The following is a 261,563-nucleotide window of genomic DNA, read 5'->3' on the forward strand; positions in this document are numbered from 1 at the left end:
GATTGGTAGCAGGAAAATGTAGTAGTCAAAGTACTTGTTGTAAACTGCATAGGTAGTTTTCAACATAATAGTTGAAGATCTTCATGGTTGTATGGTACACTGATGGAACTATATGATCAGCTAGTAGACATTAACATAAATCCATTAACTTCAAATAAATTGCATTAATTCGAACTATAATATGCAATACACTCTGACAAGTATTTAGGTCTCTATTTCAAAAGTGGTCTGAATCTGTGACAAATTTTCAAATTTCAAATCTTCACATTCCTTCTTTAATTTAATTTTATTTTATATTTGATGTTTTGAATGTGCAGGACATGCCTGAGGTTTTTTTAGGACTTTCAGTTCAAATGAGACAAAATAATCCTCTGTTCTGCATTTCAAAGTCCAATTGATTTCTGAGTTGTTCCACATGAATCCACAAACTGCCCACACTTTTCAAGTCTTTCTTGCATTCAAAAAGACTTGTGATTCCTCTCTCCCCAAACATGGAAATCAGGCCAGTATTGGAATACTGGAGCACTATCTGGGTGGTTTTCGCCACTATTATTTCTAAAGATTTATCCTTTTAACTCTCCATGCTGAAATCATATTTGATTATGTGTATGCCAGGGAAGCAAGTTAAAAGTTTCTAATGAACTGGCAATATTTTTAAAAAGTGGAAATGTTGTGCTTAAGCCTTACTCTATCTTTAAAATTTTAATTTTTTCTTCAGTGCAGCATCACAGTGACCACACACTCTATGATGTAGCACTGCTGTAGCCAAGAGTAGAATTTGGGCCAGGCACCATAAAATCATTTTTAACATAATGTACTTTAATCCTAAACCATTTAGCCCTAACCACAGCAAGACAATGACTCAGCGTGGATTTAATGACTGCCCCCCCCTGTCCCCCCCCATCCCCCCCCCCCCCCGGGAAAGGCATGCTAGCAGATACTGATTCATTTATATTGGACACTGCTGTGAAACATCTTGCAGACAAAACTCAAATGAATTACTGTACTTAATACGGTTTATGTCATTTATTCATTGCTCATTGCATTACCCTGAATCTCCTCCCTGGCAGTTCTCCCAGCTAACTGGGCAAGGCAGTTATTAGGGTACTGAGAAACACATGCTTTCCTGACTGCTCCAGCCAGAGCACTACCTGCCATCACTCCCTTCACTCTCTGCCCTCCACACTGGGTGACAGATCGGTGTTTTACGATGTACCTGCTTAATTTAATGACTCAGAGGCATAAGTGTTCAGCAGGACAAATATCTGTAACAGCATAACAAATGAAGCAAGAGAACCACAGGGTCTTTCCGTTTTGAATTCAAGTTTGTAATGCTGTGAAGAAGGTTTTTGTCCTCTGTACTTGTACTATTTGTGCTACTTGTACTACTTGTGCTACTTGTACTACTTATACTACTTGTACTACTTGTATGACTCGTGTTTGATTGATGGAGATTTCAAATCTCTTCAGCTGTGCCAGTAGGCCTGTAGTATTTACAGCTTTTCTTCAGCCTCTCTGTAAAGTTTTACTGTTACTTCTATGTTCAGCTCCCAACACAAGTGCACACACCATGCATTTATGCTAACCCTGAGCACAGGCAAAGTTTGTGGTTGCCTTTAAAGGACACCTGAAAAAGGCTTTCCTTAGCTGGGAATGGAGAGGAGAATGGGAGAGTGCTCCCACCAGCTGTGTGTGGTGGCAGGACTGGCCATGGAGCTCATGTGGGCTCCAGAGAAGACATGGAAGCAGAGCTACTGTCCTGAGATTTTGGAGCAAAACAAGCTCTCACCTGCCCTTTTTCAGTGAAACAGGACTCCATGCACATTCTTTTTAGATCAAATGACTCCAATAGCCCACTTGATTTATAGCCTGTTGTTCCTTACCCTAATTGAAACTACTTTATGAGGCCTCAAATACTGAAAGAGGAAACACCAATAAAACAATAATGATAATGAAATGAAAAGTTCATCAGCAGTAACAAACCTGTACCTGTGTCTTAAGCAAAAAGTTCAATCTAAGTGTAATTAACAACACAATTGATTTTATGTCTCAACATCATGAAGGCAGAACAAAAAGAAAAGGCTTGGGAAAAAAACAAAAGCCACCACCTGAGTTCCTACCTTCTCTGTGCTATTGAGTATAATGTTATATCCAAAGGCAAGAAGCTTAATTAGATCTAAAATCCTTTAATACTGTTTATAATAATATTTCTGTGAACTACACTCAGACCTGAGACTATGGGAATGCTTCAGGTATGCATGTGATGTTTTCTAGACACATCCTTGGGATTTGTACTGAGTCTAAGGAAGAAATGTGATTCTGGTGACTCCAGTTGTATGGTAAACAGTATGGTAAAATCATATGGTCAATTGTGTGTTTTTGCCTTATTGTCAGCAGCAGCATCTGATAACAGTTTATTGGCTAGATCATTTCTAGCCTTGGTTAAAGAGTTTCTGATTAAAGAGATCGTGGAATAATTGTGACAGGACTGCTGTAGCAAGGATGGGAAAACTAAAAGCTGGAGGAAGAAGAAAAATATGGCTGGTCCTTTACCTGATAAGTTTGGTAGGACCTAAAGAATAACCCACTGTAGGAAATACTTCTTCATTAACTCCTGTCTCATATTTTCTGCCACTTTTTCTTTTGTTTTAGGCAGCTGAGCTTTCCCATGCCACAACTGACTTCCATTTATACTCTTCTCTCCAATCTCCTGCTCTGCTTTGACCTGCTTTCCCATTTCCACTTGACATGGCTGTGATGTTAAGTGAAGACTGTGTTGATTAACTGGCTCCAGAGCAATCACCCTGATGCTCATTATCAAAACAGATGCTCATCTTAGACCTGAAGTATCTTTCTTCTGCTTAATTATATGTCATGGCAGAGCCAGTGTTACACAGCAGCTCATCTTCAGATGCACATTGTTAGCAGACTGATTAAGACATACAACATCTCCAAACTATTTTCCTACCCAAGTGTTGAAGCGATGCAAAGAAGCACATCCTGCTTCATTTCCCAGTGAGCCTACCAAGAATAGCTTGTTTTTTTTTTTTTTTTTTTTTTTCAGTTCTCAGGTCTCCTCTCTCTCTCTCTCTCTCTCTCTCTCTCTCTCTCTCTCTCTCTCTCTCTGTCTTTCTTTCTTCCTTTCTTCCTTTCTTTCCCATTCATTTTTTGCATTTTGTTTTATTTTGAAGAGATGGCATTACAAACACCTGGCACAGAGAGAAGGGAGTAACTTATGTGGAGAACCTAGGAACAATGAGAAAACAAGTTAACAGAACAGCATCATGCTACATAAATTCAGGTGCTTTATAAAATTGTTTCCAAGCAGTTATGATTTCTTCATCATGTACTGTTACAGAGTGTGAGAAAGAAGATCTTGTACCAAACAATGGCTCTTGCAATATTTTTAATATCCAAAAAAAAAAAAAAAAAAAGCAGAAGTCTCTATTAAGTTGCAGGATAATGTCTCACTGATGATTAGTGGCTATTACACTAATACAGATCAAGAGTCTGAACTGAGGTTTGAGAAATTACAGTGATCCAATTTTTTGGCAGATAATTCAATTTAAGTGCCCTCATTTCTAAATCCTGACTACTAACTCAGTTCAATTAACATCTGGTACTTTTCAGATTATGTATGTTGGATGAGTTGTCCACAGGCAACTTTATTATTCTTTTCAGTGGAATAAGGATGAGAACCTCAAAATGCAATACTTCCTGACCGCAAAACATTTTTTTCTCTTTCTTGGAGCTAGAGCACGGAAAGGCTGTTCAGATGCTCTTGCTGCAAGTAATGGTGAGGCTGTATAGTCACAGAGCAGAAATCTCATCTGGCATTATCTTCTGTGATGGCGACCTAGCACTGCCACAGGTTGCCCAGAGAAGTTGTGGAGTCTCCATCCTTGCAGGTATGTAAAAGCCAAGACATGGTCCTGGGCAGCCTGCTCTGGGACTGCTCTGCTCTGCTTGGGCAGGGGGGTTGGATTAGATAGCCTCCAGAGGTTCCTTCCAGCCTCAGCCATACTGTGATTCTCTGATTCTGTGACTTGTGATCCATAGTAGCTACAATTTAATAGGAGCTCTGCTCCTGCAAAGAGCAATACCCAAAGAAAGAGAGGTCTGTGACTTCTTTTTTACCTGTTATTTTTGTCACCCTTCCTAAGGAAGTTCATTAATCTCTGCAAATTAGCCTCTCATTTCATCTTCTCTAATCATTCTCACATATAGGTCCAAAGGAAAATACTTCCTTCATGAGTATTAAAATATAGAGTATACAAAGCACATTTTTTAAAATGGGTCTATTCCATGAAATGAATTCTTTTACTTGTGATAGCTATTTAAGGGGAACGAATATTTATAGGGTCACAGATTCTGTTGCCATAGCAGAGCTGTTTAGTGTATAAAACGAGTTGCATTTAGGAGGATATTTAGAAACCCATTTCCATGGCCAAACATCTGCAGCTTTACCACTAGAGAGCAGTATGTAGCAATGAATGCTATTTACGAAGGTGGTTTGAAATAGCTGTGTAACTAAATGCATTGCATTCACCCGAAGTCAGGGAACAGACAAGGGAGAAATGGCAGGAGAAAGCAGAGAAAATATTTCCTTATTCTTTTTAAATCTCAACTGCTCTTTTCCTGTCACAGTTTCAGCTTCAAAAATGTGCAATTGCCTGCATCATTAATGAACCAAGAGGTCTTAAAAAGAAAAGGTAAGATGAAGATAATACAAGGAGTTCTTTGTCCTCTGCTTTGGGATTACACATAGAGTTGTAGAAGGACTTTCAGAATACCTCAGTGCTTGCTCTGAAGGGCACGAGAGGGTTAAGCCCAGATATTGTTTCCTACAACAGCTTGGGGGGAAAGGGTGATACTGAAGTTGAGGAAAACTGCAAAGGCTGCTGGTGATGGTGTTGGCTCTGTAGACTGCAGCCAGCTGTATGTGGGACTCCATACCCAGAAATGCATCCTCGTTTAAGGTCCACACTGGGGACCTGCAGGAGGCAAAGTCTGTCCTCGCAGGAACCACAGCCAAGGGACTTTTCTTTTTGAGCACACAGAATTTCATGACATCCGCCTCAGGTAGGACTTCTTCAGTGGTGTCTGACCTCCACCTTTGGCTTTTAACATGTTGTGTTCAGTGTCATGTTCCCTCCTGACTGCTTGTGCCGTCTGTCCTGGCCAGTATAGAGGAGATGATCCCATATTCAAAGCAATGGGGTTCCACTAAGGAGCGCTCTGCACTTGTGGCTACTCAGGTTGTTTTGCTTGAGGGGTGTCCACCACACAATAGGCCATCTCACACCTTCTCCTCTGCTTTCTGACTAGCAGAGAAACCAGGCTGACTCTTCCAAGACATTTGAACCAAATAGAGGGGTGTCAGTTTCCCCAGCTCCTCGCCGGTGAGCTCCATCACTTCTGCCTTACATCGTCATGTCCTTACATCCGATGTGCCCCTGCTTCACTGTTTTCTCTATGATAATTTATTGCAACCTAGTCCCTAGAGGAGACAGAGCAGATGTTTTTTTTAGAGAAATACAACGACTCACACCAGATGTGCATCTATCTTAATTTACAGATGATTCATCTCACCTTGGCTAGGGACTAGGTTAGATTGATTGGTGGAATTTATTTGTGTAGTGAAAATTGATCAGGGATTTGAATTCAAAACTGAGCCAGTCTGAGAAGGGATGTCAGACAGGGGAACAACTAGTAAATACCAGGATGCCCTACCCAGGAGGATCCTGTGCTGTTCCCGTGTCTTTCCAAACACCCTAGTGACCGCCGTGTACTCCCTTTTCCATTGCTCCCTGTCACTGCAGCTACCTCTGGCAGCCCACAAAGCAGCAAGGCTGAGTGTGACACAGACCTCATGTTGCAGTTTTACATCTTCTGCTTGTCTGTCAGTGCGTCTTGACATCCTTATCGCTGTGAGACGACGAAGTGAATAACCCTGCTCATTTACAGCACACATGAGCACACTGGTGATATTTCTTCCCTTGCCGCAATGAGGTCATTATGTCCATCATACTGACACTACAAGGATACTACGTAAGGATCTTTATTAAGAAAAACATACTCTATTCTTTTTAATAAGATTTTAAATTATTCCTATAAGAAGCATTTTCTTCCTTACCTCAATCTCTCTTACCTCAAGTGAAAAATCTTTGGTGGAGCAGAAGGCATTTTTAGCCCTTCTAGCAGGTAGTACAGAATTTGCACTGCTTTTTGCCCTTTATTTATTTATTTATTTTTAGGACCCACTATCTTACCAGTATTGTTAATTTCTCTAAGTGAATTTAATATACTTCCCAATGGGGATTTTTGCAAACCTTTTAGAGATGGGAACTGTTACTATGCTCTGAGCTGCACTTAGAGCCACATCAGAGTTCAAGCTCTGTATCTCTGCATGAGCATGTCAAAGCTGTCGTTAGATGCTGTTTTAAAAGATGGCATCCATTGCCCTGGCTCAGGCTTACTTTTGACAATTCACCTTACAAAAATCTTCCTTGTTGCTGTTTGCTGGGTGACAAAAAAACAAAGAAGCTGCTTCCCAAAAGGCACAGTAAGGGTATGGAGGGTGATTGGTGAGGACTCCAGGTCACAGTAGATGTTGCTCAGGAGTGGACTGCATTGATCCTCCTTGTCTCAGGGCCTGCAAAACTGGGAGGCAGGGACCTTAAAGATTGTCTGGTTCAAACCCACCTGCCATGGTCAGGGATGCTATCTAAAAGGCTGCAATGAGGTCTCCCCAGAACCTTCTCTTCTCCAGACTGAATATCTCCAAATCCCTCAACCTGTTTTCACAGGAGAGGTGCTTCAGCCCTCTGATCATCTTCATGGCCCTTCTCTGGACCTACTCTAATTTCTAGCTATTGAAGGGCAAGGGTGTGTCATTTTCTAATATTTGAAGCTAGATTAAGGGGAAAATTTAAAAGGAGAAGTTAAAATTCCAGCAGTGGCCTCCCGTCTGTGCTTCTTTGATATCCCAGTCTTTCTAAGACTTAGTGGAGATATTGGTTCGCTCAAGAAAAAGATCACAGCTAATGACAGGTAAAGCAGGAGTCAGATGGGGGCTCATACAGTGATACTGGTGTATTAAAAAAAAAAAAAAAAGGCAAGGAGACTGAGCATGAAAGAAACTTGAATACTTATGGGAGAAAAAAAAAAAAAAAAGAAAAGAATTTGTCCCCAAAGGGAAAATGATATGAATGCTTTTCCATTTTCTACCCTAAAGTATGACTTGTAAAACAGAGGTACATCGGTACATCTCACCAGTGGGACTGATGTGAACCAATTGTTTGCAAGCTCTCTTTTTGCGACAGTTTGTTTCTGTAAAAGGTAGGAGAGGCACTGCAGGTCTAGCAGAGAGGCTTTGAGAATAAATATTACTTGTAGATATTTCTGAGAGATAAATTGACCTCCTGCACCAAGGAGAGAGGACACCTGTTTGCTGTAGGCTGCACTAACTTTACTGACATGGCTGTATTGAATATTGGGGTAACATGTAGGGCAAGATACTCAACCAGTCACTTCTTTTGGTCACCCTCCTCTCTGGGGAAGGGATTAAAAGACCTTCCATACTTAACACAGCCTGATTCTTGGTAAGGGGAACTTACTGCACTTGATGTCACCGCAGGAGAAACCTTTCATCCTTATATAGTTTATGCCTCTCACTTACTGTCAATTTGGGCTAAATCTGAAATGCTGAAACCCAAAGGTCACTTAATATCAAAGACATAAAATATACTTGCATTTGGACAAATTAGAACAACTTTCTGAATTCAGGGTGACTCTTCTCAGGAGTATCTTCTTTAGATTGCAGCTGCCATGATACATCAAGGAAGAGGAATTTCCTTAATAACTGAAGCAAAACTGTTTTGCTGCTTTATGAAGAATGCTCACTGCTCTCAGCCCTCCTATGGGTTCATATCAGCTATGGAGGGAAGGAAATGTGCACTTAGATTTGCCCCTAAACTTTTGTTCTTCAAAACAGCAGTAAAATCCTGCATTTTTTAACTTATATCTTCTGTCATAGTTATTTCTCCTTCTTGTTCCTGAATCTTCCCTATGAATTACACAGAATTTGCTGTAGCACTGCTCCTAGAGCTTGACAGAAGTACTTGATATTGATGGTCCGTGCTGCCTCACTGCATAGGTCCAGGTTATCCAGCCCCTGGCCATATCCTGGGGTTCAGGCAGACTTGTGACTGTGGCTAAGCATGGTGAGATGGCGAGAGCTTCTGCTATGATGACTTAACTGTCATGGAGTTCTCTTCCCTTATTGTTGTATAGACAGCTGTGACATTCATACCAACCTTTGAATATTTGGTCAGGCTTGTAGAGTGAAAAGCCTCTAGCAACAGACTTTTTCTTCTCCAGGCAAAGGGATGGACTTTGTCCATAACTGCCTTCACAAGCCCTGGTCATTTAGTACATGAGATAAGGCCTGACTCTACTTACACCCAAGATGGGAGCAGCTTGTATAATCAAAGTTAATGCCATTAAAACCAAAGGAAATGAGGGCTTGTAGGTTCTGGCTCTAAAGCAACAAAAGCCATTTTATGACTAAGCATATGGTACTGCCACACTGAAATCAACAGGCATTTAAGTGTTAATGGGAGCAGCACCAGAGTGTTTGAGCATAAATTGATTGCTTCTGGGTCTCAGATCCCCAGAGGTCCCTTCTATTTACAGCACTGTGAATGCCAACTCATCTGAAACACAAAGTAAGATTTTTTGCCAAACATGAGAGGCTGGGTCAGATGGACTAAAAGTTAAATCCAATGTTTAAAATCTTTAGGTTGAGGCTTGCTAGGATTTCTAATAAACATTACCTATAATAGTGACTGTGTGTTAAGAACTGGACACTGGTATTTACTTTGGGTCTCAAATATTTATCTGCTTCTTTTTAATGACATATTATCCTTCAGCAAATTTGTAGACTGCTTTTGATGAGGCAAATTCCACTTTTCATTACTGGCAGTCTAGATGTAGTAGACATGGTAGCAAAGCCAGTATGTTGGCTGGAATAGTATTTTAAATAGTTTTGTGGGATTTTGCTCTTTCTTGGTTTGTATGAATGAAGCTATTGAGGAGAAAGGAAGTGAAAAACTTGGTTACACAAAACAGCAACTTGTTTGCCTGTTTACTAGCTTTCAGCTAGTGTTAATACAAGTTCATCACAGATCAACTGATGTGGAAGGGAAAAAAAACTTGGGAAAAAATGCAGTCATCGCTGTTGAGGACTTACGTGGGTTGTAGAGATGTGATCCCAGCCACATCTTCTGCCTGCTTTTAGGGTCTGAGTAAACCCACAGGTATCTAAATTCACATTTTGCCTGACCTAGTTGCTTTAGTCACTCTCTGGAGAGCCTCTTTTATGGAGAAAAACATCCTCATTCCACCTAGCAATCTGCTGTGATCCCGCTGAGGAAGAGGTACCTCCAAATGTTGTGAGACCCTACTTGTTTGACTGTACATATATTTTAGAGAAAATAGTCACTAGTTTAAATATATATATGTAAATATATATATATAAATATAAACACTAATAGAAAAAAAGTCATTTTCATGACTGAAAATTCCTTCTGAACAAGGACATTTTCTGGGGCTCAAAAATGTACAAAACTGAGGAGATAATGTCTCAGCTAATTAAATTACAGACACTATTTTCCAGCCAATGGGCCCATTTCAAGGAAGGAGAGCTGAAGCTCCAAAAACAGAATGGCTGGAAATCCCCATGCGAAATGACATATTAAAATTGCAGTCACAATTTAAAACAAACAAACAAACAATAAAAAAAAACTTTTTTTTTTTTTTTTTTTTGTCAAGGAATCTCTTCTAAATATTATCAAAGTTTCTTAAGTCTTCTAGACTGTGCTTAAGCAAAAGATTGTGAAAAAGCTGAAAGGCAGACTTTCTATTGTATGTACCAGTGGGAGTAACCCCTACCATCCTTTTGTTCCTGTAGGGGCAGGAGGATAATTAGTGATTTGTTACTTATTCCTTGGGCTAATGCATTTCTCATTATAACCTGGACTGGTCTTGTTTTATCCAGTAGTCCTGTAGACCTCAGGATCCATCAGGGCATGATGGACTTGTGTTAGTGGCTTGCTTTCCAGACTGACCTGCTGAGTAGGTGAAGTTCAGACATGTAGAGCAGGTACCACTGGGGAATGAGAGCGCTTGAAGAGCACAGGAAGTATTGCATAAACAAGCCAAACTATGGGTATGTCTACACTAGCTTTGGTAAACAGCTTGAGAGCACTCTACCTGAGTGGACATACATTTGCCCTGACCTAAGTCATGCATCCTTGTTAGCTTGACCTCAGTCAAGACCTAATCTATTCTACCTCTCATCAAGGTTTGTTAGTTTCTCCTAAGGACAGCTCCTGTGTCAAGGCAGCTTGGAGCAGAGGCAAGAGCATGGCTCCTTTGCAGCTGATGCAGATGGAAGCTGGACTCCCTTCTCGCCACTAGCTCACTTACACACTGGTAATTGTGGGCTGAGGTAGTGCAAAGAAAGGACTTGTGTAAAAATGAACAACTGTAAAGGATGTGGCAGATATGTCTGTCCAGGTGAACAGCAGGACTACAGCAGCCCCACTGGATCAGGTGAAATGGCCTTAAAACCAGCTCCTCCATCTCAGTTGCCTGAAATAGATGGAATAGATGGCTTCGACACGGGTGGGGGAATTGTGCTCACCAGCATGTCTATTGCCCATGTACACAGCCTTGGGGTGAGGAAGAGAAGAATAGTGTCTGTAGGGCCAATATGTAAGGTGAGCCAGATGACTTATCTGAGAACCTGTTCTTTCAGTGTTTAACATATTGCACTAGTTTCTGAAGCACACGCTGGGGAGGGTGGAAATGGTTTTGGGAGCCTGTGTTGGCTGCTAGCCAGGAGGAGAGCCCTTGAATGAATAAAATATGTTTATATTATAGCTTCAGCTTCTTGTTAAACACTGACCAGATGGTTCTAAGTGCTGGCCTATAAACCCCTTCCCACAACAAAATGCACTGCACACAGGAATATTTGTTTGTGAAATAGTGGAATTTACAAGTCCTGTGGTGCCTGGCTCCTGAACTGATGGGAAACATCAGAGGTGGGGTATTAAATCTTGGCTGTGGCAGCATTTTACCCACAGTGCCATTACAACTGAACCATGAGTGAAATGATGTGCTCCACCTGGTACCAGCAAGGAACCAGCCACTAGTCATATTCACCTCATATACACTTCTATTTTAACTGCCCAGCATCTGTGCTATTGGCTTATTCCCTGTAGCCTGACAAGGAGTTAAATCACTTCACATTGTAAAATGAGGCAAGACATGATGTCCAAAGGTAATACAGTATTCTTGCTTTAGGTCTAGAGGTGGACTTGCATTCTTGGGAGGTGTGTGCTCTATAAATTCTTCTGAAAAGCTTTTTTCATTTGTGAGGATGTGGAACAGACTTACTCTGTGCTTCCTCTCTGTCAATCAGCAGCAACACTTAATGTGTTTCCCTGCATCTATACAGATTTTTTAGGAGCACAATTTGCCATACTTAGAAAACAGGGCTGTGGACTTGAGACAGTGTCTCCCTCCATCCCATGCAGGAAATCCCCATTCCTCAGATACTTATCCAACACTTGAACTTTGCAAAAAATGAAAAGCCAGCTGCCCATGTTAGCATCAAAGGGAGATTAAATGCTGCCAAGAAGACACAAATCTTCCACCTGAAATGACGCATCCATCTTTTCTGAAAGCACTTAATCTCCAATTGTTCCCCACAAAAGGAGGCAGAGAGACATTTTCAGTTGCTACAACTTTAACAAGCAGATCTAGTGAGAAAAGAGGAGGATTCCAGAATCACTGCACAAGCACTCCAAGTGCAAGCTGTAATTTGCTTGCTGGGGCAGCACTTGCCAAAGATCTTGGAGGGGAGAAAGCAGATAGTGGAAGGCAAAATAATAACTGCTTCACTTGTGTCGGTCTGCAATAAGATGCAATGAGTCATTGGGTTTGAAGGGAAATGAAAGGGTGGCGATTTTATTTTAAATTAGGAAAATTAAGTTTTCAATGGTCTCTTCTAGTGGATAATGTGAAGGGCTGAAGTCCTAATTTCAAGGGAGCAGAAATAAGTGACCTTGTTTACTTCACTGAGACCTAAATGTCACCCTGACTCTCAAGAAAACAGAATTACTTTATTGCGAAGACACAGCCCTCTTTGGATACATTTCAAATAGAGCAGCTGTGGGGTTTTGCTTGATGATACAGGCCTGTATAGCACTGATCGTCCTTGAGTTTTTTTTCAAAGAGATCAGTTAAGGGCATATTTCAAACATTTGAATTTCAAAGAACATTCTTAATTGATTAAAAAAATTAAACTTTGAGATTTAAGTTAAATTTTAACATCTTCAAAGATCAATTGCATAGGATGTATTCATCAAAAGGTGGGCAGGGGGGTGGAGGGGAAACAACCAAAAAAATCCCAAAACAACAAAAACACACACAATTTTGTGACTGAGAATGATTTTTTTTTTTTTTTTTTTTTTTTTTTTTTTATGCTTTTCATGTGTATGTTTGTTTTGTATTAAATCTGTAGGCACCTTATAAATTTGATAATGCAGAAAGGACTGGATGTTCTTTGCAAGAGCTGTTAAACCGCAGAACCAGGCTGGCTTGTGAATACAACCAAAACACCCTATTTCAGGTCTAATAGGATTCATTGCTTGTTTCCACATTGCTTTGTGGCCTGAATCCCTTTTGAGAAAATGCAGTCTGAACCTGGTGATAACAGGAGGTTATAAATCTATTTTAATTAAAAATAGAATCACAATCCCCTAAAGCAGGACAATAAACTATTCCCTTGCTCTGAGAATAAGATGACCAGATTTCTGGATGACAAATCTAGGGTATTGTGGAGCAGGTGCTGTGATCTTTTATCAGAGATTGGAGGAAGTATGGTACACTGACAACAGAAAAAGGGTTGTTATTACTTTATGTATGTGAACACTAATATCAGAACACAGGATGGCTGTGTAGTGAAAAATTAAATGTCTACTAAATTCCAAAATCTAATGTGAATATTAAGAAATGCCAGTTTTCTACAGATGTCTTTCTATATACATGTAGTATCAGTGAAGTAGCTCTTTTAGAGATTTATTAATATACTTGATAAATATACCAGATAAAAATCACTGTGAAAATCACCCATAGCCTTTAGTAATTTGGTATGCTAGGAGGGTTTTGACATTGCCTCCCAAGCTAGAATTCCTCTGGTTTTAAAACTGTGTTAACCAGAAATAATGTTGGTGTTGCCATGTGTGGTTGTACCTAGGCCCTGTTTATTATAATTGTTTTTATAGGAATTTTTCTTCCTGCAACTTGAAAGTGTGTATGGCTGCACTGTAAGGATGTTTCTTTCAGGAACACACCTTTCATAAATGTGTGTGGGGGAAAATAACAGGAAAACTTGCCAATCCACAAGTCAAATGGTTGTGCACGGCGATCTTAGCATCCCTCCTGTCTACTTACTGCTTTCATTCCTTTTGTTACTGCAGCAGAACAAAGCAAGTGCACAGCTGAGTTCTCCTCCAGTCCAAACTCTGCCAACCCGTACTACACACACAGCCACTCCATGGCTGTCCTCAGCCACTGGTGGAAGGAGGACTTCAGCCATGTCAGGGTTGCGTGTGTTTGCTCTGGGTCTAGTTGGCATTTCTGTGTGTTGCTCAAGTACAGCTGGTGGGAAATCCCATGGAGGTCAACTGGACGCATGTGCTTCGAGTCCTCCACAAGCACAAATGCTCTTCTTCTGGACTCAGGCCTGGTGATAAATGAATATAGGCCCAGCCTCACTGGCGTTAATCTCATTGCTGCTCAATATCAGAATATGAAAGTTCTTCTTCTGACAGTGGAGACAAAGAGATGTGGAGGAAAGCATCACTAATGTGGGCTGGAGGGTGGCTTGGAAAGCAAGAGTCTGACAGAACTGAGACTTGAGGGAGGGTGAGACAGAAATGAAGGGGGGGTTGTGCAATATTTTAAAGAAGGCTTCATTTTGATGCCTGAGGTGGGTTCCTTAATACAGAAGAGAGCAGAGCTTTGACTTGAGGAATGAGTTGCAGAAAGAAACTGGATGGGATGGGACAAGAAAGCAAAATAAGTTGCTTCAGGCCATATGACAGCTGAATATCCCAAATGCTTATAAACATGCATGCTCTGCCTCTCTTCTCTATAGGGGCAGTGCAGGTTCTTTCCATCAATAACACTTTGTTTCCTTGGCAGAAAAAGGAAGACTAGAAAGTCAGGAAGCAGATGGAGACTTTTTTTCCCTGATTGTTCTGAGCTAGTAGAAATTTGTTGATGGTTCTAAAATTAGCTCAAAGAAAGCCTGGAAGGGAAATACTGTGTTTGAGTTGCATATTCTATGTGATTTCTTACTTTTTTTTTTTTTTCCAAATTTCAATTTCATTTATAAAACAGGAAGAAAAAGATGATGCTTTATGGGAGCATGAGCTAGAGTCATCACATCCCATGTTTATGTTTATGCTGGTTTAACCCCAGCAGGCACTTGAGCAGCACCCAGCTGCTTACTCATTCTCCCCAGGGGAGATAGGAAGAGAATTTGAAAGGTAAAGTGCGAGAACTCATGGGTTCAGATAAAGGCAGTTTACTAGGTAAAACAAAAGCCATGCACACGAGCAAAACAAAGCAAGGAATTAATTTGCTACTTTCCATCATCAGGTTGGTGTTCAGCCATTTCCAGTAAAGCAAGGCTCATCATGTAAAATGTTTTCTTGGGAAGAAAAATGACATTACTCTGAATGTCCCCTCCTTTCTCCTTATTTTTCACAGCTTTTATTGCTGACCATGATGCCATGTGGTATTGGATATCCCTTTGGTCACTTTGGGTCACCTGTCCTAGTTCTATCCCCTCCCAGCTCCTAGTACATCCCAAGCCTCCTTGCTGGCAGGGCATCATGAGGACCTGAAAAGTCCTTGGGTCTGTGTAAGCACTGCTCTGCAACAAGGAAAGCATCAATGTGTTATCAGCATTATTTTTATTAAAAATGCAAAACACAGCATCATACAAACCTCTGTGAAGAAAATTAACTCTACCCCAGACAAAACCATTACACAAGTAAATGAAGAATAGAAATTTTTGGATCTGTTACTGAGAAGAATTTGTTTTTGCAACATCCATGCCAGGTACTTGAGGAAGGAATCACATAATTCATTGCAACGACAAAGAACAAAGCTGACATATTGTGTGTATGATGGCAGGGAATGTTATGAGAAGGGGGTGGGGTATAGGTGGCAGTTGATAGCAGGGAGAATGCATAGACACATTTGTGTGGTCCAGGAAGGACTGAAGGCTCAAAGGCTGTTCAGGATCAGGATGATGACCACAGGAAAGTTTACCCACCAGATCTTGCTGGCATGTGTCAGTCAGGCACATGCAGACCTATTTCCACCAGATCCTGGACAATTTCTTAAGCCTGTTTTTTTTGGATGGACAATCATTGGAACTGGATTCCTTCTCTACTAAATTTTATTGTTAGAGAAGCCTTCCCTCTTCCCAACCTCTAGTTTTATCCCTATCATCTGTTGCTTAGCACAAAGATACTGCTGTTTTCTCTTGCTTTGCCCAGCCTTTGACATTCTGAGATAACTATAAATTATGCATATTTTCATTTTTCAGTCAGATGAGTGCATGTATCTGCAAGTCATGAGAAATTGCCTTCAAATTATGAAAGCAATAATTTCATAAATCAAGATATTCAACAAGCGAAGTCGCCAGTGATATATACAATTTCATAAATTCAGAAAGCAGAATGGGACTGTTTCAAGTCATTATTTCAGAGAAGAAAAAGAAAAAAGGAAGCTTTAAGTGGCAGAACTGCAGTCATTCAATAATGACCTTCTTTCTTATAATAGGATTCCGATCCTTGCCACTAGTGTGTTGTCTCCTAAGCAGAATCAAGCTCTTTTCTTTGGAAATTCCTTATCGCAGACCAATTAGTGAAGATGAGTTATACTTAAAAAGATAACTACTGTGGTGTATAGGAATCTGTGAACTGTTGTCACTTCAGCTGTTGCAACTTGACCTTTAAAAAATTTGTCTTTAATGATTAGATTTGAAGAAACTTCCAGTTAGTCAGTTAGTTTTATGTTTATACAATCCAGTTTTCTGTATTACAAATCCTGTGTTTTTGTGTTTTTGTTTGTTTGTTTGTTTGTTTTTATTTCTTTCTTTCTGCCTTTTTTTTTTTTTTTCTCTCTCTGTGAAAAGAGCTTTTCATCCATCTAAATTATGCTTTTGCCAGACTCATCCAGACTTTGGCCTGGTCTTGCTTTGAACATTGACCAAACTCAAAGGAAACAATCACACTGCAGCCTATGTGGGGATAAGCATGATGCCCACAGAATGGTAGCTCTGAAAATAGCTAAAGCAAAAAGATGATTGGGTGGCTTTATGTCTGGGTCTTTGCATAATTTGGCCTGGGCTCTTCTTCACTCTTGGATGCTGGATGCTGTTTTTCATTTTCTCTGATGTGCTATGACTTTATTTTTGTCTGCAACATCTACCTCTGTGATACTTGACTTGATGAAGTGATTGGATATTTTATTTATGGTTGCAGTAACAGACTGTACATTTGCAGATATTCCTTCCAAAATCTGGGTATGTATCAGTACCGGTAGGCTGGGAGAATTGTCTGGGATGGGGGACAGTAGAAGAGAGAGGGAAATCTGTTGCACTTGTATAGCAACTGAGCATACAATGATCCTGACCATTATTTTCCAAATGTGACTATTCAGGGTTAAATTTTCTCATTCTCAGAAAACAAACCTCTCTGGGAAAGCTTTAAAGCAGAAGTCAATCCATCCATTAGTTTTTTATTAGATATTCTGTTTACACCATAAGTTGATTTGATAAGAACAGTGGGAGTCTCTGTTGGTGACTGTAGGAACTACCTGACAGAGTAATTATTGTGCAAACTCCCTATTTCTTGCCACACCTACACCTACATATATATATATATTTTTAAATGCTAGAACACAAAATATTCTCTAAATCCTTTAAAACTGTTGTTTCCTTTCTGTTACTGTGGGTATTGACTTTATTCATGCTTTCCTTACAGTTTCTATTAAATTGATCCAATTTTTCCAACATTTATGCCCAATCTTCAAGGTATTTGAGGATTTAACCTTTGGAGAGCTTGGTGCTTAGGCATACTGGATAAGTTTTCTATTGGGACTAATCTCTTGAATTCAAAGGAATTAATCAAATGAACTTGCTTGTGCCTAAATATCTTCAAGGTAAGGTTCAGCTGGGTGATTCCTCTAATATATTGCTCTAAAATGTATTGGTAGTACTCATAAAGGTTAATTTTTGAATAGGTCTTTGTAAGATTTCAATTAGCATTTGTGCACTTGGAGAAATAGGTTTTTGATTTCCCTTGATATACAAAGATTCATATCCTCCAGGATAACACCTTACGTAAGCTTGCTGTTATAATTCTCTTACTGGAACAGCATGAACCATTGGTTTTAATAAGGGGATTAAGTAAAATAGGCACACTTTACTTGGCTGCATTGCCTGGGAACACATTTCTCTGCAAAACTGTTCTTACACTGGAAGATCCATTTAGCACCTTGTTCTGTGGAGTGTGTTTAAATCCATTCCCTCTCAATTTAACACTTAGATAGGTGTTCATTAAATCTATATTTATCCAATTTGTTGGACTGAACCCACAGTCATTAAACAAGGAGGTAATAGTTGACAACAATATGTTTGGTGGGCTATCAAATTCTTGTTTTCCAATGGAGACAGGGAATACTTACTGATCAGCAACTTATTCCTCTTTATGAGGGAAAAGATACAATCCAGGCTTTAGGAGCATCAGAAGGCTTTTCGCATCTCAATCTCATCCCATTTTGTCAGAGGTGGTGATGGTTTTACTGTTGATATCTCAAATCTCTTTTTTGCAACGACTTAATTAGGTATTTAATTAAAAAAAAAAAAAAAGAAAAGAAAAAAAGAAAAAGAAAAACAAGAGAGAGAGAGACAGACAGAAGAAAATAGCTTGTCTTCTCTAGAGACAGACTGTGGCCACAGACCAGAAGCAAAAAGGAGGAGATTGAGTATGGGAAGGTATCAGCTCCTGAAATGGCTGCCAGGGTTTTTCCATACTGTCAAGTGCGACTCAGCTCTGTGCCCTTGCGCAATACTTGTGTGGATCTTTTTGTTTGTTTGTTTTTCCTTCCTCAGGGAAGAAGACTGTCACCCAGACAATAAATATTATTCAGGTTTTTCTCTCTCCCCCAGTTTTATAAAAGAAATAACTGAACAACTGTTTCTACTCATGGAAACGGAACTTAACTAAAAATTGTTTGCAAGTATAAAAATTAGCAAAGAGCTCTTGTAAATGGAAAATTCCAGCAGAGTTGTTTAAAAGAATTGTCCCTCCTTTCTGTTGAAACTATATTTCTGACCAAGTCTGCATTTAATCTTTCTGTCAGAGAAGCTAATCATTTTGGGAGAAAAGTTGCAAGAATAAAAACTACTCTACTTGGGTCTGTTATATAGACTCAGTTGTAATTGAGATCTTTCCCTTCTGAGAACTGAATATACCTTTCAGGTACCTTTGGCAGAGCTCTATTAACCTATATTCCTTTAGTGTTGCTGAATGCACCTGCAAAAACATATGTATGTAACTGATGTATGTAACTGCAAACTCACAGAATGGTTCAGACTTGGAGAAAGTCTAGTCCATCCCTCTAGAGCAGGTTGCTCAGGACCTCATCCAGTACCATTTGAGATATCCACAAAAATGGATACTCCACAAGCTTTCTGGGCAATCTGTTCCAGTGTCTGACCACCCTCACAATAAGAGTTTCTCCCTGCCTTGGTCCCTATGTTTTAAGTGGAATTTTCTGTCTTTCCATTTGTGCCAGTTGCCTCTTGTCCTGTCACTGGATATTGCTGAGAAAACTCTGGCTCCATTTTCTTTAACCCCACATCAGGTATCTAGACACATTGGAAAAGGTGCTCCTGAGCCTTCTCTTCAGGTTGTACAATTCCAGCTCTTACTGCTTTTTGTGTGTCAGATGTTCCATGCCCTTAACCATCTTTGTGGCCCTTTTCTGGGCCCACTCCAGTATGCCCATGTCTTGTACTGGAAAGCTCAGCACTGGATCCAGATGCATCTCGTTAGTGCTAAGCTGAATAAAAAACTCACCTTCCTTGACCTGCTGGCAACAATCTTCCTAATGCAGTCCAAGATACCATTAGTTTTTTTTTTTTTTTTTTTTTTTTCCACAAAAGCACTGCTGGCTCATGTTCCACCTGGTGTTCACCAGTATTCCCAAGTCCTTTGCTTTCCAGCTTCTTGGCCTCCAGCATATGCCTGGGGAAACTCCTCTCCAGGTGTAGAACTTGTTCAACAAGCCAAAAGTATCGGTTCCATTACCAACCCTAGAGGTACATCAGTAATGACTGGCATCCAGCTGGATTTCATGTTACTGATCACAAACCCCCAAGCCTGCATTTCACCCAGTTTTTAGTCCACCTCCCTGTCTACTTCTCTAGTTTGTACTTCAGTTTGTCTTGATAATGTAGGAAAGAGTGTGCCTTGTTAAACTTGAATAAGCAAGATCCTCTACTCTCCCCTCATCCACCAAGCTCATTGTCTGGTTGTAGAAGTCTATCAGGTTGGTTAAGCATAATTTTCCCCTTCATAAGTCTGTGCTGACCATTCCCAAGCACACTCTTATCCTTCGTATATTTGAAAGACATTATCAGGAGGACTTGCTTAGGGATAGATGTGAGTCTGGTCAGCCTGTAGTTCCTCAAATTCTTCTTGCCCTCCTTGCAGATGGGAGTGACTTTTGCTTTCTTCTAGTCCTTGGAAACATTTCCCAATCACTGTGACCTTTCACAGATAATTGAGAGTGGTATTGAAATGACATCAGCCCTCAACTTTTGTTTGTGCAGCTTGTCAGGCCCCATGGTCTTGTATATGTACAGACTGTTTAAACGTTTCTTACATGACCCTTCTCTACCCAGGGTACATCTCCCTGGGGTACAGCTCCAGACTTTCCCACTGGTCTATGGGGCCCAGGATTCCTGAAGTTGGATTTTACCAGTAAAGATAGAGATGAAAAAGATAGTGAGGGCTTTGGCCATTTCAGCCTCTTTCATCACCACTGTTCCCTCCAGCAATGGGTTCATGCTGATGATATGTCTGTAGAAGCCCTTGATGTTCCTTGCCAAATTCAACTCCAGGTGGGCTATGGCTTGCCTAACCCTATCCCAGGGTGCTCAGGAATTGTCTCTATATTCCTCATGGGTCATATGATGTAGAATATACCTGTTGTCTTTCATATTTTAGTTTTGTCAGGAGCTCCTTGTTAACTTATACATGTCTCTCAGTGCCCTGGTTAACTTCCTGTGTGGGTAATGACATCCTTTTTGAAAAGAAAAAAATGTAGTGTATGTAATTTCAAGGGGAATAGATATACTATCTACAGCTTCTGTAATACAACGGGATATTTATAAATTACAATTTGGGATTTTGATTTATGGGAATTGACTGAAAGGATAAATGTACACAGCTTTTATGAGCTGTACTCTTTTCTGCACGTTTTGTATGAATTTATCTCTTAGAGTTCATGCATTTTCCAGTGAAGATAAATTAAACTTGGCAATAAACTTTTCATATTCCGGGGTTACAGAGACAAAGCGGATCCTTTTGCCTTCTTGTATTACAGCAATCTTTTTCCAATTTATCCAAAACTCTCAAGCATCAAGTAACATCAAAATGTGTCTGGCTATTGTTAATAATAAAGCCTGAGTCAGCTGCAACGAGGCAGATTTCAAAATCAATGAAGCTAAGCGGAATGGGGAAGAGAAAAATAGTCCACTCAGCAGCTTTCTGAATTGCAATCTGACATCGTTACTAGGAGATATACATTTGTGGAGAGTTAGAAAGATAAAATGATGAAATACCAAAAGCTTGATTGCAAAGTATTTGAACCAATGAGCACAGTTAGTTTTGTAATTAAAGTTAAAACAAACAAACAAACAAACAAACAAACAACCTTGAAAGGTGTGAGTTATTGTTACCGGCTTCATTGTTTTCACTATAAATATGCTGTTCAAACTTTTTATTTAGTACTCAACCAGTTTCAAAAGGTGATTGCAACACTTTTGATGTTTTTATTTTTAGGTCCAGCTCACTGATACTGATCATAGAATCATAGAATGGCTTGGATTGGAAGAGACCTTAAAGATCATCCAGTTCCAACCCTCCTGCCATAGGCAGGGATGCCACTCACTAGATCAGGTTGGCCCCATCCAGCCTGGCCTTGAACACCTCCAGGGATGGGGCATCCACAGCTTCTCTGGGCAACCTGTTCCAGTGCCTAACTACCCTTACAGTGAAGAATTTGCTCCTAATGTCTAATCTAAATCTATCCTCTTTTAGTTTAAGACCATTCCCCCTTGTCCTACAATTATATACCCAAGTAAAGAGTACTTCTCCATCCTTTTTATAAGACCCCTTTAAGAACTGAAAGGCTGTAATGAGGTCTCCCTGGAGCCTTCTCTTATCCAGGATGAACATTCTGAGCTCTCTCAGTATTTATTCATAGGAGGGGTTCTCCAGCTCTCTGATCATCTTTGTAACCCTCCTCTGGACTCACTCTGGTGACTGATGCTAAAACAGTGTCTGCTTTCAAGATTGAAGCAGTGAACATGGGTTACTTTCAGTTTAACAAATTAACTTGCTTCAAACAGCAACAATAAAAGAAAACCTCTATATTTTATTATATATATACATACATATATGTATGTATGTATATATATGTACACGAGGAGATTTGTGTAAGTTTTATCTCAGCATGGTGCCACATCATGCAAGATTGTATGTGAAGGGGAAGATCTGTGGATGTATCTTCTCTTGGAGGTCTCCTTTTGAGAATGAAACCCTTTTGATTTCATCCTTCTTTCATATGTTTTCTTATACAGGTTACTGAATTCATTCTTTAATGCATCTAGTCTTACAGGAATCTAACTATGGCAGAACTTACTATTAACTGACCTACATATTTGTGTAGGATTGTGGTATTGACTATTCTATATTGTCACATAAAAGAAAATATCACTGCCTACTAGAGCTTATGTTGATTTTCTAGCATCAATTCTTTGATATGATCTGTTCCCTAGATTCTTGATAACAATACTGATAGTAGGAATCCCACTTAAATATTAGCGTGTTCAATACCGCAACTAACATTTACTGAAAATAATGGTTCGTTTCCCTCATTTCTGAATTAGTATTGTGGCTCCTGATCCTGACAGGACTTTTGACTTTCACTAGCTGTTCAGTGGTGTTATTACACAAAGCTTCACTTGACTGCCCAAGTAAAAGAGAGAAGGGTGAGTCCTTAAGGTAAAGTCTAGCTTGATGTTTGACTTTAAACAAGCAAAGCATATGGAGGCACTTTCATTATACAGTCTCTGCAGTGGTGACTGCAGAATCTTTCTGAAGAAAATAAGAAATCACTGTGCTTTTGCAGATCCAGATTAAAAAGTCTCTAAACGTTCTTCAGGATTTTATCTTGCTTTAGGAGTAGAAGACTGTTCTGAAATTATTGTTTGCTGCTGAATTTTGGATAATGTTCTTTCCAAAGAACAATATGCATAACATATTTTACTATGACCTTTAGGTCTTTGCTTTTCAATATTATATGTCCCTGGGAGATACTTGTTGCAGAGAATAGAACAGCCTTTCATTGGCTTCACAAAAGCTTTAGCAGAGAGGAAATGCTTTAGACCAGTTCTGGTATTTGGAATCCATTTCAAATTTGGACCACAAATCTAGATTTAGTCAAAAGCTTGCCAGGCACACTGAAATAGTAATCTATTTGATTGCTGTGTAAAATATTGGTCTGTAGATCCAAAAGGTATATGAGAATCTGTGACTAAAGGCAATGCTCAGAATGCTAGAGGGGAAGGCTCAAAAGGCATATGTTTTATTTTTGGCACTATCATCAATTTGCTGTCTGATGCTAAGCAAGCTGCTTTTGCCACAGTGTTCATACGTAGATCCTCAAAACTGCATTTAAATAGCTAAATAAGCAGTCTGATTTAGAGGCATCAATGTCTAAACTTAATAATCTCTTTCTGAGTTGTCAGAGGTATTATGAGGTGTAATTAATGTGCATAAAGCACTTCACAATCTTTTCTTTACCTGTCTACATCTTCATCCAGATTTTTATGCCATGCTGATGAAAGATTCTCAGTTGAAAGTAATTACTGTATGTATGAAGAGATGACTGAGAAAGCCTAATAGCATAATTACCCTTATCAATAGATTTTCTTGAGTGCAACTCTTTGTTGTCCCCTTTGAAGACAGTGATGATTAGAAATGATTTTATTTGCATAATTTATCTTCTGAATAAGACTGTTTTGTGGGGACATAAGTGATAAAATGACATTACAGAAGTCTGGAGGAAGTCTGATGCATTTGCAGTTGATTGAGGAAAACAGTTCTGCAGAAACGGAACCATTTTTCTTTGAACAAACAAAGCTTCAGGATACTCGGCCTGGCTCTTCCTCCTTCCCAACCTCTTTCTCTTCCTCCTGTTCAGCCAAAGTGACCAAGTGACCCTTGGGATCAGCTAAGAAGTTTTGGCTATGAAGATCATAGCAGAAAGTCAAGGGTTATATCGGGTTTATCTTAGGCCAAGGGATAAGCCCACTTGTTCTCACAAGTATTCAATAGTAAGCTGGAGGCAGATGTGTCTCAGACCTCATGTTTTTTCTTCAAGGCCATGGTGGAAGTTAGCCAAGATTGCCCCTCTTACAGATTGTCATGTTGTGGCATTCTTTTATTATTATTTTTTTTTACTTTTTTTTCCTGTATCACTTCATGCCATCTTGTACCTTTGATACAGAGGATTTCAGGGATAGCATACATACCTGAGGCTGCAAATAATTTGGCCATAGGCTTTCTCCTGGTGTTCACGAAATGCCTGGAAAAGCTCAGGCTCTTAGTACTTCTCCAGCATTATAGCTACTTAATAAAAATAAGACAGTAGTGTTTAAAGGGAATGAAAGTGGTTTAACCCAGTAGGCAGCTAAACACCACACAGCCATTCACTCATTCCCATCTCAGTTGGGATGGGGGAGAGAATTGTAAAAAAAAGGTAAGAGTCATGTGTTGAGATAAAGACAGTTTAAAAGGAAAAAAAAGAAAAAAAGAAGGGAGAATAAGAATAAAAATATATAAAACAGATGATGCACAATGCAATTGCTCACCACCCACCAACTGATGCCCGGACAGTCCCTGAGCAGCATCAGCCTCCCTGTTCAATTCTCCCACCCACCCTCAGTTTTATTGCTGAGCACAATGCCATATGGTATGGGACATCCCTCCAGTCAGTCAGGGTCAGCTGTCCTAGTTCTGTCCCCTCACAGATTTTCATGCACCTTCAGCCTCCTTGCTGGCAGGGCAGCATGAGAAGCTGAAAAGTCCTTGGCTCTGTGTAAGCAGCACTCAGCAACAACTAAAACATCAGTATGTTATCAGTGCTGTTTTTCTCCTAAATTCAAAGCACAGCACCATACCAGCCTCTATGAAGAAAATTAACTCTATCTCAGTTGAAACCAGGATGTGAGTGAAGAAAGTCATACATAATGCTACTGTCTGATGTACTCCCAGAAGCAGCTGTGGTTTAGCCCAGCTCCTTATTGCTGCATTTGGTCATGGGTCAGGGCCAGGACCAAGGTTGTAAAAAGGCTGAACAAAAGATACTTTCTATATGTTTTATTCTTCAGCTGAGTTCATAAAGCTTCTTATCTAGCTCTTCATATATATATATATTTAATAATTTAGCTCTGTCCCATCATGCAGAAACAATTTATGGTGTGCTATGGAAATTTCAGAGTTGGATACTAAGGTAAGTAATACACTTTACAGCAATTAAAGGACAAACAGAACTGCTCAGGGGTATAAAATGAAAATAATTCCCAGATGTATGGTTAGTGACTGGGGTTATACACAGGGAGACAGTTCCTATCCAGTCAAAGAGGAAGGCTACTAGAACAACGTGAGTGTATTTCTTTGCTTCCTTGACCTGGACTATGTGTCCTGATCAAAGAAAATTTTTTGTTAGTAAACAGCCTGCTTTCCAAGTTCACATCTTCTGGCTGTCTAACTGTCAAAGAAGACAGCAACGGTGAAACACTTATTGGACCAGACTGCAACTCAAGAAAAAGTTTCCTCCTTATTGAGCAGTGGAAAACAAACAAGCAAAAAATTGTGATCTCTAAATAATATTTTTTCCCTTCCTATGTCATTGGAAGTACTTCTATCTGACCTTAGTTTTCTAAAAAATGTATTCATGTTTCATTTTCTCTCTCAATAGGAATAACACCTTTGTGATTTGTTTGCCATTATTTATCTCATGCAAAAGTCATATGGAAACTGAGCAGGTTTGGGGTCTGTTCCCTGGATTCCTTCAGGGTTTGTGTTTTATTTCAATAAGAATATGAAGTGTGTTAACAATCTGGAAAATGTGGTTCTTCTCCCAGAATAACAACTGAACTGCTATGTTCCAAAATCTGTCTCTTATTTATTTACTCAAATACCGTTAGGAACATTTCCAGGTATTGAAACACATCTGTCTGTACTGGGAAATTGTTAGAACAGGTCTGTGTGCAGTTTTGACCTGGGGCAGCTGCCACTCTTCCAAACAAGTTTTGGATGTGTTTGGGGAGATAGCATGGGTCAGAGACTATTGCCAAAAGGCAATTTGGCCACAGCTGTCCCAGTTAGGTAGGTTATTTAGTAGTTAGGACATGAACAGCCTCATGTCAGAGAGTTCCAGAGAAAGGCACAAGAACATTTAATGTATTGGTCTAAAAGTCACTTCACGTCCTCAGCTGCACCATGGCTCAGTTTTGGCAGGATTCAGCAGCCTGGGAACTTGGACAGTGTCCTGGGAAGAAGGAGGTGTGGGTTTGAGCTTTGTAGAGTTCATATGAATTTAACAAATGTGGTTCCTCATTGGACAGTCTATTCAAAAACTGCCACTGACTCTACTAAGATTTATATCTACTTGTATAGCAAAAGGAGCAGCCATTATATTTCATATCTGTGTCTTTTTTTTTTTTTCCCCAAATGTTTTCTTCATTATAGAGCAGTGAAGCCAACTTGTACATTCATTTTAAAAAATAAATTAAACAGTATAACAATGTCTTTAGATGCTTCAAGATCATTTTTTTTTTTTTTATAATCTTCTGTTGTCAGAACATTACTGATGAATGTAATGTTACTACGTCACTTGACATTGATAAAGCCTCAGATGGGTGTCTGTATTTAACGTTGAGCAGAACATTTTAATAATGGTGTGGAACAAGTGAATAAAGATAGAAGAAAGGCAACTTGAAGGGTCATGTTTTTTAGACCTCTCAGCAATGAAGAAAGATTGAAAGGATTGGATTTTAGAATGGAGAGAGACAGACAGAAGTCTTCAAATGTACTAAGGTCTACAGCAAAGACAAAAAAGAACAATCTAATCTCCACTTCTGTGCTGAACAAGGCAGGAAACAATGAACTTAAATTTCCAGTGGGCAAATAGAGTACCAGGTAAAACTTTGCAACAAAAAGGAAAGTGAGGCTCTGGAATGGATTGATTTGAACTGTTGGGGACTTTCAACATGAACTTCTTAAGTGCTTCCAGGCAAACTGCTATCAAGATGACCTGGGATAGCCAGGTTTGCCTTGTGCTGAAGGGATGCGTTAGGAGGTCTCGACCCTCTTTCTTTTTCTATGACTTTGACATTTTTTTCTTCTATAAGGTTTGAATAATAATGAATTAAAGTCAATATATTTCCACCCATTGCAAAACATCTTTTGAAGGTGTTTGTTGTTGTTCTTTTTTTTTTTTTTTTTTTTTTTTTTTTTTTTTTTTTAAATCCTCCTATCTGTCTGAATACATCTCTTAGGGATCTCTTTAGGTTTTTCAAGGTATATAGGTATATATATAGGATTTCAAGGTATATGTATGTTTATGTAATTATCTCTCTTCAGAAGATTATTGTCTTAATTGGTTATGCTATATTATTCATCTGAACATTCATTTACCCTATGCTAAGGAAAGGCAGAATGTGAATTTGATAATGAGGACATGCTCTTCCTCTGGACATTGTCTTTGAATTTTGTCTTAGCTACCATCAGCGCTCTTGCAAGATGTTGTTGTTGTTGTTGTTATTATTTACGATGCTGGAAGTTTAATAGTGTGGTCTTGGGTAGCACATGTGTTCCTGACCATAGCAATCTTAAAGAAAGAGTGTGAATCCAAAAACAGTTGCAAAAATACAATTGGTGGAGCTTGTTCATGTTAATTTTTACCTGCATTGTCATAAACTCGCAAAATTAAAAAGATTTTAATGTGGAAAAAAATACTGGTTAAAGTACAGTGGTTAAACGTTTATAAGGTAATATTGTGTACAAGACCTCAGCACTGTAGCAAATTTCTGGAAATCTGTCTGTATCCCATTAGCTCCACCCAATGATGCTATGGACATAGCAAACGCTGCAATGGACAAACAGATGCTCCTCATTCTCGTGTTTAGACAAACTAACACTGCACACCAGAAGACGTACAAGGCAAAACATCAGATTCTTCCCCACTGTAGCTGTGCTTTTTTTTTTTTTTTAAATATAATTTAATAGTCCAACATTTAATCATGCCCTATTAATTAGTAGCAAATACTAACTATGGAACATCAGTAAAACCCTGTCACCTTGAATTATAAAATTATCTACTTGAATGCTGCTGTCTTTTATGACTTGAGGTAGAGGCTAGGCATTAAACATTTGCTAGCCTTTGGCTCCAAAATCCAGTGCATGAGGAAATAAGTGACCAAAGTGTCTACTTAAGGAAAGCCCAGGTGGCTGAGACTGGAACAAAAGAGATGACAATGGAACTTGTTCTAGTTACATTCACAGTAAAATATTTTGGCATAATTGGAAATTAATGTCTTTGAATAATTTTGCAGAGTCTGACCCCAAAACGTGCAATTTTGACCTCCTTAAATTTCAATATGATATGGGAAACCCTAGACGTCTCCTAAAACTGTTCTTTCATGAGGTTTCTTGCACACAGAGAGAAGTCTGCAAAAGGAAACAGCCTTGGGTCTGACTGCTTCCTTACAAAAACCTCATTATGTAACAGGCAAGACAATGGAGCAGATGATTTGTTTTTCTGTAGTTCTTCCCTAATGACCATACAAACTAATTGCAGTCTCTCAATGATGTGCCTTTAGTAGCATTCTGCACAAAATAGACAAGAAGACAAGTGACAAATGACAATAAATGTGCCTTTCTTAATCCCTTCATGGTTTCCGTCTTCTTGGCTAGGGCCGTCAAGAACATGGGCTGTTGTGTTGTGCTGTGTGGATGGCTCCACTGCTCCTTGTATAACTGGTATAATGGTAAATTAAAGAGTTGGTAAACTTACCGGATTGTTGAAAGGGTATGTGATTTCTTGGCAAACTACAAGTGCATTAGCTCTGTTTATCATTTTTTTCCCCCTGGGATTGTGACAACCTGGAAAAAGATGTCATTCCTGAAAAGGGTTCATCAAATCTCATTAAGATTGAGTGACAGCAGGTTACTGTGAACTGAAAGAGCATAGCTTTTCTCTCAGCACACTTTCCATTAAAAATGACATGCAAGATGTGAAAAGAGTCACAACACAAACCATAGGGAATATACTTGGTGTAAAAGCATACCAACGATCAGGAAAATCTGATTCTGAGAATAAAATATACAATATGTGCAAATGGAGGATAGGCTTTTAAAGCCCATTCAGGTATGTACAGTCCCCAGAGTATCTAGTTGTTTTTCTCATCTTCTACAGAATTATGATGCAACAGTACATAACAGATCTGTTAGTAAGTAACTATACTAAGACTCTGTTGAAGATGATGTGTGTCCTTGCCAGTCATGAAGAGACTAAAGTTACTAAATAAAGAAATGAAAAGAAAGTAATGATTTCTATCCTGCTTCCAATTCTAAAAGCTTCTTGAAAGATATTTTGTCCTGGGGGAAAAATATTGTAGAATTGTAGGCAACTTAGGTTAGATTTTCCTCATGAATCTAATCAGCCTAAGGCAGAAGAAAATATGTTTTGGAGATGCTTGAAAGAATGGGAACATTACAGGAGAAATCTGGAGCTAGGATCAAGAGTTTCATGAACATGGACTAGGGAAGACTTGTTTATTTCAATAAAGCAGAATAAAGAGGAGTTCTGAGAAGAACCATGAGAAAATCCTAGTCGAACAGTTTATTTCAGAAAGTGTGCGTCCCTGCAGACAGGAATGAAGCATGGACAGAAATTCCATGGTTACCTGCTCAGACCTTAACCGAGATCCAGTTCTAGAGACAGAGCAGTGTGGGCTTCTGTGAGGAAGGAAACATGCAGTTTGCTTGCCAAGTCACAACGCTAGCTTTACAACAGGCTTGTGTTTAAAACCCATGACAGCTGGAAGTGGAAAAATCAGCCAAAAAATTAACAGCTTTTGCTGCCTGCTGCCAGCTTCCAGGCACGAGAACCGCCTGGTCCCTTTGTTGGCTCTGCAAATGCTGTGGCCTGTGGTGACTATAATGCACTTTCTTGCAAAGTACATCTATGGCTGTCTTTGTGCAAAGGTATCACAGCATGGGCTGTGATGTGGTTTTAGTACTCATATGGAAGTGTATAGGCCTTAATATTTTCCCAGCACTGCTTGCTTCCCAAGGTGGTAGAGGAGCCCCTGGTTAGAGGGAGGAAAATTTGAATGCAGCAGCTGACAGTGAGTGGTTCAACCTCACCTGCATTTCTCCTTGAGCCAGGGAGCTGCTGGTGCTTACACAGTCTATGTGTGGTTACCAGGCTCCCTGCCAACATGTTAATGTTAATGGCCAACATGTTCTTATTCCAGGATATGGTTGCTGCTGAGGGAGTTGGTCTTGGATATGTTTAAGTGATGTAGAAAAAATGATCTTGGTATCTCTAGAGTGCGCAGGATCTTGTACAGAAGTTGCTGGCTTGGAGAGGAGTTAAATCCTAGAAGGAAACCAAGCAATGGTTTTTCTGAGAGTAGGACTATCTGAGCTGTTGCACTTGAGTTCAGCCTGGTGCTAGACCAGACTGCTGAGCCTGCTACTGTCTCTTCCCACATGGCCACGGAGAAATCTATGTGTGAGAGGGAGCCTTGGTGAGCTGCTTGGGGGCAGAGTAACTCTTGTAGAGGATTAATAGGGCTAACACATGAGGACTTGAGCTTCAGGAGAGAAGTGAAAAGTTGGATAGGCAATAGTTGGAATAAGTCTGAATGGTTCAGATAATTTGTATCAGAATGATGACAAAATCAGAAAACTATAGCTAAAAAGTGATTAATAGTTTCAACAGACTAAGATAATTCCAAAATTAAGGAAAAAAAAAAAAAACACCTTTTTATTATAATTATTTTGTTTCCATAAAAGTTGTTATTCATTTTGTTTATAGAATCAGATATTCACGGAAATAGCAGAAAATAATGGAGGAGCTGTGATTGCTACATAATCCCCTAACCTTGCAGAAGATGGTGTTTTTATAAAACATGGTGGAACCACTCACCAGTTCACCAGAGTTGGCAAGCTGACAATGCTGCAGACTATAATACTGTACTATTGCATGACCAGACCATATAGTACTATGCAGGAGAGAGGGGAACCACTTGGACAGGACCCGATGGGTTAATTGCAACTAGTTCCAAGAATATGGGAAAGTTCCTTTCTATTTTTGGCACCAAAGAACTGCCAGATGTGGAGGTCTCGTGTCCTGAAGATGCTGAAGGGACCCATGACTCTTGAACCACTACCATCTGGAAATTTTATTAATCTCAGTAGCTCAGTATATCAGTTGTGTTTTGGAAGCATAGCAATCTGTCCAAACATTGAATAAGCCAATAAACTCAATTCTGAGCCACTGCCTCACAGCTTACATTCTCATAACACAGAAACGGTATTTAAAAAAGAATCCACTAATTTTGTTAAAGAAATAGTTTTCAGTAAAGAAAAAATCTCCAAGTAGAAACTTATACATTGCCGAATCATGCAGACACAGCAAAGTTTGCATTGCCATGGAAACAAAGCTAAAGATGGTTTATGCTGTGAAAAACAGCTTGCAAGTGCCTGTGAAAAGTTTATAAAAATCACACCTTTTCAATTGATCTTGAAAGACATGATGTAACACACGTATCTTGGGTTTGAAGGCTGTTTTTATTTATTTATTTATTTATTTTTCACCAAGACAAGATACTTTCACCTCTGTTCTTACAAATCTGACATCAAAAACTATCAGCTTACATATATGAGCTATACATCTGCCAGTACACAGTTATACTCCTCCTTTAAGAAAAACAAGAATGGTCCCTTCCATGCCCATCTAATATAAGAACCTCTAAGTCAGGATAGAATATTGATCATAATACATTTTCTATGAGCCTAGCTATTTGTAAAACAGTTTTAAAATCTAGTACCTAATGTTTAAACAAAACATACTTTATACATTTGGCTAAGCTGAAATATCATACCTTGCCAAATGAAAAAAAATGTTTTCTAACCATAGTTTTCCTAGCAGCTCTGTAGGTATGTAAGGCATGCAGTTCATTTCCTGCCAAGGCTGAGAAAAATGGGTAGGTCTGAGACAATATTGCTAGTGTACTTGAAAAATATTTTAGCTGTTAACGTTGTAGCTGACTGTGTGTATATATTTTGTCTCTTGGTCTCTGAGAAAATTTCCCAGGTACAACTTTGGGTCTGACTCCATTTTAGCTGTCAATTTCATCAGAGGTCTCAACAGAATTTTCCAGAGCATTACAGTCATCAGTGAGGAACACCAAGTCCTGGAGAAACAAAAGAGATGGCTAATGTCATAAGGAGAAACACAGAAGATAATGTAAGTTTGAGAAACTCAGGCCCTAATCAACCTTTGCTGAAGTCAGGGGATGGGATGGAGATGGAGGGAGGTAAAAGCTATGTTCCTGTTGATGCATCCTGACTTACCCTTCTGCAGTAGGAGATCATAATGGTGTACAGGCTACGGGCTTTTTCCTTCAGATCACTCACTTCAATCACTCTCTCACATCTGGGGTAGGCCACAAAATCACGGAGTTTTGTCAGCACACAGTAATTCTGCAAAACATGCAGAAGAAGTACTTGTAACAGCACACAAATGAAGATTTATGTTCCTGGTCCACCACTTTCAAAATTCTTATTGCCTCTCTGCCTTGAATTCCTGTCTTTGTGTATGTGTAATCTATGTAACTGTTAGTGAGGAAAATTTACCATCGATATTTCATAACAAAGACGCTTGGTCCAAATAAGTGCTCAGAAAATTTCACAAGTACAGTTTTGGTCTGCCAACTTCTTTCTCACGTGCTTTAGGAGACAGATGTGCCAATACAATCACATATGCTCCTGCAGTTGGTGGGAACCTGCAGTATAGGTGCACTACGTTCCTTTTATGAAAGTGCCTTATTTAGCTGGTGAACAAGACTATCAAGGTCTTACACACAATTCCTCAGTTCCCATACAATATGGTGAGCACCAGACAGAATTTTTCTGAGTAAAAATTTTCAAATTTTTACTACATATCTTGCATTATTAAAATAAAACAGAGAAAATATTAATTTTGTAGTGTCTTTGTAAAGCAAGTAGATAAATATTCCATCTTTTATTTTAAAGCAAAGGAAACCAAGGCACATTGCTTTGCAATGTTGCAATGAGGAGAAGCATTGGCAGCTCCAGAGTTAGGATCTGAATTTTGCTGACTTGCAAGACTTGACAGAGTAATTGTCTCCAACAAAACATGTCAGGGATTTTTTTTTTTTTACCTTTTAGTTATTCAGCAGAGCATGGAAAATAGCAACAAAGTATGTCAGATATCACAGATAGAAACTACATATGCAGGAGACTATTTTGTCTTTGCTGGGAGATGATATCGATGTCTTTTCTCAGTATTTAACTTTCATATCCTCAAGACTACATTTTCTTTCTGGATTCAACAAGTGGCTATTTAAAACAGGAAAAGCACGCAAAGTATCCATACCCTTCTGTTAATTAAACCTGCAGGCTAGAAGCTACATATAATATAAAATAAAGTAGGTATATTAAAAGAAAAAAAATATTCTGCATTCTGTCTTTTAAACTATTATTCCAAACTTTGTTGTGCATATTTAACTTCTGAAAATTTTCTGTCACAATAAATAATGTATAAATGATAATCACTTCAAAATATTGATTTCCTCATTTTTGAATTTTTAAACAAGTAAAATCTCTGAAACTCCATAGGGATTTTCATAAGATTCAAAATGATTTTTTTTTTTTTTTTTAGTGACTCATCTTTCTAGTTAATTAAGCTTTTAAAAATTAGTTTCAGACTACTCTTCTGGGGCACAAGCTTAAGAGTTATGCTCTCTTCTAAGAGTTATTAGCTGTTTCTCCTGCACAGCGGTAAGACAGAAATGTGAAAACTTACATGGATGTCCAAGTACAGCCTGGGCAGCGTCTCCACACATGGGTCCTGCAGGAAAGAGGAAAGACCTGTTGCAATTCTGTTTTGAACGCAGCTTGTATCAAAAGCAAGCAACCTACAGTGTCTTAGCAGGAACAGTTTTTATATATACTCACCACATCCTTGGAGGTCTGCAACGCCTTAAAAGACTCTGTGATTTCTTTGCTCAGAGACAACACCCTGGAGTAGCAAGTTGGAGGGGCTGCATGGGCTAGCAGGGCAGCAGAGAGCAGAGCGATCAGGCTCAGCAGCATCTTCATTGTGGCAAGCTTGTCCAAAGAAGGAGGAAGGGAGGAAAAAATCACCGTTAGTGGTTAGGCAGCTACTGGTAAGCGTCAATGGGAGAGTTTGACAAGTCAGCCCTCAATTAAATAGTCTCCTGTATCAATGGAAAAAAAAAAAAAAAGTCTGGGGGTGGTCCGAGGAGCAGCTTACTGCTGTTTTAAATTTCCTGCCAACCTATGAAGCAAGGCTGCTAGCACTTTCCTGCCCGGGAGCAGGGTAAGGAGGGAACAAGGATAACAAAAACAAACACTACTGGCACACTGCATTCCAGAAAGAAAATAACCAAATGAACATCTCAAGCAAGAGAAATGTGTAAGAAACAGCATGGGGTTAGCAAAGGGCCATAGGCCTCGATCCTGTATGTGTTTTGGCACATAAGTCTCTTTCTTGAAAACATAATGTACAGCTGTGGGACTTCATAGGCTGCTTATGAGAGGTATCCTTCCAGCACTGGTATCTTACACTGACAGTACTAATCAGTACTTAGCAGGTCTGAAATGTTGTTGCTATAAAGGAAACATCTCAGATTTTGTATCATTTCCCCTTTTTAACCTATGCAGCCACTCACTATTTCTAAATCAAAATAATAATGTTTGCTATGGCTGTTTGGGGAAACTTGTATATTTACACATTTGTGGTCTCAAATAGAATTAATACATCTCTGTATGGCTGTCATAAATGTAAATGTATAAACACCATTTTGCTTTCTCAGTTGGATTTATGAGTTTTCTTTCTTTTATTAGATTCGAGATGGAGCCAAGACATCCAGATGCTGGGATGCAGGCATGGGGCTGAACATATGTTGTTATACATGTATATTAATTGTCCTGCAAAAAGGGGCTACCTTTGAATGAAGAACTGTTTATTTCACAAGTTATCCTCCCCTATCTTCCCCAACCCCCACAAAAAGTCAGCAAAATCCAACATCTTTCAAATTCATGTTCTAGCTTGGTATAAACCAAAATATGGAAGTGTCTGATAGAGGATATATTCCCTTGGAATTGAAGTAGTCCTGCAAGGTTCATCCGAAGACAGAAGGAGAAATGACAGTATACCAGTAAGAGAAAAGGGTTTTCCACCAGCCATTTTTGGAGAGATCGGAGTCTTGAAAGCAAGCTTTGTGAAAAGAATTCTGTATTTTGCAGAGGACTCTGACTGAAATCCCCCCAAATACCTGGAGGAAACAGGGAAATAGAGCTGCATTGTACTATCTTGTAATACATTTCTTTGCTTTTATAAAGGATGATTTGTTGAGTAACATCATACTTCTGAAGGGCAACGTGATAAATACCCAGTGAAGAAAGAAATATTTCATTTGTTGGGAGTCCTGGCAGTGGGGACTTTAGGACTGCTCTTGGTAAATGAGCTGTTGGGTGTTATTTTCAGGAAAGGGAGTTGCTTAAACAAGTGAGTTAAGAGGTGAGAGGAAGACATAAAACCTGTCTTTGAAAACAAGATGACCCAAAGCAGTTGGATCATAGATCTGAACACAGTTACCTACTGCATGCCCAAGGAAAGGATGCTTCTTTGCATGAGTGTTGCCCATAAAGAAACAGGCTCTTAATCTCCATCTCATTACTGTAAACAGTAGCAGAAGCTAGTGGTGAAATATTATCCTTCTATCTCTTTCTCATTTGGCAAGTTGCTAAAATGTAGCCACTCTGCCAGAAGAGCAGTCTTCTGAGCAGCATAAATGCTCTCTCAGTACAAAAAGTCAGCAATCCAACTGCTGTTCAGGGTGTCTTCAAAATGAAGCATTTCCTTCTTTCTTCATTTATTTTTACTGTGAGCATTATTCTCTCTCCTGATATTGTACCTATGCTAAGCCTATGGGGATTATTTCATTTGAAACCACAGTGAAATACTGTGGATTGTGTTCTAACAGTGGTATCTGAGTGCCTGTGACAAGCCTGGCCTCATGGCCACTTTCTCTGGAGTCATATGCCATCTAAACTATCATCCAAGTCCTGCATATTTGCCAGATTCAGGCAGATGAAAGCTGTTTAAAAGCCCCTTTCTTTAGGGTGGGCTAATGTTAAAGTTGCCAACAGTGTTTTGGAATTACTTTATAAACTGAGCTATACATTGGTTGCCTAGGGTGAGAGAGGTGAGCATTTAGCATCCTGTGGCCTAACACAATACCCTGTCTCCCAAGCTGGGGTGCAAGCCCCATGCCACAAAAATCTCACCCAGTGGTCACATCCATGGAAGCCTGACATAAGTGCTGAATGGCACATGTTGCAGTCAGATCACTCAGCTCCAAGACATCCAGAGGAGGAAAAGCCCAGCTCTTACATAGCACTAAGGGCTTATGATTTTTGTCCCAAAGAATGATCCTGTTCTGAGGTAGCCACAAAGGGAAGGGAGAAGAAAGGTCTATCACCCACCACAGGTGCAGCTTGCATACCCATTATGATCCTTTTCTTGAAAGATGAGATTTCCTCAGCCCCATGCACTTGTAGAGATGCTTCGCTACTAGCAGGCAAGGAAATCATCCACCCACCAAGGCTTCTTCTGCAGAATGAGGAAATATGACTTGCTGAGCTACCAAGATATTGGTCCAGAAAGCAAAGCAAAGGATGGATCCAGACGTTACCAAAATGTTTAACCAAAAAAAAAAAAAAAAAAAAGTTTCTCTGCTTTGTGGAGGGGCAAAATTGCTGGATCAATTTGTTCTGAAGTTTTTGCTCAGCTACAGCATCTTTATATTCAGAAATATTAGGGAGAGACTTTTTTTTTTATTATTATTATTCTTTCAGAAAAGAGCTATAAAAGAAGGACTACAGTTTAATATCCTCACCTAAATCTTCCCTTCTCTGGGCCAAATTTCGTGCATAGTTGATTCTGACCCAGATGGATATTTTCCATGTCTCCTAGCTCATCAGCACTTCTGTTGCTGAATATGCAATTCAATTCAAAAATTGCAAAATTTCTTCTCAGTTCTTCTATTTGTAGCTTATCAGCTTATTCCTGAGCTCTGAATATGTTCAGTTTATGGTCCACATATGGGCAAGTAACCTCTCAAGAAGCTCATGACATCAAGAGAAATCACTAGTGACACCAGGCATTGGGAGTCTTTCAGTCTATGGCACCTGATACAACTCTGAACCAGATATGCAGTTACTAAATGCCTTGAAATTCCTGACACTCTTTGTGGTGACTGTTTTTATCCTGTCACTTATGAAAAGTCACTTATTAATTCTTGTGCATATCCTGCCTTGGGCAGAAAAGATCCTTAATGGGGAGACACAAGCTGTTCTTCACAAATGCTAATATGATCTGAGAGGGGATATGCAAAATGGACATGGAAATAGCCCCAAAAGCTACAGTACAGGAAGGGACAAAGTTCAAAATGTATTATAATTAAAACTCTCCTCAGGATTGCATCTATGGGGAAGCTTCTATTTACAGCCCTTCTAGTTTGTGGGGTGATGTCCAGGCTAGCATGAGAAGGGAGCACAGCAGGAGGAAACCAGTACCACCATATCTGGGATGACCATCACAACATGGACATCACCACCACGGACATAATTTACCATACTCCTCCTACACAAAAGCTCTGAAGGCTGAGAACACACTCATATTTTCTGAGTTTAATGTCAGCTCATGAAGCTGATGATGTCACCACAGCTTTTGAGAGCTATTTACAGTGCATTTATTTACTCTTTTTTTTTACAAGGAATATTCCACAGCAAAAACAGAGACACAGGCTAAGAGGGAAACTAGAAGCCTATCATGACATAACTGTACACTTTTTTTTTTTTTTTTAATTTTTGAGCTGTGTTGTTCTCTTACTTCCAGGTTACTGAGAGCTCAAACAATAATATTTTTCTAAAAGTCAAAGGACTCACTATGCAGTCAGAAATTCCTCCTGTGTTTGAACAGTGTACCCGGGCCTCCACCAACTTTTGACAAAAGCTCTTTCAAGTTACTGCCTTCCTAATACCAAAATCCACTTGTTTAATGAAAACGTTTATTTTAAAATAGTTGGGGTTGCCATGAGACACTTCATGAAACCGGCTTCTGATTATATTGAAAAATAGGAAAAGAAAAGCAAAACAGTGCTTTACAGAGAAAGCCTTGTGTGTATTTAGGAAGTGATTCAAAGCCCATGGCTCAGCTTGCTGTTGTGGTAAAGGTGCCACTTGCTTCAGAGCAGAGCTGAACTGCCACGTGAGCTTCCAGCTCAGCACAAAAGAGGTGTTCACAGCCTTCTGGGAAGGCCTAGCACTTTGGCTAAGACCCTGTCTTGTTTTTGTCACTGTTGCCTGTGCATTATCCATATTGCACTTTGTAGAGTCTCGTTGTAGACATCAGCACAGAATTTGGGATATGGGTTGTGCAGCCTCACACATTGCCCTGCTGCAGGTAGCAAGATGCATAGAGCAGCACAGTGTGACCACATTTTAAGCTGGGATGATTCAACGTGTCTCCTTCAGGCAAGAAACTCTTCCCTACAGGCAGCTCGAGTAGCTCAGCCAAGCTGCAGGTGAAGGACAAGGCAGGCAGGACCTCAGTGCTGCTTCTGGCCTGGTGCTGCAACACTAATTCTCTGTAGTTGCTAAGCACAAGTCCTCTTTGTTCATTCAGTGGTATGGGCTTCTTTTTTCTATACAGATATTATTTTTCAAAATGTACATGTATATTGAGGAAACAGATCCCAAAGCCTGTTCTTGGGCAAAGAAACATTGCATTAGAGCAGGGCTGGGGCAGTAAGCTCCTGCTGTCCCTTGGGTGCAATGTCAGCACGGTTCCCAGGATGTCCCAGAGATGTCCTCCTGAGCTGCTGTCACGGCAGTACAGTCATCACCTGGGCTTGTCTGGGTCCCTGCTCCTGCCTGTGTAATAGGGATGATGGCACTTCCCTGGGAGGCTGTGAGAATGTGGCCATTAATGACAGGGAGACAGGAGATTATGTGGTTTTAGCCCTGCCAACAATACTCTTTTCAGTGACTGCAAGGCTTGTTGATTCAAGTAGCACAGGATTTAGAGCCTTAAGCCTTCACTGCCTTGCTAAGAAAAAGCCAGTTTTACCTCTAAGTGGCTTACAGGCATCTCCAGTGCAATAACAGGGATGCTTTCAGCAGCAGAGCATGCCTCTGCCTCCATCTGGGTTTTGATGTGTGACCCATCCTAAATTACAACCTCAGAAGCAGGATGTTGGGAAGAAACCCTTGTTCAGATTTAGAGCAATGTTCAGCAGTAAAAGCAAGTTATTCATGCTTTTCTTCTCTACCCTTCCCTTCTTACCCTTTTCTCTCCACTTACACATGCAAATGTGGTAGATGGCTCTAGGTCTTATCATTGCTGGTCAGCATTCCGCCCTCCCTAATTACACTTGCAATGAAAAATGATGTCAGCTGGCAAGGAATGCATCAAAAGCCACGTGACTAAGCATATTCATCTACCAAATTTATCTGCCATACCAACCCACTGGGGAATCCCAGGGCTGAAGCAAGACAAGGTCTGAGCTATCTGTTCTCAGAGAGAGTTCCTCCAAGGAGCTCTTGTCTATGACATGGTTAATCTGTGAGGAAATGAAGGACTTGTTTTTCAAGGACTGGTATTCCTGCACCTTTCAGAAGCATTATGTTGCTAGAAGAAAATAAATGGATGAGACCAAAAGTGCAGCCCTTACAGGAATACAGGAATCCAAAGAGATTTCTCTGCTGAGCTACAGCCTGCACAGGAGCATTTCAGTAGCTCCTTAGCATGCTGGCACACTCAGTTTTCTATTTATTCTTGCCTAGAAACCTGCAAACGTCAAAGCTTATGTTGTTGTGTGTATTTCTAGACAAAAACAACAGCTCTTCCAGCAGACTAGCACAACTGCAAGGTAAAATAAATTCTTGTCTCAGCTGGCTGAGAAGGTAAAGCATGGGTCCCTATAATACAATGTGTCTCCATAGCGCTTTCATTTCTGTACAGCGCTTTTCACATTTTATGGTTAAGTATAATGGAAGAAATCCTTCCCTCACCAAAATCAATGACACAAGTCTCAGACTCCTTCAGATGCGCAATCTCACCCTATATTTAAACTTACATTTGTTCCATCAGATGCATTATTTCTCCTTTCTCACAGAAAGCATTACCTTTCAGAGTTCTGTCTGTTGGAGATATGACACAGTTCAAAGCCATCTTTGTCAGTGCCCTAAAACCAAACAACATGGCAAATACGCTGTACAGCTGTAAATACTCTTCTGTGGCACAGAAATATATAAATAATGTGATATTGCTGATGACCTGCTCTATTTGGTAAAATCTAGAAGCGATAAAAATAAATGGAGTTTCATTCTGTTTAAGAAAATTACTAAACTTATTAATCACTATATTTATGTTTTGTCATCTTGCCTTGAAAGAAAGAAGAAATAATTATCTGAGCATGTCAGAAGCGCAGACTGAGTTTCAGATGCAATTATCATTTAAACCTGAATTTCATTCTTCATCGTGACTCTTCTCTTTTAAATTTTGATAAAAATAAAAAAATGAAAAATACTTTCCTTCTGTTTCTGAACCACATGCAATGAATTCCCAGATGACTAAATGTCCTTACAAGTGTGTTTTTAGTTTGTGTTTGTTTAAGTTAGGTGGCTAAGAAAAGAAAGAGTTGAAGATATGTGAAATGTAGCTCCATCCATGCCCGAAATGCTCTAGCTGGGTGTGCCAGCGAGGTGGAGGTAGTGTTCAACAGGTACTTTGCAAGTCTGCAAGTATGAGGTGCCAAGCAGGTCCCCTCCTACCTGCACAGCTGGTTCATAGATGGCTTCCCAGAGAGGACCCGTCCATTGCCATGTGTGCTAACCCAACACACTTTGGCTTGGGGTGTCCAGAGCAGCTGGTGCCAGGAAAGGGGTTGATGTTCATGGTCACAGGCTGGACAAAAGGATTCTAGAATGGCTTGTGGGTCTTTCTCCACACCAGTGTACCTACTCATATGCACAGTTTTAGAAAATTTGGGTTTTCCATTATAATTATTCCCAAAACAAAAGAGAAATAATGATACAAACCTGACACAGCTGTGTCTGCACTGAGGAACTGCATGAATAGGAATATTTTGAGTGACGAATCACCCCAGTTGCAGTACTATGCCTTTCACGTGCAGAACAAGACACTGTATTTAACAGATACTTTTAATTTGGGACCATTAAGCTAATTTCCATTAGAAGACTAAGCAAATTAACATTTATTTTCCTCCTTTCTATTTGGCTGCTGCTTTTTCTTTTTGTTTTGATTTTATTGTTTGTTTGTTAGTTTGATGTTTTAGAAGGGTCATGGCTGGGGAAGTGAGAACTTGGCTTGATTTAAAATGTAAATGTAATTCTATCAATCTTTCCCTCTGCTATTAGGCTGCCTGGGCATTTTAAGGGCATATAGTGAAAAGGAAACTGTGACTGCTAAAGAAAAGCCAGCCCCCTGCTGTTCCTGTTCATATTTATTTCACAATCAGCCCATTGAAATGGTGTGATTCACACTCTGATGCTGTCGTTGTCTAGCTGGCAAAGTCACTGGTGAATTTAAAGAAGTTTCCCAAGCTGAAATCCAAGCAAACTGCATTTGGGGCAAAAAGCAATCTTATCAGCAATGAGAACTAGTGAGTCACTGCAGTGATCTCTCTTGCTGAGAGCCGAGGCTACCCTTGCAAATGAGAAGTTCTTGTGAAATAAGAAGCTGTCTTCAAAAAACTGTGAGAAACGTGTTGCTTTTGAAATGTAAAGTGTCCTTCTGATATACATATACATAGAGTATACGAGAGTAAACTCATGCTAAAGTTTGCAGAGATAATTTAAATGTTCTTTGTTACAACTTTGTTGTGTGCCTCGAGTGAAATAGCCCCAAAAGGGTGAGAGTATGTGTGAGTGCTCAAGAGGAGAAAAGGCTGCCCAATTCTCCAATAACCTTGTGTAAATATTAAGGAAAAACCCTGTCTGTTTACCTTAAATTATCCAGAGTTAATGTTTTCATTGTCTACCTCACAATCAAGCAGTTTGCATGAAATAATGACTTCCTGGTTACACAAAAACTAAATGGTCATAAGTATTATCTTTACTATATTAATTATGTGCTATGTTTGTGACATATATTACCATATATCCTACCACTGACTTAGCTTAAAAACAAAAAAATAGGAGCCAGCATCAACGCAGAAGATCAGAATATCCTAAATAAATAAATAAAGATCGGTAGAGACTGAATTAAAGGAAATAATTAAATCCAACATTATTATGTGTTTGACTAAATGCTTCTTGCATAAAGTTTTTCCTGTAATGTAAGAGCTCATTATCTGGCAATGGTAGAGGATTAAAAAAAAAAAAAAGTTGCTTACTACAGCATATTTACTTATTATTCATAGGATGACTATAAGCCACTAAATCAGAATTGCAGTGAAAAAGATGGGTATAATCAGGACAGGTCAAAAGTTTTGTATCAAGCAGGGACAGGGATATATTGTCAATGTTGTAGAAGTAGGGGTCTGCTCATCTGGAATATTGTACACACTCTTGACTACCTGAGGTCAAGGAAGAAAAACTCAGACCGCTGGGGTTGGCAGAAAGAAGAGCAAGAATATTCAGTGAATGAAAAAAATGGGCCAACATGGTCATCTTTCTCTTCTACCTCCCTTTCTCTGATACCCTGTTATTTTTCCAATGTTTGGGTCCTTGTCCTGCCCTCTTGGTGAAGCTGGCTGTGGGCTCCTTGGCTTGGGGCATTCAAAGCCCATCCCAGTCTTTCTTATTGTCCATTTCTTTACAGCTGCCACATGGAAGTTTTGTAACAGGGACAGAAAGGGAGGTGGTCCCTTAGACAGTCTCACACATACACATACACATCACTCTTAAGTGTAGAAATTCCGGTACACAAGGCCTGCAGAGCCCAGGAAAGCTGGAAGCTCTGCTGCTGTTTGAGTTTGGCACTGCCTCGAGTGCTGACCAGTAGACATCAATTTGGCTGATATGAAAACAGAATCTCCAGAGGCATAAAGCAATCATCCATGGTCTTCTAGGAGAGATCTCACACCTGCCTGAAACAGAATCTGAGGCCTCTGTGTCCAGCCCAGAGAAGGATCTGGTAATGCACTGACCAGAGAATTATGGTTGCCCTGCTGGAGCCTAGTCTGAATACAGCTTTAAACTATTGTGCAAGCAGCAGTACACAGCTACGCGGCACTCTCAGAAAGGGTGGGCTTGCTCCCGGGGAATGTGAGAAGCACATGTACAGGCAGCACAGCAGCTGCCACACCACAAACCACACTCAGAACGTCAACCCATTTTATTCATTAATTGTACACTAACAAAAAGGATGGCATCAACTTTGTTCACATCAAAAAGACACAGTTTCAATTCTTCCTATTGCATAATTTAGGTACATGCGCTTCTGTAATAAAACAATGTGCCGGGCAGAGAATGATAGCATTGTCTGAACAACTTTCACTCTGACACCAAAGAGAAATGGAGCGAATAAAGTCAAAGAAACTAAACAACATTCAGGGAAGTATGAAAGTGATCAAAGCCGACTCTTTGATTCTGCTTTACACATACTTATGAAAGAAGAGTTACGTTTCCAAACACAGCGTGTCAGTTCCTGATGCCAATAAACTGTCTCGGTTTAGCTTTATACTTTGATAGGAGCAAGAACAATGACAACAAAATCTTTAGTGAGATTGCCTAAGCCTTGCTATCAACTATTGAACTTGCTAGGAGAAGGCTAAATGCATTTGTTACTCTCTGAGGATGCTGAGTCCTCATTGAGAGAGGCCTGGTGTCTGGCCTGAGTAGCCCCGAAGAGGAATCGGCATTTGCAAGCATGAGGAAAAGTCCCGAGCTGATCTTTTTCTTCATTTGTATTTAATACACCTCTTTGTTAACAGACCAAACCTCAGGGGAAGAGAGCAACTTACAAAGCATGTGGAACATGTTTAAATAGTGGTTTGGAAAAGGTGCCTGATCATAGCTTTTTTATAGCTAGATGATATTGATTATTTTCCTGTATTTATTTCCCATTCTTTTCCAAAAGACACAGGCAAGGTTTCAAGGCTTCTGATCTATATGCACTAGAGTAAAACACTATTTTTTGACGTTATAATTTGACCATTAATGATGTCAAGCATGAAGCTTTTTTTATACCCTAGCAGAATGTACTCTTTTCTGTCTTTGTAAAATCTGATTTTCTCTCCATGCTGCAGCACTGTAAAGCACAAGCTGCCCAGAGGGAGGTATTTTGTTTAGCTGTGCAGACACATTCCTTCAGGAAATATTGAAGCCAAACTACACACCCCGACACACACACAGGAACTGTATTAGAAGAATTCAAACCTTGAACAGGAAACAAACAGCACTGGGCCTGGAGTCTGAACTTCAGGGCATGTTGAATTGTGTTTTTCACATTTTTTTTTGTTTTTACTAGCCAAGGCAGTGAACCAACACAGGCACTTTCCCAGCATGGAGATCAATGCCCAAGGACAGCTCTACATTCTCTGGCCATGTCAGAGCTATAAAAAAAAAATAAAAGAAATAAAGGAAAATGATTTGCATATCCAACACTTATTTGTTTTCCTCATGCGTGAGACAGACATGGCCAGCAGTAATTGTTAACATGAACCAGAATTAAAAAAACACTGAAGATTTTCTGTGATGTGAACATCTAGCATATGACTGGTGGAAAACTTGTGCAAGATGGGAGATGAGAGAAGAAATAGATGAGTGTTTATTCATTTAAGCAACATTTTCTTTTTGCTCACTGCAAGTAGAGCTAAGAGAAAAGTCAACTTCTATTTTCAGCCAAGAGGGAACCAGATTCTGACACCCCCTTAGCAGCTAGTGTCAGCAATAGGACAACAGATAGGGCAAAATTATTGCTGTTGGAGTCTGACCCTGCTTAGGAGCTGGCTTCTGCCTTAAAACAGAGCCACTCCTAGGCCAGAGCTGCTCTTAAATTGAATGTCCTTCTAGCATTTTACTTTTTAAACTTTGTTTAACTCTTATTTATGTATTTATCTTTTCATTTATTTAGCTTTTATTTATTGAACTTTTTATTTATTCAACTTTATTTAATTTGTGGGTTCCGACCACAGGAAAGAAAGACAAGACAGACTTGTGGGCTGGACACAGACAGCTTGGGTGAACAAATGTGAGGCCAAACCATGACACATGGTTTTGCAACCAGTCTCAGTGATGGCCTTCCCACCTCTGCTGCCCAAAAAAGGCCTGTGAGGACCTCTCGTTATGCCTGGAAGTGTCAGTGTCCTCCTTGCTGCTCTCTCCACTACCAACAGCCTCAAGGGGCAGCAGAGCAGAGGAAGAGCCAGAAGGTTCTGTCTTGAATGGCCACTGAAGAGGGGGAATTCACTGTATGGCTTTATTTTACCCATCATTCACATTCTCCCTCTGGCTGACAGCTTTGCCTCTTTTAAGACACATTTTTAGTAAATAAGCCTGTGTGACTTTGGTAAAACTAATAGGTAGCAGAAGAGAGGGAAGGACTATGCCTGTGTTGAACATTCAAATTTTTGTTAGTAAACAATTCTAATAATTAGATAGCAGATACTTAAAAACTAGGGTAAGACTAATGTGAATGAAGGTGTTTCTTTCCCCTAGGATTATTCTGCTGCTTAAACTGGCATTAAACAGTAGGTGTGAGAATTGTTTTCTTAGAAGAAACACAGAAACAAAGAAGAAACAAAATTTTGGATTAGACTGCTGGTACTGAGAGATTCTTCAACTGGAGTTGGTGATATTGCTTGAACTTCCAGTGCAACACATGAAGGAGTTTCAGCTGTGTCAGAGAAAAGCATCTGATGTTGACCTTTTTTTAAATTTTATTTTTTTAAAGAACTCACTGGTTAAAAGGAGAAGACAACGTTCTTTGGGGGGAACCCAAGGCCCACATCCAGCAAAACACTTATGCCAACATGAATTTAGACATACTATTGAACTCAGTAAGAGTACCCTTCTCTTTAAAACTGTATGCAAGCATGTGCCTACAGCATAGGTGGTAGGAAAAAATGCCCAGAAAACATTGTGGACAAATACTTACATGCAACTGCCTAGTCAAGCAAGTTATGCTATAGTTGACTCTGTGTTGGAGACGTTACTGAATAATTCAGAATCATCTTTAATAAGCCCTGTGGCCATTGGCCCTCCTGAAGCATACATGCCTTAGGGAATGTAAGGAATGTAATGATTTTTTCCTTTTTTATGTTTATGCGTACTTTATTTTCTTAATTCCTTTAGTCTTTTGGCTCACAGCCTCAAGCAAGGGAATGAAGCGTAGTGTTAATGTAACTTACTGGAGGATGTTTGAAGCACAGAATAAGATATTAAATGTGATTATCTACTATGCTGCTGAGAGCTTGAGACTAATTTCCAGATGACATATGTTGTTACCACTACTATACGGATTACAGCTTAGGGACCAAAGTCATAGATCAAGCACAGCTTCTATCTCAGTGGTGAACTGAGATATGTGGTGAAAAGATGATCTCTGTGTTGCAGAACTTTGCTATTACCTCTGCACACTTCTTTGTTCAACCTACTGTCATTTTTCTCCCAAGATTATTTTCTTACATCCATTAATAGCAATAGATTTTCCTTGTCTGGAAATTGCATGCCTTGCTTAGTATTTGTTTCATTAAATCAATAAGTGAAAAAATGTGTGTGTTAACATGGTAGATTCCTTGCTCTTGCATCTACTGGCATCAATGAATCATTCCCACTTCAAATTGCAGATTTAGAATGTAATCAAATATCTCTCCTTTCCAAGACAGCATTGTTACCCACACTGTGTTTCTGAGTGTTTTACCTCTGCTGGTGTTAATCATTCACACAAGCAGTTCACAAACAACTGAAAAAGTCTGTATCTGCTTTGGGTGTTGTTCAATTTTATTTTATTTTATTTTATTATTTTATTTTATTTTATTTTAATTTTATTTTATTATTATTATTTTTTTTCATACGTCATACTTAGGGCACTTGGGCTGGCCAGCTTTTCCTCCAACAGTTCTTAGAAGCACAAATGCTGCCTATGTAATTTATTTTATCTGCCAACATTTAAACAGCACATTCACTGTGTCAGTGTTTCTGAACAGTTTCTCCTGTTGGGGTCTAAATCTGAGAAGCAAATCCTCTTTGATACCTGGCCCAGAGAAGAGAGAGCTTTTTCAGAACCCAAACGCAGCACTTACCTGTCCTGCCCCAGCTCATGTATTCAGCTTCAGAAAGCCCTAGCTCAATCTGTGTTGTTAGCAAGCTGTCACACTGATGTCCATCATACTGGTACATTATAAGATGCTTGTCTGGCACTGGACTTTTTATCCAATGCCAGCCACTGGACTGTACATGCCACATACTTGACAAAAATTATTTTCTCTGTGGTGGCCTCTATCTTGATGGCACTGATGACTGAAGGGAAATGTTGTGAGCTGGTGCTTTGCCAAGTTATCCTGAGAATCCTGAGGGCACAGGGAAGGGGGAGAGCACAGAAAGAACTGGGAGAGAGGAGCCACACTGGTAAATTACCACAGATTGCATGAATACAGCAAGTAAGCCCTAGACATACATTCAACACTGCCTAAAGAAAGTACATAATCTTTTTGGCAAGTGAGTAAATGATTGCTCAAAATACAGGGAAAAAATACACTACCACATTCTTTTAATTCTTTTAAGTCTTTTAAGCATGCACAACTCCACTGCTTTAGAATTTATCTATTCTGTAACTGAACATACCTTAGCTCACTTGGTAGCAGGTAGTGAACTAGGTAGCAGGCTTGGGCAGTATATAAAGAAAAGATAAGAATAAATGAGCTGATTGTTTCTTATATTGTATCATTTGTTACTATGATTTCTATGAAACTGACCGTTTTTCTTTCCTGTCTTCTGGCCTAATAATTTTCAGTGGTCAGCTGAAACCAAACTGCTTTGAAACCAGTTAAAAAGCCTGATTACCAGACTTTTTGAAAAAAAGGATATTTGGAATGCTTTTGTGCTGGGTTTCCAGATGACATTTTCTAGCAAAACTACCGGTATGATTGTTCATGTCTGTGTCAGACAAGTGTCTGAGGACTCCAGTGAGGAAGGCACTGAGTACTTAGTGATGTGAAGAGATCAGAAGGAATAGGGAGAGAAGAGGAACAGAGAATGTTATGTGGAAGATCAGTTAGAGCACAGGCAGTGTTTACTGGTTCTCAAATTTTTGCCAGGTTTCATAAACTGCAGTGGCTGGAATGGTATGGCCCCTAGCACTCTTGCTGCTACTCTGTCCTCAGGTGGGGACCCTGATGGAAGCCACCAGGACTTGTGCAAAACCCCCGTTTGTGAACACACTCAAAAATACTTTCCTTGCCTGAAATAAGCCCCACTGACTGATGCAAGAAAAGGTCACTATTGGGCTCATAGCAGGAACAGTTTATATAAACAACATGCCTTGCCACCAACATAATTTTACCTTAGCATTTTCCCTTCTGTGCTTTTTCCCCCTGTGAGGGCTGTCGGCCACTCTGTTGAAGATTCCCGTAATTTCAGCAGTAAGCCACAGCAGGCTCCTTTCAATCAACAGCAGCAGCGTCACAGCAAGCAACACAAGTAACACGTTTCCCTCCAAGCAAGCATGCTCTGACTTCATTCAGGCACACAAATGTGCTCCAAATCCCAAATCACCATCTCCCAGCCCAGCAAGACAAAGGCTGCAAACTGAGTTGAGACAAAACAGATAAGCAAGTTGAAACATTTTTCTTCCTGCAGAAAAATAACCTTAATACTTGTACTTTGCCTACCTGTGGTAGTCTCTGCTCTTTCCCATGGTCCCGCTGTACTGTTTCTCTTCTACGGGCTGAGGGCCCAGGCCCATGGTGTGGGAAACACAACCATTCTCTGACTGGAAGTTGAGAATTCTTCACATTTCTTAGGAGATATGAAGAGACTCTGACTTTTGGGAACCATGGTACCAAAGGAAACAGCCTTGAAAAGCTGCTTTCATTGATACTGATCAAATTTTCTCTTCCAAGCAATGAAGGAAGGAACCATGGTTTCTTCACCCTTATTTCTTGAACTTCCAGTTCACAATCTGTTTAACTGCTGTAGCCTTGTTTTCCATCTGAAGGCACAATGGGGATTTCATTATACAGACAGAGAGACAGAGTAGATGCTGCAGGTCGTTGTTACTTCTGAGCATTGGCATTTGCTGAGCAGTGAGATCATTAGTAACTCCCTGCTAGGAAATACTTGCTGAGAAGCAGAAGAGACAGACATTTTCATATGCACCCCAAAAAGATACTGCTAGAAGTTCATGACATATCTAGGTGTATAGAAGCATTTATAATTGCCCATGAATGCTATTATTCTCACAAATGCAGTCTGAAGCTATTTGCAAAAATTATACTTAAAAAGAGGTAAAATCACAAATTCATACAAAAATAACACATTACATCATGCCACCAGATGTAGAAAATACTTTAGAATACAGAGGGCTGCACTGCTTTTCCTCCTGTCTTGTTTATAGAAGGGTGTAGAAAGATAAAAAAAAAAAAAAAAAAAAGAATGTCAGAAAAGACATGAAATATGTAGAACATAAAGGGTGATAAGGACAACTGTGAAGGTTGCAGTAGGTCTGAAGAATATTAAAATCTGGACCAGTTTGTCATCAGTCTAATATTTATATCAGAGCAGGAGAAACTCGGCATGAGCCCATTCTGTATTGGCATTCTTTCCTCTTCTGTCTTGACAGATTCCCTCTTGAAGAATTGGAAGAATATGAGATATATAAAATACTCTAACAGACTGTTATTATTTAAAAGTTTAATTACTTTTTAATTGACAAAATATTTTAAAATATCTAAATTGTTATCTTTAAACAAAAGCATAATTAAAATGTGAATTAAATTTGACATTAATTTACTTCTTTAAAATGTCATCACAGATTTCTCAGACAAAAATATGTTGTTGTATCTAAATCATTTTTTAAAATAAATTTTTAAATAATAAGATTTTGTGACAGCATCAAATCAATGGAATCTACAGGGCTGCAAACACTGGAGATCTTAGAAAACCACAGATGTGATGGACATAACTGATTTTCCACTTCTGTGCTGACTACACTGTGTGGAAAAAATTCCTTCCCCTTACTAACTAAGCATGACTATTCCAAACTGTGTGTCCAATTGTACTCTAATGAGAAAAAAAATTGCAGTTGTGAACGTATGTTATCCTGCAGGTTTATCTTCAGGGGTCAGGTTCATTTCTCACAGCTGATGGGTTGCTAAGGCCAGCTGATGGATACAGATATAGTCTACTTGTGGCCTGAATATTTGGACCATACTGAAGACATTCAAAAGGATGCTGCTCTTGGTTCTTCTATGCAATTTTCTGTTCGAACAATTTTTTTTCGAATACAATTTGAGGTAAGCCTGGAGTGTAACACAGAACCAAATGCTGAGTGGTCTGTATATACCAGAGACTACACCATTTTTTTTTTTCCATAAGCTGTGTTTTGGGATTTTTTTTTTTTTTCAAGAAGGAAGAAAAAAAGAAAGAACAGTAAATTCTACAGTCAGCCCACTGATACACTGCTGCATGTCCATGATATAATGGCAGAAATTTCAATGGAAGACAAAAAAAAATACAAAACAAAACAAAACAAAAACTAAAACCAACCAACCAAAACAACAACAACAAGACACAACACAGGAAATAGGGGATAAGGCCTCTTTGAAGCCTGGAGGTATCTTCTATATCTGAACTAGCAACTGGTGTAGGGCAGACCCAAGGTGCCAGATATGTAACTCCTGCTAGTTTTACCAGGTGCAATTAACTTAATTGTTCACTTTCCAAAACCATGTCTCTCTCAAGCAATAGTAGGTCTCACTCACAAAGCATGTTTAAGCCTATCCCTCCTACCTTGTCTCTTTTGCCATCCTATTGCACTGATTATGCTCTAGTGTGCATGTATTAAATGAATGTGCAGCAAATCTCTTTCTAAGGGCAGAGAGATGTGATTAAATCTGACTGGTAAAACAAACAAAGTGGAGGAAAATATACATCTCTTAAACATCTTTCTTTCAGCTACAGTCTTGTAGCTTTTTTCTGAAAATTATTATAAAGTATTATTATAAGTATTGATATTATTAAATATAAATATTAAGTATTATTATAAATATTCTAATTTCTAGGAAATTAAGGTAGTGAAAATGGTAAAATTATTACTTTCTAAAACACTTAGACAATTTGGGGTTCTCATCCGTATTGCTCAGCAGACACGTAGCAACCTTCAAACTCTGTCTAAAGGTTCTGTAGATTTGAATGTGAATTTTGCCCCTTTGCTGCAAGCTTGAACAATTCATGAACACATCTGTCAAGGCTTTACTCCACTCTGACAGATTATAGCAAATAATATTCAGCAAATAATGGTTTTACTTATTTGACAAATCTAATTAATTTTGATAATATTTCCTTCAGGTGCCACTTTTGTGAAAAAAAAAAAAAAAAAACCAAACTTTTTTTCTTTCTTTTATTGCTCAGCTCTTGGTGTACAAAATCATCATGGCTCAGTACACACCCCCTTGGACAAAACTCAACTAACATGGGCTTTCTATGTGACCTTCAGACCTCATCTGTGAGATGAGAATGCATATCTTGAGCTGTTTTAGTGCTTTATGTCTAAATTAAAGGAAGGAGGGAAGGAGGGAAAGAGAGAAGGGAGGGAGGAAGGAAAAAGAAAGAAAGAAAGAAAGAAAGAAAGAAAGAAAGAAAGAAAGAAAGAAAGAAAGAAAGAAAGAAAGAAAGAAAGAAAGAAAGAAAGAAAGAAAGAAAGAAAGAAAGAAAGAAAGAAAGAAAGAGAGAATGTGCTATAATCCTGAGAAATAAGGAGAGCTGTAAGTCACCCCGGCACCTCTATTTGGTGTTTTGCTTTAATAGTCCAAACGTAATAGCTCTAAAAGAACAGCCTCTTAACTGTTCTGCTAAGTAGGGCTCTTCATCACTTGAGCTACTTTCTGAGTTCTTGAAAGACACTCTGCAGGCTAGGAAAGATTGGGAAGTCTATAATTTTACATCAATCAATACTACTGATAAATTGCCAGTCACAAGAAAGGATGTGACAAAATACAATAGGACAAGCTATTAACAGAGAATCCCCAGTGCACCAGATATAGCTTTATTACATGAAGAAGGGAAGAAAAAAAAATCATTAAGCAGTAAAGCTTATTAAACAGCTAAGATTGAGGGGAACATAAACTACATGAGGCCAGTATGGGTTGTGAAAGAGAGCAGCTGGGCTGTTTCACTGCAGGAAAATGGTTGCAGCTCAGAGCAGCAGGGCACCCAGAACAGACTGCTCAAGGAAGCACTGGTCTAATCTGACCTCTTTTGGAATAATTACTGTGGGGGGAGGCAGGAGGTATGATGGGTTACTGACAGGTTCTTTTAGAATTTATGCTGGAAACAAGCCATTGTGTTGTTCAGGAGACACTTAGGGGCTGTATATGTCTTGTTTGCTTTTGCATTGCCCTGTTCTTCTCCAGCAACACATATTCTTCCTGACCTGTCTGTGGAAACAGTTTGCCTCCCTAAAGAAAGGGAAGATACTTCAGGTGTTTCATCTGCTCATTCCTCAGTTGTAAGTACTCTGCTTTGAAAAAAAAAAAAAAAAAAAAAAAGTACAAAAAAATCCCTGATGTAAAGACAAAGTCTGCAGTGGTCACAGATCATGAGCAGCAGGAGTGGAACTTGGGAGCCCCTGGTCTCAGTTTCATGCCCAAGCTGAACTTTGTCATGCTCAAGCACATGATGTCGCAGTAAATTGAACACAGTGAGGTCTTATGGTCTCTGAAGTGTTTTATCATATATGTTTTTACATCCTCAACTGGTTTAGAATGATCCTGTTCTGACATCCAAAATACAAAACTACAGGCTATAACCAATACACGTACAGACATAAAATGTTCTGCCCTGCTTCTTATTGATGTACCTACATGCAGTGAAGACCAATAATCAACTTTTTATTTTATCTTTTTTTGCTTAACACTGCTAACATCTTGACCCTGCTCCCATCACAGAACAGACACAGAAATTTGCCTTCTCTTTAAGTGGTCTTCAAACCTTTAGTCATACCAAGGAAGGAACTTACAAAAAAACTTTTGTCTTTTTACAAAAACAAACTTTGCCATCTTATTTCTGTGCTGAGGAAAATACATAATAAATACTAAACTGAATTTTACAGAAATGGGTAAAAGCTAGAAATGAATAAAAATGTTTATATTTTAAGTGATTTCAGTTACATACTGCAGTAAAAATTGCTAGGGTTTATCTGTGATTTAGTGTAACAGTGTCAAATCACGAGATAGGCATAAGGGACCTGATCAGACTATGACTAAAGCCAATTGCAAAAGCATGACTCGGTAGTAATGTGTCTGAACTGGGGCCAACAGTTCTGGAGCTGCAGTCATTCCTGATCTCTGATTCCAGTAACTTCAATTTCTTTTCACTCCTTGAATACACACAGGAAGTTGACTTAATTTCCACAGACAATTGCATTTTCTGAGAGACTCCAGTGGTTTGAAGACTGTTTCTAGAGCTGATGCTGTCTGGAATTGTGTTTACTGTGCATTACAGGCAAAGTATTCAGTTTTGATTACTTGGCTGGTATCACGGTATTATATAGATAAAGGATGTATGATAAGACTAAAACTTAGAAGTCCAAACCAAAAGCTCTTGCAATTTGGACCACAATGTATCCAATGTACTGCAGAATGTATTCTCCCTTCCTTAACAATTTTGGGTTCTGTACAAAGAAACAGTTCTGGTTTCTAATGCATCACTTTATGTCCAATGTATTGTAAAGCTCCTGAGGTCAAGGTCTTCTGTGATTTCCCAAGCTTAGCTCTCCAGGAAACCCCAAGTTTCTCCAGGAAACTGTGCAGCATGAGCACAGTGCATCTGCGAGAGGTGAGGAAGAAACCCAACCCAGTGATGTTTGTGACGCAGTGCTCTTAACCACTGTGGACACAAAGCAGCTGAAACCCTTGTACTCTCTGGAACTTGTAAACGAAATGCAGGATAGAAAAGCTACCAGAAATTTTGTTGCATCTGGGAGACCTTGACCCTTAGGGATTTTTTGGAGTCTGCTGGCATGAAATATTAGAACTGCATAAGATCAGTGAACCCTGGTGTTTTCAGCAGAAGCTTAGCTGGGATCAGACACTTTCTTTCTCTCCTGAAACAAGTCTCAGCATACAGAAGGTCTCTGAGTAAAGGCTAAAGCTGTGCTGAGATCACACTGATGAAATGCAAGTGAAGCAGCTGGCTAGCAGCTTTTTATAAAACTTACTGAATGTTGGTCTTGCTGTACAACATGGCTACAAGTCTATTCCATACTCCATTAACTTTTCTAAGGAAAAGGTTCAAACCTCTCTAAGTCTTCTTGCAAATGCATGCCTGGATGACCCATAGGAGGATTGGTTCAAACTCTGCTCAAACCTTCATTATGCTTTACATCTGTGTCTTGGGGATAGGAGTTAGGGCTGTTGGGGAAGGAGCAGCTGGGAGAGCAGTTTGGGAAGCCAAATGAAACCACTATCTTGCAAGGTCATAACTCTAACAAAGTAAAGGGAGCTTTGATCTGTGCTCTGACCAATTCTTGCAGCTTGACACTTGTGTGAGCATACCAGGTGATGCCAATTAGATTCACTGTTGCTCATGGTAAACCTCAATAAAGCTACAGTGTTTTAACAACCTCCTGATAGAACCTTAGGAGAAACAATTTCTTTCAGAGTCATCCAGGGATGAAATAGGAAATTTACATAGGTTTTGACATTTCTTGGGAATAGCAACCCTGAAGAGTGAAAACTGTTGGTGTCAATGTGTATTTCAGGTTCTTGTCTATTGCTGGCTTCTTTAGTGAGTAATCCCAATACATAAAATTCTCAAAACACACATTGTAAAGGGTAGAGGGCATGTTCCAACAGTGAACTACAGAAAAGATCGGTTTACTTTCTGATTTCAGTATCTTCTGACTTTAATCACATCTTAGTGGGCTGAATAGGGTGGAGCAGCAGATGTGATTTGGAAGGAGTTTGGCGGCTTTAGCACTGCCCTAGCTGCCCCCTGGTCAGTATCTATAGCAAGCTTACTGTGCTCCAGAGCAAAGTGAAAGGAGTTGGTTTAAACTGCAGGTCCTATTTTCATGCTGAACTGAGAACTTGACTACAATGGAAGATTTCTAACTACTTAACCTGCTTGGACTTTCTCCTGAGAACAAAGCTGACAACATCACCAGTTAGTAGTTCTTGGTGAACTGGAAAAGCAGTAATATTTGTGCTCCTCCCTCACAGATTCCCACTTTAAAAATCCTACATCCTCTTGATGAGCATGGCTGTGCTCTTTTTCTCTGCTATGTCAATGAGAACTTACAGCAGCAACTCTGACTCTTTTCAGAAAAGAAGCAAGTAGAGGTAACCAGCTCCATGTGGGGACCCTACTGGTTTCCAAGAAGGGGACTATTTTTAACCCATCATCTTTCATTTTAAAATAGTCATAATCATAAAGATAAGATATTTTTTAATACCTTGTTTGTTAACTCTGAGGAAGTATTCAAGCTCCAAAATGTCAGTGTAAACACTCTGCAATTTACAAATATTAGCATATCAACAGGATATGCTTTGAAATCAAGAACCGTAAGGTCACCCTGTAAGTCTCATCAGAAGCATTTTAATACAAAAGCTGTAATCACAGAATTACTGACTTTAAACTACTAAATTCCCTAAGGGAAGTTTTATAGTGCAAAGGAGTGTAATCATGTTTGATTTTCTTTATTGCTAACTCTGCATGAAGATCTGGAAAAAAAAAATCACTATTAATCTAAGCCAGATAACATAGGCCTTAAATGAAAATGTAAAACAATGTTTTAAAATGATGTTCATGCTGATTACAGCTTCTGGTTTACGGGGAAAAAAAAAAAAAAAAAACAACAAAAAAAAGTCTACTAAAATGTCCTTTTTTCCTACTGTGTTTCTGCATATACTATGCCGTGTTTATGTGCTAAAAATAAAACACCTTTTTAAGATTAGAACTTGGTTTATCTAAAGCAAAACCTGGTGATCTTTTAGGAGAGCAGATAAGCATGGGAATTTGGATTTGGTTCTGGTCTTCAAAGACTTACAAATTTTGACTTCTTGTAGCTTAGAAATCTCTGTTCCAGAAGAGTAAATATTGAATTATTCTGAAAAAAAATAAAAATAAATCAGGCTTCAGAGAGTTTTGTTGATACATATGCTGTTCTGATATGGGATTTCAGACTTATTTTTGATTTACAAAAGCAATTGGAAAAACACATGAGTAATTATTCCCGAAGAATTGTTGCTAAATTTGGAGAAGATGCAATGGCATTCAGTTTGTTTTGAATAGCATTAAAAAAAAAAAAAAAGAGAGAGAGAGAAATACTGAAGTTATGTGACTGTTCAGAATCCAGAACCATGTGAAGCAGTTTATATATTCTAGGCTTGATATTACTCATATTGAAATTACTGGAAAATTGCCATTGATTTCCTTGAGTCTTTGCTGGGCCTTGAGCACACATCTGGCCTTGATGCCCTCTGTTCCATTGGACACCATTAAGAAAATAACATTTGATTTAGCTGCAGAAATGCTGATGCTACCAGGAAGCTGGTAAGTGTAGTCCAAACAAATCTTTGTTTGGAACAAAAGCACTGTGGCAGTGAATATATTGTATTGCCTTTAGAACAGCACAATTCTTGTCAATTGATCTTTTTTTGGTGTGTTTTTTATAGCTGACTGTGAAGATAATATCTGTCAATATTCAAGTGCAGGAGTTATAGAGGAACATAAAGTTATCAGTAAATAAGTTGTGAATGAATAGCTCATTCATACTTTATTAATATATGTTAATTTTTCACATCTTACATTAACACAGTGTGCTGTTCGTCTTAACTGCCTAGCTATGTTGATGTTTAAACATAAATCAGGAGTTTACACAAACGAAGGGAAAATGGATTGAAAAGCTGTAACAATCCAAATAGGAGTCAAAAAGACATGTCAGTCTAGTAGGAATGACTGACATAATGAACATAATGACTGACATAATGAACAGAGACAACTCACTGCTCTGCAAGTTGTTAGAACTATTTCGGTTCATAGAGGGTCTTGTCATATGAAGTCATGAAAGATGTTTCAGAAGACTCATTAGGTTCTCAGTCCATAAGGAGGACACCTCTTGGATGCTGTTTGGAGTAATTTTTTATGACTTCATATTTTCTGCATGCAAAGCAATCCCAAACTGCTCCTGCTCATACCATGTCTATATTCTATGAATGTGTTTCTCGTGCACAAAATAATCACATCAAAGATTGGGGGTTTACTGGCAAATTAGTTATTCTTCCCTGTATTTGGAATGTCACTTTAAAGTCCTTTCACAAGAATTTAAGCAATTACATTAACAGGATGTAAGCCCTTGGCTCAGTTAGAAGGTAACTCTTAGCAGTTGAAATGTGTTAAACTATAAATGCAGTTCTCCTTTGCTAATGCAAAAGGAAATGGATTAACTTAAAGCACCATGCTGAAAGGCAGTGATTTCTATATGCTACTTCTATCGTCTGCTTGAATGAACATAACCTCAGTAACATGATATTACTTCTGTTTTTTGACTGGATGACTAAAGCTTTGAATGGGTGAGTAATAAACAAAAGAATAACAAAGAGCAAGTGATGCTTTCCAGACAACATTTTAGATGAATAGTTATGGATCAATGTTTTGAAAGCTTCCCTATTTTGCACACACTTTTACATGTAAATAGTGGCAATCCAGATAATTAAGTATGGGATATCAGCTGGTGATACAATCTGTCCATGTCTACTTATGGAAAAATTTCACTAGGTCTGAATTTATCAGCTCTCTGGATTTGTAGATGCTGCAAGCTCTGAGCTCACAGCCACACAGCTCAGGGTCTCACCCACTGCATTCAATTCTAATCAATCTTTCCCTGAAAGGTTACAGCAGGATTATATTGGGTTCAAAGACAGATGATGCAAGTAACACAGGTAGTTAAAATCGTAAGCAGAGAGACTGAAAGTTCCCATACTTTATATAGATTTTTTTTTTCCCCCCAAAAAATCAGTTATTCTGAAAGAATGGTGGTAGATACCACAGGAGAACATTAGAGCCTCTTTACTTATTTGTATGAAAATACACGTCATTTGACTCCTATCACTTTCATCTCTTCACCCATTGTGAAGAAACCAAAAATGCAACAAATGCAACTCCCATTTGGTTTTTATTCTCTGGGTTTATCCTACAGGAACTGCCCAAATTTCAACTTCGATACAATAACAATGTAGATATGCTTTTCACCTGTTTCTCTTTGGCACAAATTTCACAAGAAATCGTTCCTATTCGCCTCAAAAGCTGTGAATGGCAGTAACATTTTCAGAAGCGGGGGCTGGCGGGCTATTTCCCTCTGTAAATACCACCAGCAATTCTTTGCCGGGGGCCTACCGGAGCCGCCGGGCCGGGGAACATCCCGGGGGAATGTCCGGCCGGCAGGTGGCGGTAGGGGGCCGTGCCGAGCCGTGCCGGGCCGGAGCATCCCCGGAGCATCCCTGCAGCCGCCGCTCCCCAAAAGCCGGGGGCTGGTCCCAGGGGAAGGAGAAATGGAAGGGAAATTTCCTCTCTTTTCCTCATCCCCTTTATGAACTCGGGGAAGTTCGGCCAACCGGCCCCGCTGATACCCCCACCGCATCCCCCCCAACACACACTTTCCCAATCCTTAGCGGGGAGGGAAAACAAGATAATCTCGACCCAACGCAGCACCCCACAACCCCCCACCCTCCTCGGGTGCCGGGAGCCCCCAGGTGGCGGTGCTGGTGGTGCTTTGCTCCTCCGCGAGGCACTGATGCCCTCCCTAGCAGGCGGTGCCGCCGGGGCAGCGCAGGGCACGGATGCCGGCCACCCTGCGGGTGGCTTCGCGCTCCCCAGAGGGGGTCTGGGAGGAGAAAAAGCAGAGGGAGGATCCGCGAGGATCCAGGTAGATCCAGCTTTTACCGCTCACCAAAAGGCACCAGCAGCAGGACCTCCGCCTCCTCCCTCCCTCCCTCCTTCCCTCCCTCCTCCCCTAACTCCCTCCCTTCCCTGCCCCTCCGCGATGAGAGCCGGGCCAAGTCCCTGCGAGCCAGCAGCGAGTGCTGCCAGGGGCGCTCGGATAGCTGGCATGTCGCAGGGTGACCGCTAACCCTGCCTACCGAGGCTTCCCCCGGCCGGGCCGGGCCGGGCTGGGACCACGGCGGCGGCGGGCGGACGGACAGACGGACGGGCGGTCGGGCGGTCGGGCAGCTGCCCCGGCCCCGGGGTGCCTGCCGGCGCGCCCCGCGGGATGCTGGCGGCGGGGGATGCGGACTAACATGGGGGGCAGCCACTCCCACAGGGCGCCCGTGTTCGACGAGAACGAGGACGGTGAGTGCGGAGCTGTCCGAGGTACCCCGCCGAGCCCGGGTGCTGCCGGCCTTGGGTTATCCTAGGGGCCGAAGGCAGCATCCTCACCCTCAGCAGGGTGCCGGCAGCCTTCCTCCGGTGAGGCGTTTTGGGTAGATCCTCCAGCGGACTGTTTTCTCCCGGGTAAACTCCCTGGGGAAGAAGGAGGGAGAACCCACCTTTGTTTAGCCAGTCGCTCTCATTGCGTAGGTTTTTGCTTTTATCCGAGCTAATCTGGAGTCTAGCACGCCGTGCTTGTGTTTTAAACACATGGCAGGTAACTTCATAAACGCGTTTGTGAACTGGAATTGTTTTGGAGATGGATGCCTGCTCTTGTTTTAATTTGTAGTTGAGTCTTTGCCCACCTCCCCTTTCTAAATGGTGGTGTCAGTCACCGTACTTCTACAACCACCTTTACTTTCTGAAACTTTTTTTAGCTTGTGCAATTATTTTGAGATCTCCCCCTCTCCCACTCCCCGCTTAGATAATATGTCAGAAGAAAGTGTATCCTGCAAAGTTTTTGGAAAACAATGGGAAAGTTTGCATAAAACATGTTGTCTCTTCACTTCTATGTGTCTCCATGTCATTTTTATATAAAGATTATGTTTATCTGGGATTACGTGACCGTTTCAATTTCAATCATTTTGGCTTTTAAAGCAAAGAAAACACAGAACTTTGAAGAATCAGCTATTTGCATATTATCGTTAGAAATGTTTTTAACATTACTTATGACATATGTGTTGTTGCAGATCTGGACAATTAAGACTTATTTCTGAATATATTCCTTTCAGCATAGTTCCTATTAAATTTTACTGAGAGGTGGTTGTGCCTCAGCAGACTATCACATTGTTTTGCCTTTCTGAGGTTGGTGACAACTCAGAAATATTTATGCTCTTCCCTGTAAATTCAGGACATATGGAAATAATTGTATAGTTTTGCTACTGTGGAGGAAAGATATTAAATGCTTTTAAAGTGTTTAAAAAGGTGAATGCATATTTACTTGTATTTAAAACACAGTTATCATTCCCTAATGCTTGACAAACCTTGAAGAGGTATTTGGTGAGGTTTGGTTTACAAGACTTCATCATTTGTGTAGAGAATGGGACAGATTGTTCAGTAGTGTTGTACTGTGACGCCATAGCTGTTATTTTCCTGTACTGACATAAAATTTCAGTCATTTACTATAGGTCATGCTATGTAAACAAGTGAGAGAGAAAGAAACCATCCCCTGTTATAAAGTTCTAGTGTTGTAAAATTCTAGTGTTGATCATTTACAATTAGTCGTGTAAATCTTGATGCAGCACCCAAGACTGAAAGCAGTGTTAATCTTGTCTAGATACCCTAAGGTAAAAAAAACAGCCATGCCTCCTACCTCCTTTGCCTTTGTATTTTGACTGAGCTGTCTTGAGTTAACAGGTTCTGTGAATTATTACCTCTTTTTTTTTTTTTTTTTTTTCAATGAGACAAGATCTGGTCAGTTTTTGAACAGAATGAACAAAGTTCAATAATGAATTACTACAGAGAAGACTTCCTGCCACTTTGTTCTTTTATCTTCAGGAAAACATTACTGTAGTGCAGCCATTACTAAGACCTAATAAAAACAAGAACATAAAGTATTTATGGATTTCTATTAGGTCATTATTTATTCTTTGCTTGTTCACCACCACCCCCCATTATGAATATTCCTAACATTGTCTCTTTTTGCTTGTAAGATATCATCCTTAGCACAACCATCTAGTACAGAAGAGACAATTGCTTTGGAAAAAACAGCCTATTTTCTATACTACATATGAATTATTATTCAGGATGGATTTTTTCCAAGTGCCTAAATGATATAGGAAAATATCCCCTCTTTTAAAATCCATCTTGCAAGTTTTAGTCCAAAACCAAACAGCATTTCATATTCCCCCTAGCAACTACAAGAGTCATTGTATTTCATGGCATTGGACTCAGTATGAAAATTTCAAAAAACACTGTAGCAAGAGAAACTAGATTTGTTTCTTGAGACAGTATAATTTTGCTCAAGTGACAATACTTACCAATTCAAATAAAACTAGAATAAATGAGTTGTGTGTGAATATGTAGGTATAATAAAAAACAAGCTATTTAAAGTATTGTGTACAATGTCACAGCTGCCTCAATGAGAAAAATGAGCAGAAAAAAATATTGTCATTTTCTGTTCATACATAAAACATGTATCCGTCATATGCCAGTGACAGATGTGGAATAAAACATGAAATTTGGAAGAGGCTTAAAACAATTTATTGTCACTTTGTAAATCATAGAAAAAGTTGCATATTCAGTGTACCATTTAACAAAAAAGTATATGGAAATAGTACTCAAAGAGCAGCCTGACAAGCCTGTTCCAGGGTTACCACTCATGCCTTCTGTCTAATCAGGATAGGTGTTGATCCATTGAGTAGAGCTGAAAAATATAAATTGTGTGTAGATTTCCCACTGTGCTTATGATAGACAAAAATAATCCACCCAGAAAGCTGGAAGGCATGCTGGAAGCCATGTTGTTCCCAGTTATCTGTTATACTGTAACCTATCATTATTGTACATTGATCTTTTCAAAGGCCACAAAATACAGCATTTTTAAACTAGCTATATTTGTTCTCTATGTCCTATTTTTGTTAGAAGAATCTTGTAGAACCTCACTCTTCAAATGGGTAGAAACATCTGCTTTCTCGATTAAAAGTATTCTTGACCTATATAAGATTTATGTTTATTTCATCTTTATTTTTGTTAGCTTAAACAGTTCTTCACCCTCCATGATGACTACTCTGTGTTGACAGACAATAGTAAAAGTCTCCTTTTATTCTTTGTTTTGTAAGAAAACCTCTCCTAGTTTTCTCTTGTTTCTCCCTCTTTTTCATATCGTGTCCTGCATCTCCATGTACTTGAACTCATCTCAATTACACACAGATAAGCTAAATTATACACAGAATTATGGGCAAGTTTTCACCGGAACCTTGTACTGGAAACAGTATCTCCTGATCTCTACTGGAACTTACTTTCCCAGTATGGCCTAAAACAACATATGCCCTTTGCATGGACATGTCATATGGATAGTTCATGGTCATTGTGAACAATTGGCTGATTAGTACCACGTTCAGTAATTTCCACTGATGAGCTCCAATCTACAGCAGGAATTTTTGGTGTTCCTATGTATATTACCTTGCATTTTGCACTGACGTGGACTAAATTTAGTCAATTTCTCGTATTCAGATTCTCACTGAATCTAACCTCAAATCTTTCCTTGTGATGCTCTGACTGTCTGTTATTTTAATAATGTTTTGTATTATCAAAACTCTCACTAACTCAATAGCAGTTTTTAAGTCCACTGAATATTTTGTTGACATATTAAATTGTATCATTTCCAGACCCCATCATCTTTGCTGTTATCATAGAATCATAGAATATCCTGAGTTGGAATGGACCCTTAAGGATCATCAAGTCCAACTCTTGACACCGCACAGGTCTACCCAAAAGTTCAGACCATGTGACTAAGTGCACAGTCCAATCTCTTCTTAAATTCAGTCAGGCTCGGTGCAGTGACCACTTCCCTGGGGAGCCTGTTCCAGTGAGCCTGTTCCAGGGAGCCTGTTAACCCTCTTCAGCCTGATAATTCTCTTTTCAAAATAATATTGTGTTTGGTATCTGCTGTCTTGTATTTTGTCAGATAATCCTCATCTTCTTCAGCCTTGCTTATGCTTTCACTCTACTAAAATTCAGAAAAATGAAATCTAAGACACGTGTACCATATACAATATGAGTTTCTCATCAAATAAAAGTATTTTATTAGTCTCATGCATCAACTTTTTGTAGACTCATGCTGATTTTATCTCATTTTTTTTTTCTTCTTAGCCTAGGTTAAAGCACAACAAGAGCTAGGAAAATCCAGTAAACAGAATACTATATTTGCCTAAAATTTACACCCTTGCTAAGAAAGGTCAATGGAAAAAATATGCTTCATTTCTTGATTTTCATTACTGTATAGTTTGGATAGACCATTATGTTTATGTTTGGTGTAGCAGCACCACTACCTCTTTTCAAAGCTAAACGCTTTAATGGGTTGGAATTGCAAGATTTTTTTTTCCCCAGACATTTTAAATTGTCTTCAAGCTAGATACTACACAGTTGTGTACTCAGCTCAGTATGCAGAAAAAAGGAAAACAGTTTCATTTTGATTAATGTTGCTGAAGCAAGAGAACTTTGACTCTCTTTATCTTGAATATTTCCTCATAAAGAAAACAGAACAGCTATCTTCTCCGGAATATGTGTTTCCAGAGGGAAGGAAAAGGAATATATCTTTCCTCAGATTCAGCTCCTGGGAAATAACAGTAAGTTCATAAGAATAGCAATAGAAGGTTGTGAGGAGTATTCACCATTGGTAAATGTTACTTGCAAATTTTCAGTAAATATCATAAGTAACAAAAATGTTAGCAATAACCCGGTGAGTCTAAGGAATATCTTTCATGTTAGATCTGCTTGACTGTGCTCTATTAAAACTTTAATGATATTTAACAGTTGAAAGTGAAATAGTAAAAAAGAGTCATTTACTACTAACAAGTAGTAATAACACTTATTTGCCTATGTGATGGTGGAAGATATACAGAGAAGGATAAGAAACAGAAGTGTCAGAATCTAGAAAGTGAACTGATATGGCAGATGCATTTGTGTTTGACTATTTGGGGCTTAACAAGTCAGTTTTGCTAAAGTGGCTTTTATAAACAAGTGGGCTGAACTTTTTAAAAGCTTGCTTTTATTTCAGAAAAAGTCACTTTACATTTAAAGCAAACATGTATTTCCAAAGAACCTTTCACTAAGCATCCCGAAGCTATAAAGCTTGAACATTCCATTGCAGAGGTCAGTGTGTCATGCTATGCCTCAGTACTATAATCTCATATGAGGGAAATGAGGCATAGCACCATGCCTTGACTTATTTCTACATGGCCAGTCCATGATTCCCTGTGGTGCTTATGTATGTACTTCAATCAAATGCTGAAGTCCCACTGCCTCCCCTTAGTCATAGGGTTTCATTCTGCTGTAGTGTCATACTTATAGAGCTCAATAGGAATCTTATGTTAGGAACTTTAAATTCTAAATTGTAATTTCAAATTGATTTCAGCCTCTCCTGCTTAGAAAAGCCTTTAGCTTAAATGAAGAATTTTAAGTTGTTGCTGAGTTGCAGAAAAAGTCATTATTAAATGACCAGCTGTTCAAAAGACCATCTTTTACTAGCAGTGTAAAAAAATAGATACATATCCTAACGAAAAGGCTCGCAAATACAGATTCAGGTAGCTAAATTCAGAGCATAATGGCTGAGTTTATATAAAGTACTGTGGAAGCTGAAGATCTATAAAAGTGACACAGGGAAAAAATGACACACAAGGGTTTCACTTGGAACCAATTTAAAGCCATGGTTAAATGTCAAAATGAGTTAGATTCAAAATAGAGTATGCAGTGTCCAGTTACTGTCAGTGATATGACAGAGCTCTTCAGCCTGCCACCATAAAGCTGTAATAGATAATGTATGATACATCTACCTAATAACTGTAAAGAGCTCAAATCACAATATGAACAACATAGTTTTTTTTTTTTTTCTATTTAATAAGATATAGCCCTACATTACAGTTATGTGTGAAATAAGTCAAAAAAAAGGGTTTAAAATCTAAATAAGGCTTGATATATGGGGTCTGTCCATGCAATTGCTACAGCAGGTTATGTAGCATTTTAATTTGTCCTTTTGAAAGCTGAATATTCCAATTCCCTTTTAGAACTGAATTGGGTAGGAATACATTGTCATTTAAAAATCTTCCATGTCAAAAAATAAAAAAAAAAAAAAAAATTAAAGATTAACCACAGATTTTGAAGTCATTGTTTTATGAAAGCGTTTAATAACCAAAATCCAAACCATTTTATTTTTACATTTTGTTTTATGACCATGTTGGATTATGCAATTTTATTTTTTATTTATCAAACTTTAAACTTCAATTCATATAGTACAATATAATTCAGAAAGCCTGATGCTTGTTAGGGCCTCTGTCTTAGATAAAGGTGTTGTGCCAGTCTCTGCTGCTGCTTTTGTAGACTTCCAGAATTTACACAGGTTGTTGGTGTGGCACCTACCTCTGAGAGTGTTACAGAATTTCTTTGTGGCTTGTTATGTAAGAAGTGTGAGTATATAGGACAGTATTTAGGTAGCATTTATTGATGTATGTGTTATATAGTGTGCCTGGAACTCAGGATATACTTTTGGGGTAACTGAATATAAATAGTTCAAGGCTAACCAAGCCTCAAGATAAGCTTAGAGAATCCAAATCAAGATCAGGACAAAACTCTGAATGTTAAAGGAACTGTGATAAAACAAGATTGCTATCTAAATCAGCACCACTTCTTTTGCAATCACTCCTTTACAAATTCATAAATTATGTCTCCCATATCTGCCCATGGATGACAGTTACAAGTCCTGCTCCTGCAGCTGTGCTGCTGTGGTGTTCTGTGCCAAAAGAACAGGCTTTCAGAGAGCTGGGTTCTACAGGACTAGAGAAGCTGAAAGGTGAAAGAAGCAGCAGACTGGAAAAATAAATGTTCCCAGACTGGCTTTTAGTTTGCAGGGGACTGAGGGTTGTGGGGGAGAGAACCAACAGTGTAACAGGTTTAGGCACTTGTAATGTCAATTTTATAAGCTTAAAGAATAGCATGAGCTGGAACTAGAAGTTTTAAATTAACCTGAAATTAATACGTAATCAACATCCGAGTATCTCTTTGCTGACTTCTGTGCAAAACTTCAGAAGAAAGCTGTCTTAGGAAAACTTTCTTATGAAGTGAGATTGCCTGTAGAAAAGTATCTGAAAAAGCTTGATTTTCTCACAGACATATGGTGTTTGAATATATGGAGATATAACTCTAGAGTATGGCTCTACTCCACAATTTTGTACTCACTCCTAGATGCATTCAAAAGACCAATCTTCTGCCAGGGTAATTGTCAGGCTGGTTGCATTCATTCTTCTGACACCTTTCCATAGGGCAAGCTGAAAAAGGTGTACCTCCTCACAGCAGGCTCTGCTGTGACATCCAGTGGGTCATTGGTTGCATTTGGCACAAAAGCAAAAGACTTCCCTGATGTGGGTGTGTGGACATGGCTTACAAAGCCAGCAATAACATGAGAATGCAGTTTCTTGTGAATCTTGAGTACCATATATGGTGGTTTTACTCTGCCGTACAGCTAAACTCCAGCACAAATGTTCTCTCGCTCTCCCTCCTCAAAAGAAGACCAAGAAAATCTTTGGAGAAAAAATGAGGAATTATGATCTTACTCACGAATACTCAAAGAAAATAGGCCTGAATTCCATCCGGATTATCAGGATTATACAGACTGTTCTGAATGTGAGTGTGAGAATGAAGAAGGGAGGGATTTTACTGGCCGAACACAAGACACTTACTTTCATCTAGAGTCTTCCTGAAACAACAAGGCTGGGAAAGCATAAACAGAAACCTTCCTGATGCTAACTAAATCTAGTGGGCAGTGGAATCGGTGACCAAGTACTGCAAGGCAGAAAAGAGGAAAAGATTGCCAGGTTCATTTTCGTGGTTCCACAGTATTTTGAAGTAGCTGGAGTGAGCTAATGTTGAGGTGGCAGGGAAGGTGTAGAGGAGAAAAAGATGTTCAATCCACGCAAAACAAAAATTTCTGAGGGTGTATGCAAGAGAAAAGAATGAGAACTTCAAGATCAGATTAGTGGAGCTCAACAGTATTTTACCATGGTGAAAAGGGAGAAATGACAAAGCTCAGCAGAATTACCCAGTGAATTCAGCAGAAAAAGCAGGGATTTCTGGAGGGGATAGACCAGCAGTGTAAGTAGTAAGCAGTGTGCACTGGCCAGTTCAGCTGACCTGATGTCTCTTGAGCAAAATTCTGCTTAATTTCATGAACTAGTTAAGTCAATTACCTTAAGCTACATTACCTAATGCCTAATGTAAGCCTATGTTTAGCTGTTGATGAATTTGCTGATGTATTTCTGAACACTATATACATATGTATACATAAGCTTCCCTAAAACAGGAAAAGGCAAAAGGTCATTATTATATAAAGATCAAAATCTTGTGCTGGCAATAAACACTTTTCCTAACTAAATCTTATCCTAAATTTCCTTTGACTCAATCACATTTTTACAAGTAGAGCAAATAAGGGGTGTTTTCAGAAACAGAATAGGCTAACGTCTGTGTATTTTCCTTTTTTGTTAAAGAAGAACAAAGCTGTCTTGCTGTCTGGGGTTCAATCTCTCATACAGTAACTATTCTGAAGAATTATACTGGCTTTATTTGTCTGCATTTGATGCCAATATTTCTCATAATTACTTTATGAGTAATACTTGTTCATATCACACAATATCTTCAGATGAGTGCCTATGAGGCTCAAGACGCCTATACCATCTCAGTATGCAAGGAGGCTGAGTATTTATAATATAGCTATCAGGACCTAGAGCTGATTCTCTTAATACTGTGTCTCATGGAACATATGATTTCGTTTTAAATTATGAGAATTTAACATTATACTGTATACATTACACCTTATGTGTATACAGTATAACATTATACTGTACATTTCAAGTTCTTAATCTTTATTTTAATATTTTGGAGGATGTAATAGATGGGCTTTTATTGTACTTCCTGTGTACAGAGAGATTTTGGATAGATACTAACACTTTACTCTTATAAAACACAAACAAATTTTCAGAGAAAAGAGGAAAGAAGAAAGGTACCTGTTGCTTCACAGATGAGTACTACCAGTCTTTCCTTTTCACATTCTTTGCTTAACAGAATCTTACAAAAATAAAGAAAGTGCAACACGTTACTTGTTTTCAGGAAAGTCTTAGTGAGTCAACATTATTCTGAAGTGTTCAGCAACAAGGGGCTCTAAGAATATGGTTGTACTTTCATGTCACGGAAATGAGGACTTTCCTCCTTTTATTCCCACACCCATTTTCTACCCCAAGAGCCAGAATTGTTTGCACTGTAATTATCTGATCAGCTGATCAGTCTGACCTTATCTTTATCTTCTATATTTCCACATTGACTCTTCTCAAAGCATGTGTTTTCTTAAGGAAGTCAAGCAGTCTAAATGAACAAGGTAGGATTTGTAAGGCAATTTAACCATTTTGATTTTAACTGTTGGAAATTAGAACTCTGTAAAAAGCATCCATTGAATCACAGAATCATGGAATATCCCAAGTTGGAAGGGACCCACACCCGCACCACACAGGTGTACCCAAAAATTCATAAAAGTCTGACACCTCTACTTAAATTACCTGGATCTAGAGACTGTCAGCTTTCAGTATTTTCCAATCTGGCCTTCTCTGTCCATCAGGAGATTTAGCAGTATGCACGCATGAATGCTTACTGGATATTGCAGTTTATTGTACTTGTATGCAGTCCATCAAGGTTCTTTTTTCATTTTTGTGTATGTTTAATTTCTTCTCAGACTCATGGAAGATTCTTTCTATCTATAATCAATGTTTCTTCTACATCCCTTTTCTGTGATCTCTGTCACAAGTCTTGACACAAGACTATTAAATTCTGTAAATCTTTTATTCTTAAAAATGTTTTACCCTATTTTCTGACATGCTTATTAAATGCAATATAATCACATAAGTTACTTTCATTTATTCTATAATCAACACAAAGACATTTTCCTTTTAAATTAAAGGAACCCCTCTTAGAATATAATTACACAACATTACTGGAGTTGGTGACAGCCTATTATTCAGGTTTCTAAGGCTTTAATAGTAACTAATCATGGTTGATGAAACTGTAATTTATTTCCCAAATTTTATATCCTTGAAAGTGTTTTCTTCATAGTATCATATCATAGAAGTCTGTATTTTATATTTCATTAATCCTTTTCTACAGTTTTTGAAAATATTTGTTTTGTATATATTCTATCAAGTCAACCCTACATTTTTGTTATCTGACTCAAATTTAAATATAAATTAATAATGCACTTTTTAGCCTCCTACTTCTATTTGGCAATATTTTCTCATTTTCTGTCTCTGTCTCTGTCTCTCTCTTTTTTTTTTTTTTTTTTTAATTTCAGTTCTTTGAAGTTTGAAAACTTTTGGATAACTGCTAAAGCTGATATATTTTTCTGTCCTGTCATTTTTAGCTTGGTTTTATACCAAGGAAAATAGAGTGCTAGCTGTGTCAATGTATTACTAACATTATTCTGAATGACTGCTGTATTAAGTAAGAGAAATACATCTATGAGGAAATATACACCAATGGATCACACAAAAATATTTTTATTTTTTATTTTTGTTCCTTACAATTGAAATAATAGTAGGGGAACACCTGCCATTCCTTATTTAAGATCTAAAAATGCAAACTGAGTTAATCCCCCCAGTAATTATTATTTCCTTATGATATTGTTCTGCCTCTCTTGCTGAGCGATAAAAACTATTCTTAGTTTTCATTCACTGTTTCCTGTGATTAGCTATTGCCCTGATAAAACAGAGATGTAATGTAATTGTGAAATTGCCATTAGCCTCCTGAGTGTCCTCCATGTCTCTGAAACCAACCTCTGCTTTTCCCTGGATTGCTTTCTCATTATGTTATGACTATGTGTTTATGTCTTTTGGGGTTAGGTTTAGATAAATCTGTTCAATCTGTAAAGCCTGAAAACTCTTTTGGAACAATACTGCACCTTAAGCACTGTGATTTGCTACAAAAGACTTGAAGTCAAAGAACAAACTAATCAAAAGATTCTTTCTAAGAAGTAGGAAAAAGTTATTATTTTATGCTCAGCTACACATTTGTTTTGCCTATGATAGATTTGGATATAATGCGAGGAAAAGTCACCACTGTGCTGTAAGATTTTGCTAGCAAACAGAGAATAGGGAACTTTCTTCTGATGATCCAAACTTTCATTAGGGAAGCCCCTGTTGTAGAGTTAGGGAGTTTTGTACTGATGAACCAGAGAAGAGAGCAGCTCGAAAATAGTTGAAGGTGCCTGTAGACATTGGCTGTGGGAGACAGGACATGCAAGTGGAGCTGGTCTGGTGGTCACGCAAATTCTTGTTGTCACTAGGATTGCATCTTCCCTCTGAATGGCTTTTCACAAGGCTTTTCTGGGAGTTTATGTCTTCTGCTTAGAAAAGTTTAACTAATATATGACAGTGAAGAAATACCATGTTTTCAGTGGTTTTGAGCACTTATATTGAGTACTGCCCTGACTTCAGACCTTTGGTTCTCCTAAGCCAGGAGTCATCAGTCTATTTTACAGGTATTGAAGGGAGAACAGTCACAGGTTTTAAGTCACAGAATCACAGAACTGTAGGGGTTGGAAGTGACCTCGAAAGATCATCAGGTCCAACCCCCCCCGCCAAAGCAGGTTCCTCAGAGCAGGCTGCTCAGGTCCAGACAGGCCTTGAATATCTCCAGAGAAGGAGACTCCACAACCTCCCAATGCTCTGTCACCCTCACTGTGAAGAAGTTCTTTCACATGTCAGTGCGGAACTTCCTGTGCTCTAACTTACAGCCATTGCCTCTTGTCTTATCCCCACAAACCACTGAGAAGAGGTTGGCTACATCCTTCTGTCCCCCACCCCTCAGATATTTATATACATTGAGGAGATTCCCCTCATCAAATAGGGGATCAAAAAAAAAAAATCAAAATACTTGAATAGAAAGCCACACTTCCAGTATAGACATTGTCTCTTAGAAAGAAAGGATACTGTTTGTGGCATTCAGTTTTCTCACTGTTTCCACTGAGATGTGGAGAATTTTGAATGTTTCCCTGGGCATAAAAATGCTAATGAACAGCTACAGGATGTGCTCTCAGCCTCCTAGCCTCTCTCTGCTGGGTAGATCATACATATCTTTTGATCCACAGACATATGTGGATCAACAGCATCCTAATGTTTCAAGTGACAGGATATCCTGGATGTTGCAAAGAACATCCTGTTGTGCTACATTCTAATTTAGAAAAGAAAAATACAGCCCAGCAGACCACCTGGGAAAGATTTGCTCTCTATAGGTACCTTAAAGGAGGCTGTAGCGAGGTGGGGATTGATCTATTCTCCCATGTGCCTGGCAACAGGACGAGGGGGAATGGGCTAAAGTTGCACCAGGGGAGGTTTAGGTTGGATATTAGGAAAAACTTCTTTACTGAAAGGGTTGTTAGGCATTGGAACGGGCAATGGGCTGCCTAGGGAAGTGGTTGAGTCACCATCCCTGGAGGTCTTTAAAAGACATTTAGATGTAGAGCTTAGGGATATGGTTTATGGAGGACTGGTTAGTGTTAGGTCATAGGTTGGACTAGGTGATCTTGGAGGTCTCTTCCAACCTAGACGATTCTGTGATTGCTGATTACTATCATACATGATGTATTTCTTACAGTCTCTAATGATTTTAAGCTGATTTCCTGACCTTTTTCCATCTGTGGTTGTTGATTAAAATAGCCAAAAGAAAGAAAGAAAGAAACAAACAAAAAAGGATAGACCTGGTGGTGAGAAATAAACTTTTTTTTTTGTTTGCTATTCTGAAAGTTTTTCTTTTTGAAATGTGAAGAAAGCGAGAATGTTCAATATTCTTTTTATAAACAGCCCAACGAAACTCTGATCTACCAATTTACCATATTATCCCAGTTAAGAAAATATAGATACAGATACATGTATATTTATAGATCTTTCTCTTTCCATAGATTTTTTTTTTTTTTTTATATGTACATTTCACTCGTCAAAACAAACCCAGTGTACATGGCAGGGAACACTAGAAATGAGTTACCAATATTCATTATTTTCATCTATAATTAAACTTATTTGAGATTCTATTTCTGTGTTTATACAGAATTAGTATGAGCACACAATAGCACCAAATGTTTCAGGCATTAAGATTAACAAACCTTCTGCTGCATTGAACAATTTTATCTTCTGCAGTTTGTTATTTGTTTGTGCTTTGCAGTTGTTAAAATTAGAAGTTATGTTCTTTCCATTAATATCGGTTAGCTACACACCCTCTAGATTAAATTAATCTTTTTATTCATTCCTTTTGTGTGGTGATATAAGGTAAGTCTTTACAAGTTAAGTTGTGACTTAAAGAAGCAAATGAGTTTCTACTGTTACTGTGTACCCCCAGACATAAATCTGGGAACCATGTCTGGTCTGAAGTCCTTCTCCCCTCAGTCACCCCTGTGCCAGCTGACATGGAGCCTATGAGCAGAGATGGGGTGAATTTGTTCTGTTTTGTTTTGTTTTGTCAGTTTTGTCTTGTTTGTTTTGTGAGATTTTATGCTTACATTAAATCTTTCATGTACCAGTGGATAAATCAGACAAAGACAAAGACAATTTTCTTACTCATATTTACTGTTTTCAACAGTGCTTGGGTATATCAGCTTTGGTATAATTGCTTGTGGTGTGTAAATAAGCATATTTTTATTAGGCTGAAACTATCTTAGCTTCTCCGCTGGAAGGATTCCCCAGAGGTAGGTAGAGAAATGATGAGAGAATAAATAATGAGCTTGAAATAAAAAACTGTTACATTTAGGTGGCCACTGTATGGCAAGTAAACCATCTTTTTTAGTCTCAGTACCAAAACCACCAATTCTATCATTAAATATTTACCTGTAAACCTTGAGATGAAGGAAGTTGAGTTGCACTGAAATTCTGCAGTTTCTTTATGAATTAAACATAGCTGTTACCATCATGACTTTTTTTTTCCCTTTCTATGCACCCTGAAGGAAAAAGTTACAAAAAATGAAATATCAAAATAGAAAAGAAAAAAAAAGTGTTTTAATGCTAACTAATAATTCAGGTTGTTGCTTCAACTGAAGTTGGGAAAAATTGATCACATTGGAACACTGATTCAAAGTCAACAAGTTTTATCTTGAACATGTAGATAAAACAAACAAACAAACAAACAAACACAAAACAAAACAAACAAACAAAAAAATGCTTTGGGAGTCCCACAGGAGATTATATTCCAAAACAGCAAGCAAAGTGAAGTGATTCTTATGAAATTAAATTATTCATAAAATGAAATAGTAAGAATACTAGCAATAATATAATAAACAATAGTAATAGTAGTAGTAGTAGTAGTAGTAGTAATAATAATAATAGTAATAATATGTCTTTTCAACTCCAGATCATTTCAAAAACCAAAACTGTAAAGATAGAATCAGGTCAGTTTCCCTGGAACCTCGGAGGTTTGGCCTTGGATTTTAAAATGGATTTTATTTTTGTTTAGAAGTACAGTTTAGTTTTAAATATTTATGAGACCTATACTACAAGTAATATACAGCTCAAGTGTTAATTTATATAGTGAAAAACATTTCATTGCACAACATAGTGGATTATGATGGGCTAATGGGTGGGGTTAATGGAGGAGATTGCCCCCTTAAAAGTCAATGAAAATTTGGTTGGTATAAGAGATGTCTGTGGTATTCTAAGGTTCTTCTTTGTGCCCATGCACAAAGTACTCTAAATTTTCTTTAATTCTTCCATATGGGAGCACCAACACTTAATTGTACTCATTATATGTGCTGTTAATTTAAATAAAGACTGACCTTTTCCATAACGAGAGATGATTTTTCCTGTTTCCAGTCCCCGTTCTATCCTCAGTTACTGTTGTGCAGCCTTGCTACCTGCAGTTAGATGTCATTACTGTAAAACCATTGCCCAGACTAGAAATGGCACTGCACAGCAGGAGCAGCCAGGGGTGGTGGCCTCAATGCAGGTGCGGCCTGCTGTCCCCAAGCCAGAGGAGCAGGGTAGGTCAGTGATGGAAAGGACAGGGTCAGCCAAAAGTCTGAACAGTAGGTGAGGTGAATGGCCAGGCATGGACATGACTGCAGCCCAGCTCAGGTGACGCACAGCTCATTAAAGGCAGGGAAGGTCTCAGGGCAGGTCCCAGCCCAGAGCTCCTCGCAGCTCTTTTTCACACAGTGGCCTGATCCAGGCCTCAGCTGCAGTGGGGCTTCTGAGCCCATGGTCAGTGTGGTGATGGGGAGTGGGGGAGCAGGGGAAGAAGTTCATGGCCAGTAGGTTTAATTGGTGCCTTCACAACTCTGAGACATATAGATTATTCTTCATGTTAAAACTTGTAACTTCTTTGATGAGGAAGAACCATGAGACAGAAATGCCTGGACATCCACAGAAGTGAATCTCAGTGTTCTGGAAGTTTTTGCTATTTTGATATTAGTTTCAAATCCAAAAAGGTAAACCAGACCTAGACAGCCATATTTACTTCTGGCAGGTTTTTCTACTTGTTTTGAAAGTTTTTTTTCCCTGAGGGAACATCTCTGGTATCAAATTGAGGAACAGTAATCTTACAGTGACAAGTGTAAAACAAGTCCATTGCTCCATATTTCAGGCACACTCCTGCTACATGTTAGAACTGTCAAAATTCTTTTGAAATCCATGGGGTTTACTTAAGTTTAAAAACACTAAATGGGGAGTAATGTCAATTGAAATGTGCATCTTTCTAATTTTTGTGTCCTTATTTGCCCCCAGGGTTTAATTTCTAATCATGATTAAAAATAAACAAACAAATAACCAAAGGAATTAATTCTCCCATATTCAAATTTAGAGACAGAAAGGGACCTGAATTTAAAAGAAAAAGAGGGCAATAACTCATAATTTGTCTAGATGTTTGGATTAAGTCTTATTCACATGGTTTCCTAGCCTTCTACAAACATAGTACTAAGACTCATTTTCTGAAAACCTATCTGCAAGAAAAGTGTTCTTGGAGCCAACACACAAAGAATCCTAATGCAACAAGGTTTCTTAGCCTCCCCTGCCCCATTTGGCATTATAGAGGCCTCCATCTGGATAAGACTGACTGGTGCCTTGCTGATGATTTTGTCAATAACTTCATTTAAAGAATTGTTCTTCACCGAAAGTGACTCTGGTGAATTTTATTGTAGGAGAAATTTGGCCCACTGAAATTTGACATTTTATTCCCATAGCAACTTCCCTCAGCCTTCCAGTTCAGTTATTAATGAGGTTATCCTCATAGTAACTGAGGGAGGTGAATATTCCTACTTTCTAGTTGAAAAAAAAAAAAGTTTCATAGTCTACTGTGTATTTACTGATCTCACGGGGAAGTCTATTATAGCTAAAGTGGAATTTAGACTTTCTGTATTTTAGCAATACATTTTCTTAAAGATTACCTTTTCTATTGCACATACCTGTCAACCTATTTCTCCTAGCAATAGATTTCAGAGATTCTTTTTGTCAGCTCATTCATAAGTAAGCAATACCATCAGTCAAAAACCCTCTTTTCTCAACAAAAGGGAGATATATTTCATTACTTATGAAAAATCTTAAAGGCATTTTATACCTGAGCAAGTCCTGAAACTTTTCTCCTTAGTTGCAATGTCACGTTTACACATTGGAAGAGCTTAAGAACAACATGAGTCTCAGAAAGGCTTCCTTCCTATTCACCGGCAGCGATAAGGTCTATTACGTCAGTTCTGTTGTTCCTTGATGATATTTGATGTTTCTACTATTGCTACTAAGTTAATAGCTTTTTTGAATTAAAGCTCAGTCCTGTAGCAAAACAGAACTGTTTTCATAATAACTTAATTAAAATGTTCATTGATCTTAAAAAAAAATAAATTTACTGACTTGTGAATTTATAATAGTAAAATTGTATAAATTATTACTTTATAATAGAATACCTGGATGAGTGATTAAGATGATAATAGAAGTTCTAATTACTTTCCACTAAACGGATGAGTCTATGCAAAAGAAACCTTTCTACACTATAAAAGGGTTACCTGAATGTTATGTGCTAACAGAATGTAGATACAACAAAAGCAGTTGCAAGATCTTATGCTGAGGTAAAGTAACCTATGGTTATCCTGAAGATTTGACACTGCCTAACTAAATCCTAGTTATTTTGAATCGGCAATGAGGTCATGACTTGGAATTAAGTTGCAATCGAAGGCCATTATTACCCAATGCACCAAGCCCAATAACCTAATAATTTCAATTCTTCATGTCATATAACTCCAGTGCCAGCTTACCTGGAGAAACAATCATGTGCTTTCATGTGGCCAGTCACAATGAATCTTGTGCACAGTAAGTGAACATCCCTACACCACTAATACAGTACTAATACATAACTGTTCCCAGCTACATCCAAAACTTTTCTGGGCTTTAGGCAGGTGTGGTTACACAGGCTCTGGCCACTGATAAATACCAACAATAGCTATATGGCAAAGGTGAGAATTTTTACATATCGGTCCATCCTAAGGAACATCTGACTTCTGATGTTATTTTTCATAACATTAAATTATACGCCAACACATAAAATCTATGATCAGTCATTACAGGCCTTTCACAACAATCTGTGGTTATTTGCTGCTTGTTGAAAAAGAGTAGTTGATTTGGTAATGCAAATTCCTTTCACTTTTATGTTAAACCTAACTTTTATGTTAAACCTAAAAGTGAAAGTCCCTGTATTTGAAGTCCAATTATATTTTCAGCTTAATGTATGGGTGGTTGACCAGTCATTGTGTTAGAAGACCAATGAGCTGCTGAGAAAGGTTGCTTCAAAATAAAGCTGCAAAAAGTTTACACTAATTTGACTGACAGGATCAAGACCATCTAGGTAGAAGGACCATCATCAGACTCTTGCTCTCAGTCTAAGATACCAAATTACTATTTTCAGACTGATCTAATCAACAATCCTCTACCCCCACGGGTATGGAAGTAGCATTAGAAGAATGTCTTGTCTGTGGTTCCCCTGCAAGGGCTTGACTCTGAAGAGATTCCTCTTAGTTACAGTCTCAGTCTCTTCCCCACTCCAGGTCTCCATTATCCTATAGTTCTACTTTTTTTTTTTTTTTTTCAGAACTTGTAGATGCCTTTTCATTTAAATGACATCCTGTATCAGGAAATATTATAAATTGAGTTGCTTTTTCACATTACTGTTTTCCATTCATGCGTGCCACTATTGTATTTTGTCTCTTTTTTCTTTTGGAGCTGTTTCAGCCACAGCTATTTTAAATCTTAGGTAGCCGTCAAGGGAGCTTCATCTTGGTTGTTGCCTGTACCATTACTCATCACTGGAATTTCTGAAGACATTGCCTGATCCCTCCAAAAAAGACAAGTAAAACATATCACACTCTGTGCTAATTTTTGCAGCTCACATCATCAATGGTGACGTTAAACGGGTAGTCATTCTTTCCTATTTTATACTGCACTCCACATGAGGACATGCCATCAGCTTGGGTTTGATCCCTACAAGATGGGAATGCTGAGTTTTTGCAAATACAACAACAAATTTGGTGTTCCTTCTGTTTTCTGCCTAGCTGTCAGGTTTATTCAGCTTTTGTTGTAGTTGTTGTTTTGTTTTGTTAATAAGAAATAATTTTAAATCTATTAGATTAAATTGGTAACAATGTTTTCAAATATTAGCAGTTGTACATTAGACTATATTAATTTAAATCTTTCTGGTATAGCATGTTTTTCACCATTCCTATTTATTTTCAGAAATCAGATTGGTTGCCTTTAACTTTATTGCCTGTGCTTGTTTATGTTTGAAGACAAAATGGAGGAATGATAGTCAGCATATTTTAATAGAAGAGGGATGAGTGTTTGATCCCTCCTTTTGCATAAAAAACCCTGTAAATGTAAAATACATAAACTGCATGTTTTACAGACTTTAATGTCTATATGATAGATATAAATTAGCAAAAATCAAATTAGACCATCTCAGATTTACTTTCTTTATAATAAAATTTCTTGAAGCTCCTTTGCAGTATCTTTCACAGGTTTCTGTCCCTGTGCTGAATGACTCTTCCCCCACACTGGAGCTAGTTCCCCACACTAGTTCGTTGGCCTACACAGGATCATTTATACTACTACAAACTCCGTGGAAATGATTGGATGGCTGATTTACCATTTTTTTTTTCCCCCCTATACAAAAAATGTTTTCTATAGTGCAAAGTGAGCAGGATTCTGGATGCATTCAAACTGCTCAGCTTTGACATGTTGCTCATTAGCTTAAATAGAGAAGTTGCCTGCAGACTCCCTTTGTACATGGCAGAACAGATCATTTGCTTTCATAAGGTTTCCTACAGTACTAAGTCAAAAAAACTTCCTTATGAAAGTGACTATCTCATTCTACTGCCCTTGAAAGTAGACTTATAATAAAACTAACCCTGTAGTATATCATGAGGTACCCCCAATTAGTCTAATCCAACCTAAAACTCCATCTGCCATGAGAAGTGGTTAGCTCCTGCTCTCCTCACATTCAATATAGACAAATGGACAATAACAGAAAAACAAAAATGATCATAAATATTCAACAGCAAGGAATTTTGATTTTCAGACCAAAACTTCTTCATTTTGTAATTCCTTCACTTCCTTCTCAAGTGAAAAAGAGGTAAAATGGAAAGCAGTCACAAAGCAAAAAGATGAGAAATCTAGATAAATTTCTATTTGCTTTCCTTGGAGATGAAATTGAATTCTTATTCAAAAGATCAAAACTTTCACACTGCTTTTGCATGCGTCACATTGGCAATATTTATTAAAATAAACTATTTTTTTTTTCCCTGTAATCTCTCCTTATATTTGCTCAAGCAAACCATTACAAGCAAACCCTTGCTTTTCAATTACATTCTTTTTCCCAGGTACCTCAATCTGTGTGTGCTGCTGAATCAGAGTAAGCTCTCTGATGACCACAGACGCAGCATACCAAGCGCTCTGAATATGATTTATAATGACTAAATTTTGGATAAGTTTTAAAGGCATAAAGCCAAGAAATATTTATTTCTTAATCTAATGCTCCTAAGAAAGACTATGGCAGAGACATGCAGTCACAAGAGCTTTTCTGATCGATACCATTAACTTGTGCCATTAAACACCTCTATGGGCTCAATCATTCAGAATGGAGGAGCTAATTTCATTGAATTGGTGTTAAAATTCTCATGGGGCAATGCAACCACTGAACATTCCCACACCTTCCACAGAACAAGGGTCTTTTTGCTTTTCCCTTGTGTAATGCTCACAACAATCCCTGCCATCCCAGGAGCTTCTGATGAAGACCTTAGTAAGGTAACTTTGAGAAGATCTTAGGCATATAAGAATGGCAGTTCTCAAATCAAAGTGCTACTATGGTTTATGACTATAGGGCTTTTTGTATTGATTTTAGTGACTTGTGGACAAGTCTCTGATATTTGTAAATCCCTCCCAGTAGTTATTACTTTTTTTTTTTTTTTTTTTTTTTGGGGGGGGGGGTGGTTTGTGTGTGGGGATGGGATGACATGTCTCAAATTCCACAGAACAGGTTGTAGAATGGCACTCAGTAGTTTCAGTTTAAGCTCCTCTTGGAAAGCTGTAATGATTTGCAGCTTGTATGACTTGCCCAAGGAGCACATTTTATTTTACAGGTTTCAGTTTGCTGCTGGATATATTTTACAGACTAGATGTATTTAATGGCAATATAATTTTATTTTGCCTTATCAGAAGTGTAAACAGCTCTGGAGAGAAATTATTTCACTTAAATCCTAGGCTCAAGCAGATTCTTATTTTCCTAGGTGTCAGAACCTCTTTGGGAATGCAAAACTGCATCTTTGTTTCTTTTCCAATATTTGCAAAATAACTTTACAAAGGTTTTATATTCTTTTACAGAATTAAAAAAGAAACCAGATTTTGAGTATCAATCCTAGCATCTTTTTCTGTGGCAGCTTGGTTGTTTTCAAATATGATTTTTCTTTGGGATTTCAAATTAATTTCTGTTTGTGGCAACATGTTTGTTTCTCTAACAGTGTAAATCATTAGCTGATTCACCAAATTCTTCTATACAGTTTTCAGAGGATTTCATCAGGAGAAACTGGTAGTGTAGTAGTTATTCTCAGTATTTGCTTTAATATATCCAGAAAATTTGTCACCTGTTCAGCAAAAACAAAACAAAGCAAAACAAAACACACTTTTAACAGCACAATTTGAGGTCAATTTCACTAAACAGAGTGTAGAATGCCATGATGTGGACACTGGTTTAAATGAGAAAACTGTTCATCGTCTATTCTATGAATTTGATATGTAGCTAAATTGTATGCGAATCATCACTTTGGAAGAGTATTAACCTAACGAAATAAGAATTCCCGTAATGCATCACAACAGATGTTATTTTGTATTCAATCTATAGTAACAGATATTTCTTAATAGAATACAAAAATAAGATATATAGAATGATACTTTCCCATAGTACTAAGGTTTTATCCCAGTTTCTGGCAAACTAGAGCAGAGGTTGTTACACTTCACTATTTTTAAAGATGAGATAGCTGGGAGATATCAAAAAATATTGACAATCTCTCCCCTCCATCCCTCTGTCCACACCCCCCCCCTCCCTCTTTCCCCGCTTGCCCTCCCCCAAGAAGTAATTTTTTGGAAAAAAATTGAACTTTCCTCTGAATAATTTTTTAATGGGAAATTAAAACTTACGGAAAATGGGAAACTTACTGCAAAATTAAAATGCTGTTAATTTCTGTTACAAAAAATAAGTCTTAGATTGGGAAAACAAGGCTGGTTTTGGAATGGAATTCAAATTTATATTTTCAAGCTAATTTCATTTTGGGTCCATTTAAAGCTATACTACATTTCTGTATTGGACACTTCTACAAAGATGTTCAATTCTGATACTCTCTTTCCTTTACAAAGACACAAATCTTGTACCTGATTACATCTTCCATTATCCAACACACTACCACTTCTGAGTGAACAAAATGTGCATCATGCAAGTGCTAAGAGTATACCTAAGTTATGGATGATATAGTTCAGTCAATGACCTCCTGTCATAGATGACTGGACACAGTCATAATCACAAGGCATACATCTTAGTACTGAACAAACTGTAAAGAAATCACTCTTGATCAATCAGGAAGTATGAAATGGAAGTTTCTCACTATCATGAAAACATTTCATTTTGATAGAGGAAACTGAAATAATTTCCTTTTGTAAGATTAACTCTTCTGAACTTCAGCTGGAGTTGTAGAGGGCGAAAGTTGATTATTATTGCTTCTGATATTTTAAAATGCAAAAAATGGTATCAGTTCAAAATGAAAAGTTTATTTCAAATGATAATAGGAAAGTTACTTTTAAAAATCAATAGTCATAACTATTCTTCTCCATTTGAAATAACTTTTATTTTGAGAATAGACTAACATTCAAGTATCAGAATTTTCCATGAGACAGGAATTACACTTTCCATATGTTCAGACTGCAAATATGATCAGGATGAAATGTGTTTTTAAATTCAAAGCAAAATTAGCTGAATTTTGAATTACATTTATCTAACATAAAAAGATCTTCATTTTTTTTCTAATTGCAACTAAACTCTGGATAATTATAAAAAATGATTAACATAATAATTAGAAACAGTTTATACTGAGACTAAAACACTCATTAAGCTTGAAGAATTGAGCCATTGTAATGTAATTTGAATGCAAGGCCCCTAAATACAATGATAAAAAATGCCAAGTTCTATCATTAATAAGATAAAATCAGCTCTGAAACTATTTTTTTTTCTTGTCCTTTAGTTATGTAACTCTTTCTAATTAGCATGTTCTCCAATCAATTAGTATATAGGAATGGCTTATTCCACCCATAAACCTAATGAAGCTACACGGATTTTGTATTCTTTGCTAGCCTCAAAGGTATGGCTGGCTTTTCTGTTCCATCAACAAAAATTCATTTCATACTTAATTTAAACAGAATCTTTCTTCACTATTGCATTTCCCATCAATAAAGCATGATGGAATGTGACTCTTTATAACTACCTTAACCATTTTATGTCCCTTAATCTAATTTTTAAGCACTCTTCATGTTTCTCCTGTCTATATCTATTCAAGCTGGTGACTCCAGCTTGAGTACTAAATCATGAGTACTGACTGTATCTACTTGGTTATTCATCTTGTGTGTTTCTGTATAGAAGTACTATAGTAATTTTAACAAGTGAAGGCTGCTGAGATCTTGAGGTTCTGTCAGCGTAGCATAGTGTCTCTCTCTGGGAAAGGCTGGATAATCTGAAAAGGAGACACACATAAAGAAGACTGCAGAACTAGTCTGAAACCTTAATAGCAGTACTGTTCAGTGAGTAGAGCAGGTCTAAAGTAGGTGAAACTTTACAGGCCAAATCTAGAAGAAAAAATTGATTTAGGTATTGTTATGTTTTTCTGATTCACCCAGAAGCAGGAATCATTAAAACACTCTGAAATAGAATTGCAACATCTAAGAGAGTGCTCAGACTTAAATAAAAGTCTGTTTCCTTGGCTGATGGCAGTATCACATTTCCTGATTCAGATTCCTGTGAAAATGAAGCTAGATGTCTTGAAATGCTTTGTGTTACAAATATAGCTTTATTGTACACTTCCTAATGCTTTAGAGGTTGTGTTCCGGTTTTGACTACTGCCACAGAGACCAAATAAGTCAGCGGGAATCAGCTAGAGAAGAAAAGCTGGATTTAGCTCTGGAAGCTATCAAGTTATTTATTTATTTATCTTCATTAATTATTATTATTTTTTAATAAAGTTCCTAATTTCTTTTCTGTGGTGCAAAGTAAGTCTGTGTTTTTCCTTTGACCACTTTTGATTGGATAGTTGCTCTTGTAGATACAAGATTATTTCAGGTAATGGTTATTAATTGTGTTTGGACTAATCACATAAGTATACTATCAATATCCCTCAGCTGCAAGAAGAGCAACAGCTCTGTGTAGCATCCACCTGATATACATATTACCTCTTGAGCTAGACTTAATTCACACTTGAACAAATGCTAGGTAGTCTGAGAATATTTTATAGTAGTAAAACTACAATTCAAAGGGTAGAAATGTTGGGTTCTTGTGTGATATCATAAATTAAATATAAAGATTTGTAATGAAGTAACAGTTTGCTTGTTTTGTCTTCATTCAAATCACTGTACTGTTTGTGAATAACATAGCAAAAGTAAACTCATATAAAATAATTATTTTAACACATCATTATTCATACAATGGTGAGTAATTTGTACAAAAAAAAAAAAAAGAAAAAAAAAGAATACTTGTCCTTTCTATTTAAGCTACTCTGTGTTTTCGTAGGATAGTTATAAAAAAATAATAGTCTCTGAGGTGCAAATTTTCCCCATAGTTTACATTATCCTTGAGGAAGAAATATTTATTAGTTGAGCAAGAAATATTTATTTTATCTTTCACTAGAAAGTATTTTATTAAATGACTGCTCCATCAAAACTCATGCAGTTGGAAAGACGTGCCTGAGAAATGGTGTGGTCTGAAGAGGGACCTAGGTTCTATTCTCAGCTCTGCAGAAGCTTGACGTGTGGTTAGAGTCAATCATCTACTTATTTCTGTACCTCCACTTACACAGCAGAATATGATTTTTCATCACTTTGAAAATTGCTTTCAGTCTTTGTAGGGAAAGCACTATTACCTGGATTGACTGTCACTACTCTCCTGAATACTTGTGTGTCTGAGCACTGAACTACTTCCTATACCTAATTTTACAGTTGCTTAGAAATGTAATGATTGCTATTTCTATAGATAGGGGAAGAAGGTATTGAAGCACTTGTCATGTGAGTGTCAGTGTAGCTGATTAACCGTTATGGGCCCGGTCGGATTCAGGGTACTGAACTATCACAATCACAGATTTCACCAATAACGTATTAACCGTCTGGGGTCAAGTTGGATTCACCAATAATGCATTAACCGTCTGGGATCCGGTCAGATATTCACCAATGACGCATTAATGATCTGGGGTCCAGTCAGATTCACATATAACGTGTTAACTGTCTGGGGTCCGGTCGGATATTCACCAATAATGTGTTAACCGTCTGGGGTCTGGTTGGATTCAGAACACTGAACTATCAAGGTCACGGATTCACCAATAACATATAACTACCCTTACCCTAGTTGCACTTAATGAGAGCTATAACAATGCAATCAAGTGTGATTTATTACAGCAACAGGTACACAGGTTCTTTGGATTGACAGCGATAGTGACTGTCTGCAAAAGCAAGCTAGCATGCATGAAATACACAGGTGTTACAGGTGCACAGCCTAGAAATTAACGTGTTAAAAGGATCAAAGATTCTAGAAAGATTTATAAACAAGTATTCAAATCTCACCCAAAGACGTCCCAGTGGGGGGGGGGGGGAAGAGAAGCTCAGCCCGTTGACTGATCCCAGGAGTCAGGAGGTCCTAAGGATGTTGTATTCCCTCGGGATGGTATCTCCCCTGATGGTGGTATCTTCCCCAACATCCCCTCTCTCTTAGGTCAATTTACATTATTTTCTGTCTTTTAGGTGGAGCTTGAGTGACTCTAGTCAAGCATATTTTAGTTATGATTGGTGAAAAGTTCTCCCGTCTCTGTTTAAAGTAATAGGCTCTGAGAAATTCAGAGCGCATGCTCTGTGAGGGGTGGTCGCACCTTGGAGGCGGGTAGCTTTTGGGATGGAGGTGTGCTTTGGTATTATAATGATATTATAATGAGCAAAAAGTATGCTAGGGTACAGCATTTGTCAAAACATGACAGGTCCTTGGCTCAGGGTGGCATAAAGTGCAGCTTATTGGTCTTGGTGTACACAAGAACAATAGAGTCCCCACCTGGTTACAGAGCCTAGCTGTGGTGTCTCCACTCCACTCTACACTCTGTACTGTTCCTTAGAGCTAGCACACCAGGTTTCCCCAGCGCGATAGCATCTAAGGTTGGAAGCCTAGGGAACGCTCAGGTAATGCAGCTATGCCCTACCCTGAAAGCCTCTTCAATGTTGTACATTTTCTTTAAAATGTGAAGGTTAGTTTTATTTCCCTAGTTACCTCAGGCAATTACACCACACCAAGCTGGTCACAAACCACTGTGCTATCCTTCTAAATATTCATGATATTTTTGAGAGAAATAATGTATTTGATCTAGTATCTGCACTAGCTAGAACCACCTTTTTTTTTTTTTTTTTTTTTTTTTTTTTTTTTTTTCACTTTTTCATGGCAAGCAGGGTGCAAACTTTCATTCAGGTTGCAAGTTCCATCATCCAAGATTTTATTAGTTCTATATTAAACTATTAAACTACTGGAAAAAGAAACACAAGGTTATTTCAAAACCATGAAAATAATAAAAGCAAGGTATACATGTAGTTACAATAATTAACAAAGACTTGGAGCTGTGCAATGGAATTCATTTGATTTATTTGAGTGTAACTCAACTGAAAAACAAAATTATTTTATATGCATATATATGTCATTACTGAAATTAACAAGTGTCAGTCACTCTGATACTGTATCATGCAACAGACACCATAAATACTGATCTATTTTCTCCCTTAGTTAGCCTAATATCTTTGTTTTATTCTTTCTCAGCTTTCTCAGCTTTTAATTAATGGTGACTTTTTTGGTGGAAAATGGTGAGTGGAAAACATGGTTCTTCTTGACTTTTCCAAAATGTTGAAAATCAATTAAAACTGAAAGGAAATTCCCTCATATTGTTGTGGGATCACACATAATTTCATTCTGTGGATTTTTCTTTATGAAAAAATAGCTGAAGACAATAAAAACTGATTTTGGTTTCTGAAAAATATCTGTTCTCTAAAACTGAAGTTCAAAGATAATATCTCAGATCACCTAACTATGGTGTAATAGTAAAATTAAGGAAATTATCAGGAAGTTGCAACATATGTTTTTTTTCTTCTTGAGTAAAATATGACAAACTATTTCTAAAAGGGTAATAGTTATATTAGTGTTACTGAAGAAATTGTCCTTCTGAAACCATACCATTATCTCAGCTGGGCTTTGTGCTAGGAAAATGTCATTAGCTACAACACCAGGCTCCACAAGAGAGTTGGACATGTGATGTTTTAGAAGACAAGAATACAATACTTGTGATATATTCTTTACACAGAGGAAAAGGCAGTGTCTGATCTTGATGATATTTTGAACATTGGAAATGCTAGAGGTCACAGAGAGCTGTAATTCTTCTGAGAATAAGTGGTGACCCAGTGGTGCTGAATTTTCACTGGAAGGGAGAAAAAGTACATACAGAACAGAAAAAAAATAAAATAAAATTGTGATGAACAAAATACGCCATAAAATCTGACAGTTGGAGATTAAAAAAGCCTGAAGAGAATGATTAGTTTAGCAACAAGGTGTCAGTAAACTTAACTTGACCGTTCACTCTTTATTAGGATTGTGGTGCTAACATGATTTCTACACGGCTGATGTGCCATTGATGGAACTGTTTCTTAAAACATCTTAATTTTGCCTCAGCTGAACTTCACATTGGTCTCAAGTGCAAAATTATCCCTTTCATTTTCCTTATGCAAAACATGCTGCAATCACTGTACTGTGATTTAAGATAAGGCTTATGATACAGTTAACTACAGAAAGAAAGTACTCTTTCTTCTTAATGAAGATTTGAAAATGTTACATCCCACTTTCTAACCATGTTAAATATAAAAACTGAGAAATTTGATCAATTGTTATAGTTATGTTTTTTAACCACTTATATGACTTACTAATAATCCATGGCCATATAACTAATTCATGGCCAAATGCATTGTTTAATCATTTCTTTCTTATGGAAGTCCAATTTATTATTAAATCCAATAACAAAAGAAGTTGCTCTACTTGTTCAGAGCAATAAGGACCACTAGAGAAATGCAGATAAACGGAATAGAAATTATAGGGACAACAAAAAATGTCCTTCTCATAGCTAATAATAAATGCTTTATTTCAGTTTCATAAAAAAAAAAAAAAAAAAAATCAAAATCAAAATGAAAAAATGAAATAATTTATCAAGCTGATATATTTCAAAACCAGCCAGGCTTCAGCTCAATAATATGGTCAGGTTCTACTGAAATGTGACTTGAATTAAAACCAGATAATTATAGACTGCATCACCGATTTTCCAGTTGTACGTGGGAGCTGGCCTTAACTGGATGCCTGCAAGGTAAAGGACAAAGTCAAAATAAGCTTTCTTTAATTAAAATTTTTGTTAAAACTTGGTAAGATGAACAGGAAACATCAGAGGCTTGAAAGCAGGGGAGTGACCTGAAGAACACCAGCTGGTGATGGAGGGAAAAGCTGCTGAATTTTCCACACTGAATAAGTGAATGAGATGAACATAATGTTTTGCATCTTTTCAATGTTGTGTTCAAGTCCTGTGAAAACTTAATGATCATCTTAAACACTGCAGTCATTACTTGGGAAGGATGACTTGTGGGAACAAGATTTAAGTTGACATGACTTTGTGGAAGGCATTATCCTAAACTGACCATCTTGCCTATCACACCAGTAATGACCAACAGAATCTACAAGACAGTATCACACTGCTAAAATCTTTGGGCTGGGAACAAACAAGCAAGTCATTTACAGAGAATCTTGCTTCTTTCAAACATCTGGATTACCCTAACTTTTACATGATTCAGCACAAAATTTGTTTTCCAGCAATAACAGCTTTATATAACAGCAATAATCCTTTGCAAAGTTATGCATTATTTATTTATTTATTTATTTTATTTTAGTAACCAAATCCTAAAACTGCTGTATTCACAATTAACATCTTTGCTCAAGATGAGAGTCATCTGCTTCCAGATCTGTTAGCTCTGGATTCGATTTAGTCTCCAGCAATTGCCAGGAAGATGGTTGCTATAGCTGCAGTAATGAAAGGGGTAACCATGTTTCCTTGAAGACAGTGTAAGCAAGCATAAATAAACAAATGTTTAAATATATTATGTGATATTAACAGTGTAAGTGAGATACCACTGCAAAAGGGAAAATAAGATTTTTGCCTCTTTCAGTGGCTTGATATACATCAACCTTATAACACTCTACTCATGATGTAGTTTGTATATACATTACATAATATACATATTACATATTACATATAATATATTACATATATACATTACATATTATATATTATAATATATATATTACATATTACATATATTATATAAGTGTATATATATATATTGATAAATATTTAACCTATTATTAGATTTATATGATTTTCTTCTTCATCATGATGTCAGTCATATTTTATTGTATTTGTTCATGTTACCACATTTTTACAGTGACAGTCTGTTTACATAATTTTGCTGATTAGTCTTACGGCAATAATAGGCATATAGTTGAAGGTACATGACCAAAACCAGGAGCATAGGAAAATTTTAAGAAAAAAAATCCTGTTAAGTTGCAGTGAACTTTGTCAACTCCAGTTCACTGAATTTAGCTTTAAGTGAGATTCTTTTTTGACAAATGACTGTAAAATCTGTATCACACATTGTCATGTTTGTGTTTCAATGACTCGAAATCAATTCTGTTCAGGATGTTGATGGACTTTTTTAACCACCAGACCTACCAATGAACCAGAGATTTGAAGGTCATGCTGTGTTCAGTCTCATACAACAGCAAACATAATGACATTTCTGAGAAATGAAATCTCTCGCTCACTCTCACAGCAAACCACTTCAATATTTAGGACAGAATCTGTCAGATTTTCATGAAATGGGAGTAAATCCATTCTACTGACAAGCTAAAATGAACATTTCCCAAACAAATGTATTATACATCTACAAAATACTCTAAAAATATTAGAATTAGGTACTGTATTAAGGTGGCAAAGTCTAGAGGGGATGATCCTACTATGAGCAAGCTTTCATCACTATAAAAGAATATGGGAATCACTGCACAGTGATTACTTGAAAAATACTATCCTTATATCGCTACATATTCTGTTAGCAGGTAGTATTTATTACTACCTATTACTAATTTATTATTCAATACCCACTTAAAAGATCTTGTTCTAAAAAACACTGGGCAGTTTTCTCTTATAGATGTAATTGTAACTTTGTCTTGTTATGGTTAAGACAGGTTAATTATCTTTTTTCTTGGTTAAAGCAGGGATATGTTTTTTTTGGAGATACTGGGCATTGGATGCATTGGGCCAACATGGACTGATGAATAAAATTAATTGAGCTTGTTTTAATGGAAACTTTTTATTAGCTATTAAATATATTTGGTGTTTTAAGGGTAGAAGGTAAATATCATGTGGTAAAATGACATTAATTGGAATCATTGTAATTTTTTTGTTATCTGATTTCTGATTCTGACTTAGCACTCTACAAACTGTACTCCTCTTCTCTCCTTTGTTTTGCAGTTAACTTTGACCATTTTCAAATATTGCGGGCTATTGGGAAGGGAAGTTTTGGAAAGGTAAGAATCAACTTATTTGTAGCAGTTAAAAATCTAATAGAGAATTCATTTGTGTTTTTCCATCCTTGATCAGGTTAAAGGAACACACGTTTGTAGTCTTTTACTTCTAAAGAACTTCTCATCACAACCATATTGACTCTCATTATTCATTAAACCATTCCTGTTGCAATGTATTCACCAAGCTAATTGATTAAAAAATGATTATAATAATTAAGCCTTTTCAACGGGGATTAGGAAAGTTTAGAAATCAGTCCCCAAGACAAGAATATACAAAAAAGTAAGAGCACACTACTCTTTTAGACAGTCCAACAGAGAGCTCTTGTTCTGAAATCTTTGGACTCATTCATGTCTCTAAAATAATTGAAATATTTTAAAGGCACTTTGTATAGATTCAACGTGCTTCAGACTCTATAAACTGACATACACTGTAATTATGATCATTGAGTAAATGTTTGTTTAATTCAATGGGCTTTTGCTGAAACAGAGAAGATAAATGGTTTGTTTACACACGAGTAGATGACCTTTCTTTGCTATAATAAAGACTATAACAAGGTTTTAAATTTTAATATGGGTAAATACAAGGCCATGCAGCCAGAGAAAATCATATTATAAAAACATTAGAAACCATTACTTGCAGGAATACATTTGGATATGAAATACAACTTCAGTTACTGATCAAGCAATATCTCTCTAGATCTTATTTTAAATGATTCTTCAATATATGCCAGATGAGTGCTAGTGAGATACTGTATTTACACATTAAACTCTTACATAGGATTTTGTTGGTTTATGGTCTTCCATGCATAAAAATTACTTCCAGTTTGCAGTAGGCTGAAATACTTTGTGAAGAACCTCATGGTCTTTCATGGCATGGTCCTTATCTGGTTCAGTATATTACAAGAGAAGCCCTCTCTGAAGTCAACAGGAGAATATACTGCTAGTGCAAAATAGAGGTTAAGAATCCTTTAAAAGTCAGGGCAGCTGGAGATTTGTGACTGTCTATTATCACAATACGCTGATGGAATATCATGTCAAACCAAATAGAGGTCCATTGCTAGATTGAAGTTAGATCAAGAATAAACTATTAAAGGTATATCTAAATCATGCTGGTCGTCACAAAGATCACTGCACCCATCTTTCCTTGAAGCTTTCCCATTCACACCTCTATTGTCTGTGCCTTCTCAAAGGGGCCCTCATCTTACCATGTCATGCAGAAAAATAATATAAGCCTACACACATTTTATAAGTTTATTGTTTGATGGTGACCCATTGTACTCCATAGAAACATTCATAAAATTTTCCTAAACGCTAAGACATTTCTAGAAACTTCTAATTTTCTAACAGGTTCATATGGCTGCAACGTCCTTGTGAACCTATTTAGATGATATGTGTGTGTGAGAATAGTTTCACTACCCTGAGAGAAAATGTTACTCATGAGTAAGGTCCCCTTTAAACTTGAATCCTTATTTTGTAGTTGTCAATGCAACAGAATAGTCCTTGGCATAACCGTCTTATTTTTCCCAAATGAATGCAAGTGTCTAACCAATCAGCTGATTTTTCCTTCTACAGACAGGGAAAGAAAGAAACACATTTCAAAATGACCTATTATACCACAGCCAAAAGCGCAACAGCAAATCAGTCACCTTTTCAAGTGTCTTTCTCACTGAGTCAGTCTTGCTTTTAACATTCATTTAGAAGCCTCTTTGCTGGCAACTTTTCCTATTAATGTCTTTCTGGAAGCACCTGGCAGCAGAAAATGTCAACAAACGATGCAAAATCTTTAATCTCTATTGACTTGTTTTTTACTGTTTGGGGTATATTGTGCTCTAGCATCCTACAACATGTAAAAAGCCATGTTTGGTATTACACTTTCCTTAAACTGCTTTATTCCTTTATGATTACTCTGTGGCCTTCTGTTTTCTGACAGCACTAGAATTTTTTAAAGTATGTTCTACTTTTTATTTTATTACTATTGGTACAATTACATTTTCTCTCTCAATATTTCACAGAGTCACAGAATGGTTTGGGTCAGAAGGGACATTAATGGTCACCTATTTCCAACGCCCCTGCCATGGGCAGGGACTCTTCCCACTAGACCAAGTGGTTCAAAGCCCCATCTAACCTGGCCTTGAACACTTCCAGAAATGGGGCTTCCGCAGCTTTTCTGGGCAACCTGTTCTGGTGCTTCACTGCTCTCTGAGTGAAGAATTTCTTCTGAAGATCTAATCTAAATCTACCCTCTTTTGGTTTAAAGCAATTATCTGTTGTCCTATCACTACATAGCCTTTTAAAAAGTCCCTCTTCAGCTTTCTTGTAGGCCTCCTTTAGGTACTGAAAGGTGACTATAAGGTCTTCCCAAAGCCTTCTCTTCTCCAGGTTGAATAACCACAACTCTCAGTCATTCTTCACAGGAGAGGTTCTCCAGCCCTCTGATCATCCTTGTGGCCCTCCTTTTGACTTTTTCCAACAGGTGCAAGTAATTTTTATGTTGGGTGCCCCACAGTTGAATGTAGTACCTCAGGTCATCCATGTCAGTGACAAAGATGTTGCTGGTATCATTACTGACCCCTGAGGAATGTCACTCATTACTGATCTCCACTTGGACATTGACCACAATTCTTTGAGTGAAACCATCCTGCTAATTCCTTACCTACCGAGTGGTCCGTCCCTCAAATCCATATCTCCAACCGAGTGGTCCATCCCTTAAACCCATGTCTCCAATTTAGAGAGAACGATATTGTGTGGGACGGTGTCAAATGCTTTGCACAAGCCCAGGCAAATGATGTCAGTTGCTCTTCCCCTATCCACCAGTGCTGTAACCCCATAATAGAAGACCACCAGATTTATCAGGCTCAATCAGCTCTTAGGTGAAGCCATGCTGGCTGTCATCAATTACTTCTTTATTTTCCATGTGCCTTAGTATAGTTTCCATGAGGATCTGCTTCATGATCTTGCCAGGCACAGAGGTGAGACTGACTGGTCTGTCATTTCCTTGGTCTTCCTTTTTTTACTTTTTAAAAATCGGGGTTATGTTTCCCCTCTTCCAGTCAGTGGGAAATTCACCAGACTGCCATGAGTTTCCTTTGCATCTATGGATGCATCTAACCTGGTCTCATGGACTTGCACACCTTCAGGTTCCTTAGAAGGTCTTGAACCTTGTCTTGTCTTACAGTGGGCGGTTCTTAAATATTTCTTAAATTACTGTGGTTGCTATAGCAACCTTGGGCCTCAACAGGATATTGCTGCAGTAGGTATCTGATATAGCAGAGATTCCATGCATTTCAGCTTTCATTTATGCACAGAGCTCAAGGTGATCCTCAGCACCTTCCCTCATTCATTAGGGGTGATTACTTCATCAGCTATTCTATATCCCTCCCGACTGGTTATAGAAAGCAACTTCCTTCCTTTACCTTTGGCATTTTCAATTCACAGTAGTAACATTTGCTATTGTAGAAATTCCTGGTCCATTTGGTATCAAATACTTTGTATTCCAAGAGCTTGCCTTTTCTGAGAAATGGTCTCCTGTTCTAAGCAACTGCCCTGGAACATGCTCTTTTCTTAAGGACGTTTAAATCAGTGCGGTATTCTACTCTGTAGCTTCTTCCCTAAGGAAGGTGAAGATACTTCACAGCAGTTGTGAAGAGCATAGGAAATGTGCATGGAGAGAAGAGATAAAAAGGAGCATGCTAATATCTGGAAACAAGCAGGCATGATTTTCTTAGTTTGGAAAGGGGTTCTTAAGAGCTCAGGTTGCACCCTAGTAAAAGAGATGATGAAGTTGAGCTCTGAGCCTGTGTAGCACCATCTCACACTGAGTGACATGCAAGCTATGGCAGGCTGATGTATGATCACTCACCAAAAACTATGTAACTATGTAATTCAGTAACTATGTAATTCAGTAACTATGATACTGAATAGGAATGAAATACAAGAATTATCATTGTTCTTTACCATGATAGTAACCATATAATTGGTTCTGCAGGCTTACTGCTGCAAAATAATTTGTATTCAGGTGAAACAAGTTTTAAGGGATGTTATAGTACCAATTTTCTTTAAGTTCTCTGTTCATGTGAGCAGGTATAGTGAACAATCTGACCTGCTTAAATTAAATTCAAATTATAATGTGAACATACAGACTCTTTTTCCTGTTTGTCTAAGATCATGAGACACAGGACTTAGGTTTGATTAATTTGGTGGTATAAAACAGTGACTTCCTTTGCTGAAGTAATTGAAATTGCAGTGGTGTAAAACAGATGGGAGCACAGAATCACGTCTGCACTGATCAAGTGTACTTTACTAAATAATATGCAAAGTATTTCAGAAAAAAAAAAAATCTGCTGCTATCCTTAAAGCAATATAATGCACTACTACAGAATATTAATATTGTTTGGCAGTGTAGCCACCTTTTTCTTTAGCTTGAGTTAATATGAAACGATACTAAGCAGATGCTTGGTCCCTTCTCCAGCTGTTATGCTTTGCTCAGGGGAATGTGGGAATGAATCTCCCTGTTTCAAGGGAATTCCCTAACAGTGTAAATCCAAACTTATGACATCCATTCTCCAGCTTCTTTGTGTATATCTTTCCAAGACTGCTTGTAGGCTGAGACTATGATCATTAATTTTTTAGAGTATCTGGGTAAGAAAAAATAAGGTGGCAATATTTCAAGCCCATACTTCATAGCAGTTTTGTCAATTCACAAACTCAGTGTGAAACATACAGCTGATTTCTATCTTGTAGTCCCCTATGTCTAGGTGAGTCTCTTCTGCCTATGCAGTGCCACAGTCCTCTCCTGGACTGTAATTACTCATGGCAGCTGTAGGTACCTCACTTGGTCTACTGACCTGACATCCACAAGGCATAAGTACGGAAGAAAGGCTGAGGTGGGTTCTCCAGCTGTTAGCCCTCCACCTACCAGAAATCCTGCACAGAGGATTTTTCTCTGGCTGCAGTTTTGCATCTCTCATGATTCATGACCTGTCATGAAACCATATTATATGGTAGTTTGAGAAGTTGAAGTACTGATATACCAAACTCAGGCAAAAAATGGCTTTATTGAAACTAAGTACTCCTGTTCTCTCTGGACTGAGCACATGACAGCTAGAAATCTTTTGAGGTTAATGAGAAAGAGAAGGGAAGAGCTTCCCTGAATCTGCCTATGGTTGCTCCTGTGTAGCAGTTTTCAGCCTGTGGCAGCAAACCAGTAGTAAATTCAGGCCCATAACAGCTTGTGTGATCTATTAATCTGTAAATCAGACTGGATCTGTATGTGCTCTATTTTTTTGCATGTGAAATCACAGGAAACCAGAGATGGTGGTTAGAAGTGGACCGTAGTATATTTTTCTTCTGAAAAGTGTAGTTTAGTCCTGCAGTCCTAACCTATGGGTTTTCTTCCTCTGGTTCTAAGGGTAAGTGGCTCTAATTCACACTGGTGAAATTTCTTTTAACTTGTTAGTTCTGAAAACAATTAATTTTTCCTTTCTGACAAATATATATATATATAAAACAAACAAACAAAAAGCCAACTCTGTGTTAACAGTTATGACATATAGCCCTTTTAGGAAAGGGAATATTTTTACATGAGACTTTTTAAAACTAAGGACCATTTGACTCCAAAGAAAATTAATGAGGATTTGTATTACATACATTTTGAGTTGCCTACATCCAAGCTAGTCATCTACAGTCACTTTAGACGGACATAAGAAGAGAAGACATCCTTCTAGAGGTGGTTTTCTGGATCTATTTAGACCCATACCTTAGGCAGAGATGGATGTGTCTGTCTATCCCTGCTGACTCTGAAGCTATACTGGGTTTGAAGTATCTCCTACAGAGACTGATGAAGCAGTGATATCAATTCAAGCAAGGCACAATCTGGGATCTGGTAAATGATATTCACAGAAAAATTGAAAGAGAATGTTTTCGTAATGTTGGCAAGACAGGCTTCTATGCTGATATGTGTAAATAAGACAACTCTGCTCAGACTTCCACAATAATGAGTCATCACAGAATTTGCTTGTTGAGGTGCCAGAGCACCTGTTTGTCCTTATTTTAAATAACTCCTTTGAAAATAATTTTAACCATAAACAAAACAACAACAAGAAAACAACATAAACGTTCCCCATTAAGACTGCACATAAGAGGAGAGCTGGAGGGTTATTCCTTTCTTTCCTGCAGCAGTGGTGTATTTTCAGCTCATTAACATCCTGCTCAGAAGGAGAGATGACAGCCAGCAGGTAAAATGTCAGGGAGGATCTTCACTACTATTCAACATTGACATAGCAATGTCAAACATTTTTCACAATAATATCAATGTGATCGTAGCTTGGATTTCCTTATTTCCAACAGAGCAAATTTATATATTAATGAAAATCCCGTTGATTCTGAAAATCGTAAAAGATCAGTATATATATACATTGCTAGAAAATGGTTGCTATGATTCTAGCAACAGAAAGCCTGATTTTACCTTGAATGTTTTCAGCTGTGATGAATACACTTGTCTTTACTGGAAGGTGAGAGAAATGAATACATTCTCGAGTCACACCAGTGTTTTAAAACTGAATCTATTTACATTACCTATTTAGGTGCTGTATATGATTCTAGATTAGCCCATTTGTGAAACTTGTCAATTCTCAGTTGACTAAAACCCCATTCTTAGTCTTCAATTGTTTAATGGAAATGCTTATCATGTAATGAAAGGAGAGACTTCCACAAACAGTTCAGTCTCAGCCAAGCTTCATATGAAAATCACACCATAAATTCATATAATTGAATGAAGTTCTAGACTTAGGTTCTGAGCCAAGATCTATAAACATAATATTTTATAATGTAGAAACATTATATTTTATAATGTGATTCACTAAATTGGAGTGTCCACATAATCTCGGACAGGATATCAGGAATTGCCACAATGAATTCTGCTTACCCTTTTTAAGAACCTTTGAAAGCTCGAACTACTCCTTTCCATCCCTCCATTTCAGTTCAGACCCACATATTGTCTCTTCCATAAAAAGACCAACGTTACTTCCCAATAGTTCCACAGCTTGGCTTCTTTCTATATCATTTTTAACATTTACTTATCTTAAGCACATCACAAACATTCAGACTTTCCTTAATAGTCCCAGGGAAGAAAATGAAACAAAATTTTGGTATTTACCATTGTGCAACATTGATGGGCTCAAGACAAAACACTGCCATCCATATTTTACTTAATTAGCAGAACACCTCCTGATCTAGGAGACATAGTTAAAAACTCCACTTAAGCACATCTTATCATTATATGTTTAAACTACTCTATTAACTCCTATCTTTGGAGTAGATTTGAGCTCAAGAACACACTTCCTGGAAAAAGAGTTGCAGAGAAATAATTGTGGTTCAGTTTCACTGAGACAATTCCTCTTGAAGGCACTGGAAAAAGGCAGAGCAAGTAAAATATGATGATTGTACATTCCTGGAACCTTCCCTCTATGATTAAGACAGAAGTGACGATGGAATACCTCTCTCTAGGCCCCTCATCCTAGTCCTGGTGGTTCATTACCAGGCATAGAGTTCAGATGACATCTTTTAAAGTCAGAGAGGAGGTTTCAGCTGTTGAAAATTGCCTCAGTTGTTCCAGATTATTTCTGAATTTTGAGTACCCCAAACCCTTTTTTTTGCTTTGTTTGTTTTGTTTGTTGGCACAGTGTTGTAATTTGATCTCTGAGCATTAATTTTAGGTAGGTATATGTATACCTACCTATGTGCATGTGTGTAGGTGTGTATGTACATATATAGTACATATATATATGTAATAATAATAGTGTCCATACCAAATAAATTCTTCATAATCTTGAACTTAGGCACCACAGAGCTATGATATTGAAACCAGATGCTTTCAGTGCATAGCCTATATATACCCTGATGATGAAAAATTCTGATTAGAGCCTAGGCTCTATCAGCAATAGAAATGTTGCACCAAAATAAATGTTTCTGCTAATATTTTATTGGCTGTCAAGACACACTGGATCTGTCAGTTTAAAAAGCCCTGATCAATTAATGGGAAAGGTCTTCAGAGTAACATCTGTTGGAGAAGTAGTTTTCTGTGTGTGTGCATGTAGAGTTTTTATGAAGAGAAGATTCACACCACCTTTGGGGATGAGATGTACATCTATAACATGTTTCTGTGTTGACAAAAATCATATTTAAAATGATGGTTCTTAGATGTGGTGCAAGTTACAGTCTCCAGCTTTCTTCACAAGGAAAGCTACCACAATGACAAATGAAAATACGTAAATAAAAATAAATAAAAATCCAGGCATGTTACATGGGTAATCTTAAGATTTTTGTGCTGCATTTACAAAATTTTTTGGCTTTTGTCAAAAAAGGTAAACAAAATTAAATCAAAGAAATTCACTGTTAGATACTAAGTCATTGCAATTTTGACTTCAAAAATAACATGATGAACCACTGTATGAAAAAAATCATTTAAATAATAATGAGGGAGAATAATTTTGATACTAAGATTAAATATTGAGCCTTCTGAACATAGGTTACATTTATGATGCAATAATCACAATGGGGGTACCAACCAGTAGGAATGAGGACAGTAATTGTGCATTTTCATAAGCAGGAGGCAATAATTTCTGTGACTAACAAAATAGACAGTGATTCAAGCAATTCAAAAGTATATTACTCCTAGAATAAATTCTGGAAATTATGGTGCCACTTTTTTGGGTTTCTCATTCTGTAAGGACATCTGTTCTTTTGTTAATTCATTAATTGAAGTCTAATCCTGCTTAGCTATAACATGAACTTTCCAAAGTATTTCTTTGGTTGTTGTATTCAGATCTCCTTAGAATCTTGAAAAAAAAAATGTGAAAATATATATATATATATTTTTTTTCCAAAGTCACAACTGAATTTCCTTTTGTAGGTGTCAAACTTTGTCTTTTTCTTTGCTGTCAATTAGGTGTGCATTGTACAGAAGAGAGACACCAAGAAAATGTATGCCATGAAATACATGAATAAACAGAAATGTATTGAGAGAGATGAAGTTCGAAATGTTTTTCGGGAGCTACAGATAATGCAAGGCCTGGAGCATCCCTTCCTAGTCAATCTGTGGTAAGAAAATCTGAAATTCTTTCAAGGGTCTCTTGTTTGCTCCTTATTGCTGAATCAGTTCAGGCTATGGAAGGTTGGAAAATAGAAAAGTATGAAAAAAAATATTGGTAACCTCTTTTTTAAGGTATTTTTTTTTTTTTAAGAGCTTTTTATTTTTCATGAATACTTAAAAAGTGCCCTTTTACATTGGAATATTTAAACATCACATTCACCTTTGTATTTCTAGTGTGTTTTCTCTTCATGTTGTTACAGTAGCACATGGTGTACACTGTAGTTCTGTCCAGCTTCATCATTTCTTTTTGAAAAAGAAATGTTTAAACAACTGTTATAAGGTTGTGAAATATAAAAAACAACTATTCCATTAAAAATGTTTTGAGTCAATTCACAGAAAATTTGAAATTCAACTACTGTTTTAAAAACGGGTGACCTGGAACAACAGAAAAGCATCTTTTCAGCACCTGGAATTTTTCCTATCTTCCCTATAATAACCACTGAAAACCTCATTCACATATGAGTATGAGAAAATGTCGGTCAAGTAATGAGTAGTTTCAGCTACACCACCAACTTAAAATATTTGATGTTTTTTATGTAGTGACAGTTATAATGGGATGCAGACTTTTCCTCTCTTATCTAAAAATGATCTATATAATTAAAAAAAAAAAAAGTATACATAGGATACATAAATCACGATGATATGATTTTTTCCAGTTTGTGAATAGCTTGATTGGCTGTAGATGGTCAGAGTGCATACGGTTTTGTGAGTTTTAGCTATCATGCTGGAGGTCATTGTTTTTTGCTCTTACTTTACTTTACTGTACAAGTGAGCAATTTCTTGTAGACATCTTAGTGCTTTTCAAGAGCTAAAAGCCAAATGATTTCCTTACTTTTGGGAGCATAGTTTTAGTATAATTGCACCCACTTATACCAGCAGAGAATTTGATCCCAAAAGTCATTTGAAAAGGTCCTAATCATATACGTATGTCTCAAGTGCTCTACTCTTGACATGGATGATCATACTTGAGCTAACCTAATGTCTTGTTGGAAGGTTAAAGAAAAATTGCACACATTGTAAGTGTAATACAAAATTTTCCAAGGTTCCAGCAATATATACTCTAGGGATTTCATCACCAAAATAGTGGTATCTCTGATCTTAAGAGCCTGTGGAATTTTCTTTCATGTGTTTGAATAATGTATTTTGAACCCATGAAAACTTCTGTTCTTTAACGAGACAGATCAAAGATTTCCACTGTTTACCTAAACACTGTGCAGAAACAGAAAAACATTGATGTGATTGACAAGATACTTCAGTAAGCATAATGATGCTGAAGAATTAAATATTGAATATTTATTGTGAAACAAAAATACGCTATATTACAATTACAGAATTAAAATCAGCTAACAAACTTTCATTCTTCCTATTTTCATGCCAAAGATTAAACATGGAATAGACAGTGGTTTAAAATGTGTTTAATGTAATGATGATTTTTGTTTCAAATAATTAATTTATTCTTCTCATGCTTCTGAGATATTGTCACAAGATCTCAAGACTCAAATGTTATACTATATGTTTACATGAGAAAAGTAGAAAATGAAAGATAACTCCAGAATTAACAAAAAATTTCAGGCAAAAAGGACACTATTCAAAATATACCAGTGCATGAACAGTGTTCCACATTCAGTGTCTCTAGCAATGCTTATAGCTGACCAGTCTGTCTGGGGTACTTATTTGGGAAAATTACAAGATTTTTCTTTGAAGAGAAGGCACAGAAGAATCCTGCCCACCCTGTCAGATCATGTAATAAGGGACAGGACACCTGCCACAGATAGGGCCTGTAATTCATCACCTGCATTAACTCTTGACACATCGCCAAGGTTATTTTTCAAGCTTATGATATGAGAGAAGATAATATGTAATAGCCTGAAGACTTACATCTAGATCTAAAAGCACTAGCCACATTCAATGGGTAGTCCTGTGAAGACATGCAATTGACTTGTACAATCTTATGTTTATGTACAATCTTTATGTTTATGACTTGTACAATCTTATCCTTATGGCTAAAACATGATCTTGCAAGGTACTTCTAACCTAGTAGGGAAAACAGCATCTGGGAGCATTTCTGAGCACTGCCTGGTGCAGCTGGACCAACCCTCGGCATGCACATCTCCCATGTGAGCCAGCCATTTCCCAAAGAAGCTCTTGGGATAGTTCCAGAGTCACACTGTTCCAGTGATCACCCTGGTGTGGCTGGCACAGCAGTAGGGACTTAGCAGAGGCAGAAGTTCTCTGCCATCTGGTCTGAAATGCTCCCCAGCATGTTTAGTCTACTATAACCAGAGCAGCTAAGCTATAGGATACCCTACCCTAGGGATCTCTCTCCGTTCTTCCTACTGAAAGTGGACAACTATGTGGTCAAACCCCAGATATGTGTGACATTGATGATTGAGGGACTTGGACATGCACAATTAGAGCTGTAGAAAATTAACCAGAAACAATATTATTGACAAATACATAATATTTTCAGCTGAAGTGTTCACCTCAAACACTAATCATTCAAATTTCCAGCAAATTTCCAAGCCTTGACTCCAGAGTGAGCTACCAAACCACTTGAGAGCCTATATTACACCAAAGGAAATTTTTGAAACCAAGCCTCCCCAGAATTAATCTTGTCTACCCCAAATAGCTTTTTCTTTTTACTAAGACCATAATATGATTCTATAATTAGCCTTGCACAATCATAAAATAGCTTCTGATATATTTCTGGAGTGACTCCTCTTGCAGACGACAGTCACATAATCCCAACCTTCAAATGCTCTATCTCAACTTTTGCCTGAGTTTCAAGATATTCTACACCTTGTCTTCAAATAATGGCTTTTGTTGTTGAACTACCAGGGCAAAACACAAAAATCACAACTGACCCATTAATACCAGTCACACTTGTTTTAACAGTTCAAAGCCATATGAAGCTATTAAATATATTAATCATGTTGCATTTATTTAATAATTGGAACTGTTTTGTGTATTTACTAGAATGAAAATTGGAGCACTTCAAGTACAAATGGCATATTCCTTAAATATATTTTATGCGTTCCCAGCAATAATCTCTTAAAATAATAGCATTTTCATTGATTATGAATTAGCAGCCTGTTTAATGTATTTTCACTTGCAGTCTAGATACAATAATAATTTGCATCCAATCTGCTTACATTGTATCTATAACGTATATTAGTGGTGCACAGCTTTTCAAAAATGTTTAAATCATAGTGTATATGTTTTTTGCATTAAATTTTCACTGGATGAAGACCAAAACCAGCCTTAGGAACTGTAGTAGAGTTTGTACAAAATACTTTGTGTGCTTATAGTTAAACAGTTTTTTTTTTAGTCTATGGAAAAAACAAACAAACAAACAAACAAACAAAAAACCAAATAAACCAAACAAAACAAACAAACAAAAAAACCAACACACAACCAACCAACCAAACAGGAATCTGGTTGCCCAGGCTGAGCAGAACCTAGGGCCTGTGTCTCCTGCTTTCCAGGAGTGATGGTAGTGCCAACAGCATTTTTCTGATATAAATATATCTTATTTGCCCCCTTGCCATCTTTTATCTGGAAGGGATGATGAAGAAATAGGGAATTTATTATCAAAATACTTGCAATTTTTACAAAGTATCATTTTCTATAAGACTTCAGTATCATCAGATTTTTTTTTTAATTTTATGATTCCTATAAAATTAAAAAAAATAACATATATAATACATAAGAAATTTTATAAAATGTCAAATCCTCAAATTCATACTGAAAAACATAGTTGGAGAAAATTCCACTGTTGGTAATTTTTCTTGAGTTTGTGGGACTTTTACCAGAACTGCTGATTTTCAAATGGTAATCATCCAACATTTCAAGATATAGAATAAAATGAATATAGCATTAAATCTCAAAACAGTTCCTTGAACCAAAGGGAATACTAAGTAATCACACTGATCTTTCATTGAGGAATTGCATCATGGAAGAGAAAAGTTGGCAACTCAAGAAACAAACATGAAGACAAGAAAGCCCTGTAGTTATAAATTTATAACTGCACAAAGAGGTAATGAGACATAGAATCAGTTAAATCCTTCTGTGAAGAAAGAGAAGAGGAAAGAATTTAAAACTTCTGTAGTGGGTAATCTGTTAATATCCATCTGTAACCCCAGTATATACCAGAATACAGAACAGCTAATATAAAACAAGGTTAGCATCTTGACTCCAAAAGTTCTCTATTAAAAAGCTTTTTGAGGCTCATGCATCTTCTCTGAGCTTTATTAAATTTAACTTCACAGTCTGAACTTATAAATCATATTATTTGAAGTATGAACTGTCTTTTATAACATCTGACACAGAAAAGAATCATTCTTCTGTAAATGTCCGTAATAGCTTGGAGGATAACTGTTTTTCAGGAAGGGCTTGGGATAGATTTATAACCTTCATTTTAGAAATGAAATTGAATAAATGCTTAAAGATATGTGAGCCTTGTACCCAGTTTTATCACTGTTAGAGGCATTTCTGGTAATAGAGATTTCTTCTTAAAATGAAAAGCAGTCCTGTTTTTTATCAGACCCTTTGTATGTTATGTGTATTTTGAACATAGATGAATGAGCTGTGGAAATGTCAGCCCCTAACACAGTCCCATCTGGGACTACAACATGCTCCTCCAGGATCTAGCATTTTATCCTGTGTTTATCCTTCCCCAAATATCTGAACGTCCCTAGAGCAAGATACGTAGCATTTCTGAAAGGATCCATATTTTAAATATCTTTCTCACACCATGCATTAGGACTGAGCCAAGATCCAAGTTACTCCTTATCTACCAATGTGGTTGTCACTTGGCACTAGTTTCAAACATGAGTAGATACACTGGCTACTTTGCAAATAATACAGTTTAGCACAAAAAAAAAAAAATGTTTTTGACAACAGCAACAATAAAAAGCTATCAACATGCTTTTCTTTTTTTTTTTTTCTTTTTTTTTTTTTTTTTTTTTCCTGATGATTTGGATCAGAAAAATATGTTTTGTGGAGTGTTCCTCAAAACTTCTGGAACATTATAGTGATCTTATTTTTTGTTCTTTATTTTATTTATTTATTTATTTATTTATTTTTTGTTAGCTTAAAGCTGTTATGTCCTTTTTTTAAATTGTTAGAACATTTTCAAAGGCAGCAGAGGGAGACAAATGAGGATTTACTTTTGCTAGCTTGCAGGTCATTTCCTAGTATAGCCAGAACAATATACTTGATATATTTAACAACCCATAAAGAAGTGTTAACTGCATTCACAGAGTGGCTCTATATTTTGAAGTATTTTTCTTTCTACTCATCAGTTTCTGGAAAATGCATGTATTTTGTAAGATAGACCTATAAGGGTATATTACTCCTACCAGCTACAGTAAGACTAAGTTTCGAACACAGTGAAAAATGGAAGTAAAGAACACATCATAGTAGAAATGTTTATGGATATGTGAATTTACATAATACTCCAATCAATCTTCAAAATAAAATGAAAAAAATAATAAAGGTAAAAGAAGGAAGGAAAAAAGAGATGGAGAGAAGAAATTGTCTATTCAGTCTCAAGTGCTGGATGGATAATGTACAGACATGTACAAATATCACTTCCCTGCGAAAGTGCTGTCTCTAGATTAGACAGGAAGGAACAGCATCATGGACTGCCCCATAACACAGCTTTTCTCCTCAGACTGGAATAAGAAATGTGTGTGAACCTACAAACCCAGAGAGGCAAGCACACCTGGTCAAACATCCTGCTGCTGGCTGGAGCTGTAAAGAACTCATACAGGTGTACCAGTTACCTATTGGAGACCTGGAGCACCAACCATAGGTGGTTCAGTTCAGTTCTAGGTGAGTTTCCTTAGTGGCTGCACTGTTGCGGCTGTGAGACTTGCCCTGATTTAGCAGATCTAATCTAAAGAGAAAATATTTTATAAGACATGGAAAAATTATTTTCTGAGATCTAATATGGCCAGCTTTCTGAGCTTCATGAGTCTCCAATCCAAAGGCTATGAGTAAAAGCCATGATCTAACATAAAAATGATTTAATATTTTTGGAAGGGAGTGAGGGCTTGTGGTCATTCCTGTTAGGGCTCTATGCTGGGTTTGCAACTAGCCTGACAGCCTCTGCAAGGTATAGCGTGCTGCTGAAAATGAAAGTCAGTCCATAATGATATCTGTCCTTCTAAAGTATATGGTGGATCCCCAAAAGGTCATGAAACAACAGATCCTGACAAAAAATCAGTCTTTCTGGAGAGTAATGAGGGTGTCTAATGCTCTTAGTTTTCTTTTGGTTATACTCAGCTCCTCTAAGCTTATTCCATGTGGCTAATTTTTTTGAATGTACTCCTGCAGATGAGAGCTGGGGCATGAGCCTTCCCAGGAAAACCCCAGATGCAGCCAGAGACTGCTCCCAGTAGGCAGCTTGCATGCCATCAGCCTGTATTGGAAACTGATTGTTCAACACAGGCACAAGCTTTTTTGTACCATTTGGTCACAGTTCTGGAGAACAGTCACAGACATCTTATACAACATGTGTTTCTTACTTCTTTTGTGAATTTAGCAGAGGTCATGAACCCCAGGTCACATAATTCTAGGTCATTCTAGATATCTGATGGGCTCCAAGATTCCATTCTAGGCAAGAAGATCCTGAAAATCAATGGAGAAAGGTATATTTAGAATATGTCTTGCACAGACATTAGATGTGTGAAATCCTTTCACTGTAGAAGTATTTTCCTCAAAAAGCTAGATCAATTCACCACTGAATAAATATAAATCTGGAATAGGTAAAGATATAGAAATCTTAGATATAACACTGGAAAAAAAAAAATCTGTTCTCCAGAGCCTGGTAAAAGATAACAATGGAGGAAAAAGGGCTGTGAAAGGTGACAAGGCAGCAGGAAGGGTAGGCTAATTGGAAGAAGAGAATACAGGAAAGATTTGTCTTCAGTCTTCTAAATATTCAGGATATTATTTCTGGCTGTGAAAAGTATATTGGACTCAGCACTGCCAATTGGTAACCTTTGAATTCTTGTGCTAAATAAGAGCATTAGCTGCATGACCCAACAATTCTTCATTTTGTGCTGATTTTAACACCCTAAGATACTAACTGCCAGTATTGGAATTCTGTCTTGAGTCTACCTATATTGAATTTTGTTCTACTGACTAATTATTTCCTGTGAGAAATTACTGCCACCTTGAAATATGTATTTTTGGAATTATTTTAATTCTTTCCTCCTCAAAGCATGTTGGAATTGGTCTTTGTCATGGTTTAAGATTTGATCTTTTTTGCTTTAAAAAGTACTGCAACAGGTATTTCACATCATTTATGTCTTGTTGCATTCTGGGACTATTCTTAAGAGCATGTTTTCTGCATCAATCTTACTGAGACAAAGACTTTATTTACTGACCCATAATAAACTTTTCTCATGCAAAACTTTCACTGCAAGAGGAATTTTATTATAAACACTGGTAAATTTCAAGCTGCTGAGATAAATAATCCCTTTAAGAGTGTTCAGTTTTGGTCAAGTTCCTCTTATGAATTCAGAATTATTGCCTCAATCTGACTTCACAGAGAAAGTTGTTCCATATCCATATGCAGAACCTCATGAATATGGGGTTAGCCTGGTCTCTGTGCTGGGTCTGTGGTACACAGAGTCACAGTAATCATTCTCTTGATTCTGAAGCAGAGCTCCAGTGCTGGGGAGTGGGTATTCTCAGGAGACCTTGCTGGAGAGCAGGATTGCAGCACTCTCAGCCTAATGAGGTGGGAAAGACAGCCCTGAAGACATTGCTTCAGACTCCTCAATTGCCAATTTAGGGTAGCAGTGCTTTTTTTTTTTTTTTCTTTTTTTCTTTTTCTTATCTCTCTTTGCTTTAAAGGTTACGAATGCTAAACATCTAGAGTGTGTAATTAAACTGACAACCAAGGTCCTATAGGAAAAGCGGTTCTCGTAATCAGTGCCAGAGTAATGAGTTCATCATGCACAACTACTATTTTCAGGCAGGTACAAGTGATTCTTACCTATGCTCTGGAAACAAGGACCACAATTAGCCTGTAGTAAAAGCTCTGCTAGAGGAAGACTATACAAGATGCAGCTCAGCACTGCGTTAACAAAGACTTGCAATTGCGGAATAGTTGTCAGATTGCAATACTGTCTTGCATGTATTTGTAAAATAGTTCATAAATAGACATCCAGAGAGTGAATGCAAAGTAGGTGATCATTAGAGAATGAAAATAAGTGCCTAATAGTTGCACTGCAAAATACTGATACTGAACAGATGCTACAGATATACACAGAATCTCCAAGAATAATTTTATCCTTTTTTGACTATAAGTGGTGTAATATGGCTTTGAAATTATTCCTAGTAGTTTATCCCAAAATATACTTTAGGCTTTAGATTTATATAAATTATATGTTTATAACTTTTAGTTCAAAGCAGAGATAAAACAGCTAAGTTCCTCTTTATATATAACAGGTTCATAAGTCAGAGCATTGATATTATAAATAAACAAACAAACAACAACCTCATGGAACTAGCAAGCAATATCAAAACAGTGATAATTTCAGTAATAGTATAGTAATTATAAGTCCTATGAGGAGCAGCTGAGGAAACTGGAGTTGTCCAGCCTGGAGAAGAGGAGGTTCAGGGGAGACCTTATTGGTCTCTACAGCTACCTAAAAGGAAGGTGTGGGGAGCTGTGGGTCAGCCTCTTCTCACAGGTAAACTAGTGATAGGACTACAGGGAATGGTCTCAAGTTGCAATAGGAGAGATTCAGGTTGGAAATTAGGAGACATTTCTTCTCACAAAGAGCAGTCAGGCATTGGACCAGGTTACCCAGGTAGGTGGTAGAGTCACTGTTACTGGGGGTGTTCAAGGAAAGGTTGGATGTGGTGCTTAGGTAAATGGTTTAGTGGGTGACATTGGTTGTACCAGATGATTGGTTGGACCAGAGGATCTTGAAGGTCTCTTCCAACCTTTTCTATGATTCTATAATTATGTTTTTTGTGTAATAAGTTAGGTCTCTGAGTCAGATCTTTTCTTTTTATATCTGCTAGAATGCCAAACCTATTTTTTTGTATTACCAAATATTACAGTTGAGAACATTTTTGAACAAATTTGCAAAAGGACAGAACAGAAGCTGAAAGTCTATCTGTATACATATGAGGTACTTAATAAATAAATAAATAAGTCACGAGTGCAAGACAATTTACATATTGCATTAAAAAAAAAAGTATCAGAGTAGTCTTTAAATAGTAGATAGTGGAATTGAAGTGAAAAAGAAAGTTCTAGATGCATTGTTGTTTTAATATTTCCTGCTTAAGAGATTCTTTGCCTTAGTTCATTAAAATTTATCAAAGCTTATTTTAAGATCAGACTCCAGACTTTTACAACATAAGAATGTGTTTAATTCAATCTTATTGAACTATAATGGTATTTATTGTACTTGCAGGGTGCAGAGAGGAATTCATACTAAGACTTCAGAAAAATGATTAATGGTATCCTGTTTCTAAATTAATGACAGTTTTGCAGTGTAAAGTTCTCATTAGAGAGACTAAATCTCATGTTTCATCAGTATATGCCACATAAAGGAGGATTTAGGGTTCCTTTTTTCTTGATGTTGACTTTTTACAGATTGTGTCCTGACCATGGAAATGTCATGGACTCTGAAGAAAATGAATGTTTAAATTCCTCTGTGAAACAGTTGTGGACATGATGAACATGACTTCTGCCTATGACATTCTCTCTAACTATCTACACTAGAATTTATTCAGGACATAGGGAGTAATCTCTTTCTTGCCAAAAAACAGGGTGTTAGGATTGAGTCTTGATGCCCAACTGATAAGCAAAACAGAACTAATAGAAATAACTCTTATTCTATACCATAACTTTCATTGCCTAAACAACAGATGGCCTGGTAGAAGGTTGAAAGAAGACAAGAAAGCAAACAGAAGTGATAATGAGGCTGGGGAGGGATGTAAACTGTGGAATGAAAGGAGAAGGCATTTTTCCCCTTCAGTCTGCACAAAAAAGGAAGCCTAATCACAAAATGTAGCCAATATGGGTGTAACAATCAGATATTTCAATATCTGAGCTTGAAGACCAACATTCACTTTAAAACATTTGAAAATAAATTAATAAATAAATCTTGTAAATTTTTGGTGGCAAATAATTTTAATGAGATTTAAATTAATGTCACTGAATAAACTATCTGAAAACACTTGGTGTCTGAAATATAATCCATTGGACATGAAATTCAGTAGTTTTCATAACTTAGTCATCAAAATCTCATAAAGGATTTGTCAGACTGAACGCTACTCAGCTACTTTGGTCTTTTCTAGCTTTTTTTTTTTTTTTTTAATTCACTGCTCTCTTTTTTGATAAGATCAAATTCTCCAATATATGTAGATACTATTAGGAGTTTATTCTGAGTATATGAAGAATACCTTCTGACTATATTTAATAACCCAATTAGTAGTTTTTAGACAAGATGAGTATCTGCTACTTTATGCTGGAAAACCTCTCAGATTCTGAGTGGGTGTGCCCATGTTTTTAAACATTCCTTTATTCTTTATTATATAGTATAATAGCATCTATCTCAATTTTAAAGAGAAAATAAACAAAATCTTGTGTCAAGAAATAAATTTGCTATTACTGAATTTAAATTGGAGAATATGCATTTTCCATCATCCTAGAAAGCAGCAGAATAGGTTAAGTTTTGTATTTCAGATCTCTCAAAAGAGGAAGAGAGAACAATTACAGACCTCTGGACATACTGTTTTTCCTGTGAGAGTTGAAAGCTCTAAAATCATTTTTAAAAAATGGCCAAAAATGCTCCCTTGAGATAAATCTCTATTTGCAGACAATACTCAAAACCAAAATGTTCTGTCATATAGAAAATAATTTGAAAATGATAAAAAAATTGAAGAGCATATTCTAAGATATATGCATTTAAAAGGAATTTTAGGAATTAAGATTCATAGGACACTAGAAAAATATAGAATTGTCACTTAAGATATTAACATCTAAGAAGGACAAAATATGTTATGTTGGTCTCAACTATTGTTATTTTTATCACGTAACAAATAGTCTCGCCTGTAGTTTTGTTAGTGCAGTACTTAGAGAAATGTAAGCATTGCTTCTTTATAGTCAATACAACTAATTCTGTATGAATGATGAGTAATACAGTTTTCACCTCTTGAAACAGCTTTATTGGATAATCTGGGTTTGTCTGTGAACACCTGCATATTTTTACTAGATCTGGGAAGCAATATCAACATCATCTTCCCTTTGTGTTCAGTACGGTTTAGTTGCCTGCATTTAAGCCTGTCATTAGTGATTCTGATCAATATTTGGAACCACAAAATTATGGGGCAATACGAATGACCCATGGTGTTATTTGCGAACATTTTTTAACAGGAAAGAAGACTTTTTGCTTTACTGAAAAAGCAGGTTAAGCTGTGAGGATATAAAAATGTAGAAAGATGAATTAAGTGTTTGTTTTGTTTTGTTTGTTTTAAGAAAGTGAGACATTGAAAATGATATTGCGAGCATCTAGAACCACAGAAAGCAGTGTCTTTGGTAGTAACTCTGATGTGGTGTCCTCATGCACATGTGTTATTGAGAAATGAACAGCTTTTCCTCCATATCCCAAATAGAAGTCTCTAACATACTGCATATCAGCTGAGCTGCCTCAGACAGCTGAACAGCACGACATGATTCACTCAGGAAGAGGGGGGAAATACTACATTTATGACTCTTTGACCCAGTTCAATGCTGAGAAAGAAATAAAACTTTTCTGTCAGCACTGCTCTGTCATCTGTTTAAGTGAGCTTGTATTTCATTTTCATCTGAGCACCTAAACAATTCCAAACTGCATCTCTGCTCCTGATCAATCAAGTCAGGCCTTATCTTGCTCAGCTAGGTATGGTAATTGCTTGTGATGTACAGATAAATGTTTGCTTGGCTGTAGTCTTCTGGATTTCCTCTCTTGTTCCTCAGTCCTGTGTTTCCCTGGAGCTGTCTGGCTGGGAGCTGTTTTGTATTATGAACATTGGCAATGTCTGGTAAACTCTTTAAACTTTACTTTATTTCCTGAAATTCAACTGCATAACCTGAGTATTTATTATTATTATTATTACTACTACTACTATTTATTCATTTTATTTCTATTTTTATGTAAATAATTCAAAAGTATCTTAAGATATTTTAAGTACTGTTCTGACATACCAAGTCTGGGATGCCCCATCAACAAATACCAAGTTGCCTGTGGTTCCATCTTTTGCTGTTTGGTACACCTAATGCCCAATATACATTAACTGTATAACTAGTAGCAATGGCTAATACATTTAGATGAAATAACATCTTTAATTAGTGCTATCACAATCTTTGACAAGTATAGCCTGCTTGAATGACAATCCTACATTCATTATGCTGTAACCATTCATTAGAACAGTTTCATTTCACACTCTAGAAAGTCATTTTTGTTTGCTTTTATCTCACTTACTCAGGAGAAGACCGCAGGCTTAGCATGTTGCCAAGGCTCTTTTGCTCTCCTGAGGTGTCTGTACTCTTTTCCAGTGACAAAAGACAACTGAGGCCCTTCAGATCAGTCTCTGCTCAAGCAGGGAATCCTGCCTGTATAATACCTTCTGCGTATTGGCAGGCACGACCTGTTTTTATCTATGAGGCACAAGCAACTAAGGGCACTGTCAGTGACTTCAGAATAATGAAGTTGTCAAATCATATTGGAAGAAGCAGCACTGTGCACAGAAAAGGACGGGAGTCATGGCCAAGACTTCCCAGCCAGGCTGATGATCCAGGGCAGTGGGGTCCGGTTACTGCCACTGTCAGCCTCTCTACTGCTGTGTTAGCAGAAACAGGTCCGCTCTCTGCTCAAACACTTTTTTTCCTGCTCCCTCCCTGTCTCCCCTCCATTTCGTCAGTTGTGTGTAAATTGAATCAGGTGCTTTGTTTTGGTTTATTCATTCATACTCCAAAAGTGGAGAATGCATAGTTATAGTGAAATTAAATGACAGTGTCTCTTTCACTGAGACATGGTGTTTTTTGTCACGGTGATCAGTGGTAAAGACAAAATCTTATAACCATCTATTAAGTAATTTTGGGAAAACAAACAACCACCACCACCAACAACAACAAAACATGCCACATTTCTTTTAATCTCCTGTCTTCCTTACTTGGAGAACTTGAAGAAATAAAAACAAAAACAAACAAACAAAAAAAAGTTGTGCTATCCTCTACCCTCTTCTGTGTTCTCAATGAATAATGAATTTTCACCTGAAGCTGATCCAGAAACATAAAAGCATCACCTGTCTTTGTAAGGACCAGTCTAGAAAAGTAAGATGTGATGGTTCCTACATTTTCAAACATCAAACACTTAGAGAAAAATCATGTCTGTAAATAACATATATAGATATTGGAGATGAATGAGAGAAGGTGGATGACAAAATGGTTAACAAGGAGAGATCCTTCTTTTTCAACTGTTCCTTTAACATCCTCTTGTTACCACCTTGATGCTTCCTCCCTCTACCAGTGTCTATACCCTTATATCGCCTCACAAGGCAACCTTACAGGCTGTTGTTTCTAACCAGGTTGGTTTTTGCTCTTATGGAGCAACTGTCATGCTTCAGAAAGTAAATGAAATGTCAGCTCAAACTGACCTTTTGCCCTATAATTCTTCACACTATTCTACCTCACAAAATACGTGAGGTAGAGAGACAGATGGAGTCTCTTCCTTCCATCCTGTACTTGTGCCATTTCATTTCTCTTTATATATTTTTATACTTTATACACATACTTTTGTTTATTTATTTATTTATTGGAGAAGCAATGCTTGGACTCTGCATTTGGAAAGCATGTCATGGGTGCTGCCATAATGTTCCGAATAACTGCACAGTACTTCTTGAGTACAGAAGATGCAATTAATTAACCTAATTAATTAAGTTCTATTGTTCCTTTGTCTTTAATTTTATGTGGGTTTCCATGACAGCAAAGAGAGACAAATCAATCAAAGCCAGTCATTAAAACTGACAATTCATATTCTCTTCACTAGCCTTAAAAACGTGACATACATTTAAATAATTAGATTGTCTGAGTGTTTGGTCACATGTTATACTGCTGACTGTCTGAGTGTTTGGTCATATGTTATACTGCTGTCTCTTCATTTACAGCAGCCTTCTATAAAAGTATAAACTATTATGGGCTGTTGATCTGCAGCTCCAGTTCTTTGCTCTTTACAGAGTAGTATGCTTAAATCTAAGAAGGAATTTTATCCTAACTGATGCAGTAATAGCAGTAGTGAAACAGAGTGTGGCTGTCATGCTGTATCTGTGTTTGAAAGTCGTTTTAACAATAAATTTAATGGAAAATAGCTTGTTGATTAAAATATATATTTTTTTTTGAAATATATTTCTTCTGCTGGAAAACTCAGAATATTTGGAAACATCTTGATTCTCTAATGCTGACCCCAGTTCTGCTGCAAATTGCAGTCATACATTTGCTCACTGGAGGCAGAAGACAAAGACAAGTAGAGCTCAGGTGCATGCGACAGTCTCATTTGCATACATATTTTAGAGAAAACTTGTTTCTTACCATAAGAAGTGTTTAGAGAAACACCTCTTTAAACATGAGTCATATTACTGCTCTTAATCATGAGTGTTACCCTGTAGCATTTAAGATAGCTGAAGGCTTCCCCATGGGGGGAGATATGAAGTCAAGGTACATTTTCACAAATGCTGGCAGAGAAGAAATTTGGGGCAAGTAGAGGTCTGAATACTGTCTGCATACTTACTGTCAACTTGATCTGATTAAGGTCTTCAAAATATGGCAGCCTTCTCCAAAATGGTCAGGTGACTATGTATGAACAGTGTCTTCCACTTTAAAATGCTATTTCTGTTTTGTGAGATAGAGAGCACTGACATATTCTATTGAAACACACACATGCAGAATATCTCTTCCTATTTTCAGTTGCCTTTCTAGAGCATCAGTGTCTGTGAATACTTCTCCTAAAATAGTTCCAAAAATAATTAAACATGAGGTGTTGCATCTGTGTCTCTGACACAAGCCAGAGAAGTTGTTGTGCTTGTGGTTCCCCCTCCCCACAAGAAAAATTCAAAGCAGAAGAAGCTTCAATGTATGATGAAACTCAGGCTCAGACACCTGTGGGACAGTTGCCATATTTTATGACAAAACAAATAAAAGTGCCTAATTCAACTAACGAGCATATTCAGTTGAAAAATACATAGCAGCATTTGGAGAGAATGATCTGAAGTCTCTGCCTCGATAAGCCCCCATTCTTGGTGGTAGGCAAATGTGGGTCAGCTACAAAAACTATGTGTGTGCGTCCCCTGCTCCACACACACACCATCACTCTGAGCCCTTCTAGAGGTGGTCTTATGGAAGTCTAAGAATGCTCAAACCAGTGAGGATATTTGGTTACAAGCAAGCCTTGATACGTATCCACCCTGCTCCACCTAACTAGTAATGTGCTATCCGTAAGAAATGATATTTCATACCTTATGTCTCTTACCACAAACAGGTGAGACCATATGACAAATGGTAGAAAACTTTGCAGGACTTAAATACCAAAACCACTAAGCAGCATAAAGATGTATACTCTGAAGGGGGCTAGACTGCTGGGAAAAGGACTGGCTTGTTTTGTTTGGGATTTTTAAGGAAAACAAACACTGAAAACAACTGCAGTGAGAAAGAAGACAAGGTCACATCTAGATTTTTGAGACAAACAGTCTCACATTAAGGTTTAATCAAGTATTGGGATGCATCTTAGAGGCTTCTATTGAGTAGGTAACATGGGACTTCAGTAAGTGCTTGCTGTTATTACTTGCCTCTAAGGAGAAATACCAGGCAAAAATTGATTTTTTTTTTTTTAAATTCTCCCTTTGACAATTAAAAGGTCCACTTTGTACAAAGAGTTTGCCAAATCATACCTGTTGATTCTGTTAACATTTTAGGAAAGCAAAGCATTGCCTGCTGAGGAAAATAAGTCCCTTGCAAAGCCTGAGGATGGAAGGATGAGGTAACTATGTGAAAAAGGAACCTCTGAAAGTGGACTTGATGTGTAAAGATGTGATGGGGAGTGAAAAGAATTACAAATGAAAGCCCAAACTGAAGCTCCTAATACAGGATGCATTGGAGAATTAGGTCATTACAAAAATGGATGGGTTGAATAGGAGTCTGATTACAGTGGTGACAGCCTGCATTCAAAGAGAAGGAATTACAGGAGAGTGTTAGAGACTGGTTCATTATTTGTGGGGATACTCAAAACCCTCCCCTTTGGCTCAGTTTATCTTAGAGTAATTCTGCCTTCCCCTCTATGTACTGCTGACATAATCTGAGTATAAGACAAAGTTGAAAGCATCTGAAGAAGCAGAAATAATGACAGTGACAATAGTAATGGGGCTTTTGGAAATGAATAAGTCTCGGAGATGAAGGATGGATTAACTTTTTGTCTGTAAAGGGTTATTGAAAGAGTATGTGCAATCCTCTCCTACTGATCCAGGAGACTGATCTGACAGGAAATATGCATAAAAGTTCTAAGGGATGTGGTATTGTGGTGTATCTATGAAACTACCACAGAAAACACAAGCCTGTTTAGTCCAATCACTAACCTTCCACCTCTGCCACCACCCCTGCCCCAGTCCCCACCTCCCTCACCCAAAAAAAAAAAGTTAAAAAAGAAAGAAAAGAAAGCATGAAGTGGGCCACAAGAGAAGTAAATACAGTTCTAGTGATTTTCAAGTCAGACACAGGAGGGGTGCAGGGGCCAGGGAAATGGGGGTGTCTTGCATTTAAAAGAGTAGATATTCTTTAGTGCTGGGAGGCTTATTCAAGATAAGTTTTCAGTATCTTGGGATCTGTTTTTTGGTTGAATTTAGTCAAGATTGACATTTATGTAAATTAATACAGGAGCAGTTTGCTGCAAACTGTTGTGACACACAGGCATATGTAAGCTGTAACTGGTTCTGTGAATAGTAACTACGCTACACAAGGAAAGAAGTATGTCCAAAAAGCTGGGAAGCAGGAGGTCTTAAGTACTTGGCAGAAGAACTCTTTGACTCTGAAATTGCCAAAGGATTTTTTTTTTAATTCTTTTTTATTAATTTTAAAATGGAAACAATCAAAATTCTTGTAAGTGGTAACTTCCTCTGCAATAACGCTCTTCTGGCATGTAGCATAAAGCAATGTGACGATATCTTAAAGAAAAAAAAAAAAAAAGAAAAGTCTCAATTCCCTTCTTTGCCAAAAAGAAAGGGAAAAACTCAATAGTGCAAAATACCATGTGAAAAGTACCCAATGCCTGTAACTTCAATAACTCCTAACCCTCACAAAGGCTTCTATAATCCCCCTAGCCCCCTCAGGGGCAAGAGAGCTAGAAGAGCTCTTCTGGAGAGAGGAAGATGCTTCTTGACATTGGTAGGGGAGAAAAAGCAGCATGATGGGGTAAATAGGGTATAGCTGAAGTCTAACTGGTGCAGAAGGAAAGGGGATTCTGTGCCAAAAAAATAAAAATAATTAAAAAAAATGGGTACAGTCTGAAACAGTCTTTTATTTTTAAGAGTTTGTTGTGCACATTTTGCCTGTGTTTTTCATGATATCCTGACCCATATTTCCCACATGAGACCTACCTATCAAAGCACCTCACTAACTCACAGGAAAAAAAACACATTAGACAACTAAGCTTAGGCCTATGGTTCATCTGGGGTCCAATAAAGGAAGGATACCTAATTTAGACATGTTTGTTTGTGTTTTAAGATATTGTTGCAAATGATATATTAAAGCTGCCTTCTACTCTTCTTAATTTTTAGGCTAATAAATGCATTACCTTCTCTACTGAAAAGCAAAGCTTTCTATCCAGACTGGCAATGTAAATATCGTTTCCTACTTATGCAATCATAAATTTTCCTTCATGACCTTGAGAAAACTTAGCTAGGTAGAGTTATTTCCTATGATTTGAGTTTGAAGCTGTCCTCTCATCTAAGTTGCAGCAGATTGTTTTGCATGATGAACTGTTTTTTTGAACTGAGAATTCAGATGAAACTAATATCTCTTCTGTAGGAGACTGTGAAGGAGACCAAAGATTCAAGGCTTTTTTTTTTTTTTTCTTTTCTTTTTTTTTTTTTTTTTCTCTTTAATTATTTTTCCAAAACCTACAGGCTTATTAGTTCAGGTCAGTTTTGATTGAGAATGAACTGGGACATCTTGGTCTTTATTACAGAAACATAAAATGATGATGAATGGTGGGTGAAGAGGTAGATGAATTTATCCATAAAACAGAAGTGACAGTTCTTTTTGGAGAAACAGGAAAAACTTTTACAACCAGCAGTCAATAGATAACAGGTAACCAAAATTTCTGACTACATTTTGTTATGTTCTCTAAGGCTGTGTTTATAATAGCAAGAAGAACATGACTTGCCCTTTTGGAATGGATTTGTAGAGCAATTGTTGCTGAGGGTTTAAGAACCCCGTTATATTAATTTAAAGGTGCTTTACTTCAACCTAAATCTAGTTTAGGCCTGTGGGCTCTGTGTCTCATGAAGTGTACCAGCTGCATCTCTAAAGCGCATCTTCCAGTTCATTCCAAAATGATTGGGCTTCTAGACTTCTCAGTAAAGTGTATCAGACCACAGTAACTTGGGCTGTGGGTAGAATCACTTCAGAATTATGCCCCTCATCTAAAGCTGTAATTTAGACACACTTTGTGGTATCTCTCAACTGTCTCAATGTAATTATCAATATAGTACGGAGGCTTATGTCACTTAGAAGACATTTAAAAGCACAGCTGTAATGCCTTCCTTAGACACTGAAATCAAGAGCCTATAAAAAAAAAAAAAATTGAAACAGCAAAGCTCTCCTAGTGGACACCAATGTCCAAAGGAGCACCAATATGGTGCAAAAGAAGTTGAGACAAGCTTGTCTGCTGAAAGGTATAGCAGCAGGGTCCACAACTGACGGCACAAAGTTAGCACAGAGAAGAGAGTCATGTGTGTGTGTGTGTGTGTGTGTGTGTGTCCTGTTGCAGTAAGAAAAGAGGAGGAAAAATAGAGGCGGGAAAAACTCAGTAGTGGCCAGCTGGAAGAAGTGACAGGGAAGTGCCAGGTGGACATTATTTCCAGTGCACAAGTGTCTACAAACACTTTTCCATGGGAATGACATACCTTTTCTCAGGATTCCCTCAATCTTCCTGGCATTTTCTTGCTCATGATGCCATTAGAACTCTTCAGAGTTCAGGAGAACACTTCATATGCATGTTTCATGTGATGACTGGCTGCTAAGCTCTGTTAGGTAATTTAATTGTTAGGTAATTTTGAGATATGTAAACAATTACACACTATATTAACTATTGGGCTGTGAGGTTACAAACTAGGAGCTGCAAGGACTATGGGGTAACAGAATAAAAGCTATAGGGCCAACTTGCAAGCATAACGTTGCAGAATCTGGCAATGCAGCGCTGTGAATGGGATGCTTCTCTTTGAGGTGAAGGCACTGACTCTGCCTCTTTGAGGTTTGCAGGTAAAATGTTAGAAGTGAAGGGTGGGCAGCATAATTAGAAATTAAAGGTCCTCAGTAGTACAGTAGTTAAAGCACCTAAGGCACCATGCAACAAATATTGTTTTGGAATCGGTCTCCAAGGACCCGGTTCAGAACAATGAAAAGCTTTAAGCCTCATTAAGTGATAAACACCCCACAGTTCATATATACTGCAGATAACTATATCTTTGTCCTTTCAGACATCTACAGCTGATTTAAATGCCATTGTGTTCAGAGAAGTCTCCTGCTAATTGCCAGTCCTAAATATCCACATTTTGCTACTTCCTGTATGTATGTAAAATTATTTGATCAATATTTTATATTGGTGACTTCTTTAGAGGCAGAATCATTAATTCTATTATTTTAAGCCAAAGATAGAGGGCTGTCATAATTCCACAATGGCAATTACCTTGTCATAATTAGAGTTAGGTACTTTGTAATAAGTAACAATAGTAGAATGCAAAAATAATAACTGGAGGCTTTTATAATTAAAATTGCTCATAGAGAGTCACAAACAGGAGCAGCTGAAAGGCAAGAATTGAAAGATGCATCTGTGTGGCACTTTCAACAATCAAATCTGTCTCTGTTTAAACAGGAAGTAGTCAGGGCATCAGAATAATTTTTTATGTTTCAAAGAAATAAACAGACAGCTATGGAAAAGTAGTACCTCTCCTTCCTTCAGTGAAGCATGTATCTATTTGACAAATGTGACTGTGCTTCCCTTTGGGCTGGAGTTCTTATCCATATAAGAAAAGAAGAATGTATCTGTCATGTAAAAAAATAGCTACCCCATGTCTACATGAAAGATTAGGAGCTGACTGTGGAGAGACAAATTATTACTTACTCTTCATCTAGACTTTCCCCTATCCTTGAATTTCCTGAGCTTCAGGATTCCACAGGTCAGTGCTGTCACATGTACTCTTGGTGTATCCATGGCATTTGTCTTTCCTCTAAGTGTCTACCCTTTCCTGGTAACATATCACTTTTCCCTCACCTTCTGAAGGTACTGCTAGGAAAAGAAAATATAACCCAAATGTGATTTTGCCTCAGTTTACTCAAAATTAAAGTTTAAAATGTAGATGAAAATTTCTTCTACTTCAGGAAGAAGGTCTTGAGATCCACTAAATTTACTAACAGCAGTCCAGTAACTTGTAATTTTTGTTTTATACTTAAAGTTGTCAACATCAGAGATTAGTTTAAATATGACAAGCTTTTTTTTGGCTGAAGTCTCTGTTGTTTTGAATCATATATACATTACCATAGAGAATGGGTGTGAAGTGCTTTCATTTGGTTATGACAGCACTTTTACAGCAATTAGCACCATTCATGCCTTCTTTGTGCTAACAGAAAGGATTACAGCAGGTTGGAAACAAGGAAATGTCTGACCTAACTACTATATATTTGGGGTTTTTGTTTTGTGTTCTAGCTGTATGGACAAGAATATTTTCATTAAATCTGAGTTGTATCACCAGATTTACATCAGTGTTATTTTATGAGTTAACAAGGCTGCTCTAATTTCGCTCTTAGCTCAGAATAATCTCTCTAATCTTTTTCCTTTAGATCAAAATCTGAAAGTAAAAATGTTCACAGAAATAGGTTTTCTAGTTGTTTAGAGGTCTTTTTTTTTTTTTTTTTTTTTCTTAGACTTGTTTTCATCCTCCTTTTCCTTTTGTTCTCCAGGGTGTTGACTGAAAAGCAATTAAAATTTCTTGCTGTGGAAACTAAGCTTTACCTCAGAATTACATCGGTAGCTGTCACCACCTGCCCTTCTCTGTCTTCAGTAGGTCCCAAGACTTTTTGGCTGGGGATTTATAAAGTTGAAAGTTGTGAAATGTACAAACTTATCTCTTGTGTGCCATTACCTGGAGCAGTCTTCAGAGGAGCCTCAGGTCATCCAAGTGTAACTGATTCATGCTCTGGGACAGACAAATTTCTGCCTTATTTCTTATCATCACTTTTCTGTCCTCTCCATGCCTGCTCCTTCATCCTTTTTTCTTTCCTGGTCTTTATTTGTTTCCTTTTCAACTCATATTTCAGCTCATATTTCTCTTCTTTTTAACATATTTTTTCTGTACTTTCTTTCTATGAAAGTAGCACTAATAACACCCCCTATTTTCACATCTATTTTTAAATATTAATGTAATATTTTCTAGAACACAGGAAATATGACCTCACTTTCCCAATGTTGCAGATGTTTTCCACCCGTATATCAGCCTCTCATGCGTATCTCTTAAATACAGTTATCTAACTAAAAAAATTCTATATGGTCAAGTTCTATCTCTAGCAAGCAATCTATTGAATGTAAGTACAAGACACCAAGACATCTGAGAGATCATTGCATCTATTTCTAAGGATTCAGTACTAATTTTCTGTCCTACTGGATGTTTCAACTTAGTACTGTTATGGTATTGTGTCCAAGGTATTTTGCAAGCACATGGGACTATTGCATCTGACTTTGTCCTTGCCTTGTAATCAGCAGATCATTTGTTATACCTGTATTGCTCTGTGGGTTTCTCTTTTTTTTTTTTGTACTTTTGCAGGTGATTTACAACCTTAAAGCCCTTATCCATAGAAACATTTAGTGCTAAAGTAAAGTTCAGAACTATAAGTAAATTTTCACTAAAATTAATTTACTTAATGTAGACAGGTTTTATTAGAGCTAAAACTTTCTGAATTTTTTTTCTTTTGTTTTTTATTGTTTTTTATTTTTTTTTATTTTCATGTAAGCCAATGCTGTGTCTGCTTCAGGAACACTTAAGTGGTCATAATAGATATAAACAAGAGGGGAACTTGTTTATTCTGTCACGAATTTAAGAGGAAAATGTAAGGATATTTTTGCTACCTAAATAGAAAAAAAATATCAGAAAGACCTGATTGAATAAAATAACCAGTAAACTATCTTTCTTAGATCTGAGATTTACTGATATTACACTGTACAGATGAAGGTTTTAAGGTTGTACAAGTGTTTCTGAGAGTAAAATTTAGTCTTTTGCATTATGCTATCTGTAACACAGATTATGACATGTATACAAGATGCCCAAATGTCTAAATGGTTTGCCTCCAGCAGACTCTACAAAGATTCAGATTTTCAAACAGATGCATCTTTGTCTTTACATATATTTCATTTTATAAGAGGATAGGATTAAAACGTCATCTAAAACCTTTGGATCTGTGATTAGCTGGCAGTGAAGCTTTAGGTAATCTTTTTATGAGAAGAATTCATTGACAAATCTTCCAATAATAAAGTGTTAGGTCACAGTTAATTTTAAGGCTGTGCACTGAGATGGCCTTCTTTGCTTGCATTAACATTGCATTGCATTAAGGCAGGCTAATAATACTGTGTTGCATCCAAACTGTCAGCAGTGCTCTCCTGTGATTTATTAAATTTCTTTTTCCTGAGGGCTGCTGTGATGAAGATCTTCATTTTCCTGTACTAAGATGGTGCAGATTTTGGACCACTCATTTCTTTGCAAACACTCTAACTCCTGACTCTAAGGACATCTTTATTTTGCTTCTGTTTGTCGTTGTTGATTTTTTTATTTGTTTTGCTTTTGTACTTTTTAGTAAATTTATTGTTTATTTGTTACTTCCATATGTCCCTTGAACTCCCTTGGAATTTGGAAAATGGTAACACTTTTTCCGTGTGCTATACTTGTAAAGTCTGCCCTCAAAGATTTTTAGCTGCAGACTATCTATAGCACTGCCATGGTCACAATAGTTAAATGTGCAAATCCTTTCTGAAATGAGCATTTTGGAGCAACTGCTCCAGTTAGGATTGAATTGTTTGCATTCATGATATTATGATTATGTCAGTAGGAAAGTATGTGATCTATCCGTGAGCTGTAACCTCGTCATTATTCAAACATTGATAGCCACATTAGCCACCTGGTCCTTGACCTCTAAGAAGAAGTGTCTTAAGGTTAGCTCATTTTCTGTTTCGTCTCAGGAAAAGGTGTGTAGAAATCTCTAGAATTTAAGAAACTATAAGTCAAACACACTTTTTCTAGTGAAACATATTTTTTTAGTAATAGTAAAAGAACATTATATCTCTCTACAAAATATGTTACTGATATGAATTCACTTATTTTGTGTATAAATTCGTATTTTGAAAAAGGGATAAATTTTCTTTATCATTAGATACTGCTTGTTGAACTTGCTCTCCCCCCAAAACAAACAAACAAACAAAAACCTCCCAACAGTACAATATAAAATATTTTCAGAAAACAAAACAACAACAACAACAAACAAAGACATATTATGCTGGGAAAAGAAAGCACCAATTACCATGTAAATGACAAAATTTGGCAGAAGAAAAAGTAGTCCATTAGCAATGTTTATAGTCCCCATTTTATAAAAAAAATAAAATAAAAAAAAAAAAAACACATTTTTTTTACCAAAGCAGGTCAGTTTTGTCACATTCTTCAGTCTATTACTGGGAAAAAAAATATATATATATATATTCCTTGGTCTGAAATATTTCATTATCAAAAGAAAAAAACAAAAAAAAAGAAGAAGAAAAAAATGTAAGTATTAATGACAATGAAATAGAGATATAGATGTTTCATCAGACCTGCTACAGTTTATAATATGTACAGGTTGTAAAGGATTTTAATGATTTCTAAAATATTGTACTACCAAAGTGATTTATTTCAGTTGCTTCCTAAAGCATTTCACAAAATTCAGATATGCTAACTTTTTCTTCAAAATAAGGAATGGTTTTAAAACCTTAATATTACATCTTAGATGGAAAGCCCATTTTCATTAGTTGTTCATCAGAGCACTTTTATTTATTCTATATTTAAAATTGCATCGTGACACCATTCAGTTAAAACTTCATCAGCTTTCATCTTTAACTTAAAAAATAAAAAAAGAAAGAAAATTATATTGTCAATCTCCAAAAATTTGACCAGATCAAAATCCAGTAATTCCCACTATGACCATAGATATGTGTATTTTTAAACATAATTAAAATAAGAAAGTTAAATTCTGTTTGTATTTATTTAAACTCACATACTCTACCTACGTGCTTTTAATCTTAGATGCCTAAAGATGTATTTCTGAATCATAGTTGGCTTTTTGTTTTGGTGTAAGATTGGTTTCTTTGCTTGTTTTTTAAATGCCCAGCTACTTCATTTCATGCCAAAACTAATGGAAGCAATTGGAAACTAGAGTGGCATTTTATTATTTTATTTATTTTATTTATTTTATTCCCTAATTAATCTATACAGTTGACATAGTCATTTGGATTTAAAAGTGCTGGTCATTGCATGTGAGACAAATCCTAGAAATATTCCATCACCTTGTAGGGCTCTGCTTTCCTGTTTCTAAGGACATTATTTTAGCCAGTGTCACACAGCCTTCTCTTTGCTTGTGATACAAGCAACACTTCCATTCCAGGCACTCTCATATCTGACCTAGCTTCCTCTAAGTCACCATACACAATACACAGCTGTCTATGAAAACATGGCAAATCTATCATTTCTGACTGTTGAGAAAGAACATTCAGCCAGAATCTATCTATACATGGAAATGCAGAAATAAATATGTCAATGTCTGTGTTAAAAGCTAAGATAGCCCCACAGGACAGGCTTGAAGAGCAGCAGCCGTGTTGTAGCCATTGTGATAATTTCACAGTGGACTAACTCTGGTCTGGTCCTCCTAACTGAATGGCATTTACTGTCTGGAGAACATGAAAAGCAATACTGTACTCTGCCTTAACTTTTAATTTAATCCAAAAAGAACTTTGCTTGTGTCCTGCCAGACCAGTCTGATGTAAGACGTGGTCCTGAACCAAACTAAAAGGATAATATAATCATATCCTCTGCTAGAAATGTGCTGTTCATTCATTAGCCACTCAAATACAAAATTAAAGGACACAGGAGTGAAAGTCTCTTTATATGTATTTTAATTATAATGCTAGCTAAATACTGTGACAGGTTTGCTTTTTAGAAATGAAAAGCTAATGACCCATGTAATGAATAAATTAAATGGTTTTATTCACTTTGCATATGTTTTCTTACAAAATGAATCAGAAATGGAGAAGCTTGTTTAATCAAAGAATGTCTTGTTGAAATGAATGTTTATCAGCCTCCCAAATGGAATATTTGCTGTCAAAGCTTCTGTGCAAAACATTTGTGTATTTGGCTTTCACTGGAAGGAGTTGTAACTAAGTAGCCCCTTAATTAGTATTTTGTCACATCTATCCTCAAGCAATGTTTGTGACTGTGTTATTGCTATGCAGGATATAAGGGTGTCACAGCTAATTTTTTTGAGGAAGATCAAGAATGTCATATTTTCACTGGGAAGCTCTGTGATCACAAACCACTATGCTCCCTTAGGAGCCTACAGTGGTTTGAAAGATGTAACTGTCCACCTTTATTTAATAGTTACTTTGGTAAGAGTGCAGAGATTTTGTTCAGATACTGTGTTTAAAAACTAGTTAAACAGTGTTACTAACTCCCACTGCTATTGTCACGTCACTTTTCCCCCCTTAATTTCAGGTTTTCTAAATCTAAATAAGTCCTTTGGAGCAGCACCAGGAAAACAGTGTAAAGTGAAATGTAACAGATAACTCCATCAATAATGGTTTAGGTTTCATATGTAGAGGTTGATCATATCGACTTCAACTTTAACAGAGAAACAGTATATAACTACACTGTATGATTCAATGCAGTCTGTTGCATACATATGTATTTTTTTTTTGCTGTTCTATCAGTAAAAATTTGAGGTTTTCTGAAAGTTACTTTTTAGTTACTCAATGATAGCCTAGGAAAATTGGTTTCAGAACTCAGCTTTGGTCAGATTGATATATATCTCCTGATGAAAAGCTGTTTAAGCAGTGAATTAGGAGAGAGAATTTAACTTCAACCAGAATAACTCTCTCTGTCTGCTGTATATTCCTAACTTCAAGGAAGACCAATTTGGTTGAAATGACCTTTTCTTTTAATTTTCTTTCTATAAAATATATATAGCATCATATAACATAAACTATGTTTTCATTCCATATTGAGCAGGTGTTTGTTTTACAATCTTAACTTCTGTAACTTTACTGTAACTTTACTATCTACAAATCACAGGTGAAAATACTGTGTTAATAATTATATATTACTGTTTCTTTATTGCGGTCATAACTCAAGAATAAAAATATTTTTGCTACTCATTAAGTTTTCTAGATTAGATTTTTGGTTTTGTTTATTTGTAAAAGATCTGTGATTCTGATAAAAAAAAAAAAAAAAGAGGGGGAGGAGCGGGGCTTGTGAACAATTTCAGGACAGAATGAAACCCATTGTGTTCTGTTTTCACATCCCATAGCACAGCTCTGATATTACTGATAGTCTAAGTATGGTGTGGTGTTCTTTGATTTTTTTTTTTTATTTTTATTTTTTTGGTGTGTATGTGTGTGTGTGTTTTTGTTTGTTTTTTAAGAAACAAAAAAAAGAGGATGCTTCTTATATTCAAAGAAAAAAAATAATCTTGTAAGAACTTCCATTTTAATATTGTAATCTTGCTTCTATACACCTAAGAACTTTCTACACTCTTTCATCAAAACCATCTAAATGAGTGAGTCTGATTCACTTAAATGCCTGGAAGCTACTTTACGTAGTCAAATCCAGATTACTAAACTCAATACATGAGAGCTTGAATGAAATTCTTCTAACCTGTGCGATGCAGTACTCTAGGGGAGATAAGTCACTAGTTATTTCTGAATGTAGACTAAACACATAGTCAAAAAAAGAAAGTAGAACACGCATAATGAATTATGCTCAGCAGCACTGGAGAAAATACGTGGCTGGGCATCTAGGATGTTCTGTTTTCCACTTGCACTTCTCAATAAATTGCAATGAATCTCAGAAGTGATTGTGTATGATCAGAATTAATTAAATTCTGAGATTTAGTCCCCAAGATATACATTTGTATAGGAAGTCTGACTGTTTTTATGAATTGGGCTTTTTAGGATGTAGGGAAGCATAAATGGTAGTCTTGGAGACAAACTGATATGCTTTAATATCTCTCCCACAAAATTAAAAAATACTATCATAAATATTATGTGACATGCAAGAGTACCATGAAGAGTTATTGTGTTGTGTTTTCCTGATTGAATCTGGCCCGAAAATGTGAAAAAGTAGAATTTTAGTCCTGTTTTAAATGCAGATCACAGAACAGCAGTAGAAAGCAATCACTATTGACTTTGCCAGGTCTGGTACATGTATGTGTTACAGAAAGGAGCAGCAATAATGAAATAGGAACTTTGTGCCCTGAGCAGTTGTGAGTATAAGTTACGGTCGGCATTGGCTGTAAGTGCAGTATATATCTTTATTGCTAAAAATCTGAGTTTTTCTGTCAGGAAGCCCTGGATTTTTTCTCAGTGTTACATTATTTGGGAAGCCAGCCTGAATTTCTGCTAAATTGTTAGCAGCTCTGTTTGTATCTCAGTCTGTGTCTTTGGGTCTTTACAGACAAATGGGGGCCCCTGGGGCAAGGACCAATTAATCTACAGTTGGATGCGAGTCACCAGGTTACACCATTATTGCTTTTTCTCCCCTCGGAAAACCAGAGCTGGTGCTGCCCAGAGGTCCTGGGACCTGATTGTTGTTTTGGCCAAGAAGACTGCCTGGGGAAGCCACAGAATAATGGCTCATGTATGTGGCAGTCTTAGCGTCCCTGGCTCAGGAAAATCCTGGCAGAGCAGGAGACTTGGTCACGTGTTCAGTGAAATTGAGAGTGTTGGTTTCAGCACAATTTTTGATTTGGCAGAAGCTGAGAAAATGTATGGTTTTGCCATGATTAGGAATGAAACAAAATGTGCATACTGCAAGTCCAGTCACAGGAAGAAGGAAAATAAACAAAAAACAAAAAACACACACAAAGAGAAAACTATGTTTTTTTTATCTACCCCCTAATAATCATCTCACCTAGCTACAAACTACACTATAATCCTATCGTATTATGCTGCGGTGGTTTTACCTTGCTGGGTAGCTGAACTCCACAACTATCCTCTCACTCCCCCACCTCAGAAGAAGATGGAGAGAAGAAAATACGTTGGGAAGAAAAAAAAAAAGAGCTCACAGGTTGAGATAAGGATAATTTAGTTAATGGGAAAAGAAGAGGGAAAAAAAAAAAAAAAGCAAAGGCCACAAAGAAGTATGGAGAGAAAAAAAATAATTCTTTACTTCCCATAAATGAGCAATATTCAGCCATGTCCCAGGAAGCAGGGCCTCAATGCACATAGCAGTTGTTTGGGAGGACAGATGTCTTCATAACAAGAACAACACCCCCCTCCTCCCCCCCCCTCCTTCTTCACCTTTCCCAGCGTTTATTGCTGTGTGGTATGGAATATCCCTTTGGTCAGTTTAAGTCAGCTGCCCTGGTGATGTCCCCTCCCCACTTACCCACCCCTAGCCTGCTGGCTCTTGAGGAATTGGAGGGAGTCCTGACGTGGTGCCAGTATTGTGCAGCAATAGACACAATACTGATTTGATACCACTGCTGTTCTAGCTATAAGTGCAGAGCACAGCACTGTATGGGCTGTTGCAGGGAAAGTTAACTCTATCCCAGCAAGACCCAGTACATATGCACAGCTCACACATACAGTAAAACATGGTCTTTGAACCAAACAGGTAAGACCAAAAGAGTTGCTTCATATAGAGGCCAAGGGAAGTGAAATCTTTTGCTAGTTGTATAACACATTATGATTCAGACCAGGGAAATAAAAACAAGATTTCTAAATTCCCATCAAATACTTGACATCTAAAATTTACAGTTTAATTTAATTTCCATCCATCATGTTGTCAACATATTTAGAGAGATCACTACCCAGTACTTCACATTTCTGTTAATGCAATGTGAAGACTACTCAAATCTGTTTTTTTTTCTTTCACAAAAGAAATCTTTTGCTTATAACAAGTATACAAGTAATGTTATATGAACTACTATCTCGGTATATGTCTGTGGTTCCCCTTTTTATATTTTTTTATTGGTACACCTTAGAAGTTAATTTAGCCTCAGCAATTGTCCATGAGAGTGACCGAAGAGCAAAGACTATCATTTTTACACAGACAGAGGTACTAAAAAAAAAAAAAAATAGCAGGGGGAGGCAAAATCACCTTTTTTTGGTAGGAAGTCATCTATTGATGAATGCAGTTCCATACCTTCATACTCAGTTGGTTGGCTCAATGGTGATATATGTTACAAGTTTTCATGAGATGCAGCCTAATAAGGTGTTCTGTAATTAAGAATCTGTTAGTTCAGGGACATCCTCATTAGGCACTGTACAGCTCAACAGATGCTAAAGTAATTTAGAACACATGTTGTGCTTTGTGGAAATTGGGGATCATTTTTTCTTCATCTTCCTACCACTTTGGTAAGGGAATAACATAAGTGTCCTCTGCAGAATTAAAGGTGAAATGAATCAGTGTTTTTCTTTTCTAGTTGTAACGTGTTTTGCATGCCTACTAGATCAGGTTATCTTCTTTTCTGAGTCTGAATGGATGAATGGGATGGAGTCTAATCCTCTGACTAAACTTTGCATGAGCTTTAATGTGTTTTGTTCAGAGTGCCTTTGATTCAAGGGAAAACTTTCATGAGATCACATTATTTGTAAAATATTGTCAGAACCAGAGTTGCTGACATGTAATATTTTTAAAATTCTTTATTGAAAGTAAGAAATTAAAAAATTAATAAGATGAGCTACTCACATGATGCTAACCTTGTTTGCAGAACACCTGTTGGCATATTAACATATGCTAGAGTCTGGAGAGTAACAGTTAAATGACAAGCTGTCTTTTGTTATCCACATTTTGCAATGGAAATAACATTAGCAAATGGAAATGGTAAAAACAGATCTATAAAATATAAATAACTAGCATTATAAAGCATCCATGTTTCACTACATAATTTTAAAAGAGGGCTGTCACAAAACGTTACTATAGTTGGAATAACTTCCATGCTGTGAAGGTGAAATATCACTTTTTCAGATATGGGCTGCTGAATCTGGTAATCCAGTAGGGATATATGCCTCCAGGTCCCATGAGCAGTAAGGCTGAACACATTCTCAGCAGACAGACACAAGCACACTCTACAATACATATGTACATGTAGACACGGCTAGCCACACACATGAACTCAGATAGAAGTTACAGCACTCACAAACAGCACCAATGGCCTCATCCAGGATGAAGTTCCACTAGAGAGAAATACATATATATATATGTACACTGTGTGGATCCCTCTGGAAGTTGGGCTTGGATGCTCAGGTTTATTTAGTAACTTCACCTGTATCCCAGTCTCCCCAGGTGCTGGTACCTGGATATATGAATTCCTGAGGCAGACTTTAGTCTAACCAGAACCTGGGTCCTGGATCATATTGTCTCCAGGTGCCTCAAGCAAAGATACATACACCTGTAAATGGCTCTCTCGGTCAGCCTGCAGATTATCCCAGTCTCCCTGGTAGCTGCCCAGGACCTTGTGGACCCTCCCATAGTCAGCTACTCTTGCTGTCTCTATCAGAGATGCTTATGTCCAGCCCAGACTTATGACTCTATCAATACTTGGCTCCCAGTCTGCTTATCCTACTCACCTTCCCTACATCCTATAACCACTAAGTCCTAACTAACTTTTCTGTTCACTCTGAAAAGAGATCTGGAGAGCCTCTCCCATTGACTCATAGTGGTGGGAAACATGCCCAGCCCTAGAGGCTGATAGATCTTGTGGTAGTTCTGGAAACATCCAGGTGAGGGAACATTTCCATTCTTAGAATGGTTTAGACTGGAAAGGACTCTGGAGGTCATCTGTTCCAACCCCCAGCTCAAGTAGGGACACACAGAGCAGGTTGCAAATGACCATGTTGAGATTGCTTTTAAAGATCTCCAAGGAAGAGACAATATAACTTATCTGGGAAACTCATGCCAGTGCTCCATCACCCACATAGTAAAGTTTTTCCTCCTGTTTAGATGGAGCCTCTCATGTTTCAGTTTGTGCCCCTTGCCTCTTGCCCTGGCACTGGGGAATACTGAAAAGAGCCTGGCTCTGTCCTCTTTGCACCCTTCCTTCAGGTGTTTTTACACATTGATACCCTCTTCTCCAGGCTGAACAGTCCCAGTTCTCTCCCTTGTGCCATTGTTCCTCTGAGCTCTTTTCCATGTGTACTTGTCAAAATGACTCTTAACCATAACACCCGATGGCTTTTGTACTATCTTGGCAAACTCCTAAGCAAAAGTTTAGAACTTCTGCCAAATATTAGCTCAAGTCTAGATGAATATGGCTTCAGGCATGAACTCAGTGGTGCCACTACTGTCCCAGGGTCACCTTTAAAAAGGCATCACCATGTACTTACTAGATTCAGAAGGGCATTGAAGGTCTGCCATGATGATCCTGCATGCCACTGAGATTGGTGGAAAGTCATTTCAACATAGATGAAATATGGATGAAACTTATGTATAAGGCACTAGTATAGTAAAGGCCTTTTGGCACATTAACACCATGTGGGCTTATTTATCTTCTACAGGAAGTGACAACACCTACTCTCCTAACTATTAATGTAAAACAGCTGCTGTCTACTAACAGTATGTAGGTGCCATAATTTTGAAATGTTCTTTGTACTGAATGAATCAGAACCTCACATCTCATTCTTCATTTTTATGCCTGTTCTCATAAGCAGATCTAATATTAGAGTAACACCAGGATTAGACAGAGATTGGTGAGATTTTCTTTTCTACTCAAAAAGTCTCATAGGTGTCTTTTTCCTCTTTTAAGCACCAAGCACCAAGAAGAGAGTCTTCTTGAAGGAGACAATCTTCATCTCTCCTCTTCAAAAGAATCTGTAAGAGTTTCAAAATATTGAGAGTTTTGATATGTTGAGCATGTCTCAAAGCAGTAAAGAAAAGAACAGAAGCAATTCCTCTGAACTGCAGAGGAAATGCAAATGTACACTCTCAGTGAAGGACCCACAGCCTCACTGGTTGAGATATGGAATGTAAGCACTATTTGATAAAGATCAACTCATATGTGCTGTGTGTGTACAAGAGATTTTTCAAGCTGTGTTTTCTGTGTTATTTATAACCTGAGATATTTGAAGTTCATTGAAACAGGTGGAAAAAGTGGTTGGTTCAGCAGCCATATGATATTGTTCTCCCCAAAGCATTGCTTTGTGCTTTGGTTTTCATTTGGGAACATCTTCCAATTGTTAGGAAATAGTTGACTTGTTATGTGTGGTGCTATCTGACTAGTTTTGACAAATAAGTGAGGAATTCTCTGCTGAGATAGTGTTTGTCCTCATTGCTCTCCCTTCATGTATTTTCATGTGTTGTTTTTTCCCTTCAAATTACTCTTCTACATATAAATTAAAACAATCTTGCTTGTTAGGTTTTGTTTTCCAATCTTCCATACAAATTGAAAAGCTTGTAAGTTAACTTCTTCTTTCTTGTCTACCTTGATTCTGATGCAGATTATTAGCTGCTATTTTGCCTTTCTATTTGTGCAAAGATAATACAGCCATTCATAATTCAAAATGCAGAGTTGAGCTCAAATCACATTCCACCTCCTGCTATAATTCTCTTTCATTCCATTAAGTACATAGTCAAGTAGAAAAGTTCAGAAATAATAGTGCAACTCTGCTACTCTGAAATTAACTGAAACTCTGGGGTATATCTTTTCTTTGATTCATGCATATATGTCTTCCAAATTAAGGGCTTAGATGTTCACATCAAAGGCAGAGTATGCAGTACTTCATTACACATTTTCCATGTCTGAGTTTCAGGAATCAGTGGCTAGCAAATTTGACATCTTGGCTGCAAAAGTTGTATTTCACCATAAAACCAGAAATCACTTCAATCAAATACAGTTCAGCAACATTTCTAATTTCTGTCTAAGTAAACTCGTTGTGCCCAGGGACTTCAATTGGTTATTTTTTTTTTTTTTTTGGACAAAGCATTTTTTTCACCAAAACAAATAAATAGTTATGAGTAGCCTGAGTCCTTCGGAAGCAAATCCAAAAGATCAGAGTGTTCATAAGATGTGAAATTAAATATTGTAGAATAAGAAAGACTCACCCTGGTGGAGTATTTGAGAAAATCTGAAAGACATTTTTTTTGTTTGCTTGCTTGTTTTTTAACATGCGCTATTTTTATGTATTTATCAGTTTCTGGAGATGAGAAACTGTTGAAAACAGATTCACATCTGAAGCACATTACTTAGTGTGAGGCTATTATATGAAGAACTCAAATGTATTAATTAAAAAAAAAAAATCCTGAAAAATATATTTGTTTGGCTTTAAATAATATTTTTATTCAAACATTATGGCTTGGGAGGCACATGAGTGTATTTGGCTTATCAATATTAGTGTTCCTTACTGCCCAAATGTCACTATCTTTCTGTGGGTTTAACAGAAAAATGCTGCTGATTAATTAACAAAATCAACCATGAAATCTTTTTATACTGAATTGTATTCCAACAGTTAAATGAGTATTTTCAGACAGATGGAGCTTTGAGAGAGGGAGAAAGTAAGGAATGAACATGGTACTATCAACTATCCCTTTCTTAAAGTGAAAATGGCATCGTATACCACAGAAAAGTCCAGCTAATTTATTGCTCTTAAACCCATACTCTCCTCCAAAAGTATGCAAAACTACTTTTGACTTTTGTGGGCTGAATAAATTGGACATTTGTGTATCAAATGGATATTTGTTCTTTCAATTAATGGTGGTCAAAAGTGGAACTGATAGTTTATTGCTTCGACAAACGTACAGGGTCTCCTATACGCCTTCCCCAAAAGTTCTACATTTAGGAAAATTTTCAGATGCTCTTTAGTCATCTTATCCTAGTTGTTTATTTGCACTGTCTTGGGATAACTTTCTTGAGTAACCCTTCCTCTTCTTCCTCCCTTCCCCCTCGCTTTTTTATTTAAAAAAACACTCACTGCGTTTTCTGTGCTATGAAATCCCTTACACATTAGTTGTGAGTTAAGAAATAGCTCCAAATGTTTGTTCATCCAAGGTCATGTGCTAATCTTAGTTAATCACTATCATGAGATGACCACTCCTGATTCAACATGAACATCCCAGCACCAGTAGCAAATTATATTTGCATATTAAATAGCTCAGGAACCATTCTGGCAGAACAACACTCACATTCTCACGTTCCTATGAGCAGTAGCTGACAACTGGTCAGCTAGTGGTTAAAATGTCTGGTAATTTGCTTACAGAAGCACCACATCATTGTCATTATTAAGTAGCAAATTTCAGTTAGACTTTTGAGCTCGCTTGTTTCCCAAGTCATTTTTCTCATGGGTGAATTCCAAATGTCCTGACTCTTACATCTTTCTTCTAAGAATTTGTCATAATGTCTACATTAAAAGATCATTGCATTATACCACACATTCAGGTAGTTGTTCTGCAACATGTATTAAAACTGAGGTTTAGATCATATGCTTTTTTTGCTTTTTTTTTTTTTTCCTTTATTTTTTTTTTCTTTTGAAGCATCTGAAATATCAATATCCTAATTTTCTATTCAAGAAAAAACTGTAACTATGACATACTAACAAATAGGTTCATAATTATAACCATCCGTTAGAGAAAAAAAATTACTTTCACTATTTCACATAGTGAAATGATACACACCACAACATTGAACTTTATTTCTTTTTATGATAGAGCTGAGCTGAACTCTTATGGCAGAATTGGAATAGGAATTGGGAAATCCTGTCTTTTTTAATGTCAAGTTCCTGTGCTGACGAGATAAAGCAACTTAAGGTTATTTGAGTGTTTTAAATATATATTACTAGAATGGAGACATGAATGTTGCCCACAGAATTCACAGGAATGTTATGGTGCAATTAGTAATCATTAATTAACATTGCACTTGAGATGTATTAATTCTTTAATTCATATCAATGTGATATTCTTTTTCTTTAATGGCCTATTCTGCATAAAAATGAAGAAGACTTGCTTTTGCAGGAAGCTCTTATCTTTTGTTTTGAAAAGCTCAGTATGGTTCATATATCTCATGATTCCTGAGGTATGGGAGGGAACAACTGTAGACAAAAAGAACAGAAAAAGGGAGACAAAGCAAACAGTGAATTTATACAGAAAGATTTTCTTCTGATGTAAAAAAGGCCAGCCCTGCTAGAATTAGCACCCCTGACATTACTGTATGAATAACTGCCCACACAGCCTCATGTTGTCTCTGTGGGCAGGCTATGATGTGGAGAGATAAAAGGAGGGGAGTTTGCACATGCACCTCTTCTTGGTGCTGGTGACTTGGCGAGCTGAACTTGGATAGTCAGAAGCAAAGAAAAAGCAGGATATGGCTTGAGATGAAGAAATAGTTTCTGAAATGAGAGGCAGTGAGGAACAATAACTCCCATGACAAGAAATAGGTCCTGGTGTTCTAGGAAATGTGACAGCAATCATGATTTAATAGACAGTGTAAGTACTAATGAACTGTGTCTTAATTTTAACCAAGGGATTGATTCCCTGAGTTGGTACTACCCCTGACACTGAGTGTGATCAACTAAAATGGGAGTTGATAGCAAAATGAGGAAGACTGCATTTAGAAATTGCTTAAATTTATATAAAGTTTGGAAATGAAAGTGAGCAATGTGCTGATAAAGCCAATTTATTAGAAATTGAAGCTGGCATTTTTAAAGTCACACTTCTCACTAATTTGACTTCATGAAATAAAGATTCAGCTAATATAATCTCTTTCTTCTACTTAGTCTGCTTCATTTTGGTACTGGTAGGAATAATAATTGATATGACCATGGAAAAGAGGAGAAATAGTGGCTGCTAGAAAGTCTTATTATTCAGAGTTGCCCTAAGCTACGAAATTCAGATTTTGAGCCACTATGTCAAAATGCAAGAGATATGAGGGCAAAAAGCTACCCAAACCAATCAATAACTTTTTGTGAATTATTGTTCAGATGTGCAAGCACACACACATGGAATCTCTGTTGGGAATCAAAGAAATAAACACTAGGTATGGTGTATTAAGTATATTTAGGTGAAGTCATAACAAAACAAAAAAAAAAGAAAAAAAAAAAAAGCAGAATAAGATACTTACTTCTTGTCTAACTGTACTTTGGTAACTTTTTTGTTTCACAGAAATGTCAGAAAAGACTACTCCGCTAGTAAGAGGGGTGAAATTGCTAACTTGCTAAAAGAGTATTCTACCCTTCTCCTTCCCATTCCCTTCAAATCTGAAATCTGGATAACTAGAAAAGTAGGAAAAAGACTTGCTGTAGCTGGGGAAAAATGCATACCTTGAAAAATTCAGACATACACATCATCAGGCCTGACAAATGTGTGGGCACATGCAAAGAATTTAATCATGCTGCTGATTTGGAAAAGAGCTGGGGATCTATGGAAAATACAGAAGGTGTAACTTTCCCAGCTGTCAAACTGTTGATCTGAAAATATTTAGGTAGGAATATCCGGTGGCCTTTTTCTGTGGTCTCTGATGAGAACCTGGTGCTTCAAAGGACTTCCTCCCTGCCTTTTAAATATTCATTTCATACACAATTTATGCCATTGGCACATAGACCAAACTTCAGTACTGCTGATGCCTTGATGGCCCCATGCTGCCATCAGCTGATTGTGCAGTTTTTACCCTTTTAGCATTTCAATAATTGCTGATGTTCTTCTGTTTCCCTTTCCCACTGGATTGTCTCTTCGAGAACTGCTGCATCAGTGGTGCCAATAGCAAAACAAGTGGGCTATAACAGTGGCAAAGAAAGAAACAAATGGTTCATAATTCCTTGCAGGTTCTTTAAATAGATCTTGTAAAGGTACTTTTTACTTTGCTAGTAATTGCTTTGCCCATTTTTGTTGAGTTCTGTAGAGTTTTGTGCCATGAATGTAATGTGAATTTTTATAATTGATTATTTCTCTTCCATGTTGTGACAGCAGACTTGAATTTGTGAGTCAAGGTGATTTACAGTATGGCATGTGGGAAAATAATTGCACTAGTACACTTTTATGCTAAATATTACTCCCTTGATAGTTCTTTTGAGGTGAATTTTTATCTCCTGCTCTGCCCTTACCTTTCTGAGCACCTTCATCACATATACACATCACAAATTTCATGTTACAGATGCGATTACTTTTGAGATCTTCTGATTCATTTCTGATTTTCTTTCCTCATTTTATAAATAAAAAAAATGCCAGCCACTGGTTCAAAACTATTGAACTTCATTTTGAAAGACCTACCTCCCAACAGGTGAGAAGACTTACATATAAGATGTGCTTTTCCAGACTGGGTCTACTTTTCCATAGGAAGTGATGTAAATCGTCAAGTCTCTGCTCTGCTGGCTGTTACCCAGCTTCATTCTCAGAATTTCAGCTTTCTTGTCTGTTTTTGCTGTATTTCTGAGTCAATACTAAAGACCATAACTAGCCCATGTGCTCACAGAGGATGATTTCTTCAGCTCTTTGCCTCTGTCAGAAGATAAGTTTACTATTTCAGTCTACATATCTATATGCTAAAAGTATTTTTCTACTTTCAATTACTATAGTATGTAAACTGCCATCAGCTACTGTTAGAGGCTTTAGTTAATGTCTACAAGTGGCATTTCTTTCCTAGTCCCAACCCAAGATGTTTTTCAGTCTCACACTAGCTTATTAAAGCAATATATTGTTTCCATTGTCCTATCCAATTTAGCTACAGCTGCCAGCCTTGGCACCAAAAGTCAGATATGCTGCAATTATTACTCCAAATTAAGATAAATACAACCTAGGAGAAGAACTTATAATGATTTTCTCTTTGTGCGCAGTAAGATAAATTTGCTGTTATTGGAGCTGAATGTAATTTTTCCAGGGGAATTTTCTATGAGGAAAAACTCAATTAAAGTGAATCAAACAGTCTGGAGATGTATGTTAATTAAGACAAAATTTTGTTGGAAACTTGACCCTTCTCATATTGCCTGGAGGAATGTTTGACAACAAGGGTCTAGGTTCCTTTCTTGTTCTAGGTTGTGACCAAGAAAGGGCTCCCAGCTGGACTTTCTGCCTGCTTCCCCTGCATACAGCCAGAAGATCTCCACCTGCGTTGGTGCCTAGAGTATCCAGCTCTGAGTCTGACTCATCTACAGGTCACTAGTGCCTCTTCTGTACCACACAGGAACAAGCTCTGTAGCACCATGTAAACTTAGGAGCTTCTGGTGCAAGCTTTCCTCAGGGAAATTCTTCAAAGGAATGCTATAGTCCCAGAAACTCTCCCCCTCTACTCCACTTGTATTCAGAATTAAGGATAATAATATTTTTAAATACAAGACTCGTACTCTGGCTGTGGCAGTTCTTCTACCAACTTTTGCAGTAATTAATTATAAGATTTAAAAGGAAAAAAAATAATAATAAAGATTTAAAAAAATGAGATTTCCAGGTATGTTTTGAACAGTGGTGTGCAAATTTTTAAGCATTTATCTTGAATCTCTCCTTCTATTTTATTTATAAAGAAAGGGGTTGAGAGACATGCATTGTAAGATCCAGCCATACATGTGATGAGATAGGATGGGTCATGAAAGGAAGTATTACTGGATCATATCATGAGCCACCTGAAGAAAAAACTGTTCAGCCATTAGTTTATCAATACAGCAAAAGAACTGTAACTCTTCAGCTGTAGATTGGGGCACCGACAGGAATTGCACCCAACTTATTCCCCATCTTGCTGTCTTAACCAATAACACTACCTACCTCTACCAGAAGGCCTATACTGGTGCAGGCCATACAGCCAGGGAATTCTTCCTGAAAGACACCAGCAAGCCCATTGATAGCTACTGTGTACAATTAATACCCACTGTATTCTTCATATTTAAATAATGACCCAAGAAGGTCTACATGTGGAAGCTGGGAAGGAAGTATGTGTGCTTTCAGTGTTACTCCTTTGTATCTGATCCTGTTTGCTGCTAGAGATCAGATGCCTGATGACATAGGCTCAGGGTGCAGCCCCAGAGTTAATGATCCCTTCTTAATGCAATGTTGTTTTTGAAGATGATCTTTGCTGTCACTGGGGCTTCTCTCTTGTTCCTGACAGTACGATATGCTCCTCCTCACTGCACCTCAGTTATGACAACTGCTGTTACCACAAATAACATTACTGTGCCATGTTAAAATTAATAAAAAAGTGTAAACCTTGAAGGCTTGGCAGGCAATCTTGCAGAATAAATTTAAATGTCGAGACAGAATGATTGTAGTTGACAACTGAAGTTCCTTCTCTGTGATTGCTCTGAATCGACCTGATAAACTGAACTGTAAACTCAGATGGTAAGAAGTAACTGAATTTTATAATCTTGCCAGTTGTTATGATTAAATTTGGAAGTGGGAAAGAAAAAAAAAAAAAAAAGCCAAATCTAAGAGTGGCAATAAGATCTGATTATTCATATTCTGAAATAAAATTCTGCCATATGAAAAATGTTGCACTTTGGTAGTAGTTACAATGATTAAAGAGTGGTGAGTAATTGACAGTATTTCCCAGGGAAAAATATATATAATTAAATAAATAAATAAAAGAGGAACTGGTCAGAATTAAAGCTAATTAAAGTTCATTATTATTTTAGTATGAAGAGATCATAAAATCCTATTCCTAGGCAAAGCGATCCAAGCTCCAGGTCATGCTCTGTATATATTTGTTCCATGTGCTCTGCTTGAAGGATGGGTTGAGGAAGAGCTAACTACTAAGCAGCTGCCATTCTGCTGGTTGTTCTCCTAGGATGTAGATAACCATACAGTGCTCAGGCTTACTCAGAGCCTTGGTTAATTCATAGCACTGAATTTGGATAATGTAATGCAGTAAAAGCTTTTTTTTTTTTTTTTTTTTTTTTAGAGACATAGACTTCCCCACAATCTGAGGGACATATCAAACATCTTATCTTTCTGCAGAGAACAATAAAGAGCTTTTCTCACAGCAACGAGCTTTTCTAACACAGTTCTCACAATGCTATACAATTAGGAAAACAAGAAGACCCAAAAGCTCTGATAAGGGAAGATGTTTCACTTCACTTGCTAAGAAAAGGTGGGGAAGGCATGAACATATGACACATACGCAGTGGTGTCACACCAAGTACTGACAGAAGTCCTTAGTTTTTATTGTGATAAGTATGGCATGAGAACTACCATGAAATGTAATGCAAAAAATAAAATAAAATAAAATAAAATAAAATAAAATAAAATTGGTTATATGGCTGCTTGTATTCAAATTAATTTAGTTTTGAAGGCTGAGAAATAGCCATAGATGAGTCCTAGCCTATGTCTTTATAGCTATGCTACATGATGAAGGTTATTTTGTGACCAGATGTGTGTCTGATCACTTTGGTTTGTGTGCCAACTTAGTTGCCTATAGTTGAATGTGAGTAAGATGTGTGAAGGAGAAGTGATTTTTCAGCATCTTTTCTTCCTTTAGGTTTCACTGATATGCTTGTAGTTAGAGGCAGTGATACAAGAGATCAAATTTTTTTATGTAATCTAAAGGGAGCTATTGCTCACAGAAAAAAAAAAAAAAAAAAAAAAAAAAAAAGGTCTGTAGTTACATTCTACTTGTTTCTAGATTTATAACTGCCTTAAAAACATTTTTTTTTAAAAACACTTTTTCTGACTACAGGATCCTTAACCTAAGGGGTTCCTCATTATGTCCATGTCCCCTTCCAGTGAATCTCATTCTTCTTAAAGAAGAAGGCGTCATTTACATGAGATTGAACAGGAACTAACAACCGATTCAGAAGACGAACAGAGGAACAGATACAGAAAATTAGGGAAATTTTCATTTCCTTCTCCCTGGATTTTGCATTGTGATTTATTGCATTTGGAACTTAATACCTTTCCTCTCCTTTTAATGTGAATAAATGAAAGTCTGTTTTCCTGGAGCTAAATGTAAAATCGATTAGGTGATCAGAAGCAACATGTGCACCACAGTTAAAAGAAGGAAATCAGAATGTGTAAGACCTCCATAAATCAGAAATGTTGTCTTTTGTCTTGTTTTTGCTGATTGAGCAAAAAAAAAAAGTTCACTGTCAGTTACATTTACCAACCCTTCTTTAGCAGGTGGAAAGTACAGGTGAATGTGATGTGCTGCTCATATTAGCGACTTCCCAAAACAGAAGAGACAAACTCTAGTGGACTTGAATTCTTCCTGGTTGACTTCTCATATCAGCCCCATCTTTCTAGGCTACCTCTGTAATCAGTAGAAAAAAAAAAAAAAAAGGCCTAGAGAAACTACTCTCCTAACCCACAGCATGTTAATACAATGCTTGAAAGCAAAACTAGGTCTAAAGTACTCAATCATAGTTAGTTTAATTTAGTTCAGCCCATCTTGTCCCATTGAATTTATGACTAACATTCTAGAAAGTAAGCCAAAATCTTTTTATTTCTATGTTTACAAAGTTTTCTCTTAAATTTGGTATGCACGTGATAAAAATAAAATAAAAGGTTACTTTGTGTATGCTTGTGCTGTGTGAGGAATCACTTAAATCACACTGCTATCTTATGTCTTTTCCAGAAGACTTGATTGTAAGAATTTTTTTCTGAAGAAAAAATTATCTTTACGTTGAAACTACAAACAGCTTTCTGTCCTCAGTTAAATTGACAGTGAGACAATAAGCTTGATTTTCTCTGTTCTATATTCTTCACATTACTATTCAGATTTCTACTCTGTCTTTTGGGCCTGGAAAGCTTGCAAAACATCTTTTATGCCAATTCAGAAAGTATGCATTAAATGAGCTAGTACAGATTCAACATTGTGAACAGTGTTTCCATCCAACTTCATTAATTTATTTTGATGGTTTAGAAATGTTCACGATTAAAAAATTAGATATATATTGTTAAGAGGTATGTCTGGTTTCACTGAAAATGTTAGTGGGCATGTACTTGTGCTTCATAGTCTTACACTCGAGCACCTCAGTTTTAAAATAACTAATTTTTAGGGAAAAAAAAACAAAAACAAAAAACTGCTTGTGTGAAACCTTTTGAGTGGTGGGTTTTATTCACCAGCAATAATGCAATAATATCACAGTGGAGGACTTCTACTGGAAACGGGATGAAAAGTGTTTGGATGTTTCTAACAAAAGAAAAAGAAGATAAAACATTCTTTGCAGTAGCAGAAAGAAGTTTTAGTCTACAGTAAAGTCAGGGTTGTAAATGGAAATCTGCCAATTCCAGTGAGATACAGAAGGCGTGCTAGGTAAACCTAGCGTGCTTTTTCTAGGTCATATAAAAAGAAAAATGAAAGTTTTCATGTAGCTCAGAGGGAAAACGTGGTTCATAACTAAACAAATAAAAAAGAAAAACACTATTTTAAGTCTCTCAACCCATGCAGCTCCACACACACAGGTGTGTGTACAACCACTGTAGTGTCTAAGGTTATATACTGCAAGGACTTATACCTATTCTTAATTTGAAAATGTGTTCATTTATTTTTCATTCAATGATGTTTTTCATGTGCTGAAGGTTAAATTTTGTTATGATTTAAGCATAATGGTGAGCACGGCAACTTTGTTGTTTCTTTTCTTTATAGACCTGAAAAAGAAAAAAAAAAAATCTTACAAAATCATTTCCAAAACAGAACAGTGTTTGAAGTTAAAAATAGAGAAGGTTTAGAATTCATTTATTGTAATCTATAACAAGTTTGCTTACTGAACCTTGAGTTCCTCCAAAATATGAATCCAGACTTTCAACAGATCTGTTACCCCAGCTAAACCTAAAACTTAAATACTTTGAAACTTTGGGTTATTTATCTTGCTGACATTCTTGTTTAGTAACTAAAAGTTATCTCTATTTAGAAATATGGCAATTTTTAAAAGTCTTCCATTAAATTAAATATTGCATACCTCAGATAATGAGGTTGTGTGAAAGAGGGAAGGGAAGCAAAGGATATGCTCCATGAGACAAATACGTGCTTGAACTCCATTCTTTGACAGTACTTTTCTTGTATGTAGCCCCACTTTAGAGAGTCAGTCTGCTGGTGTCAGCCTCCAGCCAACCCAGGTCCTTCTGATGGCAGTACACCCAGCTGCTGTATATGCCATTCTTCACAGGTTTGTATCATCTGTGAACTTGCTGGAGGTGCACTCCTGTCCCAACATTAATGAAGATCAGGTTTTTCAAGCATGATTCCCCCTTTGTAAATCATTGTTGACTACTAATTACCTTCCTGCACTTCATGTGTTTGGAAAGGTTTCCAGGTTTAGTTGATCCACCACTTTCCTAGGTAAAAAGGTGAGGCTGACCAGACTGTAGTTCCCCAGATCTTCCTCATGCCTTTCTTGAAATTGGAATGATTGCTTTTCTCTAGTCCTCAGGCTTTCACAGTTGCCAGGACCTTCCAAAGATAATTGTCAGCAGACTTGAAAAGACATCAGCCAGCTCTCTCAGCTATAATGGGTGCAACCCATTTATATATCCCCAGTTTGTTAAATTGCTTACTAATCTGGTCATTTTCCTCCCAGGGCAAATTCTTGCTCCAGGTTTTCCCTGTGGCTTTAGGGTCATTGGTAATGCAGCATTGTCTGAGAAGTATTTTTCCTGAGTTCTTCATATATGCTCTCTGCTGCTTGCTTTATTTGGGTGTGTTTGTGACAAACAGAAGACAAGAGCAGCTATCTAGTACTGTACAAAGAATTGCTACTGCTGCAATGTCATGTGCATATTGAAGTGATATAAATTAACAGTGGTAATAACACAAAATGATAACGAAGAACTTGGCAAACATTTACTAAGTACAACAAGCATAACTAGTCACAGCACATCTCTGACACAGCTGAATGGATTTTAAAGATTAGGTTCAGATCAGCAAATTCAAAGTACCTTCTATATATGCTCTTGTTCACTCAACTGGAATGGAGCTTTCATGAGTAATTATAATGTACCTATTCTAAAGGATGCTGTACACAGAACATAAGATAGGGGAGACTTTAATCCCCTTAACAAAATATATATGAAAGATAAAACACTTGGGAAAAAAAAATGCACAAAAATTAAAACAGACACAAATACAAAACAACTTGATGAAGAATGAAGATAATCTGGGACTCAGTGAAACTAAGTGAACTTGGTGAAAGCTGCAGTGCTCTTTGTAACAGGCCAATTAAGATGAGCTTTGAAGATATTGCACCCAAGTCTGCTTAAATATCCTAAACAAATAGCCTGAGACATGAGCCTGTTTTGCATTCATTTGCAAGTCTTACTTTATCATGGGTCTAATAATATTTGAGAAAACAGACTTTATCAGACTTTACTGTGCCATTAAGTCTACGAGTATATGAGCAAATGAGCCAGAAAGTAATTAATTTTCTCCTGCAAAACAAATTATCAGAAAGTACTTTTAGAGTTGGACCACTTGAAAAAAATGGATCACTTAGTGTATGAGCATAAAGATATTGTCAGTCATAGTAATTGCTGTCAATTGTGGCCGCTTGGTAGTTTTTCCATTTTCAGTCATTCGCAGTGTTCCAAAAGTTCATTCTATTTGTCTGAAACTTTATAAGCCCCTAATATATGTTTGTGAAGGGTTCAGAAAATGTCATGTATCTCAGAAATTACCTCCTGTGGGGTCTCTCTTGGAAAATGTTATTGTCTACAAGATTATTAAGTTTTGGAGAAGCACTGTCACTTTTGTGTTAGAGAGCACAGCTGGGACATGATGCTGCTGAGCTCCGACTTTGATTCTGCCTGTCCTCATGGTCTTTGGGAAGATCACACAGCACATACTAAGGTTCAGTAGCAAAATCATAGCCAGCACATGATGGAAACTGGCAATTGTGAGTCACATCTGGAGAACTGTGTCAAGTCTGGGGTCCTCCAGTGCAAGCAAGATGTCAGCAAACTGGAGGGAGTCCAATGGAGGTCCACTAAAAGGACTGAGGGCTGGAGCATTTGATGTTCAAATATATACAGGTAGGTTGTTAACTTGGAGAACAAAGAAGCAGAGGACAGGAGTATGAGGGGGAAAATTAATTAGAATCTTTCACTACCCATGGGGGTGATGGTGATGACATAAAGATAGCAACATCTAAAGATAGAGAAAAACCCTTTTTAAAGATGTACACTGAGAGGACAATTGACAAAAGTGACATGGTGCAGCAAGGGAAATCCCAGCTGGATAGAATAAAAGAAAATCTCTTCAAAACTCAGGGACTGGCCAGAACAGTATCCTTGCAGAGGCTGCAGAACTTCCTTTCTTGGAAATTTCCAAACTTCCTTTGGTGAGGCCCTGAGCAACCTGATCTAAGTTTGAAATTAGTCCTGAGTAATACAGTAAGAGGTTGAACTTGGTGACCCTCAGAGAACCTTTCAAATCTAAATTATAGTATGAGTCTTTTTTAATGTTCAGTGAACACTATTCAAAAACAATATTAAAAAATGTGTATCTCACTTGACTGTGGGTATTAAGCGACACCTGGCTTTAAGCTCTTCACCTCCAGTCTAGAGGAACAGAAAACAGTTTAAACAGTGAGAATGTACACTAGTACAGAAGATGACCAGAAATATTTTGATCACATGATTTGTCTACCATATTGGAGAGGACATCAGGATTGTGGTAAGGCAAAATATCCACAGTTATCACCATAACTCACATCTTAAATAACCTCATCCTTGGCTAGCATGTGCAAAATCAGACGCAGAAATTAAGTTACTTTTAGAGGGAGTTAACTATCAGTCGATTACAGCCAGGTGAAGGACAAAAATAGAAGCAGCTCTGAGGTACACATCTCAAATGATCAGGATTTACAAAACACTTGAACAGTTCAAAACATATTTATTAATAACCTGTAGTTTATGTATATGAAAGTAGAGTAATGAGGTTTGTTTCATTAGGTGAAGCCAAAGTGCATACAGTAAACACTAGTTATTTGTTTTGCATTTTGATTTTATATCTTCAGTTCATTACTGTTGCTGCCTGTCTGCTGTATGGTTGGAGAGTGTGCCGAGAATGAACTGAGACAAATGTTATGGCAGTGCACATGGGAATGACAAGCAGTTGTTTTTCATATTATTGAGGGTTTGTGACCTCACCTCATACTTCTGGAGGGAAAAAAAAGTCTTTTCTCCACATGTGGATGAATGCTAAACTGTCTCTAATTGACAACACTTAGCTGGTTGGGAGCTAATATTAATTGGTGTTGGTTATATGAATATATACCATTCTAATGACTCTGCTTACTTATTTCTTACTATAATTGTTGAGACAGTAATTCAGGGCAACATTCAGCTTCATTTCAGGCTATTTTTTATGTAGTCAATTTTCTTAGCTGTCCCCTTTGGTCACATCTACTCTAAACAGAATTGGAGAAGGTGTTTCAAATAAGCATAAACAACTTAATTTTAATGGACTTGTTTTCCTGTTCTCAGAAGTTTTTTTTTTTTTTTTAAATAATCTTGAAAGGTATTTTTAACATATATATAAAGAAATAAAGGAAGTAATCTTCCTTTGTTCTCAACAGCATTTGGAGAAATAACTTTTTTTTCTGTGCTTCAAAATAAATGTATTTCAATTTCTTTGCAACAATAGACTTCTATTAAATGTTCTGCAAGAAGAAATTGCAAATTCCAATAACCAATGCTTATCCAGTTTCCAAAAAGAAAAAAAAAATCTACAGAAGTGTAAACAAAACAGACATTATGAAGGAACATTTCAAATATGCCTCCATAATACCTGCATACTCAGAATCACAGAATCACATAATCACAGAACAGTTTGGGTTGGAAGAGACATTAAAGATCATCTTATTATAACCCCCTCCCTTGGGCAGGGACCAGGTTGCTCAAATCCCCATCTAACCTGGTCATAAAATTTCCAGGGATGGGTCATCCACAGCTTCTCTTGGCAACTTATTCCAGTGCCTCTGAGTGAATAATTTCTTCTGAATTTCTGATCTGAATCACCCCTCTTTCAGTTTAAAGTCATTATCCCTTGTCTTATCATTACATTCCCTGACAAAGCATCCTTCTCCAGCTTTCCTGTACACCCCCTTTAGGTATTGGAAAGTTGCTATAAGGTCTCCCTGAAGCCTTCTCTTCTCCAGGCTGAACAGCCCCAGCTCTCTCAGCCTTTATTCATAGGAGAGGCCCTCCAGTCCTCTGATCATCTCCATGGCCCCCCTCTGGACTCATTCTAATGTCTATGTCCTTCTTGTGTTGGGGGCCACAGAGCTGAACACAGCATTCCAGGTAGGATCTCACAAGAGCAGAGTAGAGGGGGAGATTCACCTCCCTTGACCTGCCTGACATGTTTCTTTTGATGTGGCCCAGGATAAGTTGTCTTTCTGTTTCAACTGTTTTTTGGATCAACTCTTTGCCCTTTTTCAGGTAAAAAAACATAACAAAGCTTCATGTTTTACTTTGTAAAGGAAGGATAAAATGTGTATTTTCTATTCTGTCAAAATACAAACTACAAGGCAGTTAGATATGGTGTCATAGTTACCTAGAACACAAATCTTAGTGAATATTATTCTGTTACCAACGTCTAGGTACCCTAGCCTTGGTGTGTTCTTTATGCCATTTATCATGCAGACAGTACAGAAGAATTTCTCCTGTCCCCAAAAGCTTGGAGGACAAGTAGAAGAATTGGGAAATCTCCCTTGCATTGGAGGGAGGAAGGGCAGTGCAGCCAGGAAGCCAGGAAGTTTCAAATTCACTGTGTTTTCTATTGTCCTCTATCTGCAGGCTGTTTCTATTCCATGCTTCTTTCATGCAAGCTCTGCAGAAGCCAAAGTCCTGTTTTAGTAGTCACATGACATTCACTGTGTTATTAGGCAAACACAACTGCAGCATTAACATCCTCTGTTTTGCTGTGTAGCAAGATGATTTCTTCAAGTTAGGACTCATGTAGAATTATTCATAATGTAAAAACAAAGTCAGTAACAATTATGCTGGTAAAAAATTCTGGTTCACCAATATGAAAACCAAGCAGAATAAGCAGTGGTAATGTGAGGATTCACATTGGCTTTCCTGCAGAAAGCAAGAGTGTTCAAAAGAGCTTGTCCTTAAGTAAAGGTCAGGTCCTGGTTTTCAGCTTTGCTGTACCCTTCCAAGATGTTTTTCCAGGTCTTTGGGATCTACTTCTTACTGACATTCTGTTGATGGTATTAACATCAACACTCTACTGGTTCTGAAAAAAGCTGCTATTAGATCTCTGGAAACATCTGTAGATTCCTATCCCAGAGCTAGAAATTGTGAGAGCCTCGTTTGGGCTAATGGCTCTAAAATTTGCATGAAAATTAGCTTTTGAACAATCTGTTTGAAATTAGAAAATTTTGTTTTTATTCAGAATTTCCCTTCTGTGGGAATCTTGAAATTCTTTTCATTCTAAAGATGAGAACCATTTTTAGCATAGTGATGAAGGTTCTTACAGAAGGGAAGTTCTTACTCATGGACAGGTTTAGTGGTAACTCAGGCAATTCAAAACACTTCAACACCACTGAGGCACTGGTAAACAGAGCTGACTTCCCAGAGAAGTTGCTTTGTTCACACAACACTGCACAGAGGTGCCAGTTTAGGTTCAGGAAGCCAGACTAGCCTAATTAGACTAGCCTCATGCTTTGACAGAGGTAATAAATTCTGCGTTCACAAAAGGGGCAGCACCAAGGTCCTGTCTGGGTCCTGTCATGGTATGTCTGGGTGAGGTGGTTTCTTCAGACCCATCTCAGAATTCTCTATGAGATTTCACTAGGCAGTCCAGATGTAGCCACATGATTTCTTGGAAGGAGACCAGTTAATGAGGGTTAACCCTTTAACTACCTGCCCCCTCTTGGTCAAGCTGGCTTACACAATTTAGAGATGAATTATCCTTATTGGGATTTGTACGTGTCTAAAAGGCTATTCAAGGCCTTGCTAATCCAGACCACGACTGAACAGCTCTGCAACAGGTATTGAGATGAACTCATGGAGAGAATCCAAACAACACCAAGACACAAGGCCAGTTCTTCCTAAGCCCATTGCATTACTTGTTTTGACTGTAAAGTTAGGAACCAGTGCACTACTGCAGTTCTCTGCTTTGCACTGTTCTGGAATGTAAAATGTCTGTAAAGAGAATGTCAGGATCTGGTATGTTTTGTTTCCTTTTCTAACACACAGGAAAATCTACATTTATTAGCAGCTTCATGTCACAAAAATAAATAAATAAATAGATAACATTGCCTCCTCCTCTTAGTATTACCAGCACAAAAATGGAAAATGATCCCTTTTAAATTTCTAGTTAGGAGCTGCATAGACTTAATCATTTATCATATTCTATAAAGACCAAAGGTGTTATCTGAATATCTGAACTGCATATATCTTGCTTTAACTGATTAACTCAGATTTATGAAGTTTGGCTTGGGCTTAATGATTAAAATTATGTAATGTATTTTTTACTCTTAAATTAAAGTCATACACAGAATATCAATCATGATTTCCTTTTCCCCAGGTAATACACATGAAAGAAAAGCTCTGGATAGTGAGTACCTCATCTGGTAGGACTTCAGCAAAAAAATACCCTAACTAACTAAGATGATGGAATGTAAAGGGGAAAAATGACCTTAATAACTCATCTGTAACTGCTTTTGTGAAGAGACAGAAATATAAATAACAAATATAAATATAAATATAAAATATATGTTATTAAAACAAGTATACAGATATAAATATGAGAACAGATATAACTTATTCAGAAAGTACTCTGTTTAAATTTGTTTCCATGGAGGATTTTGTTCAATTGTAATTTATCTTCCAGTCTGAAGATAATCAAAAATCCAATTTGCTTTTGCTAGGGGCATTATTATTTTATCTTAATTTGAAGAAAGCTTATTCTAATGTATTAAAACTTCTCTTCAAGCAAAAGAAAGCAGAGTCTAGCTTTGTAATTAGAACAATTTTCCTATAACTGGCTCATGACACTACTCTAAAAAACAAACAAACAAACAAACAAACAACACCAACAAAAATACTCCAAGCCATTTATTCTTTCATTTCACTGAGGTTTAAAATTTGGGTTTTACACCAACTTAGTAATGTCATATTCAATATGAGACACAAAACTGTAATACATTCAGTAAGGTATTTCTCAGCTACCTGGTTAACATAAAGATCCCAAAAAACCTCTGATTTTACTTCAAAACCAATCAGTCTTTTTGTGTGTCATTTGCCTTTGATCAGATAAGAAGCTTGCATAAGTAAAATTACAGTGCTTATTCAAAATACTAATCTCCATTGGGTCGATTTACCACCAGCCCCTCCCTAGACTACAGCAATAGTTTCAAAGATTCATTTTTCAGGTTCCTAATATTTCACTTGCTGTCAATTTCAATTCTTAGACCAATAAATCAAAACCACTTATTTCTTGAAATATTGAAAAGCAAGAAGCTAAAAGGGAATACTTCATTTCTTGTATAAAGAAAGAATATTGGATTTGTATAAGGAAGAAAGACAGAGGACAAAACTGCTTGTGATCATGACAAACGAAACCAGTCAGGAGTTGGTACACCAAGTCCTATGAATCCTTAACACAGAGCAGGAGCCACAATATTTGGTACTATCAGCTGCACAGCAAGACCTGGAGCAATTCTTTCTGTGCATTCATTAGCTTAACAATTTGTAGCTGCAGGAGCTACTTAGTGGAGTGGCCATTGGCTCCAGAGGCCTTCTGCTGTTGTTCATGTCCAAGCTCTCCTCTAGGCTGTAGGCATATAATTTCTCTATGATCAACTCATTTACCCTCCCTCAAAAAATCTTCTGGAAAAAAATCTCCTGTTGTTTCCAACACCTTTTATCTCACACTGGTCTGATTCAGATAGCCAGAGAAATTCCATTTACATGGGTTTGAGCCAACTGGACTTACTGTGTGGGGAAAACATCACTATAGTATGTATTTGTATGTTTAGCATAGAGATGTATGTCAGGTGCAATATAATGTAACATGGGTGAAAACGTCTGCTCTGTATACTGAACATACACATTTACAGCATCTGTTCTTTCTAACTGGACTTATGCAGCTGGCATCTTTACTACACCACTATGAATACACAACACTGCTGACAGGATCAACAGAGTTACCACACATATACATCAATAACGTATAATCAAAAAATGGAAGAAAATTCTGGCTCCAAGTGAAAAAGAGGATATACAGAACTCCTTAAGAGATGTGTCTGAGTCTGCATCATTCTAGCTTTCATGTCTAAATAAAACTGGCCTTTGAACCACTTAGAGGTTGTGACAGTTTCAGGAAGGCTGGTGAATGGAAATATTAACTATGTTTCTGAATCCTGGTTTGGCTTTGTTCTTATTCCATTTGTTATCTCTTATTTTTATTTGTTATCTCTTATTCATTTTTTATCTCTTTTTAAAATCATTCATGATTGACAGATATGCAAAAAGGTTACTTGGGAAATAATGTAAGACCACTATTCTCCCACCCAGAAACATTTCTTCCACAGGAAACCAAAGAGCCTCAGCATCTCCACAAGCTCGACAAGCTTGGAGTGCAAACCCAGTTCCACTAAGTGTTACCATTCACCTGGATATGCACAAGATTTCATTTATTTCTTGATTGTTCTGATGACTCTTTTATTTGCACTAAATATTTATGAATACTCTTACTAACATATTCATTTTTCTCCCAGAAATGGGAATAGTTGTTGCATTTAAAAACAATTCACAACAGTCACTCTTTACCCTGCTTTCACCTTCTGCCTCATGATGGCTGAGTCAGTAAAGAAATGACTCAGGACATTTTCTTTCTTGAGATCAGTCTTATCATCATAACCATCTCTACAAGAGTGTGATCATATGATTCTAGACACCATAAGGGCTCTGTAGTCCCAGACTAAACACAGTATTTCAATCCATGACTTTTCATTACATATATATATATATTTAATTGTAAGAGGTAACCAGACATAATCTACACTTCACTTAGTAATAATCGAAGAAAAAAAAAAAAAAAAAAAGCATCTTTCACTACATCTGCTCAAAGCTACAACTACTCTATTTAAAAACATACCAGTGTCAATAATAATAATAATAAAGTTATATATTTAGTCTTTCTTTTGCAATTCCTCCAGGCTTAATCATGTGCAACATTCAATGTAATTTGAATATAATTGAAGTCTTCTCTTTTTTAGCATGTGTTATGAAATTCTGAGCCTCTGGAGGTGAGCAGACACCATGTGCCACCTACTTTACGATTTTGTTTCAGAGATTTGACTTATTGAGAAGTAAGCTTAATGCAAATAAAATGGCTTTCCCCTCCTGGCATTTGGCAGGCATACAGAAACATAACAGAAGAGTAGAGTACATAGAGACACTCACTTCTCAGAAGTGTGTTCCGAAAGAATAGAAAGCATTTAAATTCAAAACAAATCATTTGTGACAACCCCTAAGCAGTGCCTCATTTCAGAAAATGCAAACCTGGGAATGAAAGTGAAACTGTATGTAACTGTCAATTAAAATAATCTAATATTGACTTAATATTGACTTTTCTGCTTTTTTATTTTTTTAGTACAGATTTTCTGGAAATCCACTCTTTTTAATTTCCTTATATATTCTACAGTTCAGGACAACTGAATCTAATCTATAACCAACATATGTTACACACCTCATGGGATAAAAGATGATGGAAGAGGCACTGTCGTTGTGGATCACTTCTCAGTAGTTCATATCCACAACAGATATAAGCTATTATAACTTCACAACTAAATGAATTCTAAAACCATTTCTCAGAGAAGATTGACTTTGTATTAGAAATAAGGTATTCATCATTCCCTATTTGGGAAATCTAAAATACTGTGTCTTAGATAGTTGCATTCAGAAATAAAATCCAGTGAGTTTCTGTCAGTTTTCTCAGATCAGAAGAAAGTAGAGCAATGGCAGCTTATCCAAGGTAAGTAGAAACACATGGAAATTCCTGCTTGCCCAAGCACTATGTACTCTATACATTGGCTGGCTACACCTTTGGATTTACAGGATTTAAATCAGATCAGAATTTGGTCCTCAGAGTATTCAACATGCAGTTCTGGGAAAGGATCCAGAAGAATTCAGTCAGTAACCATGAAGACTCTCATTTTGTAAGATGTAAGTTACAGGCTGAAAAAATATGTATGTTACAGTAAAGTTGCAGTGTTATTTCTTATTGAATTTGGAACTATGTTGGAAGCTATTGAAAATACTCAGCTAATAGAACACTGCATATGTTTAATGAATGTGGGATATATCCCTGGGACAGCAGCTCTCAATTCTGTGAGGATACTTTCTGTAGGTTCTGAGCCACAGTCATATGTGTGTGAATACCAAGTGTTTCAAGGCCTTCCATTTTATTGCTGCTACTTAGTAAGCCATTTTGACAAGTGAATGTCTATATAGCTATTTTAAAATGTATAAACCTGAAAGGTATTTTTAACACTGTTTTATCAACATTCAGGTGTTATTTTATGGTTAAAACAGTTCCTAGTAGCACAGCAGCAGTCCAAGCTCTGCTTGCCTTGAATACACAGACTCTATCACAATCAAAGAAAGTTTGGCCGTAGGATTGGACCACAGCAGTGGAGAAATCAGATTTGCCTTTTGAACAAATCATGGATTTACAATGAGCAGATCTACGTTTGAGAGCTACCCTAGGGCACAACTGTGGTTACTTCACTGACCCTGAAATCTCTGCTGTAACTCCTTCTTCCAGGTATTCCTTTCAAGATGAAGAAGACATGTTCATGGTGGTTGATCTCTTACTTGGAGGAGACCTGCGCTACCATTTGCAGCAGAATGTCCACTTTAACGAAGGAACTGTTAAACTATACATCTGTGAGCTGGCACTTTCCCTGGATTATTTGCAGAGATACCACATCATTCACAGGTGAGAGAATTTCATTTGAGGGGCGGGCTGCTTACTTTTCACAGACTAGAGGACTTTGATCACATCTCAGATTATATGGCTCTGTTTATTCAGGAACTATGCACCCCTTTGAAAAGTTTTTATCATTGTTGTACAGGTGCGTCCTAGGGTAGAATTTGACTCTGAAAATGTTTTTAAGTGTTTTCTTTCTACCCCCATTCATTCAGTAGCTCCCTTTCCATAAGTCCTTTTCATGTTCTTGTTTTTATCTCATACCATGATGTACATTTTTTAAACACTAAATATAACATGTAAGAGCCTCCTGGTTGCTTTTAATTTAGTTTAAATTCTCCAGTGCTACAATGTTCCTGAACACACAAAAATTGTAATTCAAGTCAATAACTTCACACAGCATCAGGGAAAGGTCACAACATCAAAGGCTGGGAATGAGGAATAATTTGTTTGTTTCCAGAATCTGCATGAAGGTCACAGGGAGAAGAGGTGGGGAAACTAGAGAAATAGCAGAAATAAATTGGGACAGGAATAGGTGGTGTATCCTTTTTGCACTTCTAAGATTACAACAATCTATTACTTTTACTGCCTAACTGATGGCAATCACAATATTAATGTCAAAAAAGGTGTCAAGCAACAGGGTCTGTTTGTTTTTGTTGAGCAATTGAGTATTTAAGTGAAACAGTGGAGTAAAATCTTTTTTATGTTAGCACAACTATGAAATTATAAAATGATAGGCTTTTCCTCTATTTTACTCATTTTAGGCTAAGTTCAGGATATTTCTCCCTGATTTAAAGGCCACTGGCCTGAAAAATAAATAAATAAATAAATAAATAAATAGTATAATTAAAAAATAAATAGTTTTGTGTGTTACTAAAGTTGGCTGTGAATTTCAGTGAGCAAACTGAACTAGACTGCAATAGATCTTCCAGTGGCCGGTATAAATAAACACCTCCACATTTATTAATTGCCAGTTTTATAGTTAAAAACAAACAAACAAACAAAAAAAGTGTGATCCAACTTTATGAAGAGGGAAGGAGAATCTCTCTCATCTGAGGTACAATGGTAGTTGTGTGTCCCATATTACTGAAAGTGTGTAAGAAAAAATAATAAATCAAGTAAACATTGCAACAGGTGTTTTGTTTGCAATTTAAATGCCAGCAAATGTTGCAAGCATTTTCTGAATTTTTGTATCTTCAGCACACTGTTATTATTTCAGTGCAGTTCCATATATTCTGCATACGTTTTCCTTTCTCAGTGAATATTTTAAAATTTGAGCTCAGAATTTCAGCTGACCTTTGTTTCTGTGCCTTGAGGAATGTTCTTTGTGAAAAACAAATTGATGAGCATTTTTCTCACCCTCATTTTAATGATGAGACATTTTATGCAAATAGGCTGTCAAAACATTCATGAGAGAATCTAGTTTGTAATCAAAACTTGTATTTTATTATAAGCCTGTGACTTAAAAATGTTTCACAGAAAAGCCTTTGAAAGGTGGCAGATGTCTTAAGAGAATGGAAGACTGGATTCAAGTCAATGTAGTTTGTAGGTTTTTTTTCTGACTATGCATTTCCATGGTCCACCTGTGACATTGGGCAATGCTATTTTGTTCTTTTCTGTATTAATTTATCATGGCTGGTAAACAATTTTACTTAATTTTCTGGTTTGTAGTAACACCACTGACTTCAAAATTAGCTGTTGATTTGCACCAAGGCAGGTGGGAGGTGTAGGAACCCCGGGAGGTGTTCCATTTGGTGGCAAGGTCTGGAACTGGAATTTTGCATTCAACGTACATGGGAAGTTTCCACAAAACCAGACATATTAAAATACCTGGTTCGTAGCCTGTGGTTGGTCTCACTGGCTGGTGTGTTAGGACTGTTGTTTAGGATATGAAGGATCTGGCTCTCCCACTCCACTGTGCTATTGGAAAGAAGCAGACCTGAGGCCTGCATGTGACTCTCCCACTTCACGGCTTACTGCCCAAATCATCCAACTGTGGCACAAGGAGCCTTTTGTCCTTCATTTTCACACCAGGTTCCAGAAAACCCCAGATGATCTACTTGCTATGGAGGACATTATTTATTCAGGAATATCCTGTCATGTTCTGCTGTCCACCAGGCCTCAGCCACAGCTTGGAGCAGCACTCTGTGGGGCAGGCCTTCAGCTGACATGAATGTCACCAGCATTATTAACATCACAAGCACAATGTTGATTTAAATCGGCTAAGGAGCTGAGCCAGCAGCATTGCACAGCAGGGAAATGTGTTGTCATTACTTTCCTGCCACAAACACCCCATCTTAGTCAAAAATTAAACCAATGAGCTGGCTGGTATTTACGCTTGGTGGTAGCAGACCTCAGCACTATCATTATGAGGGAGCCCTTCTAGTCAGCGTTCACATGTTAACCTACAATACTGTATTAGATCTTTCACTTTTAAATGAGCATATTGGTAGCAAAAAAAAAAAAAAAAAAAAAAAAAAAGGAAAGTTAGTGAGTCAGAGAGTCATTGAGAGAACCCCCTACTAGATTTTATCTGTTCTACGAAGAATAGTTGAATGATTCATCAGACTGGGTAGGTGGATTTTCAAATCACACTATTATAAAGAACTGAATTTATGATGTGTGAGTCAGGAACTTAAGTCCTCCTCAATATTTACAGATGTGTGTGAAACGTGTATAGGTTTCCATTACTATAACATCCGGCAGCATGACAGAAGGGATTTTTCAAGATTAACCTGTGGCCCCAGGATTTTACTAGAAAAGGAGGTGGGAATGAGGCAGGCAGGAATTATCAGGCATGTGTGAATAGGTGTAGGAGTGTCTAGGTCAGTGGTATACCAATTCCCATCAGAGCTGCCATACAATGTTCCTGCATTTGCTGATGTGGTTAGTTTTGTGCATTTTGAATGTGGCAATCATTTCAGCAACACAAATAGTGTTTCTGCAGGGACAACTTAATCTGTAGTGTAAAAACTACTACTATTCTGCTGTTTATTAAAACTGCCATTTTTATTAATTGCATACTTGTATATAAATCCATATTTGTCACACACAATCCTGCAAATGGGATTTCATTTCTTATGGCAGCATTATAACAAATGCTGTACTGTGTGTCTGTCACTTGCAGCTCTATTGTAAATGTCTGCATTTACCTAGATGAACAGCCAGAATTATAAACACTTTAAAAGAAAAAAATGCTCTAAGTTTCAGGCTATGACCTGAAGACTATTCTGGGCAAATTTTTCACTTTACCTTAAACAATGGCTAACTTAATATTGAGATATCTCTGTTGCTCATTGGTAACAGCTACATCACAAACCTGTATTTTCCCACAGCTCTGCCATAATATCTTATCCACATAAAATTGAAAATACTTCTTTAAAATCTGGATGAGTGGACCCTTATGGACTCTTGGGTCCAGTACATACAGAAAGGCTTCTGACAATTCACGTGCTCTCATTCGCTCCAAAATGTTGGATCAAATCCAGCATACTGCATTAGCTGACGTCAAGTTTTAAGACTGTATGACTAAATGTATTCTTCCCAGTGCTGCTTGTATAATACCAGTGAATAATATATTGGACAAAAGTTTTCCCATCAAAGGCTGAATAAACTTATTTCAGACATGAGCAACGCAACCTCTTCCTTTCACAAATGTTGCTGTTCATACATTTCAATAAAACCACCTGCTTCCTCACTGAAGTAGGCTGCACATTTTCATTCAGCTATTTCTTCCAGCAGTAGCAGTGCAGTTGTCCCTCCCAGGATGCTCTTGCAGCCAGAGCCTTGGCTTGGACCAACACAGCGGCTGCAACCCGAGTAACATGCTTGTGCTGATAACACTACATTTTCTTTCTAAGGGGGCAAGTGTTAACTGCATTTCCCTTACAACTTTTCATCATTGTTTGGCTCTATTGGTTTCATCTGGTCAGAAAGGAGGCTGGATGTCTGGAAAAGAAAATGCAGGAAAATTCTAGCCCAATTTTAGGATACTGAACTACCCGTTTGATCTACATGCCTAGGAATTTTTTATTTCAGTGTTTTTTTTTTTTTTTGTTGTTGTTATTGTTTGTTTGTTTGTTGAATGCAAAACCATGTGTGTAAGTATACATCTAAATCTTTGTTGAAGCATGATTTGACCAGAATTTGTGCAGGTGGCAGGTCTGTGCAGTGTTGTTCCTGTGATCACTGCTCTACCTTCTATCCCCACAAGAGATGGAGACTAGCACCAGGAGTCATTTGAGCTTTGAACAGTTATTCAGCAGCAGTGCAGAGGGGACAAAAACTAATGGAAAACAGTGACAAATTGAGCATGGTGTTCCATTGCAGAGTAAGAGTGTCTTGATGCCAACAGCTAGGCAAGAGGTATTTCTCATTTGATACTGCTAGGTTGTGTTACGGTATAGGAGATTCCAGTTTGTTCATTGCCATTGAGCTCTTCAAGGTGGCCAGCAGTCTAGTGAAGCAAGATAATGTGTCCAAATGATAAAAACCTCTCTCATTAAAACGGGCCTTCCTAGTCTCACTTGTGAAACTAACAACCCAGAAGAACAAACTGGTATTAAAAATGGTCCCTTCATAATGCTGTCCATTTAGCATGTAATCAGTAAATAAGTTTTGGAAATTATTTGAAAACGAGAGACTTCTCACTTTGTTGATTTTCACAGATGTCGCAGGCAGAATAGTTACAACATGAGGTATACCAGGACAAGTTAAGAGGACATTATTCCTTACCAATTTCAGCTCATAGTCTGAAGTAGTCTTTTTGTTTCTGGTAAGAGTGTGCAGATAAAGAATAAAATGCTGAATAAAATTCTGAAGTAGACATAATGAAAAACCCAACAACCATAATGTCACTATTATTCACATGTACTCCCAGGGATCATGACAGGTCAAGAGGCCTGTCCATTGAATTTTCTTCATTTGTCTCCCCATGTCTGTTCCATTTCTTTGTATTATGTCCTCTAACCAAGTGCAAACCCTCATTATTTCCAAGGACAAATTGCAGGAACTGCACAATAAGTTATGTAAGAGAATCAAATCAGAAAATATATCAAAACCAGATAATAAATAAATAAATAAATAAATAAATAAATAAATAAATAAACTATGTAAACACAAAGCACAGAAAATCTGCTGAATGCTTATGAACCAGCACTAATCAAAAAGAAAGTGATTTACAAATTTTATGCTCAAAAGATGTTTGGATTTTACTTGAGTCCTTAGGAAGAAAAAAAATATTACATATCACCAGATATGAATATGTAGAGAACAAACCTTTCAACTTTTGAACAGAATTCTTTACCTACAAGAATAAATTGCTTGTTTGGCAAGAGTAAAAGATAAATTATTAGATACCTCAGATGACATACTGCAAATAAAAGAAGTTGGTTTGAAAACACTCTGAGTCTTCAATATCCAGAGACTACATTACTAATGAAGTAAAAATGCTTGTGTCAGGAAAGAGACAGAGGGAGCATGCAGAGATGTATGCTGCAACATCAGGTGATCCAGTCTTGCCACCACCACTGATATACTCTTTTATTGTGGATATAAGTGTACTCTACCTTCCTCACTCATACCAAATACTAGAAGATAACCATCATACCCTTTTTTTACCCCATTGCTGAGAGATTCACATTGCAGTCAACAGAGGATTGTTTTGTTCCTTACAGTTTTGAAGTGAGTAAATTAAGTCTATTCACCAGATATGAAGGATGGTTGGTCCTTTCATCCACCTTATTCTCATTATTGAGAAGCTGTAACAATGTGCTGACATAAAATATTTTGCTTAGCCAAAGAAAATTCATCTTACAAGCACCACATCATTTAAAATGTAGCTGTTCAAAAAAAGTTAGGGAAAACCTGAACTGCAGATGGAGGCTGGCCAACTATCTTGCATTAGGTGACAAATTTCCAGTGACCAAACACAACTACTTAAGCCAACGTAAACCTAGATTTTTTTTTTTTTTGGTGCTGTATAGAGCTCTAGAGAACAAGTGTCCTTCACTAAAAAAAAATTGTTTTGTCACTGTAGTTGGTTTTCTTATTGCTCATTTCTCTTCTTAATCACAGACATCCAAACAAGCATAGATATAATGTAGAACTAGATTTAGATTTAGAAGAAAGTTATGTATTAATGCTGAGTATCATTTTTACTGATTCTTCTATAATTCAACTAAAAAAATTCAAATAATTTTATCTGCATTCTATTTTTTATAAACATTTGGAGTTTTTTCTTCTGAATCCCTTCTTGCCTCACCTCTGTGACATTTACCTGCTACCAATACAGTGAACACAAACAATCCTGTTTTTTCTTAAACTCTAAAATCCCAATACCATAATTAGGGCATTGTGGACTCCTGTGTGTCTGACTTGCTTTTATTAGTTGTATATACATAGTCCTTACTGACAGAAAACCCAACTACCTTGGATAAAGTATTCCAGAGTCCATAGAGGGAATCAGTACTTTATGCTGTTTCTACCTAAGAACACAGGAAAAGTAGATAGTGTGAAGTCAGTGGAAGATGGCCAGCTGAAGGTTTTTAGAGCTGCTCAAGGTCACCATCCATTTACACCCTTTTTTACAATTCTGAATCATCTTGTGAACCAGAAACTTTTTGAAAGAAGTAGAACCATAAGTAGTAACTACTAGAGGAGAGTCAGTTGTGGACAGCGCTGAAAAGCTTTTACACCCCAGCAGAATGCAATCCTACTGGATTATTCATTCTGAAGTAGTTTCACCTCCGAGGGTATACAGAAACTGAGGGTCAGGTGAATTCAGACTCTTTGACATGTCAGGAGGTACAAATGCAATTGAAAATGAGCAACAAAATGCTACTAGGCAATTACCTTGCTGTAGAGCTTGCTGCTGCAGTTAAGTGTGAGCCAACATCCACAACTGCTGTGTACTAGCAAGGGTCACTGTTTTAATAGCATATTGTTATAATTCCAAATATAATTGTTATAATTCCAAATATAATAATCAGAAGTACTAATAACTATATTTAGTTAACTTTGATTAAGTAATACTTCTAGAAAGGCATAACAGTATCCACAATATTAATTACCTGCCTCATGTGGCGCTGCCTGGTTTAACTCGGTTTTGTGGTCCTCCACACCCCATCCCACGGCAGTACTTCTGCTTTGACCTACCTGCTCTAGCTGGAAGAGGAATGAAGTCTCCTCTTACCAGCAAGATCAAATTAAGAATGAATTCAGATCTTAATAAAAGGGATGATGTCATAAGAGGAAAAACAAAACAAAACAAAACAAAACCCTCTGATAGATTCTTTCAGAGGAAGAATCTGATTGATTCTTCCTTGGGAAGGTTTGGTGTTAAAGTTGTATTGAAAGTATTCTCATATGTTTGCTATTAGTGTCTTGGAATACTAATATTACTAAATATAATATAATAATACTAATCTGCCACTATAGTGGCAGATTTGCATGCAGTTATATTTGTTTGTAAACTATGAAGAAATTTAAAATCTTTGATTAAAGTAAGTAGATGGAAAGTGGTAATATGGAAAAAGAATGTAAAATTCAGGTTGAGGAAAGTAAAAACCAATAGCAACAGATGGACAATTGCTTCTTTCTCCAGTTTCAGCTTTAATGGCGGCATCATTTCTTCAGCTTGGATGAGCATTACATATATAGAATATTCTAGCATTCCCTTGGAGATTCCTTACAATTTTAATATATGGCAAAATAACACAGACTTAAGGCAAAAAATGCACATTTACATTAAATCTTCATGAATGCTGTAGTCTTTTATATCTCAGAAATTTAGAAGGCTGTCCATGGTGCAGTAGAAAGAATTTCATTAAAGGATATTGCCAATTTTAGCTTCTTTCTTCACTTAAAAATGCATTCAGGAGCTTTCAGAACAACTCTAATATTCCAGGTGAGATGTGGTCTGAACTGCATAATTTTTGACTTAGATACACCCTCCAGAGTGCTGAGAAAGAGTGGAAGTTATAACACTGATCATCTGGTAGAATTTTCCATTTCAAAACAAAAGGCAGGGACTGTAATTAAGATACAGATTTCTGAGTTTTGTTTTGCTGAAGTTACCTTCTGGACTTTTTTTTCTCCTGTATTTATTCTTCATATATTTCATGGGAGCTCGTCAGGAAAATTCCCTTGAGGTTATTTTCAAACATACTTATATCCTCTGTGAATTTCTGTCCTGACTTCCTCACATAAGTTTTACGGAGGAGAAAGTACAGAAGCTCAAAGCTTTGATGCTGTATGACAGTCCTATCGACAAGACTGCTTCTCCCAACATGTATGTATGCTCACACCCATGGGAATTTCCTATTGACCCAGTGGGAACAATTACATTTTCCTCTAGCAGGGGAGACAAGGCAAGCCTGCGATTCAGCAGCCATGGTGTTCTCACGTATGCAGAAATGTTATCAGAAGGGAAATACCTTAAAACATGATGCTGAACTAAGGCCTTGTAAGGTGAGAACAGCACTTGGTAGTCAGTAACTAATGCACCAAAAATTTATTAGTGAACCAAAATTTATCAAATGAGATTCTGTTGAATTTGGTCATCTGTACACAGTCAGACTAACAAGAACGAGAAACCACGTCTCCCCAGTGGTTATCATTTTTTGTTCACTCATTTATTTGTTCATTTTGGTATGCATATGAAACTCTGGCACAGTTCTGGGTGCAGGATGCAGAGGAGGTGCTTTCTAGTCTAATGATAAAAATAATATAAGGCTTCAGCATCTCTCTCTCTCTCTCTCTTTTTTTTTTTTCTTTCACAGTGACTATTCTGAATCTAATCAGATTAAAGTCTCTAAGTTTATTTCAGTCATATAACATATTTCACACTTTTTTTTTTTTTTTGTCTTGGATGTTTACATCTGAGCACAGATTCTTTAGAAAATAAGTATGAGTTACTTATAATAAAACTGTGGCCCTCGTCCTATGCACAGAGATTGTCTCTATACACAGCTAGTTTTAGTTCAGATCGTATTTTGAGGCTCAAAGCATAATTTTATATGGCTTTATACAGTTCTCAAATTGTTAAGTTTTAGTAAAAAGCAACACTGCTTTAAAATCTCATTTTTGTTTGTATTTGTTATAATTCAACATCAAATGATATGCTATAGAACTGGAATGACAAAAGACCTCAGAAATTAAAATAAATAAATAAATAAGGAAAATAACAGGCAGAAGGTACCAATTTTTTAACAGTGTCAGAAAAACAAACTTGTCAAACAATCTTGCTCTGAACTCTGAATGGCTGGCCCATGTGCTCAGAGTGAAAGTGGCCAAGTTTTCAACCAGATGAGCAGCTATTCTTTGTAGAGTCAATAGCAAGGAAAGACAAAATTGGGGGTAAGATACCTTACCAAGAAGAAAAAGGATGTCATCTCCCTGTTCAAGAGTTTGGAGAAGTTGCTGGGAAATAACCGGGGAAATGATAAGGGGAACACTGATGATGCAGCTAGGCAGGAGAAAAAGGCAATTTGGAAGCATTTCCATAGAGTGGATAAAAGATTAATATCCTGGGGGGAACTTCTACATTAAGCATGGAGGAGATGGCCAGACAGTCTCTGAGAGGTCTGAAGAAGAGATCAGGGAATGCAGAGCATGGATTAGGAAGTGGGCAAGGAAAATGTTCTGGGGAGAGGGACAGTCCTTGAAACTCCAATTCAGGAGTGACCATGAGATTGGAGAATGTACAAGAGCTACTATGAAGTGGAGGGATGCATAACAGGTGAAATAGGGAATACCTACCAGTATATGAATTCTAGTAAGGTTAAATGAAGGTTGACTGGTTTTAAATACATCTTGGTCAAACAGCTTTATTTGCCAGCTGTGAAGAACCCTGCCTCTAGTTCTTCATGAAAATAGGAAAAAATAAATTGTATGTGTATACTTAGGAAAAGTGCTGATGTGGCGAAACGCCGTCTTAGATTTGCTGTTACTCTCTCAAGTTGATACAAAAGTTAAGAGATGGTCTTAAAAAGATCGGATCATTATGTCTACTCAATGTGTTTTATAGGTCTATTTTGAATTCAAGTCGATAAACAATTGAGACATTGATTATTTAGACTTACTCTTATTAAGACTTACTCTAAATAATCAATAACAAATACTAATATGTCACTTAGCAAGACATGCTGAGGTGAAAACCTTTTGCCAGAAAGCTGCATTTCTCAGCTTTCATGCTAATTAAATATATTAATTATCTAGAGTTATGCCTTTAAAATCTACAGGGACTTGTAGCTTACCTCTTAATTTGAGACACTGCAGAATTTTCCCATGATGGTGCTCCTTCAACTCTCTTGCAAACCAGCTCAGCCACTGAAATGCTCTACAGACAGACCATGATGCAGACACATGCACTTACATATGTATGGAGAGTTGAACACTAATTAAAGTACCATCTTATTTCCCTGAGTCCCAGAGTACCTCTACTGCTGAAACTAAGAATTAAGAGCATACAGGCAAAGGTCTCCATTTGCAGTCAACACACTTTCTTCCAATCATTATTATTTAATGTTTTCTTTTGGAAGAAACAGTGTCAAAAAGATATAGCATAGGAGATCTAAAGCTGAGAAATTGAATTATTATGCCCTAGCTGTCTAGATTTTTGAACATATATATCAAGCTAGTTTAACTCTTTAGTTAGTGAGAACAGCAGTGCTCAGTCTTTGCCTACTCTTCCCTCCTAAGAAATTCTGGGTTACCAGTCTCCTTCCGTCAGGCCAGATTTTATCTCTCAGAGTTGAAATGTGTCACCAGCTGTTTGAAAGCAACTCTCTGCAGCAGTGCCAGGTCCCTGAAATGACACGGATATGCTTGTGATGGCCACCTGTCTAGGACGGAGCAAGGTACCCGCAGGCTCGGAAATCCCTCTCTTAACCATACCCTGGGAGAAAGCCATGCAGAACCTCAGTCTTTCATCCCACAAATGATGAGGATATTTTATTTGATGGCACCCGTTATGAACATTCTTAGCCATACAACCTATTTTAGCTATGGCTCAATTTATCATGTGTGAAGGATTGAGCTCTTTGTGGTGTGAGATGACGTCAAATGAGATGAGCACCAGAAGCGTGATTCCTGCAAGAGGCTTAAGTACCTGCCTGTGCTTCTGTGATAACACATTACAATAATTTGACTCAAGAACATTCCTAGTTGTTTTCATAATCCTGTGCTGCATGCAAGATTTTTCTTATGTTTTTATAAACTTATTCCTCAGTTCACCAAGATCTAAATGCAGGAGTCTATATTTGAATTGGCTGTCCAAGCAAATGGATACCTAGTCAATACAACCATCAGAATATAAAAAGCTATTCAGCTCATCCAAAAATAAAAGTTTAGTCATCTGGCTGATTCTTTACACTCCAGTGACCGGATTGTCTAGACATCCATTGAATAAAAATTGGAATGTAAACACCTAATTCACAATAGAACCTAATCCAAGTGTCTGAATTTAAGGGTTGCTTCCCATCTCAATTTTCAGTTGAATAAGTAGCAAGAATATTCCTTATTGTAATGTCCCTACTAGGAGTTACTGTAACAACTGTTTCTTTGCAGTCTTATTTAAAAGTAGCTTCACTTGTATATTATTCTTGCATAGTGGTCTTAAATAGTATGATGCTACTACAGCCTGTGAACTTAAGCAATATTGCAGATCTTTCATTCCTTATCTAGATTCATCAAGAAGACTTGGAATAATTGGTAATTGATTACAAGCAACATTTTGTTGTGTCTCTTAGAATAGAGAGGCTTTTTAAAAAGGTGGCATACTGATTCAAATGGTTCTTGTCAAACCTCGACTATCCTAAACAACAGTCTGCAGGAATACACATATTTATTGCTGTGGGAGTTTCTTAGTAAGTTTTCCTTCTTAAAAATATCCAGTTATTCTTAGAAATAATTTATTACATTTCTTCCCAGGATAGGTGAGGCTGAAGACAGAAAATTGTCACAAAACTTGTGTTTGATGTGTTAGATTGGTTGGAGGGAGGAAATGCAGCATAAAGTCAGATATCAACCCCTCTACTCCATAGAATTAATCCATTTGTTGGTGTATTTCACAAGAAGACCTGGCAGCTGCAACTGCCAGTTCAGGTTGTAACAGGTCAGGTTTTTTAATCATTTACCAAATATGATTTTCTTTTCATATACCTACCAGCCTGTATTACTGCAGCTCACTTTTACATATATTAAATCTATAAAAACACTCAGAAGGGGAACCATGAAAAGGAAGCCAAAACTTATTTGTGTGTGGAACATATATATTCAGCCTTCTCTTTATGGTGTCTCCTGATCGTGTGTATCACAGGGTCTGAGATGGTCAGTTTGAGGTATAAAGGCTCAGCTACTTATATCCATGCTTTTCTTGTCATAGGCACAACCCAACAGCAGATGATTGTGGTGGTGAGGGTGATGGGGTATCTTACATTCAAGCTAGTATTTGGGGTTTTGGATCAGGGAGAACAAGACAGCATTGCTTACAGAAATATTGTTTTCTGCTTGCTGGTCAATAGCCCTTCTCCCCAATACATTGTAGTGCTGAAACTCAGATTAGCAGAAAATGTGCTTGGTGGGATGCTTCACAACTACACTAAAGGAATGACTGCTGAGACACTCAATAACAGCCTGAAACCGTTGGATCTTCCTTGGCCTGCACGTGAAGTCCACCATGCTATAGTTATATATATATGTATATATATATATATATATATATATATATAATATAAAAACATACTTTAATTACCAGCCACATTGTTTGTAATCTGTGTAGTCTGCTTTGCACTTTCATATGCATGAAGTAAACAGTTGTTAAACAATGTTTTATTATTTTTTTTGTGTATAATGCGGTTCCAACAACTTCTGATTAACTTTTATATAGAGATGTCAATAGAGTTTTTAAGGCAAATTTTAGAGATGTTGTACATTGTGAGCAGTGGTTGACTTAGGTATAGTCTCTTAAGCACGTGTGCTTGGTATTTGTTTTCATTTCGAGTTTGAATGATAAGCTCAGCAAACTCTGGGAGATTTGATACATCTGAAAGTATCTATTCCATATTTCAAGCAGTGGAAAATGATGGAAGAGCTATAAGTATTTCAGTCATTGCAAAACACCAGTTTCCTCTCTAACTTTTTACAACAGACAAAGCCAAATATGTTTAGCAGTAACAATGTTCTCCTGATTTATCTTTAGGCAGAGGAAAAATGTCATCAATTCCTTCTCTCATTTGCTCTCATACATGATTTTCTGCCTGTATAAATTAGGAGAGGGCCTGTGTCTTTTACTGGAAGCAGACCAACACTTGTTCAACAGCTGGCAGAGTACATGCCGAGGACATTTTTCCCCTTATTCCCAGTCAAAAGTTCTCATATGGTATCTCAGAGGAAAGAATTGTCCCCATTAGAATGTATATACTTTTCTGCTGGACCAGATAATTCTTTCCAAATGCCACTCTCTAGTTAGTGTCTAATGAGCTGTGCACTTCCCATGGTTATCAGAGATGTCACCTGTTCTTGAAAGCTGATTCACACATAAGGGTATGACACCTATACACACAGAATGTTTCAGAAAAGCTTGAAGCTACAACACAGAAAAGGTTACAGTCATTGGCAGTGAGGTTATCAACATGGTCATTCTTCATGTCTCCTCCATGCACACTGGAGAAACATTTGACTGAAAATTTTTGTTTTGAAATGTGGAGATGTTTTGGCATCACAACAGTGCTAACTGTTGTTCAAGGTTCCTCCCGGAGATACCTAAAAGCCCAAGAGCTTTAGATGTGAGGCATGTCCAGTGTTAGCTCTAGAAAGGAAGCAGCACATTTGCCATTGCTTTGAGTCCTTCATGAAAGATGCTAATTGCTGAATTGCCTGCCAGTCATTTAGGCTGGGTAATGCTCACTTGGGAAATAACATTTGCATCCACAAGAGGAATCCTGGGTACCATAGTCTGGGCTTTGTAATGTAAAAGCTCAGTTTATATGGCCACAGTGGTACTTTTCTGAGACATTATTCAATGAAATAAGGAGTCAATTATTCAATGAAATAAGGAGTCAAAGTGCAGGTTCACATTTTCCTTTGGTCAAATCTTTCTAGGTTTTACAGCATATAAGAATCTTCATCGATTTTTCTTGCAGCTGAAGAATATAACTACCTTTATGATAAAATCTTATTGGATCTTCAGGAAGAACAATATAATGAAATATTCTGTATTTGCTATTTTTTATTTTAATCTAGTATCTATGCAAATTCAGATGCCAAACCTAGCCAAAAACAATTGCTATCTGCCAATATGTGCCCAGAAAAGTGGAAGTCTCAATATTGAATTCCTGTTCTTAAAAAGGCCATTTTCTTCAATCTATGATAACAATATCTATTACAGCTATTTCTCTAAATCATACTTGACAAATACAGTGTTCCCAAGACCACTGGCCAAACAGACAAATGTAGATATCATTACTGCCACCTATTGTTACAAGTAGAGAAGTGAACATATTTTCATAATTACAATTTTTCAAATGGAAATATAATTGGAAAATAACAACCTTGTTCCAGTTGAAATATTTGTAAATAAGCACGCTTTAATTGCATCTTTCCTAGATTTATCTTAAGATCTGTTAAAAATTGACTATTACAAGTGCTAAGAAAATTCAAGATCTTCATGGACGCCTGCTAAAAAATATCACTAAACCAAAAGGAATGACAGGTGCCATAATACTCAACATCAGAGTAACTTATTTCCATACATAATACAACTCCAAACGTGCAGTCAATCCCCCATGCTCTCTTTAGAGGTGTGCAGGGAGAGGTAGGGTCCTTAGAGTCCTTCACTAGTGAGAGCTTTTTCACTTATCCTGTGATAATTACTGCAGTAATTATATCTTGCATTTGAACCAGAAAACTGTCATGTTGCCACACAGGTTGTCACACAGAAGGAAGAAGCCCCAAAGTGTGATAATGGACTGGGTGATAGGATTCTGATTAGTGTCATATGATTGCATGCTAATAAATAATTAGTTGGAAGTAGTTATGGATTTTTTTTTTCTGCATTAAAGCCCCAGGAGTGGGAATTGCAGAGAAAACAAAAGATTTCAAAAAATGCAGAAGCGTTTAAAGAGGAAAACACAATAAAATATCAGTTTATTTTTGTAAAGGCAACTGAATTTTTAGGTACTTCAGGTTCACAAGTAATATGACACAGATTGTTTAATAACAGAATTACATATTTCTGTTTGGTGATAAATATTTGGGACTAAATGTATAGAATCTTGGAAAAGACATTTCAGTTTTATGGAATGGTTTTTAAACCCTGAAATCTTTACTGATTTATTTTTTACACAGAATTCTGTGTGATCCTATCAATTTTTAATTGAATTATCATACAAGAATTTAAACACAGTGATAAAATAGACTATTTTTCAACTTGTGAAGTTGAATGTTTGTTAGTCTGAGTCTTTCTTCAGGGAAAGAAAGAGTGAATCTTTTAAAAACATCTAATATCTATCTATCCATATTCATATCTGTATGTATATCCATATAAAAAATCTTTAACTGGACTTTGATGATTCTGAAACCATATCTGGTGGTAAATCACTGCAAAACTGTAAATTTATCTCTGTGACTTATTTGGAGTATTAAAATCATACATACATTTTTTATTATTATAATTATTTTTCCTGGACGGAAATAGGACTGACTGTAAGTTCTACTGGATGGAATTTAGACCAATTAATATTTTAGGCTTTTTGATATTTCAAACTAGAACGGGACACTGTAAGTGATGCCCTTTGGCATTGCAAGTTCTCTGCATAACAGGCTCCAGAAGGTGCATATGGAAATAGCATAGTTGATTGAATGAACTATTGTGCCCTTAGCTTCTTAAAAGATAAATTCATGCATGCACATCCTGTTGATAAATAACAGTTTATTTTGCTTTCAGGCAGAATTACTGAATCTCAACTGTAGAGGGGTTTACTCCCTTCTCAAGGGAGAAATAGCTTAAAAAGGTGGAATCTTCTTTATAAATAGCTCAGCTTAGCAAAAGCCATGTAACACCAAATAACCTCCTTCTGCAACTTGTCTCTGGCTGTCAGTGAATAAGCCTAAGTCTAAATATGTAAAGTGCAGGACTTTGAGATTTCAGCATCTCAATTGCTTGTTTCTGCATTTCATTTCCACACATATAAACAGTGCCTTTTATTAACAGAAATTGTTTCTTCCTTCCTGCTTTGTTCAGACACCTTGATCTGGGAATGTCCATTTCTGAACTTAAGTATATTGGTGGTCTTGCTGTCAGATGTGGCAGGCACCTTGTGGAAGCATATCTTGATTCCTACAAACAGCTACAAGATATATATATATATATATATATATATATATATATGTCCAGATCTCTCATAATCTAATACCACATGTTCTCAGCTAATTTCCAATTATACTGAAGACTTTAAATTTCAAAATTACAGTGATTCACAGAGTCATGTCATGCCATAGTGTTCATTAGAGCAAGAACAGACGGCTCTGAAGGTCATTTTATAAAGGCAGTGCACAGCAGCAATTACTAGTGAGAGCTAAGTGAGGGGTACATGAGCTGGCAATCAGATCTGGAGCATTTTATTCCCGTACATCTTATAGAAGTCACAGCAAATAACTGTCAGGTTCTTACTGTGATTTTGTTTCAATACAATTTAATGTTTCTTGAAACTAGGAAGGATGTTGGTCAGAAGCAAAAAGCTAAAAAAATAAATGAGTGATAAGGTGTCGATGACAGAAAGAAAGGACACAGAAGACTTCATTAAGACTACTTTTTGAACAAGCACTCTGTGTAGGAACTCTGCATAGTTTGGCTCCTGAGGATACATCATTTCTATGCTACCCTTATAGAAACAGAGTCATTGACTAAATTCCTTTCTTTTCTGTACAGTGGCCCATAAATATTCAGTTTTCCTTCATCCAAAGCTTCAACAAATTTGCCTTATGTAATCATTATATATGCACTCGTTGTCTTTACTAACTACATACCTTATACATGTGTATTATTTATGAATTTAAATATCAAATCAGAAGGAAGTGAGGTTCTTATCAGTGAAAAATCAGAAATTGTTCACTTTTCTTTCTATAATCAGGAGAAGTCTGTTTATAATATATTGATATGGTTCACTTCACATCTCAGATATAATGATAAGTCTCATGTGGACTTGAATATTCCATGGCTGAAACTTATATTTCCCAAGTCATTGCAATTTTTATGGCTGTTAAGAACTGTTCTACAGCTAATACTAATCTTAATGAAAATTGTCCAGGATTACTCATGTCATATTAGTTTATCATGATGTGGCAGGTATATGTTTGTGATTTAATGTGAAACATTAGTGTGACTAACTGAACTTTAAAAAATAAAATAAAATGAAAAAATAACAGGCTTTGTTCAGGTATAGTCTGTAACCCTTATAAAAGGGTTATAAGAAAATAATTGAGAATAATTTAATACTTGAGAGAATCAGGTACTCGGTAAACTGAGATTATTGTATTATCCCTGCGTGACTTGAGGTTGTTAAAGTTGTTGTTTCTTTACTGTGTTTCTTAATGATAACAGCTGTCCTCTAGAATTTAACACATAGCTAATGGTGCAGACTACAAGTCTTTGTCTAGCATTCCCTATATCCAACAGTACAACTAATGCTCACTTTCAGGTATTATTAATGGGACTGTCTCGACACAATGCAGCCCAGTAGGATTGGAAAAGGGGATAGTGAATGTCATTGTAGGTTAAAAAACAGTTAATATGATTTTTGTGATCTTAACACAATGTTCTTATTCTTAGTGAAAAAAAAAAAAAAAAAAAAAAAAGGAACTTCAAATACCTATTTCTGCATAAAGAGAAAAATATTAATATGAGAAATGAGCTGCATAATTAAGAAAATAGAAAGACTTACCTAAACATTTAGGTTCAGTTTTTCAAGGTTCAACCTATACAGCATACAGTTAGATTGTTAGCACTAAAAAGAAAAGAGCACAAGAACAATTGTTAGGGATGAAGCAACAATCCATTGTAATCCTTCCACTGATTTCAAGGGCCTTTGTCTGGATCTTGCTTCTTCTGTATCCTTATAAGAATGCAAAATCATTTTAATTTAATTTCTCTGTTGGATATTTTGACATGATCTCTGAGAAAAAAATCCTAGCATTCTGCAAGGGCATAGGCTGCCTTAACTGTAAGTCAGTGAACTCTGGTGATATACATATAAATTTGGGCCCATCTCATACAGGCTAAAATGAGCATCTCTTGTGACCCATGGTGTTTTGTCATCAGTAGGCTGCAGGCATCCTCAATGCTCCTGGAGGAGGTTTGTAAGAGGGTAAGGTAGTTTACATGAAGCTATTCAGCTGCTGCTGCCAACCTGAATAGAGAAAACCTTCTTTGCTCCCTGCAGAACTCACCTATAGATATAGGAGCATAGAGAAATTTCAAGTTGGAAGGGACCTTAAGGGGTTTCTAGACCAACTTCCTGCTCAAAGCTTGATGAGGTATGAGATCAGATAAGGTTTCTCAGGGCTTTATGTAGCCCTGTCAGGCAGGGACAGCACAACCCTTGTGGGCAGCCTGTTTCACTGTTTGGCTACCCTCAGAGTAATATTTTTTCTTTATATCTAGAATGAACCTCTTTTGTTTTATATTATATCTCTTCTTTGTATGTTAGTTTCTGTCTTTTGAATAAGAGTGAATATGTTTTCTCTCTATCCAAATGAAAGCAGTTAAGAGTGGCTTTTAAAAAATATCTAAGACTTCATGTGCATTGGTACACAGCTGAGCTTTCTTTGTAAGTTATCTTAGGTTGGAGAAGAGTTGAAACCTCAACATTCCACATTCAGAGAAAACCAATCACCGCTAAAAGTGAAAATACTTCTAATGAGTCATGCTGGTAAAACTGCTATCAACCAAAATGCTCATAGATGTTACTATGGGATTTTAGAAGCTCAAGAGAATGGAGATGTGATAATACATTAAATCTTGCTCTGAGACAGCAAGGCAAAGAACAAAATCCACCAGATATAAAGTTGAATAAAGTTGAAAGAATGTACTTTACATTTTACTGATACAAATAAAGGGTTAAAGGTTATTACACATATAAATTCAGACCTATCCAGAACTGTTATAGCTAAAATAACTCCTCTGATTGTACTAAAAAGTATCCTGGAGTGGCAAAGAATAGCTGTCCGTTTGTTGGAAACAAAAGAATCTTTTGATGAAATAAAGAGAAAACATAGGCAGAAGAAGGAAATCATAATTTTTTTAAAGGCAGAAAATTAGTCTGTAGTGACTGTATGTTTGCTGCAAATACAAAAGCAGAATAAAACAGATGGGCAACGTTAGTTTTTCAATTCTCACAGGTTTAAGAACAAGCATACCTTGCATTTAGAATTATTATTGATGTGTTTCAAAAAGGTGAGGGGAAGCCAGCATCTGTACTTGCTGTAGAAGTGCTTTCCTGAATCAATTAGATTAATCTCAGCTGGAGGAGCTCTAGCTGGTATTTCTGTTACTCACATCAATGGCTAAATCTTTGTTTAAGCTTCCTAAGCATTTTTATGCAATTATGTCTTGTAGTAATCAACTTGAGTTTAATTCTCAGTTGTATAAATAAAACCCTGTTTGTTTAGTTCACTTCATTTTTATGAAATATGAACCTTGCTTTCATGTTCCAAAAGCAAATAGAAAAGCTCTACTGACCATTTAGATACTATTTATTATTTGATATACCTGTCACATAACATCTTACAGATCTCTTCTGTTAACTAAACAATTCAGTCTATTTGTTGTTTAATCTCAGCATTTTTTTTGTTTGTTTGTTTGACTTTTTTGTTTTGCTTTCCCCACACCTTTTCTTTTTTTTTTTTTTTTGTCTGTTTTCTTTCAAATGACATGAAATCAGGTAACCTGAAAGACCTACCATTGTTTTAAATTACAACAAAATATATTTTTTTTCAATATTTCTTTCAGGAAACTATTGATTTCACCAACCACAAGCCTTTCATTTCTAGATCAATATTTGAAGTCCAGGCAAGATTAATAGAAAACAAAAGTGACATCCTGTTTGCAATTTTGTAGCAGTACATGTAAAACGTTTTGGAGATTGCTCTGGATTTCAAGCTTTAGAGCACATACCATCACCACATGCTTTGCAGTCTTTGCCGAATCATCACAGAATGGCTTGGGTTGGAAGAGACCTTTAAGATCATTCAGTTCCAACCCCCTTGCCATGCGCAAGGATGTCACCCACCAGACCAGGTTGCCCAGGGCCTCATCCAACCTGGCCTTGAACATTTCCAGAGATGGGGCATCCACAGCTTCTCTGGGCAGCCTGTGCCAGTGCCTCACCATCCTCTGAGTGAAGAATTTCCACATTACATCTAATCTAAATCTACACTCTTTTAGTTTAGGACCATTCCCCCTTGTCCTATCACTATCTGCCCAAGCAAAAATTTACACTCTGTCTTTTTTATAAGCCCCCTTTAAATACTGAAATGCTGCAAGGAGGTCTCCCCAGAGCCTTCCTTTCTGCAGGCTGAACATCCCTAGTTCTCTCAGCCTTTCTCCATAGGACAGGTGCTCCAGCCCTCTGATCATCTTTGTGGCCCTCTTCTGGACCTTCTCTAACAGCTCCAAATTCTTCTTGTGCTAAGGGCCCCAGACCTGGCTGCAGCACTCCAAGTGGGGCCTCACAAGGACAGAGCAGAGGGGGAAAACCCCTCCCTCTACCTGCAGGCCACTCTGCTGTTGTAGCCCAGGATGCAGTTGGCCTTCTGGGCTGCTGGCTCGTGTTGAGCTTTTCATCCATCAGAACCCCCATATCCCCCTCAATGAGTACTTCTCCCAGTCTCATATCTGTGATTGCCCTGACACAAGTGCAGCACATTGCACTCGGGCTTGTTGAACTTCATTAGGTTCACGTGGGCCTACTTTTCTAGATTGCCCAGATCCCTTTGGGTGACATCCCTTCCTTCTGTTGTATCAGCTACGCCACTCAGCTTGGTGTCATCTGCCAACTTGCTGAGGGTGCACTCTATCCCATTTTCTATGTCACTGGTAAGGATCTTAAACGGTACCGGTCCCAAGACAGAACCCCAAGGAACACCACTCACCACCATGCTCCACCTGGACATAGAACCATTGATCTCTCGTGTGGCCATTCAGCCAATTTCTTATCCACGAAATCTAATCCACCCTTCAAATGCATCTCTCTCCAGTTTAGAGAAAGGATGTCACGTGGGACTGTGTCAAAAACATTGTAGAAGTCCAGGTAGATTAGTCATTCTTCCCTTGTCAACTGATGCAGTCACTCTAACATAAAAGGCCACCAGATTGAACAGGCATGATTTGCCCTTGGTGAAGCTGTGGTAGCTGTTATGGATCACCTCCTTGTCTTGCATGTTCCTTGATACTGCTTCTAGTAGGATCTGTTCTATGATCTTGCCATGCACAGAGGTGAGGCTGACTGGTTGCCAGTCCCCATGGGTCCTCCTTTCTAACCTTTTTAAAAATGGGAGTGATGTTTCCCTTTTTCCAGTCACCAGTGACTTCACCTGACTGCCAGGACTTTTCAAATATGATGGAGACAGGCGTGACAACTCCATCAACCAATTCATTTAGGATGCATGTCATCAGGCCTCTTGGACTCGGATTTGTTCATTTTCATCAGGTGGTCTCAGATTCAGGGAAATGAGAGACACGGGAAGCCTGATTGGCAGTGAAGACAAGCAAAGAAGTTGCTGAGTACCTTCAGCCTTGTCCATGTCTGTTGTTACCATTCTCCCTTCTCACTTATCAGAAGGGTACACTCTTCTTGGCCTTTATTTGCTGACCAATGTACCTACATAATTTCTTGTTATTCTTTGCATCCCTTGCCACGTTCAGTTCCATCTGTGCCTTGGCTTTCCTGATAGCATCCTTACACATCTGGATGGCAAATGATACATGTAAAAATTAATATTAAGTTACACCTATAATGAGCTGCAGATTATTTGAATTTTAAACTACCTTTGTTCTGGAGATAGACTATTTATTCCTATTATTTTCTTCATGAGTACTCAAGCCCCAGGAAAAATTTTAACATGTAGGAGTTCTGACTAGCTTCCAATTGCAGTGGAATATATCGAAGACTCACTGAATACATATATATAGTCCCTTTCCAAGTCCCTTTTATATCTTTCGTGAACTTCCTTGCAGCTAAATGGAGGAGGAAAAAGAACAATGGACAATTGGATACATTATGTTTCATAGACTCACAAATTCAGGTCGGAAGGAATGCCCAGAGGCCTCTGCTCCATGATTCTGCTCACTACAGGGTCAGTTGTATCTGACCTGGTTGTTTGGCTTTTATCTAGTCAGGTCTTGAAAATCTCAAAGGATGTAGACTATACAACCTTCTCATTTCTCAGTTTAGAAAGTCACTTCTACCCCAACTAGTAATACCAGAAAGGAACATGGAGAGAAGCAGCAATTTAAACTGAAAATACTTGAACCTTAATCCTTTATAATCATTGTGAGCCTTTCAAGTGGGTTCAGGGGACTCTGATTAGCAATATGCAGTGAATATGAGTTGAGCAACACTCTTGGATTTCTTCCATGTAGAGGGAATGTCTTAAAGCAGTGAATCTCCCTTCAGTCTAGACATTATAGAAGATACAAATAGATGATTAATCATTCTTTATTACTTAGAAAGTATATGGAGCACCTTCTTAATGTGCTTTCAGGCAGCTTTATTTGACATTTTTAGCTGGGCAATTGAAGAAAGCTATAAAAATTTTCACAGGCAATAGCAACAAGTGGAATAATTTTCCCCCCCAATATTTTTCTCATCTGTCTTCAACTGTGAGGTTTTGGTTCAGCTGTTACATTAATTATGCTTGGTCCTGTCACTGAGTGAAGACTTTGAAGGCCCATTTCTATGAGTGTCTGACTTTTCTGTGTATAAAAAAAAAAAAAAGAGCTGGAGTAGCAACAGTACAGACTGGGAAAGTTGTGGTTGTGAAATCAGTGTCAAAGACAGCTGTAAATGAAAGGTTTGAAGGCAGCCCCGGGCTCTTCTGAATCTCTAATGTGAGTTAATTTGCTATATGCAAAAGTCATTAGGTTTCTCTTGTGAGCTAGTTCATGATACTTGGATTATGAAACAAGTCTTTCAATTCATCCTCTCAGCTGGGGATATGCATAGCAGGAAAACCCTGAAGTTAAGGCACTGGATTTCATATACTGCTTGTGCATGTTTGAACATGCTTGCTAAGATGGGAAATGTTTTCTGAAAATTTGATGTGTAGTCAAAACAGAATTTCACTTATTTAACATTTTTGAATTTAAACTGCTTAACTAAAGAGTTTTTTATCTTTTAAATCCACCTTTGTATATAAACAGTGTTTTCACTATTTAAATGAATTTACCCAAAGAGTTATTTAAAGGAAATATCTGTCTTCTGGATAAAACTGTAAGCTCTCAGTTCTGAATATATCCAGCAACTATAATTGCAATGCTCCTAGACCTGCCAAGTATTGACACTGAGTCTGTTGAATCCTCCCCACTGGCCACTCAAAGGCCTCAAAAGTGCTAAGTTTTGGCTGTGGGCTTGTTCCTCTGCAGTGTATGGAGATTTCAACAAGCTACTTCTGGAGCTCTGATCTTCTAGTGCTGTGCAGAAAACTGATGATAAGCACATTACAGACTGCTATTGGAAGGCACACAGGCACACTCTTCACTGTTAATCTGTGCTTTGCTTTCTCACTTGTCATGTAAATCTATGCATCTCCAAGCACATGATCCGAAAACAGCAGTATCTTACATTCTGGGGGAAAACATACTTTGGAAACTTGTTCTCCTTCTGGCTTAAGTTAACCTATGACATTTGCTTGCTGTAAAAGCAGTGTAAAATAGGTTGAGATCTGAGACATGGTTATGAGTCTATCAGGTTGCCACTGCAAGGCAATACACCCTGCTGTACCTGCCTCAGAGCAAAATGAGTAAAATCAGTAGTGGAAAAGATCCTTTAGTCAGGAAAGGCTCTATGGTCTGTGCATTTGTACCAAGTATAAGCTACTGCCTGAGTTAGTCACAGAAAGACAAGCATGGAACTAATTTTACTGCTCGAATTTCTGAATGTTGCAGATACAACTGCATGTAGAATACATTTCATGTTATATGCAGTCGTCAAGTAGATTTGTCAATGTCTTTTCTGGTGGCAATAAAAATATATACTCTATGTTATGGTGCAAAATCGTAGCACATATTCATATTGTTCAAACTCTTCCTAAAAATAAATAAATAAATGAATAAATAAATAAAAATTGAAAAATCATGGGCTTGTAATGACCAATCCCTGGGAATGGCATTGCTATAGATATGATAGTAGTTCTTAAAGCTGAATTTCTCCTTTTCCTCAGTTTTATTTTCAGTGAAGTACTAGTGATTTTACTATTCCAATTCTATTTTGTTGTTGTTGTTTCTTTAAGTTGGGGAAAACAATTTGAAGTGATGTTGTACATATCACTGATATTATTAAGCCACAGAAAGATCTTAATGTACCTGGCTGTGACTCTATTATTTTTACCCATGTGAGAAGTGCAGAGTCCATTTTATTCCATTTATGGGAACATTGGACAAAACTTGTTAGTGAAGTCTAAGTGTATATAAGTATATATTTCAGTCAGGAGAGGTTTTATTGAGAAATGTTTAAATTGGAATAATCAAGACATCCCTTAGCTAAAATAAGACACACTGAAATAAGTCTTTGGAATTCATTTGCAGGCTCATTTGTTGGATTTTGGCAGTTTGCAGTGCCTTGTCTTTTGAGATCAGTGGAGAAATTAGCCAAATGTTTTGCTCAAGGCGGACCAATGCATCTCCCCTTCTGGCGGTGCCACAGCAAGAACACTGCTACAAAATTGCATTAGGTGCAAGCTGCAGTGAAAAGGCAGTGCCATGTACCAGCTCCACAACACCCTCACCAAGCCACAGGGTGAGCGAAATGAGAGAGCAGGCCAGGCTGGCAAAAGGAAGAGATGACTTTCCCCTGAATTTCTCCATGTCAAGGGGAATTCTGGCCCAAGAAAGGGTGTGAATTCCCAGCAGTGGTGGAGAAAAGCTGTCTCCATCCCTTTTGAGAGCAGCCTGAATGTAGGTCAACGTAAAATGATCCCGAAATAGATGATCTTAAAGGCAATACATTTTCCTTGTGCCAAGAACTGCAGAGTTAAGCTGATGTTTTGTAAATCATGATCTCCACCCTTCCTTTTAGACCCATTCCTTCCCCTAGATGCTACCTGCCATTATAGACAACTAAGCGGGGATTCAAGGGCTAAAAAGGGATCTGCTAGACTTACCCAGGCAGTATAGAATAGCTAGCTGGACTCTACAAAATGTGAGTGATCATGTCCATGAGCATGGCAGATTAGTGGGGTCTGGCAGAAAGGTTAGATCACTGATGTTTCCAATTAAGTGATTTCTTGGGTCTGTCAAGCACAGAGTCCCTGAGGCAATCAGGCACCTCCAAGATGCAAATCTTCCATTTCATTGTTCTGACTGCTATAAAGAATAATGTTTATTATCTTGAAAACCAAATCCATGTCAATGCTAACCATATGAAAACAGAACCACATGAAATGGAAACCTAGAAAGCCTCTTTAGTATGCATGTTTTTTCAGACCAGTGAAAATATGCAGATAAAAATCATTTGCCTTTTTGCATGACATGGCTTTCATTGGTTTTATAATAGTTTAAATGACTTGGCCTGCATAACAAGATGGTAAAACCTTTAAAATTGCAGGTCTTCTTTTGGTATGAAATATAATGTATTCATTTCCTTATTTTATAGGGATATCAAACCTGACAACATACTACTGGATGAGCACGGTAAGTGAATTTTGACTGTTTTCTCTCAGATATCTCTAATTTGTGGGCTCTCTGTAACATGGTGGCTCATGCTTTGTCAGTCAGCCTGAGATGATGGGTTCCAATCTAAATCTGGATGTTCTCTGCATGTCCCTCTGTCCATCTTGGGCCTTTTGTAATATCCCTTCCTATCGAAAACCAAAAAAATGCTGATCTGACACTTGAAAGACCTGAACATGAAGGAATTTAATATGACTGGAGATCACAAGGGACATCTGGCAAAACAAAGTTAATATTTTAATAACACAATTAAAGTCATTGCAATCACTGTTTAGGGATCTTCCAGTAGAGCAGTACTAAATACTTATTTTCTCTTTGTCTGAACTCCTGAAGGGCTAGAAAATTTAAAATAACAAATTATTTCTCATGTACGTATCTGAAATTATTTTCCTGAATTTAAATATGGAATTTGGAAATGTGTGTCTAAAGTCTCTGTAAAATTTTTGAGGTACTATATATTGGTTTGGCACAAATTATGTCTAAAATGACTAGGCAACATAATCAGCTTTGAAGTTTAAACACTAATTCCATGATCTCAAACTAAAAATGTGGGGTATAAGTGGTATGAAATACTATTTTTTTTTCCAATGTAAACATATAGGCAATATAAGAAGCATTTTTCTAAAATGTCATGCATCTGTTTGCAACTATTCATAACAAGGACATGAGAAAATAAAAATAATGAAAACATTAACCTTGTGTCGGTTAGAAAAGAAATACAAGGGGAAGACAAAATGGAAAAAAGATGTGTGTTTGCTGCTGTGGGAAAGCCTTGTTTTGCTTTGTACACCTCAGAAATTGATTAAGAACAGTTAATCTCTGAGAAAATACAGACTTGAAATGATGCCAAAGTTACCATTATTTTTCAAAATCTATTGCAGAGCTGCTGGGTATACAAGTTAAAATTGATTAAAGAGGTAACATTGCAAACAGCTGGAGTTTGTCCCTGGGAATACTGAAGCCAATAAAGCTAAATCATATTTGAGTTTTAAACCATCTAGGACTTTGGGTATTCAGTGTTTGACTCGTAAGAGTTAATGTTCCCTAGACACAAATATCAGCAAATAAGCATGAAATAGAAATCTCTTGTCTTTAAGTCCTGGGTGAATTAAAGATGTCAAAGGCAACGTGAAATGACTATGAGAGTGTTAAATCTCTGATTGACAGACTTTGAAGTACTGTTACCCTTATCTCTTCTTGCCCCTCATCAAGGTCAATTACAGCATAAAATCAGCCTCTTGGAAGAGTTTTCCTATGGGAGCTCAAGTATTGTAGAGAAGAAGCAACACCAGAGTCAGTAATATGCTGCAAAATCATTTTTTGGTGACTATAAAATGATCAGCAAAGATATCTATAGAGTGCTTGGAAATTTGGGGATGGATAGCCCCCTTTTTTTGCAAAGCAGCATACTGCTGCTCCCTCATAGCACACCTGCAGACAAGTGATGTAATAACCATGCTTCTCCTGGCTTGCAGATAGGCCTAGGTTGGCACAATTAATCAGCTCACAGATCCTTGGCTCACAAACCAGTTATGTGACTGGAAAATGTAGTTCTCCCAACCTAGGTAAGAGTTCACTATATGATGTGACACCAATAGGACATGCATCTGTACCATGCTAGTCATCTTAAGCTTCTTTTACAGATAACAGAAATCTGATTTAAATCTGATTAAACCTGAGCTATTTTAGATGTCTGCACTAAACACTAGCATGCATTTCTCTTCAGTGAATAATACTTAGGAAGTTTTTTGTGGATAACCAGCTCATAGATTTGCATTTAGCCAGATGAATCCTATCCTTGAAGTCCAAAAAACTTCAATTACCTTGCAACATATCACAATAACGTATTTTTTAAGGAACCATCAGCTTTCACTTAACAGAAAGATGTGCTCAATATGCCACCCTAAATATGGTAGGCTGTATAAGAAGCATAACATATTCACCTGATACAGGTCTAACCAGGTGCACAGGAACTTTATTTTAGCCTGTGGCCTCCAGGATGGTATAACAGTTTCCCATATGCTTCACTGTACTCTTCATTCTTTCTTACAATTTATAAAACAACCATGTTTACCCAAAAGTGTTATGGAATTGGATATGTACAAAATCTAGGACTGAGAGTTTGTCTCAATAAATTAAATTTCTTTGACCTCACCAAAGAAACCTGTTTTGGTTGAAGTCCTTTCACATTGCCTGATATCTTCAAGCCATTACAGAATCACAGAATCACATTATGCTGACTGACTTTCATAGCTTACACTAAGATCATAGATATTTCTGGTTGTTGAAACCAGTTGGTCTACAGTTTATCTGTATGACTTAGGAAACCTACCTCAGGAATATGAAAGTAGCAAAAACAGGAGATTTTTCTCAATCCATAAAAATGGTTAATCTAAACATCAAATCAAAAAATCATTAAACATATGTATCTTGTTAAAAATCATTCTATCAGACCAAGCCTGAATTTTCCCATGTACTTTTCAGTAAAGCCACATCTCAGCATTGCTGAGCAGAGGTTCTGTTGCATTGATGGGTATAAATGTGTGATGAACACAAGACGTGTAATGCTATATGAGAACTGGGAAAATAGATGCTGAAAATAATGTTCCAGCCCCTACCAGAAGATGACCTCCTGCAGAGATTTACTCCCTCATAGAAAAGTCTTCCTTGAGTACAGAGATTAAGAATGTTTTCAGTGTGCTGGAGCAGAAGCAGTGTGGTGTTTCATTTCAGTTCTCTCTCTAAACCAGAATTAGACCTCGCTAAGGAAACAAATACCACCCATAAAGCTCTTCTATTTTATTTGCCTCTCTACTTTCTCAGAAAACTCTCTTATAACTAACACTAATCTCTGAATTTAGTAGTAGTGCTCTGTTCTGCTAACATGCATCTGAAATAGTTATTCCATGATAGCTGAAGGGACTAGCTTGTGGTTCAGGAAAGCTATTATTACTGTGTTGTACAGAGAAAAACATTACAGAATTCTCATAATAACAGTATTCTGCTTACCCCACTACTCCTTTCACTTTAATGGTTTAGATCAATATGTCTGAAATGACAGTGTTTAGAACTGAGCGCTGGCAAATCTCATCCATGTTGTATTTTTCTTGAATTGTCGAAGAAATTAAAGATGCCTTAAAATGTCTTAAGGATCTATTAGCTATTATGTCATCTGAGGAGACATGGAATGTCTAAAACACAGGAAAAAATGTGGCAACCAGATTGGTACATTGTCTTTTTTTCCAGGGATGATTACTTGCTATTTCTATAGCTACTTGGTAGTACCATTGATATTAACATTTCTGGTCATCCTGCAGAAATCATAAAGCTCTGCTCTAGACATCCAGGTTTAGCATTGTGCAGGGTGACCACACCATTGTTATGCTCTACTTACAGAAAATTTGCAAGGGTTTTATATCCTCCTGGGAAAGCATTTCAAAGCATTATTTCACACAACCCTGAAAGATCCCTGCATGGCTTACCAAGGAAGAATTCCCTGTAGAATCAGACACAGTATCTCAGCCAGCATTCTGTCACAGCCATTGGCAAAAGGAGATTCTCATCACAGGGAGTGCCTTTTGCCACTTTTAGTCATCAAATGATTTAGCACTCCCTATTATCCACATTGTTAATAATTTTTTATCTTTGTATATTCCTGTTAGAATCTGGATGGTCTTTTGTTAATGCATTCATCTACTTCCTGTTTGAAGTTGCTGCTATTATTGCTCCAACCACATGGAGAAACAAGTTCTAGAAGTTCACCATCCTTCATGAAAGAAAAGAGTTTTCTTTTATCTGTTTTGAAATATTACTTTCTAAAAAGTGTCTCCTGCTTCTAAAGTTGCAGAATTTGATGAATAATATCTTACATTTACCTTATTCTCCATCTTCATGATATAAAAAAAAAAAAGCAATCTCTTTTTATAGATTGGATTTTTGCATCTCTAATAGTGATAATTTTATTTAGTAATCATTTCTCATATGAGGGAGTAAGGCAGACTAAAGTTGGCATTTTTATGTGCCTTTTTATATATGATCATATTATTTTATGATCATCAAAGCTTTCCTTAAAACTCTATTTCCTTGGTTATATGAGAATCTCATCTCTCTTTTGAAAGTTAACAGCAAAGCTGAAAAATACAGCCAACAAGCAATCTTGGCCTTAAAACCAGAAATAGGATGAAATAAACAAACAAACAAACAAGCAAACAAACAAACAAACAAACAAACAAAAAACACACACAAAAAAAACACTACAACACTACACATAAATTCAATACTTTGATCCCTGACTGCTGACTTCTGAACAGCATAACTGGCAACATTGTGCATTGTCTGGGAGTCATAAAGTCTCTACTGAAGATGTACATGGTGTGTCTGCAGTAGGGTTTATCTTCATCGTATCCACAGACAATATTCAGGGACTTTATCTCATTTAACCCTCTGATGTTGATTAACAGAGTGTTCTGAGCATACCTCTTTAACCTGAAGCTATCTACACTTTGGAAATATATTTGAAAGTTTTGCATGCCTACACAGCGATTAAGCAGCTTATCTCTTTGAAACCTTTCTGAATCCACCTATAGCAGAAACATCAGGTTTCTAACAGTCTCCCTGATGATAAGTGGCAGGCTGCCAAGTCATGCCAAGTTCACCAGGATACAAGCTGATGCTCTTGTACATGGTACAGATGAGCCCAAAGAGGTGTTTTTTAAATAGTTCATAGGTTTGACCCTTTAAGGGCATACTGGATCTGAATTTGCTCCAAAACGTTTCTATGCTGATATTTGCCATCAGCTCTGATGCATATTGAGCTGGCAGTATTAACTCTAGTCTGATATTTTTTTCTCTCTGCCCTCGCATTCACCCCTTCAATTTCTTACCCTGGGAAATTCAATAAGGTTTGAAATCATGTACTTTTTTTCTCTGCTAAATGTTAGTCAGCCAGCCTCAGCCACCTTTAAGGACCTGTTTTAGTTGTAATTCTGATTTTTTTTCTCATTTAACAAAAATTAATAATAGTTGTTTGGCTCAGATATTGGGATTTGGAGAAGTGAGGTATATATGCATTCAGCACTTCTGAGGTGCATCCATAAAGCTTCTAAAAGCCACACACTGTTGTAGGTATTAACTTACAAATTCTCCCTCTAGATGAATGCAATTCTTAAAACAACTGCCATCGATATATTTTCTGCTTAGAATGTGTATGTTGTTATACATGAAATTTTATAAAAACCACTCTGCAGAGAACCAGAAGAATGTGGTCTTTTGTCTTCATTTCTCTCTACCAGCCTCTTATTACCAAAAGGGGTCATGCAGTCAAGGAGACTAAGCAATGAGCTCTTCCCCTGTGATATCTGAATTTAGTTAGTATTGCTGAACCTGCTGTGTGCTCCTGGTCTTTATAGCCCTTAACAACTAAAACCAAGTGGTACTGATGTGCTCCCCAATTCAATACCTGACACCTGTGGAGAGAGTGAGGGTACTGGGCTTGGGTTTGGTCATCACTTGTTGTTCAAGATAATATCCAGAAATGGAGATCAAATACAAAGACGTGAAGCTCAGATGGGAAAATGTTCCCATGAACTGAAATCTTGGAAACAGCATGAAGTAGCCGGTATTGTAGCATGTTTACTGCAGTAATAGCTATCTTTCTTTTTCCTACATGCAACAGTCAATGTAAAAATATCTTAGAGGCTGATTAGAAAGACTCCTATAGAAAACTGGGGTTTTCTTGTCACCTGAAATATTTACACCATGAATTTTTATTTTTATTATTATTTTTTTAAAATGCAAGTCCCTGGGCTCAAAGAGGTTGAAACTACTGAAAGTTGTGTGCAGATGGGCAGAACTCTGCCTCACCATCCCTCCAGCCCTCCTCCACTGCCAAAACTTCAGCAGGGTTGCACTGTGAGGGGGAATGTTCCCCATCACCCCTTGCTCTGGCTCCATCCCAGGGTTTGTTCCCATTCAGCCCCTGCTCTAGCTTCATCCCAGATACAGCTTCTCTCCCTCCCACAGCTCCCACCAAGTGCTGTTTGGTGTCCCCATGGCAGCACAGGACACCTTGCTTGTACTCCACAGTAAATTAGCAGCCCTCTGAGCCACAGGCAAAGGCAGCCCATGCAGGCAGCCCATGGGCCATGGAAGAAAAAAGGTAGATTTTTTTCCAGCAGCCACCTCCACAGTGGTATAGATGTGGTTTTCTTGTGTGGTGCCATGAGCATAGGAGCAGAGCATTGCTGCTGTATCAGCAGCAGGATGAAGAGGAGATCTGTAGGACCTACCCCTTGCCCAGCAGAAAGCATTTTTTACAAAGAAACATCAACATGGCATATATAACACTTCACATGTGTGCTATTTTGGTTTTGCTAAATGAAAACAAATCTAATAAAAGGGACAGAAAACAATGCACTGCAGGAGAAGCAATTTTCATTGCAAATCAACTGTTTGGATCAGTCTGAATGGATATTATGTGATAGGTGTTTTACAACAGGCTATCATGCCGGCACTCTAATAGGGAGAATCACTTACAGTGGTGTCATTTAAATGACAGAACTTCATATTTATCTGTCAAAAAAAAAAAAAAAAAGAGCGAGAGAGAGAAGAAATTATTATACTGCTGGGATCCTTATAGTTTTTCATTGTATGATGCACATGGAATTACTTAAAACATTGCTACCATGAGGTGGCTGTATGTGGTTCAATTATCTTTTTCAAGAAGCTTTCTACTGTGGTGGTTTACTGCAGGAATAGTCTGCAGACATGCTCCTCACCAGCCATGAATTGCAGCCACCAGTAAGGAGAAATGCTATTTTGAAACCTGAGGGCAGGCCAGGCTGTGCACACTAATTTTTGTTATGGGAACCCAACTCCCTCTGCCCTTTATGAAGTGATTGCTTGCATCTTCACACAGTTTTTGCCTGCCTTGTGTAGATATATTCTGGGCAGGGTGTCTTTAGAAGGAAAGCATCACCAAAATGTAAGAAGCTCTTGAGAAAACTGCAAAAAGCATGCTGTGTCTCACATTTGAAGAAAAGGTATAATTTTGGCAACAGGATGTGCCTTATTTTTTAGTTTCAAAACTAGCTCAGACCTGGCCAAATGAGGGGACTGGGAATTTAAGTTCACACATGGGTGACTGCAGGCTTCTTAGAGGCTGGCAGGTAGACACTACAGACTTCTAGGTTAGACTGTCAGAGCAGCATAATCGTCTGTTAAGATTGCTGTTCCTCAGTCAGGCACTGGGGAAATGTGCAGTGTCAGGACCAAAAACAAGTCATTTGTTACACTGTTTTCATCTTTGGCAGCAAACATGATAACAACCTCCTTCACTCAATAACTGCATCATGCCCAAAGCCTGCTCCACACTGTGGACTGAATGAGGATGAGATCCTGAACAGAAAACAAACAAACAACAACAACAAAAAAAATCTCAGAAGAACCTGTCATTCAAGATTCTAGCTAAAGACAAAATGTCTTAATCCTGATCTTAGTGCATGGTTAAGCTGAGGAAGGGTGCACCTTTGGTGCTCCACATTAACCATATTTTCTGTACTCCACCTTCCACAATGGCATTGCCAAGTGAAATCACAGGCAGCATAATGTCTGCATCTCTCCACAGAATGAAATTAACCCTAAGAAGATGCAAAACCTACCAGCAGAATTATCAGGCTAAAAGTCTGCAGATGTGTTTTCAGGGTGGATTTGCATTTATTTACCTGCTTAGGGCAAGTCAGGATTAGCAACTATTGCCTCACTGTGGTGGAGTAATTTAACCTACACTTGTCATAAACTACCCTAGGGAAAAAATAATGATGGCGGGTTGGGGCTATCCAACCTGATTAGCTGAGTTTAAATCAGCTGTCTTGCTGGTCAGGTAGCAAGCCCATGGGCTGCCTTGTGTCACATATCTTTCATCTAGTAATCCGTTGTCAAATGAAGGATCATTTGGGACCTGCCGTTGTTACATACATGCTCTTCTGCTACCATGAATCTAATTTTGTAGTTATTGTATTATAAAAATACCCTTTTTCTTCTCAGCTCCTTTTTTGCCCTGAGGAGACTGTGAAAAGCCAGGCTGATTGTAACCCAAAGTGAATGTGATGGCAGACAGGTGTCACGAGTACATGAGATTGTGAGGGATAGCTCTAGTTAGAGATAAGGTGAGGGAGATTTCACACATCACTACAGCAAATTCAGTGCTGCTCCTGTACATTACTGCTCTGAAAAGGCAGTTACTGTCCTTGTTGTTCACAGCAGGAGGGGGTTCAGGGGTGACCAGCACATAAGGTTCAGCATGCAAACAAATAATAGGAACAGCACAGGAAAAGAAGCATAACATCATTTTGTTGCCATTATATTTTTTCTAGCTGTGAACAATGTTTAATAGTAATTTGCTTTATTTGACAATTTATTTTATTTCTATTGTCTCTTAAACAATGAATAAAGCAAGGAAAGTTTGTATGATATACTATTTTGTCTTCTGTTTTTATTGTGTGTAATTGCAGGACATGTTCATATCACTGACTTCAACATTGCAACCATAGTGAAAGGCTCAGAAAAGGCTTCTTCTATGGCTGGCACAAAACCATATATGGGTAAGTTTTCAAGACAATTTAAAAGATAAAAGAAATTTCATACATTAATGTGGACTAATGGTATTTTAAAAGGATTTCAACTTGTAAAACCACATAATAAATATTAAATGTGATTTATTTATTTATTTTTATAGCATCTGTGTATTGACAATGGAAAATATCAGAGAGGAAAGAACTGGATAGAGACTTGGTCTCTAAAGTGCTTTTAATCAGGTTCTGTTTGGTTTTGTGAAGCAAATTCAGGAGAGGCTCAGCTGTTATTTTGTGCAAACCCCTACAGCTGGGGACAAGAATACATGATTATGTTTGCACTGCTCTCGCTATGATCTAGCAGAGAACATGTCATGTCATTTAAAAAGAATTTAGGCACATCTTTAATTGCATTGCTTTGTTGAATTCTTCAAAAAAATTGTCTGCTTAATTAGAGTCCTAGGTAACTACCCACTTAAGTGTTTGACCTGTGGTGTTAAGGGGCATTTTATACATTTTAATAACATATTTTAAATGCATAGATTGAAGGCTGGGAGAGTAAAATGCAGTTCATCTGTCTTTGTGTGTCTGTAAGTTAAGCATCTTGGATAAGCTAATGATTCAAACTTCCCCTGCAGGTGAAGGACAGAAGGCATCTCCTAAAGATCGTTTGTCCCACCAAATTGTCCACTAAGAATAGGAGTGATTTGTCCTACCTGTGACTTCCTACATATCTGCTGTTTTAATTTTCTATATGCAGAATTGCTCTAACACGAGGAGATGGTTAGCTAGAAACTATACATATTTTGGTTCTAGAAAACAGATATGTGTGTCTACAAGAGACTTTCTCTAACAGGCATGCTCAAAACACATGTAAAAACCACGCAGTGGCAAAATATCAGAAAATTACCATATTCTGAAAATGCCATTCAGGGAAATGAAGGTCACTGTGTTGCCTCACTTATGCATAATAACATAGAGTAAAAGTGTTTGCCCAAGAAATTGGAATTAATCCACTGTGCATTTTCACAGCAAAAAATGCACTGTGTAGACCTGCACATAGATGAATCAGGCAGGCAGCTTCAGGACACCTCCATACCAGCTGTGAACATGTCAAAGCAGTCCCAGGCACTGGAGCAGACTTGTCTTTTTCAGAAATAGCTCTCCGGTTTGGGGGATTAATAGGATACAACACCATACATGTGACCAGAATTGGCCACTTGCCCCTATGCCCAGAGTGCTGACCTGATGCTGGGCAGCTTACTTCTACAAATGTACTTAAAACATGCCAAGAAATGTTTTATGTAGTCCTGACTCAAGCATTTAAGTGATGCAGAGAACAAGACTTCAGACAAGTTTTCTGTGTTTTGCACTGGTTAGCTCTAGCTGAGTGTCTACTGTCTTTTACTTAGAAGAGGTGGCCAACATGGCATAGGCATCATATATAGAATGTGAGGAGACCAGATCTGGGTCCTGTGCCAGTACCTGGGTCTTGTGGCCAGTACCTGAGTGTTCGATGCTGCACCACAGGTTCCCTACTGGATGTGGTGAAATGAGAGGGGGAGAGATGCTGCAGCCTCACTTACATCAACAGCTTTAATTTTAAAGAATTCACTTGAGTGGTTTTGCCAGCATGTAGTGGTTTTATTCATGGAAAATAAACAAAAAAAAAAATATTCAGAGAACAAACAATTTTTCTCTCTAAGTAATTTGACCTTACCCCAACACGTACGGACAAATAGCCATACAATTTACATGTTCAACTGATTAGACTCACTGAAATGCCTTTCCATGTAGGATGAGAGGAACATTAAAAAACTCAAAAATTTTAAGGATTGTAGTTTTGCATTTCTATGAAAAGTTTGTGTAAGGTTTCACACATTCTGCTTAAATAGCCACCTACAATCTTCCAGTAGACATAGTCATTAGATGTGCAAATTCTTATTACATAGATTATTCAAAAATAGTCTTGAACAATAGACGTTTTGCAGAAGCTCAGATTCAGAATAGACATTTTCCACAGTTAAATGTGATGATGACAGCAGGCATAACAATAGAGTCTTTTCTGAGATTTAATTTGGTAGTCAATTAAATGACTGTTTTGATGGCCTTACATTTTTAATCTTGAAGCGATTGCACAGTTTTACATTAGAAAGCATAATTATTATGAAAGCAGAAGAAAGCTGAGTACTTGCTTAGGGGTCAGTTAGCATTTTAGCATCTGTCTGTCACCGTCTGAATGTGTGTAATGAAGGGATCGTCTGGCTGCTAATGATCAGAGGCAGATTAGTTAAAGCAGCTGTACAAAAATGTGAGTATTCTTCAAAGATTCTGCTGAGAGTTAACAGGAAACTTAACATCTTTTGGAGCATCTTTCAGCCCATCTGCATTCATAGGTGAACACCACCTTTTTGTTCATTAGTGGCCTTTGTTTGCAGACTTTTCTCATGAGAGAAAAAGAAAAACCTAGTTTTTAACAACTGAAAGCACAAAAATTTTTAGCAAGTGCTAAGTAATTTGTTATTTTAGAGATAAAATTGCAAGAAATGAGTCCATCCTTTTTGAATTCCAAGTCTCCAACTCCACCCTAAGGAGGAAGAGTAACCTGTTCTTTGTTGAGTTGATATTTGCGAAGAGATGGTACAAGGAAGGGAAATGTTGAGATTCATCTTAAGAAAAGTGTCTATTCAGCACAGAAACTCGCAAGCCCCATTCATCCTGCCTAAACTCCACTTATATCCCTCTCTGTGGTATTGCTCATTTGCTAGAAAATTCAGTAGTTCTTGTACCCAGTAGGAAATGCTAATCTCTGGCTTAGGTATGTCCTTAGAAACTTGCTTTGTAATCACCTCCCCATCTTAACATTGTGACAAATAGTTTATATGACCTAAGTCTGAAGTGCCACAATAGCTGAGCCAGGGTTGCCACTATCTTCTCCTCATTCATTCTCCCTTTTCACCTGTCTTCCTCACTGCCTCATCCCCTTCCTTCTTGATAGAGTGTGTCAGAAACCTTCACTGAGCCAATGCAACTGATTATGGCAGAATGCTATCCCCTTTTTCCTGGCAGTGGTTGTGGTGGGTTTTTGCCTTTCCTAGGTGCTAAATGAGCTAGAGGAGTATTCCCATGAGATCCCGAGCTGACCCAAGGTGTTACAGAGCTGGAGAGGGGGAGAGATGAGAGTAAGAGCAAGATTTTTCCTTCACAAGCTGCTGAGGTGTTATCTAGGTTCACCTCAGTTCATGGAACTATTCTGTCCCTGAACCTTCCTCCCTCATATCCAACAATCTCACAACAAAATAAACAGTAAAAGAAAAATGCTCTTTCCCTTTTTGTAGAGACTATAGCACCATCCACCAGCACACTTTCTCTCCCGTGCACCTTGCTTACCTCTTAGAAATGTAAAAATACTGCAGAAGTCACAGGTTCAGTCTCTGCTACTCAGAAAGAGTCAGAAGAGTCATCTTTGTATTTATTTGGGGCTGTGAGAACGCAGGAAAGCTTTTAGAACTGTTAACTTCCTCTGCTTTGTGTGAAAAGTGATGGGTGAGGATTTTCTGTTGCGCAAGTTGGGTATCAAAGCATCAGCAAAGAGCTGGACAGGCATGGTTAGACACATGTCAATGGTACTGTTTTCTCTAAAAGCATAGATTTCATTTATTTTCCTCTTAATTTTGTGAATAATTATATCTTTAAGTGAAATGCTACAAGTACTTTTCAACTGCAGTGTTCAAATTAGAAAAGCTTTGTTTTCAGTTAAGATGTTCATTTAAGTCCATATGATTTCTGGCTTTAAGGCTGTATCCCAGACTTAAACATGGATTTACATAAGCCATTTTAGACAATGACCAAAACAAGTGGAAAAAAAAGGCATGGGGAGTGTGGCACCATGTTTGGTGACAAGCTTTCATTATAGAGTCATCTAGGTTGGAAGAGACCTTCAAGATCAAGTCCAACCATCAACCTGACCTATCAAGTCCCATCACAAAACCTTGTCACGTCCACCCATCTCTTCAATACCTCCAGGGATAGGGACTCCACCACTTTCCTGGGCATCCCATTCCAGTGCTTGACCACTGTCTCCATGAAGAAGTTCTTCCAAATATCCTGTCTAAACCTCCTCTGATGCAACTTGAGGCCCCTTCCTCACTCCCTATCACTTAGCACCCAAGAAAAGATTACCAGGAGGTTAAATCATTCTTTAACCTCACTGCAAGAAGACAAAGTCACCTTCAGGCAAGTCACTTGCTGAGCACCAAAACCAAGGAAATTTAGCGTTTCCTGTAAGACATGCCTTATTCTGTGCTGGTTTTTATGGCAATGAGGGTATGAGATGTGATGAAAGCTGTTTCCCCATCTGGGATATTTATGAAGTCTTGCTCCCATGTGGATCCTATTACATTTAATCAGATATGAGGGTTCACTCCTTACTAGAAGTACTTAAAGATTTCTCACTTCTTCCTATGGTCAATTTAAAGAAATATATAGGAAAATGTTATCTTTAAAGTCTCTGTTCTTGTTTGAAATCTGATTGGAATAGGCTGAGAAATTGCTAGGGAGCAATTCACTTGCATGTAGCATGACTGCATAATAACGGTATCAAGAAAAAATGCAGTGAATTGATATTGTAAAAATGCACTAGCTGTTCCTATTAAGATACCTATCTTGTAATTCTAAGCATTGTGTGAGTCAGCTCCCATAGCCTTTGCTTAATCCCACTTCATATTAGCCTTTCTGCCCCTAAGTCTTTCTCAGCCTGAAATTTTCCATGCTTATTTCCCTATTTACTAAATGGTTACACTGAACACGATGTATCTGAACCTGAACAGTTCTCCAGAAACCTTGGTGGTTTCTCTGTGTTCCTCCTTTCCAGCTGATTCATCCAGGTAAGTAAAATACCTGCCACACATAGGCAACAAAAACATGGAAACAGTGAATCTGGAAGGAATGAAACCAACAGCCTGGTGAGACAAGCTATTTCCATCTACTTCTGCAGTTTTACTTCTCAAAGACATTGACTTGAAATGCTGAAGTTAATTCAGCTTCTTAACATTCAGGGGTCTTTAAACTCTCTGTTTCATACTCTTCATATGGCTGCAGCCATAAAATACAGTGTGTGCCTTAATTGAGCTAAAGAAACTTTTGAGTCTCACCCATGCCTGATTTTATCATTACAAATTTACTGCTCAAATATTCTACACCACTAGTGACTGTGGATGCTGTCAAAGGTTTTATTGTACCAGCAGCCTTTGGAAACTCATAGGTTTTCAGGCTGTCATACTCCTGTGTAGCAAGCATTGCAAAATGTGCTTTGAGATGCAGCTGACCTTTAACATGCACACGCTATCAACAATTGCCAACAAGTATGTGTATCACCCTCCAATCTGCACTGGTAGCATGGATCAGGAAAGCCAGCACAGGGCAGGATGAAGTCCCTGGTATCAGCCTGTGCCTGGGATATTATGTTTTGGCTCTTTCTTTCAGAAGGCTGTTCATTAGGGCTGTTGTGTTTTAAAGAAAGTCTGCATTTGTCTGGCTGGAACACTATCAGGAAAAAAAAAAAGTTTCTTATATTGCCCCTCATACAATCACAGAATCACAGAATTTCTAGGTTGGAAGAGACCTCAAAATCATCAAGTCCAACCTCTGACCTAACACTAACAGTCCTCCACTAAACCATATTGCTAAGCTCTACATCTAAACGTCTTTTAAAGACCTCCAGGGATGGTGACTCCACCACTTCCCTGGGCAGCCCGTTCCAATGCCTAACAACCCTTTTGGTAAAGAAGTTCGTCCTAAAAGAACAAGTTGCAAGTAATACGCTTGTGTCATGGAGCACTGGGCACCAACTTGAAATATTGAACCTTCTACCCTGGAGCAGGCTGGCAAACTACAAAGCAAAATGTTAAATACTAAAATACATCCAGAAAACATTACAGATAGTACCTTTTACTTATTCCTCACACTTGGGTAATTTAGAAGTACTAGAGTCCTATAGCGTATTATTTTTGCTCATTGAAATGTTTCCTTTTGAATGGTGTATTTCCTTACATCTGTATGTTATTTGGGAGTGTTGCAGAAACTGTCCATTCACAGGTGACATATTTTTCTATTATGTTCTGTTTCTGGTGGTAGGGGAGTTAGAGGCTTTGGGGCTTTCTTCAGTAGAGACTGAAGTTATCCAAATAATGCACCATGTCTTAACTTCAAATCAAACTAATAAAATACATTTTATGATATCAATACACATGGAAAAATAAAAAAATCAAAGCCAATACATGTAAAATAGGCAGTAAATTATTTGAAAAGTTTCAGCTACACCTTCCTACCTTACAGACTTATTATCTCAGATTTTCACAGCTGCTCTCATAGGTTGTTGTCAGTGTGAATAATGGCTGCATGTTTGAGATTACCAGAAGAATGTGGATTTACAGAGAGGTCCACTGGGCTTTTAAAATGTGTGAGTCATCTATATCTATTAATTAATGCTTTGTGGAAGTACTATTTGGAGTCAGAGGAGAACTAGTGGATGTCCTGATAGCAACCATACAGGTAAAGCAAAAATATTCTGTAGGGCCAAATTTGTTCTTGAGGTAGCTGCAGTATATCAGGGATAAATTTGGAGTTGGATTTTCAAAATTGTTCAATGCTGGGCTTATTTGTGTTCATAATAAGCAATGCTCTGAAATGAAACAGTGCTTAGCAGGTCATGGCTTTTGGCATGCAGTCAAGGCAGTGTTTAGGTTTTCAAAAATCAAACTTTTTTCCTATGGAGGGTTTGACTGCCTATCCACAGAGTCTCTCTGGTGATGTCTCTACCTGCCCTTTTGATCTCAGAGAAATATCACAACTTCTGCTGCTTCTGATAAGAAAGAACTGAGAGCAGACATGAGACTTGGAGGTGCTCAAATAAAGGCTCCTCTGTGCTGATGAGTTTTCAGCTTGTGCTAGCAGCACCACAGCTGAGGGGATTAAGCACTGAGCTGCAAGTGAGTATTCAGGTTTTAGTTCTGCTCTGGCATTAAATGTAGATGCACAAGTAGCTGTAAAACCTTAGGAGATCAGGAAAGATGTTCCTGTCTCCAGCAACTTTTTTCCTCTTTGTGCTCTCCAACCTGCTACTACTCTTTTCTTCCAGCGAAACTGCTAATGTAATCATTTATTTGACTATTTTGGTCAAAAATAATCAATTCAAATTTCTCTACACAAGCACAAGGACAAGAATTGGATTTTGTTCAGTGGGTAAGTAAAGCAGAGGGTTTTATGAGGACAGCACTCTATGAGTGAGGGCAGGTGGGGTGGCGTGGCTTGGCCACAGAGCAAACTAACAAGGCATTCTGAATGCAGTATTGATATTCAGACAGTGGTATATAAAATTGATTTGAATAATTTTGATTCAAACTGTTTGAATAATTGCACTAAATATGAGTATTAAAACTATTGAGGTGTATTATGTGAATAAAGGTACAAAATCAGTTACACTACTGTAACACTTCTAGACTTCATACCAGAAAATTGCCAGCCCAGCATGGTCAGGCTTTAAGCAGCACTTCAACTTGTACGATAGAAGTTTGCAGTTTGATAGGCTGTAGCACTAAGTCAGAAAGTTGTCCGTTATAATTTAGACCTTTTTAGCCCATGAGAAAGTAAATTCTAGGAGGTAAATTGATAGTTTACCAAAGTCCATGTGTAGTTTCAGGGAGAGAGAAGTTTTCTTCCAGTTTGGTCTTAAAAAGTCATCTTCTGTAAACAGAATATCGCTTGTCATCACTATAGTCTGATTTCTGTTTTCTATTTAAACTGTGACCTGGAAGAATTACTGACCTTCTCTGTTTTTATTTTTCTTACTATGGTGTTAATATTTTACTGTACCTTCTCAGTCTAAGGTTTTTAGAATATTATTTTAAAAATCAAGTTCACTTTTTATACAGCTCAACCTGTCATCCATTAAACCCAAGTCAGCAAAGCACATGCATGTGGCTAAACTATAACCATGCTATATGCATCAAGTCATGCACACATTTTTAAACTAGAAATCTCTAAGCTTTTTGATGCTTATCCTGTGCTAGACAAAGCAAATGTTTATACTGTATACATTGTATGTGTGTGTATATATTTACTTATATTCCTAGAGAGTAATATGTGGAAGCAGAATGATACCTGGCAGCATGGTATTCCCTGAACCTCAGTTAATGACACTGGAATTGCTTTTCCTATCTATGAAATCTCAGGCACTACATTAAAGCTTACATTACGGAGGTATGATTTGCTACATGGCAGAGTGCATTTCTTTGCAGACCCTGAAGCACACCATGTACATCTGCTTCCTCTTACTGACATGTAGGGTCTCTGCTAAGATGCAATTTGGCCACAGAGAGCTCTATCCAACCAACTAGATGACTAATGTCGGTGCTTTCAGTCTTGATAAATGTTTTAGACATGCGCATCTGAATTTGGTCATCAAAAAAAAAAAAAAAAAGAGAGAGAAAATGAGGCCAAACCATCATGCCTTTATTTTTAAGCCTATTAAAAATAAAGTCTATCTATAAGTCTATCTGTTTTCAGTCTGTCATATTAATAACATTGACACAGGGCATTTTGTGGGAATTTACAGCTAGCTCTTCTGGCAACATTTACTTATGCATGGACGATTAGCTCCTTACAGCTAATCGATCTGCAGGAATCACTTGCAATTTATTGCTTAAATATACTGTAAACAAGGAGATTTTTTAGTATGTAGCAAAAGCCACTTGAAGACAGGTCTGGTTCACTTGTGCATTCATCTCGCTGCACTTCTCCTCTCACCGTTTTTGCAAAGTTTCAAGGCAGCCCATGGAAGTCAGCAATGCTTCAGAATAACTGCTCTGTAAGCTCCTTAATCAACACTCGGTAGTCTCCTGTGTAGTGACAGGCAAGTACACCAGGCGCTCTTTGATTAGATTCTTGCTAAGGAAGTGAACCTCAAATCAGTTCATCAGACAAAAAACTTCACGTTGTGCTATTTGGGATTTGTATCAGAGCCACTCCAAGCCTTTCATTTTATGTTTTAGCCTGATGAATTGTCTTTATGATTAAACCAGTATGCTCCATCAAAAATGATAACAGCTATTCTCTATGCCAACCATTATAAGTGATGGGCCACTAATTGACTATTTTACCATGGATAGCCTTTTCAAACTCACCATTGGAAACCAAATTAAAATGGCCTGAATTTCAGAAACCTAGAGCACTTACAATTTAACCATGGTGTTCAGTGATACCTATGAATACTCAGCAGACTTTAAAAAAAAACTAGTTAAAAGCATTTTATTCTATATACAAAATGATCTTTCATAGCAAGAAAAAAGTTAAAATGGGGTTCAGTGTGTTTGCATTTACAGCTATACTCTCTTTTATTTCAAGCTTATGAAACATACCAGTTGATACTGATAACCTTCCAAAAATGGGGTACGGTGTTACCAGCCAGTTAACAAAAAATTCAGTTTTGTAATTTTTTTTTAAACTCATCTTTTGGGAAATATGCGTACAATAAGAAATCCATCCTCTACATCATTTACAATGTAGATCATCTGACTGCTGTGACAATTGCAATGGTAGTTGTATCTATGAACTGATTTGTCAGAAATTACTATTTTTCACAAAATTATTTGGAGTTCCAAATATGGCAAAAACCCCAGAACAGCGGATGGGTATCTCAGGAAACTGCTGTTTCTGAGATGGATGTAGACTCACTATGTTTGCTTTCACATTCATTTTTTTCATAGCCATTCTCTAACATGGTTTTATTCTAAAGTGAAATAACCATTTATTTACTTCCTTGGAATTATCTGCTTAGTATAGAGAGAGTCTGCAATGATATTGTATTAATAGAAGGACACAGTGAAAAATATATATATATTACAGGATAAAGCTCCAGAGAGGGTTTTATTTTAATTTAATATTGGGGGAAAAAAAAAAAAAAAAAAAAAAAAGGTGCCATTAACTAGAAATACGTATTAGGGACAGCCATGACAGGCACTGAAACACATTCACTGCATCAAAAGTGTGAGTTCACTTTATTATTTTTCAAGAAGAAAAGCAGATAAACAGTGAAAACATGAAAGTATATTACTAAGAGAAAATAACGGAGTGGAAATTGAAAAGGAAAAATAAATCTGTGGGTTTTTAGCTCATTGTGTTGCTGAAGCTAAGTGTCCATTTGTTCATTACCACAGAAGCCAAGTGAACAGTCCCGATTATATTGCTTACTTTGTTAAAATTAGCACAGATGTCACCTTGGAATGGCAATAGTTTTGAAGTGCTCTGTGTTTATAGTTACTGAAGCCTTTTATGAAATGTCACTGGTCACACTCCTACCACACCTGAAAAGAATTCCCTGCCTAGGCCAAAACATTGTGTGGCTTCTCAGATCTGGTTTTCAAAAGTCCCCAGTACTTTCAGTGACAGGTTTCCCATGTGTCTGAGCAGAGGTGAAGAGCAATGCAGGTTATGGTTATTACAGAGAGGAACAGGCTGTAATGACCCCATTGAGATTTCTAGCTTTAGACCCCTTCATCACCCCACTAAAGGAAGCTTAGCACGAAAATGATCACTTGACTTTCATTAGCATCAATCAGGATGATTCACATTGTCAGTCCTCAGAAGTCTCTACTCCAATCTCCTGTTCAAAGCAGGGTGAACAATGAGGCTGGACCAGGTTTCTGCTGTTGAAGATGCTCTTTTGGGTGGGTCTAGTAAAGTGGTTCTTCATTACATCTTTATGGCTAGGGAGCCATAAAGATCCATAAGACCTACTGATTACATCGCTTCACCATTTGTCTTGATTTCTTTCTTGCTACTAGACTGGCTGTTATTTGATTTAGATTCACTAATTATAAGCTGTGCTTCTACCATACACCATTCTACTGCCTTCTCTCTGACTGTACGTGGTAATAACCACAAACCTCAACCAAAACAATCTGCAGGATCAGAACAATGTTAACACTACATATTCTTCCCCCACCAAAAAAAAAAACCTTTGTTCAATAGAACTTTCTTGGAGAAAAAAACTCTTGTTCTTACAAGCATTCTCTCACTTTTGTTCCTATGAATGAACTTTTTCAGGCAGTATCCTTGCATTTAGATAGATGTATGGGGGTAAAAGACAATGCATGAGGGACATTCTTTTCATCCAGAAACTGAAGTTCTGATATGAGAAGATGCGTGCAGAAAGGGTGCACACAGCAAAGCTGTTGCCTTTGCTCCTGTCTGGTGAGCTCAACTTTTATGTTCCTTGTAAAGAACCTAAGAACCTACCCACATCAGGCTTCAGGCTGCAGGATGGTTGTCCAAGCAGAGACTGATATCAAATTCAAGTTTTAAAAATTACAAATAGACTATTTAAATGATAATCTTAAAGAAAATCAATGTAGAATTTTAACTTTCAGATCTTTTTACTAGCTTTTATCCACCATCCAGTTTATGCTCAGAATTGGTTCTTAGAGGAGGAAAACAAACCAAATCAAAACAAAATAAAAACACCACATTTCTGTATTTCACAGCTACAGCTCTTCAGGTCTAGTCTAACACATATTACTTGGAGGATCTGCTGTCTTTCTGACCTGAGCAAGGATCCTGAAGCAGGCAAACTACTGAATTCTTCTGTACAGGCTAGAGGCCTTCATTTGGACCTAATGTCTCAGATCCAAAAGGTTTTTAGACTCATTAAGCACAAGCTTAGTGTGAAATCAGTATTCAGCTTTGCTAAACTAGGGAAAGGTCTTTTGATTTCAGTAGGGTTGAGATTTCTCCCTGAGAATAAACTTGTGTGTAGGAAACCACAAATCATATTTCACCTTCCAGCAGTCTTTCCTAGTCTTGCAAAGCACATGCTTACAGGAGTTCCTCTGGAGCTGGCTGAATACAAAGAGTCAGTCCAGCTGGACCCTAAATACTGCTAACACAGGGAAAACTGGATATCTGCTTTAAGAAGCAGGAGCCCAGCTGCCCATTTTCTGACCTTAGGATGCTGTTATCAGCTTAAGGTGAGAAAACAGTTTCAAAAAACTGGGGCTAGTGGGTAAAAGAAAGCATTTTCTGCTGCTCTGCTTAATCAATTGGTTCTGAAGCTTTTGGAACGAGCAAATAAAATAAAAGTGGATCTCAGTCACTGAATTAGCGAAACAGCTGCACTGTTCTGGCAATGTCATAGGTTACATCAATAAAGTACTCTCATCTCTACCTCACAGAAATCAGATAGTGATCCTTCACATTATTACAATGCTAAAGCTATAAAAGAAAGAATGAAACCAATATTATACCTATTTAGCTGAGTAAAAAGCCCACAGAGTTTATTTTCTTTAATGAGATATTATGCATCATCTCGGCACTGCTGGCAAAAGCCATTCCAAATGCGGAAAAAAAAAAAAGAAAAAAAAAAAAGCAAACCTTCACAAAAGGGTGCCTATGGTGATATTCAAAATATTGCTTTAGTACCTAATGTGAAATTTAGGAAGAATTGAGGTGCATTGATCCACTAAAGTAAAACAAGAAAACCTGTCTGCCCTCTTAACATCTATCTATAGAATAAACTACATACATAAGTGAGCTGTGCCTATACAGAGCCTTAGAAGAATGCAACAATCTGAAGTATATCTGAATATGTAACATGCCAGGTTAAGCTACCTGGTGGAGAAACAGAATCAACTCAGAAAGACAACTTTTATGGTTTTGTTGGCTCATGCCATACTGGATCACAAAACAACTTTACTTGTAGATGAGATTCAATCTTTATCTATTCTCTAGCTTTTCATATTGTAGCAATAAATAAATACATAAATGTTTACTTAATTACCTGCAGTTCTCCTATCACACCTATTTAGAGATGGTTCTACCAGGTAAAGAACATTTGACCTTTCCCATTCTCTCTTTGCTTTGTATTCTTCAGATTTGAGTTTTGTCACAATAAATTCATGGATGCCAAAATCCTCTATTGCATTTGTCTCTTCAGGACAATGAACTCAGCTCTGGAGCTGTATATTTTTAGGTTGCCATCCGTAATGATGCATGTACTGCAAAAACTCCTCTGGAGGGAAAGCCTTTCCCTTAATTAAAGGTGCTTCTCTGGGTGCCGTACATAGTCAAATACCAAAATGCCAGTCAGAACTAAGTGTGACCAGACTACATTATTCATTGCAATATGCACATTAGAAAGTGATGAGATGGTAATCAGGTGGTAATGTGGTACTTTGGACTCAGTATCATGGCCAGAAGAGGCTCACACGGTAATTGCAGTCTAGCATGATGTTATGGTTGGTGATAGTGTTGTTCAGAGAATCCCCAGGGAAAGTGTTGTTTTCACAAAGTGTACTGAGATTCTGCTGTGAAATAATTAGAAAAGCATGACTAACTTTTCATTTCATTTCATATCCTGTCTTATTTATATATGGTATTCTGAAAGAACTACAGCAGCATTATTTAGTATGTCTTCATTGCTGAAATTAGCCAACTGGATCCTTGTTTTGAAAAGATCAAATTTTTTCCCCTAGGAAAGTTATTTTTATGGAATCCATTACTTTATTGATAAGGTATTTATTTCCAGTCATGAGAGTTTTTCATGGTATTAAACCAGTGTCAGGATTTCTATTTAATTACCATTTTCCTGTGTTAAATATCTTTAAATGCCCTCTGATTAGTTCTACCCAAATGTAGAATTGAGGCTGAGATCTACCATGTTCAGTATCTCCATCAATCTCACAAAGAATGACCTCATGTGTAAATATTTGTCCCAGAAAATGTATACATTATCCTAAACATGCCAAGTTACACTTCAGTTTAGAAATTCCCTTGCTGTAACTCATTTTTATTCACAAAACATTAAATCTAAAAGGATCAGACAGGAAACAACATGAAATTGAAAAATGCTGGCCAGTGAATGTTCCCCAGAAACATATAATGCAGATGATAAAATATGGGGTTTGATTTGAGAGCCGGGCATAAAGGTAATCTGGGATCCAGCTCTGACCCACCTTGATTACCCTCCTGGCTCCAGCTCTGCTCAGCACTAGGTGAAACATGGCAAGAATCATGGAATAACCCACAGCTCAAGCAGTGTGTGTGGCTGGTCAAAACCTGGTGTGTGTGTATACAGAGAGAGACCTTGTTTTGGTGGAATGCTGTGTGAGAGTATTGCATTGTAGAAGAACACATCCAGAGTTGACCCTTCCCTGCCTTCTAACCTTTCAGCAAAACAACAAACACACAAAGCCCAGCCCACTGCCTGTTGTACAAAAGCACTCATTGCCAGTGAACCAAGGCACTAAAAATGCATCCTGACAATGTTGTGTTTGCAAATGTATTTAATTCTATTTCATTGCATCCTTGTTCATTATTCAAATATAAGCATGAATGATACATACTCTAACCTTAATATAAAGCTTTTTGTTTGATCTGATTTGATTTATTGTTTTAGCTCCAGAAGTGTTCCAGGCCTTTATGGATGGAGGCCCAGGATACTCATACCCTGTCGACTGGTGGTCGCTAGGAATTACAGCATATGAATTGCTGAGGGGCTGGGTAAGAATGATAGATTTTGTTGTAATTTAGTGTATTGCCTGACAGAAGGCCAAATGTTTACAGAGCCCCTGAACATGCACTTAGTGATAAAACGTGAGTGACCAAGGCTGAGGCTGTGCTCAGGAATGCAGTCCTGAGCTCTTCCCATCTGAAAACATTTTTGGTAAAGTTTCACCCCACACTCATTTATGTTATAAAGTTTGACTAAATTGGATGCAGGCTTTCAGTGTGTGCTCAGGAAGAGCCAAATGTTTTAATGGCTACTCAAAGTGCTGAGTTGGAAACAATGACATTTTTTTCCAAATAATGGCTTACTTCAGTCTTTACTATATCTTTGATTGTCTTGGCTAATACCTTAAAAGAGCTAATATAATATCCTAAGATGCTTGGCCCAACTACAGAAAATGCTTATCTGTCTGTACAACCATTAGTTATCTAATCAATTATGTGAATAAGCTTAATGAAAAATATTCCTGAGCATGGTCAAATTTCACAGAATATAATGGAAAATTCTTTTCCATTTTGGTTCAAAGGGCTGAATTTGGTTGCTTAAATATTTACTATTCCCTATGGAAAACAGTGATTTAGATACCATTTAAGGATAATGACATGTAAAGTAGCTGGTTTTTGTTGTTGTTGCTGTTTTCTGTTGTTTGTTGTTTGTTTTTGTTTTTAACAGTCTTAATTCCTACTTTGGCTACTTTGGAGAAAATATTTCATTGCATTGCAGTATGCTGTCTTTAAGGGAGGATTATTTATTATTATATGGCACTAGCAGAGTACTTCTACCCTGTTCTGCTAAGCACTTTGTAATGGAAGACAATTCATGCCACAAAGATCTCACAGTTTCATATGGGATAACAGATAAAGGAAACTAGGAATAAAGAACAGTTATTTCCATCTGTAGAGGGTAAACTAAGTTTCAGAGTATATTTTTCAAAGACCTAGATCTTTACCAAACTTTTTTCTTTCCATATGAATGGCAAAATTCACACTTCTGATAAAAAGGTCTCTTCCATGCCAAATATCAGTTCCTGCTCTCAAACACTATGCGTATTTAAAACATATTAAAAACAACAACGACAAAAGTCTTTGGATTATTTCTTTATCATTCTCAAAATACATATATATATATGAAATAAAAAAATAAAAAATTACTGGGTGTTTACCTGATATTCTTCCCAAGATGGAAAATTTTAAACTGAAGAGCAAAGGTCTGGCAATGATAATCAAAACACATTCTGAACCCCAGCCACAGAGGGAAGTGCTGGATGGACATATAATACATTGAAAGCACATCAATGTTTTTATATCAATCCCGATTGGTGTCTTCAATTCTTGAAGACACCAATAAGTGTCTTCAAGAAAAGAGCACAATGCGTGATCATGTAAGGATAGCTGAACTCGCAAGACTAATCACAAAAACTACCCAGTCACTTCAATAAATGAAAAACCATCTAGAAGGGTATCCATTTGCCAAGATCAGTACAGTTGTCTCTGAACAAGTCTGTCTGGCTAGAGACAAGGCAAAGCTGAGACCGAACCAAAATGTTTTGTTGAAATGAAAACATTGCCATCTGTCCCTGCTCTAGTCAACCAAGCCAGCTGCTTGTTTTCTCCTGAAAAGCAGCCCTTGCCCACTGAGCAAGGCAGAGGGTAACTTGGCAGCACATACATTTGTACAGACTAGGAAAAGGTGTATTTTTCCTGAATCATATTTCTAATATTTTTTAGTCTAGTTGAAACCTAAACTGACAGGGCTGATGACAAGGGAAGTAGTGGCAGGTTGTGGAACTGTGCTTAACCTGGGACATATCACCGTCTGCAACAACCACGAGTTCCAAAGCTCCATCTGCAGCAGCAGCACTGTGCAGATGGCTGCAAAGAGACAGCTCGCTCATGCAAGGCTCCAAATTAAAATAGCAGGCCAGCAGCCCCCTCCTCTGCCATGCAGCCCACCCACTTCTGTTATAGCAGCCTTGGGGAAAGATTAGAACATGGAAATGGGCAGAGCCACCTGAAGATATGGCTCTCTCTATTTGGAGTATGGTGTACAGGGAGAGAAGGAAGCAAGGAAGGAAGGAGCAAGCAAGCAAGCAAGCAAAAAGAATGAGGTTCTTTAAATCATTTGCCACCCCTGAGCTGTGAATAACATATTATGTTGCCTGCCTGAGTTCAAGAAGAGCTAAGAAAAGATGAGTTGCTTTTTGTTGATCTGAATTTTTGTTTTTATTTGCCATTAATGTTGTTAGTAGAGTCATCAGAATAGACTCTGGCCGAATGCATTGCAACACATTGCTGGAAATGAGGCTGGAGATTCCAGCTACAGTTGCAGCTGGTACTAAGCTGTCTGTTTTTTATTTTATTTTTTTCTTCTTTTTTTTGATAATACATAATAGTATGAGCATTTCATGTCACATGCACATTTCTCTCCTTAGCCAGTTGCTAGAAAAAGAAAAAAAGAAAAGAAAAAAAAAAAAAAGTAAAGCTGGGCATCAAATTTTACTATTTTTCCCCCAAGTCTGTGATGCATATCTTAACACTCGTTAGTCTGTTCCCATGTCATAGACAATGACTGTATATACCATGTCCTCATCCTACTTGGATGTAGTTTCATACACTTATTCAAAGTTAAACATGTACATGAATCTTCTCAAAATAAAAATATTTGTTGGCCTTTTATGAGGAGTTGTTATAATTCATTATCAGATTACATAACCAATCCCTGGAAATGTGCCAATAACCCATAGAATAAGTCAAGGTGATTCAGTTCTCATTGAAGGCAATGAGTGTCATCTCTCTGCTGTTGAGGATCTTGGATTTCAAGGTAATTCTGTGTACTGTATGAATTATAATGCATCAATTTTCACATTGCTGCTCTTATGGCATTTGGTTGCAGATCTTATATCAGGTATCATGCATTTGTTGCCTACTGGCTACAACTTAATTCACAAGGAATCCACACTCTATCCTAGTTTTAAAAAGTACATCAAAGGAGTAACATTCTAAAAACTTGCTTCGGAAATGCATGCCTTTAAAAAATACATATATAATAATTAAGAAGAAAATACATGTATAGGTAGTACTTTCATTTACAAATGGTACGTTTAATAAACAAACAACAACAACAAAAAACATCAAAAAAGAAAGTAATTTTTTTTTTTTTTTTAAAAAGATAAATTACAAAGCACTGTGAAGTCTAGGGCCTCTCTTTACCTATAATTGAATTTAGGCACTGCATATAGTCCATAGGTCCACGCAGTGAATTAATTAATTTTAGATTTTGAAAAGGGCAGTGAAGAAGGATTTGGAAGGTCTAAATTTTTACTGTAATTCTTACACAGGTTTTTGTATGCCTTTACATCATTTCTTAATTTATCTTTCTCCTACTTATTAAAATCAGGGTGATATAACTTTCTTTAGCCAGCAGTATTGCATTTTGTCACTTTAGATTACAAGACTTCCTAGTGCTACAAGTAAAAAATAGTAAATCCAATTTCATATAAAATGGCACAGGAACAAATTTATTCAGCTACCTAATTTAAAATGGATTCTTCTTAACAAGTGTCCTAGTTTCACCTGGGATAGAGTTAATTTTCTTCCTAGCAGCTGGTATAGTGCTGTGTTTTGTATTTAGTATGAGAATAACGCTGATAACGCACTGATGTTTTAGTTGTTGCTGAGTGGTGCTTATGCTAAGTCAAGAGCTTTTCAGCTGCTCATGCTGCCCTGCCAGTGAGGAGACTAGGGGTGCTGGGAGGGAACAGAACCAAGACAGCTGGCCCAGACTGCCAGGAGGGATATCCTGTATCCCATATCCCATGGCACCATGCTCACCAATAAAAGTGGGGGGAGCTGAGTAGATGGGGCAGGGACTGGGCATTGGTCAGCAGGTGGTGAGCGTTGTGCATCACTTGTTTTGTAAATTCTTTTATCGTCATCATCATCATATTTTCTCCTTATTTTCTGTCCTATTAAACTGTTTTTATCTCAACCCACAAGTTTTACCTTTTTTTTTTTTTTTTTTTTTTTTTTTTTTAATTTTTTAAACTATTCTCTCCCTGATCCCAACCTGTGGGGGGGTGTGAGCAAACAGCTGTGTGATGCTTATGCTTAGCTGCCTGCCAGGTTAAATCACAATAGCATAAGAGAAAAATTTGCAGAGGAAATGCATCTATGTGTAATTATGTTCATTATAACCAAAGAAAAGCATGCACACAAAGAAGGATTAGCCTCAGAATTGTTACAAGATGTTTTGGTGTTTCAGTATTTCCAGTATAAACAATACTGAGCTCAGGGAAATGTGAATTGTCTTTAGTCTTTTATCCATTCTAGCTGACTTGATATCGCTTTAACTTTATCCCAGAGGCCCTATGAAATTCATTCAGCCACCCCCATTGATGAGATACTCAACATGTTCAAGATAGAAAGAGTTCACTACTCATCTACATGGTGCAAGGGCATGATAGCATTACTGAAAAAGGTAAGAAAGGACCAACATCTTCCATCCTCTTCTCTCTTCTCCCAGAAACCCCTTCAACAATGCAGGTCATCTGGCAAGTACAAGATAGTCAAAATTTCAAGGACAAAAAGGGAGAGTTTTTTCCTAGTCTTTTCTGAAAGATGTTGGTGCTGTATTTTCTTCGGAGAAACTAGATTATTCTTATTCTTAAACTCAGGCTTTTTATGACCTGAAAAAAATAGAAACCTTTTATTTTATTATTATTATTTTAAAACTGATTTGGTAACAAAAACTGATAACAAAACTATGGGAAAGGGTAATTCCCACTCTCTGCCTGAGCCCCATTATCTCCAGCCCCAGCTGTGCATGCAAAAGAGGGAAGGAAGGGCTGTTATGCCCCTTGAATCTCTGATACAGTTTTCAGACATTAAGTTTAGAAATGAAAAGGGTTGAATTTCTCCCTGTCCCACGTTGCTATAGTTGCAACAACAAAAGTCAAGCCATTTTTCTGGAAATGTCACTAAGCTTCTTTCCGAATGCATCATGACACTGCAAGTTGCTTTCTTCCTAAAATCCCAGTTTGTTTTAATTTTTTGGCCATGCTGCAAGGTTCATCTATATTCTAGGTATTTCATATCATCCATAATGATGATTTTGAGCAGGAAATGTTTGTGAATATGTGAATAGAGCAACAAAAGATCAATTTCCTTTGCAGCTATGAGCAATATATTTTTGATAAATGGAGCAACAAAGTGGGTAATTTTAAGTGCTACCAGGATGTTCAGTGTAACTATGTCTTCAAATAAATTAAAGACAAATTGCAAATTGGGGTGATGTTGAACTGTGATGTTTCATATCACTTGGGCTCTTTATTTGCAAACAAACTTTTTTGTTACTTTTTGTACACAGTTCAGGCCTGCAATAGCTCTCTGGTGACAATTAAATTAGATTAATATCAAATGAGTTATTATTTTCAATTTTTTAGATTGTGCCTTTTAGGAGTTGTTAGAGGATCCCTTGACCATTTGCTCACTCTAATTTTGTACCATACAATTTATGGGTGTGACACATTTACTATTTTATATGGCATCCAGTCCCTTAGAAACTGCCTTATTCTCGATCACAGCTCCTCACTAAAGATGCAGAGTGCCGTCTTTCAAGTCTTGCAGATATCCAGAGCTCTCCATATCTAGCTGATGTCAACTGGGATGCTGTTCTAGAGAAATCTGTGACCCCAGGCTTTGTTCCTAACGTAAGTTGATATTCCAGCTGAACTGTGTTTGCAAATCCCAACTTTAATTATCACTGCTGTTTTACTTGTTTACACATGCATTTATTGGTCTTCAGTGATTTACCTCTCACAGAAGCTTTACTTTGGATCCTACTTTCATTTATTCAGTCACAGCTAAGAAAATTTGGCCCGTTTCATTAGACCACAATAAAAACTAATTAACCTTGGTTCATGTTTTGTTCTCTTTCAAATAAAAGATAGTTTCCAGACTTTGCATTTCAACTGTTAGAGCAACAGATTGTCAGTGTTAACTCTGAGCCAAAGAATACCTAGAAGATTGTTGTTTTTCTGAAATTTAGGTATCTGACATAACATTTACAAGACTTTTTAATATCCTAATATTCTGACCTTTTTCACTTAAAAAAAAAAAAAAAAAAAAAAAAAAAGAAAGAAAGAAAAAAAAAAGTTTAAAAAGAGTGACCTACTTCCTTTCTGCAATTTTCCTATGTTAAAGCATTCAAATTCTGTGAGACAGTTTTGTGGGATTTTTTTTTCCGTGATTCCATTTTGTTATATTTTCTGAATATTTTGGTTTTGTCCCTTTGGAAGTTGAACGGATTTGAGGACCATGAATAAAAAGCAATGACTGTGGAGTTTACATGTTTCTCCACTTTGTTCAGTCATAGAAGCTATATTGCACCATAATTCTTCTCCAAACAATACATATGTAGCATACTAAGGATTTCCTTTTCTTTTGTTTTGATGCAACTGTGAATAACGACAAGAAAGGGGGAATAACTGTATCCTATCCTCACTTAGATACATGTTAGAGTTCTTGCTAAATCTGATAGGGACAGGATCCAGCCCTGCAGGAGCTGAGTGAGAGAGGGAATTTCCTAATGGAGCAGAGGTGAGAGAGCCAGATGGGTTGCCAAGGCAATGCTAAAACTGTTTTATGTGTTTCTTGGCACTTACATGTAAACAGAGCCCTTCCTAGAGCAACATCCTGCAGGAGTACAGCTGTAGGCGAACAAACAGGGCTTCCCTCACAGAGTGTGGGGAAAGACCAGAAACATAACAGGTAACTAGCACAACAAGCAAGGAGAGGGATTCCCGTATCCTATATATTTCTCATACCCAAATATGCAGCATACACAGGGATCGAGGGGAGTCCCAGATTCCGCATAGCCTATTTATGCATAGGTACATATTTTATGGTTTAAAATCAAGAGAAAAGACTTCAACCTGCTTCAGCAAAATCAGGTACTGACACCTGTCTTTGGCAAACCTGTTCTCTGCTCTTGATGCTGTCCCAGCATTATCCTTCCCCCCAGACATTCCCTGTCTTCTTGCTTCAACTCATGCTTGATTTTTGAGGGCCATAACCTCCATTTTCACTTTCTCCTGAGGACGTGGGTGTACAGACAACTAATGTGATGTCTGCCACTCTGCTAGCCCTGCCTGCTGAACAGTGAGTTGTGGTAGTCTGACTGTAGTAATAGGAACTAATAGTGCTACTGCAACTTTTCCCTATACAGCTGGCTCATGCCTAGTCTGCTGAGAATCTGGGCACAAACAACGGTCTCTATCTGGCCATGGAGGAACATCTCAAACTCCTTAATTCACAGTTCTTTCCGCTTGGATTTAGACTTATTTGAGGGTACTTTACTCCTGAGAGAGTGTAGCTAAATTTTCTGACTTCCTAAGGAGGCTGAAAAAAGTCATTTTGGATACAATTTCAGAAGGAATTGTGGAGCCTATAAGTCTGGTGCTGCTCTTTTGGCCAAGTCGCTTTTCTCTGTGGCTGTTGTTGACAATGGTGAACATAATGGAGACTGTGAAAAGAGGAAGCTTTCCTGAAATACTTTGAACAGTCTGCCACTAAATATGCATCCAAAGACATATATTCTTGTCATATTGGAATTTGTCTCACTTATATTTTGGAGACATTACAGAAGTAGGTCTTGAGAAAGTTAATTTGCTCAAACAATTCTGTGGCACTAAAGACAATTAGATGGAAAAGGATTCAAAGCCTAAGATTTCTTGATTTACTCATTTTTGTATTCCTCATTTTAGAACTGAAGAAGAATTGCAAGAGGGAAAACTATACCAGTAAAATCTAATAGCCAGAATAGTTTAGAAATTTGAAGATTAAGGCTTAGTTTGGAAGACTCTGGTCCTCACTTGGTGCTAGGAAAATAATATTCTATGTCTAAAAGCAAATAATAACAAAACAGTGACTTTTATCTAATCAGATTAATCAGCAAGTCCTATTAAAAAGACTACTAGAAACTTCAGGGTCAAGGTTGATATTACAGGACTTGTTCCATGCGATCTAATAGGTATATTAGGAAAATCACTGACAAGGTGAGAGTCAGTATCTTTTCCAGGATTACACATCTTTATATAGTATGCTTTGCTATTTCAGGAGATAGGTTTGGACAGGGATTTTCCAAGAACATTTCGCTCTTTTGGCCAAGCAAAGTATTCACTGATTAACTGGGGCCATGCAACAAAATATTTCTTGGTTTCTAGTCTTGAAGTGAGAGGTGAGCTGAAGTCAATATATAATGTGGTCAGGGAAGAGTTTTATACCTTTTTGTTAGATTGGTATTTCAGACAGGAGCTTGCCTGGCAACAGGGCATACGGGGAGCATATAGGGCATATAGGAAGGCCCACATAGATTAATTTCTCCCTCTGCAGTCTGATCCATAGACATCATTCTTGTTTAACTACTACATGTGTTTCTTTATAACTTACTGAGTTTCTTTATATTCACCTTGGTGTCATAAATCATTTATAGCTTTTTGTATTGTTAAATATTTGATAAAGGAAGCAAGAAATTATTTAAATGTAATTTGGTTTTATTTTTTAAACTTCAGAAGTAATGTAATTTTAAAGTGCTCAAAAACAAAAACAAAACAAAACCTTAAAACTGTATGTGCTCACAAAAAGAATTGAGATTGATCAAAAGTAAATAATTATTTATTTATAAATCAATCTAAATAAACTATAAACTTGTACTGATATAAAAAATGACTTAATCTTACTGGGTAGTACGCAGGAAAAGGAAGCATAGAGCTTAATATTCTAGTTTGATTTTACAGATGTTGCTGGGAATAAAAACGATGGAGCAATCTTTAAATCAAATGTTTCAGTTCAGGACACCACACGTTTTATGAATGGTTTCTAATGTGATTTTAATGTTTAGGATCTTTGATCACTAAATAATATCTGCCACATATATGTGACTTGTTTTAGTCCTTCCATCTTGACAGTGAAAATAGAGTGCTTGAACTCCCAGAAGTTCAAGAGGAAAACAGTCTGCTTTTAAGATCCACTTCCTGAAGCAATCCATCACACAGTTCAAGTTGTTTGCAAATTTTTTGAAATGTTTTGAGAGCATGAGGAAAAGAAAGGAGCTCATGTTATTCTGATTGTAGCAGTAACAAAACAATGATCCAGTAGTCTGGATGCCAACTAGTGTATAGGGTTCTGCTGAAGCCTTTCTGTAAATTTTCTGAACCTAACCTATATTTTATCCCTAGATAAGAGATGTTCATCCCAAATGCTGTGAAAAGACAGCTATACTTTGTTAACAAATAGAATAATAATAAAATAATAATACAAGACCTAAACTATGTTCCTGTAAACTTTTGTGATGAACAGATCTCAAAATCAAGGAACGAAATGACCATATAGAAGTGGTATTCCCAATCACCCTTCTTAATCAAGGACTCCCTGATACAACAACAAGTCTTAAGATATGATTAAAGCTTCATAAATTAATGTAAAAATGGAGAGTCCAGAATATTTAGGTAATGTAAGTAAAAGGTATGAAAAATTATAATAATAAAGTCGGTTTTTGAGTTTACTCTATGGGGATATAAATGTTTCTAACAGGAAAAACAAAGAAACAAACAAAACAATTAAAAAACTACTAGTTCTTCCTTTGGCATCATATGTAGGATCCAGGTAGCAGAATCTACCTGCAACTCTTCAGAAAATCACATTTTTATGACTCATGTCTCAGAGGTACTTCCCATTCTTCCTGCACCATTATAGTTACCATTGAAGTTCTATGACACTAACTTATATTCTGATGAAGACCTTGCATCAGATTCCTCTCATTGTGATAGCATAATTCTAGTCACTCAGAGGATCTAACTCTTTATTCTTCTTTATAATATGATTTTTATCTTACTGCCTTTGTTTAAACTTCAGCCATGACTCCAGGCCCAAAAAAGACAATTTTCATTTTACAATTGTGGTTGGGAAGCCAGCTAATTATTAATGCTATTAACACTGGCCAGACAAACTAAAAAATACAATGGCTCTTCAAAGAGTAACTTTGAATCCTTTTGTACCAGAAAGGAAGACTGAACTGTGATCCAACGTTTGAACTTGAAGAAATGATTTTAGAGTCCAAGCCTCTCCATAAAAAGAAAAAGCGACTTGCCAAAAATAAATCCAAGGATGGAGCTAAGGAAACCTGCCCACTGGTAAGTTGTAGGCTGTGGCTTCAGACAGTGGTATTTAATTTAATTTTCTATTAGGCATAATAATATAACTTCAATTTTACCATCTCTGAAAATAGTCTTGGTCCCCGTGTTTGTCTCTTTCCATATAGTTGCATAAACCATTTCCAAAGCGAGATGAAAAACAACCATTTATTTCAGCCAAATAGTAACAGTATGTTGTAGCTATAATCAATTTAAAGATTCTCACAGATGCTCATTTAAAGTACGAAGAAGCATTGCCAGTTAGAAAATATGCTTCACACACATCGACAGATAGTTAGGAGTATTTATTCACTTCTAGTACCAAAAATGAGAAGCATGCAGTGAAAAGCTTGTTATTTATAAATGTTTTAAAGCTGTCTCTCATGGACTTGAGTAATGTGTTTCACATAGAAAGATCTGTTGTATAAACAGCCTAAACTTCTGAGGAGATTACAAAATAATCATTTTTCCAAACTTTAAATATCAATTCAGTGATTTTTTTAATGACTTCTGTTGCTACTCCTGATAATTTTGAATGCTCACACAAACTGTTCTTCGTAGAGCTATCAGACTTAAAAATCCTCAGGAATTCTTTGTGGGGAACATCTCACAAAAGAAAGAAAGATTGATTGTGCTATCATGGCCCACTCTTGAACAGTCTTCAAAATGCCTTTTGGTAGTATTCATTCATAAGATGTTTTGTTCAGTATCATTTCTGTTGTGATTTTGTCTATGATTTTCTGTCACTTTTAATCAACCTATTCATGCTGTCTTTTAAAGAACGTACACCTGCAGCAGTGCTTGGAAACCGTTAGGAAAGAATTCATCATATTCAACAGAGAGAAGTAAGTGCATTTCTAAACACCTGTTTAGCATTCACTACTGAAATTAATTTGAGAGTGATTTTTTTTTCTTCCAGTGTAAAGAAAAGTGATTAATGATCACAGCAGCAACAACTAGAAGGCTGGGTTTCCACTAACTTCTTCCTCTTAGTTTCTGGTGTGACAGTTTTGTAGTTCCATCTCTGAAAGCAAGCAGAAGTGCTTATGGTGAAAGTATGTTATAGAGAGAAGGTAAATGTCACCAATGCTTCTCCAGAGAAGTCATTAACAAATAAGAAAAGGGAATGATATACAAGGGGCTGCTTTTTCACAATTCAGACAACACCAAAGGTGTCATGATACCTCATGAAATTTTAATGATATGAACTCCAGTGTTCTGATTTGGAAACCCTATTCATATTTCACCACCATGAAACAGGTTATTTCATCATAGGCTATTTCAACAGGACTAAATATTAAAACTACATCAGACAGAGAGAAAATGCTTCATATTTTAGGCATCAGCCAGAATCAGTAGAGACATGTCTGAATCCCAGGGATGTCAATAATCTTCCCAGTCCTATTACTACACCACATTTCAGATTGTTTACTGTATTAGAGCCACTCTGGACCTGTTTTTATTATGGATATAGCTCGTAACAGGAGAGTTGTTTGTGTCTTTGATCATTTTTTTCCATTTCATCCTAGTATGTTCTGTGGTTTCATTTGACCTAATTATATCTGCAAGCTTTTCTAATGGAGCTGTGAAATGTTAGAAATTAATGTACAAGTTCTAAATATCTTACTTAATGCTTATAATGCAAGTAATTACTGTTTTATGTAATTAAAACTGGGAAAGGCATTGTCAACTTTGCACAGTTGACACAATGTCATAAAAGAAATTAGCACCCTGTTTTTCTGTTGCAAAGGACTCTAAGAGGCTGATGAGAGATCAAGAAGTTTAAATGAAGTACCAGTAAAATGGAAGAGAAGGCTAAAACACACACACTTCATTCAGAATATGTGTTTCAGGCATTGCTAGATTGACAAGGTAAAGGAAAAATATCTTGTATAGACCCACAACAGATCCTGCGTTGTCTTATGCCAAATCCCTATCATCTATTTAAATTGTGTTAGAGCTGAAGAAAAATGAAGAAAAATGTCTGTAATACCTTTCAAAGACAAAAAGAAAAAAGTTAAAGAAAAACAAATTTGGGGAGAAGCAGAGGTTAAATTTTTGAAGCACAAAGTAAATTCAAGTTAATAGGAGCAAAACAAGAGCAACAACAGATACACATATCATAGTGGAGAGAAGAGGCTATACAGTGTATGCCAGTACAAAGTCACCCTTAGATTTTTCCTTAGAGCTTCCTGTGAGTACAGGCTTAGGACTGGGTGTACAGGTTGAGGATGCATTTACATGGATTTCCAAAGACATGAGCTGTTGCTATTAAAACCATATCTAGTAAGTGATTATATCATTAGCATAGAAGTCTCAGATTAGTTTTAAATTAGTCTGAGATTAACACAGCTGGATGTTTTGATATTCATCCCTGTTCATTCACACAGAGCAGAATTGATTATATAATCTAGCTGTTTGAAAATATCTGCATATTCACTTAGATATTCATTACAGTCATCTTAAAAAGTCACATTTCATTGTGATTTAAGCCTTCCACTCAGTTTACTTCAGTGGCACAGAACAGCACGTAAATAGTAAGAAATCATAGATGGAAAAAATTAGCTCATCTTTCAATATAAAAGAAACTCCAAACTAGAAGTAGTCTAGGAAAATAAATAAATAAATAAATAATCAGGTGTTTCTAATTGAGCAACATAGAGTCATGTGGTAATGTCATATTGATAGAGTGCAGTATTAACCATTGCAGTTCTACATCTTGCAGTGCAGTACTTGCTAAACATCTCCTATGAAAAGCAGACTTTGTTTTTATTGAACATTTTGTTGATAATCCCAAGATGTGTCTCTTCTTAACTTTGTATCTTTCATCCCGCAACAGATATTATAAATCTTGGAATAAGCCATATTAATTTCCTTTCAAAGAAATACAGGAGGAAAAGTTGAACTTTTTGGCTAAAGAAAAGTCTTACTATGCTGAAAATAATTCAGAAAAGAATCAAAAAAGACCAAATGAAATAACTTAACAATGCAAATTAATACTGGCAAATAGAGAATCTGCATTTTCATTTTCCTATTGCTTTCTGAAGTTGGGTAATTTGTAATGAGTATTTATGGGAATGTTTTAAGCAAAATGAGAGAATGTGGAAGGAAGAGTCCGTTTCAGTAAGCCATACAGTCAAATGAGTACACAGTTAAAAGAAGTAATGTTTTTCCAGATAGCAGCATTCAGCAATATACCTTCTCATTAAGACATGAATTGTCCTTGACCTTAATTTATTTGAGTGGACTGTGGTTTAACTATGTAGCTGACATCTTCGCTTTTACTACTTAATGAGAGAGGATGAAAGGATTTGAAGAATTGCAAAGTAAGATGTTGTATACAGACAGAGAGCACAAACATACACTAGAGAATGATAGGATAGGTGTGTTTTCTTAAAATAAGAACTCAGAAAGAATTGGAGTCACAATGTTAGCTGTTTTTTTTATATATTGTGTTTAACTGTACATGGCTTCCTGAGTAAAGTGTAGTCAGTATTTGTCATCAGTGGGTAACAAAAGTTAGATTTGTGTGCCTTTACCTACAAACTTCTGATGACACAGGAATCTGATGGGAATGCAGCCTTCATTTCCGTGAAATGGATCCTGAACACTCCAGTATTTTTGTGATTGAGTCAACAATAATTCCTATGATACTCCATTTCTTTTAATGAAAAAGCTTATGAAAACTGAATCTGAGCCATGTTCAACCTCCAAACCCAATGTCTGTCCTTTACTTTTGGGACACTTATTTACAACTCCAAATAATGTAATAGCAGATGAGGAGCAGTTTCAGGGGTGTGCAATGTACATAGTTTGCAAATGCTTTCTATTTCATGTAAAAAGCTTTTCTGAAGAGGTAGTTTTATACCTTCATCTGCATTTATTCAGGAAAACATGAAGCATACATAATATAATCCCTTACATTGTAAATCAGTTTTATCCTGATTTTATTTTTCCCAGTGCTTCAGATAACTGAGTGGCTGAAGTACCTCTAGATGGAAGTGTTTACTCTTATTAACATCAATATGTCACTAAATGGGAGATACAAATTAAGATATAACACAAGTGTATGTCATCTGTACACACTGGTGTTATTGTGTAGTACCTTTAAGACAGAGTTACACAATGTCCCAGTGCAAAGTAAAATAATAATATAAAAAACAGCTGTTTGCAATACAAGTTTGAAAGTGGTGGAGCCAATGTTTTCTATTCTTCTGCAAGAGTGTCAGTAAAACCTATTGCTTAACTTTGAATGTGTAAACTAAATAAATTGTGATCTAAAATGGTCTGTGCACTGGCTCGTAGTTGGAGAATATTATCTGATGTTGATTTCATGGACCTGGTTGGCTCTTTATGATGACACATGGAATTTATCTGTTTTTAAATATATTTCTACAGATAAATGTTTTATTGCATCTAGAAATGACACACCGAATGTTCTGCGCTATCTGAACATGTATTCCCATAATATTGCCAGCAATTTTTTGAGAAGTTGGTCTTATTTAGAATCTGTAGGCTATATTTTATTCAGGGTTAAAAAAGATAATAATAAAATAAAATAAAATTGCACAGATAAAGCCACAATGTTTGTTCATAGCTTTATTAAAAAGCTGAGCAGAGATTATATTTCTATTTTAGTGTTGTTAGCACTAAACAACTCTTCATGTACAACTACATTTGTTTATGAACATCCAAAACCTGAAATAGCCAAAAATTAAGAAATAGAGACAATATTTTATTGTAGCAGAATCAAATTTCTTACCCTGTATGGTTCCTGAGCCTCTTCCTCTCCCTGAAAGATGTCTTTAAGATTAAAGAGGTGAGCAAACAAAGAACAGCAGAGAAAACACAGGAAATTTCTGAACCTCAGGCGGAATAATCCTTCAGCTGAATGCTTCACAAACTTGTCATCAAAATTATCAGCCTACTAATGAAAGCAAAATCATATAGCCACATTCTACTGAACAGAACATGCATTTCATATATAAAATGGATGTGAAAATGGATTCAAATTCTGCAGAGCTACTTTAATAAAAGGGATGGAGCAATGAGCAAACTATCCATATTTTTATCAGTCTTAGTGGAAACATCCAAAAACTTTCTAATGATTTTAAAGTTAGAGGTTTTTCACTTAATACTAATATCCTGTAATAACACTGCTATGATATTCATCTTTCTAATTTTCATTGATTTGAGCAGTCTTGCTCTTTCTTAAGCCCCTGGGACACCTTATTTTCTTAATATAAATTCAAAGCAAACACACTAAAAATTATACCAGAAACTGAAGCAGTCAGATGGCTGCTTCACAATTTCTCCTCTTTTCCAGCCACAGTATGTGCTGTTTGGCCATACCTATTTTTTTCCTAAAAGATGCTGAACAACTCTAGGTGAACAGACAGAAATCTACTTCCAGAATAAACAGCAAAAGGTGAGGGGCCAAATTTTAAGCATATTATGATGTTTAAAATCACATTGCATGATTTTGTCCATATCACATGAAAAAAGCTGACATAATATTCTCTGCATTTTTGTATAAGATCAAAATTATTTTATCTTTTCCTGTAGTTCCTTTTCTTTCCTTTCAATTGTCTTGTCAGATTCAAAACCAGAGTTCTGGAGAGCTCTCTCTCATTTCAGTTTGATTGGAATAGAATATTCATAATGATTTGCAGTAAACCTCTCTCAGCGTGCTTTCCTTAACAGATATTTTATGTCATTTAGTATCTCTGAAGATATTTATATTTTCTCAATCCCCATAATATCTGAATGCTTTTTGGCTGGGGCTGCAGCACAACTTCTCTTCTCCTGCCACTTCTGCTGACCTTGATTCAACTTAAATCCATCTCTATCTGAGCATTTCAAGTGATTCTGCTACTCTTCACTGATGTCTGTCTTGTCGCTTTTGTAATGGATATGTCTGCTTTTGGAGATTGCTCCTGCCATCTCACCTAATTAGAAAGATGCCTTACTAAACATGATTAAATTTAACTTGTTTTTCAGTGCTAATAACCTCTGCGTGATCACACAGACCCTTTCACTTCTGCCTTTGATTCCCACTCATTTTTACTGGCTTAGAATTACCAATCCAAATGTGCCTCCTTTCTTGGCAAGTCAACCTGCCTAGATTTAAGCATTAGCAAGACCAAGCTGATTATTTTTCTGTAAGTGTACATTCAAATTCACTGTTTTGAGTAAACAGGAGTCATACAAAAGCCATTGTTTCAATAATGTCTTCCTTTTGCAGTTTCATGCAAGGAAAATAGAAAAGTTAATGAATATCTGGAACCTTATTTTCAAAGCCTCCCAGGAAAATGGCCTAAGTTTTCCCAAGAAAGTTGGCACATCTTTGTGGTAGATACACTTTATCAAATGAACATCCAGGGAAGGTTGCATATATCAGAGCATTCTCACTATCACATCAGTAGAGAGGATTAAAAGTTCAGGATAATCAATACAGATCCTCAGCACTGTTGGCCAGCAAATCTTAGACTATAATTTAGCTTCAGTTATGCAGGGGAGCGATTTTGAAAAATGTGTGGATAGCCCAATGTATAGTGGGCATATGAGAGCTGTTAATTTGTTCAAAATTGCAAAGAAAGCTGTAAAGAAATGAACATCATGATGCTATCAAGTGTGAGTGAGATGTTATCAAGTAAACATCAAAATGCTATTGTGTACATGTATATGTTCAAATATATATCTATATATCTGCACAACTTTCGCTTCCTTATTTTAAAAAAGATATTGTAGACAGAATGATTACAAAAACAAAAACAAACAAACAAACAAACAAAAAAACAGGATTAAAAAAGTTGTGGCAGGGCTTACACTGCAGAATTTCATAGACTCAAAGTAGTTTAAACCTGGAGAAGAGAAGAGACGACTGAAAACTAGTTTAGGAAACTAGCTAAATAATAATACGTTATGAAAGTAATTGATGAGACGGATAAGAAATTAATATTCACTTTTTCTAGTAACTCTGGCAAAAAGTTATCAGGCTGCAGGTTTAAAAGAATACAAACCATGTATTATAGTGTAGTGCAGCATATCACCAAGGGGTGCTTTTGATACTAGAAGTATGAAAAGATTCAAAGAAATAGAGAAATTCATGGTGAAAAATCCGTCAAGGTCTATGAGACACACACACACACACACACACCCAACAGTGTGGGCATTGGCTTGGAATGTCTGGAAATTTCAGCAGAGAGGAGGATATGCCACAGCAGACATTTGTCTCCATTTGACTTGTTCTTTGACATTGTCCACTGTGAGATGAGAAGGGGGCCACTCTGAGACAGGAATCTATGTTAGATGGGATGGCTGAATATGTGTTTTTATGTTATCTCACTGCTTGTAATGTCTCCATCTTCATATAGGGTCTTCATTTTAGCACAAGTTTACAGTGAAATGTACATACATATGTAAATGGATGTATATATGCATGTGTATATATATATATATATATATATTCTTTTCAGAAATAAGGAAAGTAAAGAAAAATTATGACAGTAAGAGATTTAGGTAAGATTTAGTTTGTCTCCTGCTGTGTTTTAGGGAATGTCTGGTGCACACTACCTTGGAAGAACTCAAGGTTGTGAAACCCAGCTGGAGATCATTTTCCTGTGTCCCATCTGGGGCATAATACATAGTGTTGTGGTGGGTATAACTCAGAGACTAACCCAGACAGCTCTGTGTTTGACACAGTGGCTTCTTTGGATCCCTCTGTTAGGCACCAACTTTCCAGGCATTGTGCAAGGAGGTTTGGTGATTACTGAAGGCTGATATGCTGTGTGATCACAAGCGAGCTACCTGCTATGTCTCCTTCTGGTGAGGGTGTCTCTCCTTCAGAGAATAAAAAGCTGCACAAGGCCTAGACTTCTTATGATTCTAAGTTTTGGACTTTGACAGAGAAAATGAAGTATAGATAGGGAGACATGAGACAGCAGGGAGGTCAGTGCAGGCTGGGTTTGTTCCCTGGAAACTCACAGATTGATGAATGATTCCTGGAAACTTGTTTTTGCAAGAGAAGAAGTGAATGACTGAACCAGCAACCGCCCAGGCCTTTATTCCAGTCCGAGTGTTTATTGTCAAGTCCCAGTAATCAGGCAGAGCTAGACTACATATCTTTCCACATATCTTAATTCTTAAATTATTGAGTGTATGGCTCTTATGGAGCTGCAGTTTTAATTAGAGCTGCCACGTTAAAGAAATTGGTGCTGTTATGCAAAAATAAAATAAAATAAAATAAAATAAAATAAAATAAAAGATGTCATAGCTATGATACTCCTCACTTATCTCTGAACCAGGGTCCTCTCCTCAGCACTAGTGGACAGGGATAAAAGGGAAAGAGAAGTAATAAGGGATTGAATGACAACATAACAGTGATGGCTGGCTGCCCATTTGTTCAGTCCTGCTTTGTGATGGCAATCGACCATACTGAGTCACTGGCACAGAGCTGCAGACACCATCACTCCAAAGGCAGCAGGCATGTCACAGGCACCACATTACTTTTGTCTTTAAGTTCTCAGTCTGTTAGTAGAACTATGCTCACTGGTGTGATTTGCAGTCTGTTAACAGGCATCTTTGTTAACAAGCATCTTCTTTGTTAACAGGAGGCTCAGGGGCGACCTTATTGCTCTCTACAGGTACCTTAAAGGAGGCTGTAGTGAGGTGGGGGTTGGCCTGTTCTCCCACATGCCTGGTGACAGGACGAGGGGGAATGGGCTAAAGTTGCACCAGGGGAGTTTTAGGTTGGATATTAGGAAGAACTTCTTTACCAAAAGGGTTATTAGACATTGGAACAGGCTGCCCAGGGAAGTGGTGGAGTCACCATCCCTGGAAGTCTTTAAAAGATGTTTAGATGTAGAGCTTAGGGATATGGTTTAGTGGGGACTGTTAGTGTTAGGTCAGAGGTTGGACTCGATGATCTTGAGGTCTCTTCCAACCTAGAAATTCTGTGATTCTGTGATTCACTCCAACTCCTCTGTAACATGTTCAGTGTCGCGGTGGAGGTAGTTGTTGTTGACAATATGTAAAGTAGATCTCCCTCTAGATGCAGCAAGAAATTGTCCTTCTCCCCATATATTGCATTTTGATGTGACCAAAAGGATCACTCTACCTAGAAAATTCCACCAAAAGAATAAAATAAGAGAATATGTCAAAGCAACTCCTGTGAACTTCCTAACTGCTGGTAGTTTTACAACGGGATTACCCTGTGTATTTGAGGAGATACACCTGAGGCAAGCTAGGAAGTATGTGTCCTTTTTGAGAATGCGTTTTTCCTCACACAGCTGAAAGATGTCCTTATTCGTGGGCAAGTATTTGCAGTTTATAAACTGGATTCTAACAAATTGGGGAAAATAAAAATAAATAAATAAACAAACAAACAAACAAATAAATAAATAATAAGAAATTAAAAAAATCTTGTGTTCCCACAAAGTCTAATAAACAATACATTACTGGGAAAATTCAGAGCTGCTTTCCTGTTGCTTGTGCATATGGGTCTGTAGATACCACTAAACTAAAATATTTTACATTTTGTAATGTGAATTTGAAATGAACAAGACATGCATCTGGTCTTGGACAGCCAATAGCCCATTTCTAAGAGACACCTATGCTTCTAGTCTGAGCAAGGTTTTAATGTCGGTGATAATCAGTTGTTTTACTTTCATTTTCCTAAATGCCTGCATCTCATTTGCTGTTTTTATTTATTTACTTCATCTCTTCTCTCTTATTTTGCTTTTCAATTCCCAAGGTAAACCTGAGATCTCAAGACACTGTAGGCCAACGTGCTGCAGCATCCAGTATAATTTGTTACTTGACTTCCACATACTAGTATTTCACATGTCACTCACTCCATATGTGCACCTGAACCCATTATGCTTGATTATAAATTGCTGGTTGATAGAAAATTATATTCACAGGCATTTAGTGAGTGTAATTACTCAGCAGGAACCATCAACCTGAATCAATTACCCATAGTGCAAGCATATTTCCCGAAGGATTTTTGGAAAAGGTAGAAGTAAATGTCATGAGTGTCAATGGTGCAAGAAGACATCTGTGCTACACAGGGATACTTCTCCAAAATTTTACTTTTCACATTCAGCTGTAATAAAGCATAACTTTTAGTCTGTGCCTCAGTCATTTAAATTTAAATGGAGTTAAAACAGAGTTATTTGAATGATTACGTGGTAATCTACTGAGCAATCAAAACACATACCTCACAGTGTATTAGGAAAACAGATCTGAGAATGTGCTTGTTTCTACTGAAGCAGTCAAACCCAAGAGGACATGTTTAGGGTCAAAAACAGACTGCGTTAAATATTGGTTAGATGCAGAACGACTCCTACTTCAAAGGGCTTGTGCAAGATTTTCAAAGGTATCTGAAACAAATAGGAATTAGATGGCATGTCTGCATGGATGAACAGGTAATTGCACCCCTGTGCTTCAGAGTGACTTCCTTACCCAGCCCTTGGCAGAGTTTATCAGCTTGTGATATGTGCCAGGCTGATGGGACTATTCAGCTTCTGCTCGCCTGAACATTGTGGGTATAAATTAGCTCTAATCCAGAAGCAAATTGCCTCTGCTAAGCAGTGCAGCACGCAGTGAGTTTATACAGCTGCTAGACAGGAAGGGACTTGAGTCTGTGGTTCAGAGAGGGAAGGGTATCTCTATTTTTCTGGGGAAGCAACAGGACTATATTCTTCTAAACTAATCAATTTAAAATCATTTATTTACTTTAAGCTCCTTTAGTAGTCGGTGAAGAGAGCATTGTATCTCTCAAGGTTGGTCTGTGATACATGTATCAGATAACTTAGGCTGGAACTCATTATTCTATGTCAGAGCCTCTATTTATCTTGTACAGAGAGCCTGAACTAATCTTTCAGTTGTGTACAGTTAGCTGGCATAAAATCTATCCCACAGCTGTGGGCTCAGTTCATTTATGTGAAAATAAATGCCTAGCTGCCAGTCCAACTTCTGTGGTCTTCTGTGGTCTGCTGTTGTATCTGCTCTCTGTCGGTCAGGTAATCGAGGGCATCTCATATGGCACTAAACTCCACTTCTGGGGCAACCGCATTTGAGCTATACATACCTAGCCATGTGAGCAGGCCAAGAACAAGCAAGTTACAAGAGTGAATGTTTTTAAAGTAGAACTAAAGACTTATGAGACTTTCACCCTTGCTACTAGTTTGATGAGGATACTACTTGGACCCAGATCTCCCAGAATGTATGCCCACTATTACATAAGCAAAAAATTCTATTGTGTTTCACTTAAAGCTGCTGTGTATAAGTCAGTCCTCCATAAGAAATCTAGAGTGGATAAAAATTATCTGACTTTGGAGACTCTTCTTTCCAGTCTAAAGTTGTGTTACTCAACACTGATGTTGCTTCATGATGAGTGTTGAGTCTGCCCCAGCCCATCCTTAAGCCTGTCCTGGTCTGCCCCAAACCTCCTCTGGCACAGAGTAAGATTGAACCTTCTTTATTTATTTGAAAATCTTTCTAAATTCAAGTACTTTTCAGATGTTTCTGTTTTAATGAAAACACAACACAAGCTGTACACAGACTAAAGAAAAGAAGAGCTCAATATTAACTCTCTCATGGTTACTGCCCATCCCTGTGTGTAAAAACTTCATTAGATAAAAAAGCACATTAGCTATATACAACTGTCTCAGGAGTTAGTTTCAAATTAAATCTCCAAATCCGGCATTCTTTTAAATACTTTCTCTTTTTCAGGTGTCTAGTTCTTCTTCTTCCACTTCCGCTTCCTTTCTTTTTTTTATTCTGCATTTTATACCTTCATTGTTGTATTTTATCTATTTTTACTTCTTTATTCTACATTTTTTCCTATGTATTTCATGTCTACCTATGTCACTTCCAAATGGGTAAAGGGCAGCACAATCATTATGCTGGTATTATCAAATATTTAAAAGGAGGAATATAAGCAATATAGGAATATATGCAGTCTTCCATGGTCCCTGGCATATTTCTTTCCCTGAACAAAATCATTCCCTGAAGCAAACTCCTTCACATTTCAAAGATTAATATAGACCAAAGAAAAAGAAAAAAAGAAAAAAAGAAAAAAAAAAAAAGAAAAAAAAAAGGAAAACAAAAAGTATTTTGGATATTAGAGAGTTTATCCAAAAAGATGCAACCTTGTGCCACTTAGCTTCCAGGGATCTATCTCTCCACCATTTTGTCTTCTGGTATGAATGCAGTCAATGTAATCAATGACATTTACAGCCAGAATGTGATTTGCAGTTTGTCATAAGAACCTGGATATCACTGGGGGTTATGACATAAATTAATAGTTTGGCAGATGCTTGGGTTACCAGGTAACTTAATCTTATGATGGATTACTATATCAATTAGTTCTGATACATATTGTAATGAAATCAAAACTCTTCTTTCATAAATAAGAAATTTCTAAGACTCAGACCAGAGAATGAAGACCAGGACTTATCTCTGTTCATGTATTCTAGTCATATGCCAGCTCTTCAGCCTGCACCATTGGAAAGCAGTCCTAAGCATGAAAGGTTACAATGGGATCTGTAGCTCGCACCAACAGGATTTCCTGTGAGGACAATCCAAAAGTGTTCTATTTGCTCTTTTCTGTTAACATGTTTTCTTAATATTTACATTGGGCAAAAGGTAGTGTATCCCTTTTTATGCATAAAAGTATAAAATAAGCAACTTTCCTGAACTTCTAATCTACTCACAAACTCATTTTAGTTAGCTTTTCAGAAAAGAAAATAGACAGGAATTTTAACACTTTTCTGATATATTTGGTGGCTACTTTGTTTTAGAAAGTGAAAGTACTCTTTCCAAATATATTCATTCAGTTAAAAATAACTTGTTTTGCTCACTTCTTTCTTCTTCTTTATTTATTTTTTTATTATCTTTTCACTAAAAAATATAGTTCAATGAAAAAAACCGGCAGATGAGAACTAATAAGCAGAATAATGGAGATATAAGAGAAAGAGTAGAACTCATTTACAATTGCAAAACACTGCCAGCTTCTTCAATTTTATAAAAATAAGAAACAGTGAGTCAGTTCTTAAGAAAAACCTTCAAAATGTAGGCAGAAAATTATTAAGTGTCCGTGTATCAAACTCAATTCTTATTTCCCACAGTGGCAGTCAGATGACAAGCCAAGCTGCTTATTGTCCCAGAAATCATGCTCAGTTATCAATATTTCTACAGTCATTGCCTGCAATTGATGTTAAAATGATGGCATAAAAATAGCAGGGAAAGTTTTCAAAGTAGGGTATAAGAAGCGCATGCATAAACCCCATTATTTTTTAAAAAGATGTGTGCACACTGCAAGACCTACATATTACTGCCAAATATCTGCCCTGATTTTGTAGTATGTACATTTTTGTGAAGTGTACAAGCTTCTATAAAGCTTAAGTAAGGGACTGAAAAAAGAGAGAAGAGGACATTTAATGATTCATGGGGTCCACCTTTACATCATTATATCACTCTGTAAAAATCATTTTCAGTTTGGTTGGGATTTTTGCAGCACTGCTGGATGTTTTCCAGAATACCCATCAGTTTTAGTTATATTGCATAACTTCCACATTTCTATTTTTTTAAGACCAGAATATAACAAAACAATACCTGTGTCTGTAACTTTCTTTTTCCTTACAAATTGTCATTGATAGATATTGTCTATTGAGAATGAAAATTTTCAGTATATTGAGAGGATACTGACTTACGAAGAGTTTATGTTTACTGACTGATATTCTAAAAATATGGTATTTGGAGTGTCTTTATTGTTGCTCTGAAATCCCCCTTGTAACATCTGTATCTGTGCTCTAGTAGGCAAACCAGACTGATATGCATAGAGACAATACAGTTGAAATAGTGCCTTTCTTAGCACTGTCATTTTTCATAGTACATCATTGCTTTTTCCTTTTTTTTTTTCTTTCTTTTTTTTTTTTTCTTTTTCTCCTATTTGGATATGTTTGTAATTAGCCTTCCAGAAAGGCCATCTGCAGAAGACATCAGCATTATTTAAATGTAGCTACTAAATCATAGAACTGAGGTGTGTTTCTAACTATTTAGCAATCTGTCTCCCAGGATACTTGAATTTTAAAAGCTAGCATAGGCATGCTTGCTCTTTTCTGACCTCAGACCTCCTCCCTTGTGAAGAATGACTGGGATAAAATGTTCCACAGATTTATCTACTCCTAAGGGTTTCTTTCAGGAGATGTAGAAGTTTCCTTTAGTGGAACTCTTTTTACTGCAATAAAGCTACAATTTCTAAAGATTGATTTACTATTCCCAGTTTCTAAAGCTTGACTTATTAAGCTCAACTCTTCCCCAAACCACAAGCAAACGCATCTGGTTTCACTGGAAAGGGGGTGGAAATATCAATACGCCAAGGTAAAATGCTAAATCTAGAAATGATAAAGCAAATTCCACTATCCACTCACACCATTTTCTTTCTTACACACCCAGGACACTGATTTGCAAAACCAGCAAGCTCAATTGTAAATTTGCTGTAATAAAAAGAGTGTCCTGTAGGACCTGGTACACATGGAGTGGAATTTCTTGCTGGCTTAAATGATCTTTCTGTCAATAGAAATTCTTTCTTGTTGAGTTGTTGAGTGCATTACCACCGTTTGAAACACTTCTGAGGCTCTGGTTTCAAACTGGCAGCTGGGCAGCACCCACTGATGGGTATACTGGCTGCACCAAGGTGTTATCACACACAAGGTATGGCTTGGCTAGAACAAGCAAGTGACAGGCAGCATAACAGACTTCTTAAAGCTCTCAAACAGGACATTTTGCAAGCCTGATTCCACTGCTTTGCATTGCTACAGAGTTCTTTTTTGTTTTGGGGGCCAATAATGTTTCCCTCTTCTTTGAATCTTCTACTTACCGATACCTGATTCAAGACCCAGCACTAGAAACCAACACTGCAGGGACTCCACTATAATTTCTGGAAATCAAGATAAGAATCTTTAAAACCTTTCATACATGACAGAGACACTTTTCCTTAACCAGAAATGCTGATGAAGCAGAAGACTGGACTGAGGGCTCAGTTACTTTTCTTGATGCATTCCCAAGTGGTTAGTACAGCCTCTTTCTTCCTCGCTGCCAGAGAGGAGGTTGCTCTATGCTCAGTGTCACACTACTGATATTGCATGGATCTATGGTGAAGGCAAGGAAATCTGTGCTTATCTATTCATTGATGCAGCAGAACCACTCTTAATTCCCAGCATAACTGTCTCTGAGCTTACTTATCTATTTGTACAGAATTTAGTGGCATAAATGTAATAGACATTGTGCAAACTCCTTTTCAACCTCTTTTCTCTGCAGGTTTTTTCTTCGTAACTATTCACCAGAGCCACTTGTTCACTTTTTTCACCCACTGCTGGACATTTCACTATTTAACCTCTCTTCATAACATTCAGCAAAAGAATAGCTACCTGGTTTGGATCCACAACAGCTAAGTTCCCATCAACTCGTTCATTTTCCCTGGGCCTTTATCAAGTTATTGCAGGCTGTAGCTGCATCAACTTAAAGGAAAGAAAAGCCACACTAGAAAGCAGTTTCTGACAAATATTTTATTGCACTAGTGCTATTTTTAAAGAGAATGGACCAGAGTGCATTTATTTTGCAATGATCGCAGGGACTGTGTTGAGCTATCCATGTTTTTGTAAAGCTGAGAAACTCTCATGGAAAATGTCCCAACCTTTTAATTGAAGAGACTGCTTGTTCACACACTCCTGCTGTGGTGAGATTTGTTTAGGTCTTGACCAGAGTCTCTTTGCACTTTAGAGCTAGATGGAAATATAAACCAATTGCCTTATTTTACTTTTTCACTACAGTGGTTTGAAGGGAAAGAAAATATTCTCCACTAACATTTCTGAGACCAATTAGATGCTTATGATTGGGATCCCATGCCTTAGTCTTTTACAAATCTGAAATTATGACTGTCATGTTGAATCTGGAACTTCTGTTCCTTTTCTATTAAACTTATCTTATTATACAGCCTAAAGACAAACTTTTGAGATTTTTATTCACCTGGTGAACAAAGCTGAGCCTTAAGCACTTTCCTGGGGATTCCAAGTTTACTACTGGGTTGATACTGATTACTCTGATACTCTGATGATACTACATTACATGATACTCTGATACTCTGATACTCTACATGATACTCTGACCTGCCATAGTTGTTTCAATCTTTTTTTCTTCTTCTTCTTTTTTCTTTTTTTTTTTTTTTTTTCATATTTCCCATGCAAATCTTTGGCCAGTCTGTTCTCTTTGCTTTTGTATTTCTATACATGCTTTCTTGCTAGTTCTTAGCCACAATTTATCCAGCTCAGATGCTGGCTAGCTCCTGTCCATGTGAGATTTCTGGACAGATATTATTCTGTCTCAGCTTCACTCCCCTACATTGTCTCCACGTGTTGGGAGAGAGGCTGAGGAACGGCAAAGGGCTGCAATTTCTCCACAGGGTGACAGAGGTAGAAACTGAATCAACATCTCCTGATTCTTAGTCTAATTTCCCATTCTCCAAGACACACTAGTAGGTAGTTGTTAGCATGCCCATAATAATTTCTTATAATGGAATCTTTAACATAATTTTAAACTCTGAATAAAGCAATTTATAAATTATAAAATAGCCAAATAGTTAAATTTTTGACTGACTTTTGATCTGATATATAGCCTATTGCTTACTTTAATAGTTTATAAATATGTGTAGCGAATCTAGGTACAGAAATAAAAAATGTCTGAAAAGAGAATACAATGAAGCACTGCTAAAACAATATACTTTTTTTTTTTTACCACTTCCAACCTCCCATAATCCAATTATAATAATAATTGCCCTTGGCAAAATAATAAGAGCCCTTGGGAGCAGGGATAGGATAAAAGAAAACAAATAGAAATAAAACAACAATAGAAACTCTCTCTGTGAAGAATGGGAATTTCAAGGCTGGTCTGTCATGTTTTTTGAACCTTTACATGCTGCCTTTGAGCCAGTTTGAGTGATTTGGAAAAAAATAAAAATAATAATAATAAAAAAAGCAACAACGAACAAAACCAACAAACTTGTGTTTTTCTGTTTTATGCTGTTATTGAGACTTCTTAGTTTCCAAGCACTGTAGCCTTTTGTCTCAATGTCTACAAATACCTTGCTCTTGTAAGGGCCATTAGCTCAGCCCCTGAGATTCAATGCTTTGTCTGATTCAGTTGCTCCCTTGGTAGTCCCATGGATCTTCTCTGAAACTCTTATAAAATAAAAGACAACAAATCAAACAAACAAAAACAAACAAGCAAACAAACAAACAAACACACTATCACATTTGCTGCCTTGCAATCAGTAGTGCCAAGACAGTTTCAACAGTAAGTTACATACTCCATTCAGCTGTGCAATTATATATTTCAGTGTTCTTAGAGCCATTGGAGAAAATTTGTCTTGATCACTTGTCAACATTCATTTGAAAAAAACAGTTTTAAGCTGTTTGGCTGATGTTTTGACTGGGGATGATGGACAAGTTTCTCATAAAGAAAGGAATGTCCCTCAGCTCATTTGTCATGAGTTTTGGTGAAGATAATTAATTGGCTTTTCAGCTAGGGACTAATATTTCTTGTGCTATCCTCTAATGACTCAGTCATCCACTGGCCTATAGACTCACTGGTAGACTTCATTTGTGGTGCACAATTTGTTCCTTTAACACAGTGTTATTTTTGTTGTTTTTTATTTTCATTTGGGGGGTGGGATTGGTTGGTTGGTTTTAGTATGCTTTATATTTTTTATTTAACATGTCAATGTATGTCCTTTTTTAAACAACCTATTTGGATAGTATTTTGTTTATTTTAACATTAAACAATCTCCTTAATACTTCTGTTTACCTATGACAGAATTTTCAAGAGAATTTTACATTCTCTTCTGAGTCTTCAGTTTGTGTCTCTATTTTACCCTGTTTTAAACTGACCCTTTACAGTTCATTTTTGCATGCTTTTCATTATTGAATAATTTCTATGTATTCGATGTTACTTGCAAAGTGTTTTTATTTTTTTCAATACATCGTACATACCACTTATAGTCACTTTTACAAACAGTTTCTTCCACAGTGTCTCTGGTGCTAGTTCTTTGTGCATTTTTGGGGGAATACATCACCGGCTGTTTCCCATTTTAAGAAAAAAAATGGAGAAAAATTCCTAAAAAAAAATAAAAATTAAAAAAAAAAATTAAAAAATCCCAGCTGTTAATTTTCCGAAAACTGGCCTCTCCTCTGCTCCATAGCTTCCCCATGAAACTTTCTCCTCCTCATGAAAATACTTACATTGTGCCTTTTGTTTTTGGAGAACAATATTAAGTAAGAACAAGAACCACAGTAAAATCATAGACATTGATACTAGGGTTGAACAACAAGGCTGAGAAATTTGCTGATAAAATTAAAACTGGGGATTACAAGTGCCACCAGGGCTGTGGCTGTTCTCCAGAAAATATTGCCTGCAGAAGATGACTTTGCAAAGTCCTTAAACAATGCAGGATTTTTTGTTGTTGTTATCCCTTGAAACCACCTTGGAAGCTTTGACCACATATGAAGTAATAACAAGAAGAACACTGACTATACATTCACCTCATGTTTTTTCCTTTGCTGGGGGAGGCTTTTTCAAGTTATGTCCAGGCAAAGGTGTCAAAGCCAGGGAAAGCACAATCCTCTGCTAGTTCTTTGTGATAGGTTCTAATGGGAGCAGGATTTAGCCAAGATTCAACCTCACATATTTAGGAGGAGGAATTCTTCGGTGTTTAAAAGATGAATAAAGATAGGGAAGTTAGTAGAGATTGAATGGTGCAGGAGTCTATTTTATATGCAGGAATATGTAGTTCACCATAAAACAGACAATGGCTGTTATTCTGATGCAGTTATCTGCATATCAGCTATAAACCTTTTGATGTTTTTAACCTTGGGCAGACTAAGAAGACAGCAGGATCAAAGCGGACAGACTTCCAGCACAGAGAGCAGAGCATCCCTGCAGAGCCACGGGAAACTTCAAGACGGACGTAACAACAACTTACTTGGACACGGATGCACAAGAGGCTGCAGCAGCTAGTGAGCTCCAGCCCTATTCTTGCTTTCACCCCGGGGGGAGGGGCAAGGAAAGGTCCTCTCCATGCATGCCTTCATGCTCACCCGTTGGATCCCAAGAAATCTTACTTCTCCAGCAGGATCCCCAGCCAAGGACAAGCCCATGGAGCACACCGGTTGAGAATGTCTACCTAAGACTCCGCTCTTTTGACTCTGCCACTGGAAAAAATGACCATCAGCAACAAAATACAGTTTTATAGGCTTGACTCTCCTTTTCAAAATCCTGGAAGAAAACTTGAAACAATTCATTAGGCAGCCTCTCAAAGATTGCCATGTTTCTGGCTACCTGCAAGAGACAAGGTTATATTGGGGCCAGCTTTATCTTGAAGTCTTTACATTGTCCTCTCTGTCTCTGTTAATCAAAATGGTCCAGTATGGAATTCTGTGAAACTGCTAAACACAGCTGTTTCTGAACATCTGCTGTTGAGTTTATAACAGATGTATATGATGTAAATACGTGAATGTAGTGTCAAATAGGCTAAACACTGAATAATTTCATTTAACTACCAGAAACCCATTGGAAATGTTGCAGCGTGAATGTCTTCACTTTGTTGTTTAACTTCATGCATTCTGCTTTGTAGTAAGAGATGTGACCCTGGCCAAGTCAACGTTTTACTAGCAACTTTTGTGGATGCAAGTTTAGACACATTAGCAGTGTTTCATAATTATGACAAAGAAAGACCTTTTTATTTGTAAGAATAAGCTGACTGAGCCAGAGTTGAAAAGCAACTTAGAAAGGAGAGCTAAAAACTTTAGGAATTTTCTCAGACTCATAGCTAGTTGTTATAAAATGTGAAGAAGTTACATGTGTCTTTGTTTTCATGGTTCTATTCTGGATGAGGATTGTCTTGAAAAGAAAAATACTTTATCCAAAGTATTCCTGACTTGAAAAGCTTTTTGTTTGTTTGTTTGTTTGTTTGTTTGTTTTAAGAGCATCCACATATCCATACATCTATGTATTTTACAACTTGTACATCCACATTTTGATAATAAATGCTTATTTGTTCTGTCTTATTGTGCTTTTATTTGTAAAGGGTTATCATTCACAAGCAAATTTCATTTCAATTTTTTAAAACAAATAAATTAGGCTTTTGGAAGTGATAAGCATTTTATTTGTAGTAATCTGTTTTTACTGTATTGTTTCCATTTTATCTTTTGCAAAACAAAGTTCTTTGTAAATGAATCAATTTTTAAATTTGGTTTAACATTATATGTATTTTTTTTCACAAAATTTTCATAAAATACAGATTTTTATTGCTTCGTGAAATGGTGAAATGATATGGTGTTCCTATCAACAACAGAGAAGTTTACTAATGTACTAAGGTACATATTTTACATCTATCATGAGCATGGTATGGGTTTATTTGTTTAATTTGAGCAGAGACTGAAATCACAGGATCAAGCAAAGGAGCAGACTTTGTTCTTTAGAGGACAGTTTTCATTTCCCCAAATAAACTGTTTCATGCTCACCCCTTATAACGACCTTTTTTTTAATTTTATTTTTTCCCTTAATATTTATTTAACTTGAGAAGGACCAAAGTGGATAACATTTGACATAATTTCCAGAAAAATCTATTTCTCTGTTTCAATTAAAGTGCATCATGATCTTGGATCTCAGTCTGGATCTTGATCCTAGGCAGAAATGAAAGATTTTATTTACTTAAATAATCCTACAGAAATTAATGACATTACTTCTTAATGCTTGCAGGATCCATGCTATATCAGATAATATAAGTTAAAGACATGAAGCTTTTGGAAGTAAGGTCAGTAATATGTGAAATATTCCTGGGATGTGCCTCATGTGGATATCAGGTCTGCATCCACTCTGCAGAGCCCCTCCTGCCAGGCTACACTTCCTGCTAAAGCACACAAAGCCACCAAGCAGCCTGGATTTATAGGATCACAAGTCCCAATCCACAGTCTTTAAAGTACAATAATTTCATCAATGGCGTATTAAAATCTGAGGGGTTTTCCTGCAGGTAGAATTTAATTTACAGCAGGAGTCTTCTGAACATTTGCAGTCCGATCTGGCTGGCCGCAGGGTGTCTTTGCCAATGCTTCACAAAGCTGTTTTTGAGATGAGCCTGGTTATTTGATGGATGGCATCTCCTTGAATATGTGTGTAGAGCATTATGCATGAATGCAAGCCCACTCAGACACTTTAATTTCACGGTTGTTACCACATGGTCATTTCTCAAACAACCTTACTACTTGAAAAAAAAAAAATCATGGCACTGATGTTCAGCTTTATTTGGATACCATGCCACTGACTGCAAATTGAACATTATGTTGCATATAACTGTCTTCTTCAACTTACTACACAGGTCAATGAATACTCTCAGCTACATTTTGGTGGTATAATGCTCTCTGGGTTTATTTTTCCTTTCAAACACCACAGCTGTAAGGAACTGGCCTGTCATGGAGGCACCAATAATGGTTCAGCAGAAGAAAAAGAAGACAGCTCATTCTTTATAAGATGACCATTGTGAGGATCAAACAAGTATTACAAGGAAAATCACACTGCCTAGTAATAATTCTGAGAAATTCTGGCATAGGACTTTTCCTCTCTAGCTTCAGTAATGAACAAAATGTACATTCCTGCAGCTCGGTTAGCCAGATCTAGGCTTAAAGATATAAAGAGGGGAGAAAAATGCTTTTAGGATGTGATACATTTGGTCTGTCTTTATCATCTCCTTCAGCAGATGGATCTCCCTGTAGCTCTGCCTCTATGGAGGATAAAGTCAATATACGCAAGCAGTCCAGATTCAGGTGTGCACATTGTGCACTGACATTTAGTTAGATGAATCCTGTTTGTTATGGCACAGGCATTTGTGGAGATACAGCCTAATCCTTATGAAAAAAATGGGAACAATTCTGATCATTTCAGCAGGAGTGAGACTGAGCCATTTAAATAGTTTTATCCTTCCATGGGAAAGTGGTATTAGAGTGTTGGAGAAATTATGCAAAAAGAGACAATTGCAATGAATGTTGCCTTGTTTTTCCAGAAGAAATGAAAACAAGGAAGGCAACCCAAATAATATGTGTAGTTTTTTTTTTTTACAAAAAAGTCTACGAGATGGAGGGGAGAAACAAAGTGTGGAAGTCATAAAGCCAAAAGAAGCTCCTTGGGACTCATTTATTCTATACAGTTTTATTGCTTTGCAAAAGCAGCCAGTGATCTTAACTCCCAAAGTCTCATCTGGTTTCTTCACATCATTTCAAGGGTAAAATATTTTTTCTCATTTCTCTTCCAGGGGAGAGAGAAGAAAGTCTAACACAGCTGGAAAAGCAGTTTGCTGCTGCAACATTTTATTGCAATTCCACTTGCTCTGCAGTGTTACAGTTCTGCTCACACACACACATTCCCACAGCATCACTCCACCTTAAACTCTGCCAAATTTACCTTCTGTTCAGTTTGCTCGTTCTAGATTGTATATAAATATTGGCACAGTACTGTAAATGTTTAATTACCAACTGTCATAAAATACAAATAGCTCCTTTTATCTGTAGTCTTGACAAAATGATTAATGAAATATTTCCATTTTTTTTCCCTGTAGATTTGAGGAGGTGGGAGGGTTGGTGATAGATCTTGGCACACCAGTGAAAATTATATCAAAGCACATAAGTAACAGACAGCAATTCATTCCATCAATTTGGATGTTTTCTGTTTGCAGAAGTACATGAGCACAATTTCAAACTGATTTCTAGCAGTTTAAGCTAAAGCTAAATACTGTTGTATTGGGATGTACTAGGGAACAGTGACTGGCTGAGAAAGAGCAAAAGTATTTTTCTGTTTTTCTGTTTTCCCACTGTGTAACTATGTGAACATTTCTACTTAAAAAAAAAAAAAAAAAAAAGTGTCTGTCAACACAGAAGAAGTTTGGAGGTTTTGGTACGTTTACAGTTGTAATTGGAGCTGGAAAGCAAGCAGATATTCAAAGTGCATTCATGTAAAAAAAAACACGCAGGTATACTCTTGAACCTTCTGTGTTAGAAACTGTCTCAAGAGCAGATCTGGAACAAATCACTGTCCAGCAAATAATTACCATTGTCTATATCTGGCTCAAATTTCACCCGTGGCTAAACAGGCTCTTACTTACTTACAAGTGAGAGAAGGAAAGACACTACCTGCTTGCAGTGCGGGGCTGCTTAGACTCCACCTTCTTGTATGCCAAAAGGAACAACAACTTGTAGCAGCTTCTGGAGCCAAAGTCATCAGCCCTGCTAGGAAAACCAGAAATTATTTTTTCCTATGCAGCAGCTGCAGCTCAGTCCCTCAGCACGTGCTGCCAACAGGCCCTGTGGTAAATTTTGAATGAGAAATAATATAAGGCTTTTGTAGATCCTTCTTCTGCCACACAAAAGCCTCCATGCTCAATTGGCATGATTTTTAAACAAGAGCTTTGCTGTTCTTCTTGGGAGTATATTGTTAGATAAATAACTAATTTTGTATGCATATTGTGCTTAATCGTCTTAGCTTCCATCAGAGTAGTTACTTCTGTTTATCTTTATTTTAATGATTGGATCAACTACTCTCTGGCCAGTAGAGAAAAATGTTTTGATATTTTTAGCATTCATTTAGCAATGCAAATTATCTTACTATAATCATGTTTATGAGAAAACACGCAGTACAATCAGGGCTTTAATAATAGTTGATATTAACCATGCCCTATACATCAGTGAACTTGGCTCAGATACACAAACTCCATTTTTTGGTAATTTTTAATTGGGAAGGACATATGTATCTAATCAATTAGAGTAATTTCTAACAAAATACCCAAACAGTCCTCTTGAGTCCTCCCAGACACTCAAAATCATAACATAGGACAGAGCTTTGTCGTTGAATCTTTAAGTCAGTTATAAACAATAAAGCAAGGATATCAAAATCTCATTAAGATTCAATACTCATTAAGAGAAACAGTACTAAAAACAGTCCTAAAATCCAAGTCCTTCTAAAATTTATGTCCATGAATATAAAATCACATAAAATCAGTGTCCTTTGAATCTAATTACCTCAATAGATTTAGTCATAGGCACTTTCATGGGCAAAAATATGATGGAACTGGAGCTCTAGAGAATTTTTTCATTTTATTTTTTCACTGTTTTGATACGTGCTATATTACATTCCTAAAATTTTCCCACAGTGATTATTCTGTACTTGAAAAATCCCTCTTGGGAGAGTACTATACAATTTAATTAGTAGTTATAACTTTGCTATACAATTCTGCAGCGCGGATAATATTCTACAGTCAATGAGCTAAGATATTGAGGCAATTTCTGTGTGATTAATTAGTAATGTGGGAATGATTTAAATCTTGAGCCCTATCATGATGAACACTATATCCATACATTAAGGTAAGTCAGACACTGCTGCAAGGAATTTAAATTTTGAACTGGCTTTATAAGATAAAACTTGAAGACAGAGATAAACTGGAGAAAGCATTGTTCAGAGAGGCAGGTAATAGTGAAATCAGCTTATTAACTGTAATAAGCAACCATATAATGCAGATTTATGGATTTTTTCTCTATTAAATTATATGCAAAATCTCCCTTAAGGCTATAAGTTTCCCATTTAATTTGAAAGTTGAGGCTATACAGTCTTGGAGAGAAGGGAATGTGGTGAAGGTGTGGAGAGGAGGCCTTATCCTCTGTCCAGCTTAGGCCAACAGGAGCACAGGACACTGGTTTCAGTGAGTGAAAAATCTCTGCAACTGCATAATCAAACAAAAGAGACGAGTGAAGACCTGAAATGAAATACGTGAGGAGGATTAGAGCCACAAGCAGAAATAGATTGTTCCTTGCAAGAAGCATCACATTAGCCTAACAAATGTGCAGAGCAGACACTGTCCTTCAACAGTGATGTATTCGTTATGAAGGGCCATCCATTGAGTTTTAATTTCCTTTACACCTTGAAAAGTGAGAAGCAAGCCTGCCTGCATGCAGCATGCCAGGTGAAATTGGCATCAGGAGCAAGCAAGCACTTTCTGTGCTGTTACACCTCGCTTCTCTCAGCTGTTACCTTCCTCTTCCTTTTCCTCTCACAGTGTAACTCAGCTGGTTCCTTCCTCTCCTCAGAAAACACCCATCAGTGTAAGCATTCCCAGCAGGTTGGCTCCAAGAGCTCATGTCACTGTTTTGGCCTGCTTCAGCCACCCTGCCTGGATGAGACATCTGAAAGGGCAGAACCACTGCCACTCAACATCATGCACAGACATTGATCTCCACTGAGCACCCACCATTTTGACTGACACAGATCAGGCCCTGCTCTCCCAAAGTGCCCTACACTTCACAAGGACGTACATCCCACCTCCTTCTCCCACCAGGTCAAACAAAAGACCCAGTTTGTTACAGACATACACTGTTACTGTAAGGATGAGTCACAGTCTCCTGGAAATAAAGTTCCTGGAAATAGTGATGGCCTGCTGAAAACCCACCATGTACACTGATCACAGTGCTTCAGAGGTTTTTGTTGTAGCTAACATCCTCTTACTTCAGTACAAGGCTTTATTTTCCATTTTTCAGAGATGTACATTAATACTGAACATCTAATAAAAAGAAAGAACACTAAGCAGATCAAGACAACCAGAAAAATAGTATTTATTTTAAAGAGATTCCTGAAATAAATATGTTTTCACCATCTCATAAGCACAGCACTGAATAAGCAAAGTAGTCTTATTGCAAATAAGAGATGCAATTACTCGATCTGCACAAAGAAATGTCCCTAAATAACTGTTAGTGTACTTAGTACAGGAGCAACTTCCATTACCACCTTCTCATTATTTTCTTCAAGGTAAAACCCTGTTAAAACCTGTGTTAGTAACACAGAACATGTGAACTATCACACATGTGAACATGTAACATGAGTTATCCTGAGAACAATAATACAATTTCATATTATCATATTTTAATTTTATTCAACTTTTTTTTTTCCCCTTTTTTTAAGCCAAATAGGAGTACTCTAGCATTCTTTTCCAGATCCTTCATTACTTCATGTTATCCTCACTCATATTTACATCCTCTTTAAAAACATAAATATTCCCCTGGTAACACAGAACACAAACACCCTCCTGTCACTAGGTTTTCAAATTTTCCACAGAACTGAAGCTCTCTGCATCTCTAAGACATCAAGTTATCCATCTGTGGAAAAAGTCCCTGAACTGTAGTGATTTTTTAAATTTACAGAGCAGTAAATAATTCGAGTGAAGCTGCAAAATCATTTTAAGATGTATGAATTTAGCAGTATTTCATACAACCACATTCGTCTTACTACTGTATGATCTTGGGAAGAGGGTTTTCTAAGGAGTTAAGGATTTATTTATTTATTTGACTATTAACAGTAGTTCAGCAGCTACTTGCATAAAAAAGCCCTGGGCTATCTTATTGCATGGTTTTAGCTCATTTATACTTTATGAATGCTGATGCATGTAATGCCCTGATCCTGCTCATTTTAACCCTGAATGTGTCAATACTGAGTTCCACCTTCCACCCTGTTATACTACCATCTCTTATTGGTAGGACCAAGGTTATTGGATTATTGAGCCAGTACCTATATCAGGAGCAAATCCCTGGCTTTTTTTTTTTTTGAAAAGCACAGATATGCATGAATGGATTAACTGACAGTATTTGTCTCCTTAAATAAAAAGAAGTATTTACTAGCTGAGAATAATATATCAAACTTTCTCCATTTAGCACACTTCGTACTAAAACTTATCTCACTTCCCATCAACTGCTCAAGTCAGTTAATCAGTGAATGTCATGAGATTTAAAATGTATTACCTGATGAAAATGTGTTTCTATTTGTCTAGAAGACATTTATTCTAAAACTCCTATAGAAATAAAGCAGTGATCCCTGTGATTTTTTACATAGCAACATACCCATTATGTGGCATATGCATATTAATGCATAAGGAAAAGGGTTGGATGAGGGAGATATATCTTATTTAATCTGCCTCACTAGCAGCTTTGGAAAGCCTATCTCTTTACAAGTGAAAAGTCAAAATGTATAGGTATGGAAAAATAGTAGCATTAAAAACTGATACTTCCTGTCAATAGGTGGCAGAAACCTCAATCTCCCAAGCTAAATAGTGCACTTAAATATAATGAGACATAATGCAAACACATCTGCAAGCGTGTTAGAAAAAATAATCTTTCTTGCTTTCTCTCCAGGGATTTGAGACTTGTGCATTTTCTGACAGAAAAGATAGAAAATGGATTTAGAGTAGGCTGGAGAGAAAGAAGTGATTCTAGGAGACAGAATATATACTCTGGACCAGTATTTGGAATATGATAATGTTTTGCTATTAAGTCCTGTGTCTTCCTGAATAACAGTGATTTTCTTGACATAACAAGCCAACACAAACTTTTAAACATATTTGTGAAACTCCAGTCCTAGTATATTGTTACTTGACGTTCTGTATTGAAAGTGAAGGATTTTATAAGTAGCAATCTTATATGTGATGCATATTCTGTCATATTATCAGGAGTAATTACACACAAATTATTTTCTAATTATTTATGAGAATTTTCTGAAGCTTTTTGAGCTTCTTTTCAGCATTAATCAATTTTTGCTTAACTTCTACACTGATGTGATTGGCTCTTCTTCTTCTCTCAAGGATTTCAGTTCAACTCTGAACTGAGAACCTCTGCTTCCCACCAAGTCTAATTTTCAAGTAGAATAAACTTTTTAACAGCTTTAGTGCCAGCAAATTTTCTGCTTCAAAATTGGATAATATAATATATAATGGATATTAATATAATATATATAATAGATAATATATAATGGATATGTATAATGGATATAATTCCTGCCATGGAGATATATAGTTTCCATTTCTACGACAGTCCTTCCTGGATCCGTGCTTAGCCGTATCTTCTGGCTCTTATGATCTAGATATTATGAGGTAGATCTAAGAAGGGACTTCAGTGGCTAAAATATCGAAGTGCTCTAAATCTGGATGTCTGAACCACAGTACACAGGAAAACCTGTGTTTAGAGCCTACTCTTTTCTACTGTTTCACAGGGAGAGTAAGGCGCCCAGAGCAGCTGTGTAAGACACCAGTAAAATGTTCTAACCACAGGAGTATTTCCTCCCTTTTCTGAGGTAACGGAGCTTCCCTATAGCTCATATTTACAGCTATTCTAGAGATTTTTTACTTCTAGACCAGAAATACCTATGGCAGCTTCATAGTGAGAAGATTCATTCAGCAAATGGAAAACTTGACTATAAAGCTTTTCACAGCCTGGGAAGCTTAAAATATGTCCTTCCTCTCTTGTTTTTTCCCAGTCTCTAAAGAAAGAATTCAAGATTGACAGAACCATCTTAAAAATCTTCAACAAGGCGGGGGGGGGAAGCTATGAAAAAAATATAAATAAAAGATATCATTTTCTACAGAAGACTGTAGAGAAGATGTGCGGTACACTCAACATAAAATTCAAACAAAACTAAATATATGCCATTCAAGTTCCACATCTATGTTACTTGCTCTCAAGATCAGCCACAGTATGAAAAGTGGTTGCTATTTAATCAGTATTCATATGAAAGTGTTCAAACTTTAATTTAGGATCCTGAGAGACTGGAACTCTTCTTGGTACATGTTTTTAAAATGAGAATTAATTTCATTTTAAATATTAGCTTTGATGTATTTCAGATATTTTTTCACACTGTTTGGAAGAAAATGATTTGTTCCAACAAGTCTTAATGACTTTATGTTTTACTTTTTCTCCTTTACTATACATTTTGATAGCAAACGTTTTTTTTTTTTAGGAAAGAAAAAACATTTTATGAAGGCATATTTAAAAACATATCTATCCTGATTTTAAGACTTACTAGAAATTAGGATTGCTTTGAAATTTATACATGTATTATGCAAAGTACAACTATTTTGAATGATCTTTGTCGCTGCATGAAAAAAATGTCATAGTGTGTGGGGTGAGAGAGAAGCTTTTTTTTTTAAACATAAAATGCAAATGGAAAGAGTTGTTCATTAACACTCATGTTGTATTTTACTGTGCCAGAAGGACAGAAGTGTGTACCACAGGGAAAGATGAGGGACATAAGGCTAAGAAAATTCATTCCATTTTCTGCAAAATGAATTGGCAAGTGAACACCATTAGGCCAAAGTAAAGAGCTCTACATCCCCTGGTCTTTTATCAACAAATCATGTTCCCTGAAAAGGTCTTTTCAATTTAAAGTATGCAAGGAAAGCTACTAGTACTATTACAGATCCATTTCCATTGGATGATGAAAGCAGTAACATAAAAGCAAGTGTCAGATGAAGTATTTTCTTTGAGTTTCAAAGTAAAAGGTAAAAACTGCTGAATGGAAATCTATCAAAACATTTTCTTCTGACATGCTCTTGGTAATTATCAGGACTGATATGAACACTGTTAAACAGCCACTGGCATCTGCTAGAAAAGCAGAGAATGGAGTCCCTTCCCACCACTAGTGTAAATATAAATGTCTTAAGGAAAGACAACCAAGGTGAAAAAGCCAAGTTCTTTGGTTACACCTGAACACAAACAGATTATAGGCGAACATTATTTTTATTGTAAGTAAGTTCTGCTTACCACTTTGCATTTTCAATAGCATTTCTCTTTCTCCAATTTTACTTTGGTAAATGATGCTGGTTGATTTTATTTTTAAGATAACAGAAAGCTTTATGGTGTTTTACTCATCTTTAAAAAAAAAGTCGTCTTCATCTCTAGCACTGTTCTCACACACTGTTCCCTCTTCACAGCTGCAAGCAGATGGAAAGAAATCAACACAGTCCAAAGACTGGGCTTCTCTGCAGAGAAGCACAACCCAAACACACATAGCACCTGGGCATAATCTCAAATTCACTCTGTCTGAAGAACTGGGTGAAAACAAGGCCAAGTTTGCTACAGCTGCAACCACAAGCAGCTCTCTGGATGTCACCTAATTCTGTCTCTATGACAGCCTTTTTGTTCCTAATAAAAGCCAAGTTACTGCCAATAATCTGTGCAGAAAAAATGATGGGCATGGGGAGGCTGATGCTATCTTTGATGACATGACCCACTAGTGTATACCACCAAATGCTAAGAAAATTAAAACCAAATTGGTGTATGATATCTAAACATTCTCTGGTATGAGATTCACTAAAAGTGAATGTTGTGTATGTGAACAAAGAGAGATAGATTGGAAGACAAGAAACAAAAGTGAGGCTAGTTGAATTAATGCTGGAATTACCTGGGCAGAAAAGCTGAGCCTGAGAACAGAGAAATGGAAAGAGGCTACAACCTGAGACTACACAAGAAGACTGGGCTGGAGATCAGGGTTGGGATACAGTCAACAAAGAGACAGACAATGCCTGGATCCTGGGACTGTTGGCAGAGCTCAGGCAGGGACAAGCTGCATGGATGAAAGAGCCCAGGGGTGAGTAATTGAGAAGGAGAGGGAGAGCAAAACGAACAAGGGCAGGGAACCTGGGATGAAGATGAGTTTGACAAAGGGGGACAAAGCAAGCTTCTGAGGAGTGGATGAAAGTGTTGGTGCCCAGTGGGTCATACCCTTCCAGAGATGGGAAGTAAGGGAAAATACAGCTACTGGGGACAGAGGTGCGTGTAACAGAGCAAACAGTCCCAGGCTTGCTGAGGAAACTTTAATTAGTTTATTAGTTTTAAAAATTAGTTTATTTGAGTGCAAATAAACTAATGTATAATTAGAGCTCACCAGCTCTGAGCAAGACATTGTTTCAAAAACATAATTTGCTTTCTTTTTCAGGGACCAGAAGGTGCATTTGTTCACCTTGAAACAATCAAAGCAATCTCACAGCAGGGATTTCTTGGTGCCTCCAAAACTGGAGAGCAGCAAAGCTGACACCCCATGGGTTGCCAGGATTCAGCAAGGTGGGGAAGGGACTGGCAGGGAGGCTCCCCCGACCTTTCATGGAAACAAAGACTTTCCCTGAAACCTGGGGATTTCTGCAAATCATTTTTTTTTTTTTTTTTTTTCAAGAACACAGTCTTGAAAATTTCCAAATGGCTGAAAACAAGAAGGAACTCCTGGTTTTCTGGATTCTTGACAAAGCTAGTGGTTTATACACAAAAGTAATTTTAAGAGATGGTTATGGAAATCAGCCAAAACTTAGAGACTGCCAGAACAAAGACGTGTTGCCACAAGAGCCTGAAAAAAAAAAAAAAAAAAAAAAAAAGAGAAAAATAGAAAGCCCAAACACAATTTAGCAGTAAGTGGAAAACTGTGTTTTCTTTTCTTTTTTTTTTAAACAGCAACTTTTTTTTTTTTTTTTTTTTTTTTTTTTGGAGGTATGTTTGGAAGAGATTGTATGGAAGAGATTGTTTAATGGCTAGAAATTATGACAGTGTTTATATTAGTCAAGTAATGAGAAATTACAGAGCATCACAGATTTATAGCAACAAAAGTTTTTGGATCCTCGGTAGGATTTAGAGGGAAGCAGGATGTGGTAAAGCCCCTTTCCACTCTCAGCATCCTTCTGTCTTTATATATGCTTGTCAGTTGTGGGGCTTCAATAAGAGTCATGGCAAATGCACCCACAGAGAAAACTTTTTTTCTGTGTATGGTTAATGAACACTGAAAAACTACTTTTCCCTGATCACTTGAAATGGAAACACCTTCACCTTGGAAGGAAGATTTTAAAGGGAAAGGTCTCACAGGAGGAGTAGAGAGTCTCAGCTCAGTGCTACAGAGCCTGAATGATAAATGCATTTCCCTGGGATCCTGAGGTTTTGGGAACCTCCAAGAAGTTTGTCAAAGGCACTCATCACTCAAGTTAAACACTGGGAATGGTTTGCATCACAAATCTCACGGGTACACATTAGGTTTGAATACAAAAAGGAAAAAAGAAATTGATCTTGCTTGCCTCTGCTTCCATTTTCTGTGAAGACTGAACATTTCCAGTTTTTCTCTTATTTGTTTAGGATTGTGCATTATTTCAATAGTCAGCATCCAGTCTCAAAAAGCCCAGCAGAAACCACTTGCAAAACTCAGCAATTCCCAGACTGCAAATGCCATGAGACATTGGTACTCTGTAGCAGACAAACATCCTAGCTCATTAAAATGCATTGATGGGAAAAGGAAACCACAGGCAAGAGCAGAGCCCTGGGTCCCTCCCAGGGCAGAAAATGGAAAAACAAAACATACTGCACAAAACAAACATACTGCACAATAAGGTACAACAGTCCTGTGGAAACAAACAGTTGATGGATAGAGATTTGGGATGATTTTCCTGTGAGCAGCCACTGAACCTCAGAGGTGGGTGTTCAGTCCCTTGTGCTTGTGGAGATGTGGCTGCTCAGACAGCCCAGAAAAGGGTCCAGGCACCCAGCACTGCCCTGTCAGGAAACGAGTGCTGCACTGGGGGATGCTACCAGCCCCTAAGCAAAGCCGGAGGGGGGGATTTATTTATTTATTTATTTGTCTTATGCTCTTTTAGTCTATGTCTGGATTCAATGGGACAAGAAGTGAAAGAAATCCTGTTTTTCTAATCTTCCTTCACGGTGATTTCATGAGGTTTAATGGGTAAGTGTTGGTAGTCTCTTAAGTACATCCATGTTAAGATTAACTTCCCACAGTCTTGTTTTCTATGCAAATATTCAGCACCTTTCTTTCTCCAATTTTGATTCCCTTTCTGGATATCTGGAGAGCTATTGAACCTTTTCAGCATGTTTTATTACACAATGTTATTGAAGCTGGGACATTCAAATAGAAATTAATCTGGAAAAAAAAAAAAAAAAAAAGGATTTTAGGGCACTGGCAGTGCCCCAGTGGACACCAAAAGTTGAAGTACACAGGTGATGGCTTTAATGTCTCATCTAGGATTCTGACCTCCACTTCAGAAGCAAGCATCAAAGATGCTGTTTGTTAACAGAATTTGGTAGCTCATAACAGGAGCACATGAACACATGTCCAGCAGTATGCAGCAGCTTTTGCACATGAAAGCTTAGAGGTAAACAACAGGGGAAAGCTAAGGGCAGGAATAAGACCAGAAGCCCTCACCTCTCTCTGCATATATCATCTACTCCTTTTACACAAGACAGAAAAGAGACGTGGAGAGTGGCCCCATTTTACTCCTTCCAGCAGTCTAGTTGGTCAGAGCTCGCTCTCCCGAGATGTCAAAACATGGGTTGGGATCTGCTGGTGCCTAAGGGGGGTGTTGAACTTTCTGAGTGACTGCTATTTAACAAAATGTAAGATGTGTCTGCTCTTCAGGCTATGGCTTGAAAGAAAGAAAAAAAAAGAAAAAAAAAAAAGAAAAAAGAAAAGAAAAAAGAAAAAAAGAGCTGATGCACTAATGCTTCATAAAGTAATCACAGTGCAGGGATTGCAGTCCAGGAGGGCAAGGGAGGCACAGCCCAGAAGTGATGTAGGGTGTTTGCACCCTTCCTCTCCCATGTGGATGTTGGTCCCCACCAACATGAGCACTGGGTTGGGCTGGGGGAACCTCCCTCTTCCTTTCTTAGTCCCTGCTCCCCATGCTGCACAGGGAAGTGGGGCAGCACCTCTGCCGAAGCCAGACGCAGTTTTTGACTGTTAGTTCTGATGTTGCAACCCCACTGTGATACAATATTAACAACACTTCCCTTCACCGCATACCTGATAATGAATTGCTCTAATTTCCAAAGTTACTGTGCATTTGTTCTTGTCTCGTGTTCAGGTACTTTAAGTGTCACTTCAATGCACAGCTGTAAAGGAACATTTAAGCACTTTGGAAAGAGGCTACTTACTAGGGAGGGATTTTCTTTTCTTGATATTTTGCTGGGATCAGTGTTTAAGATAGAATTTGTCTGAATCACACATTTCTAGTAACTTCAAAACAGGAAACCTGTGGAGTATTGAATTCTCATATATTTATTTTTTTAGTGTACATGGAGACAACTCTTATGTCCTTCCATGTATTTGTAAGTCTGTCAGACTTGCACAGATTAGATAGCATTTCTAGTCTTTGTCCTTCATCTAAGAGTAAGACAAAACAATAAATGGAAGCTGAAAATTAATGATGGAAAAATATTTTCTTGTCTTGAACAAGTCATTGTTTACTATTTTTGATTCCTCTTTTTAAAATCTTACTATTTTTGTATTATTGTTTTTGTTATACATTTTTTTTTTCAGACTTCTCTTTTTTTTTCCTTTTCTCATGCATGCCAGAGGTAGCCAACTGTTGTAGTTATATGTAGTCACTGATACTGCTGAGAAACACTAATCCTTGTTTGGGCTCTGACCTAACCTGGGTATCATGGACAATTTTCACTCTTGAGTTATGGTAGATAAAGAGAAGGGCTTTGCTCATTGACTCCTTCTAAACAATGTGGCTGTGGTGCTGATGACTTCTAGCTTATTAGGATCAGCAGGAATTTCAAATTCTACCTGACGTATTCTACTGATACTACCATCTTTCAAAGAGAACTGAAATTCAATGATCATTATAGGTCTTTCGGTATTTACAGCAAAGGACTGTATCATAAATCTAAAGAAGAAGAAACAGGATTTTGCCCTCATCCCTATTCTATTATGATATTACCCAGGAGTTTATGTTCCAGTGTCTAATGAGACATTGGAAATGGGTAAGAAGAGAATACTAATCTGAAGATAGGGCACGTAAGAATAAACCAAAGACCTTGCAGAATTTAATTTGAGTACAAAGTCCTCTTATGCAAGAGGACTACATACTAGTTGCCAAAGAGAAACAGGTAACATACAAAGGACAATTTTTAAGAGTCTCCATTTGATAATATGACAAAAATCCGGTTTAAATGTAATTTCTCAATTTCATGTTATTTAAAATTATCCAGTTCCTTTGAGCTAGAAAGACTTTAAGGTAATTTTATCAGCAGTAGTTTACCTCCAATAGCAATACCGTGTCTAGATAATACATTTTATTCATATTCTATAAAAATAGTGATGAGTTGTTTTATACTGAATGTGAAGTACAATTAGAACCATCAGTCAATATTATCACTGGGCTTGTCTGTTCTGGGAAGGATTTCCTCAAAGGATGTCGTTACATTTTTTAGTATTTTTTGCAGCTTCTAGAAAAACTTATTGGAATAGTAGGTGTCTAATTATCATAAGTGTTCCTGAAATGTAAATAAATGTGCCACATCATCATCCCTACACAGGTTTTACTAGAATTAATTCTGTATTACTCTTTTATTTCTTTGAAATAACCTTTTTTTAAGAAAAACAAAAAAAAAAACAAAAAAAACCCCACAACTTTAAATAGAGGCAAAAAGGTGGGTTTGAAAACCAACTAGAGAAATTTGCAGCAGCCTATGGCAGATATAATACTCCTGAAATTAAATTTCTTTAAATCTTTAAATTTCTTTGTTTCAGTGGAAATTCTAAGTTCATTATTGTTCAGGAAGTTTCTAACAGTATAGTAACAGTTTTAGAAAACAAATTCTCTCAGGAAGTTTGTTTATACTTCTTTTTTGTTATTATTATTTTTCAAAAAATCATAATTCTTGATTTTTTCTTTGTCAAACAAAAACTGATTTTTGTCTTTTGTGAACAAGTAAAATCAAACTGATACAATGTTCATTGTTTTTTGCAGAGCATTTCAAAATTCAAGGCAAAAAGTAGTCGAAATAGAAAAATATTCCATAGACTGCAAATTATGGATAGACAATTTTCTAGCTAGTTCCAATACATAGTTTCAATAGTTCCTCAGTTGCAAGTCTTTTAAAGGTATTTTACATATTTAGCATGCTGAGCTTCAATTACATGGTTTATTTTCAGAAATGTTAGCAATGGTTCACAGGTTCTCCAAACACCTACTTTTTTAAAAAATAGGCTCAGTTTCTGCATCCCACTCCTTTAAGCTCCTTCTGAGCTAGCTGATTACTGTAATAACTTGGCCTCGTGTTATGGCAAATTTGCCCTCGGGTTAGCCCTATTAAATTACAATTTCAGAAGCTGTGTTACACAAAAGCTTACAACAAACATTGTGAAGGTCTAGTATTAGATTGAGTCATCAACTAAACAATTTATTTAGAATGTGAATAGGTGTAGCTCAACAGCACTTTATGCATTTTAGGCTTTTTCTTTTTAATCTGCCAAAACAACAACAAAAAGAGAGTTTTCAGAATATGCCTTTCCCTGTTGCTTGCAAAAGCAAAGAATCTAAGTAAGAGTTCAAATAAGAAAGAGGGGACAGCTGTTATTTCTTATTCACATACAAAACTTAATTTTACATGGTCTATTGCCACAGAAAATGAATTATTAGAGAACTATTTATTACTGGACGAAATCTTTGGCAAAATTAGGATGTATAAATTGTATCAAAATACAGTAGCTTACGCTACTAGATCCACTTCAAGAAAATAATGTAGCAGTCTGATGCTGCCAATATTTTTAGATCCCCAGAGAAAATAAAAAAGTGCTTCTTCACCCACCAGTCTGTAATTTTGGAAACCGCACTTTCTAATTGATTGCAAACATTAAGCAGAAAATGCATGTCAGGCATGACAATATTTTAATCATTTACATGTTAGAGATGAAGATGAATGAGTAAATTGTAAAAAGTTAAACACCCCCAAAACTGGAAAGCTATAGAAAAAGAGGAAAAAATGTTCCAGGGGTTAAAATACGGATCTGTTACTCTGTTCTCAGCTCTGCCACCAGCTCCTTGTTTGACCTTTAGCAAGCAGGCTTGTCATCCACTTTCCTGGGTGCTGGACCAGCCCTTTAATGCCTCAGCTCTCCCTCCATAAAAGAAGGATAATAATTCCCTGGAGAGCAATTGTGATGATGAATTGTGAGAGGCTTAGACACTGTGGTGATAAGCACCATACAAAAACAAACTACAGCAAGATAAAACTAGGGCTGTCATTCACTGTACTGCTAGGAGGTATTTTTCAAAGTGACATTTTCATATTATTTATTATAAAGAAAGGAAAATTTTACTTCTCTTTTCAATTAACAGCAGAGCAGATGAGATAAGAGAGAAAGGAGTAAACACTCCTAACAGGAGTGTTTACACTCCTGAGAGGAGTGATGCCATGGCATGCTAAGACTCATATTTACACCTCTCTCTCTGGCAGCCCACTTGAAGTCCCAAGAAAGCAAAGATGAAGCTGGTGATGGATGGACTGCAGAAAAGACACGTTGAAGGGGCTTGGCACACTATTATTAATGTCCTAAGCCAATTACTTTTTATACAAAAATAAGTGAAATTATGTTCTTCTTAACAAATAGATCTGTGGAACTCCTTGCCAAAGGATGCTGTGAGTGTTAAAAGTTTACATGGGTATAAGGGTGGAGAAATAGTTGAAAGAGAAACCCAAGGAAAACATAGAAAACACTATATGTCATAGAGCTGAAAATAGTAGCTAACTGGGAAAAGATGATACCTGCTTGCCCAATTGTTGTTTTTCACTTGGCACTAACTTACAGTACCACTACAGACAGGTCACTGACTTCAAGAGACCCTTGGATGGTCCCGCTCAAGCCTTTCTTAAGGCATTTTGAAATAAAAATGCCAGGACACACGCACTTCATTTCCAAGACCTAACCCATACCTGGCTCCAAGGGGGGACATCTTCTCGTGGTCATGCTGAGGCTGCATTAGGAGAAGCACCACCAAGGCCAGGAGCTTCAGCAGAGACCTTCCTCCACATTAAAGGGGAAGCTTATCTTTCTCCTCTAATACAAGCAGCCCACATTTCTCAAGTTGTCCTTTCCTCAGAAATAAGGACCCAAATGTTTCTTTTTTTCACATCAATGGGAAAGTGAACCTTTATTTTGGAACAAGTATGATTATTTGCTGAGGAACATTTCCTTGTCACAGAGGAAAATGCTGCCATGCTAAATCAGAACAACTGCATGTCTCACGCGGTACATCTTGTGTTGTGTTTCTCCAGGGTATCAGATTTACCTCAGGAGGAAGGATAACAAATATGTGACCTAAAACCACTCTTGGTACTTAGTAAGTAAATGACTGATGCTGCTGTCAGCTCACAAATGGAGGAATAGTAAAGAGATACAGAAAAAAAAAAAAAAAAAAAGAGATGTATAGCCATCAAAAACTCAAGCTCTTGCAGTTCCCTGTGTGTGTTCACTCATGCATTAGTGTTGTTCAGCATGCCCTACATATGGGCCTCCACTCACAGAAAAAGCAGCAGCTTTGGATTGAAATGTGCTTCCTCTCTAAGACAAACACTTTAATAGCAGGTATTTGCTACCAGTAAAAGATACAGAGTGCAGTTTAATTACACATCCTGTGATAGTGGATTTTTCTCTTTTAATTTCCTTAGAGTGCAATAACGTTAATCCATGGCCTGACCTGCTGGTGTGTTTAGAAAAGCTATCGGTTTTATGCAACTGGTATAAGTCTTAGGCACTGGTGTGTGCAAGGGCAGGACAGGGTTTGGACATGGCAGAGCTTCTGTTGGGCAAAGCCTCCTGTGTCACCCAGCAGAGCTCCACATACACGGCAGTTCCTTCATACAAAGGCTGGGCTGGAGCTCAGCCTCTCACCAGTGGCCAGGGCTTAGGTGCAGGTTGTGAATCTCCTCTGCTCTGTGTCCAGAGAAAGGATGCAAGACTTACCTGGTCTATAAGAGCTAGGTGCCGGTGTGCTATCTGCATCACAGCAAATTAAACCAACATTGAAAAAAAAGGATGACCACTAATGCTAAAGCAGGGAGCTATGGTATAGCTCAGATTCACAGTAAATGTTATTTTGTTTGTTTGGCTTGGTTTTGTTTTTGATTTTGTTTGTTTGTTGCTGCTGTTATTTGTTTTGTTTTGTTTTCCTTCACGGGGCTCCATTGATGATTTTATTCCAGAGGACCTCTTTGTGATGTCAGCTGGCATGGACTGCACAATGTTTTGTAAAGCTGTAAATAAATAAATAAATTGTCCCCCAGTTTCCACGTTGCCAAGCACAGTATCTCTCACGTCTGTCTCTGCACACACACATTCTGAGTCTACTAAAACACTTGAGAAGTGTTAAAAAACAGGCCTGCAGACCTTTCTTTCACATTGCATTTATTCTACATTTTCTCAAGGCAAAAACAAGCACAATTTCTCTACCAGCTGGGGTACGCTGTGTTAATTTTGATAGAGTAAATAGATGCAGACAGACAAAGCTGTAAACATGTACAAGAGCTATCCAAGGTTCAGGGATATGACTGCAGACGCCCTAGTATGAGCACCATAGCAACAACCTCCATTACAGCTTTTTAACCTTATCTTAAAGATATAAAGAAGCAGAGGAAAATGGTTAAAGCGTTTCAAATGTGAAAGATGAAGTGAAATTCAATTAAACACCAGTTTACTTCTTTCTCTTCAGCTGTAGACAGGAATTCTTTTAAATGTAAATTACATTTATTTTTCAGTCTTTTTAATGACATTAAAGTATTTAACAATCCCTTTGGGGAAAAGAGAGGACCCAGAACTGTTGCTGCTCCTTGAGCCTGATTCTTATTCTTCAAAGACAAAATGATAGAGGACAGAAGAGCAGAGAGGCTTGTTTAGACCTGGTACGTCTCAGAGTGGTAGAGCATTACAGAGAGATGCAGTCACTGACTCTCATTGTGTTGTTGCTGAAGATACCTACTTTTTTTTCTTTTTACTTTTCATTGTCCTTTTCCTTTTTCTTCTTTTTATTTTTTATTTTTTTTTGGATTCCTTCCTTCCTTTTTTCGTCCCTTCCTTCTCTTCCTTCCTCCCTCCCTTTGTCTTCCTTTCTTTTCCTCTTCCTCTTTCTTTTATTTTCTTTTCTTACTGCTTTTTCCCTATCAGAAGCCAAAAGGCAGTGGATGCTCCACCTCATGAACAGCAAGCATGGGGAAAGGCACAGGGAATCAAGGAGGGACAAAGGAAGTGACTAGAGCCCTGAGGGAGCCCAGGACACAGGTGGTGGCAGGCCCAGTCTCAGCTACCCTTTCTCTGTTTCCATCCTCATGGAGGATCAGAGCGATGATGGACCCAGCACAGTGAGCACATTGAGGGTCCCCAAACACTCCAGAGATGAGCTGGCTCCTGCCAGCCCACCAGCCTTGTTTCTCATTTGGGTAACAAAGGCAGCCCCAGGCTGAGAAGAAGGGCCCAGAACTGTGCCTGCCCCTGGTGCGAGCTGGTGGCAGGGACAGCAAGGGGACACATTTCTAGCCCAAGCACTTGAGGTTTGAGCTGAGTGTTCCTTATGTGAACTTTGTGGAAACAAATTGAAATATTCTTCAAGAAAAAGCAACCAGAATAGCTATTTTCCAATCAGCTACAATCAACATTTATGATTATAGTAATTTAAATATCATTATTTCACGTTATTAATAGCACCAGCATTCAGACAAAACATGAAGTGACTAATCTGAGACAACATAAGCGATAACCACGAACTTGAGCTCTCCTAATTCAGTGCTCACACTGCCATGCCAGGAAAAAAAATGCATGCATTCGATAACTGCCACCTGAAACTGCCCTGGGAGCGCTGCACCCACACAGATTTTTACAGCTTTTATACTCTCCCTGCATGCTGACTGCAGCCCTTCCTGATGGCTCCATCCTTACTTGTGAATTTTAGATCTGGCTCTATATCCATTTAACCTGTTGGCAGCCTGAACAGATTTCTATGCAAGGTAGAAAAGAAAGAAACTCACATCCCATCTGTATCTTTCTCCACACATATTTCCCTGAAGTAGTACTGTTGGAACAGGTTTGATAGCCCTTCATGGCACACTAACTTCTTTGCAATCAACTCTTTCCTTCTTTTCTTCTTTTTAGTGTGATTAGTTTTGACTTCACAATGGAATAGAAACTAAACCACTTCTGAACATATTTTATTCTCAAGGAATAACTGAAATAATGTCAGCAATAGAGATGGAATTTTTTTAACAATTAGCATGCATCACCTGAAGAGTTCCAGTTCTTCATTTAAATTGTTTTCCTCACTTAAAAAGAGGAAGAAAAGACATGCTCAATTGTACTTTTCTCATTGCCTTGTTTTTCCCAACTGCTCTCACTGGCCTTCATGCTGAGGGCACTTGCGAAAATGTCAGCTGTTCTTCACCACTCCTTGGAAGGGATGGCATCACCTACTTATAACTGAGGCTCATGGAATAAGTGCCACCTGACAGCACTTGCTGAAAAATCCACTCTCTTTCCTTGAATCTGTTTATTATGTGCTTCATTTCCCGCTCTGTTAACTGGCGATAGAAATACTTTACCATGCTTATTCAGAACAAATACTGGAGGAATGGAAGTAATGTGAAGTCCACATTACTTAAACACAAAGAATCACTTTTTAAAGGAAAAAAAAAAATCAAGCAAAGTGAGTAAAAGGGATGCAAATTATGGGCCTAAAATGTGCGGCATGAGAATGATAATTGTCAATCCACCTGCAATTCCCTACACCCTGCAAGACTGCTTGGTATTACCAGACAGTCCACATGCATAGTTAGAATTACGCAGTTTAACAGAATCAAGTGCCAAAGGAAGGATAGACAAGGATGAATAGAGAGAAATGGATTTCAGGCCTAAGAATTTGTTTGCAGTTACAACACAGAAATCATGCACAGATGTATTTATTTCTTCTGTTTATATGTTTATGCTAAAGCAAAAAGAGAAAATTAAAGGAGAAAAAAAAAAACAACACACGAGAGCAAAAACACATGAATCATCAAGAGAGCTTCAAGGGGTACCAATTAGGATGCATCTGTTAACATCAATGGATCTGTGCTCAAGATCTGGCTGTAAGTGTAATTTTCACAGATGTGTAATATAACAGTACTGTTTCATAAAGGACATAAGCATACTTAGCTTGCTGGTTACTTAATTCAAGCCTCAGGAAGAATTGGGGAAAAGAAAAACACCTTACAATTTCCTCTTGGGACTGATGGAAAGACACCCATAGATATGATCAACACTTCAAATTTCCATAACACAATGGCATGGCACATGAGTAACTACTTGTGTTTCAGACCACCACCGCAGCAGTTCCTGGACATGATGGCATCATCTTTGACAAAAAGACCTGGTGGATCTATATGTCAGCAGTACATTCCCAGGCAGCCTTTTAGGCTCTTTAGATATTAGCTGTCACAAAAGGAGTCTAAATATTTGTTGGTGTTCATCTTGAGAAACACAATCTGCAGCGATGAAACCAGCATTTGTGCCCACAGCACATCTTCCCTTCAGGTTGTACAGAGGGTTTGGAACAAGGCAAATGCTGAGGCTGGATGAATCTAATAGTTTTCCATCAACTAATTTGGGGTGGCAGTTTTAGTCTCTCATATTAAGACATTTGAGTGATTGATTTTCAGAATTTAGACAGGTATATATGGGACTTTAGAGAATTTAGTGTAGAGGCTAACTCTATAGCAGTATCATGAACCAGCTGCGCAGAGAGAATACCTCTGCTTTCAAGCTTATGTTGCCCTTGTTCATACAAGCAGTGCAACACTCTAAATTTGTATCTCTGCACAAATTCTAGGGCTGTTTTTTAAGCGTTTGACTGTTTCCTGAAGATGAAACACTAAAACATCTTTTACAAAAACACTCTTACCTTGTAAAGCCCTGGTGGCCCACCAAGAAGGCATCAGAAGGAAAAAAATAAACATAACAAGCAAAACAAAACAGAACAAAAAACACATACTAAAAAGCTTATGTGTGTGAAGCATAGCTTGATTCCTCTAGTATGTGCCATCACCAATAAACATTTAGGTAACTGGAAAATAAAATTTCAAGGCTTATAAATTTTAGGTGCCTCTAGAGTTAGACTGTAGTGGAGGAAAAATCATTGAATATCACATTTTGGGTGCTGAATTTTTAAGTACATACTCTTAGTACTAATACAAGGTCCCAAGATCATGGATTTAGCCCAAAATGACTGGTTTAAAATGACCAACTCTTCCAACTCTTTTATCCAAGTATTTTTAGCATGTTTTCTGTCTATTAAAAAAAAAAGAAAAAAAAAAAGAAAAAAAAGGCTTATTTTCATAAATTCAAGGAAAAGGGAAAATAAGATTTTCAGCCATTTAAAAGGATTAAGCAAAAGAAGAGAAAGGAAGCGGAAACAAATCAGACTGAATGTTTTTATTTCCAATTTTGTTTAATATGTGCTACACAAGTTTGTTTTGGAAATGAAAAATATTATTTCATTAAAAATATTGACCAGCTGCAATCAAGTATTTGTTTGAAACTGTTCCCATAGCAACTGCAGCCAGAAGCTGAAAAGAGCTTCTGTTTTTTCTGTTTGAAGAAAGACTTAAACCCTGCAAAGCTCCTCTGCTTTGCCCAGTTACTAGTTAGTCTCATAAAATACAGTTGTCCCCTCCAACCATGATTTCCTGCATTCAATATCTTTTCTAAGAGGAGGTTCTGAGACATACATTGAAAATGTATAGAAGAGCCCAAAAGAAGCATAAATAGATTTTTATCTGAATATTTTTTTCCTACTCTGGGGCATAGAGTTAAATTTTCCAGTTCTTCCTCTTTTGTAGTCTCAGTAACAAAGCAGAAAGAGACTCAAAGCACACCTTATATCACCTGTTGTAGGTGTTACATGAAGCATCCTACAGGAGTGCCTGCACCTGCCTCTGAGCTATGGGGAGAGCCGCGACATTTAGCTTCGATTAGACACTTTGACATTTAGATGGTCAAAATAAAGCAAAATAAATTGTGGCATATACCTTGTGTACAGAGCACGCTCTGACAGCTAGAACATATTAGCAGGAGTTTGTGCCACACTGCATTACTCTCTGTTCTGACACTCAATTACAGTGTACATGGGGTTGTATTAACCAAATCCTGACATCTTTATTTAGGTAAATAATACTGTTGCATTTAAGGAGCTATTCACTTGCATAAGTACTGGAGGAGCCAGGAAGCTGCATGGTCATTTCTGCAGGGCTTTTTTCTCCCCAGGATTTATAGAGCTCTTCGTCACATTTTCCTTATCACATCTTCTTGGCAAATACTATTTCCACATGCCAGAATTAGAGTGATCTCTTTCTCAATATACTCAGATTAGGAAGAAAACCTCTCAAAAACACACACAATGGCAGCACTACAACTATTCTCAGAATAAAGTCATTTCATAATCTCATTTCCCTCATTCCACAGTCTAGGCCTGGTATCAAAAATTCACTCTTGACAGCAACATGCATGATGCTTTTGAAGATCTTTATCAGCAGATGCTGCATGGAGTATTACAGCTTCCTGCTTTGCATCAAGCACATACCAAAGTAAATTTGCTAAACCCATGGCTTTGCTGTACCCAGTTTGGAGGAGACAGACAGCTCCTGAAATTGCTCTCCTGTTGCAGTGCTATTCATGAGTCAATTCTCCTGAGAGACCATGTTGCATATTCAGCAGTTGGCTGAGAGCTGCCTTATCCTGGTGCTGGTGATTTTTCAGTCATTGTTTTATTCACAAGTGAAGTGCAGTGCACTGGGGCCTCTGTTCCCCTATCTTTATTCAGTCACCTCTGGGAGGCTTCCTGCTTTAACTCCCTCATGACAGAAAAGCAAATCCAGATGAAAGGAATTGACAAGAAAGCCTGGAGCTCTCCCCAGGTTGTGTGCTACCAGCTTATCTAACAAATTGTCACATTTCAGTGCAACAAGGCGGACTGGATGGTACGCGAGAAGCTGACCTCTAAGGAATCACTTTATCCCTGGTGCTTCATAGGAGTGTTGAGCAGAGATAGAAGAAAAGCGATCAGATAACTCGTCAGATAAACTGGTGCTCTCACTGGAAGCAGAATGATTATCTGGGCTTCGTTGCTGAAGATATGGACCCAACGACATAGGCAGTTCCTTAAGTTATAGTGCAATTGGGACCATGGGCAAAAGAGATTAAAAAGTAACCCATTCTATATTTAAACTTCATAGCAGACCTCATAAAAATATAATAATAAAATAAAAAGTGACCCCCAAGGATTCTCTTCCTAAACTGAGAACACAGAGGGTTTCTAGGACACTGCTGCCAGCACTTGCTGTTGCACAGAGCCACTCTTCATATCAGGAAGATATCATATATCAGATATCATATCAGCCACTTTCAACAATGATGCAACCCTGAACTACCGTATCTGTATAGTATACAAAGAGGAATGACCAACATACTCCTGTGTATGTAGTACCCAAGCCAATTTGCAGATGTAGACATGATGGTAATTTTAGAACAGTGAATCAAGAGATCAACAGCAAATTAAGAACAAACAGCTGGCATACGTTACTAGATTTATTTCTAGTAACAGTCAAACCAAAAGCAGAATGAAAATATACTGGAAAAAAAATTACAATTGTACTTTTATTCCAGTTAGCACATACACTGCCCACCTATCCACTCAAAATATTTTCTAATGGTCTTTCAACGTATACTTTTTACAAAGCAACTTTTTATTTTTACTCTTCCTGAAACACTGCATATTTTTGTTCAGTTGAGCAAGTACAAAACCACTCATATTGTTGTAACAAGATGTCATTCTCAAATGCACAAAATCAAGGGCCAAAGCCTAACACCAGTGTTCAAACTCATCCAAGTTCTGACCTCAGATTCTGAGTGCTAATTTGGCTGGGAATGATACCTGTCACTTTCAGGTTTTAATTTATTTCCTTACTCAGTCATCTTCCTTCAGACAAAAATGGTTGAAAGTATAAAATCTCTTTTCTGAAGGTAGGTCTCTGGCATAATTAAGAACAAGCTCCAAAGAAGCTGGCTTTTTCCAATTATAATTGAGTTTCCTGCCTGTATTGCCAACTAAGCTATGTTGTGCTAAAACCAAATGCCTATCTCCTGCTCTCCAGAGGAATGCTTGAACGTCGGGAAAAACAAACTGCTTTCAGTTGATGTGGCTTTCAGGCTTCTTGATATAGCCGAGGTGGAAAAAATAATTAGGGGTTATATACACGAGAAAGCACAGACTGTCCGAATACAGAGATGGACATTATCAGTTCGCACTAAATGACCCATTTATATTACAGCTTGTCTGCAACACAAAGGCAAGCAGTGAGCACACTGTGAAGTCTTTCACAAGCGTTGAGTCTGACCTTCCCTATCTTGTTCCCTGTGAACGACAAGAAAATGAACAGAAAGAGAGCTCTGCAGACCTGAGCTGCTGGCCTTTGCCAGCTGTTTTGCAGAAGAGGAACTGGGCAGACTAGCAGCAAAGGCTGGATCCCACCAGGAGTGCTGTGGCACTTTCACCATATTGCCTGACCAGTACACACATTCATATGGACTCTCACACAGCACTCAATGACCCGTGACAATACAACTTTTCCTAAAGTAGCTCTTACAATTTGGTAGGCAAAATCAGCTTGCTCGATGCTGGTACAGCTATGTCTGCACCAGTCATATCAGCACAACAGCAAAACCTTTCAGAGGGGGAAGTGGGTCAGCTGAATTAGGGGACTTGGCATTTCATGCTTTGAAACCCTGCTCTCAGACTCTCAGGAAGCAAGAGCCATTGATGAAAGGCAGTATAATTACTGGCACTAGGTTGTATTAAGATAGCAGCATAAAAACTTAACATTCCCCAGAAGAAATAAAGGTGTTAAAATAGCAACTGGGTAAATACAAGATAATGAAAGAAAGCAGCATGATTTCCCCAGGTTCAAATAAAGCAGATGAGCATTTTGCAGAATTGACCTTAATAAAGAGACATTGTCAGTTTAGAAGTTAATCTGAAAACGAAATTATGATAGCCATGAGTGAAGATAAAGATATTTATTAAATACAACGATTATTTCCATAAAAATGTTAATCTTATTACTTCTATTTTTACATTTTTCTCATTGCAGAAGTGCCAAGTCCATGTAGGTATTTTCACTTTCCTTTACAGTAGATTTAATTTTTGACATAGTGTTGATAGTTTCTACCACAATATCCAGTCATTCATTTTTGGTATTAATTATTCTTTATTAGGCTTAGAATGTATACTGTATTTCATAACAAATTAATACACAATAGTGAGGACAGGGAAATGAAATCTCAACTTCGTTGTTTCAGGGAAACATTTTCAGTTCAATCACTGCAGAACATTTTATAGAGAAAACACTTTTCCCCAGGGTGTATTTTTTTTTTTTTAACAATATCTTTCTTGTTAAAGAAACCTTTAAAATTGAATATATATTTTTTTAAAAAAGCTTGATTTTAGAGACAAACTAAACAACTGAGTAAGGAACATTTCTGGCATGCTAATCCAGTATCTGTATCTCTGATAAACCAAGCCAGAAAAAGAGAGAGGAAAATAAACAAGCTTTTAAAATCCTACCTTGCCTAAAGGGCACTCTGCAGGTTGAACACTACTATCTACAATGTGATTTTGTTTCCACCTGTCTTAAGAGAGGTAGCAAAGAACTTCATTACTCAAATTAATTACACTCCAGTAAATGCACTCATGAAGAAGCTGCAGCATACATGAACACCACTACCATAACAACACCACAGAAAATGTGATACATACATACCTCACTGCAAATGGCTGCACGGGTCCAGAAGCCTATGGATACCAAATCTTTTTAAATCTATGGACACTGAGGACCGTGTCAATTTCAAACATTCCAGGAAGTGCCCATTTCATCTTAAAAGGACTGAAGTATCTTAAAATATTTTCCTTTGAATCTTTATATGGTGCTAGCACTAGGTTTGTATGATAACACAGAAAAGCAAATCTCTCTCAGCAAGAGCTCCTCTTAGAGCTTTCCTGGGGCATTTTGTTCCCTACCAGTGCAAACCTTTAATTTACAAACACCACATGGTCCTTCAGGAGGGGTCACACTATCAGTGGAAGACCGGGATAATGGTAATGCTAACTGGAGCCTACAGCAGAGTCCCCATGTCTGCTAAACCTGAGAATTGACCATTTTGCACAAGTGATAAAGACTCCTGAAAATCCAGAAGTGGGGGCAGTTAGTGCACAGGAATTGCCTCTGGGCATCAGAGAAGTGCTGTGCACAATGGAAGCTAAGTGCCCAGTGAAGAAAGGATAACAAAGCTACAGTCCAACAGAGAGAATTCACTTCTTCAATAAATTATACCATTATTTTTCCTGTGTAGATTAAAGTGTCACTGCCCAACAACTTATTTTTTCCTATTCTTTCCATGTCTTGGCTCCTTGGTCAATGGCCTCAGGTAGAGTGGAAATGACAACCACGATGTGGGTATAATGTCCAGGGTCAGGGACAAGATGAAAAATAATGAACTGCCAGGGAAAAGCAATTAAACGGGGTGTTAATGAGAGGCTCCTTCATTTCCAATACTTTTGATCCAAGTAAAATGCATTATATAACCAGGCAGAAACCAGAAGAGAGAATTGCTAAACAAAGGTGGGGCTTTTTTTTTTTTTTTTAAGTCCCAATTCTACAGTCAGCACAATATTGAGCACCAGTATCAGACACTGTAACCCTTTTATTGTTTCATCTGTTTAAAAGTAAGAGACTGATAAGACATCCTTTTTTCATGCTAATCTAGGGAGAATGAAGAACAATTTGCCCCATGTGGATAATGTTCAAAATGCTGAAGAATTTGGCTTTATATTAGTGATTTTATTGACAATTACAATTAAACCCAATGGGCTTAATTTGACCAGCTTGTCCAGTATGCACATCTTGGAAGACTTCAACTGTGAAATAAGGATGCTAATACCTATAGTACACACACAGGAACTGCACACACACCAAGGGCCTTCCTCTGTCTTGAGTGACTTAAAGCTGAATATAAATCAAACATTTATTGAGGTGGGCTGTTACCTAGATTGTAAGATGAGAGATGTTACCTATTTTGTAAGATGAGAGAGATTTTAAGGTTAGCACATTTCTTTGAATATGCACCGCATGATATGAAACTGATCCAGATCAGGGTATGACATTTCCCCACTAGAATAGTTACATTCACTGAGCTGTTTCAAAGTTGTGGTAAGTGAGAGTTCCAAATTAGCCTTCTGCTATTAGACATGCAGATTATCTGTTGAGGATAATAAATTGATATTGCAATAAATATTCAGATTTTGCATTGTATCAACATCTTATCTGTGAGTAATGCTGCTGTTTCCCTTTTCATATAGTAACAGCCGAAGGCCTGGGCTTGGGAGAAGTCTTACTTGCATCAGATGAGGATGCTATAGCTTTCAAGTGCTCCTTGCAGCCCTGACTACAGCTCAGCTTTTCCTACTGCTTTTTCCTGCACAGGGACTG

General features: G+C 37.4%; 2 protein-coding genes across 3 annotated transcripts; one reads left to right on the plus strand and one right to left on the minus strand.

Annotated features, from left to right (window-relative positions):
- Positions 1–31,294: 31,294 nt before the first annotated feature.
- Positions 31,295–34,154, minus strand: CYTL1 (cytokine like 1). Its single transcript, XM_027448701.3, has 4 exons — positions 33,726–34,154; positions 33,574–33,618; positions 32,100–32,228; positions 31,295–31,939 (listed from the first exon to the last, which is right to left on the minus strand). Exons 1-4 carry the CDS (start codon positions 33,867–33,869, stop codon positions 31,865–31,867), a joined length of 393 nt encoding a protein of 130 aa, XP_027304502.2. The 5' UTR covers positions 33,870–34,154; the 3' UTR covers positions 31,295–31,864.
- Positions 34,155–58,994: 24,840 nt separating this feature from the next.
- STK32B (serine/threonine kinase 32B) lies at positions 58,995–232,439 on the plus strand. 2 transcript variants are annotated; one of them, XM_072037779.1, is made up of 12 exons: positions 58,995–59,336; positions 89,506–89,561; positions 98,503–98,654; positions 152,885–153,058; positions 178,918–178,955; positions 187,505–187,594; positions 202,014–202,117; positions 206,484–206,600; positions 207,706–207,831; positions 212,182–212,313; positions 213,094–213,158; positions 213,233–216,596. In XM_072037779.1, the coding sequence occupies exons 1-12, from the start codon at positions 59,273–59,275 to the stop codon at positions 213,249–213,251; spliced, it is 1,137 nt and encodes a 378-aa protein (XP_071893880.1). In that variant the 5' UTR covers positions 58,995–59,272; the 3' UTR covers positions 213,252–216,596. The 2 variants fall into 2 exon arrangements, with proteins under 2 accessions (XP_071893880.1, XP_027313200.1); XM_027457399.3 differs by lacking the exon at positions 213,233–216,596 and adding an exon at positions 231,252–232,439 and having other exon boundaries at positions 58,999–59,336.
- The last annotated feature ends 29,124 nt before the right edge of the window (positions 232,440–261,563 follow it).

Source organism: Anas platyrhynchos, chromosome 4 (assembly GCF_047663525.1).
Source record: "Anas platyrhynchos isolate ZD024472 breed Pekin duck chromosome 4, IASCAAS_PekinDuck_T2T, whole genome shotgun sequence".
Taxonomy (NCBI): domain Eukaryota; kingdom Metazoa; phylum Chordata; class Aves; order Anseriformes; family Anatidae; genus Anas; species Anas platyrhynchos.

Bases quoted from the DNA above. Each gene is read 5' to 3' on its own strand.
- STK32B (XM_027457399.3), top strand. From the start codon at position 59,273: ATGCGGACTAACATGGGGGGCAGCCACTCCCACAGGGCGCCCGTGTTC. The intron at 59,337-89,505 runs GTGAGTGCGGAG...TTTGTTTTGCAG, and splicing joins GTTCGACGAGAACGAGGACG to TTAACTTTGACCATTTTCAA. The intron at 89,562-98,502 runs GTAAGAATCAAC...GCTGTCAATTAG, and splicing joins GGAAGGGAAGTTTTGGAAAG to GTGTGCATTGTACAGAAGAG.
- CYTL1 (XM_027448701.3), bottom strand. From the start codon at position 33,869: ATGAAGATGCTGCTGAGCCTGATCGCTCTGCTCTCTGCTGCCCTGCTA. The intron at 32,229-33,573 runs GTAAGTTTTCAC...CATGTTTTGCAG, and splicing joins GGCTGTACTTGGACATCCAT to AATTACTGTGTGCTGACAAA. The intron at 31,940-32,099 runs GTAAGTCAGGAT...TTGTTTCTCCAG, and splicing joins TGATCTCCTACTGCAGAAGG to GACTTGGTGTTCCTCACTGA.